The sequence below is a fragment of the Capricornis sumatraensis genome, chromosome 3 (assembly GCF_032405125.1).
Source record: "Capricornis sumatraensis isolate serow.1 chromosome 3, serow.2, whole genome shotgun sequence".
NCBI classification, from domain to species: Eukaryota; Metazoa; Chordata; class Mammalia; order Artiodactyla; family Bovidae; genus Capricornis; species Capricornis sumatraensis.
This window is the reverse complement of record NC_091071.1, coordinates 147,492,899-147,781,256: the sequence shown is the minus strand read 5'-3', so window position 1 is coordinate 147,781,256 and position 288,358 is coordinate 147,492,899. Positions and strand designations below refer to the sequence as shown.

The 288,358-nt window shown below is 38.1% G+C and overlaps 1 protein-coding gene, 1 non-coding gene and 1 pseudogene across 2 annotated transcripts; 1 reads left to right on the top strand and 2 right to left on the bottom strand.

Annotated features, from left to right (window-relative positions):
- Nucleotides 1–30,466: 30,466 nt before the first annotated feature.
- On the bottom strand, nucleotides 30,467–32,564 carry LOC138076329 (small ribosomal subunit protein uS14-like; annotated as a pseudogene).
- Nucleotides 32,565–56,982: 24,418 nt separating this feature from the next.
- On the bottom strand, nucleotides 56,983–57,115 carry LOC138077288 (small nucleolar RNA SNORA70). The gene has a single exon (XR_011144740.1). It is a non-coding gene; the product is annotated as a small nucleolar RNA SNORA70 (small nucleolar RNA).
- A 3,403-nt stretch (nucleotides 57,116–60,518) lies between these two features.
- On the top strand, nucleotides 60,519–270,603 carry ABCA12 (ATP binding cassette subfamily A member 12). The gene is made up of 53 exons (XM_068967745.1): nucleotides 60,519–60,587; nucleotides 76,076–76,169; nucleotides 132,651–132,804; nucleotides 145,635–145,726; nucleotides 147,717–147,814; nucleotides 150,532–150,717; nucleotides 155,073–155,251; nucleotides 160,927–161,039; nucleotides 166,195–166,270; nucleotides 173,009–173,127; nucleotides 174,588–174,694; nucleotides 180,640–180,896; nucleotides 180,996–181,108; nucleotides 182,366–182,490; nucleotides 184,699–184,872; nucleotides 188,987–189,151; nucleotides 189,590–189,800; nucleotides 191,589–191,728; nucleotides 193,638–193,757; nucleotides 199,908–199,998; nucleotides 202,076–202,255; nucleotides 202,819–203,134; nucleotides 206,118–206,232; nucleotides 214,003–214,332; nucleotides 215,384–215,453; nucleotides 215,539–215,673; nucleotides 216,544–216,690; nucleotides 217,612–217,798; nucleotides 219,716–219,934; nucleotides 221,137–221,333; nucleotides 222,108–222,268; nucleotides 223,924–224,160; nucleotides 224,556–224,703; nucleotides 228,373–228,625; nucleotides 229,218–229,304; nucleotides 230,136–230,229; nucleotides 234,210–234,337; nucleotides 235,775–235,862; nucleotides 242,754–242,859; nucleotides 246,951–247,005; nucleotides 247,553–247,730; nucleotides 249,818–249,933; nucleotides 251,040–251,199; nucleotides 252,868–253,121; nucleotides 255,132–255,336; nucleotides 256,480–256,589; nucleotides 257,131–257,272; nucleotides 258,564–258,698; nucleotides 260,708–260,811; nucleotides 262,163–262,255; nucleotides 264,566–264,671; nucleotides 268,527–268,664; nucleotides 270,502–270,603. The coding sequence occupies exons 1-53, from the start codon at nucleotides 60,519–60,521 to the stop codon at nucleotides 270,601–270,603; spliced, it is 7,779 nt and encodes a 2,592-aa protein (XP_068823846.1).
- Nucleotides 270,604–288,358: the final 17,755 nt, after the last annotated feature.

Below are 288,358 nucleotides of genomic sequence, written 5' to 3'. Positions count from 1 at the left end.
CACATACCTTACACACACACACACACACACACACACATAATATGTAAAGAGAAAATGTAACATGTATCATATATATGTAGCTATAATATACATAGAGAGAGAAAGAGCAAGGGTTAGAGAGCAAGGCAGATTGATTTCAAGGAACTGGCTTATGCAGTTGTGGGGTCTGGTTTGGCAAGTTCAGTACCCGTGGAGCAGGCCAGTAACCTGGAACCTCTTGGGCAGCAGCTAACACTGCAGTCTGCAAGAAGAATTTCTTCTTCCTCAGGGAAATCTCAGTTTTCTTATCAAGGCATTCAAATAATTAGGTGAGGTGCACCCATATTATTGTAATTCCCAGGTGACTCAGTGGTAAAGAATCTTAACTGCCAATGAGGGAGATATGGGAGACACAGGTTCAATCCCTGGGTTAGGAAGACCCCCTGGAGGAGGAAATGGCAACCCACTTCGTTATTCTTGCCAGGAAAATCCCATAGACAGAGGAGCTCAGTGGCTACAGTCCATGGAATTGCAGAGTTGAACATCACTTGAGCACACACACATGCACGCACACACTCATATTATAGAGGAGAATCTTTTTTACATAAAGTCAACTGATTGTAGATGTTAGCACCTGAAAAATACCTTTATAGCAGTATCTAGATTAGTGTTTGAATAAGTGGTTGCTGTAGCCTAGTTACGTTGACACATAAAACTAACTGTCACGAGAGGCTTTCAGTTCTAGATTCTGTTTCCTGGTGACTAGGCTTTGTAATAAAGGATTAAGAGGGAAACTTTCATCCTGGCGCTAGTATTACTACTTTGCTGACATCATTTGTTTTTGCCTCTGAGAGAATCAGTTAAGTAGCTGTTTGTCAACAATAGCCAGCTACCAATGTGCAGAACCTATTTTTCCCACTTGAGAAACACTTTAAGAAAATCATCAGGAAATCAGTTGTTCTTGGCATAAAGCTTTGTCATTTTATAATATCCACTTGGGGGTACAACTTTTTTCATAGTAACTGAAGGGACTGTTGGAGCTGGGAGAAAGACCTTGCTTTTCTTTTATTAAGAACCCTAGAATTTGGAGGAGAATGGATACATGTATATGCTTGGCTGAGTCCACCTGAAACTTTGCCGTCTGCCTGAAACTATCACAACATTGTTAATTGGCTGTATTCCAATATAAGATAATTTTTTTAAAGAACCCTAGAATCAGAATTTCATCTTTCCTGATTTTACAGCAAAGGTGCTGAAACCTAAGGAATCTGACATGACACGGCAAATCATTGTCTGAAACAGGAACACAGCCAGGTTTTCTAATCCCCTGTTGAGTCTTTAGTCTCTCCTGATATTTTCCACTCTCGCTTTTTTGGTCTACACATTTTCTTTCTCTATTCAAAGTATGACAGAAAGCACCAGATTAAACCCAGTGATGCTGCAGAATATCTTCAGACTTTTTCAAGAAAGTTAATATTAAGTCAAGGTGTTTATAATTTCATTATTTTTGCTTCTTTTCTTATAGTAGTAGGATGAATGGTGGAACACTTGACAATACAATGCTGTGGATAAGTACAAGGAAATCTAAAAAGAAAAGAGATACTTCAATTTGAATCACTAAGAATCTAAATGAATGTTCATCTCTAAAATTTCTCAATCTGTGTAAAAATGGGTAAAAATCTTTGTTTCATTAGCATCTAGACCAGTAACAGCTACAAAAGGTGTCATCCAAAAACCAGAATTCATTTCAGGTAAATACTCATCTGTGTGGACTTAGAGGACATAGTCAGCTTTATATTAAAATTACTGATGATGTTGTCTGTCTTCTTACATCCAGGAACCTTTTAATAATCATATAATAATCATATACTGGTTAATAATCATATACTATGAAAATCATATACAATTAAAACCTAGATAATCATATACTATTAATTTTTTACCTTCTAATGCCTAGAACAGTCCTTGGTGCATACCTGGAAATTAACATATGAAATGAATTACGTGCATTCCTAGAATTAAGATCTACTGCTTACATTGATATCGGTGGTTGGTGATGGCAAAACATTTCCTAGTTCTTTTGAAACAGAGCAAATAGCCATCACTTATTCGTTATTTGTAAGATATACTTTCAGAAATAGGCTCAACATATATTTTACTGGAGCTGTTGTCAAATGATTACAAAGAGGAATGGCAAGGCATGAAGATAATCTGACATTAAAAGTAACAGTTGAATTACTAATTGAATGGGACATAAGATATATTGTAAATTTTTGTGAATATTTGCCCCTTTTCTACTAAAAATGGGCTTAATGGTAAAGATACAACATATGAGTATTTAATATTTACTTAGTACTTTATGGCACATCTATTTAAACTTTGGACCTATAATATATGACAAAGTAATTATAAGCATTGATTCAAACTTTATAGCACTATTACATGTCTATAGGATTTACAAAGTTACATTTACTCTACTGCTGAGTTAGAAATGCCAGAAGGAACAAGTAGAATGGTTAAATATGCAAGAGAGTTCAGGTTAGCATGATCCCATCAGCAGACACTATAATACAAGCAGAACTTAAACTTGTCCAAACCAAAGACAGATGTCTTTACTCAAGATCTTAGCTAGCAAGTCTTTTGTGGGTGGTATTTGTGGAAGGTTAAAATTATTTTCAATCTGATACAAATTATGTTTTGATAGACCTGCATTTCTTAAAATGACTTTGACTTCTAGGACAAACTCAGTATCAGGGAGTTATTTTTCAATATTTGCCACCAATCTTGTATCACGACGGAGAGGATTACACGTTTCTCCGTAACATTGTGAGCCACTGGAGGGCAGAGACAGTGTACTTGTCTCTCATGCATTGTGGTACTTGGCATGTGTAATATTGTAGTAGTAATTTCTATTTATTGAATATTTATTTAATGGTCAGTAATTATATTAATAATATCAAAATGTTAATTAATTTTCATTCTATATATTTTGTGCAGGCAAGGCTCTAGGCACTTTAAACACATTGCAGTGTTTGATGCTTACATCAGCTTTGCAATGTAGATTTGCTGTCTCCATTTTAAAGGGGAGAGCTAGATTCACTAGGTATAAGAATCTTACTACAAAGTGGCAGAGCCAAATTTCAGGGTGAGATTTGTCAAATTTTACTAGGTCTGTTTCCTTTCTTACATGCGGTCTATACTCAATAAATGTTGAATGAATGAATGGTTTTCTTTAAAATCTTTATAAACTATATGACAGTTGCCTGGTATGCATTTAATTTTAAACCAATGGGACATTAAAACTTTAAGGAATCACTGCCATGACCTAAAATAGACATTTTGTTTCTAATACCACAGTAACAAGCATTACAAACCCGGACATGACATTCATTCATAAGCTTTGGGTGTGTTCCAAAGATTCTGATACACCTTGTTTGTTCACACCCCCACATATGACATTGATTTGCTATCATATCCCATCAGGGAGGAGACTCCTTCTTACTCACACAAGATAACTTCTTTTTACATCACCGTTTTATCAAACGTATGTTCAACTGAAATCATTTTGAGTAGGATTAGGGATGTAGAAGTGTGATGTACTGACATACAATTCTCATCATGATTACAAAGTGCAAAGTGTACAGAATCCATTTCTGATCTCTCTAGGCAGAGAGTTTTACCAGACACTGTTGAAGGGTCTCATCACTGTTGGAAAGAAAGCCTGGGACAGTCTGCAAACCAAGTCGTTGACTGTCAAGCTTGAATCACATCTTGAGATCAAACAAAGAGGAAGTGATTCTGTGTTAGATGAGGATAATCTAGCATTTTTATATGGGCCTTTATCTTAAGTCAGGTAGAATGAAACAATGAACAAAGAGTAAGATTTATAACTTTTATGTACCTTTACTATATTCCAGGAAATACTCAAAGTAATTTGCTCAAAGTTTATCTTTTAACCCTTTTATTTAATCTTTCTATGAGGGAGGCACTGTTGGCTCCATTTTAAAGGTGAAGGTACTGAGCAGAGAGCACAGCTTGCCAAGAGTCACATCAATAGCAAGAAGTGAAGGTAGGAGTCAAACCAGTACTAGGCTAACTCCAGGATCCACATTCTTAACTTCTTTTGAAATTGCTTCTGAGAAGTCTTCCTTGACTCAGGGATTGAGAAACTTTGACTTAGCACAGGATGTCAGCAAACATCTAAAACTTAAAATGCTCAGCACTATTTCCTCTCTACCCTACCATCCTAGCCCTAATTGTCTCTTCTTTTCTTCGTTTATCCCTTATTTCTTTTCACATAGTGCCCAAACTTGAAACATAGACATCTCTCAATTGCCTGATACTTAATTTGTTATCAAGCTTTGCAATTTCTTCTTGCAGTGTGCCTTGAATCTATTTCTTACTTTTCCCACTTAATTCCCACTTCTTCAGTTCAGAGCTCATTAGTTCTCATCTAAGCACTTGTAGTCATTTTCTGACTAGTTCTCCCACCTTCTTGTTATTAATGTTGTTGTTATGATTGTCAGTACATCGTATCATCATTCTAAGATTAACCCTAAAGCTAACCTGTGATGATTCCTGTCCCCTGATTAAAACAACAACAACAACAACAACAACAACAATTCTTTCCTCTCTTTTGCATGTGGAATTCTGTCCAAATTTCTCACCTAGGCTGTGGGGAGATGAATTGAGACCTCCCTGCTTCCCAGCTACTATCAGAAAAGACTTGAGAATTTTCCCATCCATTTTCAAGTAAGGTTGTGGCCCTCCAATTCAAATAGCAGCCATAGGAATTAGTCACATATTTCTTATCATAATGATTCCTGGATTGTTATTTCACAAGCAGGGCTCTCAAGGCCAAGTTACAGAAATAAATATGATTTTGTTATAGGAGACTAGACTGTGTTGTTTTAGAAGAAAATTAATATTTGTTACACTGAGAAGAGTTTGTCTTTGATGGTAGGGCTTCTTCCTGCACCTTGGGGGAGCAGAGCCCATTTACCCTTCTTCAAGGAAAACAGACTGTTTTAGTTTTTGGTTAACGATCAGGTGGTGCAGTGGTAATGAATCTTTCTGCCAGTGCAGGAGATGCAAGAGATGCAGGTTTGATCCTTGGGCTGGGAAGATCCCCTGGAGGAGGAAATGGCACCCACTCCAGTATTCTTTCTCGGAAAGCCCCATGATCAGAGGAACCTGGTGGGCTACGGTCCATAGGATCGCAAAGGGTCAGACGTGACTGAGCAACTGAGCACACACAGAAGAATGCTGGCAAAATACAAAAAGCAAGTAGCTTTCTTTTTCTACTGGAAAAGGGGCAACACTCTGAAATGAAAGGGATTAGGGTTCCATATGTAGAGAACTGAGACTTAAAAGAGATTATGAGATGATTGTAAGAAGGATTTAAAAGATAAACCATGGCTGGGAATGAGAGGGGTAATCTCCTTCTCTTCAGTCTCTCTGAATTTAAGCTCTTTTTCTGATTTCTTTCCTTTCCTCCTCCTTTTTCTCTTTTTCTTTCCGCATTTACCTTGGTGATTTATAAGTCAGTTTGTCTTACTATTTTCTATCTCCATACACTAAAACGTAAGCCCCATGAAGATAAGGAACTTTATAATTTGCTGCTCACTCCCTAAAATCTGGAACAGAGTCTGACACAAGTTAGTTGCTCTTTAAATATGTGTTGAAGGAAGGAAGGACAAAAGTTAGGCATGAAAGAACTGCAGAAGGCACAAACTATGAAGAGCCTTTCCATATTGTGTACTAAAAGAGACAGTTGTATTCTGTTTTTCTATGCAATGCTGCTTTGGGAAGCTTATCTGATCTTTTAGAAAGTGAGTTGCCTCAGTTCAGTTCAGTCACTCAGTCGTGTCTGACTCTTTGCGACCCCATGAATGGCAGCATGCCAGGCCTCCCTGTCCATCACCAACTCCCTGAGTTCACTCAGATTCACGTCCGTCGAGTCAGTGATGCCATCCAGCCATCTCATCCTCTGTCATCCCCTTCTCCTCCTGCCCCCAATCCCTCCCAGCATCAAAGTCTTTTCCAATGAGTCAACTCTTCGCATGAGGTGGCCAAAGTACTGGAGTTTCAGCTTTAGCATCATTCCTTCCAAAGAAATCCCAGGGCTGATCTTCAGAATGGACTGGTTGGATCTCCTTGCAGTCCAAGGGACTCTCAAGAGTCTTCTCCAATACCACAGTTCAAAAGTAGCACAATAAACTGTGGAAAATTCTGAGAGAGATGGGAATACCAAACCACCTGACCTGCCTCTTGAGAAATATGTATGCAGGTCAGGGAGCAACAGTTAGAACTGGACATGGAACAATAGACTGGTTCCAAATAGGAAAAGGAGTATGTCAAGGCTGTATATTGTCACTCTGCTTATTTAACTTCTATGCAGAGTGCATCATGAAAAACGCTGGACTGGAAGAAGCACAAGCTGGAATTAAGGTTGCCAGGAGAAATATCAATAATCTCAGATATGAAGATGATACCACCCTTATGGCAGAAAGTGAAGAAGAACTAAAAAGCCTCTTGATGAAAGAGGAGAGTGAAAAAGTTGGCTTAAAGCTCAACATTAACAAAACAAAGATCATGGCATCTGGTCCCATCACTTCATGGGAAATAGATGGGGAAACAGTGGAAACAGTGTCAGACTTTATTTTTTTGAGCTCCAAACTCACTGCAGACAGTGACTGCAGCCATGAAATTAAAAGACGCTTACTCCTTGGAAGAAAAGTTATGATCAACCTAGACAGCATATTCAAAAGCAGAGACATTACTTTGCCGACTAAGGTCTGTCTAGTCAAGGCTATGGTTTTTCCAGTAGTGATGTATGGATGTGAGTTGCCTAAGCATGGATAAATCTCATAAACCTAATATAGAGCAAAAGAGGAAGAAACAAGAAAAGGTGTGCAATATGCAGGGAAATTGTTATTAAAACATCAGAATAACTAGAGTTAGAAAGAAAGTGTGATTGCTGGGCTATTTATCAGCCATTGTGTGCCCCAGTCCTACATGTTGATGCTATTCTGACTATTCTGATGCTGGCCTTCAGTTGGTGCTATTCTGACTTTTCCATGAACTTTAAAATATCTTGAGAAATATTCCCTAGTGAGTTGAAGGTGTTAGAGTTACTATTATTGCATAATAAAGCACCCTAAAACTTAATAATATAAAAACCCATTTTATTATGCATACAGATTTAGCCAAAGATTATAGGACTAATTAATAGCTGAACTAGGGTTTGAATCAAAGACTCCTGAATTTCAGGAGTTACTTTGTACACTCTGGCTCTTTTCTTTCCTTTCATTGCATCATTTCCTCATCAAGTATTTTTGTTTTCAGGTAACGAGGCAAAATAGGGGAGGCAGTTATTGTCTCAGGCCGATCGATAACTAGGTAAATTTCAAAGCTGGAGATGGCCTTTGACCCATCTATTGTTTGTCTGAAAGCTTCAATCCAGCAGCCTCTGGTCACACCAATATTTGGTCAAAATAAGTAGAGAAAACAAAAACTGTGGTAAAGGAAGCAAGTCATCTGAAGCATCAACTAAGAGTTTATACTATTATACTTATGATAGGAGGAAGGAGGAATGGTTTTTCCTAAATAAACTGATCAAAGAAAAGCTGTGGGTGAGGTTAGATAAAATCATATGCACATCCTGGAATTCTAGACCTTTAAACAGGTTTCTTGTTTTGATTCTGTAAGACATCAGTGTAACTCATACCAAAACAAAAGCTAGGATTCCTGTTGTGTTTCTCGGTCTTCGCGCCGGAAGTGCTCCCTTACTTGAATGTGACAGACTTGTTGACAGGTTGGCCCTCCCCTCTGTCAGGAACGCAGACAGGCTCTGTATGTGGTGTCCAGAGTAAAATCCGTATCATAGAAAGAGCTTCAGAAAAGTAAAGCAGTGGAGACCAGACTGGCCGTTCACACTCAAAAGTGTTAGCTGCAGGTTAGCTTTCTTAAAAGTGGATTCTCAAAGCAAAAGAAACACATACACCCACAAAACACTGCCAGAACCCTTATACTCATGCTAGGTTTGGGTCTCATTTCAAAATTTTCTCATACGCACATTTGTCTACCCAGTGAATAAGACACTGTCATAGAGCATGCGGTGAAATGTTTGTATTTTTTTTAAAAAATTAGAAGCAAAAGAACCATAACATCCCATTGCTTTGGAACTGCTGCAGAGGTAAAGCATCAGAGAATGTGTCCTGACCACTTACTCCAGTTACTTCATGCTTGCCATGAAAATAAAATTTCAGTGTTTAAAAAGTTAAAGAGAATATGAAATATCTCTTAAAATGTTTTTTTTTTTAATTTGACTGATAATTTACCACACAAACCTGTGGGTTTTAGCATCACTGTGTAATTTTTCATAGTAATGACTTCTAACTCCTTTGTCTTCAGTGTGAATGGCGTTTATTGACTGCCCATGAAGGGACTGTCTTCACACTTGTGCCCATCATGCAATATCTCTCGCTCATTTCTGAGGGGCCAACTGTGCTTGTCTCTGCTCCTGTGCTTTCTTGTCAACCACCTTGCTGGCTCTAGATCACCCAAACGTCTCTGGACCTCCTGACTGCCATGAGGGCAGAGGGAATCTGCACGAGAGAGGTCTCAGCTCACATTATCATGCTCTTCTATCTGGCTCTCCTCTGTGATATGGATTTTAAATGACTGAAAGACACATGGCAATGCAAAAAACAGGCAGTAGGTAGGCTGAAAAAAGAAAAGCCAAAGAGATCTGGATATCCATAAATTATTGTTAGTCTATACTGTTGTTAACCACGTCTTCTTTAGAAGGTGGTAGAAGTAGAATTTTAGAAGTTAGAATATGAAGAATATTTCATTTTGGGTCAACCAAGCTGATTGTGAAATCTTCCAGAATCAAATTCGCTCTCCATCTCTCTCTCTCGATGATTTTTTTGCTACATTTTTGTTCATGGTATTTTTGAAGTGATGTATTAATTATATGTAAAATACAGTAGTTGAGCTTTATAGTACAAATTGTTCAACAATCTCTAGTACATTTTATTGCTTGCCCAAGGGTTAAATGTGATTGTTTTAATTCTTTACTTAAAGGAATAGAAAGTGAAATGATTTGCACATGAGTTTTTTTTTTTTTTTTGGATATGTGTAACCATTTATAAAATATCTGGAATTAAAGACAATTATTTTAATAAGAGAATCCAGTTTTCCATAAAAGTCTGTGCAGTGAAATATATCTGCAGACTAATTAAAGGTACTGAGACATTTTAGACTATCCAGTAACTTTAAAAAATTCTGATAGTTTGTTATATACAAGCCTTATTTGAACTTTCAAATTAATTTTTAGAGGATGAGCATAACTTATTCTGCTAGACAGCCAATCACTAGTGTTGCATTTAAAATTGAAACCAAAAATCAGCTTGTAAAGGTGAAAAGCTATTGGGAGACATAGCCAAAATGGAGGAGATCATTAGAAAGAATCTAGAGAGTGTGAATATTTTGTAGTTTAAAGCTTCATAAGAAAGCAGCAATTTATATTTCAATACAAGCTAGGTACTATTTATACAGTTGTCCTGTTAAAATTGAAACAATATTGTAGTTGGTCCTCTGCATTTAGGAGCTTTATTATGGAAGAAATTAAAAATCAATAATGTGAAGTTCAACAGAGGGTTACTGCATGAAAATGTTTATAGTGGTAAAAAGTCCTTCAATAAATGCAAGACTAAAACATTAATGTTTACCCTAAACTTTCCATTTAGAGATGAAGCTAAGATACAGGCTAATATATAAAAATGGTCCTGTGTAAAGAATTCTTGAGACCTAACTACTGGACTGCAAGGAGATCCAACCAGTCTATCCTAAAGGAGACCAGCCCTGGGTGTACATTGGAAGGACTGATGCTGAGGCTGAAACTCCAATACTCTGGCCACCTCATGTGAAGAGTTGACTCATTGGAAAAGACCCTGATGCTGGGAGGGATTGTGGGCAGGAGAAGAAGGGGACAACCGAGGATGAGATGGCTGGATGGCATCACCGACTTGATGGACATGTGTTTGTGTGAACTCCGGGAGTTGGTGATGGACAGGGAGGCCTGGCGTGCTGTGATTCATGGGGTCGCAAAGAGTCGGACACAACTGAGCAACTGAACTGAACTGAACTGAACTCCTGAACAAAATTTTGTCATTTTCTTGCAAAAAAAAAAAAAAGTCTTTCCTCTTATCTAACCCTCACCCTCACCCTTGGAACCTGCTTAACAACAAAGCTAAGTTCTTCTTGGCTGTTCCTCAGGGTTAATCTTTCACAGATATTTTGGTAAGAAGTTGGGGATTTCTCTCTGAAAGTCCATCCAAAGATAAACAGTACTGCTTTGTTCCTTCCTATGATTTCCCTCCTCACAAATTCAGTTTTTTTTTTTAATAGATCAAGTGCACTTCTTTTTATCATATGAGGTTATATAGCCTGGACTAGATGATAAAGCTTCAGAAAGTCTCTTCAGCCACTGTGACTCAGCTTTCCTTGAATTCTGAGGCCCCCTGATAAGATATTTGCCACTGAGATCAGTTGTATTGTCCTTTTTTTTCCTTCTTGAAATGAAAAGAACTTTATTTTTTGTCTTTATTATTAAGCTTTGTAACAATCCTCCTTTTTGTTGCCATGGTTTTGGTTGGTTATGCCAAAGATCAAAGCTTATGCATCCTTTAGCCTTCTGGGATTCTTCCTTTTTTGGTTACCAGGCAAAACCTTCACTGATCCATCCCCTCTGCCATTTTATTCTCTTGTTTGGAAATCTTGGGCTGATCTTTCTCCTTATTATCAGAACATAGCTTTTTTTTTTTTTTTTCCTACAAATGTACTGAGCTGAACTGATTGTTTATCCCTGAAGTACTTTGGGACTCTCTCTTCTGCTTTTCCACCAATAACATGAACATTTAGCACATAGTCTACAAAGTAAAAATGTAGAAAAGAATTGAATTCATCAGATATCAGTAAACTATTGAAGAAGAATTACTTCTAATTTTCTAATAAATAAGCTTGGAATTAAAACACAAATTAACGAGTATTTTTCAGAGTGATTGTTTGTTAACTTCAATTTATTTTTGATTGAATTCATTTTAGATTTTTAAAAAATTCCCTTTTCATTTTAGTCTTTGAATAGGCAATGTTTATATGGTTCAAAACAGAAAAGTATATTAAAAACACATATTCAGAGAAGTCTCACTATCATTTACCCATTTCCACATACATGCATATTTAACCTTTGCCATTAGTTTCTGGTTTATTTTTCCAGAAATTTTTGTCTCTTTTTGCAAAAGTAGAAAAAAATGTGTTTGCTGCTGCTCTTGCTGCTGCTGCTGCTAAGTCGCTTCAGTCATGTCTGACTCTGTGCGACCCCATAGACGGCAGCCCACCAGGCTCCCCTATCCCTGGGATTCTCCAGGCAAGAACCCTGGAGTGGGTTGCCATTTCCTTTTCCAATGCATGAAAGTGAAAAGTGAAAGTGAAGTCACTCAGTCATGTCGGACTCTTAGCGACCCCATGGACTACAGCCTACCAGGCTCCTCAGTCCATGGTATTTTCCAGGCAAGGGTACTGGAGTGGGGTGCCATTGTCTTCTCCGAAAAATGTGTTTATGTATTATTATATATATTATCTTTCTTTTTTCTTATACAAAAGGTAACAGTGTATACATTCTTTTATTCTTTTTATATTTATTCATTCCAGTGGGATAAACACCTAGGTCTAGCGTTACTGTTTCAAAAGGAACACACATTTATAAAGCGGACAGATCATGCTACAGTACTACCCGAAACCAGAGCAGACACATCTACACGGGGAATGATGACCAGCCTCCTGTTTTCCACACTGATACAGGTATGGCATATTAACCAGGTTAGACTTTAATCCATCTGAGAGTCAATGTTTGTTATAAATTTCTAATTTTCTGACCAGTGGGGTTAAGAACCTAAGACACTTGCTTTACTCGAGTTCTTCAAGCATGACACACCTGTTGGTATGCACCGCCTGTGTGCCTGGCTGCTTTGTGTGTGTCATAGCACTCTGTTCTTAAACGACGTGTGTGTTCATACCAGTTGTGATTTTCTGCCAGTTATCTGTTACATCTTTTTGGCAGCTTTTGTCATAGTGAAGTTTATTTAAGTCTTTGTAGGGCCAGGTTGACTCTCTTCATGTCTTCTAGGACTCCATGTCCTACTCAGTAAAGCCTTCCTCCTTTCTGTGTTTGTCTCTAACATTACTTCATAATTAGAGCTGCTAATAAAAATAATTGTCTCATATTTCTTTGTAAGGTCTAGGTATGCTTTCTTTTCTTTCTTTTTTTGGAGAGTGGACAGCCAATTGTTAAAAATTTCCCCAGTGATGAAAGACTAATCTTATTACATGTTGTTTATTCACTAAGTCGTGTCTGACTCTTTGGGACCCTCTGGACTGTAGCAGCCAGGCTCCTCTGTCTGTGGGATTTCCCAGGCAAGAATAATACTGGAGTAGGTTGCCATTTCCTTCTCCAGGCATTCTTTTCTTCTTTAACAGTAATAGTAGTTCATATAGATCTTTTTGGCTTTTTGTTTGTTTCTGCATATTACTGCATTATATAAATATCATTATAAATATTTTGGATAAAATTATTACCAAATAAGACTTTGTTGTTCAGTCATTAAATCATGTCCAACTCTTTGTGACCCCATGGACTGCAGCATGCCAGGCTTCCTTGTACTTCACTGTCTCCCAGAGTTTGCTCAAACTCATGTCCTTTGAGTCAGTGATGCTATTTAACCATCTCATCATCAGCCACTCCCTTCTCCTTTTGCCCTCAGTCTTTCCCAGCATCAGGATCTTCTCCAGTGAGTCAGCTCTTCATATCAGATGGTCAAAGTATTGGAGCTTCAGGTTCAACATCAGTCTTTCCGATGAATATTCATGATTGATTTCCTTTAGGATTGACTGGTTTGATCTCTTTGGAGTCCAAGGGACTCTCAAGAGTCGTCTCCAGCACCACAGTTTGAAAGCATCACTTCTTCAGTGCTCCGTTTTGTTTATGGTCCAACTCTTTCATCTGTATATGACTACTGGAAAAACTGGAGCTTACAGTGAAGAAAATGAAACGTTATAAAATTTGTTAAAGATTAAAAATCTGTGGAAAAAGAATATTGGGGTAGATGAAATTAGAATTTGTAAAAATACTTCTCATAAAATAAAACAGCTAGAATTTTACATGATGAAGTTTATTAATCACTAAGATCTGATAACCAGAATCAAATATTTTTGACATTTAAATATATCAAATTTGACATAGAGAAATTGGGCTTGTTAGAAGAGCTGCCAGAGAAAGTCACAATGGGGAAGCTATAATTGGGAAAATACAATGTTCTCAATAAACTCAGCAGAATAGTCATAACTTCTGAGTACTATATAAATTAGAAAGAGTCAATCTCAATAAAAGTGATTTTAGTTATATTAAAGATAAAAATGAAAATAACTACAGTTATAAAATTCACCAAAGAATCAAGTCAGTTTAATGGAATAGCTCTAGAAAATATTTTCTTGATGAAAATCAATTGTGTTTTTAAAATTCTGTTTAAAATACTATACTTACTACCTAGGATCGAATTACCTGCTGGTGCATAAAGTGTGCTCAAAACAAACTATACTACCCTGACCTGGACTTTTGCTCTGTAAGTTCTGCCCTTAGTTTTTTTTCATCTCCTATTTCCTTTTCTGTCTTTGCGAGTCTTTGAAGTTTCACTTCAGGGCTGCTTAGCTGCTTAATCTTTTCTTTGAGGCAGTTCTTTCTCTCTCCTGCATCCTAACAACTCAAAGCTGCTTTGCTCTTCAAGCCCTTGGTGTCATCAGGTGGGTTAGACGCTCCCTCCTTCCTCCTGTCCCCATCAGGAGTCACAGCTCATCTTGGCTGACATTTGCATACTTAAATATTCATTAGCATGTTGAAGGCAGCAACCAGCCTTCCCTGCAAGTGCCCTTACTGACTTCCATTAAACCTCATCATGACATTTCGGTTCCTTTCCCCTCTCTTTCTCCTAACCTGAACTCTTGATTCCTCAAGGCATGTTTTGTGTGGCTCTCACTGGGTCCAATCCTATTCTTGGCTAGGGGAACTCTAGAAGCCCTTGGTGAGGAATTCCATCCTCATCAAGCATCCTCACTAAGCATCTCACTAATTCTGCTGCCATTTCCAAATTGGCACTGTGCCCTGCCTTGGTGGTCATATTTAGGATTATGCTTTGATAGACCTCCACCTTGTACCCCAGTTCCAGACTGTATTCCCATCTTCTCATTTGTGCCTGAATTTCTGTTTTGATAACCTGTTACTCTTGTTTCACGATGACTTCATTGTCAGTCTTTGTAGGGGTGTGGAATTCTACCTTTGAACTCGAGCTTCGAGATTTCATTTCCTGTTTCCAGAACTACCTGATGCCCATCAGCTACCTACCAGACTAAACCTCTGAGTATTACCTGCTTCAGACTACCCATCTCCAGGTCCTCCTATCTACTGCAACACTCATCTTGTATCTCATGTTGAGACTCTCATGGAATTGATCACTTGACTAGAGTCCTCCCCTCATCCCCACGCAGTTTTCTTCAGGTAGGATATAGGTCAGCTTACACTTCTTTCCATTACTGATAACTGGTTTTATACTGTAGCATCTGCTTAATTCTAGGAAGTAATTTCTTATCCAAGTCTCAGGTTAAGACTTCACTCCAAATTCTCATTTTGAAAAAATGTTTAACATATTTAAATACCTAGATTAACATTTTATTATGTCATTCTCCACTGTTTTGGGGGTTTATCCATTAATGCTTATTCCTTTTTGGGGGAAGTTTTTTTTTTTAATATTTTGTTCATTCTACAATGCTCCTAAATATTCTTAAAGTAACAAATCATTCACCTACTGTTTACATTTGTCCAAAGTTTTCATGTCATCACTTTTCTTAAAATAGAAAAATGGTCCATTATTTATTAAAAACTTGCTCTGTGCCAGAGCATATGGAAGCAAAGATAATAAAGTATAATCCTTCTCCTTAGGAAGTTTGCACACCCCACAATTAAAATATAGTATGATAAAATTTCCATCAGGTGGGATATGTGAAAAAAAAAAAAAAAAAAACCCCAAGAGGTAAGCTTGACGTACCTCCCTTTGAGTAAGAGCCTCAAGGATTGCTTCACAGATTATTTAAGCTGGTTCCTGATGGATGAGTAAGAATTTACCATAGAGAACAAGGCTATGCCTGGCAAAAGAAACAGGACCAGAGCACGGCCAATTCCACTGGAGGAAGTATGAATAATTTGGGCGGCCCCATAGTAAACTCTGCTGAAGGGCAAGGGGCAGGGAATATGGCTGGAGCAACAGGTTGTGGGGACTGCTGGTGAAAAGATCTTACAATCTATGCTAAGGAGTTGGAACTTGATTATGCTGGTGATAAGGACCTATCCCTAATAACTGAGCAGTATCTCAGCTGCCTTATGGGCTAATCCAATCCTTCTAGCCTGCTAAAAAATATATTCACAGAATTTTAAAGAATCAGCTTTGGAAATTATACTGGGTTGGCCAAAATGTTTGTTCACTACTTTCATAAGATGGTACAGAAAAACCTGAATGAACTTTTTGGCCAGCCCAGTGTGTTGGTATGATTCTTGCAAAAGGTAGGTACCACTGTAGACTTTATCCCTACAAATCTTTTCTCACATTTTACATACAAATATTATCCCTCACTTTGTGAACACCTTGTAGAAAACTACCTTGATACTGGTTTGTTTGTTTAAATGTGAATTTTATGTTGAATGCAGAAATTTTTTAATGGAAATAGTAACCATTCATGTGTGTATATGTTTGAGAAAGAGGGGGAAAGAGAGAGAAAGTGTTTCCTGGTTTGGCAATACATGTTTTGTGTTTCTCAATGTAAGACTTCTTCCCTGTATTATTATTAGGACAAGCTCTCAAAATTTTGTGACAAAAGACTAAGAATTTTAATTTTATCATATAGTTCTATGAAAGGAATTATCTGTCAAATAACCATGAAGATATTTTAAAAACTCTTCCTTTTCACAGATATTTTTCAACAGCTGTGCTTTAGAGAAGTATCAGAAAAGTTCTCCCGAGAATGGTTGATTTTCTGCCTTGTTTGTTTATTCATGTGAATCTTAGTGAAATACAGCAGGAGAGATCATTTATTTGTTCCACATATTTTTTAGCATTGGAGAAGGAAATGGCAACCCACTCCAGTATTCTTGCCTGGAGAATCCCATCGATGAGGGAGCCTGGTGGGCTATAGTCCATGGGGTCGTAAAGAGTAAGAAACGGCTGAGCGACTGACACTTTTTTTAAGCATTTAGTGTACACCAGGCATTTGGTTAGGTGCTAGGGGTGAGGTTTACAAAGATAAAGGGTGATTCCCATTTTTATGGTGCTGACTTGATCTCTACTAGTCACTTCCTTCTCTGTCCTCACAGCTTGAGCCTGCTTCATTCCTGTGGACTTGGCCCTGTATGCTTCCTCAGAAGACAGTGTTTGAGCCATTGACATCTATAGCTAGGACCAACCCAGAACAGAGTCCTTGCAGGAAGGCTGTAGGACTTCAGCTGAAATTGCTTCTTGCTGGCTTCCCATTCTCTCTCTTGCTTCCTCCACTCCCTACCAGTTTCTCCTTGGAACACCAGAAACAATTCATTACCTGAGACAGTTGCCATGTGCATCAGAGTTCTCCAGAGAAAGAGAATCAATAGAAGTTAGATAGATAGATATACATATGTATGTACACATATATGTGTATACAGCCAGTTATTTTTGTCCACAATCCACAGTAGTTATGTTCTGTTAAATTGCTGTGAATGCTGAATTAGCAAACTCTTTTTTTTTTTTTTTTGAATTAGCAAACTCTTAACCATGCGTCCTAAAGGAAGTACAAGGATGAGTTCCTGGAGTCACTGGTCCCAACATTTTCATCACCTGATCAATATGTAACTTTGTTTTATGTGTGTTTCTGTTTGAGGAAAACGTGTGTGTGTGTGTGTGTGTGTGTGTGTGAGAGAGAGACAGAGAGAGAGACAGAGAGAGATTCATTAACATTGAACTCATGGCCAACAGACCTGTAATTCATGCCTGAATAAAGCTTACTTCACAGGCTTCTTTCACTTAGAAACATAGACAACACTTCAACTCTATGCTGGGGGCATTTTAAATGGTAAAATCAACAAAAATACAGAAAAAGCGACCCTAAATATAAGAAAGGGAAGCTTGTTTACAGTATGAGAGCTGAAACAAAAAATATTTGACTGTTTGACCTCAGATGGGAATGTGCACACTGGACAACTCAAATTTTTTGCTATTACGTGCATGTCAGTGAACGACTGCAAAGCACCACAAGTATTGGTTTTGGGGTTACTAATAAATTTTGGTGGATTGGCAAATTATCAACTACAGAATTCATGAATAGTGAGGATATATATATATATGTATATATATATATATATATATATATATACAGTTGACCCTCATTTTATATATATATATATATATATATATATATATGTCTTATATATATCAGTTCAGTTCAGTCACTCAGTTGAGTCCAACTCTTTGCAACCCCATGAACTGCAGCACGCCAGGCCTCCCTGTCCATCACCAACTCCTGGAGTTCACTGAGACTCACATCCATCGAGTTGGTGATGCCATCCAGCCATCTCATCCTCTGTCATCCACTTCTCCTCCTGCCCCCAATCCCTCCCAGCATCAGACTCTTTTCCAATGAGTTAAATCTTCGCATGAAGTGGCCAAAGTATTGGAGTTTCAGCTTTAGCATCATTCCTTCCAAAGAAATCCCAGGGTTGATCTCCTTCAGAATGGACTGGTTGGATCTCCTTGCAGTCCAAGGGGCTCTCAGGAGTCTTCTCTAACACCACAGTTCAAAACCATCAATTCTTCAGTGCTCAGCTTTCTTCACAGTCCAACTTTCACATCCATACATGACCACGGGAAAAACCATAGCCTTGACTAGATGGACCTTTGTTGGTAAAGTAATGTCTCTGCTTTTCAATATGCTATCTAGGTTGGTCATAACTTTCCTTCAAGGAGTAAGTGTCTTTTAATTTCATGGCTGCAGTCACTGTCTGCAGTGATTTTGGAGCCTCCCAAAATAAAGTCTGACACTGTTTCCACTGTTTCCCCATCTATTTCCCATGAAGTGATGGGACCGGATGCCATGATCTTAGTTTTCTGAGTGTTGAGCTTTAACCCAACTTTTTCACTCTCCTCTTTCACTTTCATCAAGAGGCTTTTTAGTTCCTCTTCACTTTCTGCCATAAGGGTGGTGTAATCTGCATATCTGAGGTGATTGATATTTCTCCCAGCAATCTTGATTCCAGCTTGTGTTTCTTCCAGCCCAGTGTTTCTCATGATGTACTCTTCATATAAGTTAAATAAGCAGGGTGACAGTATACAGCCTTGATGTACTCCTTTTCCTATTTGGAACCAGTCTGTTGTTCCATGTACAGTTCTAACTGTTGTTTCCTGACTTGCATATATATTGCTCAAGAGGCAGGTCAGGTGGTCAGGTATTCCCATCTCTTTCAGAATTTTCCACAGTTTATTGTGATCCACATGCTCAAAGGCTTTGGCATAGTCAATAAAGCAGAAATAGATGTTTTTCTGGAACTCTCTTGCTTTTTCTATGATCCAGCAGATGTTGGCAATTTGATCTCTGGTTGCTCTGCCTTTTCTAAAACCAGCTTGAACATCTGGAAGTTCATGGTTCACGTATTGCTGAAGCCTGGCTTGGAGAATTTTGAGCATTACTTTACTAGCGTGTGAGATGAGTGCAGTTGTGCCATAGTTTGAGCATTCTTTGGCATTGCCTTTCTTTGAAATTGGAATGAAAACCGACCTTTTCCAGTCCTGTGGTCACTGCTGAGTTTTCCAAATATGCTGGCATATTGAGTGCAGCGCTTTCACAGCATCATCTTCCAGGATTTGAAATAGCTCAACTGGAATTCCATCACCTCCACTAGCTTTGTTTGTAGTCATGGTTTTCAAGGCCCACTTGACTTCACATTCCAAGATATCTGGCACTAGGTGAGTGATCACACCATTGTGATTATCTGGGTCATGAAGATCTGTTTTGTACAGTTCTTCTGTGTATTCTTGCCACCTCTTTTTAATATCTTCTGCTTCTGTTAGGTCCATACCATTTCTGTCCTTTATCGAGACCATCTTTGCATGAAATGTTCCCTTGGTATATCTAATTTTCTTGAAGAGATCTCTAGTCTTTCCCATTCTGTTGTTTTCCTCTATTTCTTTGCAATGATTGCTGAGGAAGGCTTTCTTATCTTTCCTTGCTATTCTTTGGAACTCTGCATTCAGATGCTTATATCTTTCCTTTTCTCCTTTGCTTTTTGCTTCTCTTCTTTTCAGAGCTCTTTGTAGGGCCTCCCCAGACAGCCATTTTGCATTTTTTGCATTTCTTTTCCATGGGCATGGTCTTGATCCTTGTCTCCTGTACAATGTCATGAACCTCCATCCGTAGTTTATCAGGTACACTATCAGATGTAGTCCCTTAAATCTATTTCTCACTTCCACTGTATAATAATAAGGAATTTGATTTAGATCATACCTGAATGGTCTAATGGTTTTCCCTACTTTCTTCAATTTAAGTCTGAATTTGGCAATAAGGAGTTCAAATCAATTCTTTGGCGCTCAGCTTTCTTTATAGTCCAACTCTCACATCTGTACATGACTGCTGGAAAAAAACATAGCTTTGACTAGATGGACCTTTGTTGACAAAGTAATGTCTCTGCTTTTAACGTGCTGTCTAGGTTTGTCATAGCTTTTCTTCCAAGAAGCAAACATCATTTAATTTCATGGCCACAGTCACAGTCCACGGTGATTGTGGTACCCAAGAAAATAGAATCTACTGCTGTTTCCAGTTTTCCCCCCATCTGTTTTCCATGAAGTAATGGACCACATGCCATGATTTTAGTTTTTTTAATGTTGAGTTTTAAGCTAGTTTTTTCACTCTCCTTTTTCACCTTCATCAAGAGGCTCTTTAGTTCCTCTTCACTTTCTGCTGTTAGGGTGGTATCATCTGCATATCTGAGGTTGTTGATATTTCTCCTGGCAATCTTGATTCTAGTTAGTGATTCATCCAGCCCTATATTTCACATGATGTACTCTGCATATAAGCCCAATACTATATGAAAGTGAAAGCTTTAATCGCTCAGTTGTGTCCAACTCTTTGCAACCCCATGGACTGTACCCTGCCAGGCTCCCATGTCCATGGAATTCTCCAGGCAAGAATATTGGAGTAGGTTGACATGACCTCCTCCAGGGGATCTTCCTGACTCAGGGATCGAACCCATGTCACTTGTGTCTCCTGCGTTGGCAGCCAGATTCTTTACCACTAGTGCCACCTAGGAAGCCCAATATTATGTGAAAGTGAAAGTGTTAGTTGTTTAGGTGTGTCCCAGTCTTTGCAGTGCCTTGGACTGAAGCCCTCCAGGCTACTCTGTCCATAGGATTTCCCAGGCAAGAATACTGGAGTGAGTAGCCATTCCCTTTTCACGGTATCTTCCCTATCCTGGGATTGAATCCAGGTCTCCTGCATTACAGGCGGATTCCTTACCCTCTGAGCCACCGGAGAATCCCATGGACAGAGGGCCTGGCAGTCTATGGTCCCCAGGGTTGCAAAGAGTTGGACACAACTGAAGTGACTTAGCATGCTTGAAGAATGAATTAGGATTGGAGGGGGCTGAGATAGACTGGGTATGATCCAAGGGAAGGGACAAGTGTGACTAAAAGTACAGGAGTAAGTAAAGTGCAGAGCATAATTATGGAAGAGAAATTGGTCTGGACTGGCTAGACATTAACACTCATGTGTGCGAGTGGTGGGAGCTGGAAAGGTCGGAATGGTCCATACTGCAGAGATTCTTCAATGAAATGATGAGTTATGAGAAGTTAATTGTATAAACACAGCAGCACAAACATTGTGTTTTTATTTTCATTTTCACCTACCCTTGCCAGGGATCATCCCCCTCCTCCCTCCTTAAAGAATTCCCTGCATGTTCAGCCATAAATTCTTTGAATGCAGACTTCTGCTATGCTGCTGCTACTGCTGCTAACTTGCTTCAGTCGTGTCTGACTCTGTGTGATCCCATAGACAGCAGCCAACCAGGCTCTGCCGTCCTTGGGATTCTCCAGGCAAGAATACCGGAGTGGGTTGCCATTTCCATCTCCAGTGCAGGAAAGTGAAAAGTGAAAGTGAAGTCGCTCAGTTGTGTCCAACTCAGACCCCACGGACTGCAGCCTTCTAGGCTCCTCTGTCCATGGGATTTTAGTGCAGGCTAAGTGTCTAGGAACCCTAGATGTAAAGGAAGAAAAAGATAATAAAACTGAAAAAGAGGATTTGGGGCCTAGACATTTAATAAGTTACTAAAGATATTTACTCCACTTCTCACACCATTTGAGTGAAAAACTGGGAGAAACTCTTACATCTGCAAATCTGGCTGTCAGGAAAAGTTGCAGCAGACTGAAGGGAAAAGCACTTGAAAATGTAAAAAACAGCCTTTTTCTCCCCATTTCAGAGAGTGACCCCAAAGAGAGCTGAGTGCATCCTCTATTCTATTCTCCAGCTTGTGAAATACAGAAAGCACAAAGCACTGGCTGAAAATAGCTGTTTCCTTTGTTCTCCCTGGTACAGCTAAGGGACTTTGGGAGGTATTTACAGGCAGTTCAAGTGCAAATGGATGTTGAGTAGTTCTCACTTTCCAGAAAAAAACCTCAAACAAGTTGCCTCCAGGTGCATCCCAAATGGCGTGTTGATTGACTTGGTTCAAAAAGAAATTAGGGATGTAAATGTGTTTGAGAAATTATTATCCAAATCACAACATCCTCTTCAGACAGTTGTTTGATTGAATACTGAAAAGAACATTAAAAATTTTCCAGCAAAAGCCTTTGCCTAAGTATTAAGTGATAAACTGGTATGAATTCTCTTCTTGCCCTCTGAGAAAAAGATCCTCCTTGCCTTTGATATTAATTCAGGTGTTTGCATGTATAATTCAGACACATTTGTAGGTGGCCTTCTATCAAAATGTCATGAGATCTCATATTTAAAATTACTAATACTTGAAGTGATATAATGAGTATCAAAATTATTGGCCAAGACAGCTGTCACTAGTGTCTTAAAGCAGATGGGTATAGATACTCCCAAGTGAATATCCTCAGCCTAAACTGACAATAACAAAAATATTTTTCATTTGTGTATTAACCTTTTCAAAAAGTTTTTACTCTTATTGTCTTTTTTATGGAGACCTGAAGTTTCCCTTGATCAAAGATTTCTGCCTTATTAATTGACTCTCTCCTACAATAAAGGTCAGTTATGGTCAGACGCTAGAGATATGGGGGTGAACGCAACAGTCAAGACAGGGTGCTGTTTTTGTTTGAATTCCACCGTGGAGATACAGACAGTATGAATTAAATAAATGTGTAAGGATGTTTCAGAACCTGAGTTTCAGTTCTCCCCTTCTATCATTAAATCTGCCATTGAAGAGTCATTTCATTAAAAAAAAATCCATCATTTTAAATTATTGCTGTTTATTTGATGGAGTTGCAGCAGTAATTCTGTAACATGCATGTGTGGAGTTAGGAAGAATATTTTCTGATGTTGACCTTTATAAGCATCTAATAAGTTGGACTTTCTTGTTCTCTCTCAAGGATGGTTAATGGATAATTCTGGAAAGATAATGCTGTTATTTTACTATTACATGAGCGGCCCTTTTATGATACTTTGTTCTTGAGACTTCTAGGGACTACAGAGCATGTATAGAAGTCCATAAACAACAACAAAAAACCTATATCAATCTGCAATGCATTAATTTGGTTAGTGAACCAAAATTATTTATCGCAAACCTTTCTAAACAACATCCTGTAACCAATAACTGTAGTTTCTACTCAACCAAGTGAAAAAAATCCATTATCAGTTCTTATTTGGACTGAGTCTCTCTCTTTCTCTCTCTCCCCCTCACCTTTGTTGTTCAGCAGTCTCTCAAGAACTGCAAGATAAAGGCAGGAGGTCAGCATCTACAGGGCAGGGCCATCTCTGGCCTTAAGCCATTATTCCTTTTGTTGGGACTTTGCACTCTTTCCAGGAACAGTACATAATATTTTTTTTGGAAGAATGAATAATTGCATACCAAGAACTGACATTGGGTTGCACAATGAATTTAACAGTTTGAGGTTAGAGGGCAAATCTTAGAGCAAGCCATGCAGCAACCCACTTAACTGAAGAACCTGCAATGTCCTCCTGTATGTAAACGTCACACTAAGTGCATGTTTCTGATTTGGTCTTTGTGCTGGTGTAACTTTTCAGCTACTAGAGGTGAGAGAGAGACAGCCTGTCTGAGAAATAATAATGGATTTTTTTTTCATTTGACTGAGTTCTGAATATTACCAAATTACAGTTGCTAGTAACAGGACACTATTTAGAACAAATTGCATTTTAATGACATTTTCAAATGTACACCTGCCCCCCCCCCCCGCCCCCACTATATCATAGAGTGTTTGAACTGTACATTTTGGTCTATATTCCTTCTCTGCTTTGGAAAGAATAGCAAAGTGTACTTTTGTGGGGGGGGGAGGGGGAAACCCAAACCAAAAGCACTGCATTTGGCAACAAAAGATTAAGTTATAAAATTTAATAATTCTGCGGCTTCTGGCAAGTCACTTCACATCTCTGGGCCATAGTTTTCTCATCTGTTAAACAATAGAGATCCTTCGATGATCTCTGAGCTGTTACAATCTTACTAAGTTGAGCTATGCTAGCCTCCCAGATTCTGTCTCCATCTGAAATCCACGTCCTCTGCCGGGGGCCAGCATGAGGAACTCCGCCCATGGCAAAGGCCATGAAGAAGGAGGCTTGGCATACGCAAAGGTGTGATCAAGCCTCAGGAAACCCCCTGTTCCCGAGCATCTACCCCAAAACCAGAGTCTGTTTTATGCTCTCACCTACACCTCTGACTTTACGGGGGGCTCTCCCCCATCACCATTTCTCTCGGAGAAGGAGTTAACGTGCAGCTCCAAGTCAGTAAAAACTCCTGGGCATAACAAGAGTGTTTCAGCTTACAGACTCCTCTGAAGCTTATCTAGCCCACCTGTATAGGTTCATCCAGCCACATGTGATTGTTTACAGCCTCCCAACCTGAGAGGCACGAGATGTTTTAGACTTACTAAAGGCAAATTCTTTTGTGAAATTGTCAGTATAGTGGGTTGGTTAGGAATTATATTGGTGAAGGGTTTTTTCATTTGTTGTGCCAATAATTGCTGCTGATTCCCTGCCCTGGGTGTGACAAGGGTGTCTCAGGTCAAACCTCTCTGCTGACAGACTAGCTTGTGTGACAGGATTATCCATACTCCTGCCACTAGGCACATGACTGTTTACTACCTCTCAACCATAAACAGCACAGAGAGTTTTGGAGTATTTTGAAGGTCTTAATTAGCATAGGGCTTTTCTCATTGTTGAGTCAATGATTGCCGCCAGGCCTCCATATCCTTAGGTACCTGGGAATATATTAATCAATGTATTTGGACTATAGAAAAGGAAATATAGTAGTTTTTAAGGTTAGCAATACTAGACTTTTTGAATTAATGAATTTTATCTTTTGTAATAGATCACTGTACTTTGTTATAAATCACTGTGTCCTTGCTATGTAAAAATGTAACTCTATCACTATCTTAAGACTAAATAGATCTTAAGGGGAACATTGGTGAAAGGATTTTCATTTGTTGGGTTGATGTTTGCTGCTAAATCTCCATATTCCCTGCCCTTATAATGAATATAACTAGCATATAGGAGAAATAAGTATTAACCTTTAAGCATATAGGAGAAATAAGTATTAACCTTTAAGATTAATCATGTTAACCTTGGGTTAAATAAATTCCTTTCTTGATTGTAACTCACTACACCGTCACCCTATAGGAATGTAACTTTATTTGGAGGGTGGTGCCTGGCTTAAGAAAAAACACCCTTGGAAGAAATAAGTGTTTTGGTTATCAGAAAGAAAGGATCATAAAATGTCAGCAGGTCTCATGGCCAGAAGATTATGTAAAATCCCTAAGCCCTTTTTATGTGAAGCACCTGATTTTGATAAAGGTCAGGACTGCTGACCCCCTCGTGACTCTGTATTCATCCCTATGTGTAACAAAAGGTATATAAGCAAACCCCAAAATAAAGAAATTGGATCAGTTTCCGGAAAGACTGATTCCCCCATGTCGCTTCTTTCTTGCTCGCTGTTTCTCTGGCTGAATTCCCATCTGGAGCATGGATGCTATTCCACATAAACCAAGTTATTCAGCCTCTTTTTCTCCACTAATTTTCCTACTACACTATCCGTTTCTAATCTCTCTATATATCTGTAATTAAATATGTATTTTTCTAAGGACGCCGACTCCGTCCCCACCTTCGAATCACCTTGGATCCACTGGGGCTGGACCCCGGCAGTCCTCCTTGAAAATGAAAGTGTTAGTCACTCAGTCATGTCCGACTCTTTGTGACCCCATGGACTGTAGCCCACCAGTCTCCTCTGTCCGTGAAAGTCTCCAGGCAAGATTACTGGAGTGGGTTACCTTCTTGAGGGGCTTTCCCATACCCGGGGATTGAACCTGGATCTCTGTCATTGCAGGCAGACTCTTTACCAACTGAGCCACCAAGGAGGCCCACTTCTTCTTCCTTATCCTCTCTTTTTAGGTATGACAGTTGTCCTCCAGTGAGTTACAGCATTACCCATACTGTGAGAGGGGAGAAGACATATTAATTAATTATTTGGCCTATTTCTGTGAATATATTGTGTTTATATATTTTTATTGAAAATTATTTTCATGTGGAACAACTATATGAGAATGCTAGAGAAAATGCTAAGTTCATTTAAAATCAATCCCAAGCACATTTTATTTTTCTCACTGTCTCCACCTATTTGTTGCCTGGAAAATTCTTTCTGTGATTACTTTCCAGAGACAGAAATCAATGAGCAATTCTGAAATGATTTCTTAAAATAAATTAGAACTGATTCTCAAGTAAAGAAATGCTTCCTTTTTTTCATGATTGTACTCATGCCTAGCCTACATCACAGAGAATTCCCTTCTAATGATCTTTTCCTTGTGCCCTGCCTGATACCATGTTTCTTAGATCTGCTTGTCCTTGGTTCATAACCAGTTTTGAGCCTAAATTCCCCTACCTTTTCACATAAATTCAGACTGCTGACCTCTAGGTGAATCTGCTAGTCTCTTCATTTTAAACAAATCTGGTTGTAAAGCTGTACATATTTTTACATTTTTTCAATTCACTTTTTTTTTAAAATGTAGAGTTAAGTTCTAATAGATTCATAGCCATATATAACTAACACCACAATCAGGATACAGAACAGTGCCGTAACACCAAAGATTTCCTTGAGCTGTCCCTTTGTTCTCAAACCCTTTCTTCAGTCCTAACCCTTGAAATTATGGATTTGTTTCTGCACTGTTAAGTATTGCACTTTCCAGAATGTCATATAATTGGAATAATATAGTATTAAGCTCATAATACATTTGAGATTCATTCCTTTTGGTTGGTGCATACCAATAGTTCGCCCCTTCTTACTGGTGAGAGGTATTCCACCACACAGATGTGCCATGGTTTGTTTGTCTGTATACTTGCTAAAAGAACATTTGGGTTACTTCTAATTTGGGGAAATTATAAATATATTATAAATATTAATTATAAATAATATTCTGTAAAATTCAGAAAAACATGTATTTCTGCTTCATTGACTATGCTAAAGCCTTTGACTGTGTGGATCACAACAAACTGTGGAAAATTCTTAAAGGGGTGGGAATACCAGACCACCTTACCTGCCTCCTGTGAAACCTATTTGCATATCAAAAAGCAACAGTTAGAACCAGACATGGAACAATGAACTGGTTCCAGACTGGGAAAGGAGTACATCAAGGCTGTGTATTGTTACCCTGCTTACTTAACTTATATGCAGAGTATATCATGTGAAATGCCAGGCTGGATGAAGCACAAGGTGGAGTCAAGATTGCTGGGAGAAATATCAATAATCTCAGATATGCAGATGACACCACCCTTAGGAAGGTGAAAGAGGAAAATGAAAAAGATGGCTTAAAACTCCACATTCAAAAAACAAAGATCAAGGCATCCGATCCCATCACTTAATGGCAAATACTTGGGGGAACAATAGAAATAGTGACAGACTTTATTTTCTTGGGCTCCAAAATCACTGCAGATGGTGGCTGCAGCCATGAAATTAAAAGACGTTTGCTCCTTGGAAGAAAAGCTATGACAAATCTAGACAGTGTATTAAAAAGTGGAGACATCACTTTGCTGACAAAGGTCCATCTAGTCAAAGCTATGGTTTTTCCAGTAGTCATGTATCAATGTTAGAGTTGAACCATAAAGAAGGCTGAGCGCCAAAGAATTGATGCTTTTGAACTGTGGTGTTGGAGAAGATTATTGAGAGTTCCTTGGACTGCAAGGAGATCAAACTAGTCCATCCTAAAGGAAATCAACCCTGAATATTCATTGGAAGGACTGATGCTGATGGGAGGGATTGGGGGCAGGAGGAGAAGGGGATGACCCAGAATGAGATGGCTGGATGGCATCACGGACTCAATGGATGTGAGTCTGAGTGAACTCCGGGAGATAGTGATGGACAGGGAGGCCTGGAGTGCTGCAATTCATGGGGTCGCAAAGAGTCAGACATGACTGAGCGACTGAACTGAACTGAACTGATGCTGAAGCTCCAATACTTTGGCCACCTTATATAAGGAGCTGACTCATTAGAAAAGACCCTGATGCTGGGAAAGATTGAAGACAAGAGAAGAAGAGTGTGACAGAGGATGAGATGGTTGGATGGCATCACCAACTCAATGACATGAGTTTGAGCAAGGTCCAGGAGATGGTGCTGGACAGGGAAACCTGGTGTGCTGCAGTCCAAAGAGATGCAAAGGGATGGACATGACTGAGTGACTGAACACCAACAACATAAAATTCATATACAGGTTTTTGTATTAATTTAAGTTTCTATTTCTCTTGAGTAAATATCTATGAATAGAATTGCTGGGTTGTGTGCTAAGTAGTATATGTTTAATTTTATTAGAAACTTTCAACCTTATTTTACAGAGTTGGCTATACTGTTTTGCATGTCCACCAGTGATAAGAGTTACAGAAACTCTTCTGATAATACTTAGTGTGAGCCAGGATTGGGTTTTTTTTTAGGCATCCTAACAATTGTTTAGTGAGGTGTACCTTTTTTAATGATAAGAACATCTTTTACAGTATGAACAAAAATACTTACCAGTCCAGCTTGGTGTAAATCACCAGTATCTGGAGCAATCCCAAGGACCCTAACTAGGTATTTGACTTAAATCTCATCATTCAAGAGAATATATAAAACAGGTGCATCCCACAATAAAAATGGGCTCCAACAAAGATAAATTACATATCTTAAGCTATAGAAACCAGATGTACAGTAAATATATAGCTTTAGACTAGCTTTCTTGTCCCTGTAGCCTATTACCAGGGATTCAGAACTGACTGAAAGCTCCTCAGATCACACCACTACACAATTTAGAGAATATTTAAGATAAGAAAAGAGACATTTATTTATAGCACAAGTTAAAATACAGGACTGCCAAGTTTAGTATCAGATACATGACACCTTTAGTTCTATTTTTGTAGTTTATTTTTTAATTGAAGGGTAATTGTTTTACAGAATTTTGTTGTTTTCTGTCAAACCTCAACATGAATCAGTCATAGGTATACATACATCCCCTCCCTTTTGAATCTCCCTCCCATCTCCCTCCCCATCCCACCCCTTTAGGTTGATACAGAGCCACTGTTTGAGTTTCCTGAGACATACAGCAAATTCCCGTTGGCTATCTATTTGACATATGGTAATGTAAGTTTCCACGTTACTCTCTCCATACATTTCTTCCTCTCTTCCTCTCTTAATAAGGATTACATCTGGATTCTTTCTTGGAATTGTCCCCTCATCTACTATCTGTTGACTATACAGAACCCCTGGTCTTTGAAATGAGGGAGTCCTCACTTCAAATGTATCTCAGTTACACATTGGGATAGCTAATATCTTCCTCATGGCTTTTGTTCTCTTAGCATCTCAAAATCTTACTAACATCCTCAGTTAAGAAACTAGCCAGTCCTCTTAGATTGCCCTATCTAGAGGCTGCTGATTAGAACTTGGTATAGCTAGGTTTGTGCTCAGTTGCTCAGTCGTGTCTGATACTTTGCAACATCATGGACTGTAGCCCTCCAGGCTCCTCTGTCCATGGGATCTTCCAGGCAAGACTATTGGAGTGGGTTGCCATTTCCTACTCCAGGGGATCTTCCCGACCCTGGGATCAAACCCACGTCTCCTATGGTCTCCTGTGTCTCCCTCATTAGCAGGCAGATTCTTTACTAGCTGAGCTACCAGGGAAGCCCCGTAACCTAGTTTATTAGAACCTGGGTTTGTCAGTGGCTCAGTGGTAAATAATCTGCCTGCAATGCAGGAGACCCCAGTTTGATTCCTAGGGTTGGGAATATCCCCTGGAGACGGGATAGGCTACCCTCTCCAGTATTCCTGGGCTTCCCTGGTGACTCAGACAGTAAGGAATCTGCCTGCAATGTGGGAGACCTGGGTTCGATCCCTGGATTGAGAAGATCCCCTGGAGGAGGGCATGGCAACCTACTTCGGTATTCTTGCCTGGAGAAATCCCCAAGGACAGAGGAGCCTGGCGAGCTACAGTCCATGGGGTAGCAAAGAGTCGGACCCAGCTGAGTACTAAGCATAGCACATAGCTAAGTTACATCTTAGCTCAAGGCTGGGTTGTCAAGTTGGCAAGAAAGGAAAAACTGCCGATTAGTTCGTTACTATCAAAACTCCTTTTAGAATGATGCCAACTGGAGGCCACCAAACCGTCTTGCAGTTGGGATTGGCTCAGCCAGTGTTTCCTTGTGGTTTGGAATACATTGCTTTATCTTCTGTTGAGCACCAGATGAAGAAGTTGGCTTCTGTTTAGGGGCCATGTTGTAAGAAAACTATCTTGGTGTCTGAGTAGCAGAATTCTATTTAGTGCATCTGATTCTCACACTATGAGAAGCTCAGAGGAGCTAAGATAAACTGAGAGAACAGATTCATGTTTCTGCTTTTACTTATCTTGGGCTTACACACTCAGCATATTGAGAGAGATGGCAGGTGAGATTTCTGGCTCCATCTTATTATTTTTCTGTCTTTCTTGCTACCTTTTGCCCACTTTCTCAAGGTATATAGTTGGATTTCCACACACACACACAAAATGTTAATAGGTATCTGTAATGCTGCTTTCCTGTACTGGCAGTGTAGTAACTGGCTACTGTATTTTTTTTTTTTCCCATTTCCCCACAATGAAATTGGAAAAAGCTGATGGATTTTACATATCTCTTAATGTCTAGTGGCAAATTTGGCGAACTCTATTCCCACCCCGGCTGGTGCCCCCTGCAAGTCGCCACAGTTGATGAGCCTGCCCTCAGAACAGCCATACCCAGCACTGTTGTTACACTAGTGAGAGACATTCTCTGCTGCTACTTTAGCCTAAAGCTCTAGAGTTCCCCTCCCAAGGTCTATAAATGCTTAGGCAGATTATAGAGCTGGGCTCATTAAAATCTGGCTTTCAAGCAGTGGTGGTAACAGAATATGATGCTATCACTTCTATTTTCATTTTCTGAAATGACTGTGGCATGACTCACTGGAGGCACATTGGACCTTTTGAACATGTTTTTATGCAATTAACTTCACAGACGTTAAAAGTGCCAACAAGATTTTCAAAATACAGCAAAGCAAATTTCCAAATCTGGTTTAATAATACAAAATAACTGCTGTTTGTATGTAATAAACAACAGTATGTAAAAGAGGTAGACTTATAAATGCATTAAGTAAACAAACTATATTTAAAATAGGTAGAGAAAAATTTTAAAATTGTTAGTACTGAGCCTTACATAAGTAGGCGTTCATTAAATATTATTCCCTTTCATTTTCTTTCATTTTTAATCCTCCATATTTAGAAGATGGGTTTTGATAAAGGGCTTTGATGGTAGAAAGGAGAAAAACTGCTTAGATAAGAAGGGTTAGTCCTTGTATCACCCATTTCCTTGTTTATTCTGGGAAGGTAATGAGGCACAACAGAAATACTCTGAATCAGACAAACCTCTATTGACATTGAAGCTAGCTGTGTGACCTTAGGCAAACTATTAAATTTTCTGAGCATCAGCTTCTTATTCTTAGAATAAGAGAATATTCTGAATATTTAAGGCAGTGAATAATTACACTGCCTTGCAGAATCATTGTAACAGTTTAGGATGAGGTCATTGAATTTGTTTACTTTTGGTTCCAAGCAACCTTCTTAACAGTGTAGATTTTGTGGCAAGTGCATGGGCTCTGAAACTTTTTAGCAGTTTCTCAGTGTAAGCCAGTAATTCTCATTTCCCTAACCATATTGCTTTCCCTTAGAAAAGGAATACACCATTTTTGCAGATATAGGCATCCTGGCTACCAGAGTGGTGAGGTCTCATCCTAAATTATTATACCTCACCTCATGAGTGTGATTGAGTTTCACTCCTTCCAGAGATGAACCTGATTTTTATGTGCAGGCAAAATGAAGTTTTGAGCTTGCAAAGTCAGAGACTAGAAGCTGAAGGTTATATATTCCGCATGGTGAAGAATGTTACCCATGGAGACCTTGACAGAATGGGCAAACCTCTTTCCAGACTACTCTGCTTCTGTGTACCCATTAAAATTTAAATTTAATCTTTATTAAAGTAATGACTGGACATAATTTAAACATAAAAAGTAGTACTTTACTTATAATGGAAAACTCCCAATTTCTGCTATTTCAACCACTTTCAACTCTTTAAGCTATTTCTTCTTCCTTTCATTGTCTGGTGGTTTCTAATTGTTCATTTGTAAAGAATACATTACTGGGAGCTCTGTTTCTGGACATGATTGGCCAGTTAGTGGCCCTTGCCACGGGGTGATGGGATATGGAGCCTGGCTGTCACACTAGGATACTCTCAAAATAATTTTTGAAGGCTTTTCTTATTTTGAAATTTTTAACTTTCATTTTATATACAAAGAGCTAATATTATTTCTGTGTAAAGACTCTGCCTGCAATGCAGGAGACCTGGGTTTGATCCTTGGGTTAGGAAGATCCCCTGGAGAAAGAAGTGGAAACCCACTCCAGTACTCTTGCCTGGAGACTCCCATAGACAGAGGAGCCTGGCAGGCTACAGTCCATGACGTCGCAAAGAGTTGAACATAACTGAGCGACTAAGTACACAAGGTAGCTGTGCTGAATGATCCATTCAAGGAGGTTCACTTGGTCCAACTTAATGAAGCCAATGTCACTGTACTGGCAGAAAAACTGGTGATGCATATTGAGGCCGTATTTCTAGATGAGATCGTGCTAGTGTGAGCATACTTGGCAGGAGCGAGAACCCTGGCTGAATTCTCTCACATGGCTCCAGTAGAGCTGCTGGTGACCCATGTTGCTTTCTCGGCTACAAGGAGATGAAAGGAATGAAGGCTGAAGTCTTTTCTTTTGGGTGGATCTGTTTCTTCAGAAAGATAGTCTCCTATTTCCTACCTGATGATATAAAACTGGCTGCACGCATTTTGGGAGTCCAGCAGGGGAAAGGTGCTGGTGAAGGGAGTGGGTGGGGTGCATGGGCAACAGACTTTTATTAGGGCTTGCGGTCAGAATCTGCCTACCAATGCAGGAGAGGTGGGTTGGGAAGATCTCCTGGAGAAGGAAATGGCAACCCGCTCTACTTTTCTTGCCTGGGAAATCCCACGGACAGAGGATCCTGGTGAGCTACAGTCCATGAGGTCCTGAAGAGTCTGACATGGCTGACTCAACAGCAAAAGTTATGAGCTCTTTGGAGAATGAGCTGGACCTTATTCATCTGGTATTCCTTGTGGCCCTGAGCTAGATGTCTTACACATCCTGACACAGAAATGTGTGAGCAGATTGGCTGGGATATTTGTCTCACTATTATTTGTTAGGAGCTGAGTTGAGTATTTGCTTGATACTCCATGTATATTCCTTTGAAAACTGGCTGCCCTTCCCAGCAGAGAAAGACTGCTCTTTGATCACAGTGAATACATTGCTGAGCTGCCAGCTATATCATAGAAAATAAAGGAGTCAACATATGTATAAAGTGCTTAAAATAGTTTTTGGTATAAGAAGTATTATTACATTTATAGCTATCAATAAGTTGAAATAATTTATTAATTAAACAAATAATTCTTTTAAACCCACAGTTTTGCTAAAGTGGTCCTTAATTTGAGTAATAGCCTATCCTCAGGTAGCATACATTCTAGGAGAGACACATGAAAAACTGATAAGCTAAATAATTAGATTCACAATAGCATTGAAAATAATAAAATACACAGGAATAAATTTAACCCAGGAGGTTAAATTTGATTTGTACATTAAATTTGTACATAAATTTATTAAATTTTAACACTAAAAATTATGTCATTTATGAAAGAAATTGAAGACACAAATAAATGAAAAAAAAAATGTCCAGAATGAGAAGAATTAATGGACCCCAAGAATTAATATTGTTAAATGTCCATACTCCCCAAAGCCATTTGTAGGTTCAGTGCAATCCCTATCAAAATTCCAATGACATTTTTAACAGAAATAGGAAAAAATCCTAAAATTTATATGAAACCACAGAAGACCCCTGATAGTCAAAATTATCTTGAGAAAGAAGAACAAAGCTAGAGTCATTACACTTTCTGATTTCAATCTTTATTACAAGCTGTAGTAATTGAAATCATGATGGCATGAAGATAGACATATAGTCATCCAGTAGAACAAAACTGAAAGCCCAGAAGTAGAAACACACATATACAGTCAACTAATATTTGGCAGTGGAGCAAAGACAACTCAGTGGGGGAAGAGATAGTCTCTTTAAAGAATGGTTTTGGGAAAACTGGATAACCACCAGAAAATGCAGAAAACTGGATAACCACCAACCACATGCAGAAAATGAAACTGGACCCATATATTACACTCTTCACAAAAATTAACTTGAAATGGATAAATGACTTAAATGTAAGGCCAGAAACTATAAAACTACTAGAAGAAAAAATATCTAAAAATCTCCTTGATTTTGGTTCTAACAATAATTTTTTTTAGATGTGATACTAAAAGTGTAAGTAACAGAAGCAAAAATAAAACAAGTGGGACTACATTAAACTATTGATTTAAAAAAAAAAGCTTCAGCACAGTAAAAAGAAACAATTAGCAAAATAAAATGGCAACCTCAGAATGGAAGAAAATACTTGCAAACCATTTATCTGATAAGGGGTTAATGTTGAAAATATATAAGAAGCTTAGACAACTCAATGGCAAAAAACCAATCCAATTTAAAAATGGGCAGAGGAACTGAATAGACATTTTCCCAAAGAAGACATACCAATGACCAACAGATATATGAAAAGATGCTCAACTTCCCTAATCATCAAGGACATGCAAACTAAAGCCACAATTATACATCATCTCACACCTGTTAGAATGGCTGTTATTAAAAAGATAAGGGATAAAATAAGTGAGGTTGTGGAGAAAAGGAAACCCTTGTATATTGTTGATGGTAATGCTGATGCAGCTACTATGGAGAATAGTAAAGAAGTTCCTCAACAAGTTAAAAGTAGAACTACTGTCTGATCCAGCAATCCCACTTCTGGGTGTATATCCAAAGGAAATGAACTATCTCAAAGAGATATCTGCACCCCCAGTTTATTGGAGCATTATTCTCAGTAGCCACAATGACATCAGAACAACCTAAATGTCTGTCAGCAGGTGAATGGATAAAGAAAATGTGATATATATATACATACACACACACACTGAAATATTATTCAGCCAATAAAAAGACAGAAATCCTGCCATATGCAATAGCAGGGATGGACCTGAGGGCATTATGCTAAGTGACATAATTCAGACAGAGAAAGACAAATACTGTATGTTCTCACATATGGAATCTAAAAAAAGCCTAAACTCAAAGAAGCAGAGAGAAGAATGGTAGTCGCCAGAGGCTTGGAGATGGGAGAAATAGTGTTTGTCAAAAAGTACAACTTGTAGCTCTAAGATGAGTTAGTTCTGGGAATTTAGTGTAGAGCATGATGAGGGGATTGATCGGGGTGGTGGAGTAGGAGGACATGGAACTCACCTTCACCAACAAAGACTTAAAAAATGCATCCACTATGGAAGAATCCTCATGGAAGACCAACTGGAGACTGACAAATCTTTGTACAGCAAAGGCTGTAAGACAGATCCACACGTAAGCAATCAGGTTGCCGTGGGAGTGAACTCAGAGGAAAAAGGAGGATACACAGGCACAGACCCACCCTGGAGAGTGAGTGGTAAGAGTCAAAGATTAGTTCCTTGAGTCCTGGGTCCTACACAAGGAAGATGAGCCCCCATTGGCTGGTTGGAGGACTGTAGGGACTAAAAGAAGGGCTGCAGGAAGCCTGGACTCCTCTTGTGAGGAGTGTGCTTGCACTGGCTTGACCCCAGGTGAGGCAGAAGGTGAACAGATGTTTCTCGGGATCACCTCAGTGAGCACCCCAGCCCAATCCTAGAGAACATTCCATAAAAGGTTATAGCCCTGAGGTACCCACAGTTTAAGGGTTAGAGCCCCTAACCCTGGGTTAAAGTGCCAGGCCTTTGGATCTCTTTGTCCATGTTTGTCTTTGTCTGGCTGTTTTGTTTGTTAGTGTTGGCTAATAGGGGTTGGCTCTTGGTTGACTATAGCAAAATTTTATTAAACCTTATATGAGGGACTTCCCTGGTGGTCCAGTGGTTACAAATCCATGCTTTCACCGCAGGGGGGTCAAGTTCGATCCCTGGTTGGGGAACTAAGATTTCACTTACTGAGACATGCAGGCAAAAAATAAAATAAACCTGATATGAATGAGGATTATCTGACTCAGGAGATAAAAGACATTGCTCTGTGACTAGAAAAATTGCCTTACAGAGGTGATGGGATTTTTTCACCCATGCCTGAGATGATTGTCTGGAGGTATTGATACAGGCATCAATTCTTCTGCACTCAGCTTTCTTTATAGTCCAACTCTCACATCCATACATGACTACTGGAAAAACCATAGCCTTGACTAGATGGACCTTTGTTGACAAAGTATTGTCTTTGCTTTTTAATATGCTGTCTAGGTTGGTCATAACTTTCCATCCAAGGAGTAAGCGTCTTTTAATTTCATGGCTGCAATCACCATCTGCAGTAATTTTGGAGCCCCCAAAATAAAGTCAGCCACTGTTTTCACTGTTTTCCTATCTCTTTCCCATGAAGTGATGGGACTGGATGCCATGATCTTAGTTTTCTGAATGTTGAGCTTTAAGCCAACTTTTTCACTCGCCTCTTTCACTTTCATCAAGAGGCTCTTTAGTTGTTCTTCACTTTCTGCCATGAGGGTGGTATCATCTGCATATCTGAGGTTATTGATTTTTCTCTCAGTAATCTTGATTCCACCTTGTGCTTCATCCAGCCCAGCGTTTCTCATGATGTACTCTGCATAAAAGTTATATAACCAACCTAGACAGCATATTAAAAAGGAGAGACATTACTTTGCTGACAAAGATCCATCTAGTCAAAGCTATGGTTTTTCCAGTAGTCATGTATGGATGTGAGAGTTGGACTATAAAGATAGCTGATTGCTGAAGAATTGATGTTTTCAAACTGTAGTGTTGGAGAAGACTCTTGACAGTCCCTTACAAGGAGATCCAACCAGTCCATCCTGAAGGAAATCAATCATGCTGAAGCTGAAACTCCAATACTTTGGCCACCTGATGCGAAGAACTGACTCATTTGAAAAGGCCCTGATGCGGGAAATATTGAAGGCAATAGGAGAAGGGGGCAACAGATGAGATGGTTGGATGGCATCACTGACTTGAACATGAGTTTGAGCAAGTTCTGGGGAGTTGGTGATGGACAGGGAAGCATGGCATGCTGCATTCCATGGGGTCACAAAGAGTTGGACATAACTGAGTGACTGAACTGAACTGAACTGAATTGAAATCAGCTTCCAAGTTTGAAATTCCCCTTACTCCTTAAATTTTACCTGGGACCCTGGATGAGGAGACAAATTTGAGAGCCTCACATCTTGTCTCCATGCTAGTTGGCTTCACAATAAAGTTCTTTTCTTTCTCAAAAGCCAATGCCGTATTATTGGCTTCTGCGCATGCCAGGCAGCGAATCCTTGATGCTTAACAGTGTTTATTAACCTTATTGTGGTCATTATTTCACAATGTATATCCACTTAAACTTTAATATGTTATATGCTAATAATATCTTAATAAAGCTGGAGATAATCTAAATAAATAATTAGGAAAAATCCCAGAGGATGAAACAGAATGCAAGATAAGTATTTCTCTTGTTAAAGAAAATAACAGAGACCCAAAGAAATCGTCTTGCTCAAGGATAGAACAAATCCTTTGTGTGCTCAGAGAGAATCCAGGGGTCCTTCTTTTCAGGTATCAGGGGTTTTAACCAACACACTTCTGCTCTTCTTTTTATTCTACTTCAGAGAGCTGCTCTGAAGTCCTTTCCTACATGTAACCCAACTATTTTCTTTAAGAGGTGGACTCGCTCAAATGTTTGTTTCCTCCTTGATAGATTTATATTTTTAAAGATGTGCTGACATTTAAGGACAGGTTTTATTTTTATGGAAACGGGAAGCATATACTACCCAGGGTACTTTTGATAATTTTATCTATTTTCTGTTGCCCTTAAAGAAACAAGAAGTCCAGAAGACTTTAGCAATAGGAAGCTGAAATGGTTAGCATTATCCCACAAGAAGATTAAAGAGGGCAGAGGAAAGCATTAGCACATAATGTAAAATGATGGCAATCTAGGTTAGACCTTTTAGCAGGCTGGACTGTTGTCTTTTGAGGGGTGACTCTGAGACCTACTTATGGGTTTCCACAATGGCTGCCGATCATCACTGCATTTCTACTCCTTACTGAGATCAAGGGCGGCTTGTGTTCTCTGTAAAGATGCCAAACTCAAAAAGAAGTTAGTTTTGCTGTTTTTTCTTAAATCTTATTTGAATAAAACTCTTGCATAGCTATAGCATCAATATACTGCTTTCTTGTTTGTAATGTGAAGTTAGGTCATGCAAAAAGGGAGATTCACTTGACTTAACTTGACTACAAGGAGATCAAACCAGTCAATCCTAAAGGAAATTAGTCCTGAATGTTCATTGGAAGGACTGATGTTGAAATTGAAGCTCCAATACTTTGGCCACCTGATGTGAAGAACTGACTCATTGGAAAAGACTCTGATGCTGGGAAAGATTGAAGGCAGGAAGAGAAGGGGATAACAGAGAATGAGATGGTTGGATGGCATCACCAACTCAATGAACATCAGTTTGAGCAAGCTTTGGGAGTTGGTGATGGACAGGGAAACCTGGCATGCTGCAGTCTTTGGGGTTGCAAACTGTTGGACGCACTACTGAGCAACTGAACTGAGCTGACTGCCTTCAATTAGAGTAGTAATGATTTAAGTAAATACTATTCTTCGACAGAAGTTTATTGACAATCTCCTTTGGGTAAGGCACTGTGTAAGGCCTGGGACACAATGTGACCCAACACATCAAGGATTCTAATATGTTTAAAATCCAGTAATGGATACGGAGTGATCAAAAAACCACACACAAAAATGTAAATTGCAGCAATAGTAAGTGCTGTCAAGATCAGTGCAGTGCTATGGATGTTAGAATAGACATTTTTAAGAAAGCAACCAAAAAAAAAAAAAAAAGAGGGGGTGGTGTAAGTAGGTACTAACTGGAAGAGGATAGGAGGTATGTGTAAGGCTCTGCCCCTGGGGTGGGAGCAAGCATGGTGATGAGGCGCTGAAGGAAGATGGTGGAGAGAATTTGGGAGGGTAGTATGAAGGTAGGCCTCAGACCATAGTAGGTTTTGACCACAGCAGATTTTATGGACCATTAAGGAGTTTGATCTTTGTCCTAAACCCAAAGGAAAGGCATTCAAGGGCTTTAAGAGGAATATGTATGACATTTTTACATGTGTGTTTCAAAAAGATCATTGTGGATACAATCTGGAGAACAATTTGGAAGGGCAAGAATGGATGACAGAGCACATATCACTGATCAGACCTTACTGAGAACTGTTTTATGAAAGCAGCATTCAGTTTATAAGAGAATAAAGCTGTAAAGGATGTCAAGAAATTTAATCCAAAATTCTCCTTTCAGACCAGTGGATGTTACAAACTTTCAGGACAAATGACTTCATAAAGTCTCCCAGAAGAGAAAAATCTACCATATCTCTGGGGAACAGATACTGACATTTGACTTTATTATAGAGGAACCCATTTCAGTGTTTTAGAATGCTGTGCCTCTTACTGGATAACCTTCACAACAACATTGAGAAGCAAGTCGGTATCATAATTTTGATTTTACAGACATGGATTTTAAGAATTCAGATGCAGAGAGTACTGACATATCCTGGGTCATGAAAAGAATTTAGTACCTGTGCTAATTGGTGTCTTTCCTCCTAACCTTCCAGTTCTCTAAGTTGTCTAGATGACTTTGCATTCATCAAAAATGTCCTGGAGCACATAAAGTTGGACAGAATTCAAATTATAATGTTTTAGACTTGTTGGGTGTTTACCTTAAGTTATTCCAAGTGTGAAGCTATACTCTTGACCTCAGCTTATACTTTTTATGTACACATGTGCATTTTCCACCAATCTCAATATGCTTGTTAACTTTTAAAGATAAGTTGATATACAGTAGTTTTATGAATTTATGAATCGTTTTGCTAAGTTCTCAGCCCTACTCCATACAGACTCACAAAAACTGTGTGTTCAGTGTAGTGCAAGTGATGGGGTCTTCAAAGGGTTAATGCATCTTAATCTCAGGGAAAGTCATGTACATAGGCATTCTATGCTGAATTTCTCCTTTTATCCCCCATTAGGTAATAGCACATGAATTCTATGAACTGTTTTTAACTTAAGTCAAATTCTGTTAATAACAGTAATATTCTTCCCTACTGTATCTTATTTGACCTAATTTGTGATATTTACTCCTCATTTTCTAGAGTTTCTAAGAAACTTTAAACGTGTGTTATGTTCTAAAATAGTTCCTGGAGAATGTCAATGGGAACATGTTCCTAATTTCTTTCCCTTCCCAATGCAGGCACACTTCTAGCCTAGAATCTGAACTCAGGACTTTTCATTAGCTCCTTTTAAATTGCATTATGAAAAGTAGTTTGAATAGTTTGGTTATTCACAATGGTAAGGCATTATCAGAGAAGAAAATAATTCACATCATAAAAAGACATTTTAATAGATACTGAAATGCATCTTTGAAATGCTGGCAAAGCATATAATGCTACATCTGGGTCAATTAACTATAATTACCTAGATAATTTAGGAAAAAGCTATTTATTTTTAACTAAAACTTTTGAGAACCAGAAAACCCTGGACTTTATCAAAATTATGTATATTTTTGCCTAAACCTCTATACTATGTTAGGCTAGTACTTCCTGAAAAGATTTCTAACTTTGCCATTATTTAGTCTCAAAGTAGTTTTAATTTTTTGGATCTTTTAATTGGCTAAATAGAAGTCTAGAAGAGTGAATTTAGTGTGTAAAATTAGTAGACAATAGTAGAAGGAAGAGCAGTATAGTAACATAGCCGCAAAGTATCTCTCCCCAAATAGGAACTTTACTGGGTAGAAACCTAGCCGATTTGGTTCTCAGTGTTCATCTGTTCTGAGTTCTAAGAATTCAGTTAGCATTCTTATTACTAATGCATTGAATTCTTTATCTGATACATGTTGTTTGTTTCTGTTTCATTTATTTTTCTGGGGTTTTCTCTTGCTCTTTCAATTGAGAACAGTTCCCTTGGCTTTTTATTTTGCTTAACTTTCTCTGCTTTTATGAATTTAGGTTAAAATTTATCTAGTGCAGTCTTAAAAGTGTGTTCTTATGTGGGAGCATCACCTATACAGTGTGCGTACCTTTGGTAGGTGGGCTGGACTTGATATGAGCAGAAGTCACCTCTGTCTTCATGGTACGCTGGTGGCTATCACTGTGGTAGGGAGGGGAGCTGGAGACAAAGGAGCTAGAGCTGGAGCCAGTTGTGAGGTAGGAGTTCCCCTCTGCTCAGTGGCTGTCACTGTCTTATCAGGGGTGGGGTTAGATCCCAGGTTGATGGAGCAGAAGCTCTGCAGATTGGGTCCAAGTTGACTCTGTTCCCTTTAAATATGTGTTCTCCCCTTTCCCAGCATTGGCACCCTTGCCACAGAGGGGGAGCAGTGTTGGAGCAAGAGGGGCCCATGCAGACTCTAGGCTTGTGACCAGTCAGGGGCTATGACAGGCCAGCCACAGAGCTCAAGTGGCCTCCAGTGTGCTGCCTGTGCCAGCGTCATCAGCAATGGCAGCCCCTGCTGTATCTGAGTCTCCTTTGCTCACCACAGCAATCAGCCTCCACAACCACCAGTCTGTTGTGGAGTCATGCTGCAGGGCAGGTGGGGCCCAGGTGGCTCTTGGAGAGTACTGGGCATGCGTTCTGGAGGTCTGGCTGCCATCAGAGATCAAGACCACCCCTGGTGCACTGCCTGTGTAAATACCAGCTTTGGCTGCCCATGCCCGTGCAGATGAAGCCTGAGGTCTGAGTCACCTCTGTGTCCTGTGTCTGAACTCTCTTCCCAGCCAGTCACAGCAGCCTTCACTCTTATGTGGAGCTGCAAGGTGAAGTAGGTGGGGCTGGCATGTTTGCTTGGCTCAGGCTGGGATGCATGCCAGGGTGGTCTCAGGAAAACAGGAGCAGGCCTCAGTCTGCCCTCTCCACCCTGCACTGGAAGCAAGCCAGCACTCACATACTCCTCACAAGCGGAGCTCAGTCAGGCTTCCCACAACCCTCCGCTTAGTCCCTGCAGCCCTTCAGCCAGCTGAGGGGGCTTCTCTTCTCTATGTGGGACCCAGGATTGGGACGCCTAAAATGTGGCTCAAACCGCTCCTGTATTCTCCTCAGAGTGGATCTCCGCTCATGTATTCTCCCTTTGTCTCTGAGTCTCCTCTCTTAGGGGAGTAGATCCCAACCTGACTGCTTCTCTTCCGTTCCCTTCCTACCCAGTTACATGTGGATCTTTCTTATAGCCTTGTTTGTACAGAAGTCTCTCTGCCAGTTTGCAATTAGTTATCAATGAAACTTCTTCTACATATGGATGTATTTTTGATGTGTTTTTGGTAGAAAGTGAGTTCCACATCTTCCCACTCTACCATCTGGATTGATCTCCTACAAAGAAAGGTGGGTTCTATTAAGTATGGGAAGGTACTACACAGAGGCATGAATACCAGGATATGAGACCCACTGGTCGCCATCCACACAGTCTGTGTAAAAACACAAACTTGTGCATTCTCTCTTAACACTCATATTAACTGTCAATCTATTTTCATAGTTACTTAAAGACTTCAAGGTTCTTAATAACTGTTTTATTTTTACATTGAATTAATAGCTTCCAAAGCACACCATTGTAGCAACATTTTACTCTAATAAATATATATGTGTGTGTGTGTGTATGTGTGTGTGTGTGTTAATTGACACAGAATTTCAGTATGTAAGCCAGCACATAAATTTTTATTCCGAATGATATCTAGAAAATTTGCCAGTATTTAAAAAGAACAATGAAGATAATAATAATACATCCAAGTGACATTTATTACTGACCATGAAATTCCGGTTAGGTACAGTGGTAACATACATGATGATATAATACAACCATTAATCACACTGGTTCAGGGATACCTGAAATGAGACTCAGTTAAGTATTCAATGCTTCATCTTACAATGGCTGAGACTGTGGGGCATATTTTAGTTAAATAATGAGACTAAAGCCACAGTTCAGGACAGTTCCACTACAAAAGACCTTGGTGAATTCTGATATGAAGCTCCATTTCCTCCCTATCAAAGAACTAATGCTAACTCTTAAAGGACTCTGGCTGTCCTAGGGGGTCAATCTTAATCAGTTGAGATCCCCCTTGTCTTTTCCTTCCTCCAGGCTTACTCTGTGCCAGAAGGTTTGATGTCTGAAAATGACGGAGGGTCTTAATTCCTGATTATAAATGACTCAACTTTTGTTTGACAGGAAAACCAATCTCATTCTTTTAATTTTATGCTACATTTTATCACCTACACAACAAGGAAATTTTGCTTGTACTCAATGTTTAATGAAATCTCTTGTGAACATTTCCATCAGTTTTTGGTTCTCAACCCTAAAACCTCAATGATTCAAATTTAGTCCAAGTTATCTGAAAAGAAACAGATGTCACACATTCCATTCCACTGTCCTTCTATTCTAAGGCATCCTTTAATCTCTCTTGCCATAATTTTAAAACAAACAAACAAAAAATCCTTTAAGTATATGTGAAAGTGTTAGTAACTCAGTCTAACTCTTTGTGAGTCTGACTCTTTGTGACCCCATGGACTGTAGCTTGCCAGGCTCCTTTGTCCATGGAATTCTCCAGGCAAGAATACAGGAGTGAGTTGCCATTTCTCTCTGCATTTAAGTATATTCCTGAACACTATTCAAAGAGCAGGTTTTGGTAAATCATTTGACATAGGTTACTACCTCAGTTCCAGTTATTTCAAGAAAAGAGCCCAGAACACTTATGATGAAGTTGAAACTTTACTCATGCTGCTATTAAACGTGCGACTAAATTGCAGCTTCTTTTATTTTCTCTAATAGAATAGATCTTCTTTATAATATTTTAGTTCACTGGATAACATGGAGGGGAAAAAAATTCTACAAGCTTGCTGATAGGCAGTTTAACAGTCCTTTCCAGCTTACATAATGTCTTTACGATGCTGCATGTGTTTGGAATAAAGCCTCAGTCTTCTAAATTTCTTCTCATTCCTTGTGATCGATCCTCTTCAAGATGATGAGGGGTTTATTGAGCACTGGTTTTATGATTTGGAAGTATGAAGAGCCAAGGTAATGGTGGGGTTTGGGAAATGGGAGGCTCACAGATCCACATTGTTATGGATCCTCATTGGTTTCTACTAGAGTAATTAATGATCTTGTCTGTTCTCTGGACTTGTAAACCCCTGAGACAGTTCTCTCACGCTTTGGAAACTCATTCTTGTACCCACCGCTAATGGCTGTTTGCTAAAATTATCTCTTTAGTGTTAGTTTCCCTACACTGCAGTCTCTTTGCTGTTCATCCAATATAGTTTACAGTAATTGTCTGAAACGTGCCCAGTTTTATGATCAATAATGCTTCTTCATAAGAAGTAGATACCATTTTTTTTAATTTACTGAAAGCAAGTTCTTTTGTTTTTCTCTCAAGTATTTGAATATAAGCATAACTGTTTCAGAAACTTTTTTAAAAATCAAGAGTTTAAAAAAGAAAATATGTGAGAAGTTAGTTTTTAAATAACTACCAAGTTCTTTTGGATTTAAATTTTTATTTGATATTGGTTCCTTACGATTGCTGAACATATGCATGTCATCAGATTACTGGGGCACTGTATCACTTAGGGTTCTACCAGAAAAGCAGAACCAGCGGGAGATCTATGTTAAAAGATTTATTACCAGGAATTGCTTATGCAATTGTGGGAGTTGGCCAGGCAAGTCTGAAATCTGTAGTACAGGATGTCAGGAAGGACAGGCTGGAACTCTGTGCCTGAAGCTTCCATCCACAGGCTAAATCTCTTCTTTATTAAGGAAGCCTCAGTTTCACTCTTAGTGTTTTAATCATTGAATCAGACCCACCCAGATTATCTATTAATATCATACTCTTACTTAAAGTTAAATGTTTATGGACTTTACTATTTACAAAAAAAAAAAAAAAGCCTTCACAGCAACACCTAGATTAGACTTTGAATGAGTAACTGGAAATTGGGCCTAGCCAAGTGACCCATATAGATCATCTCAGGTCCCAAAATGTCCGTCCCCAGAGTTTCTCAGTGTTGCTTATGATCTAATTTTCTGTCCTTCATGCCTTTAATCATAGAGGTTATGTCTGTTTACCTGCTATTTTTTGATATTTAAGTGGATTGATTCTAACCAACAAAGAAGAGGCAGTATAGTCAGTACATTCAAAATGTAGGAAATGTGTGTTCATACAAACCATACATGATGGTATTAACTATTTTAAAGCTTTGAAGCTGTTAATTAATTAAAGCTTTTAATTATTTTAAAGCTTTGAACTAACTTTGCTAGCTCAGACTTTATATTTAATCAAAAGCCTTGAAAGACCAATATTCTCTGAATTTAAAGTATAACCAAGAAATCTTGGTTTATAGAGTGTCGTGAACAAGTCATTTCCTGCTAATTCTTTTGCTCTGTGCTGAAATTATAGTTTTTAAAAAAACATTTGTACATATTTGTTCAACATTATCATGAAAGTATAATTTCAGCATTAAATCTACTTCCACCTTTTCTTACTCACTGTAATTACTCTTTTTATTTGCTTCACTATATCATGTTAAGGACTTAAATCAAAGCCTTAATGTATATCAAAAATAAAAAAATTCAGTTATAAATATTGCCACAGAGTATTAATTTTACAATTTGAAAGGGAATTTAAAGATTCTTTTCAGTTTTAGTTATAATAAGAGATATGTGGTGATGGTGGTTTAGTTGCTAAGTCATGTCCAACTCTTGTGACCCCATGGACTGTAGCCTGCCAGGCTCCTCTGTCCATGAAACACTCCAGGCAAGAATACTGGAGTGGATTGATATTTCCTTCTCCAAGAGATAGGTAATAATTGGCATTTTCACATTATAAAAAGGATCTAGATAAGTTTATCAGTTCACTCAAAGGTTGAACATTTTTGTCATATCATTTGACACTTAATTGTTCATAAGATGGTCTTCCAGATGAGGTAGAATAAACTTACTTTAGCTTTTCAGAGTATCATAAACATGAAAGACCCAAGATATTAAATCTTCAAAAGGAATTCATGGGCCCGTGAGAATATGTCACAGATTCCAGAAGGGTCTACTCTTCTACTCAAACTCCCTTGGCCATAGGAAACAGAAAATGACAGTATCTCATATATTCTGCTTTATGATTGAATGTTACTTTGAATTTGAAATAACTGCTATGGAATTAGTCTCATTATATTCCATGATTGTCATTGTTCTGGAGGTTCCAAGTGATCAAGCATTATTTTAGCCAGTAATAATAGCAATCAACTATAAGGAGTTTGTGAAATTTTCCCTTCTTCGGAAGCTACCAGAGTTTCTTATGGTGAGAAAATAGCCTTATTCTAGTGACTGGTAAGCTGGAGTGTCAATGCATCCCTCTAGCATCTGGAGGGAAGGAGGGATCCAGGCCTCAGAGGAGGAAGTAAGGCTACTCAGCGAGAGAGAGGGAAGACTTTAACTGTCCCAGAATAGGAGGAAGAGAAGTGGAATGGAGAAAACATGAAATGGGAGAGAAGAGAGGGTACATTGGTGAGACTGAGAGGTCACACACTCTCCAGTTTGTGAGCCACTCATCTCTGATAAGGGCAAGCTTTGTTTTTATTTTTCTATACATACCACCAATGGGTTGAATTTCTTATCTGGATTATGTATGGTGTTATTTCAAGCCACAAATGCAGATGTAGGAACTGGGCTCAGGAAGGACCTAGTTAATATTTAGCTGTCTGCATCTATTGGATCATTTAATTTAATTCCCCAACAAATCTGTGGGCTAAACATAACTCTTACCCCACTTTCTGGATAGAGCGTTGGAGCCTCCAGAATTGAGGAAAAGTGGCCTCAGTGTCTGTCTCCTCGCTAAACTCCCTCTGCTCTTTTCCTCCAAATGCCCTGCTTCCTTGTTTGTCCAAACAGGTCTTTTAAAATAAGCTCTTGTAGTATTCTCTCCTTTTACAATAAGTCAGTGTCTTCTCTTTCAACATGATTTGACATTTCTCACTTGGCCCCTAGTTTAGGGAATGAAGTTGCTATATCAAAGTGGCATCTTGCCAATGACCTCCCGAGGCTGCAGAACCATAGTATCAAAAGAACTCCATTTCAGGGGCTCCTGGTGCTACACAAAATGCTTGTTGTTTGCTCTAAGCAATGAACTTTCATTATTGAAGGCAGGCTGAAGATTTGAAGGTCAAGCTGTAGGTGAGAATGGGATTATGTTTCCCATAAGAGCCTTAGTTGTAGGAAAGTTTCTGCAAGCCTCTCAAAGAGTTTTGAACAAGTTTCTTCTTTATTGTGGCCTTTGTATAGATCATAACCAGCTTTTAAAACAGTTCCATGGTCCAAAGAGAAAGCCTGAGTAGTAGCAGAATGAGCAAGATTAGCTTCATTACAGTCATTCAGACTGTCATTTTAGATTGAGATATATGTATTTTGTGCTATGTGTGTTTCCCCTAGGAAGAAGTTTAATGTATAAACAATACAAAATTAACAAATGTTCAGTTATTGAATTTAAATTGGTTTTGAATTTGTGCATTTAGAAAAATACTGTGGGTAAATCTAGATGCTACAAAATTTGGTTCAAAAGATCTGTCCAGTTCTCTGTAGCAAGACTTCACTGATATGCCATATGCTCCATTTGTCACATGCTATCATTAAAGCACTCATTATAATGCAGGTCTAGAGGGCCAGATGTTTCATTTTTATTATACACCATTTTCTTCATATTTACAATCCATGTGTGCTTATATAATGCCTAAAATTTAGTGAATTTTTTAATATACTTATGCATATGCTTTTGTATCTATAAAATCTATATGGGCATTTTTTATATCTATATACACACATACAGAAATAGATTTTTTGAGTATGGACCTGTGAATTTATTCCATTCTATTTAAAAAATACATTCTCTTGTTCAGAAGTCAAGCTATCATATATCAATATACATGAAAACAAATTACTCCCTTCCGTTTCTCTCTGTTATCTTTTCTTTTCCTTCATTCCAAATATGGCTTGTGGGGGACCCGATGAAAGGGAAATGCTGTTAAAGGAGCCACATGAAGGGGCATGAAAACAGAGTCTTTAACTCTCCATATGTGACAATTAGTGCTTGAATCACCAGACTTTTAAACAAAAAAATTTTGTTTTTGGTTCCAATTGAAATCATTGACCAGTCCCTTCTCTAATCTAGGAGTAGTGTTCTCTCCTAGAGAGAGCAATAAAGAAGTAATACTAGATAAAAACACAGATTTGTCTTTTAAGCTGTCTTAGGTTTTTTTGTGGGGAAAGACACAAGTTGAGAAGAAAACAATGATAGTATTTTTCATTTTCACTTTTTCTTCTAAAATGGAGAATTGATTAAAACTTATATTGCAAAAAGTGAGTGTGGGGGGTTGGGAGGGAAACTGATAATATACATCAAATCTTCTCTTAAGTTTTAATGGGTTGACTAAAAAAGGACCAATTAGCTTCTGTTTCTTATCCCCACAAGATTATAACATCATATGTAGTAAAATTAATTCAACACACTTTACCAGTTTGACCAAGTAAATTACTACTCATCCTGGATGAGTGGGTGAGTAATTCTTTGCAAGATTGTTAATCACTCTATAATTCCCAGAGTCACATGGCTCAATGATATGGTAATCATTAGTTATTAATATAAAAATTGTTCTTCTTACAAGATTGTTGTTTGTGATGGGGCATTCTGTACCACTGTATCATCTTGAAGAGAGAAGCTGCCTTTTAACTTAGCTTGAAGTGAGTCTTGTGTAAACCTGCTTAAAATATGTTTTACTTCCTGATTTTGTGAATCAGATTTGTACCAGTTGCTTCTTGACTTCCCTGGTGGCTCAGACAGTAAAGAATCTGCCCTCAATGCAGGAGATGTGGGTTTGATCCCTGAGTCAAGAAGATCCCCTGGAGAAGGGAATGGGTATCCACTCCAGTATTCTTGCCTGGAGAATCCCATGGACAGAAGAGCCTGGTGGGCTACAGTCCATGGGGACACGGCTGAGTGACTAACACGTCTTAACGCAATTCTAACCACATACTCATCGGAGTGTCTCAGTGTGGATGAAGCACCTGCAAATCCTGAATCTGATACCTTCCTCACACCTACCTGTTTCATAGCATTGGCTATCACCACCTTTCATCACAGGTCGATCTTAGGTAATGAAGTATTAGCAATTAGTGCCTCATTATCATAAGCCTCTGTTGGAACCCCACCCTCCTCATAGAAGGATGATGCTGTTATTTTTGCCATGAGTTGGCTTCAGTTTCCCAACTTATTTCACATTTCCACCTAGGTTGAATGCACACACTTGCTGTGTTTTCTTATCCGTGCTTGCCTGTTGGAGAACAGGTTTTGCAAACACAGAGACTTGGGTTCAAATCACTGTCCTTACACTCATTAGCTGTGTAACCCAGAAAAGCTACTTGACCTGTGCCTCCTTATCTATACAGCAGAGGCTATAATCTGACATCACAAGTTTATTATAAAGATTAGATCCTAGGTGTGATGGGCATCTCATAGCATCTAATTGAAAAAGTCAGTGGTGAGGAAAAAATTTGTTACTGATGCTATAAACAAAAACCAATTTGGAGGTGAAGGACTAAAATTATGGATCTGGTTCCCATAAAAATTCCTGAGCTATTTCATTTCATCATTAACTCATTTCCACATTGTTTTCTCCCATTCAAAACAAGTTTCTGGTCTCAACCTGAATTTGTCATCCTGCTACCTTTTTTGTCTTCTCACAGCCTCAATTTCATCCCATCTGTTTCTTTAGAAGAGCTGCCAGAAACTTGCCGTTCTAAATCTTCAGTATGGCATCCTCTGATCTTCAATGTTAAGGTCCCCCACTCTACAAACTTTGTTGTCTACTACTTCAAACCAGCTCTTAGATTTAATCAGGCCAGAGTTCTCACCATTCTCCAGGGATGTAGAATTAATCTCTAACCCTTAGTTTTGATAGGGTGCAGTCCTTTTCTTCAAGGGGCTCAGAATATAGTTGAGGAGGTCAACTGACTGTGGCAAAGGCTAATTCAGGAGTTGACTCTGAACAGAGGTCTATGATAAAACAGATGAAGGAGTGATTAATTCAGCCAGGAGTGGTGGTGTGGTGGGTGGAGGGGCTGGGAAAGGCTTCAGAGAGAGAGTAACAATTGAGTCAGTCATTTAAGGAGCATGATTTTATTTTGGGCAGAGGGAGACTAGTAACCAAAGATTGAAAGTAGATAGTCCTCATCCAAGGCATTACAGCAGATGGCAGGAGGGGTGGCTGAGACTGGAGAGACGACACCTGATGAGGCTGGCAAGGACCAGGCTGAGAAGTTCTGTGATGTTCTACCAAGAAGCCTGAAAAGAGCAGTGTTCCTTTTTCCTGAATTCCTGGTGTAGTTATTCTTTGTATGCTTATTTTTGGCATTAAAAAAATTTAATCCATGTGATTTGTAGGCCCCTGGAGAACCAGGAAAAAAACCCTGAAGCTCTCTGCATTTCTCCTCAGCTCTCCCCATGCAGTGCATTGCACAGGACTGGAGGTAGTGAGACCCAGAGAGGAAAAGTACAGACATAGAGTTTGGGTTCCCTTTCTGCTGTTTCCATCGACCCCACTTCTACCTGGGTGAACTTAGGCAAGTTAAAGCATCTCTGTGAATGTGACTTTCTTCCTCTGAACATGGGGATGATGCCAGTTTCTATATAATTGACCTCATATAATGATTCAATAAATGTGTCATAAATGTTTGCTACTCAGTTGTTCAGTAAACATTAATTGACCACCTACTGCAGGATGAGACCTGTGCTAGATGCATATTATATAGTGATTAGTTGACTATATACAAGATTTTAAGATCTAGTATTTACTATTATTATTACTGTAGACCTTTAACGTGTGTGTGTGTGTGTGTGTGTGTGTGTGTGTGTGTGTGTGTGTGCGTGCTCAGTCGCTCGGTCATATCCAACTCTTTGTGACCCCATGGACATGGCTTGCCAGGCTTCTCAGTCCATGGAATTTTCCAGGCAAGAATACTGGGGTGGGTTGCCATTTCCTACTTCATGGTATCTTCCTGACTCAGGGATTAAACCCATGTCTCTTGAGTCTCCTGCACTGGCAGGTAGATTATTTACCACTGTGCCACCTGGAAAGTCCTTTAATAAATACTATTTTAAAATTAATGTATTTCTGCCACATTAATATCTTACCTGTGGTTGGATCAATTCCCTCTTGCCCTGGTCCTGGAGTGTGTTATTTGACTGTTTGACTGGCAAAAATGGCCACATCCAACATTTAATACAGCCCACCAGTTAGATGATTGTATAGCTTTATCAGAACTCTTACCCTAATTAGGTTTAGTAGATGAAACCAACCTTAGGAGGACGACTATGCATGCTAAAATCTAATCCTCAGTATGGCTTAATTCTCCAAAACTTGGGCTTCCCAGGTGGCACTAGTGGTAAAGAACCTGTCTGCTAATGCAGGAGACATAAAAGATGTGGGTTTGATCCCCAGGTCAGGAAGGTGCCCTGAGGAGGGCATGGTGACCCACTCTAGTATTCTTTCCTGGAGAATCCCCATGGACAGAGGAACCTGGCAGGCTACAGTCCATAGAGCCACACAGAGGCAGATATGACTGAAGCGACATAGGATGCACACACACGGAAGGCAGAAGTCTAGAAACCTTGAAAAACTAATTTTGCACAAGCTATTCCACAATAAAGCTATAGTTTTATTTTTATTGCTGGAGAAGTGAGTGTAAGCACTGTGCAAGTTCTGGCAGATTTGATGACCCCTTGCTTAATAAAAGGATGCACCTTTCAGTTCCAAAGACATAGAGTCACCAACAGCTGAAAAGGGTGGGGAGCAGATATTGTGGACCAAGAATTTCAAATCATGACTACTGGAAAAACAATAGCTTTGACTAGATGGACATTTGATAACAAAGTAATGTCTCTACTTTTTAATATGTTGTCTAAGTTGGTCTTAACTTTTCTTCCACAGAGCAAGTGTCTTTTAATTTCATGGCTGCAGTCACCATCTGCGTGATTTTGGAGCCCCCCAAAATAAAGTCTGACACTGTTTCCATTGTTTCCCCATATATTTACCATGAAGTGATGGGACTAGATGCCATGATCTTAGTTTTCTGAACGTTGAGTTTTAAGACAAATTTTTCATTCTCTTCTTTCCCTTTCATTAAGAGGTTCTTTAGTTCTTCTTCGATTTCTGCCATAAGGGTGGTGCCATCTGCATATCTGAGGTTATTGATATTTCTTCTGGCAATCTTGACTCCTGCTTGTGCTTCATCAAGCCCACTGTTTCTCATGATGTACTCTGCATTAAGTTAAATAAGCAGGGTGACAATATAGAGCCTTAACGTACTCCTTTCCCAATTTGGAACCAGTCTTTTGTTCCATGTCCAGTTCTAACTGTTGCTTCTTGACCTGCATACAGATTTCTCAAGAGGCAGGTCAAGTGATCAGGTATCCCCATCTCTTTAAGAATTTTCCAGAGATTGTTGTGGTCCACACAGTCAAAGGCTTTGGCATAGTAAATAAACCAGAAGTAGATGTTTTTCTGGAGCTCTCTTGCTTTTTCGATGATCCAATGCATAGACATCACCAGATGGTCAATACTAAAATCAGATTGATTATATTCTTTGCAGCCAAAGATGGAGAAGCTCTATACAGTCAGCAAAAACAAGACTGGGAGCTGACTGTGGCTTGGATCATGAACTCCTTATTGCCAAATTCAGAGTGAAATTGAAGAAAGTGGAGAAAACCACTAGACCATTCAGGTATGACCTAAATCAAATCCATCATGACTACACAGTGGAAGTGAGAAATAGATTTATGGGACTAGATCTGATAGACAGAGTGCCTGATGTTATGGATGGAGGTTCGTGACATTGTACAGGAGACAGGAATCAAGACCATCTCCAAGAAAAAGAAATGCAAAAAGCAAAATGGCTGTCTGAGGAGGCCTCACAAATAGCTGTGAAAATAAGGGAAGAGAAAAGCAAAGGAGAAAAGGAAAGGTATACCCACTTGAATGTAGAGTTACAAAGAATAGCAAGGAGAGATAAGAAAGCCTACCTCAGCAATCAATGCAAAGAAATAGAGAAAAACAATAGAATGGGAAAGACTGGAGATCTCTTCAAGAAAATTAAAGATACCAAGGGAATATTTCATGCAAAGATGGGTTCGATAAAGGACAGAAATGGTATGGACCTCACAGAAGCAGAAGATATTAAGAAGAGGTGGCAAGAATACACAGAAGAACTGTACAAAAAAGATCTTCACGACCAAGATAATCATGGTGATCTAGAGCCAAACATCCTGGAATGTGAAGTCAAGTGGGCTTAGGAAGCATCACTACGAACAAAGCTAGTGGAGGTGATAGAATACCAGTTTCTATTTCAAATCCTGAAAGATGATGCTGTGAAAAAGTGTTGCACTCAATATGCCAGCAAATTTGGAAAACTCAGCAGAGGCCACAGAACTGGTCAGTTTTCATTCCAATCCCAAAGAAAGGCAATGCCAAAGAATGCTCAAACTACCACACAATTGCACTCATCTCACACGCTAGTAAAGTAATGCTCAAAATTCTCCAAGCCAGGCTTCAGCAATACGTGAACTGTGAACTTCCAGACGTTCAAACTGGTTTTAGAAAAGGCAGAGGAACCAGAGATAAAATTGCCAACATCCTCTAGATCATCAAAAAAGCAAGAGAGTTCCAGAAAAACATCTATTTCTGCTTTATTGACTATGCCAAATCCTTTGACTGTGTGGATCACAATAAGCTGTGGAAAATTCTGAAAGAGATGGGAATCCCAGACCATCTGACCTATCTCTTGAGAAACCTGTATACAGGTCAGGAAGCAACAGTTAGAACTGGACATGGAAAAACAGACTGGTTCCAAATAGGAAAAGGAGTACGTCAAGGTTGCATATTGTCACCCTGCTTATTTAACTTATATGCAGAGTACATCATGAGAAATGCTGGGCTGGAAGAAGCACAAGGTGGAATCAAGATTGCTCAGAAAAATATCTATAACTTCAGATATGCAGATGACACCACCCTTATGGCAGAAAGTGAAGAAGAACTAAAGAGCCTCTTGATAGTGAAAGAGTGAAAGAGCCTCTTGAAAGTGAAAGAGGAGAGTGAAAATGTTGGCTTAAAGCTCAACGTTCAGAAAACGAAGATCATGGCATCTGGTCCCATCACTTCATGGCAAATAGATGGGGAAACAGTGGCAAAAGTGGCTGGCTTTATTTGGGGGGCTCCAAAATCACTGCAGATTGTGACTGCAGCCATGAAATTAAAAGATGCTTACTCCTTGGAAAGAAAGTTATAACCAACCTAGACAGCATATTAAAAAGCAGACGTTACTTTGCCAACAAAGGTCTGTCTAGCCAAGGTTATGGTTTTTCCAGTGGTCACATATGGATGTGAGAGTTGGAGTGTGAAGAAAGCTGAGTGCCAAAGAATTGATGCTTTTGAACTGTGGTGTTGGAGAAGACTCTTGCGAGTCCCTTGGACTGCAAGGAGATCCAACCAGTCCATTCTAAACGAGATCAGTCCTGGTGTTCTTTGGAAGGACTGATGTTGATGCTAAACTCCAATACTTTGGCCCCCGATGCCAAAAGCTGACTCATTTCAAACGACCCTAATGCTGGGAAAGATTGAGGGCAGGAGGAGAAGGGGACAACGAGGATGAGATGGTTGGATGGCATCACTGACTTGATGGACATGGGTTTTGGTGGACTCCGGGAGTTGGTGATGGACAGGGAGGCCTGGTGTGCTGCGGTTCATGGGGTCACAAAGAGTCAGACACAACTGAGCGACTGAACTGAACTGAATGCATGTTGACAACTTGACCTTTGGCTCCTCTGCTTTTTCCAAAACCAGCTTGAACATCTGGAAGTTCACGGTTCAAGTAGTGTTGAAGCCTGGCTTGGAGAATTTTGAGCATTACTTTGCCAGTGTGTGAGATGAGTGCAATCGTGCCATAGTTTGAGCATTCTTTGGCATTGCCTTTCTTTGGAATTGGAATGAAAACTGACATTTTCCAGTCCTGTGGCCACTGCTGAGTTTTTGAAATTTGCTGATATTGAGTGCAGTACTTTCACAGCATCATCTTTCAGGATTTGAAATAGCTCAACTGGAATTCCATCACCTCCACTAGCATTGTTCGTAGTAATGCTTCCTAAGGCCCACTTGACTTCACATTCCAGATGTCTGGCTCTAGGTGAGTTTCACACCATTGTGATTATCTGGGTCATGAAAATCACTTTTGTATATTTCTTCTCTGTATTCTTGCCACCTCTTCTTAATAACTTCTACTTCTGTTACGTCTATAGTGTTTCTGTCCTTTATTGAGCCCATCTTTGCATGAAAAATTCTCTTGGTATCTCTAATTTTCTTGAAGAGATCACTAGTCTTTCCCATTCTATTGTTTTCCTCTATTTGTTTGCACTGATCACTGAGGAAGGCTTTCTTATCTCTCCTTGCTATTCTTTGGAACTCTGTGTTCAAATGGGTATATCTTTCCTTTTCTCCTTTGCTTTTTGCTTTAGGCCTCCTCAGACAGCCATTTTGCATTTTTGCATTTCTTTTCCTTGGGGATGGTCTTGAGCCCTGCCTCCTGTACAATGTTATGAACCTCCTTCCATAGTTCTTCAGGCACTCTGTCTATCAGATCTAATCCTTTAAATCTATTTATCAATTCCACTGTATAATTGTAAGGGAGTTCATCTAGATCACACCTAAATGCTCTAATGGTTTTCTCTACTTTCTTAAATTTAAGTCTGAATTTGGCAATAAGGAGTTCATGGTCTGTGCCACAGTCAGCTCCCCGTCTTGTTTTTGCTGACTGTATACAGCTTCTCCATCTTTGGCTGCAAAGAATATAATCAATCAGATTTTGGTATTGACCATATGGTGATGTCCATGTGTAGCGTCTTCTCTTGTGTTTTGGAAGAGGGTGTTTCCTATGACGGATGTGTTCTCTTGGCAGAACTCTATTAGCCTTTTCCTTGCTTCATTCTGTACTCCAAGGCCAAATTTGCCTGTTATTCCAAGTATTTCTTGACTTCCTACTTTTGCATTCCGTCCTCTATAATGAAAAGGACATCTTTTTGGGTGTTAGTTCTAGAAGGGTTTGTACATCTTCATAGAACTGTTCAACTTCAGCTTCTTCAGCATTACTGGTCAGGGCATAGACTTGGATTACTATGATATTGAATGGTTTGTCTTGGAAACGTGTTCTTTCACGTATTGTATTGTTCTAACTTTGTGTATTTGCTGCTCAGTTTAGTTTTTGCTTAAAAAATGTGTTTTTCATTAGCTGTGTGTCCTGGGTCCAGCATATTTCTGGTTGCCAAATTTTTCTTTCTTCCCTCAGGGGAAATCTTAAAGTATCTGTCAGTAACATCCCAGTCTACAGTCAGGAGTGAGGCACAAACCTATATCTTCCTCTATGCAAAAAATAAAACAAAATTCATTATCTTTCATCATCTTGTACATTTTCTCCAACATTTCCTTTTGGTTGGTCTAAACATTACTTAAATCTATTTTTTCTTTTTTGGACAGGAAGGTAGGATTTATTGGTGAGGATGATTAAGATGGGGACAGCCCCAAAACTCTCATGAGTGTAGGGCCCACCGTTTGTCCAGAGGTCCACCATTATAGATACATTTGACCTCACAGCCATCTGGGATGAGCTGATTTTCTGCCACCATATTTTCAAATTCATCCACATTAAACTTAGTAAATCCCCACTTCTTGGAGATGTGGATCTTCTAGCGACCAGGGAACTTGAACATGGCCCTGCAGAGGGCCTCAATCACATGCTCCATGTTCTGCAACTCAGTGCGGATGGACATTACGACTCGGCCCATGTGGACACTGGCCACTGTGTACGCATACCTGTCTGAAGCCTAGGCTGGGGACAGCCTGTCAGTCATGAATGTCCACTGGAAATGTTGTCTCCAAGGTCCCTTGGCAACCAGTACAGGCATCAGGCTGTGTAAACTACCAAGGAGGCTGCTGTTTTCAGCCATTGCACACTGGGCCTCTGTGGGGAAAAGAGCGCCGTGGGCTTAATAGGCTGCAGATTCAAGTTCTATTTTGATCAGAGGTTATGATTCCTATTTATGTAAGATATAGATTCCAAGAGTAATGTTAAGCAAGGCTTTTTCCTCAATGGAATTTTAAAAGATGGTTTTAAACTCAAATTTAAAATGAAATCAGAAGATTGGGATTAACATATACACACTACTATATATAAAATAGATGATCAACAAGGACCTAGTATATAGCACAGGGAACTCTACTTGATGTTCTGTAATAACTATATGGGAAAAAATCTGCAAAAGAATATATATATATGTATATATATATATACACACACACATACACACACACACATAATTGAATCACTTTGTTGTACACCTGAAACTAACACAACATTGTAAATCAACTATACTCCAATATAAAATAAAAATTAAGGAAATAAAAGGAGATTTGAAAAGCTTAAAGAAGATATAAATGCCAAAACACAGATATTCAGAGTGGGGCAAATTTTGGAGATCTGATTGTCTATGTCATCCTACTTAAAGTATTTTGAATTATGTTTTGTGAAAGATTATCCCAGTCTTCAAGGAAATGTAGGTGATGTTAGGAGCTATTGACATTGTTTGCCATCAAGTATAAAGGGATGAGTGCTGAGTGCTAAGTCACTTCAGTCATGTGCAACTCTTTGTGACCCCATGGACTGTAGCCTGCCAGGCTCCTCTGTCCAAGGGATTCTCCAGGCAAGAATACTGGAATGGGGTGCCATGCCCTCTTCTAGGGTATCTTCCCAACCCAGGGATCAAACCCACATCTCTGCATGTCTCTGCATTGGCAAGCGAGTTCTTTACCCCTCGTGCCACCTGGGAAGTCCATATAAAGGAATATCTTACATATATTAAACACCTCGTATCATTTTGAGATCACTTTGAAGAAATAGATCTCCTGGGGGTCAGGGATCATAACAAAATACATTATCTTCATCAGAATATTAGAGGTCATAGATGAAGGTATATGAGCAAGGGGACGTCCCAAGAGAGAATCTTGAACTGAAGTTAAAGAAAAAATCTCTATGACTTCACTGAAGAGGTCGTGAGCGGCTGCTGGGAAAAACCATCTTGGACTCTCTGAGCTGACCTCTCATCTGCATCAGTGGCACAGTGAGTCAATGCTTTTTAACTTGAAATAAGCTGAATGAATAAACTGATTCTGTATCTATAATGTCTCTCTCAATATATGGAGTCATATCCCCAGATCCCACCCTGTTTCTCAGCTGAGTAATGTTTATTTGTGAACCAAACCATCAGTGAGTCGTAAACTGTGACAGATGGCAGAGGAAGAATTCGGGGAAGCAGGAGCTCAAGTCATCAGCATAGCTTGAGAGAGCCAGATAAATTCTGGACACTGCATCCCAGGAGTGGTGAAAAGGAGGGTATTTTTGCCATGGTCCTCAGCTGTCTGAAGAGCACCTTGTTTTTAATCTTGCCCAGAAAAGCATTAAAAGGCCAATTTCTATATATTCAAGACTGCCTGCCTCATGGAGATTGGGATTCATCACAGTAAGGAAAGAGCCAGAATTGGAATAGGCATGTGCCAAAATGGCTCCAGTCGGCCCTAGGCTGGCTGCCATCAATATAGCAGAGTTGGCATGGGGACCAGGAAGCTGAATCAGCACTTGCTCTGGGTTTGAAGGGAAAATTCAAACATTGCTTTAACTTATTTCAGAGTCTGGAGCAGTCATGGAAAGGCGTGAGGACCAAAGTGGAGTTTCCCTAGTCTTGGCTCAAATATTGTCTTTCATTAAATTCAGCAGCCATTATTGAGCATTGATCATGTGTAAAATATTGTGATATAAATTAGTCTATTCTCTCAAAGCATTTACAATCTAGTGTGGGGAAAAATGATTGTATAAAAATCACAATCGAGCAAAAATGCAAGTTCATTGAAAGAAATATGAACAAAAAACTATACTGGATTCAGACAGGAGAGATGATATCCTCTGGGGTATACAAAGCCTTCATGGAAGATGTCAATCTGGGGATAATTTTGAGAGGGAGGTGCTTTGAGAGGGAGGCATGCATCCCAAGTAGAGGAGTTAGCATGAGCAAGTCTGGATGGCAAAGAAGAGGTTATATTTGCATATTGTAATATACACCAGTTTGGCACGTGGGCAGGCCTTTAATGATAGACTATTGGATTATAAAATTGGACTATACTGGCTACAGGCAGATAGTATAGGCATTGAATATCAGAGGGAATATGTTGTCATTAAGATGTTAAAGCAAAGTTATTCCTAAAAGTTTTTATGGCAGACTTCTGGATTGTATATACCTTAAATCACAATTAAAATTTGTTATTTATAATAAAATTATATTTATAACATCATTAAGTATACTTAATTATAAAGTACCTTGAATAATACAAGCACAAGTCCTTTTTCTTTTCCCTTAATCACCAGTAAATTCCTTCTGCTGATTTAGAGATTTCAAGTGCCATTAGAACTCACTCATTATATCATAGCCTCAGAGATATCCTGGGTCAGCCTATGTCTCCTTGGACCATGAAGTCTGAAACAACATGGCTCTCCTGTAAAAGACACATGAATCCCTGGCCCCCAGATGAGGGAATCCACTGTATGTCATTACTGTCACCTACAGGTTGCCTTTTATTTTCTGCATTTTTTGTAACCTAGCAAATTGTGATAGAAGCCAGCATAGTTGCTTTTGCCCAAATCAAAGCATTAACTTCACTTTAAACTAAACATTGAAACCTTCTCTAGGATATATCATGATGGGCTGAGCCTCAAAGTGTTTCAACTGAGCTCTGGCCTCATGGATGTAAAACATCTAATGACACTTTATTATATTATGAGAGTCACTAGTCCCAGAGTCTGTAACATGCTCTCTGTGCCCTGCGTCTGCCAGAGCAGGCACTATGTAGCGAAGAAGGTGAGAGAATGTAGGACAAGTCCTACTGGCCTGGCAAGGGTCCCACCTAATTCCTGTGACGTGTCCAGAGCAGGTGACACCTTCTCGAAGGTGTGGATAGGCAGTTAATTTTATGGAGAGTAGGAGGTGTGGGCTCAGCTTTTTTTCCAGTAGGGCATTATCTGTATGATATTCATTCTCTCTTGAGTCTGGACTTCATGCAACAGGCAGCTAGTGGATGTTATTTTAAAATCAGCAAACACCACCAAAAGATCCTGGCCTGGATCATTGTTTGACGGGAAGAGCTGGTTGAGAAGTGCTCCTTGGGCAGGATTAACCCAAGAGAAAAATCCAGCAGGAAGAGAAGATCTGTGGGTTTCTTACCCCAGCTCCCAGGAAAGCTATGCCATGAATAGGCTTCTGACCCATTGACACACAGCAAGTTGGACAGGGAACCAATTCTTCTTTTGAGGGGTGGAGGAAAAAAGAGGAATTCTCTTGTTTGTGGCATCTTGAAGGATGGCTTCCCAGTTTCATCAGCTTCGGGTTCTGGTCTGGAAAAACTGGCTGGGTGTCAAAAGGCAGCCGGTGAGTAAAACAAGGGAATGGGGTCATGGGGGCAATGTTCCAGACCATTTTAAAATGTAGAGTTAATGAGAGGTAAAAAGAGAAGAGTTTTAAATCACTTTCTAAAGCAGGAATAAGACATTTAGAAATCATCTCTGCATCTGTTTTACAGCTCATGGGACGAGTCTAAACATGCTCCCAAATCTGCCTTTTGATTTCAGTAAATTAAAAGAATAAACCAGGACATGCCCCGGGGAAAGAAATGGATACATCTTGTTACTGGTTGAATTGGAACTTGTGCTGAATTTTAGATTTGGGGCCAAATGCTTTCAGGAATTTTCTTTACAAATTCTGTTAAAAATGAGGTGAAGAAAAGTTTCAGATGAAAGTTTTCAATAAATGGGACTGAAATGTACTTGAAAACCAAAAGTAATAGAAATGTGGATTGATAAAAAACATATAGAAAGAAAGTAGTTTGAGGGCTGTTGGTATAGAAAATCATCTAAGAAATTTTGAGTATTTAAAAATTATTGACTTTAAATGCCAAACAAGGGTCAATATATATGCCAAGCTAAGAGTGTTATTGACTCACTTTACTGCTTCAGTCTGCTTATTTTTTGAGCTCTTACATTCATGTTTGCTTTATAAATTATATAGCCAGCTGTGAAATCCTTACCAGATAGGGTGCCAGGAGAGACTGAAAAAGGACCTGACTTTAATGAGGTATTGCATATTGAGAAGAATGTTGGAAAATTGGAGAAATCCAAAAAGGCACTCAGTATCCTTTACCCTAGCCTAAAATGAATAATATAAATATTTACAAATAATATGCCAAAGTTGTGTCTATATATCTTATCTCACTCTAGGTTTGCTTGCAGTGCCTGACACCTTACTAAAGTGTTCTGATGTATATATTAATAGGGAGAAATTGATTTGCTTTTGTGAATTTGGTGGGTAGGATCTAAAATCACAAGGTATTCTGTGATTGTATGGGTGTGGGTATTGAATATAAAATTTTAAATCATTAATATTTTAATTTCCATTTTTAAATTGGAAACAACACAAAAGTGAAACTTTATATAATTTTTCCATGGTAGGTTCTGTGTGAAATTTAGCAGGGAAAGAGTCTGGTGCTTGTGGTCAGAAGACAAGAATTAGCTTCCTGGTTCTGTTCTTCACCAGCCACATGACTTAAATGTCATATCACAATTTCTCTGAGCACTGGTTTTCCCATTTCTAAAATGAGCATCAGGTCTACCGTATCTAACTCATAGGATGGAAAGAACCAAATGTGCTATATAAATGGTGAAACATTTGGCAGATAAATTATAGATGGATTTGGGGAAATGTCCATGTCATATTTTATTTAAAGAAATGGTGAAAGGAAATTCAGGTGAAGGGAGTATGGGAGAGAGGAAGAAATTTATATACAGTAAAATTTCTAAGTGATGAAAACTCAGTAGCTAAAAGAATAGAGAAGCTGAAGACTTGTAACTGTTGCTGATAAGCTGAATGCTGAAGTGGTACATTTTCCTTACAACTCCATTTTACCTAAAAATTTAAAATCCCTCAGGTAAATAAACTTTTTCGTTGAGAAATTGTATCTTTGGAAGCTTTAATAAGTTCCTTCCTATTCTGTGAATTAGCTGGCATATCAACATTCTACTTTAGTGCTTTTCTCCATTTTAGTCAATTTCTGCTGGGCATGGCACATTTAAAGAAGATGGACGTCAGGCATGCTAACATGTTTTCATTATGATGACTTATATTATTCCTATATAGCCAGAATCCTTGAAAGTCCCTAGTAATATACTTTGACTAGGGAAAGAGAATACATGAACTACTAGTTCATTTTGTGACATCAAATGATTCAGATCTTCAGTTCAGTTCAGTCGCTCAGTTGTGTCTGACTCTGCGATTCCATGGACTGCAGCACGCCAGGCCTCCCTGTCCATCACCAATTTCTGGAGTTTATTCAAACTCATGTCTATTGAGTCGGTGATGCCATCCAACCATCTTATCCTCTGTTGTCCCCTTGTCCTCTGTCGTCCTCTTCTCCTCCCACCTTCAATCTTTCCCAGCATCAGGGTCTTTTCAAATGAGTCAGTTCTTTGCATCAGGTGGCCAAAGTATTGGAGTTTCAGCTTCAGCATCAGTCCTTCCAATGAATATTCAGGACCGATTTCCTTGAGCACCTTAAAAGAATGTGACCTCGGACAGATAAGTCTTGGTTTGCAAAAAGTGAGATCATTAAAGTCTAAAATTTGGAACAGTACCAAAGGCCCACTTGAATCCATTATGAGCAACTAGAGGGACACATGAGACCTTTAGAAAATGGTGGTGCCAAAAGGAGAAGGAAGGACAATTCTAAGTGGAGGGCTAGAGGACAAATAAAGGTATACTTTCTCATAGCTTTTAGGGCTTCCCTGGTGGCTCAGGTGGTAAAGCATCTGCCTGAAATGAGGGAGACCCAGGTTCAATCCCTGGATTGGGAAGATCCCCTGGAGAAGGAAATGGCAACCCATTACAGTATTCTTGCCAGGAAAATTCCACGGACAGAGGACCCTGGTAGGCTATAGTCCATGGGGTCGCAAAGAGTCAGACATGACTGAGTGACCTCACTTCACTTTCTCATAGTTTTACCTGGAGCCAATCCTCTATCTTGGTATCGGAAAAGAAGCTTGATGATAAAATAGGTGGAAGGACATATATGGATCAGTGTCACTTATGAGGGAAGAAAGAGAAACTCAAGAGGTCGGAAAATTAGACTTGAAAAATATTGAAGGAGATAAGAGTTTTACAAACGTTAAAAGAGAAAATATAGACAAATTAGAAGACTGACGTGAAAAGAAGTATATAACTTTGAGAGAGGACATAGTCTGTGTATAGGAACTGGACTTTTGTCATCCATCAAACAGTTATTTAAAGTGCAAGTATTTTTATCTCTACTTAGCAATTGTTCTGAATATGGCACTTTAAAAATATACTCTTAGGAAAATAGAAATTAAATTGTGTGCACTGGAGATGTATAGTCCTTGTGTGTGTGCATGCTTAGTCACGTCTGACTCATTGCAACCCTATGGACTGTAGCCCTCCAGGCCCCTCTGTCCATGGGATTTTCCAGGCAAGAATACTGGGGTGGGTTGCCATGCCCTTCTCCAGGGGATCTTCTCAATCCAGGGATCAAACCCACTTCTCCTATGCCTTCTGCATTGCAGGTGGTTTCTTTACTGCTGAGCTACCAGGGAAGCCCATGTATACTCCGCAGTGAATGTTAAAGAAAAATGCTAGCATCACCTCCATGACATCCTCTTTCACTTTGTTTTCAAGCGAGTCTATCACAAAGCAAGGCAATGGGAAGGATAGTCTAGAGGAAGAAGTTAGGAATCTACAAATGGAGAAACAAATACAGGGAAAAAACAAGTAAAAATATAGTAAAGTTATTAAAGTTGAATGGTGATTAGTTAGGAAGTTTATTATAAAAGTATATATTAGACTAGAAACTGGAAAAACAATTTTAAAACACTGTACAGTCTCAGAGGTGAGCTGGCTGCAAAAAAGGGAAGACAGAATCTTTAATTTTTGAGGTGACTTCCATCACAATTTTTCTTAGAGCTAATGTTTCTCTTTTGTAAAATCAAAAGTCAGAATTCTGAACTATTTGGAATTGTCTAACTGCCTTGATTTTACAGGATCCCTGATAGCTCAAGGGAAACTGTCCAGCGTCATACAGTGAATTTTAAAATGCAAAGTTAGATTTTACAAAAAACGGATCTCTTGTTTCGATTACCTCCTGCTGTTTCTCTGTTGCTCCTAAATTTAGTTTCTTTTCCCAATATTCTCTAATCCCTGCTCAGAGTTCAGCCCATCAGCAAAGAGATCGTATTCACTAAGGGGACTTTAGATATTGCTGTTTTTTAACATTAGTGGTAATGTCAATTCTCAATTATATTGCAAAAAATGAATACTTGGAGGAGTGTGAAAAAAAATACATTAGACTCCAACAGAAATGTTAGGTAATAGAGAAAATCAATTAGATGGAGTTGCTACCCTGCTGAGCTTGTAATTTAACTCTAAAAAATAATGGAAAAATGAGCATACATTCCACCGGAGATGGTTAGCAACATGGAGGCTCACCTAATGAGATGACAGTTAATGACAGGAAACAGAGTCCTGGGACAGCAAAGAGACTGGAGGCTTGAAGACTAGGTAGTGCAAGATAAGAATTTATCCTTCATTAAGAAGACGGGTTCTAAATAAGCATATCAAGAAGTGGCTACAAGTCTCTATAGAAGTGGACTCTTAATTCCAGACTCAGGACCCGAAGAAAGAAAAGTAACTACACCTATTTATTTTCTGCCTTTGTAATTATTTATCTGGCAGATCACATTTTAGCTCAGTTGATGACAGATCTAATTTTTCTATCATGGATATTCCCACAACTTGATAAACTTTTAACCTTGGATCAAATTTGACACTTCCTCCCTAATCCTCACCTTGCACATTTAACTTTCTCTCACAGTGGCTAAAGGAAAAGGAAGACTTGGAAATTTTGAAACAGGTTGGTCCACGCATTAAAATAATGTTTGATTAAACAATTTAGAATTAAACTGAAATTCCAAATTGAATTCTAAATCAGATTAAAATGAATTTGATCTTGCACGATTCACTCAGCTACATGGTCAAATGTTCTAAGCCCTTTTATGTCTTTTGGATCCATACACATTTACTCCCTTAAGCCCTTTTAATTGTTCCAAACATTTGAATCTGCTTGTTCTTTATGGTGCCTGACACATAACAGACATGCACATTTTATTAGTGTCAGTTCAGTTCAGTCGCTCAGTCGTGTCCGGGCCTCCCTGTCTATCACCAACTCCTGGAGTCCACCCAAACCCATGTCCATTGAGTCAGTGATGCTTTTGTATTGTGGTGCTGGCGAAGACCCTTGAGAGTCCCTTGGACTGCAGGGAGGTCAAACCAGTCAATCCTAAAGGAAATCAATCTTGAATATTCATTGGAAAAACTGATGCTGAAGCTGAAATTCCAATACTTTGACCACCTGATGCAAGGAAGCGACTCATTGGAAAAGACCCTGTTGCTAGGCAAGACTGAAGGCAAAAGGAGAAGAGGGCAGCAGAGGATGAGATGACTGGATGGCATCACTGATTCAATAGACATGAATTTGAGCAAGCTCTGGGAGATAGTGAAGGATGGGGAATCCTGGAGTGCTGCAGTCCTTGGGTCGCAAAGAGTTGGACAGGACTTAACCTATGAACAACAGACAACAACATGATTAAGACTAGAGAGTGAATATCTGATTCGCAGGCATTCAAATAACAGTAATTTTCTCAAATTTTTAAATATATAGTAATTCAGTGATTTAAAGTTTACTGTATCTTATTTTATTATTTACTTTTAATGAAAATAATAAAAATGGTGGCTACATACAGAATTAGGAAGACTAACAATAATTAAAATAAAAGAGTCTAACAAAGTAATGGAATGTGAATGACATAAAGTTGAAATTATGTGCTTTGCCAAGTTTTTGTTAGAAAATTAGATTTGAAAGTTTTTCAAAGATTTGAAACAATAGTTCTCAGCAAATACAGAGGTAAATGTTTCTAGGTAATTCATGAGTTAAAAATTACTACAGATCAGCACTAAATGGAAAATTTAGAATGAATTTACATTTGGTTTATTCAAGCAATTTATTAAGATTTAAACTTAGAATTTTCAGTGGATGACCTCACTGATTTCAAGGCCACTGAAATATGTCCTGTTATCATCATTAATTCTCCAAACCTTACCATATGCATGCAAAAGATAGACATCCTTGGATATAAAGCATTTTTTTAAAAAAATCTCTTTTCTTGGTCTTTCATCCCTTCTCTTTTGCTGTCTTTAAAAAAGTGGTTCTGGATTTTCAAAAGGAAATACTTTTAAAATAATTTCATGTTTTTTAAATTTTAAAATAATTTCAAATTTAAAGTTGCAAGAACAGTACAAATATATATTTTTTTGAGAGCTCGTTGAGGTTGATGCCCCATTATCTCAGATAATTTGGTGTGCATACTTCATAAACAAGGACATCTTCCAACATAAGCCAGTCATTGTCCTTCAGTTGCTCAGTTGTGTCTGACTCTTTACAACCCCATGAACTGCTGCATGCCAGGCTTCTCTGTCCATCACTATCTCCCAGAACTTGCTCAAACTCATGTCCAATGAGTTGGTGATGCCATCCAACCATCTCATCCTCTGTTACTCCCTTCTCCTGCCTTCAGTCTTTCCCAGCATCAAGGTCTTTTCCAATGAGTCAATACTTCACATCAGGTTGCCAAAGTATTGGAGTTTCAGCTTCAGCATCAGTCCTTCCAATGAAGAGTCAGGACTGATTTCCTTTAGGATTGACTGGTTTGATCTCCTTGCAGTCCAAGGACTCTCAAGAGTCTTCTCCAACACCACAGTTCACAAGTGTCAAGTCTTCAGTGCTCAGCCTTCTTTGGGCTTCCCTGGTGTCTCAGTTGGTAAAGACAATTGCCTACAATGCAGGAGACCTGGGTTCAATCCCTGAGTTGGGAAGATCCCCTGGAGAAGGGAACAGCAACTCACTCCAGTATTCTGGCCTAGAGAATCCATGGATTATATAGTCCATGGGGTTGCAAAGAGTCAGACACTACTGAGCGACTTTCACTTACACAACCTTCTTTATGGTCCAGCTCTCACATCCATACATAACTACTAGAAAACCATAGCTTTGACTGTACAGACCTTTGTTGCTAAAGTGATGACTTTGCAATTTAATACACTGTCTAGGTTTTTTTATAGCTTTTCTTCTGATGAGCAAGCTTCTTTTAATTTCATGGCTGCAGTTGCCATCTGAAGTGATTTTGGAGCCCAAGAAAATTAAGTCTGTCACTGTTTCTATTGTTTCCCCATCTATTTGCTATGAAGTGATGTGACCGGATGCCATGATCTTTGTTTCTTGAATGAATGTTGGTGGCACATAAGCCAGTGCCACCGTTAAATTCTTAGATCCAATTCAAGCATCACCAGTTCTCCCAATCATGTCCTTCATAGAAAAAAGACATGATTCAGAATCATGTTCTGTATCTAGTTTTCATGTCTTTAGTTTCCTTCAGTCTGTGACTGTTCAGTAGTCTTTCCTTGACTTTCATGACCCTGACACATTTTGAACGTCTAAGACCAGTTGTTTTGTAGAGTTTCTGTTGGTTTGTAGCTGTGCTTAGTTGCTCAGTCATGTCCAACTCTTTATGACCCCATGGATTTTAGCCCACCAGGCTCCTCTGTCCATCAGGATTCTCCAGGCAAGAATACTGGAGTAGGTTGCCATGCCCTCCTCCAGGAGTTCTTCCTAACGCAGGGATCAAATCCAGGTCTCCGCATTGCAGGCCAATTCTTTACCCTCTGAGCCACCAGAGAAGCCCTGTTTTGTAGAGACCTGGATTGTTTGTCTCTGGAAGGAATACCGCAGAATAATGCTGTGTTCTTCATATTTCAACCCATCAGGTGGTGCATGGTGTCAATTTGTCTCACTTTATGGTGGCTCAGAGGGTAAAGTGTCTGCCTTCAATGTGGGAGACCCAGGTTCTGCTCAGAGAATCTCAGAGAATGTTGGAGACACATCAATAAAGCACATTCTCTGAGATTCTCTGAGCAGTGTGTCTGGCACCCTTCTATCTATTGATCTGCCTATCTGTTTCTTTAGATTTATGTATGCATGTATGTATCTAACTATCTCTGTATCTGTACACATTCTACATATATTTTATAGCTCTCTTCAGCCTGGAAAACAGTGATAGCCCAATAGCAACAAGCACAGTTATCTTTCATCCTCTAAAAGAAGCTAGTCTTTCTTGAAGAAATAGGTATTCCCAGGACTGGGACACAGAAATTATACAATGAGGCAGAAACTACTTGTGGGACTGGAAAGAAAGAAATAAGCTGTACACACATTTCTAGCTATAGTTCATGAACTAGTAATTCATAGCCTTTATGTCTTTCCTTCTAACCCAACATTACAGAGTTCATTCTAGTTTCCCCCTTTTCCATGTTTATAATTTCCCTGTTGGATAGTGAGAAGCCCAACTCCTCTAATGGGGGATATACTTTCTTTCGATGAACCTTCCTATGTGAAAACAATCACCTGCTCCTTGCCCTGCACAGGTACCCTCCTTACCCAACTTGGGTCCTGACTCCCCAATGCCCGGCTGCTGTATTGTGGGTATCCTCTTCACCTTGCTAGGGACCCAGTTCCCTCACTGTGTCACCATGGTGCCCTGAGTCCTAGTGTGGACTGACCTTGCTTGCTCCATCTAAGGAATTTTGGGCACTGAATTTTTCAGAAAAAAAGAGTGAAGAGGGAAAAAACAGAAGGGAACATATCAATAGAAAATAAACTGTGGAGAGATAAAAAGAGACAAATGCCAGGGTCCACTGCTGCTGCTGCTGCTGCTAAGTCGCTTCAGTCGTGTCCGACTCTGTGCGACCCCACAGACGGCAGCCCACCAGGCTCCCCCATCCCTGGGATTCTCCAGGCAAGAACACTGGCGTGGGTTGCCATTTCCTTCTCCACATGGTCCACTAGAAAACTGTAAATTACTCAGTGTGCATATGCCATTAGATGTCAAGAAAGCAGGGGAGGTGGAATGCAAGTGAGGTATAGAGGCACATGAAATAAGATTAAAATGTTAGCAAAAGTATGAAACTCTTAAAAACTACTTTTCCCAGAGTTTTCAAGTAGCCCTGATGTATGTTTATGTAAAATCAATATTTCAGCATTTCTTCCAAACAAACAAAGCTATGGCTCATTGGTTTAGTATTTAGATCCATGGCATTGCATTTGCTTCTAGGTTGTTTATGATAATATTTAGAATGGTGTTGCAAGCAATCCTGCTGGTATGAACATTTAAAATTTGCTTATTTCTTGGTTTTGTGATTAACTTGTCAACCTTAACATTTCCAAGATCACAATGTGGAGGGCTTTGGATTTATTATCCCTCTATAGAGCTGTATGCAGAAATGTTCTCCAGACCTCTCTGACCTAAAATCCTGAGGGAAATCTTGTGATAATACATTGTTTATGGGCTTGCTGTGGATTTTACCTGTAACAGGGTCTAAATTACCTTAAATTACTCCAATACAGATTGCATTTTTTGTTTGGATTTAAATCATGTCTAAAATTAATCTCAGAATTTACTGAAACATACTCATGAAACCATCAAATTAGATCAACCAAAGGATAACTTAAAGATAACCCATGACAAATGTCCCTTATTTGAATGTGAATGTACATTTGTGTTGGTGTATTTGATTTCAGTTGCTCACTGAATTCTCAAGAGGTTGCTATGGAAAATGGATAGGTGTTCCTAAAAGTAGCTTTGGGGCATTAAACCTACTCAGATGAATAAATTTTTAAAAGAATAACTATGACTTTAAGTATAAAACCAGTAAACCCACAAACATCAAATATTTTTAACCTTAATTCCTTATAGTCTACTTTTCAAATGAGTCACATAGGATAAAAATGGTAACTTGTATCTAGGATCTTCAAAGAATAGACTAATTTTTGAACATATCAGAGACTAGGCTAGAATAGTAACACATCTTATATTTTCATAGCACATATTATTCCTATACACTTCCTGTAGTACTTTCTTATTTGTTTCTTGGAGTGGTATGATTTTTTTAAAATGCTAGTTTAAGTATCAGGTGTCCAGATCCTTGTCCCCTGCTCTGCTTCCCAACTGGGTATCTAACTTTGGATTAATTATGCTAACCTTCTGTGGCCAAAGAATAAAAAAGGGAGCTGGATCAGATCAAGGCTTCTTAACCACTTCTGTGCTATGAATGTCTTGGCCAACATGGCGAAGCCTATGGTCCTTCTAAGAATAATGTTTTTAAATCAAGAAAAAAAATAGCATTACAAATAAAACCAATTATATAGAAATTCAGTTGTTAAGTATCAAAATGCAAGTTCATGATATGATAATATATGTTTCACTTCAGTTCAGTCAGTTCAGTCACTCAGTCGTGTCCGACTCCCTGCGACCCCATGAATTGCAACACGCCAGGCCTCCCTGTCCATTACCAACTCCTGGAGTTCACTCAGACCCACGTCCATCAAGTCAGTGATGCCATCCAGCCATCTCATCCTTTGTCGTCCCCTTCTCTTCCTGCCCCCAATCCCTCCCAGCATCAGAGTCTTTTCCAATGAGTCAACTCTTCGCATGAGGTGGCCAAAGTACTGGAGTTTCAGCTTTAGCATCATTCCTTCCAAAGAAATCCCAGGGCTGATCTCCTTCAGAATGGACTGGTTGGATCTCCTTGCAGTCCAAGGGACTCTCAAGAGTCTTCTCCAACACCACAGTTCAAAACCATCAGTTTTTCGGTGCTCAGCCTTCTTCACAGTCCAACTCTCACATCCATACATGACTACTGGAAAAACCATAGCCTTGACTAGATGGACCTTAGTCGGCAAAGTAATGTCTCTGCTTTTCAATATGCTATCTACGTTGATCATAGCTTTCCTTCCAAGAAGTAAGCATCTTTTAATTTCATGGCTGCAGTCACCATCTGCAGTGATTTTGGAGCCCCCAAAAATAAAGTCTGACACTGTTTCCACTGTTTCCCCATCTATTTCCCATGAAGTGATGGGACCGGATGCCATGATCTTTGTTTTCTGAATGTTGAGCTTCAAGCCAACCTTTTCACTCTCCTCTTTCACTTTCATCAAGAGGCTTTTTAGTTCCTCTTCACTTTCTGCCATAAGAGTGGTGTCATCTGCATATCTGAGGTTATTGATATTTCTCCCGGCAATCTTGATTCCAGCTTGTGTTTCTTCCAGTCCAGCGTTTCTCGTGATGTACTCTGCATAGAAGTCAAATAAGCAGGGTGACAATATACAGCCTTGATGTACTCCTTTTCCTATTTGAAACCAGTCTGTTGTTCCATGTCCAGTTCTAACTGTTGCTTCCTGACCTGCATATAGGTTTCTCAAGAGGCAGGTCAGGTGGTCTGGTATTCCCATCTCTCTCAGAATTTTTCACAGTTGATTGTGATCCACACAGTCCAAGGCTTTGGCATAGTCAATAAAGCAGAAATAGATGTTTTTCTGGAACTCTCTTGCTTTTTCGATGATCCAGCAGATGTTGGCAATTTGATCTGCGGGTTCCTCTGCCTTTATAAAACCAGCTTGAACATCAGGAAGTTCACGGTTCACTTATTGTTGAAGCCTGGCTTGGAGAATTTTGAGCATTACTTTAGAAGCATGTGAGATGAGTGCAATTGTGCGGTAGTTTGAGCATTCTTTGGCATTGCCTTTCTTTGGGATTGGAATGAAAACGGACCTTTTCCAGTCCTGTGGCCACTGCTGAGTTTTCCAAATGTGCTGGCATATTGAGTGCAGCACTTTCACAGCATCATCTCTCAGGATTTGAAATAGCTCCACTGGAATTCCATCACCTCCACTAGCTTTGTTCGTAGTGATGCTTTCTAAGGCCCACTTGACTTCACATTCCAGGATGTCTGGCTCTAGATGAGTGATCACACCATCATGATTATCCAGGTCGTGAAGCTCTTTTTTGTACAGTTTTTCTGTGTATTCTTGCCACCTCTTTTTAATATCTTCTGCTTCTGTTAGGTCCATACCATTTTTGTCCTTTATCGAGCCCATCTTTGCATGAAATGTTCCCTTGGTATCTCTAATTTTCTTGAAGAGATCTCTAGTCTTTCCCATTCTGTTGTTTTCCTTTATGTTTTTGCATTGATCGCTGAAGAAGGCTTTCTTATCTCTTCTTGCTATTCTTTGGAACTCTGCATTCAAATGGGTATCTTTCCTAGCCTCCTTTGCTTTTCGCTTCTCTTATTTTCACAGCTATTTGTAAGGCCTCCTGAGATAGCCATTTTGCTTTTTTGCATTTCTTTTCCATGGGGATGGTCTTGATCCCTGTCTCCTGTACAATGTCACGAACCTCATTCCATTGTTCATCAGGCACTCTATCTATCAAATCTAGGCCGTTAAGTCTATTTCTCACTTCCACTATATAATCATAAGGGATTTTATTTAGGTCATACCTGAATGGTCTAGCGGTTTTCCCTACTTTCTTCAATTGAAGTCTGAATTTGGCAATAAGGAGTTCATGATCTGAGCCACAGTCAGCTCCCGGTCTTGTTTTTGCTAACTGTATAGAGCTTCTCCATCTTTGGCTGCAAAGAATATAATCAATCTGATTTTGGTGTTGACTATCTGGTGATGTCCACGTGTGGAGTCTTCTCTTGTGTTGTTGGGAGAGGTTGTTTGCTATGACCAGTGCATTTTCTTGGCAAAACTCTATTAGTCTTTACCCTGCTTCATTCCGCATTCCAAGGCCAAATTTGCCTGTTACTCCAGGTGTTTCTTGACTTCCTACTTTTGCATTCCAGTCCCCTATAATGAAAAGGTCATCTTTTTTGGGTGTTAGTTCTAAAAGGTCTTGTAGGTCTTCATAGAACCATTCAACTTCAGCTTCTTCAGCATTACTGGTTGGGGCATACACTTGGATTACTGTGATATTGAATGGTTTGCCTTGGAAACAAACAGAGATCATTCTGTCGTTTTTGAGATTGCATCCAAGTACTGCATTTCAGACTCTTCTGTTGACCATGATGGCTACTCCATTTCTTCTGAGGGATTCCTGCCCACAGAAGTAGATATAATGGTCATCTGAGTTAAATTCACCCATTCCAGTCCATTGTAGTTCGCTGATTCCTAGAATGTCGACGTTCACTCTTGCCATCTCCTGTTTGACCACTTCCAATTTGCCTTGATTCATGGACCTGACATTCCAGATTCCTATGCAATATTGCTCTTTATAGCATCGGACCTTGTTTCTATCACCAGTCACATCCACAGCTGGGTATTGTTTTTGCTTTGGCTCCATCCCTTCATTCTTTCTGGAGTTACTTCTCCACTGATCTTCAGTAGCATATTGGGCACCTCCTGACCTGGGGAGTTCCTCTTTCAGTATCCTATCATTTTGCCTTTTCATACTGTTCATGGGGTTCCCAAGGCAAGAATACTGAAGTGGTTTGCCATTCCCTTCTCCAGTGGACCACATTCTGTCAGACCTCTCCAGTATGACCCACCGTCTTGGGTTGCCCCCGCAGGCATGGCTTTGTTTCATTGAGTTAGACAAGACTGTGGTCCTAGTGTGATTAGATTGACTAGTTTTCTGTGAGTATGGTTTCAGTGTGTCTGCCCTCTGATGCCCTCTTGCAACACCTACCATCTTACTTGGGTTTCTCTTACCTTGGGTATGGGGTATCTCTTCACGGCTGCTCCAGCAAAGTGCTGCCACTGCTCCTTACCTTGGACGAAGGGTATCTTCTCACCACTGCCCTTCCTGACCTTCAACATGGGATGACTCCTCTATGCGCTCCTGCGCCAGCGTGGCCACCTCTCCTTGGACGTGTGTTGTTCTTCCCGGCCGCTGCCCCTGGCCTTGGGCGCGGGGTGGCTCTTCCCGGCTGCCGACCTTATATAGCATTAAATAAATAAAGGTGAATCCATGACAATTCTAATTGTAATTCTATGATGAGTATAAACAGTACTTTGAAGTATCTGTAACAGCGCTAATATGATTTGAAAATATCTGTGGTTTCTGTAGGCGACAAGGTCACAGGTGCTTCTAATAATCTTGTAGTTCCTTGCCTACATTTGTCATTAATGGAAATACTACATTAATTTCCATTAATGGAAATATTATTTCAGTCATAAGCAGGAGAAATTAAAAATATAATATTTTTTCTATCCAAGTTTACAAATGCCCAGAATTCTGTTCAGTAGGTGAGCTCAAAGGAACTTTCCAGCAAAAATATTCCAGCACTAAACAGTTCTGCTAGTTCAGTGGGGTAAGATGCATTTAGAATCACTCTGTTCCAAAAGTGGTCCATGGACCACAGCAACAGCAGCATGTACCTGGAGCTTGTTAGAAAGAAATAAAGTATCTCTAGCCAGCCTTAGATCTACTGAATCTGAATCTATGTGTTTACAAGATCCTTAGGTGATTTTCCATGCATATTTATGCTTGAGAAACACTGCTGTAGCTGTGAGCCTGTCTGCAAGCTTTTACATTGTGGTTAAGCTTAGTACCTTAGGATTGACAGTCAACTTGCTCCATTTTTTAAAACGGCCCTTAAACCCAAAGCCTAAGAATTTGGTGACATATCTGCCAGCAAGGAGGTCAGTGCTAACGGAGACACATGGAGATTTTCATGGAAAATTTAAGTTGAACATTACTTAAGGATTTGTAGCTGAATGGGTCTAGATTGTTTCGGAGAACTGAAGAGCCCCAGGAAGTACATCGAAATTTGGCAGAAGCACATCATCTCTGAAAAATGGGGGAGGAATGAAAATGCATCTGACTGCATAATCAGAAACATAGTTCAAGTTTGACTTACAGAAAAATGTTCTGTGTGGTTTGGTTCGAGCACTCTAACTGCTTGCATATCACAGTTAAGGTTCTTGTGAAAAGAAAAGTGGAAATCACTCAGTCATGTCTGACTCTTTGTGATCCCATGGACTATACAGTCCATGGAATTCTCCAGGCCAGAATACTGGAGTGAGTAGACTTTCCATTCTCCAGGGGATCTTCCAAACCTAGGGATCGAACCCAGTCTCCCACGTTGTGAACGGATTTTTTACCAGCTGAGCCACAAGGGAAGCCCAAGAATACTGGAGTGGGTAGGCTATCCCTTCTCCAGGGCATCTTCCCAACCTAAGGATCAAACTCAGGTCTCCTGCATTACAGGCAGATTCTTTACCAACTCAGTTATCTTGTGAATACATGTTTTTCACTGCTCTGGAACCAACTTTATAGGCATGTAAAATATTAAGCTGATGGTGTCTTATGAACTGAATCATGTTTACATGGGGAGGAAAGCTGCTCCTTAAGTGTCTTAAAGTGAAATTCTCTAACAGAAATTTCTCTAACATTCATTGAGGGCTTCCCTGGTGGCTCAGCAATCATTCATTCACTTGTTCAATAATATTTATTGAGTCATTATCCAATGTCACAAACTAATCTTTATACCTGGGCTTAGCATGCTAATACTGGAAGTGGTAAGATATGTCTTGGTAGAAATTAGGTTGGGTTTTGTATGCCTTGTTTATCTTGTTAAGCCTTATTCAACAAATAACTGGGAAGCTCTAAAAGATTTTCAAGTTAGGAATTTCCTGATCATACTTGACTTTTAAGATCATCATTCTTGGGGTAGTTAAGAAAGGTCATTGGAAAGCAGGCTTCAGAAGATCATTTTAAGGTTTTAAACCTGGAAAATTCCTTCTTGAATTTATTTCAAGGTCTCTTACATTTAAAAAATCTTATTCCTTTCTTATTAATAACATTTATAGGCAAATATCTAGCTTGTATTGGAATTTTGTAGAATAATGTACTTGTCAGATGTTTTGGTTTAGCAATATAATTAACATTTTTTCTGTCATTACTTTGCAGCTTTGGACACTTGTCTTGATTTTATGGCCAGTTATGATTTTCATAATTTTGGCTATTACCCGGACCAAATTTCCTCCAAGACCAAAGCCAACTTGTAAGTAAATAACATTTATTTCTCTAACTTTTGGATTCTGGTTAAAATTTATTTTGCTACCACTTTACTGCTTTATTCTAAAATTCATTTTTTAAGTAATTTTTCCAATTGGAAATATCAATATTTGTATAAATACTTATATGTCTTTTCCTCAGTCTTTTGAATTAAAAGAGTAAGGAGTTGAGCCTGTACCATTTATCTAGAAAAATATAATATGTAGAAGCCAGAATATATTTTAATCTTTATAAAATTTTAAATCACTTATCATTTGTCACAGATAACTCATAAATATCACCATGTTGTATGCAAGACAAACAGGCAGCCATCTCAAGCTAGATCATCCTTTGCTTTTGTATCATGGGAGAAGCCATAGACTGGAATTTAATCAACTGAATGATGAAATCCAGAGCATTATAAAAATCTCATCTCTCTTCTGGGCTAATATTTGAATGGTGCATATGTATCAAAACATTTAGTTTAAAAGAAAATTGTTTTCCAATTAATATTGGTTAGTTACATTTAATAATTACCAAGTTATAAAACTGGCACAGTGCTCAACTCAGTTCATGATTTCTTTTGGATCTTGGATGAAATGTGGAAGCGATTCAGAAAAGTCTTCAGAATTGAGCAGGATGAGCTTTTAACCCCGCAGATTTGACAAGGTTGTTTTTACTTTCAGAGAAGGCAATGGCACCCCACTCCAGTACTCTTGCCTGGAAAATCCCATGGACGGAGGAGCCTGGTGGGCTGCAGTCCATGGGATTGCTGAGGGTCGGGCACGACTAAGCGACTTCACTTTCACTTTTCACTTTCCTGAATTGGAGAAGGAAATGGCAACCCACTCCAGTGTTCTTGCCTGGAGAATCCCAGGAACGGGGGAGCCTGGTGGGATGCCCTCTATGGGGTTGCACAGAGTCGGACGCGACTGAAGTGACTTAGCAGCAGCAGCAGTTCTTACTTTTGTTTTTAAACTTTGGAGTCAGTTTCTTGGAGAGGAGTAAAGTCAAGTCAGATGTCTCATGTTTCACAAAGCAGCCGTCTCCTAGAAAGCTTGTAAATATGATTTCTGAGAAATCAAATTGCATTTCAGATAAATTATGGTAACTCACCAAATAAAAGAATACTGTGCTGAATTATTTGTAAAGAGAATAATGAACTAGTGGCTTTTAAAAATAAGTACAGTGCTTTTCAATCACCTGATCTTAAGAAGATGAGAGCCATGGTGGAATCTATTTGAATCATACACAATATGATAATTCAAAAGAAAATATTGATTCAGTTAGTGTGAAGCATTTAAACTTTTGGTGCTAGAATAAATAATTCCTTACATTCGAATTGCACTTAATCATTTCTAAAGGACTTTTGCACAAATTTGTTATGTAGAGTTATTGATGAGATTTTATTAGGTTGTTTATAAAAACATTATAATTTTATTTTCTTCATATTGTGCATATATTAGTTCCTTATAACAGATTTATTCCATTGCATACTGTTGGAAGGGCTTCCCTGGTGGCTCAGATGGTAAAGAATCCACCTGCAATGTGGGAAATCTGGGTTTGATCCCTGGATTAGGAAGATCCCCTGGAAGAGGACATAGCAGCCTGGAGAATCCCCACAGACAGATGAGCCCGGCAGGCTACAGTCCATGGGGTCGCAAAGAGTCCGACATGACTTAGCGACTAAACACAGCACAGTAAGATCTAGTGGAAAAGGAAATGACAACTCACTCCAGTACTCTTGCCTTGAAAAGCCCATGGACAGAGGAGCTTACAGACCATGGGGTCACAAGAGTCAGACACGACTTAGCAACTAAACCACCACCACCAATAGAATTTAGAGATTCATGGGGGAAAATCATGGAGAGCTCTTATTACCCCACTAACTTATGAAGAAAAGCTTGAAAAAAAAAAACTATGTGACAAGTGCTTCATAGACCAAATAAAAGACTGTGCAAAACACACAGTCCAAAAGGAAATGAATAACCATTTTTAACTATGAATCTGTTATCATACTCTAATGATAATTGGTTTTGAGGTGATTGTTTGTGGGGAGGAGGGAACAAAATTATAGAAAAAATGAAACATTAAAAGTATTTTTATTGGTCTCTCAGACCTTATAAGACTAAGTAGAAAATAGTCAATTTGTTTTTTATTAGAACTGAATGGGACCCTCTTAATTTACAGATGGGAACACTGGGACCTAAAGATGTTTTAATTTGCCAGAATTCAGTCATAAGCAATAAGAGAGAAAGGCCTTAAAAACTACTTTTACTAAATCATTTTCCATGAGATTTGTGTGGTATTTTATCCTCTTATTAGTGTTAGTTGCTTAGTCGTACCTGACTCTTTGTGACCCCATGGACTGCAGCCCTCTGTCCATGAGATTTTCCAGGCAAGAATACTGGAGTGGGTTGCCATTTCCTTCTCCATAGATTCAAATGTAAAGTATGTCCAAGATTTCAGCTCACCCTATAATCAATAGAGTATAAAATGTAATTTTATCCCTGGAGGTACTATTCTGTAGAGTAATGTAGAGAATCTAAAACTGGTATAGATGCAGTTACTTTTTTTCTCTCCCTTGTTATAGAGAGGGATTAACTTCAAAATGACAGTTTGAATTTAGGTTTTTTAATTCTGTTTTTTCAAATTATTGTTTTTCTTTGTTTCTTACATCTACTATACCAAAAGATGAAAATGAGCTAGTAATAATCATGATAAATACTTCCTGATTTTCTACTATGTAATGGCTGTGTCATTCATTTCACAGTCAAGAAACCCAAGGCACAGAGTGATGAAGTAACTCATCCAAGATTGCACAGTTAATAAGTGGTGGTGTCAGAATTTGAACCCAGACACTCTGGTTCCAGAATATGGTTTTAAGCTTGTGGATTGGCATTTTTTACATCTAGTAGTCAGTACTAATTTTTTCATGTTTCAATTAGTTAGGTTTTACAAAAGTAGACTAAAAATTAGAAATTAGGGATATAAATTCCTTCTCCATCTCTATCATGAAATGTAAAAATATGGAAAAGAAGATTCTGAGGTATGTATAGTTTTTAATGTGAAATGCTGCCTCTGTTTGACAAATTCTGCATGAATCATTGCAGTTCTAGTATCACAGAAATCAACTCCTGCTTCGCAAATTAAAAGTCCTCTTCAGGCTACAGTGACTTCCTCAGTACTAGTTGGGCAATAGAGGAATGAGGATGAAACTCCAGACTACACCCCAGTTGAAACTCAGCTATGGTGAAAATGGGAGTTGTCATCCCGTGGGCATCTTCTGCTCCCAGATTAGCCAGGCAGGTATGTAGGACTGATAAATCATTCAGAGTAAATATCATCAACTCAAAGGACTCCCTCCATAGTCTTTCTATCTGAGGGCTCTGGAGAAGACTGGGTTTCTGGTGAGTAAGGGAGCTGCTGCAGTCCCTGCTGTGGTGATTGCCAGACAGGAGGAAAATGCGTACTTTCAGCATCATCTGCCTTCACTTACTCCCTTCTGCACTGCCACCAACAGCTTAGGTAACTTGCTCATGCAAATAATAAGTTCCAAGTAAAGAAAACTTTCCATAGGCTGGCAGGAGTCCCAGATGCTTCTTGTTCACATGGAGAAGAAATGGGCTAAGGCGCCAAGTTTGAAATAGCTCTAACCTCTTGTAATTGCTACAGGCGGTGGCTTGTCAAGAGGCAAACATTAAAGCCAAAATGTTATGCTTAGGGAGCAAAAGCAAACAAAACAAAACCAAACTCCCAAATCACATTTAGGCTAAGTCAAGCTATAATGTGCAGTGAGTTACTTCTGTCTCCCTTTAATACGTACATTCTCATGAAAGGGCAGGCAAACAGTTCCTCATCAGTGAGGAGCCAACTGCTTTTCAAGAGTAGTAAGACCCTGCCATAGTGAGATAAGTGGTCTCCAAAAAAAATGTAGTCTTGCCAACAAAAAGACACATTTTTATGAAGTTAATGAGAAGCATTATTTTTCTAGTGGAAATATCACTAAAAGCATAATGGAAATTCTACAAATATGATCATGAGATGAATAAAACTCCCACTGTCTCAAGACTATCAGTTTCGAATATCCCTGCCCCCTCAGAAGAGAAGAAGCCCAACCCATCCCACATCTAGAGACAGGGACTGTTGGAAGGCAAGGGAAAGTGCCAACTGGAATGATATCCAAACTTGTGTTATCAGAGGGTGATATTTTTTCCACCCATCCTGATGTGACTCAGTAGCTTTGGGTAAATGCAAAGTCATCATTCCTACCATATCTTTTGGTTTCCAAAGCATACTTTTTGGCTTCATGAATGTGATAAAAATAATAATTAGAGTAAACTTTTATTGACAACATCAGCAAGTACCTTGCTAAGTTCTTTGCATGGATTTCCTGAATTAATACTTAACATCATCTCCTTGAATATGACTATTCCTATTTTAAAGATAAGCAAGGCATAGAAATGTTAAGTAATTTACTAATGTTCACATAGTTACTATGTGCCTGAGCCTTCATTTTAACCACAGTTCCCTCCCTTCTCCCAGCCCACACAGTGGGTTTTTTCAGGTTACAAAGGCCAACAATAGCAATCCTAGAGTTTGACTCATTAGAGTTTACACCCTCTCCGTTTTCTTCTTCATACCACCTGTTAGTACTATCAGAGATAGAACATGGTTGTAAAAGTGAACTCAATTTGTCTGCGGCTCTAGGGAAAAAACGTAAGAAGAAAGACTGGAATTATTGATTAATTGGCAGTTTGTGGGATACATGGGTGTTGTTATACTTTTGGGATCTGAATTGGTAAGAGGAAAGAGCTTATGAGGGCTCTCACTGATGAAGGCTGTGAAGGCCAAAGAAGTGAGGTTTTTATCTGGCCCTGTTCTTACTGCTGACTTTTTGTGTGGTGTGTTTTTATGGAAATAAAAACAAGTGCATGAGGACAGAATTTCAGGGTGTTTCATGCTCCCCATAACACTCATGATTTAATAGTAATAGTTGAGGGACCTACAGTAAACAATATGCTTTTCTATGTTGCTTGGCTGAAATTAATGTAGGCTTTGTTCTGGGAAGCTCGGAACTCATCATCATTCATCTTCTGCTGAGGCTTGCCCCATCCTATTTCTCCATTCTCAGGTGTGCCAGCCACACTAGGCTGTCTCTCAGGTTAGAACCATCTGAGTCATCTTGACTCCTCCCTTTACTTCACCTCCCCAAACCACTATCCTTCAGTTCAGAACCCATCTTGTGAAATGCATCCTGGAGTTATCCCTTCCCTTCCATCCTTCCTACCACCCTTTGGTTCAAGATCTCATTGCTTTATGCCTGGATTTCTTCAAAAGGTGTTTTTTGTTTTGCTTTGTGTTTTTCAGGGGTTGTATCTCTGGAAGCACTGCCTCTAACACTTCCCACATTTTGTCATCAGATATATCCCTAAAATATTCTTCAGGTCGATCAAGTTTCAACTCTTCTTTGTCTCACTTTCAAGACCTTCATAATCAGGATTCATCCAACTTTCTGTTTTTTCTGTTGGGCAGTATGTTGCGTGTGCTTAAAGAAACCGTGTCTGAAAGTCTTCTGCATTTCCCATGTTCATAGCTCCTCCTCATCATCTATTAAATGACAAGCTCCCATCTATGGCCTACTTTTTCACCTTCCTGACCATTGAAACTACAGCTATTTCTCCTTTATGTCTTTCTCGTGAATGTATTAGCTAGTAGTGGTTTTTGAATGACTTATGCTTAATCTTGACTCACTGGACAGATAGTACATGTATAGCAGAAATCATATCATAGCTTCAAATTCTTCTCAGATACAGCATAATTCCCAACATAGGGAACAAAATAGGAGTGCAATATACTGGTCAGAATTTGATAGTTTGTGAAATTGATATGGATGCTTGGATTACAAAACTCACCCAGAGATGGATAATAATAAAAAAATTATCATTGTAAATCAGGTGAGTTAAGGACAAGAAGTTAACTTGTTTAGGGTTTGATTTTTACTTCTCTCCAAATAAATATGACCGTGCTATCAAAAATGTCTATATGGTTATATTAGGAAAAGAAAATAGATATAAAGCTCTGTCACTCCTCCCCAGGTAGATTCACCTGGGAATTTCCTTCACAAATTAATAAGCCCTTGTGAATGCATACAAGAGATTTTTGTGTGGGAGAGATTTACAGTCTACTTCTTGCTTAAGGTCCATAAAATGTTGGAACAGTTTTTGAATTTCAAAGCCAGAGTCCTGTCGTTTACTTCTTCCATCTGTAAATCAGTAGTTAACTTTTTTTTTTGAAACATTACTGACCCTTTAGATGATAATACGGAGATAAATTCTGGAAATTCATAGACACTGAGTCTGGGATTAGTCTGTGAGTGTGCTTTTGGTATTCGGGCAGATCGTGTGGAGCAGAAGGAAGGGGGATGTGAATACAGCCCCACCACTCTGTGCACAGGGCCGGCCACAGCTCCTGCTGGCAGTGGCCCATCTCTCTGACTTGGAATTCTGCCAGTCTCTCACACAGTGCAGATGCACACCCTAATGCTACATAACATGACAAAAGGATTTCTCAACTAATCCCCTCTAAGGCTTGGTACCCAGAGTTGCTCCAGAGAACCGGAAATACCTTCAAGTACAGTAACACTTAATTTAACAAGTTGAAAGATAAAGAGTAAAGAATAGCTGTTGATTGCACAGTGGAAGAAGTGAGGAGGAGGAGGAGATTTTTTTTTTTTCTGGTCATTTCACACCAGCCCTACTTTTGATGATTCACCTGACAAGCTTCCCACAGTTATTACCTCAATGAAAAGTGGCTCTGGGAGCCACATGTCTTCTTTTTCACTCCTTTCCCCTTTTCTCCCCTTTCCTTTTGGACCAGAGGAATTCCTATTATGATCACATAGGGACCTCAAATATCCAAGGCTGTATGATAAATACAAATAAACAAATGATTTCTGATAAAATTCTTACAAGTATAGTAATGTCATTTGCCGAGGTGACTACTATCAGTTGATGTTTCCATTATACCCTTGAAGCTCAGAGCCTGAGTTAACGAAGTGATTTCAGCCAATTGTTTGCACTTGTCAGAGGGTATCAAGCCCACACACAGGCTCACAGGTGAGGGTCTGGCTTCATGGTTGGCTGACTGTGTGTTTTCCTGAGTGACTGCTTTATTAAACCTTCCTTTAAGCATCACCCAGGAAACCTGGCTTACCAAACCTTATTCATTTTTATACTACTCTCACTATTCAAAATTTTCTCATTCTCTTTGATTAGGTCATATCATGTCCTTTGCTTAGATAAATGAACCAGTGTATTTTTTAGAGTGAAAGTATCTCTCATGGAAGCAATGTCATAGAATACAATATTGTCTTGTCTCAGGTCAGTTAGAATCTCATTGTGGGTTAGAATTAGATGACTTATGGACTTCCCTGGTGGCTCAGATGGTAAAGCGTCTGTCTACAATGCGGGAGACCCAGGTTCGAGCCCTGGATTGGGAAGATCCCCTAGAGAAGGAAATGGCAATCCATTCCAGTACTATTGCCTGGAAAATCCCATGGACAGAGGAGCCTGGCAGGCTGCAGTCTATGAGGTTGCAAAGAGTCAGACACGACTGAGCGACTTCACTTCACTTCAATAGTATTTTCACATTTAGAAAATAAAATCTTTATTTCAATTATATATTTGCATATTTATACCTATATATAAAATCATTACTATTGTAAGAGGCAATGTAGGGGCTTAGAGCACAGACTAGAGATCCAAACTGCCTGGATTCAAACACAAGCTTTGAGTAAATCTCTTGAATACTTGGAGCCTTATTTTCCATATCTGTATATTGAAGTTAATGACAGCACCTACTTTACAGAGTTGTGAGAATTAAATGAATTAATACTTGTTAAATACTTAGAAAAGTTCCTGGGACATAGTAAGAGCTACATTAGTGTTGGATATTATTTTTATACTATTTATGATATAAAATATTGTTTATATTTTAATATATAGAGATAGTATAATATCAATAATTGAGTATCATTGAGACAATCTAGTTTTTCATTATTTGACTGATAAAGAAACCAGCTCAGAAAATTTAAGAGCTAATTAAAGTTTTACATTTATTCTTCTTATTGTCACGTATTTAAAATGTATCTCTTATGTCTGTGCTGATTCAAAACATCATGAGGACTCAGAGCAAAAAGTTTGCACCAGACTATACATTAGGAACTATAATCAATAAATATAAATGCAATAAATTCCACAGTGGAGCTAGGACCAAGACCAGAAGCAGCAGAGAAGATGGAGTCCAGAAAATTTTACCTGGAATCAAGGCTGGGGCTACAAGGAAGCATATCCAAGGCAAAATTTGAAAGATTAACAATAACTCATTAATCAAGTTCAGTCATATTTTATATTCTAGAATATCAATTAATTTTAAAATTCTGTATACAGAATACCAAAATTTTAAATAAAATCAAGGTCAATATTACTGCTCTTTCATTTGCCTTTGGCTCTAGTGTGGCTCATATAGCACTGCCTGGGGTATCAGGAAAGGCTTCATAAGAATATCTGATGTCTTCGCATGGCTCTTGAGTAATGAGTAGGAGTTTGTCAACTAGACAGTGTCTTTGCATTCCTAACAGAGAGTAGTCAACATGAGTGAGGGCACAGGACATGAAAGAGTTACATGTGCCAGGAATTTGGAGTTTGCTTTGTCTGAAAAAAAGAGAATGTTTATTGCGAGCATTGGGAGATGAGGCTTTTTGGTCAATATTTTGAACTTTATTTTGAAGAGGATGAACTTTTTAGTAGATTACTTTTGTTTAAATGTATTTTTTTCTGACCATAGAAATACACACTTACTGTTTAAAATTTAGTAACATAAGTATTAATGTCTCAGAAAGAAGTAACACATAAGTTTCCTTCTAAAGATAACCACTGTTAACAGTTCAGCGTACTTTTTCTTATACTTTTTTCTATGCATGTAACACAAAAATGTACACACAACTAAAATCTGAACATTGGGATCAGATAACATTTTAGAAAAAGCTCCTGCAGCAGAATGAAAGATGGTTTAGTAGAAACTGGTAAGTGGTTTGAGCAGAGTTCTGGTTCTAAAACTTGCACTTCACTTTTCATTTTCATGATCTCTTGATTGCCCTGGAAATGGTAAAATTTTAAACACCTTCTCCTTCAATTCCTCACTTTCTTCCCAGATTTTCAAATCCAGATTTCTTTAGACATTCCATGGGATCGATAAGAGTTGGACATGACTGAGCAACTAAACCACCATCACCACTCTTTATAATATGGAGGTTTTCCATGCACAACTAGCTATAATCCTCTAATTTCATACTGTCCAGATGAGACTAACACAATTTAGGGCAACTCTGGGGAGTGGAATTGTAGCTAAAGAGAAAATGATATAGGAATCACAATACTGACAGTAGTTTTTATTATCTTTTCTCTACCTTCGTGATTTGCAAACAGATACCCTTAACTACTCTACCTTAATCAAAATCATCTAAAGACACTTGATGAAAGATGTAGGTTTCAGGGGGTTGACTCTAGGCTTTCTGAACTGTCACCCGGTGATGGTGATGGAGAATGTGGTAGAGATGATGAGGTGATGAGGTGCCGAGTGTTGTGACTAGGGGTGGTGTTGGGGACCTGACAGTTTAAAGAACTCCTTAGATGATTCTTATGCAACCCAATGTTTGAGAGCTATCTTTTCCTTTCTTTTTAATTATCTTTTCTTATTTTAAGTCAGTTGCATTTTCTACTTGCTCCCTACTACTAAAGTGAATCAAAAAATGAGTTTAATTCTTTGTGTAATCTTAAAGAAGAATCTGCCTTCACCTTCAGTTATCTTGCAGCCATTCCCAACATTTTCTGCCTCATTTTAGCATTGAATTTCTTGCTGCAATCCTAAAGATGTCCACAGGTTTACCACTTTTCATGTCTCATGTTGAAGACAGCATTTTCAGGACAGTTGAAGAGAAGGCCTCATCTCAGAGAATACTGTCTGATTGGTGACTAAGGAAGGAAGTACTCATAATTTCCCGAAGTTTTCTGCACAGGGGTTTCTCCAAGATGATTTCATGGTTAAGTTACATACCCTGGGGAATCCAGTTTCACTTAAACAAGTGCTTCACACTGTAACACTGCAACACTGTGCTGCTAGTTTCATGATATTAGGAGAATGATAAAACTGTCCAAAAAGTTGTTTCATTGTTTTGGAATTGCTGCCTTCTGTGGAGATGATACAAAAATGTTTCTGGAGATTCATATCTATGTGGCATGCCTACATCTGTAACAAGCAGGTTGCTGTTGTTCAGTTGCCAATTGTGTCTGATTCTTTACAACTCCATGGATGTAGCAAGCCAGGCTTCCCTGTCCCTCACCATCTCCCAAAGTTTACTCAAGTTCATGTTCACTGAGTCGGTGATGCCATCCAGCCATCTCAACCTATGTCGTCCTCTTCTTCTGCCCTCAGTCTTTCCCAGCATCAGGGTCTTTTCTAATGAACCAGCTGTTCACATCAGGTGGCCAAAGTATTGAAGTTTCAGCATCAGCTCTTCAAATGAGTATGCAGGATTGATTTCCTGTAAGACTGACTGATTTGGCCAAAGTAGAGTGCTAAAGAGTAGAGGAGATCAACTTGGGAGTCATTCAATCATGTAAGGTTTGTGGTTTGTTTTTTTTCTTTTAACATTTAAATTTTCCTGGGTCACACTCAACTCTTTTTTTTTTTTTTAATAACTCTTTATTTTGTATTGAGTATAGCCAATTAATAATGCTATGATAGTTTCAGAGGAACAGCAAAGGGACTCAGCAATACATATGCATGCTCAGTCATTTATTCCCATTCAACTCTTTGAGACCCCATGTACTGTAGCCTGCCAGGCTCCTCTGTCCATGGGATTATTCAGGCAAGAATACTGGAGTGGGTTGCCATTTCCTCCTCCAGGGGACCTTTCTGACCCAGGGTTGGAACCTGCGTCTCCTGCATCTCTTGCATTGACAGGCAGATTCTTTTTTTTATTTTATTATTATTAATATTATTTTTACTTTACAATATTGTATGGTTTCGCAGCACTGTTTATAATAGCCAGGACATGGAAGCAACCTAGATGTCCATGAGCAGATGAATGGATAAGAAAACTGTGGTGCATATACACAGTGGAGTATTATTCAGCCGTTAAAGAGAACACGTTTGAATCAGGCAGATTCTTTATCACTATGCCACCATATACATGTATCCATTCTTCTCCAAACTCCTCTCCCATCCAGCCTGCCACATAACATTGAGCAGAGTTCCATGTGCTATGCCGTAGTCCTTGTTGATTATCCAACAATCATGTACGGTTTCTAATACTAGACTTAGGAGTTTGGATATTTTTCTGTAGTAATAGAAGCCTTGTGAAAGTGAAAATCACTCAGTCGTGTCCTACTCTTTATAATCCCATGAACTATACAGTCTGTGGAATGAATTCTACAGGCCAGAATCCTGGAGTGAGTAGCCTTTCCCTTCCCCAGGGGATCTTCTCAACCCAGGGATAGAACCCAGGTATCCTGCATTGCAAGGGGATTCTTTACCAGCTAAGCCATAAGGGAATCTCAAGAATACTGGAATGGGTAGCCTATCCCTCTCCAGCAGATCTTCCCAATCCAGGAATCGAACAGGGGTCTCTTGCATTGCAGGCGGATTCTTTACCAACTGAGCTATCAGGAAATTCTGAGGAGGTATTTAATTTTTCTTTTTCCAATACAGAAGGTTCACTTAAGGGAAGTTTGAAAGATTTTCAGCTATAATTGTTTATCTTCATCCAGGTGTTTCTATCACAGGCTGTATTAGTTATCAATAACAAATTGCCTCCCAAAACTAGTGGCAACAGCAGTAAATATTTTTTAAATTTATTTATTGGCTGTGTTGAGTCTTTGTTGCTGTGCACAGGCTTTCTCTAGTTGCAGCAAGCAGGGGCTACTCCCTCGTTGTGGTGCCAGGGCTAAGGGCTTCTTATTGTAGTGGCTTCTCTTGTTGCAGAGCGTGGGCTCTAGGGCATGGGGACTTCAGTCGTCAGACTCCAGAGCGTGGCTCAGTAGTTTGATGCACGGGCTTAGTTGCCTCACAGCATGGCAAATCTTCCTAGACCAGGGACTCAAACTCGTTTCTCGTACACTGCAAGGCGGATTCTTTACCACTGAACCACCGGGGAAATCCAACAGCTAACATTTATTATCTTCCAGTTCCTATGGGTCAGAAATTTTGTTACTACTTAACTTTAAGTAATTACTTAACTTTAAAACAGACTCAGTTTTAGCTTTGAGTCTGTCATGAGATTGCAGTTAAAATTTGGCTAGGGTTGCCTTCACATGACAACTTGACTAGGGCTGGAATGTCTGTTTTCCAGGTAGATTGCTTACCTGACTAACGGGTACCCCCTTGCTAGTGTTAACAATGGAGTTATATACTCTCCAAAGAATGTCTGGAGGTTGTAAAGACCTCATCAGACCTACTCCCATATTTTAAGATAACAGAATTAGCCAGAAGGTTTAATCCAGAGGCTGTCCTCAGGCAGAATACATTGTTGTTATATAATCCTTTTAAAGAGCAGGTCTACTCCCATAATTTACAGAATTAGCCAAAAGGTTTAATCCAGAGACTGTCCTCAGGCAGAATACATTGTTGTTATATAATCCTAAGGAATGTAGAGAAGGAGAAAAGTTTGTCCTTTCTTCCTCCTTGAGAATTCCAGACCCCTCTCTCCTTGGGGACCCCTAGACTTCTTATCAACCTGCCTAGGAAATGACTCTCTCAGTGTTTTGTAGATGAAGATATTCATTTTCAGATGTTTCAGTGACAGATCTCACTAAGTGCTGAAGCCAAGATGTAATTCGATCTTACTATCCAGTTTCTCTTTCTACTCACCTTGCTATCTGTCAAACAGAATCACTCATCTCTATTAGAAACACTCACTTTGCTCTTGGCAAAGCTAACAGAATCACTGTCTGGAATATTGCAGGGCATTTAGTAGTTACCCAACAAATATTTGTTGAACGAATGAACAAATTTGGTACAATAATACATGAAGACTTGAAATATGAAAAAATCCATTCAGATTTAATTACAAGTCAAAGAAAGACTGGGGAGAACAGGCCAAAATACTTGTTTCTTGTGCAGGTTATTATTTTATCATATTCGTTGAAAGGACATTTTGTATAAAGGGTAGAAGTTATAGATATAAAAATTATAGGAGATATGGAACTCCAGGATTCTGTGTAGAATGAACTTTATATCATTGTGCCAATATTTTGGATACAGTCTTTTAAGAGTGAAAGTAGATTAGAGGGGAGAAATAAGTGTGGTTCAACTGGAATTTCTCTCCTATGAATAGTACTATGCTTTGATATTTAACCCACAGACAAAGGGAAACAAATGAATCCCAGAACAATATGGCATACCTAAGCCCTCATACACCTCTCTACAGAACTCTAACACTATATACTGTGGCAAAATTTTGTACCAAAATTGAACTCAATCTCCACTGAAAACTTCACCCACCTCCACTGAATCCTGTTACTTTCAATTAGCTGTTTTTAAGATTGCAAACTTGACTTCCCTGGTGGCTAACTGGTAAAGAATCCACCTGCCAATGCAGGAGACAAGAGTTTGATTCCTTACCAGGAAGATCCCCTGGCAACCCACTCCAGTGTTATTTTCTGCAAACCCCATGGACAGAGGAGCCTGGCGGGCTACAGTCCTTGGGGTCACAAAAAGTCAGACATGATTTAGCAACCAAAAAAAAAAAAAAAAACCAAACAAACAAGATTGCATGCTAAGCAGAGCTCTGGAAACCAGGGAAAAAACCCACAGAGCTTTGTTACACGGATTACATCCCTCTCAGCAACATGCCAAGGGCTGAAACTTAAGGTCTTTATTTTGGTGAATTATCTTTAGTTTTTTGTGGGAATTTAGCACTAAATATCCCTGGAGAAGGAAATGGCAATTCACTCCAGTTTTCTTGCCTGGAAAATCCCATGGATGGAGGAGCCTGGTAGGCTACAGTCCATGTGGTCGCAAAGAGTTGGACACGACTGAGCGACTTCCCTTTCACTTTCATTTTCAGCATTAAATATATAATCTGGAGAATAAACGATAGAGACCAGTGAATTTTCTAGGCTGGCTCAGTTTTGGGGTTACTATAAATTCTGTGTTAACATTAGGTAACGTTGAACCAAACCTCCAGAACAATAGGTCGTCAGTTTTTCTGCAATATTAATACAAAGATTATCAATTTTAAACTCAAATAAAACCTAAAGCAAATGAGCAAGAGTGAGTGACGTTGCTCAGTCGTGTCTGACTTTTTGCAACCCCATGGACTGTAGCCTACCACGCTCCTCTGTCCATGGGATTTTCCAGGCAAGAATACTGGAGTGTGTTCCCATTTCCTTCTCCAGAGGATCTTCCTGACCCAGGGATTGAACCCGGGTCTTCCACATTGTAGGCAGATGCTTTACCGTCTGAGTTTAGCTTAATTTCAAACATTAGGAAGGTTACTTAATGTATTAGAACCATGATTCTGGTGCCTACTTTTGTTACTTAGATTTTAGAAATCTAGCTGTGTACAACTCCTGAATATTCAGCTATTCATTAAACAAACCCTCATTTATTATAACTCTATGTGGAATCTAGAAGAGAAGAACATGGGGTTTTTAGATATATGCATCTGTAATCAAGTAGTGGGAGCTGTTTGTTGTTTAGTCACCCATACCTCACCCTGAAACCCATAATCTATTGCATTATCAACAGATAGCAGGAATGAAGAACCACAAATGCATGAGGATTTGTTAAAAAGTTCAATCTTTGGAGGCTGGAGAAGTTAGCAAAGCTTAATATTTGCATTCTGAGGAAGACTAAAAGGATTGTTGGATTTGCTGGAAAGGATCAGAAGTTTTTCAAGGGAAGGAAGAGAAGAACTAAGTTCATGGTGGTGGGGAATGTGAGATGAATGGTCTTATTTTGTTTCAGGGAAATTTCCCTGAACCGCTATACTAGGTTAGTTTTCACACTCATACCGTTCTTTCTTTATCATTGTAATTTACTATGTGTGTATTTATTTGGTGTGGGTCCTGGTCTCCCTTTCATGAGTTCTATGTCGAAGTCTGTCTTTTCCACCACAGAAGAGCAAGGCTTCACACAGGACAGATAATGTCCCCTCCCAATTCCATTAGATTCTCCTGAGAAATGAGTTTGAATACATAATATAAGACCAACGGACCCAGAGTTCTAAATATCAGGGTGATGATATTAGGATGTCTTTAGCTAATAAACAGTAAAGAGTGACACATGATAATGGAAATATGGTGCTTTGTGTATATTAATCAGATAGTGTGAGAAGACTATATCAGGGTGAGGAAAGCTTGAGCAAGAAAAATAACCACACAGGTACCAAAATTTTAAGAAGTGATGAGCACTCTCACTTGCATAGTTGGAGAAACAGGAATGGAGAAGAATGAATAACTCTTGAAGATACTAGGAAGAATGGGTCAGTAGGATGGGGGGGTATTGAATTTGGGGGACAAAAGAAAAAAAGCTTTCCCCTATCTTTCAATCTGGGAATCAGAGACTAGAATGACTATAACAGCAATCCCTTTTTAAAGTAATATTGTGTTTTATAATAATTCTTATAAAAATCCTGAGAGATTCATGACTATGATTTCTAGTTTACAGATGAGCAAATCAAAATTCTCAGAATCACAAGTAGAGCCTAATGACCAAACCCATGGACCTTTGTTTGGGGTGCTCAATTCAAGTTCCAGTTTGACCTTGAGAAATCACTTAACTTCTCTGAGTCTATTTCTTCATCTGGAAAATGTGGATAATCATAGTATCTACCTCAGAGCATTTTGGGGGGAGTTAATATAGCACATCTAATATGATAGCATGTCATAAGATAGTTTGTGATATTATAGAGAAGGATGCCTATAGTCTATAGAATTATACAGTAAATGCTCTAGAAAAGATTATTATGATTAGATGACTTTCCCAAGTTTCTACAGCTGTTAAATGGAAGAGCTTCAGACTTGAACTCAGGTTCCATGATGTATTTGTTATACATATCATGTTGCTATTGGGAAAAAAATCAAGACACAGACTAGAGCTATGAAAATATCAGTCGTTTACTACCTACATGACACTACTTATTTATTACAGTCCATGCTGTAAGAATCTTTGATCCAGCATTTGAGACAAAAAGAAATCAATGATTCTTATCTTAGTTCTGGCATTCTAAATTATCCTGAGATCTGAGAAAGGATATAACTTGTTCATTGGTTTCTATATTTATGTACTAGATCATATATGTGAAGTTGTGTCAAGAAAAGCACACTGGATAAAGTCCTCTTAATGTGAGATTTGTCCTGTAATCTTTAGTGACAACCACTGTTAATGGAACTTTTCTCTTTTTGAGTCTGTACTTTAAAACTGCAGGCAATGAAGTTTGCTGCATCAACTGTTTATAGTTGTGAAGCCAAGTACATTTTAATAGAACCAACATTTGAAAGAATTCTTCTCCCTCCAGTAGGCCCTAGATAGCAATCACACAGAATTAAATTGATGAAAAAATGTTTTCTGAGAGCAGAAATATTTGGAGGCTTTCTGGTCTGCCACTGATCTGTAAAAGGGAGTCTTTGTTTTACTATCATATTTTTGCTAATATTTGTCTTGATTTTCTTAAACATAAAGATTCCTAATAGTTTTAGAGTAATAGCAGTCACTCTTCTCCTTTTGATGTGCTCTTTTCCCATTCTTAGAAGAAGGAATATGAGTATCATGAAAAAAATAAGCCATATATATATATATATATATGGTTTGCTGCTGCTGCTGCTGCTGCTGCTGCTGCTAAGTCGCTTCAGTTGTGTCTAACTCTGTGCGACCCCATAGATGGCAGCCCACCAGGCTCCCCCATCCCTCGGATCCTCCAGGCAAGAATACTGGAGTGGGTTGCCATTTTCTTCTCCAATGCACGAAAGTGAAAAGGGAAAGTGAAGTTGCTCAGTCGTGTCCGACTCCTAGTGACCCCATGGACTGCAGCCTAACAGGCTCCTCTGTCCATGGGATTTGCCAGGCAAGAGTACTGGAGTGGGTTGCCATTGCCTTCTCCAATATATATGGTTTATAAGGACCTTATTTGAACATAACTAAACCTTGAGAAAAAACAAAAAATGTAAGCCATAGCTAAAATAGTCCAGTCAAACCAGTGCTTGTGCTTAGTCGCTCAGTCGTGTCTGACTCTCTGTGACCTTGTGGACTGTAGCCTGTCAGGCTCCTTTGCCCCATGGAATTTTTTCAGGAAAGAATACTGGAGTGAGTTGCCATTTCCTCCTCCAGGGGATTTTCCTCCTCCAGGGGATTTTCCAGACCAAGGTGTCGAACCTACATTTCCTGTTTGTCTCCTGCATTGGCAGGCAGATTCTTTACCCACTGAGCCACTGGGGAAGCCCCAGTCAACCCTGAGTAGGTGTTAATTCACTTTAATTATTCCTGTCATATCTCCGGATTCCGTATAGAATGGGGGTCTACATCTTTGAGTCTTCTGACCAAGATTTGTTGTTGCTTTTCTTTTAAAATTTGTCTAAACTCTCCCAACTCTTTCAGTATGTATGGCTCTTAGCAGATATTCAATAAATATTTATTGGATGGATGGATATACCAGTGCTTTATGGAATGACTACATCAGCACACCACTGAAGTTTCCCCCAAAGCACCAAATCCCCATTTGCTCATTTGAGAGCCTCTGTGTTCCATCACCAGTGTTGTTCAGCATGACCAACGACAAATTCAAGACCATAACTAGGAGTTAACAGGCTTCTTTCAAGAGCACTCATCTTCACTCTTGTTTCCTTCTCCTTTAATGAAATAAATTTTGCCTTCTCCCATTTATTAAAATTCTACTTTTTTGTAATGACAGATATCCCCAGACTAAGCTTCCGACAACCCCATTTTCAAATCTCCCAGTCAATTCATGATAAATGAATCTAATCCCACTCAGTTCTAGCTATTGAAATCTAATGGTTTTTGCCATGTTAGACTAACCCAGTTGCAATACCCAAAGAGAGGTAATTAGGAAATGTGGCTTAGTTAAAATTGTTCAACAAATCTGTTACTAAACTCCCTACTAAACTCCTTTCAGACTAACCATTTCATAATGTGGGGAATGGATCTACTATCCTCCATGTCACTCAAAGTTGTAAAATGGTAACCATTTTTCCTCTTCACTCACATCCTTTAGTCACCAAGTGATCTCAGTTTTTTCTTCCAAGTGTCTCTTGAAATTTTCTTTTCTCCATTTCCACCTCACTGCCTTAGTTTAGATCGTTATCCTGTTCCTTTGCTCTAACTATGATAGTTTTTTATCTGGTTTACATCTCCCTGTCTTAGCCCCTTCAGTTTATCATTTATCCTGATGCCAATTATTTTTCTAAATGCATATCTATACACACTGATTTCATGCTTTATATCCTTCTGACTCAACATTACTTTCAGGTTGATACCCAGACTGTCACATGCCACCCCAAGTCCTGTTATAATCATGCCCGGAACTAATTCTTCAGTGCCATCTCTGGCCATGAGCCTTTCCCCATCACTCACAGCCATGTACTTCACACTCTAACCGCTTTCAGTGAACTAAGAGAAATGATGCCATATCATCATAAGTGGGGTCCAGAACATTCAGCCATGTGAAATGCAGAAGCCTGTTTTGCAGGGATAATGAAATGACCTGGTGAGCCAATGCTTTGCATTTGAATTCAAGTTATTGCGTTATCATGAGGCTTTATTGTACTTCAGATTCCTCAAGGGCTTTCTTACATTTATGCCTTTGCATATATTATTCTCTCCCTATCTTGTCATTCTCTCTGCTAGCTTCAAGTTGTCCTTCAAAACTCATGGCAGGTACCACTTCTCTAACCCCCTCTTGTCCACATTACCCTCTGCCAACAAATGGTATTAAGAGTCCAAATTTCATACTTTAATAGATATGCAGTGCACGACCTCATTGTCATAGCAAACATTAGACCAATTGTAATTGTTCAGACACAAGCTTTTCTCTTTTCGATCTTCTTGAGCCCCTCAACACACAACACACATACATGTTCACTTGTGTGAGCACACACACAGAAAGCCTATATGCCCACTTTGGTTAAGAATTTTATTTTCCATATCTATATTTGCTCCTAATACCCAGCCCAGAGGCAGGCACAAAGAATAAATTTGTGGTCTAAATGGAACCTAAAGATTTGGATTTCTAGTCAACTATTTGAATAAATATTTGCTACTTTGTGCTTTCCTGTCTGTTTAGAATTTCCTAAGCCAATTTGGCCTTTCATAGTTGTTAGGATCTTCTTGGTAGACAACAGGAATAATTGTCTGATACCTTGAGAGAAATGAGTTCTGTGGGTTCCCTCCCTGACAACCTTGCTGGCAACTAATGTATTTATAATGAAAACAAGTTCGTGGTTTGCCATCCATAAAAACATTTGTTAGCAAACATGCAAAAAAGAGGTCACACGAAACTGTTCATGAAGCTTAATGCAGTCGCAGCTCTTCATAGTTATAGGCACTCTGACAAGGACCTTGCCAGAAAGGTGCCCTGGAGACATATGCAGCACTTATTTAGTAGCAGTGGGCATTTGCCCCAGAATCACCTGGTTGGTGTTGGAGCACAAGGCTGAATGGAAATGCCAGCCTACCGCCTGGTGATTCTTACACCCTGTTCATGTAAATATGGAAGTGCATTTGCACTATTTCTAGCCAAGCCACATCAACTTGAAGAGCATTCATTACATTGACGAAAATGTACTTCTGATGTCCCTTATACTACCTGACACATTCTAGGACTGACTGAAGTTAAGGCCAGAGAAGCATTGCCCTTGCAAAATGCCACCTTGGCTCAGGTCCTCCTAAAGTTTTCCATTTAGATTTAAATATCCAAGGGCTGTGTGTTCCTGATTTGGGAACGGTTTGAATTAACTTCAAAAGTTAAAGATAGTTGCTAGGTTAAAATTAATGAACACACAACATACTGTATCCTGATGTATTTTAAAATATAAGCTGTATGTATCCATTAACTTTTGGATCCTTTGATCAGACACAATGGTTTTTGCCAACCTCCTCCTAAAAATGGTGGACCAGCACTGGTGCACTGCTGACAGCACTGGATTCTGACCAGGATAGGTTAGCTGAACAAATGCTCTCCTTTCATAGCTTGACTCTTTCCCATTCCTTACTCTCTCCCTGTTTTACTGTCGCTTGTCTTGTCTTTAATCCTGGTGTCCTGATTCTTCTGCCACTGTTATTATCTTCTGTGTTTTATATTAATATTAAAATTACATATTTTTTTTCACTTACACTTGAGGTTTGTCAGTTACATATTTCTCGATTCTCCAAATGCCTATGTGCTTGAATTTCCTTGTGGAAGCAGAATGATGCTTTGTTAGACATTTCTGCCCTTCGTCCTCCCTTCTAATTTCACCCTTCCTAGTAACTGTGCCCAGCAGGCACTCTAACTAGTGCTAAACTATCTATAGAATGAATAGTTATAGAAGGGAGAAACAGAAGGGAGAAACTTATGCTTGTGTATATAATATTAAAAGGAAGAAGACAGAATTGCTCCATATAAAAGCAAATGAGCTTAGGCCAGGTTTTGCTGAAGTAAATCCCATTATAAAAAATATTTATATATGAGGAATTGACATTTATTGCACCCAGGACTATGGATGAGCTTTTACATACAACATCTCTTTTGATCTTAACAGTATCACTCAAGGTATATGCTGTTGCCTCCTTTTTGTCCCTGAAGAAAAGAGGAGGTGAAGTCAAGTCAGCTAAAGTCATGCAGTGACTAAACTGGAGCAGCATCATACAGATCCTCATTGTAACCTGTTGCCAAACAGATCTTGAAATCTTGATCTGGTTCCCTTCATTTCAGTTAGTGTTTACAACAATGAAATCTGGCACATCTGAAATTCAGGGAGCTCATTGTAAATCAAGTGTGGATATCACAGCATTAGATTCTTCTATAGATGCCAAACACTGTGTTGTTCATTTGTCCATTCAGGTATAAGTTTTGAGCTCCTACTCTAGCCATCCTATATATGGCATGTATACACATAAAACTTTACCAGTAGGGCAAACTGACCTTCATGGAGTTTTAACTATCCATGCATTCCTGGGATCAAATTGGCACATTGCTCTTTATGCAGTTGGAATAATAGTTATGAAAAGTTTCTGGCCAAGCTCCCTCTTTTGAGAGTTAAAGATTTTAATTTGGCCTTGGTAGTTGAAGAGCTTTAATCCTGCAGCCATTTCAGATCAGCAGAAGACTGTCTTAGTTCCTTCTCTAATTTTCCATTTTTTATTTTAAAGAATTACAGGAAGACAACTGCAACCATTTTATTTGAGTAGTAAGACAATAAACTATATAGTTGTGGCTCAGATTGACATTTAATAAATAAAGGATCATCACATTTTATGGTGTCTGAAAGAATCCTGTCTGTAAGCATAAGGTGTGATTCATATGTAAGGTACATATTGATGTTTTAGGCACTGATTGAAAATATTCTTTATAAGAAAAATAAAATGTAAAAAGAGTAACTCCATAATAGTAAACATGAAAATCATAAAGACCAAGTTATACCAAAAATATTTCCATTTTGAAATGATGGCTTAAGGAGGAAATATGCGTCACAGTTAAAACTAAGGCATTCGGCATGAAATCCCATTTACCCTAGTCACTAGATTGAATACATATTCTAAACCACTTGACATGCTACTTCTCTGCCTCAGTATACCCATGTGACCTGTGGGTTTTAACCTCCTTGTCCTCAAGAGAGCACCAAGATTGGTAAAGTATATAGGACTTTTACTTAGCATACTCTAGAGAAATAATGAAAGGCTGTATTACACTTACCCAAAAGGACAACTGAGTGTGGTTAGTTTTTTTTTTTTCCCCCTTTCTCTCTTCTTGCAAATTCTTTCTGGTTGTAAAGGGACTTTCCAGTGTAAAGGGACTTTGACATATAATTGCTTTTGATTCCCAAAGACAATTAGTGTTTTCAGACCATCGGACACTCCCAGCCTCTTTCCCTAGCTTCCATGAATCATTCCAGCCCTCTCTGACACTTCTGTATTGAATCTAGAGCTATAATTCAAATGTCCTATTTAGGGACAGTTTCACGCTTAAGACAGTTCCCAGACTCCTTTCTCTGTCAAACTTTCACTTTGCACTATTCATTGGCACAGAGTGCTGTTCTCTGGTAGGTGACTCTACATGTTAACCATCTGAGCCACCAGGGAAGCTCATGTTCATGACTAACAGACAGTAATCCCTGTGGATATGTCAGATACCCAGTGTCTCAGTCACATAATTCATTGATCTGGTTTAAAAGCACACATATCTAGAGAAATGCCTATAATAATAGGCAAGTTAGGAAGAGATTTAATTAGAGGTGGGTTATTCTATACTTCAATCAGCTCTCAGATCACACAATGTAAATGATATGGGAAAGAGTGTGAGATTTGGAACCACAACTTGCAGTTTTTAAGTTACTACTTTGTTTACTTACAAATACCACTGAGCTTTTAATACCCAATCCATAAAAGGGGAAATGATGTTTAGCTGCCATAGTCATGTGAATGAGGCTCAAATGTGATGTTATTTGTAAATGTACTTTTAAAGCTAAAGAGCATTAAAACACATAAGAGTTACAAGTAGTTAACGTGTTGTGTGTGTGCTAAGTTGCTTCAGTCCTGTCTGACTCTTTGTTGTCCTATGAACTGTAGCCTACCAGGCTCCTCTGTCCATGGGTTCTCCAGGCAAGAATAATTGAGTAGATGGCCATTTCCTTTTCCAGAGGCTCTTCCCAACCCAGGGATCAAAACCACATTTCTTATGTCTCCTGCATTAGCAGGTGGGTTCTTTACCACTAGTGCCACCTGAAAAAGACACCCTCTTGAGCCAACTCTTCAGGGACATATAACTGATTATATATTCTAAGAACTACAGGACTGGTGGTTAGCAAGGGGCTTGTGTGTGGAACAAACAGACCTGATATTTATGTGCAAGCCTCATCTTGACTCTTCATGGGTCATTGATCTTTATTTCCCCTCAGTTCATCAGTCTTAGGACCTTCAGGCTAGACACAGTGAAGAGAAAGAAGGCAAACAGTTGAACAAGGAATATTAACTTCCTTGAGCCTATATTCCTATAAACTCTGTGGCACAATTATAAAGTCTTATTGCAAAATAGAAACAAAACTATTTCTCTTAGTTGGTGGGAGAGCCATCCTGCAGTTGGGAGTTAGTAGAGGGTGGGGGCTTGCAGCAGTTTTACTCAATGCTGAAGTTTAGACTTTATCCTGAAGATGGGAAGCCTGCTCAGAAAAGATGGCATTAAACTGTTATTTAAACGTAATACCTATCTGCATTGTACTTGTTAAGAGGGAGTCTTTTCTTTATCTGAGGTCTACACAACTTGTGTAACACTCATAATGAGGACAGTTCCAGTCATCTAGTAACAGAAATGTATTCAGGGCCTTTTTGACACTGACTTTGTGTTAGAAACTTCAAGTTCCTCTACCGATTTCATGGAGGGACAAAACTCCATTCTGAAACTCTTCTTCCTAAATGCCTGCCTGTTCCCTGTGTCAATATTCCCTCTTTCATTCTCTTGGGCTCTCCTAAAGACATGTGTGTTGTGTGGGTATGTAATATGTAAACACACAAATATACTTTCAAAATACTATTTAATAAATGAGAATATATATACAAACATACATACACTTAAATATATTAAGTTTTTAAATATTAAATTGAACATTCAGTTCAGTTCAGTTCAGCCACTTAGTCGTGTCCGACTCTTTGCGACCCCATGAATCACAGCACGCCAGGCCTCTCTGTCCGTCACCAACTCCCGGAGTTCACTCAGACTCACGTTCATCAAGTCAGTGATGCCATCCAGCCATCTCATCCTCTGTCGTCCCCTTCTCCTCCTGCCCCCAATCCCTCCCAGCATCAGAGTCTTTTCCAATGAGTCAACTCTTTGCATGAGGTGGCCAAAGTACTGGAGTTTCAGCTTTAGCATCATTCCTTCCAAAGAAATCCCAGGGCTGATCTCCTTCAGAATGGACTGGTTGGATCTCCTTGCAGTCCAAGGGACTCTCAAGAGTCTTCTCCAACACCACAGCTCAAACACATCAATTCTTCGGTGCTCAGCCTTCTTCACAGTCCAACTCTCACATCCATACATGACTACTGGAAAAACCATAGCCTTGACTAGATGGACCTTAGTTGGCAAAGTAATGTCTCTGCTTTTGAATATGCTATCTAGGTTGGTCATAAATTTTAAGTTAACATCAAAATGTATTTAGTTCAGTCCAGTCGCTCAGTCATGTCTGACTCTTTGCGACTGCATGGACTGCAGCATGCCAGGCTTCCCTGTCCATCACCAATTCCTGGAGCTTACTCAAACTCATGTCCATTGAGTCGGTGATGCCATCCAACAATCTCATCCTCTGTCGTCCGCTTTTCCTCCCTCCTTCAGTCTTTCCCATCATCAGGGTCTTTTCCAATGAGTCAGTTCTTTGCATCAGGTGGCCAAAGTACTGGAGTTTCAGCTTCAACATCAGTCCTTCCAATGAGTATTCAGGACTGATTTCCTTTATTAAGTTGTATTAATGTATTTAAATGTATTAAATGTTGTTCAGTCAGTAAGTAGTATCTGACTTTGCAGTCCCATGGACTGCAGCGTGCCAGGCTTCCCTGTCCTTCACTGTCTCAAAGTTTGCTCAAACTCATGTCTGTCAAGTCAGTGATACCATCCAACCATCTCATCCTCTGCTGCCCCTTTCTCCTCCTGCCCTCAATCTTTCCCAGCATCAAGATCTTTTTCACTGAGTCAGCTGTTCACATCAGGTGTTCAAAGTACTGGAGCTTCAGCTTCAGCATCAGTCCTTCCAATGAATATTCAGGGTTGATTTCCTTTAGGATTGACTGGTTTGATCTCCTTACAGTCCGAGACAAATGCATATTTTTATTTATTTTTAATTTTTTAAAATTATTATACTTTTGTATATTAGCACTCTGATTTTTTTAGTTTTTTAATTTTCTATTATTTTTATTTTAGTTGGAGGCTAATTACTTTACAATATTGTGCTGGTTTTTGCCATACGTTCACATGAAGCAGCCATGGGTGTACATGTGTTCCCCATCCTGACCCTCTCTCCCTCCTCCCTCCCCATCACATCCCTCAGGGTCGTCTCAGTGCAGCAGCCCTGAGCACCCTGCCTCATGTATCGAACCTGCACTGGCGATCTGTTTCACATGTGATAATATACATGTTTCAATGCTATTCTCTCAAATCATCCCACCCTCGCCTTCTCCCACAGAGTCCAACAGTCTGTTCTTTACATCTGTGTCTCTTTTGCTGTCTCGCATATAGGGTCTTTGTTACCATCTTTCTAAATTCCACATATATGCGTAAATATACTGTATTGGTGTTTTTCTTTCTGAATTACTTCGCTCTGTATAATAGGCTCCAGTTTCATCCACCTCATTAGAATTGATTCAAATGCTTTCCATTGTGTATATGTACCACAGCTTTCTTATCCATTCATCTGCCAATGGACATCTAGGTTGCTTCATGTCCTGGCTATTGTAAATGGTGCTGCGATGAATATTGGGGTACACATGTCTCTTTCAATTCTGGTGTCCTCAGTGTGTATGCCCAGCAGTGGGATTGCTAGGTCATATGGCAGTACTATTTCCAGTTTTTTAAGGAATCTCCACACTGTTCTCCATAGTGGCTGTACTAGTTTGCATTCCCACCAACAGTATAAGATGGTTCCTTTTTCTTCACACCTTCTCCATCATTTATTGTTTGTAGACTTTTGATCAGAGAAGCCAATGGCACCCCACACCAGTACTCTGCCTGGAAAATCCCATGGACGAAGGAGCCTGGAAGGCTGCAGTCTATGGGGTCACTGAGGGTCAGACATGACTGAGCAACTTCACTTTCACTTTTCACTTTCATGCATTGGAGAAGGACATGGCAACCCACTCCAGTGTTCTTTCCTGGAGAATCCCAGGGACGGGGGAGCCTGGTGGGCTGCTGTCTGTGGGGTCACACAGAGTCAGACACGACTGAAGTGACTTAGCAGCAGCAGCAGCAGCAGCAGACTTTTTGATAGCAGCCATTCTGACCACTGTGAGATGGTATCTCATTGTGGTTTTGATTTGCATTTCGCTGATAATGAGTGATGTTGAGCATCTTTTCATGTGTTTGTTAGCCATTTGTATGTCTTCTTTGGAGAAATGTCTGTTTAGTTCTTTGGCCCACTTTTTGATTGGGTCATTTATTTTTCTGAAATTGAGCTGCAGGAGTTGCTTATATATTTTTGAGATTAATTCTTTGTCAGTTGCTTTACTTGCTATTATTTTCTCCCATTCTGAAGGCTTTCTTTTCACCTTGCTTATAGTTTCCTTCATTGTGCAAAATCTTTTAAGCTTAATTAGGTACCATTTGTTTATTTTTGCTTTATTTCTGTTACTCTGGGAGGAGAGTCATAGAGAATCCTGCTATGAGTTATGTCAGAGAGTGTTTTGCCTGTTTTCCTCTAGGAGTTTTGTAGTTTCTGCTCTTATATTTAGATTTTTAATCCATTTTGAGTTTATTTTTGTGTATGGTGTTAGAGAGTGTTTTAGTTTCATTCTTTTACAAGTGGTTGACCAGTTTTCCCAGCACCACTTGTTGAAGAGATTGTCCTTTCTCCATTGTATATTCTTGCCTCCTTTGTCAAAGATAAGGTGTCCATGGGTACATTGATTTATCTCTCAGCTTTCTATTTTGTTACATTGATCTATGTTTCTGTCTTTGTGCCGGTACCATGCTGTCTTGATGACTGTTGCTTTGTAGTATAGCCTGAAGTCAGGCAGGTTTATTCCTCCAGTTCCATTCTTCTTTCTCAAGATTGCTTTGGCTATTCATGGTTTTTTTGTAATTCCATACAAATTGTGAAATTATTTGTTCTAATTCTCTAAAAAATACTGTTGGTAGCTTGATAGGGATTGCATTGACTCTATAGATTGGTTTGGGTAGTATACTCATTTTCACTATATTGATTCTTCTGATCCATGAACATGGTATATTTCTCCATCTATTTGTGTCCTCTTTGATTTCTTTCGTCAGTGTTTTGTAGTTTTCTAAATATATGTCTTTTGTTTCTTTAGGTAGATTTATTCCTAAGTATTTTATTCTTTTCATTGCAATGATGAATGGAAGGAATTGTTTCCTTAATTTCTCTTTCTGTTTTCTCATTGTTAGTGTATCGGAATGCAAGGGATTTATGTGTGTTAATTTTATGTTCTATAACTTTACTGTATTCATTGATTAGTAATTTTCTGGTGGTGTCTTTAGGGTTTTCTATGTAGAGGATCATGTCATCAGCAAACAGAGAGGGTTTTACTTCTTCTTTTCCAATCTGGATTCCTTTTATTTCTTTTTCTGCTCTGATTGCTGTGGCCAAAACTTCCAAAACTATGTTGAACAGTAGTGGTGAAAATCATCATCCTTGTCTCATTCCTAACTTTAGGGAAAATGCTTTCAGGTTTTCACCATTGAGGATAATATTTGCTGTGGGTTTATCATATATGGCTTTTATTAGGTTGAAGTATGTTCCTTCTATGCCTTCTTTCTGGAGAGTTTTTAACATAAATGGATGTTGAACTTTGTCAAAGGCTTTCTCTGCATCTGTTGAGATAATCATAAGGTTTCTATCTTTTAATTTGTTAATGTGATGTATCACATTAATTGATTTGCAAATATTGAAGAATCCTTGCATCCCTGGGATAAAGCCCACTTGGTCATGATGTATGATCTTTTTAAATATGTTGTTGGATTCTGTTTGCTAGAATTTTGTTAAGGATTTTTGCATCTATATTCATCGGTGATATTGGCCTGTAGTTTTCTTTTTTTGTGGCATCTTTGTCAGGTTTTGGTATTAGGGTGATGGTGGCCTCATAGAAGGAGTTTGGAAGTTTACCTTCCTCTGCAATTTTTTGGAAGAGTTTGAGTAGGATAGGTGTTAACTTTTGTCTGAATTTTGGGTATAATTCAGCTGTGAAGCCATCTGGTCCTGGGGTTTTGTTTTTTGGAAGATTTCTGATTATGGTTTTGACTTCTGTGTTTGTGATCAGTCTGTTAAGATTTTCTATTTCTTCCTGGTTCAGTTTTGGAAAGTTATACTTTTCTAAGAATTTGTCCATTTCTTCCAAGTTGTCCATTTTACTGGCATATAGTTGCTGATAGTAGTCTCTTATGATCCTTTGTATTTCTGTGTTGTCTGCTGTGATTTCTCCATTTTCATTTCTAATTTTGTTGATTTGATTCTTCTCCCTTTGTTTCTTGATGAGTCTGGCTAATGATTTGTCTATTTTATTTATCTTCTTGAGGAACCAGCTTCTAGCTTTGTTAATTTTTGCTTTGGTCTCTTTTGTTTCTTTTGCATTTATTTCTGCCCTAATTTTTGTGATTTCTTTCCTTTTACTAACCCTGGGGTTCTTCATTTCTTCCTTTTCTAGTTGCTTTAGGTGTAGAGTTAGGTTATTTATTTGATTTCTCTCCTATTTCTTGAGGTAGTCTTGTATTGTTATGAAACTTCCCCTTAGCACTGCTTTTACTGAATCCCATAGATTTTAGGTCGTCATGTTTTCATTTTCATTCATTTCTATGCATATTTTAATCTCTTTTTTTATTTCTTCTGTGATTTGTTGGTTATTCAGAAGTGTGTTGTTTTGCCTCCATATGTTTGTATTTTTAATAGTTTTTTTTTTTTCCTGTACTTCACATCTAATCTTACCACATTGTGATCAGAAAAAATGCTTGAGATGATTTCAATTTTTTTGAATTTATCACGGCTAGATTTATGGCCCAGGATGTGATCTATCCTGGAGAAAGTTCCATGTGCACTTGAGAAAAAGATGAAATTGTTTTAGGGTGAAATGTCCTATAGATATCAATTAGGTCTAACTGGTCCATTGTCTCATTTAAAGTTTGTGTTTCCTTGCTAATTTTCTGTTTAGTTGATCTATTGATAGGTGTGGGTGGGGTATTAAAGTCTCCCACTATTACTGTGTTACTGTTAATTTCCCCTTTCGTATTTTTATCATTTACCTTACATATTGCAGTGCTCCTATATTGGGTGCATATATATTTGTAATTGTTATATCTTCTTCTTGGATTGATCCTTTGATCACTATGTAGTGCCCTTCTTTGTCTCTTTTTCATGGCCTTTATTTCAAAATCTATTACATCTGATATGAGTATTGCTGCTCCTGCTCTCTTTGGTTCTCCATTTGCATGAAATATCTTTTTCCAGCCCTTCATTTTCAGTCTGTTTGTGTCTCTAGGTTTGAGGTGGGTCTCTTGTAGACAGCATATATAGGGGTCTTATTTTTGTATCCATTCAGCCAGTCTTTGTCTTTTGGTTGTGGCATTCAACCCATTTACATTTAAGGTAATTATTAATAAGTATGATCCCATTGCCATTTACTTTGTTGTTTTGGGTTCGAGTTTATAAACCTTTTCTGTGTTTCCTGTCTAGAGAAGATCCTTTAACATTTGTTGAAGAGCTGGTTTGGTGGTGCTAAATTCTCTCAGCTTTTGCTTGTCTGTAAAACTTGTGATTTCTCCTTCATATTTGAATGAGATCCTTGCTGGGTACAGTAATCTGTGTTGTAGGTTTTTTTCTTTCATCACTTTAAGTATGTCCTGCCATTCCCTTCTGGCCTGAACAGTTTCTATTGAAAGATCAGCTGTTATCCTTATGGGAATCCCCTTGTAGGTTATTTGTTGTTTTTCCCTTGCTATATTTAAAATTTGTTCTTTGTGTTTGATTTTTGTTAATTTGATTAATATGTGTCTTGGGGTGTTTCACCTTGGGTTTATCCTGTTTGGGACTCTCTGGGTTTCTTGGACTTGGGTGGCAATTTCCTTCCCTATTTTAGGGAAGTTTCAACTATTATCTCCTCAAGTATTTTCTCATGGCCTTTCTTTTCTTCTTCTGAGACTCCTATGATTCAAATGCTGGGGCGTTTAACACTGTCCCAGAGGTCTCTGAGGTTGTCCTCATTTCTTTTAATTCTTTTTTCTTTTTTCCTTTCTGCTTCATTTATTTCCACCATTCTATCTTCCACCTCACTTATACTATCTTCTGCCTCAGTTATTCTACAGGTGGTTCCCTCCAGAGTGCTTTTTATCTCAGTTACTGCATTATTCATTATTGATTGACTCTTTTTTATTTCTTCTAAGTGCTTGTTAAGCTTTTATTGCATCTTCTCAATTCTTGTCTCCAGACTATTTATCTGTAACTCCATTTTGTTTTCAAAATTTTGGATCATTTTTACTATCATTATTCTGAATTCTTTTTCAGGTAGACTCCCTATTTCCTCTTTTGTTTGGTTTGGTGGGTTTTTACCATGTTCCTTTACCTGCTGAATGTTTCTCTGCCTTTTCATCTTGTTTAAGCTGCTGTTTTTGGAGTGGTCTTTCTGTATGCTGAAAGTTAGTGGTTCCTCTTTATTGTGGCAGTTCCTCCCTGTGTGTGAGGTTGGACAAGTGTCTTGTCAAGGTTTCCTGGTTAGGGAAGCTTGCGTCAGTGTTCTGGTGGTGGAGCTGGGTCTCTTCTCTCTGGAGTGCAGTGAAGTGTCCAGCAGTGAGTTTTGAGGTGTCTATGGGTTTGGTGTGACTTTTGGCCACCTGTATTTTTGTGCTCAGTGTTATGTTCCTGCTTTACTGGAGAATTAGCTTGGTATGTCTTGTTCTGAAACTTGTTGGCTCTTGGGTGGAACTTGATTTCAGTGTAGGTATGGAGGCTTTTGGATTAGCTTTTGTCGATTAATGGTCCCTGGAGTCAGGAGTTTTCTGGTGTTCTCAAGTTTTGGATTTAGGTATCCTGCCTCTAGCTTTCAGTCTTATTCTTACAGTAGCCTCAAGACTTCTCCATCCGTACAGCACTGATGATAAAACATCTAGGTTAATGGTGAAAAGATTCTCCACAGTGAGGGATACCCAGAGAGGTTCACAGAGATATGTGAAGAAGAGAAGAGGGAGGAGGGAGATAGAGGTGACTAGGAGGAGAAGAGAGGGAATCAAAGGGGGAGAGAACAGTCTAGCCAGTAATCAATTCCCTGTTTGCTCTCCGCAGTCTGGAATACTCAGAGAGGTTGATGGAGTTCCATAGAGAAGAGAAGAGGCAGGAAGGAGATAGAGGTGACTAGGAGGAGAGGAAGGGCAGTCAAAGAGGAGGGAGACCAATCTAGCTTGTGATCAGTTCCTTAAGTTTTCTCCATGGTCTGGAACACCCAAAGAGGTTCACAGAATTAAGTAGAGAAGAGAAGGGGGAGGGAGGAGATAGAGGTGACCTGGGGGAGAAAAAGGAGAGTCAAAAGGGGAGAGAGCAATGAAGCCAGTAATCACACGCCTAAGTAAAAATGGGTTCTGAAGATTGGATTCTTAAAGGTACAGAAATGATAACAAATACCAAAAAGTAAAGGTTAAAAATCTAGAATAGAGGTTAGACTCTCACAAATACAATATTAAAAAAACAAAACAAAATCACAAAAGTTATATAAAAAATATGAAATTTGCTTTAAAAGTAGGGTCTTTTTTTCCCCAAGGTAATAGTAGTTTTTAAAAATGAAAATTAAAGGAGTGATAAAGAACTTAAAATTTTAAAAAATTTAACAAATTAAAAAATGATAATAGTAAAATATATCTAGGAATTTCTCTGGAGCTGTTGAGGGCAGTGTGTGGTCAGTCCAGTTTCAGATAGTTCCTTGTTCCACCTTATACTTCTATTCAATGTCTATAGGTCCCTTCCAATGGAGCCAGTGCTAACTACAGGGTTTTAACTGTTACACCTATCATTTCCAAAGCCATTCTCTCTTTGTTTGTTTTGGCTTCCTCTTTTTGCAAGTATCTTTAGTATCTAACTTGCTCCCTAACACAAGGAGGTGAAGGTGGTCACTTACTTAGACTCACTTGTTCAGTTGTGCTGCAGGGAGGGAGGAACACTGCAAACAAATATCACTGGCGTGTGTGGGGAGTGCTCACGGTGACTGGGCCACACTGGGTTTGCTCCCACTCACGGCATGTGTGTGCTTTCCCAGTCTACACTGCTCAGGCTCCAGGCTGCTCTGCTGGGGAACTGTCTAAAGCAGGCCCAGAGTTGTGTGCAATTCCCAGATCTAGGGTGCTTGGGTTCAGGTTCTTGGGTACTCCACAAAGCCTCTGTTGGGCCTGCATTTTGTGACCTTCCCAGGTCCAAGCAGCTCAGGTGACCAGGTGTTTGGCAAGTGCACTCTTCCCAGCTGGTCAGTGCATCTTATCACCTCCCCAGTCCGAGCTGCTCGGTTTCCTGGGTGCGCAGTGGGAGCTCCATCTCAGGTGTCCTGTGTGTCTCCTCTGGGGAGCTGATCTCTGGCTGCAACCCTCCTGATGGATGTCAACCATCCAGAATCCCAGGAAGACTTGATTAGCAACTGGGATGTTATCTCTGGGGCTGAGTTTGCCCCTTGCCTTCCAGCTCTGGCTGTCGCTGGCCTGCTTCCCTGCCTCCAGCGGAGGATGGGCTGGTCTGCAGCTGGCTAGCTCTCCTCTGGTATTCTCTCAGTCCTCTGTTTTGTGAGCGGGACGGGCAGTGTCTTCAGTTCAGTTCAGTTCAGTTCAGTCGCTCAGTTGTGTCTGACTCTTTGCGACCCCATGAATCGCAGCACGCCAGGCCTCCCTGTCCATCACCAACTCCCAGAGTTCACTCAGATTCATGTCCATTGACTCAGTGATGCCATCCAGCCATCTCATCCTCTGTTGTCCCCTTCTCCTTCTGCCCCCAATCCCTCCCAGCATCAAGGTCTTTTCCAATGAGTCAACTCTTCGCATGAGGTGGCCAAAGTACTGGAGTTTCAGCTTTAGCATCATTCCTTCTAAAGAAATCCCAGGGCTGATCTCCTTCAGAATGGACTGGTTGGATCTCCTTGTAGTGCAAGGGACCCTCAAGAGTCTTCTCCAGCACCACAGTTCAAATGCATCAATTCTTCAGCGCTCAGCCTTCTTCACAGTCCAACCCTCACATCCATACATGACTACTGGAAAAACCATAGCCTTGACTAGATGGACCTTAGTCGGCAAAGTAATGTCTCTGCTTTTCAATATGCTATCTAGGTTGGTCATAACTTTTCTTCCAAGAAGTAAGCATCTTTTAATTTCATGGCTGCAGTCACCATCTGCAGTCATTTTGGAGCCCAAAAAAATAAAGTGTGACACTGTTTCCACTGTTTCCCCATCTATTTCCCATGAAGTGATGGGACCGGATCCCATGATCTTCGTTTTCTGAATGTTGAGCTTTAGGCCAACTTTTTCACTCTCCTCTTTCACTTTCATCAAGAGGCTTTTTAGTTCCTCTTCACTTTCTGCCATAAGGGTGGTGTCATCTGCATATCTGAGGTTATTGATATTTCTCCCGGCAATCTTGATTCCAGCTTGTGATTCTTCCAGCCCAGCATTTCTCATGATGTACTCTGCATATAAGTTAAATAAGCAGAGTGACAATATACAGCCTTGATGTACTCCTTTTCCTATTTGGAACCAGTCTGTTGTTCCATATCCAGTTCTAACTGTTGCTTCCTCACCTGCATACAGATTTCTCAAGAGGCAGGTCAGGTGGTCTGGTATTCCCATCTCTTTCAGAGTTTTCCACAGTTTATTGTGATCCACACAGTCAAACAGAGCTTTTCACAGGAAAGTTCTCTCTCTCTCTTTCCTTTGTTTTTCCTCTCTGGCTATCCCATGGTTTGGGTTGCTATCTCACGTTAGCTCCCTCAGATTGCCCTTAGGGTATTCAGGCCTGGTCCTTTCCCTAAGCAATGCAGCCCGTGCCTCCCTGTTGAGCCCCTGCTTGCTGGTGGCAGAAGCGAGTGTCTGGGCTACTTCTCTGCTGGGAGTTGCAATTAGGCATGCAATCTGTGGGTTTTATTTATTTGTTTTTTTTCCTCCCGATTATGTTGCTCTCTGAGATTTCAAAATTCCCCACAGACCCGCCGGTAAGAGGGTTTCCTGGTGTTTGGAAACTTCTCTATTAAGACTCCCTTCCCAGGACAGATCTCCATCCCTCACTGTTTTGTCTTTCTTTTTATCTGTTATATTTTGTTCTACCTCCTTTTGAAGACAAATGGCTGCCTTTCTGGGTGCCTGGTGTCCTCCGCCAGCGTTCAGAAGTTGTTTTGTGGTATTTGCTCAGCGTTCAAATGATCTTTCGATGAATTTGTGGGGGAGGAAGTGGTCTCCCCATCTTATTCCTCTGCCATCTTAGGACCGCTCCAGTCTCTGATGAATTATAAAGCAATATTGTATGCCAAAGCAACCCACTGTTTTAAATTCACTGTTTTTTAGGGGGAAACTAAATCAAATCCTTCCCTCCTGAATTTTTGTTTGTTTTGTCAAGAAGTGAAGGGAGGGAGACTAAGGAGAGCTAATGAAGATGAATTTTAACTGGAGCTTTTGAAGATAAATACGCAAAACAAAAAAATTTAGACAAGACAATTGATATCTTCCTTTTCCTGGACTGAAATTGGCACCATAAAACCAAGCATAGTGTAGGAAGCAAAAATTAATGATAAGCCAAACAATTCTTGTCTTCAATCAACTAATTCTCTTTCTTCAATTAACTAATAGGAATAGGAACATCCTAGAACTGGTCCAGAGCAGACTAAAAATGACATGATTCTGAGGGGAAAGGAAAGAAAACCTTGTTTACAACTACTCCTTTTAAGGGTTACTGCGTACTTCTACTACTGTCTATATGAAACTTCAGTTACTGCAGCAAGTAGAAAAATGGAGCTTTGAGTGGAATAGGGCACTTAAAACAAAGTCTTGACTTCCCAATCGAGCATCCCACTGGACATGGGAAGGAATGGATGTTCCTTAAGGCCACTCACTGACTGGGCTGCCTCTGGCATGTCATTGACTCTGGCAGTGTCTCTCTTTTTTAATCTATAAAGTGTAAATAAGTAATGTTTCTCTTTTAAATAGCCCAGGGCAGTTGTTTTTTAGATTTATAAATGCTTTTGATAGTTAAGAATATGTCTTAGTCCTATGCTGGATGAATACTCAGTTGCTCAGCCATGTCCGACTCTTTGTGACCCCATGGACTGTGGCCCGCCAGGCTCCTATATCCATGGAATTTAGTTCTGTGATAGATCCTTTTAAAGTTCATACTCATCTAGTTACATCTAAAAGAAGGGGTTCCACTTTAGGTTTTTAAAGGAGATTTTAAAAATCACACTAGAAGTTACTTATGATAGACCTCATTTTCCCATAAGCAAGCTGGAAAAATGTTTTGGAACTAAAAATGCAAAACAAGCCTTCCAAATACATGCAAAATAGTCCATCCAAGTTACTACATGTTATTAGGAAAAAGTCTCCACCCAGCAGAGCTGTTATGAAAATAAGAAACAATATATGTTACATGAAGAAACACATATTAGGAATACAATAAATGTAGCCATCTGGTTATCAATTAAGGAATCCTACCCCAGTCAGTATTTTGATGTTAATCCTTTTGGTACATCTGACTTATTTCTTCCTGATTTTTTATATTGTACCTGATTTCCTCACCTTTTAAAAATGTTGGCAGTCTCTTGCTTGGAGTTTAATTCCATTAATTTTTTTCCTATACATTTTATTAAGGAACACAAAATAAGATCTGTGCATTCTCCCAAAAAGTTATTTTTTTAAGTCTGATGCTTATGAAGAAATTTGTGCATGCCTAGTAGCATTAAGTAAAAGCTGGAAACTCATTTTGTTGACTTGAATGACATAAAACAACAGGGATAATGATCAGGAAAAACTAATGTTGAACTGGAAGAAATTAACTATTCCTTTAAGCATAGTAAGCAGTCAGTGAAATTTTATCAATCTTCAACTCAGTTCAGTCACTCAGTCTTGTCCGACCCTTTGCAACCCCATGGACTGCAGCATGCCAGGCATGCCTGTCCATCACCAACTCCCAGAGCTTGCTCAAACTCATGTCCATAGAGTCAGTGATGCCATCCAATCATCTCATCCTCTGTCATCCCATTCTTCTCCTGCCTTCAGTCTTTCCCAGCATCAAGGTCTTTTCAAATGAGTCAGTTCTTAACATCAGGTAGCCAAAGTATTGGAGCTTCAGTTTCAGCATCAATCCTTCCAATGAATATTCAGGACTGATCTCCTTTAGGATTAACTGGTTTGATCTCCTTGTAGTCCAAGGGACTCTCGAGTCTTTTCCAACACCACAGTTCAAAAGCATCAGTTCTTTGGTGCTCAGCTTTCTTTATAGTCCAACTCTCACATCCATACATGACTACAGGAAGCACCATAGCTTTTGACTAGATGGACCTTTGTCAGCAAAATAATGTCTCTGCTTTTTAATATGCTGTCTAGGTTGGTCATAGCTTTTCTTCCAAGGAGCAAGAGTCTTTTAAGTTCATGGCTGCACTCACCATCTGCAGTGATTTTGGAGCCCCCCAAAATAACGTCTGTCAATGTTCCCATTGTTTCCCCATCTATTTACCATGATGCTGAAGAAGCTGAAGTTCTGTGAAGACCTACAAGACCTTCTAGAGCTAACACCCAAAAAAGATGTCCTTTTCATCATAGGGGACTGGAATGCAAAAGTAGGAACTCAAAAGATACCTTGGAGTAACAGACAAACTTGGCCATGGAGTACAAAATCAAGCAGAGCAAAGGTTTACAGAGTTTTGCCAAGAGAACACACTGGTCATAGCAAAATAGCAAACATCAATCTTGTTTAATGATCTTGGAGATCATTATGAACTTTTGGATATCTTCCATGTTTTATTACTATTATTTATCAATATCCTCAGGCCTGGAGCTGAGTATTTGATATTGAATATTTAGTAAGGCTCCCTCATTTATACTTTATTGTCTCAGAGTCAGAAAGAAAGTGCTGTGGTTTTCAAGTTTTACTTCTTCAGTTTCACATACTGTCACCTTTTTCTGGAAAGAAACCCACCACTGTCTACAGAAGGATTTTCTCGTGTGTTATACAACTGCATTGTGTTTCTTTCATCTTTTCCAGAAATTGAATTGGGAAGACAGGATAGTGTGAGGAAGCCAATTTTTGTTATGTATCATCTCTGAAAGCACTTGAAGACTTTTCACATCCTTCTGTTTCTCTCTAAGTCCTTAGGCTAAGACAAAAAGCATCTGCTTGCCTCTGACACAAAAAGGGCTTCTTTGAAGTTCACTGAATATAACTAAGAAGGGACAAGGAGGAAGAAACATAATGCACTATAATACTCACCTAGTTCATGTGCTGATTCTCATCTCAGTTTATTTTAATTATTCAATTTATGAGAAGAATTTAATTTTATTGTTGCCTCAGAAAATCTAATCCTGGAAGGGCAGTTCCAAAATACAAAAGAAGGGATAAATTGCCTGGAGGTTACTGATTCAATTGGATATAATTCTCAGGTATTAAAGCCCCAAAATAAAGATGGGGGTGACCAGGGTTCATTTTGCTAAATGGTGAACTCTGTGCTTTTTTCATATCTCTCATTAGTCTCTCTAATGAGAGGGAATTAGGGTAGAGACAGTTACAGGTCTCTTGCCCACCAATAACATTTCCGTGTTATGTACATACAAGGTGTTTGCTGGTCATTTGCAGATTGATTGAGTGAATGAGTAACAATGTTGTATTGCTGATATAGAAATGCATATTGGAACAATATTGCCCAAGAATGGATAGCAAAAAAGAAACATCATCTGGGGCTGCATAAGCTTAAGGGGGGATTAAAAGACAAAATTTCCCACAGTTTAAAAGAGTAACAGGAATTCCCTGATAGCATCCGTGTGGTAAAATCTCTTAGGTCAGTTCTGCCTCAGACAGTCCAGGCTGAACACTGCTTCACGATCCTGCAGTACTCTTGTCTGCATGATGGTGGAGACCACTGACCTGAGTGGTAGTGAAAGCTATAAGAGTCTGGGGAATTGAAATGGCCTTGCTTAACTTGGTTATCATTTAAAAAAATCTGAAGAGATTGCAGAATGAAACTGACTCACTAATAAGTTATATCATTTACCAGTAATTGTGAGAATATCTTTAAAGAGCTGCCAGCTGGCTAATGGCTAACCTGCTTCTAAAATGCGAGGAAAGAGATCCTGGGAATTCACATTAGGTGTGAGCACATTTTTCTTTTAGCAAGAAAAAGAAATGACTTCCCAAGCAGCTCACTTGGTATAGTTTTAATAAGGTAAGTTATGTCTTTCTAACCTGCTGCAATTCCTTAAAAGGATTAACTGAATATTTGCAGTTGGGAAAGCCAGTGGTTGGCACTCTGTTGTGATCTTCCCACAAGGCTCACCATGTAGGGTTCTTTAAATAAGTTGCAGTATAACTTAATAGTGAGGCTCCCTGCTGGCTGAGATGGTAAAGAATAGCCCACAAAGTAGAAGACTTAGATTTGACCCCTGGGTGGGGAAGATCCCCTGGAGTAGGGCATGGCAATCCACTCCAGTATTCTTGCCTGGAGAATCCCATGGAAAGAAGAGACTGGCAGAACCCAGTCCTTCGGGTTGCAAAGAGTCAGACACAACTGAGTGGCTAACACTGTCACTTTTCACTTTCATAACTTAATAGTAGATAAAAGGTTAGATCCCAGGAGAGTTTCAAAAACCAGATAAGGTAAGCAAAAATGTAGAGAGCATGGCAATCAGTTTAAAGAGTGAGATGAATTTTAGAAACCAAGAAACAATTTAAAAACATATTTATTAATAATTCAGAAGCAATGCAAATAAATGGTACGTATTTGCCAAACATGTTTGGAGGATTATGAGACACTCTTGAAGGACTTAATTAAGCTTGGTGATGGAGTAAACACAATAGCAGATGATGCTCAATGGAAAGAAGATGGAGGTAAAATATAATGAACAGTTTAAAGTCACGCATTTAATGAATTATGAATTAGCCATGCCTCTCAGGAAGAGAGATTAATACACAGGGCAAGGACAGTAAGCAAAAAACCTAGGTCAGTGAGTTACAACATTCACAAAAAGTGGATGGAATTTATCAATTCAAAGAGGATTGCTTTAAGCTATTTTTAAACTGGCTTGTGGGTAAAATTGCATTTTAATGAGTTTTCTCTGGTATATTAGTAACTAAAGTTCAGTTCAGTTCAGTCGCTCAGTCGTTTCTCTTTGTGACCCCATGAATCACAGCACGCCAGCCCTCCCTGTCCATTACCAACTCCCAGAGTTCACTCAAACTCCAGGTCCATCGAGTCAGTGATGCCATCCAGCCATCTCATCCGCTGTAGTCCCCTTCTCCTCCTGCCCCCAATCCCTCCCAGCATCAGAGTCTTTTACAATGAGTCAACTCTTCACATGAGGTGGCCAAAGTACTGGAGTTTCAGCCTCAGCATCAGTCCTTCCAATGAACACCCAGGCTGGTCTCCTTCAGAGTGGACTGGTTTGATCTCCGTGCAGTCCAAGGGACCCTCAAGAGTCTTCTCCAACACCACAGTTCAAAAGCATCAATTCTTCGGTGCTCAACTTTCTTCACAGTCCAACTCTCACATCTATACATGACCACTGGAAAAACCATAGCCTTGACCAGATGGACCTTAGTCGGCAAAGTAATGTCTCTGCTTTTCAATATGCTATCTAGGTTGGTCATAACTTTCCTTCCAAGGAGTAAGTGTCTTTTAATTTCATGGCTGCAATCACCATCTGCAGTCATTTTGGAGCCCAAAAAAATAAAGTCTGACACTGTTTCCACTGTTTCCCCATCTATTTCCCATGAAGTGATGGGACCGGATGCCATGATCTTCATTTTCTGAATGTTGAGCTTTAAGCTAATTTTTTTACTCTCCCCTTTCACTTTCATCAAGAGGCTTTTTAGTTCCTCTTCACTTTCTGTCATAAGGGTGGTGTCATCTGCCTATCTGAGGTTATTGATATTTTTCCCGGCAATCTTGATTCCAGCTTGTGCTTCTTCTAGCCCAGCATTTCTCATGATGTACTCTGCAAAGAAGTTAAATAAGCAGGGTGACAATATACAGCCTTGATATACTTCTTTTCCTATTTGGAACCAGTCTGTTGTTCCATGTCCAGTTCTAACTGTTGCTTCCTGACCTGCATACAGATTTCTCAAGAGGCGGGTCAGGTGGTCTGGTATTCCCATCTTTCTCAGAATTTTCCACAGTTTATTGTGATCCACACAGTCAAAGGCTTTGGCATAGTCAGTAAAGCAGAAATAGATGTTTTTCTGGAACTCTCTTGCTTTTTTGATGATCCAGCAGATGTTGGCAATTTGATCTCTGGTTCCTCTGCCTTTTCTAAAACCATCTTGAGCATCTGGAAGTTCATGGTTCATGTATTGCTGAAGCCTGGCTTGGAGAATTTTGAGCATTACTTTACTAGCGTGTGAGATTAGTGCAATTGTAACTAAAATCTCCTCCTTATTGTTGTTGTTTACACTATGTTGTATTTGACTCTTTTGCAAGTCTTGTCTGACTCTTTTGCAATTCCATGGACTGTAGGCTGCCAGGCTCCTGTGTCCATGGGATTTCCCAGCCAAGAATAGTGGAGTGGGTTGCCATTTCCTTCTCCAGGGTGTCTTCCTGACCTAGAGATTGAACCTACATCTCCTGCTTGGTAGGTGAACTCTTTATCACTGTGCCACCTGGGAAACCCCCCTAGTTCAACTCTAACGTGGTGGTGGTGGTGTTTTACTCTCTAAGTAATATCTGAATCTAATGTAATTCCAGCATATTATCATTAAAATAAAGGTGTGAAGTATTTAAAAGCCATTGGGAAGAAAAAAAATGACATATTTACATATCCACTACCTAACTTTATCAAACCCTAGCATTTTTATGTCATATTTTTCAGAATTTTTTGGTTGTTGTTTAAAAGAGATCAAACCCTAAGGTACCATTGAGGCCCTGTGTAAACCTCCAGCATCATTTTCTCTCCCTTCCTTTCTGTCTCCCTCCTTCCCTTCCTAAAGGAAACCTTTGTCGTTAACCCAGTGTGTAACATTCCCATGCTTATATTATATTTTCTACTATGTATTTTTTTTCCCTCACTACATTATATTATTTTCCTGCTTTTAAGAAAAAAAAAAGCTTTCATGATTTCTGGACTTCATTTAATTTTGTTGTTGGAAAATCTGACTTTGTTAATCCTTGGAACTAGGGAGAGTTCACACCATGAGGAACTGTGATTATGTCTCAGTGAGAGAGTGTTGAAGAGAACTTCTTGAAGGATTTAGACTTTGGGTGATAATTGAGGTCCTAGAAAGCAGGGCTTTGTTCTGAATTGGACATTATCAGGAATCAGGGACAATTCTACAATTCTTTGCAGAAAACTGTTTCTGCTAATTTCCTTCCTGGCATATTAAGTGGTTCTTTTACTTCTTCTTCTGTTATGAACAGTGCTAAATGAACCTTTATCTTATATGTCTCCTGGCATAACTATTAGTGTTTTTCCAAGTTTTAAAGAGCTATAGTTGATATATAATATTAGTTTCAGTTATATAGCATAATGGCACAATATATGTTTATATTGCTAAATGATCACCACAAGGAGTTAACATCCCTTGCCTCACATGGTTACAAATTGTTTTTCTTGTGATAAGGACTTTTAAGATCTACTTAGCTAGAAACTTTCAGTTTTACAATAAAATATTGTTAACTATAGTCACTATGCTATATATTATATCCCCAGGACTTGTTTATCTTATAACTGGAAGTTTATGCCTTTTGACCTAACAGGGTTTTAAAATTTACATAAATGGTACCCCACTCTAGTATCCTTTAGAGTCATACTTTTGAAGCTGGATGTTATGTTTTGCCTCAGTATTGCATTTTATATGTTTATTTCTGTTGATTTATACAACTTTACTGAATCCAGTTTGACCATGTACTCCATGCATAGATATATCACAATCTACTTAACCTTGGTCTTTGATGATATCAGTTCTTCATGTTATTTATTTATGATGGTATTGTGATGCATATTCTTTTATGTCTTTGTGCATATGTGCACATGTGGTCTAGCATATATACCTAGAGCTATGAGTATTTTCAGTGATGTTGAATGTGGCAAGATGCTTTCCACAGTGTGTGTGTGTGTGTTAATTGCTCAGTTGTGTCTGACTCTTTGTGACCCCACAAACTGTAGCCTGTGAAGCTTCTCTATCCATGGGATTCTCCAGGCAAGATTACTGGAGTGGATTGCCATTCCCTTCTCCAGAGGATCTTCCCGACCCAGGGATCAAAACCTGGTCTCCTGCATTGATACACTTCTGCAGTGTAGCTTTACTAACATACTTCTTCCCCACCATGGGATGAGAGCTCCCACTGCTGCGTATCCTCTCCAGCACTTGGTGTGGTCAGACTTTTTAAAGTTTGGCCTATCTGATAGGTGTAAAATGGCATTTCATGATTTCTATTCTATTTTTCTGAGGTACATTCTTTTCAGAAAAAAAGAACTTTTTTTCTTAGAAAAAATGGGAAATACTAATTGCTATGTTAATATTTTTGACTCTACAACTTAGGAAAATGCCACTGGGGAATTTTCCTCTTTTTCTCTCCTAATGAGACAGTGGCTTTGATGAAAAGTTGTTCTACAGAGAGGGAGGGGGAAGGCCAACAGAGCAAGCCATGGGTCACTTAAATTGTCTGTGATTGGCAGAAGTCTTAGTAAGAGAATTGGCTTAGGAGAAAGTCAAGTTTGACAAGAAGATGAGACTGCTACTTGTCAGCAGCGCTGCTTGGAAGAAAAGGTTGTGACATACATTTTCCACTGGCAGGTTGTCACAAGAATCATTTGTAAATCTATGTAATATGAATACCAAAGATACGAATATTCCACAAGCTGTTGAGGAATGATCAGATTTGGAACCCTGTGATCAGATCCTGTTCTTCCCAAGACCATCTATTGAATCAGAGAAGTTACTGTTCTGCCTTTATAAGACCTAATTCTTTTCTATACAATGCTCCTAGCAATGCATTGCTCTGACTTTTATTCTTATACTGTAATGCACAAAATTCTCTGTGATCATAACTGAATCAGATTTCTGAATGAAAAAAAAAAACCAGTTATTAGTAGCATACTTCTATAGGGATGACAACTGAAGTTCTTTTCTCCATGTCATAACTCTTAATGGGTTATTGAGATCACATTTTAATTTTTAAACATAATTTTCATCTTAAATGCTTAGTGCTTCAACATGGCTAATCACATTTTATAGGAGACTCTTCTTGTTGTAATAGTTATGATGGATAGGTATCCAGATTTATTTTTCCTGCATAAGTGAGGAAATGACTCATGGTAAAGGTCATGGTTACATAGTAAATCACTTGCAAAGCTAGGATTAAAAAGGATAATTTTAAACTCTTGTTCCTGTCCTTTACTTCACTCACAAGAGTAATTCATAAAAGTTAACTCAGAACTTAACCCAGTTATCAGATAAGCAAAGATTTGGGGGAAAGTTTGCAGGGGATGTTTCTGTCTAACACCAAACAGCTTTACGCTATTTTAGTTGCCTTAATCAGTATTTTGTATACAAGTACTATGATGATGGTGCCCCAGCTTGGAAATGACCTCTGTTACTAAGTGGTACTTTGGCCACCTCATGTGAAGAGTTGACTCATTGGAAAAGACTCTGATGCTGGGAGGGATTGGGGGCAGGAGGAGAAGGGGACGACAGAGGATGAGATGGCTGGATGGCATCACTGACTCGATGGAGTGAGTCTGAGTGAACTCCGGGAGTTGGTGATGGACAGGGAGGCCTGGCGTGCTGTGACTCATGGGGTCGCAAAGAGTCGGACATGACTGAGCGACTGAACTGAACTGAACTAAGTGGTAAGGGAGCTCAGTTCCTCAGTTTCTCCCTAGTCTTTGCTGCTTAGTGGCAAACACTCTCAGGGGCTCTCAGTCACTCACCATTAAGGATGGGTTACTGGATAGTTAGTCGCTTTCAAAGATGCTCCTGTGCTGGGTGGGAGCAAATGCACTAGGACCTACTGGAGTATAGCTCTTGATGCCTGAGAGTTAGTATTTCTCTCAATGTAGGGAAAGCTGTACCTCTCCCAAAGCATTTATTTATTTTTATTAATACTGTGAACTGGCTAAATGATCATTTCTTTCAGTCACTTAGGACATTCAGGCTCAAATCTGTGGTCCACCTCTAATAATATACAGACCTTTGGCACCTATTATGTGCTGATTCTGTTTTTTCTTTATCTTTGTTTGTTCTCATTCAGATTTCCTCATTACCTTATTTTTTTCCGTTATAGAGTGTGTACTTTTAAAAGCCTCCCTAAATCCTTCTGGAATGAAATTCCCTTGTCCAAACAGTGGCTTAGGTTTTGCTGAAGGACTCCCACGTTTGTAATGCACAGTTGTAATGGACTCCCACAAATAAATACTAGAGTATTTGCTGAATTACTCTATCTAAGCTAACTTGGTGAAGGGAATTTTAGTATGGTGAGACTCAAAGCCAATACATTTCATTATATAAAAATTATACTCTTGGAAGTGGTGGGTGGGGGTTAGGGGGAAATCTTTCCAGTTCCAGGTCACTTTTCAGTTGGGAGTTTGTGAGGAAATGGGTTAAGGCACTGTTTCCCCATGAAACATTCATTCGCAAGATAGAAGCCAGTGCTACCTTAAGAAACAAGAAAAAGAAAGGAAATCAATTCTTTTTCCTAAACTCATTTGGTCCCAGAGTTGATGGAAATCCTGATGCTCCCTTTCTTCCTACTCCCCCAATCCCAAACATCACATGGAGAGAGGAATCAGTTCCTCAGTTCATTCTTCCAGTGCAGGCTTTGTGGGTTAACTACCCACGTACCTGGCTTATATGCAGTGTAGTTAACAATTAGCACAGTCAGAACTCCTGCACAAGTCAGAACAGATGTGGTGGCACTGGGAGAAATATCGCTCTTCTGGAGTACCCCCTCTTTTTTGCTAAATTTTAGCTGATATTGCTGGATCTGTGTGGGAGGGGAGCTTATCTTAGGGGAGAGCCTGCAACTGATGTGGCTCACTCAGCACAGTGGCTCTCAGCCCAGGTCTCTATCAGGTCTTTTTGATATAACCAGTCCACACAGTCATACCAGTGTATGCCCAGCTTCATATCAGCCCTGTCCCATAGGCCAGAAGGCTCTCTCTTGGTCAACCACATCCAGAGAGAATTAAGAAATTAAGCTTAATAGGGAGAATGTCCTGCAACGAAGTGAGGAGTCAGGATTAATTTCTTTTTCTTTTAACTTTAACTTAGAAACAAATAAAACTGTTGCCAAGATTCTGTTTGTGAATGCCCACGGCAGGGAGTTTTTAAAAATGCAATTATGAGTCCCTCTGCATAAAAGACAAGTTTTAGAAAGGCAAAGTACAGGTTATGGTTAGGCCATCTAACAGGACAAACAGACCCCACTCACCCAAGATGAATTGTAGAATTCAACATTCTTTGCCAAGTGGGAATATTTTTTAATAGTATTATGGAGATTGTTACTTTTAAGTTTCTCAAGTCAGTCCATATGGGAGTTTATAATCTAGCATATATGTGTTCCTGTTGTGTGTCCTAGCCTTGAATCAAATCATTTTGTTTATGGTTTGAATAGATCAGACCATGCCCTTTGGAAGCCATCACCCAAAGGGTCCCCTTAATATTCAGAAAGGAGGGCTGTTCATTCTGTTCCAGAAACTTAGTAATGTGACTGACACTTAGTAACTTTTGACTGAACATCAACTCAAGTGTGTACTTTGAGGACTGAAGAGATAACATCCAAAGAGACTGCAAAATCCCTAGTCCAAACTGCCTCACCCTTTTATCTTAAAAAATAATAATAGTCATAAGCCAAAGATGCAAAGCAGGCAGGAATCATTCCCCACTTCCTCTCATGCCTGAAACTGCATAGCCAGAGCCCAAAATTGCCTCCACAGGGACATTTTTTGCACCTTTCAAAATCCATTGACTGTGGTTCTTAGAAGCAGCTCCAGGGAGAGTGGGAGATGTGGGAAGGATCCCAGCATGCAGAATGTCATCTCAGTCAGTTTGTTGTTGTTGTTCAGTTGCCAAGTCATGTCTGACTCTTTGAGACTCCATGGATTGCAGCACACCAGGCCTCCCTGTCCCTCATCATCTCTTGGAGTTTGCCCAAGTTCATGTCCATTAATTTGGTGATTCAGTTCAACTGATTGGTCATCCAACCATCTCATCCTTTGCTACCTTCTTCTCCTTTTGCCTTCAATCTTTCCCAGCATCAGGGTCTTTTCCAATGAGTTGGCTATTTGCATCAGGTGGCCAAAGTATTAGAGCTCTAGCTGTTAGACATATACAGATGCCAACCTTTTGTGTATAGGACCTCCTTACCCACCGCTTTAAGGATTAGGCATTGTGCCTCAGCCCTCACTGCCAGGAACAGTCTACATTTGCCAATGGATTTGAACTTGGGAAAGCACTTGTGAAGCAAGACTTGTCTGGGGAGAATTAGGAAGGATGTGTCATGACACCACACCCACTGAGCATGCAGTAATTGAAACACTACACTAGCTGCACATTATGAATTACTAGGGGAAGAAACATGTCATGCGATCCTCTTATCCACCCATTGGTTCACAGCACAGAGATGAGAGACCAGGCAGAACAACAGAGCCCTAGCCACTGTGTGTGAATTAGACAAATGTTGCAATAACAGTGAGCATTGGTAACTCATGATTCTGTGTGGCCTTTCCTTCCTCAGCTTTCATAGGACTTTACACAAGCTGTATCCAATTAATCTTCCTTGTACCCCATGAGGTGACAAGGCCCATTTTCCTCAATTTGGTGGATGTGAAAATAGAGACATAGACAGATTAATTTGCCCCGGGAACTCAATGAATTAACAGCAAAACCAGAGGTGGTACCTGTTCTTCACAGTTTAAGTCTGTTCATTCCAAGATGTACTGAAACTTAACTGAACAAAATATTTTTTTCATTATTTTCCTATGTCATATAGCTCTAGATCCATCCCTGGCATCTTGTCTTTCATGTGACCTTGAGTAAAATTGTTTGGTCTCTCTGAGGTTATCTGTGAAATGGGTGTACACTTGCCTTACCTATCCTATAGAACTCTCATGGGATTCACATGAAATAATAGCTGTTTAATTCTGTCAGATGTGAATCTTTTTTTTAAACCAATATTTTATTATGTATTTTCAATTATATTTTATTCATAGTATTTCTGACATTTCAGGAAAACAAATGACTTCTATATACATTTTATTTACTAAAACCATGATGAGCTTTGAAATCAGACACTAATTTGCTTTCTTTCTAACACACAAACACACACATACACACATACAAATAACCCAGAGTTATATTTTAAAATGTAAACATGAAAGAAAATTTAATAGAAGAATGAACCTTACTTAGCACCTCCTCAGTGCCAGCCACACAGTATCTGCTCAGTAAACATTTATTTAATAGATGATAGATGAATTCACTTTGTGGATAATAAACCGAGCAGTTGGTGTTAGAGATGTCAATGTGTACTAGCTAGATTTTTACAGAAACCAAGAACTATAGGGCCTGCAACAATGAATGTTATTGATTTCATTAGTCAATATCAGTCTATCTACTTTTATAAGATACATAAATATAATGCAATATTATCCTTTGTACTTATCCCACTGAGCTTACTGTTAATATATTCATTGTTATCCTCTGAACTTACTATACTTGGGTGATAAAATTGGAAACTTTGCCTTACAAATAATAAGGATGTATATTATGCTAAAATTCTAAATCATTCTGTCTTACTGTGACCCTCAGGGGTTCATCTATTCATTGATTGATTTATTAATATAATTAATAATTGCTTACAATGTGCCAAGCATTGTGCTAAGAAATATGTTAGAACTTTTCTTTCTTTCACATGGCTTATTTTTCAGTCTTTTGAAAGGGCAATTTTGTTGAGCTGATGTCTCTGAAGATTCTCAGTCCTATCAGTATTTAACCCCAAGCTAAGGCCTCTGTGGCTTCCCCGGTGGCTCAGGGGTAAAGACCTGCCTGCAATGCAGGAGATGTCAGCAGACTTGGGTTCAATCCTTGGGTCAGGAAGATCCCCTGGAGGAGATGGCAATCCACTCCAGTATTCTTGCCTGGGGAATTCCACGGACAGAGGAGGCTGGTGGGCCAGAATCCATAGCGTCACAAAGAGTCAGACACAATTGAAATGACTTAGCATGTACGTATGCAAGGTCTCTCTGGGCTGTGAAGGTAAAAAAATAAAAGAAGTTTCTCAGAAGGAATGAAGTCAGAAAGATCCGCTGTATTTGATTTTACCTTGTGATAGGCAGGGAAACAGGATCAGGACAAGCTGATCCTCTAAGTGGAAAGTATGTGGGAAGGAGAACAAAGACAGTCCTGTAGTGCCTGACAATTTGAAATGTCAGGTTTTATGTCGTTCATAATTTTGAATATGTCTTTTACATGTAATTGAGAATAAAATTTGCTCAAAAACTAGAAGAAAAGGACTTACTTAACTAAATTATTACATCTTTACTTCTGAGATTCATTTTCTTTCTCATATTTGTTTAATTCATATCAGGTTATTTGATCATTTGTAGGTAATGTTTCTAAAAATGTTTGTCTTATTTTGTGTGCTTGTCATGATGACAGATTGTTGCTATGATGTTTCACAAGGCAACTTACCATTTGCCTGCTTAGAAGGACGGATACTTTTTCTACAAATGTGACGCTGTATCCAAAAAGTTAAGAAAAACATAACCCCTCAAATGAATAACTCCATATTTTTAAAAGCCAGGATTTTATTCCAAAATTTATCATTCACCTCTTCACCAGGGTAAGGAACAAATTCCTTTCACCTGAAAACACAAAAAATCACCTAGGTTGGGTTCTGACCTGCTTTGAGAAAAACACAAAGAAACACAGTGGAAGTTCTCCAATTCTACCATTATTATAATATTTACAAATGTCACCAAGGCAGCCTACAGAATGCTTTCTGAGCCTAATGATGTCAAATGGAAGTAGCTTCATTACCAAAAAGGCTGTGACATTTTTTTCTCTAAAAATACAATAAGTAGAAAATAGTACTTCTATAGATAGTGCCTGTGAGCAACAAGCTCCTGAATTTATTATGGAAGTGGGCAAAAATCCTTCTGTAGTGATGAAAAAGAAAAAAAGAATAAGAGATGTTGGGGAAAATGCATTTGTGGCTATATCAGTGATAAAGAGATAGAGGGCTAGGTGAGAGAAAGGGCAGTAGCAGGAGGAAGAGAGCAAAGAAGAAATGGAAACAAGAAGGCAGTGTGTGGAAAGGAAAGACGGAAGACTGAGAAATAGAGAACAGGGAAGAGTAAATAGATTAGTTGAGACAAGGGAAGAGGAAAAGAGGGAGTGAGGATGAGTGCAAGCAAGAAATGAATGAGGGACTTCCCTGGTGGTCCAGTGATTAAGAATCTACCTTCCAATGCAAGGGATGCAGGTTTGATCCCATTCAAAAAACTAAAATCATAGCATCTGGTCCCATGGCAAATAGGTGGGGAAAAAATGGAAACAGTGACAGAGTTTATTTTCTTGGGCAACAAAATCATTGCCAATGGTGACTGCAGCCATTATTAAAAGACACTTGCTCCTTGGAAGAAAAGCTATGACAAACCTAGACAGTGTATTCAAAAGCAGAGACATCACTTTGCCAACAAATGTCCGTATAGTCAAAGCTATGGGGTTTCCAGTGTCATGTATGGATGTGAGAGTTGGACCATAAAGAAGGGTGAGCACTGAAGAATTGATGCTTTTGAACTGTGGTGCTAGAGAAGACTCTTGAGAGTCCCTTGGACTGCAAGGAGATCAAACCAGTCAACCCTAAAGGAAATCAACCCTGAATAGTCATTGGAAGGACTGATGCTGAAGCTGAAGCTAGCTCCAATACTTTGGCCACCTGATGCGAGGAGCTGACTCATTTGAAAAGATCTTGATGCTGGGAAAGACTGAGGACACGAGGAGAAGGAGGTGACAGAGGATGAAATGGTTGGATAGCATCATTGACTCAATGGACATGAGTTTAAGGAAACTCCGGAAGATAATGAAGGACAGGGAATTCTGGCATGCTTCAGGCCATGGCTTGCAGAGTCAGACACGACTGAGTGACTGAACAACAGGGAACTAGAATCCCACATGCTGTGGACAACTAAGGCCATGCATGACAGTTAGAGAGTCCCTCACGAAGAGCTGATGTAGCCAAATAAATAAAATAAATTTTTTTTTTTAAAAGAAATGAATGAGGCGGGAGAGGGAGAAGGACATGTGTAAGAGGTTATCCTCCTGAGGGTTCAGCAAACTAAAGTCTATGGACCATATCGAGTCCATTGTCTTTTCTTGTAAATTAAGCTGTATTGGAATACAGGCTGGCCCATTGATGTGTATATTGTCTATGGCTGCTTTCATGCTACAATGGCAGGGCTGAGTATTTGTGATGGAGCCACAGCTTAAAATATTTACTATCTAACTCTAATGGAAAAGTTTGCAGTCTAATGTTCAGTTCAGTTTAGTCACTCAGTCATGTCTGACTCTTTGCGACCCCATGGACTGCAGCAGGCCAGGGCTCCCTGTCCATCACCAACTCCCGGAGCTTGCTCAAGCTCATATCCATCAAGTCAGTGATGCCATCTAACCGTCTCATCCTCTGTCATCCTGTTCTCTTCCTGCCTTCAATCTTTCCCAGCATCAGGGTCTGTTCAAATGAGTCAGCTCTTTGCATCAGGTGGCCAAATTACTGGAGCGTCAGCTTCAGCATCAGTCCTTACAATGAATATTCAGGATTGATTTCCTTTAGGAAGAACTGGTTGAATCTCCTTGCAGTCTAAGGGACTTGCAAGAGTCTTCTCCAACACCACAGTTCAAAAGCATTAGTTCTTTGGAACTCAGCTTTCGTTATAGTCCAACTCTCTCATCCATACACGACTACTGGAAAAACCGTAGCCTTGACTAGATGCATCTTTGTCGGCAAAGTGATGTCTCTGCTTTTGAATACACTGTCTAGGTTGGTCATAACTTTTCTTCCAAGGAGCAAGCATCTTTTGATTTCTTGGTTGCAGTCACCATCTGCAGTGGTTTTGGAGCCCAAGCAAATAAAGCCTGTCAGTAATCTAATCTTATTGTTCTTAAACTTTAGTGTGCATCAGAATTTCCTGGAGAGCTTGTTAAAATAAAGATTGCTGAACCCCATTCCCAAAGGTTTTGGTTAAGTAGATCTGAGGTAGGATCTCAAATTTTCATTTCTAATAAGTTTCCAGGTGATGCTGTTTCTGTTGGGCCAGGGCTTGCACTTTGACAACTACTGCTTTTATTTGTACATAATGTCACACACCAATATTGTCCTGAATAAGGACATTTGTGCAGCTAGGGAAAGGAAAACCAAACTTGATCCTCTTTCTAGATAAACATAGATGTACAGATGGATATCATAATTCTTTACAAAGTATCTTTTTAAAAATTCTTAACCTGGATTTTTTTATAATGCCTATTTCATTCTTAAAACAATGACAACTGAATTTGATTTAGTTAAAAGGTTAGTTAACTGGTAGTTTACTACTAAAAATGTTTGGTTCGCATCCATTCCCTGTAATAACATTTCATGGCTACATGGGATACAATAGGTGCTTAATAAATCAGTGTTATTGTTGTTGCCACAGACTCTTATTTTAATGAGTATATGGTTCTTGCTAAAAGGTGATGGTAAAATACACAATTCCGGCAGTTCATGTTCTTCACAACACTGTGTTGACTTTGTACACACATCAGCCTGTTCCTCTTTTCCTTGAACCCGTTGTAACAGGTTAAACATCAATTATCAAAAAACTGCGAAATGTGAACTGTCTATATTTTTGAACACAATAAGGTCTTGTTTCTGAAGAGATTCCGTAATGAATTTTCCCATAAAATAGGCATATCTATTATTAATCACATCAAGGAATGTTGTAGGTTTAAATTCTTTCAAATCTTTCTTTAATAATTTACAAACTGTGATTAGTTCCAGAATAAGTAACACTGGCTGTAATCTTCCACCTCTTCCTAGATCTTCTTCCCCTGACATCTTTTCCTCAATTCCTCTTCCTCTATTCCTCTGTTCCTATGGCTGAACTGCCGTTGTTTTAAGCACTAGGTCAGTCACACCATCTGCTTAATGAGTGCTTTAGGGGAGAGGGATCATCTGTAGCCCTTCTATCTGCCTTCCATTCTGACGACCCCCTGCACATGCTTGAGATGGACTAGGGATAACCCCATACCCCGAATGAGTGGTTCCAGGTGGGATCTGTGTAACAGGGTGACTTACCATTCATGGTGAAATTCCACTGCAGAACTGTAGAGGTCTGGTATGGCAGAATGTGACAGAGTGATGTGAATCGCAAACAGGCAGTTTGGTGCTCTTGAGCTTATTCAGGGAATTGTGCTACAATGAAAACAGTGAAGGTTCAGTCCCGGTATCACTTGTTTAATATTAGGGAAGACACTGGTCTTTCTGGTGTCAGACAAAGAAGCTTCTTAGAAGGTAATAATGAGTCAATCAGTTCAGTTCCATCGCTCAGTTGTGTCCAACTCTTTGCGACCCTATGAATCTCAGCACGCCAGGCCTCCCTGTCCATCATCAACTCCCGGAGTTCACTCAAACTCACGGCCATCAAGTCGGCGATGCCATCCAGCCATCTCATCCTCTGTCATCCCCTTTTCCTCCTGCCCTCAATCCCTCCCAGCATCAGAGTCTTTTACAATGAGTCAGCTCTTCCCATGAGGTGGCCAAAGTACTGGAGCTTCAGCTTTAGCATCATTCCCTCCAAAGAAATCCCAGGGCTGATCTCCTTTAGAATAGACTGGTTGGATCTCCTTGCAGTCCAAGGGACCCTCAAGAGTCTTCCCCAACACCACAGTTCAAAAGCATCAATACTTCAGACCTCAGCTGTCTTCACAGCCCAACTCTCACATCCATACATGACCACTGGAAAAACCATAGCCTTGACTAGATGGACCTTTGTTGGCCAAGTAATGTCTCTGCTTTTCAATATGCTCTCTAGGTTGGTCATAACTTTCCTTCCAAGGAGCAAGTGTCTTTTAATTTCATGGCTGCAGTCACCATCTGCAGTGATTTTGGAGCCCCCCAAAATAAAGTGTGACACTGTTTCCACTGTTTCCCCATCTATTTCCCATGAAGTGATGGGACCAGATGCCCTGATCTTCGTTTTCTGAATATTGAGCTTTATGCCAACTTTTTCACTCTCCTCTTTCACTTTCATCAAGAGGCTTTTTAGCTCCTCTTCACTTTCTGCCATAAGGGTGGTGTCACCTGTATATCTGAGGTTATTGATATTTCTCCTGGCAATCTTGATTCCAGCTTGTGCTTCTTCCATTCCAGCATTTCTCATGATGTACTCTGCATATAAGTTAAGTAAGCAGGGCGACAATATACAGCCTTGACGTACTCCTTTTCCTATTTGGAACCAATCTGTTGTTCCATGTCCAGTTCTAACTGTTGCTTCCTGACCTGCATATAGGTTTCTCAAGAGGCAGGTCAGGTGGTCTGGGATTCCCATCTCTTTCAGAATTTTCCACAGTTGATTGTGATCCACACAGTCAAAGGCTTTGGCATAGGCAATAAAGCAGAAAGAGATGTTTTTCTGGAACTCTCTTGCTTTTTTCGATGATCCAGCGGATGTTGGCAATTTGATCTCTGGTTCCTCTGCCTTTTCTAAAACCAGCTTAAATATCAGGAAGTTCATGGTTCACGTATTGCTGAAGCCTGGCTTGGAGAATTTTGAGCATTGTTTTACAAGTGAGTGAGATGAATGCAATTGTGCGATAGTTTGAGCGTTTTTTGGCATTGCCTTTCTTTGGGATTGGAATGAAAACTGACCTTTTCCAGTCCTGTGGCCACTGCTGAGTTTTCCAAATGTGCTGGCATATTGAGTGCAGCACTTTCACAGCATCATCTTTCAGGATTTGAAATAGCTCTACTGGAATTCCATCACCTCTACTAACTTTGTTCATAGTGATGCTTTCTAAGGCCCACTTGACTTCACATTCCAGGATGTCTGGCTCTAGGTGAGTGATCACACCATCATGATTATCTTGGTCATGAAGATCTTTTTTGTACAGTTCTTCTGTGTATTCTTGCCACCTCTTCTTAATAAGTTCTGCTTCTGTTAGGTCCATACCATTTCTATCCTTTATCAAGCCCATCTTTGCATGAAGTGTTCCCTTGGTATCTCTAATTTTCTTGAAGAGATCTCTAGTCTTTCCCATTCTGTTGTTTTCTTGTATTTCTTTGCATTGATCACTGAAGAAGGCTTTCTTATCTCTTCTTGCTATTCTTTGGAAATCTGCATTCAGATGCTTATATCTTTCCTTGTAGTCTGGTGGATTTCTTTCCACTTCCATTTGAATTTTAAAACCTTTAATCCATACTGGTGTTATTGTGTTAGTTTTTCCTGTAGTTGCTGTAACAAATTAGCACAAACTTTGTGACTTAGAAAAAGCACTAACTTATTAAGTTACCGTTCTAGAGTTCAGAAGTCCAGGATTTATTTAATCTTTGTGAGTTAAAGGTGTTGGCAAGGCTGCATTCTTTCTGGAGGCTTTAGGAGGATCGTTTTCTGGCTTCTAGAGGGAGAAGGCAATGGCAACCCATTCTAGCACTCTTGCCTGGAAAATCCCATGGATGGAGGACCACGGTAGGCTGTGGTCCATGGGATCACTAAGAGTTGGACACGACTGGGTGACTTCACTTTCACTTTTCACTTTCATGCATTGGAGAAGGAAATGGCAACCCACTCCAGGATTCTTGCCCTGGAGACTCCCAGGGACAGGGAGCCTAATGGGCTGCTGTCTATGGGGTCTCACAGAGTCGGACACCACTGAAGCAACTTAGCAGCAGCAGCAGAGGTTGCCCACTTTCCTTGGCTTTTGGCTCTTACGTTCAAAGTCTACAGTACTGCATCTTTCAGTCCCTCCATTTTGTTTCCTCTTATTTCCTGGCCAATTTCCTACTACCTCTTCCTTTTTATTTTCAATTTTTAAAAAATATCTGTATTTAAGTTACTTAAATTTCTACTTATTATTCTATTAATAATGCATACTTAGCCTCATTGCTCTTACTATTTTTTCTTTTTTAAAATAAATTTCTTTATGTTTATAATGAAAACATCTGTACTGCCACTCATTTAATAGGTTCATGAGAAACTTAAGGTTTCGCTTTTTAGTCTTTTGTCAAAATTATCCTCATGATTTCTAAACCGTTTTTGAAAATTCATTGTATCTGTATTCCCCAAAGGGAGGAAGCCAGTGTTTTAGTACCAAACCTAATTTTGTGAAAAGATTTGTAATTCACAGCTTGCATATTGTCTTAACTCGTGTATGCTATCATCATATTTTATAAAGCAAATGTTAAAGGTTATAAAACTGGTTAACTGCTACAATAATTGTGTCTTTACTATTAGGGAAAATCTGCATATTCATTCATATTATTATTATTGGTTTTTAAATAGGAAGAAAATATTGTGTGTATAGGATAATTTAAAATTTTGAGGACATCAAAGATATTTCCTGTATCTGGAAGATTGGCTGCATTTATAATGCCTTTGATTACAAAAGAAGATATGTATAGTGTAGGAAAAAATAGTTAATATAGAGTCAAATGAAAGTAAACAAGGTCATGTGAAATATACCACTAAGGAAAAATAATTCCTCCAATTCAAAAGAAATAATACAAATGAACTTATTTACAAAATAAAAACAAACTCACAGATTTAGAGAATGAACTTATTTTTTATTTTTATTATTAAAACTTATTTATTGTTTATTTGACCTTGCCACCTGGCATGTGGGAATCTTAGTTTCCTGACCAAGGATCAAACCACTCTGCTTGTAATGGAAGCACAGTCTTAACCACTGGACCACCAGGGAGGTCCTGCTCCAGATTTTTTAATATACTACATATATTTTTGAAAAAATTATGGCTATTCTGGTCATACTGTTTTCTGATCTACTCTTTTAAATTAGCAATGTATTTTAAATATCTGTATTATTTGACATTTTTATTGGTTGCATTGTATTTTATTATATGGATAATATAATATGGATTTATTGTTAACACTCTGGCAAACATTCTTGCAGCTAGTTCCTTAGAATAAATCCCAGGAAGAGAAATTCGTGGGGCAACAAGCATTTTAAAGTCTTTTGATCCATAGGGGACCCAAACAGTCATAATCCAGAAGATAATTTCACAGAATGGTTACTGCACTTCTTTCCCTTCCCAAGGAAACATCATAGTGATTTAATTACTGTTTGTTTGTTTTTTTTACTTTCAGGTTACCTTGCACCTCGAAACCTTCCTAGTACTGGATTCTTCCCATTCCTGCAAACCCTACTCTGTGACACAGACTCTAAATGCAAAGACACACCCTATGGGCCACAAGACCTGCTTCGTAGGAAAGGAATTAACAGTGCACTATTTAAAGACAGGTAGGGGCATTTCCCAAGTGTATTCAGTCACTTTGAGAGATCAAGTCTTGTTTCCTTATGAAATATATGGGAAGCCATCCTAGGTTAGGTATACAGTTTTATTTTCTATATCTACAAATGTGATTGATCTAAATATGAAAGAACAAAGTGGTTAAAAACTGGAATTACCATGTTTATGTGGAATTAGGCATAATCTACTTTGGATGAATTACTCAGTTTTTGCTTATGCTCCCGTAAGGGATAAGAGAGGGCTATAAAATAGATGGCTATAAGAACCTGCTGTATAGAACAGGGAACTCTACTCAATACTCTGTAATGGCATATATGGGAAAAGAGTCTTTGAAATTGGTGATTATATGTATATACATCTGTACACCTTTGCTGTACACCTGAAACTAACACAGCATTATAAATCAACTACTCTGGTAGTTTAGCTACTAAGTTGTATCCAACTCTTGTGACTCTATGGACCAAAGCCAATTAGGCTCCTCTGTCCATGGAATTTTCCAGGCAAGAATACTGAAGTGGGTTGCCTTTTCCTTCTTCAAGGGATCTTCTGGATCCATGGATCCAACCCAGGTCTCCTGCATCACAGACGGATTCTTTACCAACTGAGCTACCAGAGAAGCCCCCAAAAATTAACTATAAAAAAATCAACTATACTCCAGTTAAAAAAAAAAAAACAAAACTGGATAGTCAAGGCAGTCATTCTTAACTTCCCTTGGGGATTCTCTATCCTACTTCAAATTGTCAGTGGCATTGCCCTAAGACTCTATCACAAACGTAAGATACAGGACAAAGTCAAGGTTATTATCTTCTATGTGGTACTTCTGGATATAACAGAAACCAGGAAATGCAAATAAGGAAATTAGGGATCTAGAAATCAAAGTAATAAAGTTGGAAGTATACTTAATTGAAGAACCACCTTTAAATGAGGTTAATGTGTCCTATTTTATGGTATGAGAAGAAGCTGAAGAATAAAGATAGGGAATCTAGACCATTTGCAACCTCAGTTTTCCATCCTGAGATTTAAATCTAAAGAGTCAAGAGCCTAACCATTTGTAGAACTAATAACATTGTAATCTGAATCAACCATGAGATTATTTTGGTAGAGATTTTTTTCTGTGTTTCTCAAGAAAAGATTATATTTGTCTGTAATCAGAGATATTTGGTCCCTCAAATTTTCATTTAAATTCACTGGCATGTAGCACCATTTCTCCTTCAGTATTATCATCATGATTTTGATCATCAATTAGTATGGGTAATACTTTGAGAGAGTAAGTAACTGCAAGCTATTTAACATAAAATATCAACACGTCAAGAATTATCTTGGGAAATGACTTGAGATAAAATGTAATTGTTGGGTTGCTGATTCACTCCGGTTTTTATTGTGTCAATAAGTTATTTAGTCTTTATGCATAGAGCATTCGGATGTTCACTGATTTATTTATCAAGAAATTCAAGAAATAGTGGCTGAGAAATTTCTGTGTGCCAGGCATCATTCTAGGCACTATAATACAGAGATGAACCAAACAAATTCTCTACCCTTTTGTTACTTGTATTCTAATGGAAAAGCAAAAAAGCAGTCAAATGAATAAATAGCATAATCACCAATAATAGTAAATGTTCCAGCAAGAAAATAGAGCAAATTAAGAGGTAGAAACTGAAAGGTGAGAATTAAATAGCAAAAGAACGTCCTCTGTTGTAAGGTGACATATGAGTGGAGACCACGAAGGACCGGGAGAAGCCAGCACTCGCATATGAACATCTAGAAGAGAAAGTCCCAGGCAGAGAAGCAGTCAGTGATCCTGAAATGGGGACACACTTGATCGTTTAGAGGAATAGAAAGTTGCCTAATATGGATAGAACATAATGCAGGATGATGAAAGGGGCAGAGGATTTGTTGAAAAAATGAAAAACCCCCGAGAAAGAGCATGAAGCATCAAACAGGTAAGAAAACGGAAGGAATTTGCCTTCTGCTTTTAGTATAATGAGAAGCCATTGGAAATTTTTAAACAGGGAAATGGCATGACATATTGTCTGTGAGACTAATGTTCTAAGCATATACAAGCATTGCCTCAACTAGCCACTAGTTGTGTTATCTCTGCAAGGATACCAAAAGATGACTAGAGCCTATTGTCCCCCTGGGTACTCAGTGTAGAGATAAAGTGAATGAATACTTTATTCGTTCACCTAGTTCACAGTCTCTGTGTGAGTGATGAGTTAGGCATGATTTATGCCTGTGTTCTAGTAGGAGAAAAGTGAAAGTGAAAGTGTTAGTTGCTCAGTTGTGTCTGACTCTTTGCAACCCCATGGACTATAGCCCATCAGGCCCCTCTGTTCATGGGATTCTCCAGGCAAGAATACTGGAGTGGGTTGCCATTCTCTTCTTTCCGACCCAGGGATCCAACACAAGTCTCCTGCATTGTAGACGGATTCTTTACCATCTGGGCTAGCAGGAGAAGGTAAATGTTAAATGAGTGATAACAGGAGATAGTGCAAAAAAAGAATGCCAGGAGGAAAATGAAGCAAGACATCCTCCATATTTAAAGTAGAAAGAGAGCTTTCAGCTGATGTAATCAGGTAAACCTTCATGGAGAAGTTGTACTTGAGATGGACATTTTGTGAACCAAGTGTTAGAGAAGATATGAGGAAAATTAATGTCCATTATTTACAAACTGGATCCACTTGGCACTCTTTTCTTTGTATCTTTTTTATTTTTTCTCATGAAGAACTAAGTAACAACAAGGAGAATAGTTATCAGTATTTAAGAAGTCTATCTATACATATTACCACCCCCCAAAAAGTATTTTTCTGTGTATTTCTATGTATATGGTCCTCAGTAACATAATAGAGGACCAAATTCATGGAGCCCCCTGAGATGAAGCATTGAGTTGATTTTAGAACTAAGATTAAAGTCCAAGTTTATTTTTACCCTCTGTGGGTTACTCTCTAGATAGCTGATCATATCTCTTTTTTTCACTTTTATTCTAATCTCCAAGTATTATATTGAGCTCAAGCTGTATATTGCTGTATATTCAGTATTTTCTCTAAACTACCAAGTAATTGGAGCTTAATTTGGAAATTACATGCACTAATAAAATTGCATTAATGATATCTCCCACCATGCTATTAATTTTTATGTATTATATAGCCACACAATGAAACTAGGACGTGGTTACTAGGTAAGCCGTTCCTTACTGGGTAAGTCATTTCACTAAATTGCTTCCCTTAGGTGAAGAAAGATTCACTAGCATAGCCACATTAAGAAACAAAACCATCTTCCTTTTCTGTTTTCTAAGTGAGGGGAAAAAATGCTATCTTTGGCCTTATCAAAGGAGGCCCAGCATGTTTATTTTAATAGAATGCTCTTCTGAAAGACATGATCACACTGAGGTCACTATTTGCTGGCCAGTTGCCAGGTGTTTTGATGCATTTTTGCATTAGCACCAGTCTTCTGTTTTTAATTCATACTTCTTTAAGCATTAGCTTCAGGATGAGGTGGTTTAAAAAAAATTCAACCATCAACTCAGCATCAACTGTAACTAGCTGTCTGAAAGAAGAGATGATTACATTTATTGTTTTCTTGCTCTTTTGCACAAGGGATGATCCAACATCATGGGACTTACCCTTATGGTCCTTCCTCCCTGTACTGCCTCTAAGAATACATCAGAACAGTGGGGGCTCTTGACTGTGCTGTTGCTCACACAGCTGGCAAATGGCAAAGATCATCTTGCAGAGCTCACAGGGTCATTATTTGGAGAAACAATTCAGCCTTCCTGCAGCTCCTGCTGGGGAATTGCCTCTATGGATTTACTCCTTGTCTCTGTCGTGTCGACACTCATCCATGACCCATGGTTTCCAAATTCATACCTTTGTTCGTAGTATTGAATGGCTCCTATAGAACCTGAAACACAGTTAATCTGATTCTATTCAGAGGCATTTTTTTTTTAAAGTACCATGGCTTTTGTTTAGTAGTGAAAAATATGGATGTGTTTAGAAAGTAAAGATATTATTGGGAATCTGAGGTAACTGGAAGTAGAACAGGTATGCATCCTCATTTGACTTTAAACATGAAGTAAGATGTATTAGGTCTCATAACTGTATTAATTTCAGAGTAATGTATAACCATCTAGTAATCATTTTAGTGAGTATCTGTATAAAAATAAAGGTGAAAACATCATTTATCAAAAACAAAATAGAAGGAAGTCTTTAACTGCCATGCAGGCAAAATTGTTAATTCATTGAGTTAGAATGTATTGAACATGTACCATGTGCTGGAGACTATCCCAGTTACTGTGGATACAGATGACCTTACATGCTGGATTCCCATAAAAACTTAAAATCTGGTGAGAAAAAGACAGAAACTACTAAACAGGTAAATTAATCTGTCAAATGGTGAATGTGATGAGTATTTGTTTTGTTCTCACTGTGCCTAAAACATTAGACAACAGATGGTGAATATTTATATAGGCACTCTGAGACATTGTTTCTGTCTGAAGAATATATATCTTACTATTGGATATTTTATTGGAGTGGAGAGAGGGTTGGGTGGGGAGATATCAGAAGAGTTCTCCAGAGACCTGTATGGGAGAGATCATTAAGGTCAGATAGGGTGGTAGTTACCAGACTAGAGGAAGGTGTGTTGGAGATAGAAAAAGAAGGGCTTTCCTGGTGGCTCAGTGGTAAAAAATCTGCCTGCGAATGCAGGAGATGTGGATTCAATCCCTGGGTCGAGAAGATCTCTTAGAGAAGTAAATGGCAAACCACTCCAGTATCCTTGCCTGGAAAATCCCGTGGACAGTGGACCCTGGCGGGCTACAGCCCAAGGGGTTGCAAAAGAGCTGGAAACTACTTAGTGACTAAACAACAGCAACAAAATAGAGAATCTCAGAACCTAAGAAAGAAATTAATGGTGATCCTTGTATAGTCAGTTTAGAGGAATAGGCAGACAGCTTTGCTCCTGATTGTGATGGCAGAATTACAAATTCCTTTGTAATGTTGCCAGATTAATCTCTCTGTGTCAGGGCTAGGTAGGGTTATCTGAAAGCTACTGCAAAGTTGTCTCCTCCCCCATATTCTATGTGCTTCTGATGTACATCTGCCCCAAAGACATTTCCTCATCTGCCCCATCACGGTGCCTCTGAAAACTTTTAGAAATGTATTAGCTCAGATATAACATCTCCAAAGTCCCTCCAAAGAATATAAAAAGCCCTAGGACAGAGCAACATATTAAGGCATTTCTAAATCTTAACACCTTGACTGATTGTTGATTGGCAAGTGAGCCACCTAGAAGAGAGATGCATGTTGAACATGGGCATGGCAAGGATTATATCTGAATATGGAAGACCCTGAAGGAATGAACATGAGGATGAAATTCAAGAAATTATGAAAAAGTTAAACTTTTCCTGTGAATGACTTATGCTTGGGGGTAGTCAGGAAGGACGACTGTATAACCAAGGAGGCCTCAAGGCCGTTATAACATTCTTATTTGTCCCTAAAGTTAGTAATGCCTGTCATGGGAAGCTGGAGTCAGAACTGGGCCTGGGGCATATTTTACACCTTCTTTCCAGGTGTCACTGCATTACCTGTATAACTATATTTCAGGGGGAAAATGAAAAATAGAATAAGTTTAACTAATCCTTAGAGACAAAAAAAAATGTCAGAATTTTCTTTTTAGGATTTGCCATATGTGTCTTTCCTAGACACATATTCCTTTCAAAGACAGAATTACCATGGTGCACATGGATGCCACCCACACAGGTAGTCTTTCCTACTCACAGGAAATACAAGACATTCGGTATAAGTGCATAAATCCTACCGCTATGATGATATCTATAAATGTGACATTTCCCAAATGGAACTGTTGGTAGACATGTCTGAGAAGAAATAAAACTACTCAGCCTAGTTTCCCTCCCAATATCTTAAGTTTAACATTTTGAATCCAAGATGTTCCCCTTATTAAGTCCCTTTTGAAGTAGAGCACTATAAATGTGGTAGAGTCAGAATCTACTTCTTCAGCATCTTAGAGGCAATGCTCTTAACCATCTCCATGGTCCTGGACATGTGAGCTGGGTCTGGAAAAGTCAAAATGATGCCATGGGCCACTTGAAGATTTGACTCAGCCTTTCTTGCCTCACCCAGAAGATTGAATTTTCTGGATCCAGATGAGCTTACATGCTGGATTCAAGAGGCACCTTAATATACCTCCCAGAGATATCTAGTATGAGAAAGATTCTCTCAGACTTCCTTACACCTATTCTGAATTCCTGAATAGGATTTTTAAATCTCCTGAGTTGGTCTTAGGGAGTTGATGGGGGCTGAGTTGTCACTGAATAAGTCCACTTCTCTGTCATAGCCTAGTACTTGGGGCCAGATAATTATTTGTTGTGCTGTGCATTGTAGAATGTTTAGTAGCATCCCTGGTCTCTACCTTCATCCCTGACCTCTAGATACAAGTAGCATCACTCCTATCCAGTGTAACAGCCAACATGTCTCCAGATATTGTGAAATATCCCCCAGGAGCAGGGGAGGGGCCAGAAATTGCCCCCAGTGGCAAACCACTAGTGTAGTAAAAGGATGAACAAAAAGATTTTAAGGTAGCAAGAGCCAAGAATTAGGTAATGATTCTAGGACCTTGCTCTATACAAAATGCAAATGATAAGTCTAATTTAGCACCCCCAGTCATGTGTAGTCATCATCCCCTGGCCATATCCTCCCTTGGCTATTACCATTAACATATTATAATCCCTGTTTTATTTTTTTAATTTGTCTTACCCGTATATGTCCTGGGAATTTAATAAATGTGTGTGAGTTTATGAATAAATATGGTGGCTACAGTGAAGATTGATTATATGTTTATGCATGTGTTGCCATCTTTGAGTGCTTCTTCTTCCAAGGATCTTTGCAGAGCCAGGTGTGCAACAAGGGAGGCAGACAAGGCTATTTTTAAAAGTTGCTTTTTTCAGGCAAAAATATACAGCAGGGCAAAGACAGCCTCTTTAATAAACAGTGCTGGGAAAACTGGAAACTATAAGCAAGATGAAAAGACAGCCCTCAGAATGGAAGAAAATAATAGCAAATGAAACAACTGACAGAGGATTAATTTCCAAAATATACAAGCAGTTCATACAACTCAATGCCAGAAAAACAAACAACTTAATCAAAAAGTGGGGAAAAGACCTAAACAGACATTTCTCCAAAGAAGACATACAGATGGCTATCAAACACATGAAAAGATGTTCAACATCCCTCATTACTTAGAGAAATGCAAATCAAAACTACAGTGAGATATCACTTCACACGAATCAGAACGGCCATCATCAAAAACTCTACAAACAATAAATGTAAGAGAGGGTGTGGAGAAAAGGGAACGCTCTTGCACTGTTGGTGGGAGTGGAAATTGATACAACCACTATGGAAGACGGTATAGAGATTCCTTAAAAAACTAAGAATAAAACCACCATATGACCCAGCAATCCCACTCCTAGGCATATACCCTGAGGAAACCAAAATTGAAAAGACACATGTATCCCATTGCAGCACTATTTCCAATAGCTAGAACATGGAAGCAACCTAGATGTCCATTGACAGATGAATGGATAAAGAAGTTGTGGTACATATACACAATGGAATATTACTCAGCCATAAAAAGGAACACATCTGAGTAAGTTCTAATGATGTGGATGAAACTAGAATCTATTTATTATACAGAGTGAAGTGGATCAGAAAGAGAAAGATAAATATCATATTCTAACCCACATATATGGAATCTAGAAAAATGGTACTGAAGGATTTATTTAAAGGGCAGCAATGGAAAAACAGAGGATGAGATGGTTGGATGACATAACCGACTCAATGGACATAAGTTTGAATAAGCTCTGGGAGTTGGTGATGGACAGGGAAGCCTGGCATTCTTTGGTCCATGGGGTTGCAAAGAGTCAGACACAACTGAGCGACTGAACTAATGGAGAAACAGACATAGAGAATTGACTTACGGACATGGGAGAGGGCAGGAGAGGGTGAGATGTAAGGAAAGAATAACATAGAAATTTATATTACCATATGTAAATTAGATAGCCAACAGAAATTTGCTGTATGGCTCAGGAAACTCAAGCAGGGGCTCTGTATCAACCTAGTGGGGTGGGATGGGGAGGGAGATGGGAGGGAGGTTCAAAAGGGAGGGGATATATGCTTATCTATGGCTGATTCATGTTGAGGTTTGACAGAAAACAACAAAATTCTATAAAGCAATTATCTGTCAATAAAAACAATAAATTAAAGTTTAAAAAGAACAAAAATAAATAAATAAAAACGTTGCCTCCTTAGCTATCCATTCTTCCAGACTATATTCTTCATTATTAAATGTTTGTCATGTGCCATCTGCCAACAGAGTGCACTGTAGATAGACTCTTCCTAAGAGTTTTACCGCCCAAAGAGAAAATTGATCATTCCTTCAAATGGTAAATTCCTCTTATGAGCAAACTTATAAAGAAATTAAATTTGAAAATGAAGAAAGGGCTATAAAATTCTGGGTTAGGCCCTTTGCCTCTTCCCACCTCACCAGCCAGTGTGTGCAGGCCCCAGTTTATGAATAATAAGGGTGCATCCATTTGGTGTCCAGAGATCCTGAAGCTTCTAGTATTCTAGAAGGATCTTGTGAGGACCATAGATACATAAGTGTGGGGCTTCAACTGCATACTGATGGTGAAGGCTGTGTCTTTGTACATCTTTGTGGGCGCTTTGACAGTTAATGTTGGTGAGTATCTATGATGACAGGGCCCCAGTGGGAACTTGATCAGCACACCTCACACAATATTCACAATAGCTTTGCAACGTGGGTGTATCATTCCTAACTTATAGATGAGGCTGCAATTTTTTAGGAAGAGGCAGAGATGGAATTTGAAAGATACCTACTAACTCCAAAGTTCTTCTACACTCTGGCAATACCATCTATTTTTATTTAATCAGCTATTCAGTTTTGTGGTTCAGAACCATACTAGATATTTCAAATAAAAAGATCATCATGGTGCCTACTTCCAAAGATGTCACAGCCTAAAATGGAAAAGTGATAGGAATAGGTACACAAGTAAACATAGTACACTTAAAATTGATATAAACTAAGTATGTACAATGGGGGCAGGAGGAGAAGGGGACGACAGAGGATGAGATGGCTGGATGGCATCACTGACTCGATGGACATGAGTCTGAGTGAACTCCGGGAGTTGGTGATGGACAGGGAGGCCTGGCGTGCTGCGATTCATGGGGTCGCAAAGAGTCGAACACGACTGAGCGACTGAACTGACTGACTGACTGAAGTATATACAAAGTGCTTCAGTTCAGTTCAGTTCAGTCACTCAGTCATGTCTGACTCTTTGCGACCCCATGAATCGCAGCACGCCAGGCCTCCCTGTCCATCACCAACTCCTGGAGTTCACCCAGATTCACGTCCATCGAGTCTGTGATGCCATCCAGCCATCTCATCCTCTGTCGTCCCCTTCTCCTCCTGCCCCCAACCCCTCCCAGCATCAGAGTCTTTTCCAATGAGTCAACTCTTCGCATGAGGTGGCCAGAGTACTAGAGTTTCAGCTTTAGCATCAGTCCTTCCAAAGAAATCCCAGGGCTGATCTCCTTCAGAATGGACTGGTTGGATCTCCTTGCAGTCCAAGGGACTCTCAAGAGTCTTCTCCAACACCACAGTTCAAAAGCATCAATTCTTTGGCGCTCAGCCTTCTTCACAGTCCAACTCTCACCTCCATACATGAGTACTGGAAAAACCATAGCCTTGACTAGATGGACCTTAGTCGGCAAAGTAATGTCTCTGCTTTTGAATATACTTTCTAGGTTGGTCATAACTTTTCTTCCAAGGAGTAAGCGTCTTTTAATTTCATGGCTGCAGTCACCATCTGCAGTGATTTTGGAGCCCCCCAAAATAAAGCATGACACTGTTTCCACTGTTTCCCCATCTATTTCCCACGAAGTGATGGGACCAGATGCCAGGATCTTCGTTTTCTGAATGTTGAGCTTTAAGCCAACTTTTTCGCTCTCCTCTTTCACTTTCATCAAGAGGCTTTTAAGCTCCTCTTCCTTTTCTGCCATAAGGGTGGTAGTGTCTGCATATCTGAGGTTATTGATATTTCTCCCGGCAATCTTGATTCCAGCTTGTGCTTCTTCCAGCCCAGCGTTTCTCATGATGTACTCTGCATATAAGTTAAATAAGCAGGGTGACAATATACAGCCTTAACGTACTCCTTTTCCTATTTGGAACCAGTCTGTTGTTCCATGTTCAGTAATAACTGTTGCTTCCTGATCTCCATATAGATTTCTCAAGAGGCAGGTCAGGTGGTCTGGGATTCCCATCTCTTTCAGAATTTTCCACAGTTTATTGTGATCCACACAGTCAAAGACTTTTGCATAGTCAATAAAGCAGAAATAGATGTTTTTCTGGAACTCTCTTGCTTTTTTGATGATCCAGCGGATGTTGGCAATTTGATCTCTGGTTCCTCTGCCTTTTCTAAAACCAGCTTTAAATGCAAATCCATTCAATGTCTAAGAAGCATAGAATTCTCTGACTATAAGCATGGTCAGAGATTACCCTGAACTCAGTAAGACTGGTTACCTTCTTGTCCTCCTTTAGTAATTTAATAGGGAGCTAAAAGAACCAATTGCCTTTCTTGGAGGAAATAAACTGAATTTCACCTTAGAGCCTTAATTCATGTTTTTTCCCACAATGCTTGCTGTTATACATTTACTTTCTGGTTTCCATTTTGAGTTTACGGATAATAACTGTGCAGTGGCAGAGTACTCATGCCGTCATACTACATGCTGTAAATACAAAATAAACCAGGGAAATTTTCAGGATGATGAACTGCAAAGCACATATGATATCCCATGCTCTCTCCCTGACAAAAAGCCATAACAGGACCACCTAAGAGGAGGTGAACCACCTCCCCACTCCTGTAACATGGGATGCATGGACCACCATGTAACTATGGCCACCTTCTGGTCAAGGCAGGTCCCATTAGAAAAGAAGCCTCCAGAGTTCCTTGTCCAGAGGAGCCATTTTCTGTTGAGTAAGTTCGGAACTGCTGAGCCAGTGGCTTGCTGGGAAAGGGATGAACTTGTCTTTGATTTTGAAAGAATATTTGAAGGAGTAGTTTTAGGGCTTTTACCTGAATGTGGGGAAATGGGCAAGATGGCCCCTATGGAGGAGATGCAGCTTTTGCTTTTCCAAGCTCATACTTCCTTAGATTCTTATCACCTCTTGTTTTCCTCCCCCACTTCCATTTATTACTCAGTCTTTTCTCTTGCTCTTTCTTTGCTCTTTTTCATCTTTGTCGCTTTCCCTTTGGTTTTTGTTGCTGTCCCTATTCCTTAAAATTTTTATGAAGGTAGTTTTCCCTTTATTTCACAGTGTGTTGATATTCAGTAGTACTTCTTACAGTATTTCAAGCTGAACTAAAAAAGTGTCAAGAAAAAAAAAAGTGAAACTGACTTTCTCAAACTGTCTAAAACTTTCTGTTTGAGAGCAAGGAAAAGGTCCAGGTCAGTTCTTATTTTTATCTGAACAGTTTTCCCATCCAAATAAGGAATATAAGAAGATTTAGAGGAATATAGTCATGGTCATGAATAATTCAAATAAATATACATTAAGAATGCAAAACTTTGGGAGCAACCAGTACATTTTATAGAGGATACTTGAAGAACGCTAGGGAATGAAGACAAATATCACCTTTTCTTATCATTTTTATTAAAAGGACACACTGGGGAAAAAAAGAGATTTTTTTTCCAATTATAAATCATAAAGTACCCTGGAACCAGGATTTGGATCTTGTTTCTTAAAAGGAAGTCAAATCAAACCACAATAGCAAGCAGAACTTCTTGCTCTTCTGTTCTTGTCTTTTTATATCTGTTCTTATGTACCTTCAGTAAGCTTTTTATAAACAATCAGACAAAACACATTATTCACTCCAGACATCTGGACTTATTTCATTCTTGAAATAGATACATTTATTTCAGATACGTACTTTAGGTATATCAAGTTTTCAAGAAAATGTGATTATTTCTACTCTAAAAATGATAAACAGGAAGTTATTTAAAAAGGAAAAAACAAGATTGCTGAACTGTGGGATGGTCCAATAGTGTTTTCTGCCAAAAGGTGGTGTGATCATGTTGTACAGAGATTCCTGGCATCATATGCTATCATTACAGTCTTGATATATTCAGTGAAATTAAAACGCTGCATGCATCGTTCTTTCTTTGACATCTGGTGCCACCTGCCATGACACCAACCATAGTACCTAGCACAGATTAGATATTCCATAGATGTGTGTTCTTCCCCTTCTTCTTTGAATCTTTCTTGAAAGTGTTCATCTTTGATAATCTTCAAAATAGCATCGATAATTTAACGTAGAAACTTGTTTTCCTTTAAAGGTTGACAGATAAGCAGACCTTTATTTCAGTACCCAAAGCAGTCTTTGACTCTCATCTGTTTGGGATTCACCATCTTTTTAAAAGAAAATATATATACTGTAAATATTTTTAGTGTTTAGCTCTATGTCCTTTTTTACTGGAAGAATATAGTAAAAAAAAAACAAAAACACAAACTATTTCAACCTTATCTAGGCCATTTTCTCTGAAGAAAAATTTACTTTGTAGGACACTTATATATTCATTGATAAATGGTGAAGTGAGTTTTGTCATAAAGTCCTGGAAAGTAGATTAAAAATTTGAAAGTCCTAGGAGAGCCCTGAAATCTGCCACATAACACTTTGCTGTAGCTAACTGAAATTAATGTGAGTGATACAGAGTTCTTGCTTTTTCTTCTCTAGTGAAATTCTGAGAAAGTCATCCAACCTGGAGAAGGACAGCAATTTATCACTCCAGAGTACTGAAGTTCCACAAAAAAGGCACGCATCACTGGGTAAGCTATCCTCTTCTGTCTAGTTTAGAACAGGCCTTTTGGAACAACCAGTAAAGGTCTCATCTTTAAAAGTTGTACTTTTAACAATTCGAGCAAAGATAGAATGCCTAGCCTATCCTGAGAGATCTAATCACTCCTTACAGTTGCCTGAGTGTGGTGGTACAATTATGCAAAGGTCTTGAGAATAATTGGAAATTAAGTTATTACTGTGATACACACTAGAAGCAAAGGCCTATAAGTGGTACTAATATAATGTTAAGAATTACACACTGTCCAACAATTGACCAGGAACTCTTCCATTGTCTACAGTTAAATGACACTGGGATGGTTAGAATGCCTAGCAATAAAACATATTGAATGGAGTCTCAGAGATTTGTCTGAGCTTTACATTTTATTTGTGAGGACCATGAAGCCCAACAAGGTTAAGCACCTTCCCTGTTGCAGTCATCCAGCTGAGCTGGTACTAGACCAACTGTCAGGGTGGGACTTTCCAGCTGATGGTCTTCTTCCTCCCACTCCACCACTCAGTGTCACAGTCATTCATCATGCCTGTGTGCTTCCTTCATTCACAGCTAAGCCAGTGGCCCTCAGATGTTAGTGTGCAGAATACCCACATGTTGAGCTTCCTGAACCTTCTGCTCAGGTACTTCTGCTGCAGATGTTCCTGAGATACAGTTATTAAAAGCCACAACTTGAGAATAAACTCTCAAGACAGCAGGATTGTTTCATATTCATTAGCAAATATTCATTAGGTGCCTGCTATCGTGTAGGTACTGTCTGAGCTATTGGAGATATATTAGTGAACAAAACAGAGATTCCTCTATGTCAGAATATGATTGGTGCTCTGGGGGGAAAAAAAAGAACTTTTAAAAATGCCATGTGATATTTAAGATTCTATGACACTAACATTCCAGTGTAAGTTGATGAACCACATGAAAAAAAAATATTTTGTTATTGTAGTAGGAATATGTTTGTGAATGGTTTTGAGGAGTTAACATGCTGTGGTGAATGATCTCTGGGTGTCTGATGGAGTAGGGTAAAGAACAGAAGAATAAGATCATACTGTCGTGGCCCAGTTAGCTTTGCTCTGTGCAATAGCCATGTATTACATTTCTGGCCAGTCATCTCACAAATGTATTGCTTTGGTCTAGAGGAATGTAAATTCTTCAGCCCCGTGAACATTTTAACACAGTCTACACCCCGCTGATGTTGTTCACTCTATCTTTGAATATTAAGATTCTTTGTTGTGAGGATAATAAAGTATTTCTATCCAAAATTTATAAGTCAATACACTGGCTAACGAATGCTATAGATCTGAACATAATTTTCCAGCTAATGCTCCTAACCCAGAACACTGTGCCACATTATAAATGGTATTGGATGAGACCACTTTGGGAATTACTTAATTAGAGTATACTGTAGTCTGAACTAATTGCTTCCTCCCATTTATTTGATCTGAAATATCATTTAGAAACCACTTTGGGGAGGAGGGAATTTATGAAGTTAAGCAGATTTTAGCCTCCCAATTGAATAATTAAAAAAAAAACCATTATCACCAGATGTGTATTGCTCATTGGCAGATTCTTCAAGCAGATGTTGGGTGTGATGGATTGTGGGGCTAGTGGAGCCACCTCAGATCCTCTTGGCTTGCACTGAAATGATTCCGTTTATTAGGCAATAATATTGGTGATAAAGTTTAATGATATAAACTGGAATGAAAGCAAATGACATCCAGAATGATTGGAAAGAACCCAAGAGCAGACCAAAACCATCACAGTTTTATGTGAAAGGAAAAACTGATGGAATTCAGCATTTTGCCAGTAGGAAAGTTTCATGGAAAAGGTGCATATTTGAACACATTTCTTGTTGTGGAGTATATGAAAGCATAAGTGATATTTATGGATTATGTGTGTGTGTGTGTGTGTGTGTGTGTGTGTGTGTGTAAGTTTGTGTGTTTATTTTGCTAATCTTTTCTTTCTTTTTACAACAGCCACAATGTTTCCTAGTCCAAGTGCTGATTTGGAAAGTACTGAAACAGATACTTTCAATGGTAGTCAAGTGCTTGCCCGGATTCTTAGTTTGGAAAAGGTAATTTCAATCAGTTTATATTGAGCTCATAACAAAAAGCAGGTAAACAAGCACCTCTTAGGTTAATAGAGGACTCTTCCAAATAGGAAGAGCACTCCCATTTGGAGTAATATCTCAGAGAGATTCTTTTCTTAGGAGCTGTTTGATAAAAAAGCTTAATTTAGAGACATTCTAAATTCCTTAAAGTCTTGGATATTTATTTACTTCCCTGTTAAGTCCCTTAATTGAACTTAAGATTTTCATTTGGTAAAAAAAAAAAAAATAGGGTGGCATTATATGTGATCTTTTAATTTTCTGAAGCAGGAAAGAAAAAATGCTGTATGAAAGCAAATGAAGCTATAGCAGCCATCAGACTTGCTGCCTCATCCATACTAATAATGCTTTTGGAAAAATTGGAGCTATAAAAAATCTCTCCCAAAAGTAATAAAAATCTCTTTCCTTAGCATGGGTTAAAGAACTTACCTATGGATTTCTGTCTGGTTTACTCACCTTGTCTAAGATTCCAGATTGCAAAATGATAAACATCATTTCTAAGAGGTGTACACTGGCAACCTATGAGCTACATGTGCATGTGTGCACATATACAAGGATTGTAAGAAATTGAATTTGAATGCCTTTAGGCTGAAGAGGTACCCTTCTATTAACTGAAATCCCCACTTTTCCTTATGGTCTTTTATCCAACCAGATTCATACATTTAAGTTACTTGGCTGGCCCATGGACATTTGAGTCCTGCTTTGCATGCTCTTCAGAAATTCAGAGGCGATCACTTTCAACATTTTGCCATAGAGGGACTGTTTCTCTCTCAGTCTCTGTCTCTTTCTGTCTCTCTCTCTCTCTCACACACACACACAAAAGAATTTTAATAATACATCTACATCTTATCTAGATGTAGACATCTCTTCCATCTGAAACATGGAGACATAACTCTGATCTTTATTCATGTTATTCATATTCCTATGACCTTAACCACTGCTACTTAATATGTGTCTATTAGTTCCCCTTGAGTTGACATTATGCATAACTGAGGCATCTTAATAAGCTTGTTTATGTCAGTAAACCAAAGAACAATTCAAAATGTATGGAAAAGGCACCATACCTATCAAGGCAATTCTGCCAGTGCTGGTTGATATATAAGACCTTCACAGTCAGTTCAGTCTAGATTTTGAAATCCTGGTTTATATAATAGTTGAGGTACCTAAATCACCCTGTGTAACTGAGGAAACCCCACCATGTGCCCACTTAATTCCAGTACATAGCCTCTACAAGTCACATCAGGGTGTAAACTAGGAAAAGTTACTTTATTCCATTACATTTCTTCCATATTCTAATAATTTTATTTTATTTATGATTTTATTCCAATCCAATCCTTCTAAATTCTAATACTAGAAGCAAACAGTCTTGTATTATATCAGCTAAATTCTTTAATAGCTAAAATAGCAATGCTATTCTCAAAAAAATCACTGTATTATATTGAAATTCCCAGGTTCTCTTTCTCAGATGGAATAAAATTTAAGAATTTTGTGAGGCAGCACAGAGTCATATATCCAGTGGAGATAAGTAAAAAATGAATTTTCTATGTATAGATACATATTTTCAGAGTAGTTGGAGCAGAGAAAGGATATAAAAATTAGAATGACATATTGATGTCTGTGTCAGCAATCTCTCTGATTCCTCTTTCTTTCTGTTTACTACGTTCTGCAACCCTTGCAAGAATAAGTAGAGAAATCATTTTGGAGTGAATTTATACGTAACGTTCGGAAAAAGATATAGATGAATGACTAGAAGACCTGGCACTTAGAGTATATCCTAGAATAAATGGATCCTGTCTTATTTCATTATATTTAGAAGTTGAATCACTGGAAGGCATAGTGTAGATTTTGTGATATAAAAGGGGAAGGATGAAGGTAGTTAGCCTTCACCTGACAGGTTGTAAGAATTAATTATTAGGAAGGGTGCATTAAATATTGCAACTCACTGTAATTGGCTCTATAAATATCTAAACAACTTAATAATGGCGAATGTAATCAATATTATAGCTGAAAATAGTGCTACATTTGTGACTAGTCTGTACTGTGAAATATATGGAGGCCCTCCATTATAAAAATGCTTTCTGATTATTGCCTTTGGTAATTACACTGAACTGAACGGATGTATCTTCATATATGTGTTTTTCTTTTTTCTTTAATGCATAACTCATAAATGAAATTATTGCTTTTCCAATGAAACATAATCCATGTTTTTCTACTTCTTCTAAATAAACACTGTTGATCTTGAGACTAGACTCTGAAGCTCATCCTCTTTGGAAGTCTTCCAGAAATCCTGGCCAGTTTCCCATGAGGTGTCACAAACTGTTAGGACCCCTAAATCTCTGATGCTAAATGCCCAGGAAAAGCTAAGATTTTTAAGCCTGAAGATTTTTGTCAGAGAAGATCTAGTATATTAGGTTGTCTCATCAGATACAAGAAATGAGTTCAGTTAAAAAAATCATATGTAAATATTTTAAATCATAAAGATGACAATAATCACTATATTCACATATTCTCTCAGGGATTTTCATGGGCAAACCCAATGTATTTTAGTTTTAATTTCATAGTTGCTATAATGCAGGAACCTAAAATGGCTATTATGTAGACAGGTTTGTTTCCTTGAAGACTAGTATATTTGATATCTGTATTTACTAACATTGTTATACCACTTTTCTCACATACATTTTTAGCTTTTACAGCAAAATTCAACTTCAGAAGATATACGAAGAGAACTGTGTGAGAACTATCCAGGTTATATTGCTGATTATGCCTTCTCTTGGACCACTCTAGGGAAAAATGTTCTTAATATATTTTGCCTGTCCAACAAGACCCTTTTAGAATCTTCTCTCCAAGAACTAACAAACCAATTCTCTCAGGTGAGTGTAAACATTTTAATATGATCAGGGTCTCATAACAATAGCAGAAAATTTACAAAGCAACTCAAAGTGATTCAAAGAGCAAGTCCATAGGTCTCATGGACTAGAAAATGCTGACTGAAATACTGGCTCACATTTGGCATGAATTCATCACACAGAGGTTCACATATGATGTCAAATTCTAAGCAATGACTACTTTCCATTTAAATGTGCTGGATTGAAATGATCCATTAAACCAAAAATATTCAGTTCAGTTCAGTTCATTTCAGTCGCTCAGTCATGTTTGACTCTTTGCAACCCCATGAATTGCAGCACACCAGGCCTCCCTGTCCATCACCAACTCCCGGAGTTCACTCAGACTCACATTCATCGAGTCCGTGATGCCATCCAGCCATCTCATCCTCTGTCGTCCCCTTCTCCTCCTGCCCCCAATCCCTCCCAGCATCAGAGTCTTTTCCAATGAGTCAACTCTTCGCATGAGGTGGCCAAAGTACTGGAGTTTCAGCTTTAGCATCATTCCTTCCAAAGAAATCCCAGGGCTGATCTCCTTCAGAATGGACTGGTTGGATCTCCTTGCAGTCCAAGGGACTCTCAAGAGTCTTCTCCAACACCGCAGTTGCTTTATGGTTAATATAGAGATGGAATCTCATCTTTGTAGATGAAATTTGACTTTGGTTTACGGTGAATGAAGATTGACTGTTTTTTCTGAGATTTTTAAGTGAGATTACTCAGGATGTAATGTAAGTTTAATAATTAAACTCTCAGAGCCTGGTAATTCACAGAAGCTAGAATAATGGGTAAATGTTTCTTCTGAGATAAAACCTAATTTAAAACTTTGATTTTTACAAAAGAATATATCCCTCTTTCCAAAATATTATACACTAGAAACAAGAACTTCATAATATGAAGTGCTAATGATCTTTTTTATATGCTAAATTATGATGTGAAAATAAGAAAATAAGATACTGATCATCTTTTTTTAATGAAATTCCACATATAATGAGAGTTCACAAAATAAAAATTTTTGAGTTCCCTCAAAATTTTATAAATGAGAATGAATTAAACATGTTCACATCTAACATTTTCCCCTTTGATCCTATGAATTTTATTGTATGGGTGGAGGTTTGTGACATTCCAGGAGGCGGTGATCAAGACCATCTCCAAGAGAAAGAAATGCAAAAGGCAAAATGGTTGTCTGAGGAGGCCTTAAAAATAGCTGAGAAGAGAAGCTAAAGGCAAAGGAGAAAAGGAAAGATATACTCATCTGAATAGAGGGTTCCAAAGGAGAGATAAAAAGTGAATAATGCAAAGAAATAGAGGAAAGCAATAGAGTAGGAAAGACTAGAGGTCTCTTCAAGAAAATTAGAGTTACCAAGGGAACATTTCATGCAAAGATGGGCACAATAAAGTACAGAAATGCTATGGACCTAACAGAAGCAGAACTTATTAAGAAGAGGTGGCAAGAATACACAGAAGAACTATACAAAAAAGATCTCCATGACCCAGACAACCACAATGTGTAATCACTCACCTCGAGCTAGACATGCTGGAATGCAAAGTCAAGTGGGCCTTAGAAAGCATCACTATGAACAAAGCTAGTGGAGGTAATGGAATTCAAGTTGAGCTATTTCAAATCCTGAACGATGATGCTGTGAAAGTGTTGCACTCAATGTGCCAGCAAATTTGGAAAACTCAGCAGTGGCCACAGAGTGGAAAAGGTCAGTTTTCATTCCAATCCTAAAGAAAGGCAATGTAAAAGAATACTCAAATTACCTCACAATTATACTCATCTCATCTCCCAGCAAGCCTTCAGCAGTACGTGAACCGAGAACTTCCAGATGTTCAAGCTGGATTTAGAAAAGGCAGAAGAACCAGAGATCAAATTGCCTACATCCGTTGGAACATCAAAAAAGCAAGAGAGTTCCAGAAAAATATCTGCTACTGCTTTATTGACTACACCAAAGCCTTTGACTATGTGGATCACAGCAAACTGTGGAAAATTCTTCAGGAGATGGGAATATCAGACCACCTTACCTACCTCCTGAGATATCTGTATGCAGGTCAAGAAGCAACAGTTAGAACCAGACATGGAACAATGGACTGGTTCCAAATTCGGAAAGAAGCGTGTCAAGGCTGTATATCTTGAACTTGCTTATTTAACTTATAGGCAGAGTACGTCATGGAAAATGCTGGGCTGGATGATGCACAACCTGGAATCAAAATTGCCAGGAGAAATATCAATAACCTCAGATATGCAGATGATACCACCCTTGTGGCAAAAAGCAAAGAGGAACTAAAGAGCCTGTTGATTAAAGTGAAGGAACAGACCGAAAAAGCTGGCTTAAAGCTCAACATTCAAAAGATGAAGATCATGGCATCTGGTCCCATCATTTCATGGCAAATAGATGGGGAAACAATGGAAACAGTGACAAACTTTATTTTTTTGGGTGCCAAAATCACTGCAGATGTTGACTGCAGCCATAAATTAAAAGATGTTTGCTCATTGAAAGTAAAGCTATGACCAACCTAGACAGCATATTAAAAAGCAGAGACATAACTTTGCCAACAAAGGTCCATCTAGTCAAAGCTATGGTTTTTCAAGTAGTCACGTATAGATGTGAGAGTTGGACCACAAAGCAAGCTGAGCACCGAGGAATTGATGCTTTTGAACTGTGGTGTTGAAGAAGACTCTTGAGATTCCTTTGGACTGCAAGGAGATCAAACCAATCCATCCTAAAGGACATCATTCCTGACTATTTGTTGTAATGACTGATGCTGAAGCTGAAACTCCAATACTTTGGCCACCTGATGTGAAGAGCTGACTCACTAATGCAGGAGGAGAAAGGGACAACAGAGGATGAGGTAGTTGGATGGCATCACTGACTTGATAGACATGAGTTTGAGCAAGCTCTGGGAGTTGGTGATACACAGGGAAGACTGGCGAGCTGCAGTCCATTGGGTTGGAAAGAGTCAGACACGACTGAGCAACTGAAATGAATTGAACTGAACTGAAGTACAGAATGCTTAAATTACTCTTCATTAACCTGAGTTTTCTGAATGAACTGGATTAGAAACACTGTTATGATAATGCCAATTCAACGTAGAGCACTTAGAATTCTATCTCAACAAACTCAGAAGCCATATAGAATGTGTGGCTAAGAATACCTTGTTCAAAATCACATTTTCAGCATGAAAGACCTTGAATTAAGATCCAACTAAAGCCTGACTACTAGTATGAATGAGCTTATTAAGAAAATTGTTTGGGGTGGGAATATAATGAAGAAAATACTTCTAAAGATATTATCTGGGACCTGGGATCCAGAGCAAGAGTAAAGATCATGACTTTCTTTTATTTGTTTGCTTAGAGTACAAGATGTGACTACAGGATATTCACTATAAATCATTATTATAACTAAAGTTCCTTGTATTGCAACAGAACTTTGGAAATATTTTGTTAAGTATGTGTAATTGTAATAGTAAACATTTTAATATATTTGTATATATATATTCACACATTTATCATAAAACACCTAAATTTTAAAGGTTTTCTATGCAAATAATATAAGGTCTACTAATGGATCTGCATGAGGAAATGGCAGCCCACTCCAGTATTCTTGTCTGGAGAATCCTATGGACAGAGGAGCCTGGTGGGCTATAGTCCATGGGGTCAAAAATAGTCAGACACAACTAAGAGATTGAGCAAGCACTACTAATGGATATAGAGAGTATTTTTCTATATGTGCTAAACTAGATCCTAGAGAAAAACAAACTTATTACTCAGAAGCTAATTTTATTTTAAGAAATTAATTTTAATTTCCCAAAACCCAATTTCAAGTATTTTGTTTAAATGGTTTTGTTAACCAAACATTAAATATGCCAACATCTAAAATTATAGGAAAAAATTCAATTACATGTAAAAACATTTGAAATGGTTACAGTTTTTCCAAGTAAAGGATTGCTAAGTCACTTCAGTTGTGTCCGACTCTGTGTGACCCCATAGACGGCAGCCCCCCGTCCCTGGGATTCTCCAGGCAAGAACACTGGAGTGGGTTGCCATTTGCTTCTCCAATGCATGAAAGTGAAAAGTGAAAGGGAAGTCGCTCAGTTGTGTCCGACTTTTCATGACCCCATGGACTGCAGCCTACCAGGCTCCTCCGTCCATGGGATTTTCCAGGCAAGAGTACTGGAGTGGTGTGCCATCGCCTTCTCCGAAGTAAAGGATTACTTCAAACTAAATGAAAATCTGAATTACTTAACTGAAACTCTAGAATTTAAGTGTTTTCAAAGACAGTCAGCCATGTGGTTACAGATATTGAAGTCTTGTCTCACCCTGTCTGTGGTTTTATTTTTTTAAGCTATCAAGTGATCCAAACAACCAGAAGACAATGTTTCAGGAAATGGTTAAAGTGCTATCCTTTTTCTCACAAGTACAAGAGCAGACAGCTGTGTGGGAGCTTCTCTCTAGTTTTCCAAATGTGTTCCAGAATGACAGCACACTGAGCAATCTATTTGATGTGCTTCGAAATGCAAACAGGTAAGAATTACTGTTCATAATGAAGTCTTTTTTTTTTCTTCTAATGTTACCTTGAAGATCACTGCTGCTGCTAATTTGCGTCAGTCGTGTCCGACTCTGTGCAACCCCATAGACGGAAGCCCACCAGGCTCCTCTGTCATAGCAAATAACCTTTCAGCACTTACTGCAGATTTTGGCAGTGAACGTGAGGGTATTAGATAAGCAAAGGAGAAAGATACACTGTGGTCATCAGGGTTATTGACATGTATATAGGGAAATGCGGAACACTAATCATAACATCAGTAATGTCAGTTCATATCCCAGAACTCTGAAAAGATGGTAGAGCAGGACCAACGGTTGATTGGAATGGCACAGTCTTATTCAGGGACAACAAAGGCTCCGTGCATCTAGTATTTTACATGCTCAAGATGAAAATATTTCATTGGATTTTTGGTACTACACGGTAAAAAAAATAATCTTGCATATTGGGTTGACTTTATTTGACATATATGACACAAAGATTTGAAAAACTTGCAGAAGAAATCCCTTTAAAGTCTGTTTTCCTCAAAAACGAGATCTGAGCATGCTAGCATTTAGAATTTGATGAACACATACTTAGGTTTTGGCTGTGATGCCTAGCTAATTTGGAAATGTGCATTAAACAAAACAACTGCATTAACAATCAGTAATTATTGGTGCCTGTTACATGCCAAACACTTTACTGGACCCTTCATATATTTCACATTGAACCTTAACAACAGAACTATCATTTATTTCATAAATGAGATAATAGAGGGTTTTAAAAATTAAATAATTGATGATCTTGCAGCTAAGAGAGTTTGAACCTGGGGTTTTATACTCTAGAACCCAGATGCCTCTCTAATATGTCACTAAGAGCACAGTGGATTCCATTGTTAATGTCTGAAGCACCAGAAAAAGAGTTTTCTCATCTTCTCTGGAGAATCTAAGTGTTTATATTTGTTCAAAGACCTTGTAATAAACCCTCATGTTGGTACGTTAATTTCATTTGATTCTCATAACAGTGCTTTGAGATTGAGACCACAGATATCTGCATTTATTAAAAAGAAAACACACCTTCATGGAGGTCAAATGACTTTTTCAGGAAGGTCAAAAGACTTCCTCAAGGTTCTACAACTAAGTAAGTAAGTGGTAAAGCTAGAACCTAAACTCAAGGAATCTGAATCCAAGACCTGTGCTCTTTTCACAATAAATAACATGTTGTAACTAAACTATAAAAGAAGTAAGATACTAGTAAATTTGATTTGGTCCTCATTTTGGCTCTTCGGGATATTTTCATTCACTCAGAATTTTGACACTTGGTTCTCTTCCTCCTTTGTATATTCTATTTTAGAAAACAAACAGGTAAATTGATTAAAGGAGAAATGGGATTGTTTGAGCTGTACAATGTAGCAATGAAAGGAGTCAAGATACTCTTGAGACCACAATAAGATATCACTAACACTCACTACATTGGAGAAGGAAATGGCAACCCACTCCAGTGTTCTTGCCTGGAGAATCCCAGGGACGGTGGAGCCTAGTGGGCTGCCATCTATGGGGTCGCACAGAGTCGGACACAACTGAAGTGACTTAGTAGCAACACTCACTAAAACGGGTTCAGTTTTCAAAGATGAGTGACCCCAGTTGCTGGCAAGAATGTAAAGCAAATAGAATTCATACATTGCAAGTTAGAGTGTAAAGTGATATAACCATGTCAGAAAACAGTGTGACAGGTTCTAAGGAAGCTAAAAATAGAACCATGTGATGTAGCATTCTACCCCTGGTTATTTACCCAAGAAAATGAAAACATATGCCTACATGAAGATTTGTATGCTAATGTTTACAGCAGATTTATTTACAATAGCTAGAAATTGAGAGAAAAACAAATATCCCTAAACAGAATGGATGAAAAATTGGAATTCTACTCAGTTAAGAATAATAAACAGATTACTTAATCACACGACAGCATGGATAAATCTTATGAATATTATGCTGGCGAAAGAATCCAGACCAAAAAAAAAAAAAAAAAGGAATACATACTAGATGTGTAGATATTGTATTATTAACAAAATTAATGTACAGTGTTAGAAATCAGAACAGTGGATATTGGGGCAACTGTTGGAAGCAGGACAAAACTTTTTTAAGGTGATACTTTATATCACCTTAAAATTAGATATTTTATATCTTATTTAGCATGGTGGCTACATAATTGTATATATTGTCAAAGCTTATTGAGTAATAACCTTAAATACGCTCATCATGTTGTATGTGAATTATACCTTAATGAAATTTGGTTATTAAACAACAAATAAAAACCAAACTCCCACAAAATAATGCTTGCTGAAAGGTGGAAGATCCAAAAAGATACCCTTTGGTCAAAAGTAAATTAATCAAAAATACATTAGACATCATTTTGATAGAGCAAATTACATAAGGACATTGCACTGTGGCTATTTTAATTCCCTTAAAATTTAAAATAAAATTATTGCATTATACCATAGATATGTTCTCAGGTAATGATTAGAATGTTGTAAACCAGTCTACATAATAATGAAAACAGCTTTTAAAAGAAATAGCTTCAGATTATTTTAAAGCAGATGACATATGACTTTTTTCTAACCTGGATAATTTTCTTTAAAGCGGTTGATTTTTACTTATTTATTATTTAGCTAATTAATTAATTTAAAACTTTATTGCCAATTTATATAGTTCTTTCTAACATGAAAGCCTCTAGCTATTTGTGGGTTTTATATGTTGCATTTTGTAAATTTAAGGTGCACAGGGTGTCACATGATTTTGAGCACTTGGTGTGCTACTATCATCAAGGAATCGAATTTTAAACTTTATTCTTAATTCATTTAAATATATTAGAAAAACTTTTAATATATTTGAAACAACATGGGTATGTGAATCTACTTTTCACTGGTAATTGCAATGAAATTCTAATACAGATTAAATATTTTCAATGAAAATTTAACATCTGAGTTGAGATGCTTCATTAGTGTAAAATATACTTTGAAATCTGAAGATAATGCAATAAAAGATAAAATACTAATATATTTTATATTGATTAGATGTTGAAATGATAATATTTTGGATACATTGGGTCAAATAAAATATATTATTAAAATTAATTTCATCTGTTTCTTTAAATGTCTTGCATTATATTTAGACCTTTTATGTCAACCATTTTTTAAAGTCAAATCTTCTTTACTATTATTATTAAAGTGTCACTAAAAGCTGTTAATTCTTCACAAATGACTGTATTTTGTCACCAAGTCATTGGTTTATCTTACTCTTTGTTGATCAAGTAATATGAACAAATAAACTGTATAAAAACTCATTGCTGTCATTTCCTCCAGCAGTTTTGTAAAGCTGTAACTTGTTATATAGTTCAGTCACCAAAACCAGATTGCAAAATGTCAAGATTATGACAGAGGTTAGCAAAAATGAGCAATCTCAAAAATAAAAAAAAAGCATATGAAAAAACATAGGTGATAGTCACTATTTATGAGGAGGAAGTGGTATACTTAGATATGAATCACAAAAACCCCTTTTTAGATTACCTTACAAGGAGACTTGTTTTGGATAACTTCTATTTGTATATGATGAACAGGACAGAAAAACAAAACCAATGAAGTGAAGTAAAATCATCTTCATCAATAGTTTAAAGGATCTCATAGAGGATGGGGGTCAGGTGTCATTTTTTTGTCGCATTTTGATAGAAAAAGATGAATTATGTCTACTGACATTTTTATTAGTTATATTAATAACAATAATGCTGACAATGAGATTGCCAAATGTTCAGTCTTTGAAGGTGTTACTTTGAGACGAAAGATCAGCTGAGTCAAGCAGAGACCAAGCTGGGCGAAGGCTGGCAGAAATCTCCAACCTCAGAACGTTTACCTGGTCTCCATACTCACCAGGATTCAGAAACAATTCAAAGTCTGAGAACCAGGAGATTCTTGGGGCAAATATAAAAATGCCTGACATATCAGCTGTTAGGTATACAAAGCACAGGCGAGAAAAATTCAGCCATCCCGCCATGGCCAAACACACAGCTGGAAAGACAAGCTAACAATGGCTGTAGCTCAGTGCAGAAATGGTCTGTCCTCCTCTTCTCTGCCATGCTGGGGCAAAGCGCCAGAGTCAAGATGTAGAGGAGAAAGAGCAGAAACTTTGAAATTAGACACAATCAGCTTTATTTATTTGGATAACCTTGTGTAAGTTATTTAACTTTTGAACTTTAGTGTTCCATAACAAGACAAATGAATTGACTTTATGGAATTATTAGAGAAGCAAATAAAATTATAATTCTATAAATATGCATGCTAAGTTGCTTCAGTCATCTCTGACCCTTTGAGATCCAGTTGACTGTAGCCTGCCAGGCTCCTCTGTCCATGGGATTCCCCAGGCAAGAATACTGGAGTGGGTTGCCATGTCCCCCTCCAGGGAATCTTCCTGACCCAGGGATTGAACCCTTGTCTTTCTGCAGCTCCTGCACTGCAAGCAGATTCTTTACCACTGAGTCACCAGGGAAGCCCATAAATAAATAGATATATGTTTATATATCCATACACATACCTACTAGAAATTAGAGAACATTCAAAAGTTAACGCTCTGAATATAATAGTCATTCATGGTTAGGAGCTAAAATTAAAATGATCTTAATTTAAATATTAAAAATTCCAAAAATATTGTAGAAAGTATATGCACATGCTGTTGCTGATGTGACATTTCAGTTGACTAAGATACATATGGAAGAGCTATTAGCTAATATGTACTTCGTTTAACTTCACAATAGCAAATCCTTAACAAAGCTTTTTGTTCTAAGTTACCACTCATATATATATATATATATATATATATATATATTTATATATATTGCCTCACAGTATTTGTGAAATTCAAACATACTTGTACAATGCTAACATTTTTTAAATGTACCAATGACAATAGGAGATAAAAAAGAGGCATTTCTTAAGTCGGTAATTGATTTTTTGGAAATACTGAATGAACTCAAGCATGAACAAGTAAATTTGCTGACTTTTCATTCCCAGTGTAGACTGCCCATCTTATTAGTAACATAAAAATCCTGGGAAGACAATGCCAGTTAGTTTGGATATTAATTTTGAGCTACCCCTTGGAGCAGTGCCTGTGGGCTACTTAGAGGATAGAATGCAATCTCTAATTAGGGCAAGCTCCCATTTAAAAAAAAAATTAACATTTGTTTAGCAAAAGATAAATATTTATCAAATAATTAATAATTATTCTTGAAAGTGGATCCTTTATCTGGGCTTAATTTTTAATGAAAATAATTTCCAATGTTTAATTTTTTTCCTTTAAAAACAAAAAAAGAGGTATCCTTTTATTGGAAACTGCTGTTTCTAACCACTTATTTTTAGGTTTTAACAACAACAACAACAAAAAACTGATGTGAACTTCACTTCTTACTTTAAGACCTTTTAGGCTTTAGAATCTTGTATGGTTCAAGAATACTTTGTTGGGATTTTGTGCATGAACAGACAAACAAGCAATTAAATGACAAAGCAGCATCCTGTCTTTTATGTTATAAGAATAATTTTCAATACTGTAGCTATTTTCTTCTCAAATAACCTTTTGTTTCTGTCTGCAAATGTTGAAATGCAATCTGGTTTAATTGTTTTTCGACTTGTTAGTGTGCTGCTGGTTGTGCAGAAGGTTTATCCACGTGTCATAACTAACGAAGGTTTCAGAACTCTCCATAAATCTGTTAAACATCTGCTGTATACCCTGGACTCCCCATCTGAAGGTATTATATTTCTATCTTTCTATATTCAATTCTGCATTGCAATTCTGTATTCAGTTCCATTAGGAATAAAAAACAAAATGCAACTGAAGCAACCATTTATGCATGACATTATTCTTAGGTGGGAACATATGTTACCATTAAATCTGGATCTTTAGCTAACCAAAGTGTGGAGACAAGGAGAAATGGCTGGAAAAGAGGCTGTGACTTTCTAGGATTTTTATTTTTATGAAAATGGTCTCTCTTAGCTATATTATAAAGCTATGTTTATGCTTGGTACGAAAAAATAAATATCAGAGAAAGGGACTAAGCCTCAACAAGTAGATTTCTACCACAACTTTTTGAACAAATGCCTACACTGAATTGCAGTACTTTTGCCCTTTTTCCCAAAATTTTGACTTTTTAATCAGAATGAGTCTTTGGATAAAACTCACCCTTCAGCCAGCCATCTTGAAAATTCATGATGGATATCAGAGCGTGAATAGATCAGTATTGTCCTACTGTCCCACCCAGTAGGACAAACGATAGCATCTTGCTAGTGAATCAGAAAAGATCATCTTTGCATATAGAGAAGTGCACAGACACACACACAAACACAGTCATATACAGACAAACATTTAGGACTATAAGGAATAAATCCCTACTTCACAAGTGAAATGTTTGGTTAGTATTTACTGCTTCTGAATGAGTTTAGGAATAGGCTTTCTCAACTGAGCTTGCCAGCTTTTAAGTATGTAGACTTGACTTTTGAATTATAGATAAGTAATCAGGTCACAAGCTGATTGTTTATTACCAGATCTTAAACTATTTTCATATAAAATGCTGGTTTTAAAGGATTTAAAGACTTCTTGAAGGAGGATCTAACATACTCTTGGATACCAATTTCTTCAGTTCAGTTCAGTTCAGTCGCTCAGTCATGTCCGACTCTTTGCAACCCCACGAATCGCAGCACGCCAGGCCTCCCTGTCCATCACCAACTCCCGGAGTTCACTCAGACTCACGTCCATCGAGTCGGTGATGCCATCCAGCCATCTCATCCTCTGTCGTCCCCTTCTTCTCCTGCCCCCAATCCCTCCCAGCATCAGAATCTTTTCCAATGAGTCAACTCTTCACATGAGGTGGCCAAAGTACTGGAGTTTCAGCTTTAGCATCATTCCTTCCAAAGAACACCCAGGGCTGATCTCCTTCAGAATGGACTGGTTGGATCTCCTTGCAGTCCAAGGGACTCTCAAGAGTCTTCTCCAACACCACAATTCAAAAGCATCAATTCTTCAGCACTCAGCCTTCTTCACAGTCCAACTCTCACATCCATACATGACCCGTGGAAAAACCATAGCCTTTTCAGTCACAGAATTAATGACTAGTTTGCAGGATTGATTGTTGTTAAACTCAGTGGTCTTCAAGAGCATTAGGGTTAAAAAGAAAAGCCTTGTGCTTTTAAGAAAAGGTCCAGCCCAGAAAAACCGGACAGTACAATAACAAACACTAATTATTTCCTCTGTACATTTTTCTGTTTGCATTTTAAAGACTTGAGAACTTCAGATTTCTCCTTACCATTCCTTTCCTTTTCATCTTCAGACTCACACCTTATAATTGTATAGAGGGATAAAGTTGAAATTTTTGTTACAAAGGACGTAAGTTCTTTAGTGCCTTAGAAGCCAAAGAACCTCTCATTAACTGAGGCAGCAAAACACTTTTCCTGATGAACAATATAGCTCAATTTTCAATACTTAACAATGGCCATGTTGCATTTCTATGATTATGCTCATAATTTTGACATGTGTTAAACCATGCCATTGGATAATCAGAATGACAAGGAAATATTAATACATTAAGGATATATGTTTTTATTTTTAGAATTAGATGTGCTTATGTTTGTTTTTAAAAATTTCCTACACATGTGACTTCATCAGTCTAAAGATACCAATGCCGTAGTATTAAGGTCAGTTCCTATGTCACTAACCCCAAGCCCCTGCATGCATGCATGCTTGAGCAGAAATTTCATGACCTGTGAAAAATTATTCTGAGTATTTTTGGGAATCCTTCAGGAAACCCAAACTTGTTTTGAAGTACAAATACCTGTCATGTTGCCCAAGCCAGCCATGCTTACTCTTTATAGCATTTAGTGGTATTTGTGAACACATGTCCTCCCTTGGCTTTACAGTAAACAAACTGGAGTGAAATGGTCACTCAGATCAGAGTTGCTTGCTTGGGTCCTCTCTAATGATTGACAGGACTCAGATAGCTTTAAATGGCTCATTCTCTTCTTTCAAACGAAGAAAGTAGAAAAAATAAAAAGGTAGTGTTCTTTTTGTGTGTGTCGATGATAAATATTTTATTCTCTTTAGTCCTTTCTATCACCAAAACAACTCTATAAGAGGTATTTATTATCCCATTTTGCAGACAAAACAACTAAGGCAAAGGAAGGCTGGGCACTTTGCCTATGTTATACATCCAGCAAGTGACTAAACTGAGATTGAGAGCCTGAATCTGTCTATGCCCAAAGCCAGGTCCCCAAGCTCTGTTAAATGGCCTTACTCATATTTACCATCTGAGACATGCACACACTTGCTTCTAGGATACTTCACACAAGTACTTGCCACCAGTCAGCCTCAGAATGGCTCCACTTTCAGCCAGTCATAGAGTGCGATTCACTGTGCCAGCTTCCTTCCCACATGATCCATTTTTCAGTGGCCATTGCTCCATTCCTCTCTGCACTCCATGTCTATTTCTAATTCAAACTTCCACACCCCATGTCTACTTTTGATTCAGCCTTGATTATGAACACACTTCAAGGTTTTTTCGGAAGCCTCCTTAGCAACCACGACAATACGGAGATGCCAATAAACATTTGAGAAGATGTTTTAAGGAATCTAATTCTCAGCTCTGACCCAGTAAGGATCCCTGCTTCACTGTTTAGTATTTCCATTTATAAAACTGAGTTTTGAGGGTGAAGATTACCTTTTTTGGCTCATTGAAGTTTATTCTTTTGCCAAGAGGTAAATTACATGAAATTACATCTTTAAACAAAAAGCCATGTTTACTGGTGAAAAGAGGTATCTGTGCACTAGATTTCTTTCTCTGTCTTTGGGCATCATTTTTATATATGACTACTTCTACAAATAAAAATTAAACCTTGCTTTTTAAAGGGCTGTAACAATTTCCACTTCATTAAAACCCATTCAATACGGTACTTCTCAGATACTTTAAAGTCCAGAAGGACAAGTGCCCAGAGGGCAAAGTCCATATTTAACATCAAGGTCAAGCCTATAATTGATATATACAAAGTTAATTTCTATTAGCTATTCATTTTAATAATCTGATGAAGAAAAGACATTCCATAACCATATAGTATACAAATGCTAATGGACTCAGTCATATAGTATACAAATGCTGATGAACTCATAGGAGTTCAAAGTGAGCAAGATTTGATCTTGGAAAAATGGTTTTATATACTTTTACACTGCAGAAGCATAAATCTTCACAGAGTCCTATCCTGGATTATTCTATATATGTGCTCAGTTGCTAAGTTGTGTCTGACTCTTTGAGACCCCATGGACTGTAACCCACCAGGCTCAGACTCTGTCCATGGGATTTCCTAGGCAAGAATACTGGAGTGAGTTGCTATTTCCTTCTCCAATTCTATATATGGATGCCAATAAATAATGGTTATTACCATTATTAATTAGGTTTATTTATACTGAGTATCTTCTTCTTGGTCCTTTCACTCATTGATACATTGCTGTCTTTAGAGCAATAATACTTAGCTGTCGAGCAGAGAAGAGAGGGACCCCTGCCAGAGAGGAAAACTGAAAAAGCCATTCTGCCAAGTTACTAGGGATGATACAGACATTACTCAGACATGACTGATACTGAGGAAGACAAGGAGGTTTTTAATTCTGTGAGTCTTTTACATGCATGCTTATTTAAATAAACAAAATGATCAGCAGGAGAAAAGTACAGATGGCTACCTAGTTTTGTGCTACAACCTTTTTAGAAGACTTTAGAACACACTAACTAGAGACAATGGGAGAAGTATTAAAGCTATCAATAAAGTACTCTATTGAAAATGATAAGGCCAGTGTTGAAAAATGACAGCACTGGAACTTCTGGATTATTTATGAGGAATTAAGAGTGTCTACAAGAACAGTGAAATAAGTAATACCATTTCCTTAAAGGAGCTGAATGTGAAAGCATTGGATTTCTGATGTTTTTATTTATGCAATAGCCATTTTTAAATTTTGCATATGAATGTTGTTGGACTTATATATTTTTTTTTAATTCAGGAAAGTGTATTTTTAGAAAAATTTTTAATTGGAAGAAAATTGCTTTTTGTGTTGGTTTCTGCCATATAGCAACATAAATCAGTCATAATTATACGTATATACTCTCCCTCTGGAGCCTCCCTCCCCTCCCCCCATCCAGCCCCTCTAGGTCAGACTGCACTCCCTATGTTATATATGGACTATTAGTCAGCTGCACTTACCCTACAATGATAGAATGCTATGCAGCAAGCTGACTCAGGGACCCATTTAACTTCTAGGGGCAATTCTCTGTGTTGAGTTAGATCTTCATATATGGTTTCCATTAGACACAACTTAGTGATTGCCTTCCACACTCCAAACCTCACATTATTTGAGACCACTCAGAATGGTTCTATAAACATTAGTTAATTTGCATTCACAGCTGCATTCAATTGAAATCACTGGCTGGTTTTGAAAGATAAAAAATATAGATTCGTGATGGCAGATGTTTCCTAAGGCTACATTCTAGACAACTGAAGGCAAACAAACGAAAAAATCCAGGGACTCATGAGATTGAAATTGGTTTCATTTGATTAACAAGTCACCAAGGTAGTCAATCTGCATTATGATATTTGAGTCATCTATGCATATAGGATAAAATAATGTAATGGTTTGATGCCCAGAGAAATAATTTGTTAGAAATGCATATGCCTAACCATTGGGATTATTTCAGTTGGGGGGCAATTGATAAATACATATTTTAACTGTTTCCAGCTGAGCTTAGACATCTCTGTAAAGTCGTTTGGAGAAAAATTCTGCAGACTTCCTGCTTTTCTTCCCATTAATTTGACCTGGGATGATTTTTACTTAGAAAAATAAATCCTTTAATGAAATGCTAAATGTTATCTCTTTAGGTGGCTCTGATAATACAACACATTTGTGGGGTGAGGAAGACAGACAGTCACTATCCCCAAGCAGCCTGGCTGCACAGTAAGTCTTTGTTGGTGTTTTGGTTTGTTTCTAAATTGGTAAGTAACTTGACTGAATAAGCAAGCAGCACAATTCATAAACATCATTCTTTCATCAGTGTGTAAGGCCATGGAATAGAAAAAATCAACTATTGACTGACGAAAGAAAAAGTTAAAGTTGAAGTGCAGTAAATTTGAAACTTGTTTTTTGGTATTATTCAGTGATACTTTTAGATAACGTGACATGAAGATCTGATTTTCAGTTCTAAGATTGCATAACTAGATCCCACATGTTCTGTCTGGATAGGTCACCTTATGTCTATGAGGAAAATCTAGCTGGAGGCCCAATTTCCAACTCTTTTCAAAGTCTTTCATCTTCATATGAAAGGTGTAAAAGTCTCCAACTTTTTACATTACTGTTGATCTCAGTTTTTAAAAATTGACATTAAAAATCAAAGCCCCAAGGTAATGCAAACTTTGTTTGCTTCAGTAGCATTCAAGTAGCCAAGACTGTTTATAAGTTATTTAATTTTGGACTGTTTGTGGTTCATGTAAATGTTTATATATTTACCTATTCCTGAGACAGTGAATAGGCAGTGGAAATAACAGCAGTAATGTTGGCTTCTAAGGACCATTAATATAAGCAGTTCTCTGAAGTAACTAACAGTTATGGTAGAAAATTCAAGCAGTTGCCTGTAGAAGCTCACTGAAGTAAATTCACATAGTTCAAGGCAAATTTAGAGACTAGGTGACCTGTTATGTAAAAGTTGTTTTGGCCTGATAAATTATCCTATTGAAATTATTTGACTTTAGTTCCAAAAGATGTTTTTGTGGGCTAATGAAAATGTAAACAAATAGTAGGAGTTATTTTTAACCATTCATTTCTTTTTCTAAAATAGAATCTATGCAATTGTTTATAAACTTTCTATTAATCAGTGAGAAGTTTCCCAACTCTGGGTAATTCTAGGAAAAATTCTTCCATCAACAACCACCTCCTCTTTCTGCCCCTATATCTCTCCTCTAAGGTGCCTGAACCAGATGTTTCTCCTTAGAGCAGTCTTGCAACCCTGGGCAATTTTCCCCCAGACAGGATTCCATATTCCAAATAATCAAGTCTTTTAAACACATTCCCTATATAGCCAGCAAAATATTAAAAAAACAAAACAAAAACAAAAACCTCTGACTTGAGACAACTGGATACTTATTGCTGAAGCCAGGTATCTTTATCAGAGCCTTGGGGGCATCCATAGCATTGATAGTGCTAGCTATTCAGATGTGAAAATTATACAACAAATGTAGCTGGTAGCTGACAGCTAGCTGACAGTTTATTAGGAAGAATTCATTACTTTTAAGTTAGCTCTTGTTGAGATTGGTGAAATTAAGGGATTTCTTACCTTTGGGCTCCCTTTCCATTCCCACTTTATTTATTTATTTATTTATTTTTTTATTAGTTTTTTATTTTTTTAATTTTAAAATCTTTAATTATTACATGCGTTCCCAAACATGAACCCCCTTCCCACCTCCCTCCCCATAACATCTCTGTGGGTCATCCCCATGCACCAGCCCCAAGCATGCTGTATCCTGCATCAGACATAGACTGGCGATTCAATTCTTACATGATAGTATACATGTTAAATGCCATTCTCCCAAATCATCCCACCCTCTCCCTCTCCCTCTGAGTCCAAAAGTCCGTTAGACACATCTGTGTCTTTTTTCCTGTCTTGCATACAGGGTCGTCATTGCCATCTTTCTAAATTCCATATATATGTGTTAGTATACTGTATTGGTGTTTTTCTTTCTGGCTTACTTCACTCTGTATAATCGGCTCCAGTTTCATCCATCTCATCAGAACTGTTTCAAATGTATTCTTTTTAACGGCTGAGTAATACTCCATTGTGTATATGTACCACTGCTTTCTTATCCATTCATCTGCTGATGGACATCTAGGTTGTTTCCATGTCCTGGCTATTATATACAGTGCTGCGATGAACATTGGGGTACATGTGTCTCTTTCAATTCTGGTTTCCTCGGTGTGTATGCCCAGCAGTGGGATTGCTGGGTCATAAGGTAGTTCTATTTGCAATTTTTTAAGGAATCTCCACACTGTTCTCCATAGTGGCTGTACTAGTTTGCATTCCCACCAACAGTGTAGGAGGGTTCCCTTTTCTTCACACCCTCTCCAGCATTTATTGCTTGCAGATTTTTGGATCGCAGCCATTCTGACTGGTGTGAAGTGGTACCTCATTGTGGTTTTGATTTGCATTTCTCTGATAATGAGTGATGTTGAGCATCTTTTCATGTGTTTGTTAGCCATCCGTATGTCTTCTTTGGAGAAATGTCTATTTAGTTCTTTGGCCCATTTTTTGATTGGGTCATTTATTTTTCTGGAATTGAGCTGCATAAGTTGCTTGTATATTTTTGAGATTAGTTGTTTGTCAGTTGCTTCATTTGCTATTATTTTCTCCCATTCAGAAGGCTGTCTTTTCACCTTGCTTATATTTTCCTTTGTTGTGCAGAAGCTTTTAATTTTAATTAGATCCCATTTGTTTATTTTTGCTTTTATTTCCAGAATTCTGGGAGGTGGATCATAGAGGATCCTGCTGTGATTTATGTCGGAGAGTGTTTTTCCTATGTTCTCCTCTAGGAGTTTTATATTTTCTGGTCTTACATTTAGATCTTTAATCCATTTTGAGACATACTTAAAGTGATGAAAGACAATAACCTACAGCCCAGATTACTGTACCCAGCAAGGATCTCATTCAAATATGAAGGAGAAATCAAAAGCTTTACAGACAAGCAAAAGCTGAGAGAATTCAGCACCACCAAACCAGCTCTCCAACAAATTCTAAAGGATATTCTCTAGACAGGAAACACGAAAAGGGTGTATAAACCCAAACCCAAAACAATAAAGTAAATGGTAACTGGATCATACTTATCAATAATTACCTTAAACGTAAATGGGTTGAACGCCCCAACCAAAAGGCAAAGACTGGCCGAATGGATACAAAAACAAGACCCCTCTATATGCTGCTTACAAGAGACCCACCTCAAAACAAGGGACACATACAGACTGAAAGTGAAGGGCTGGAAAAAGATATACCACGCAAATAGAGACCAAAAGAAAGCAGGAGTGGCAATACTCATATCCGATAAAATAGACTTTAAAACAAAGGCTGTGAAAAGAGACAAAGAAGGCCACTACATAATGATCAAAGGATCAATCCAAGAAGAAGATATAACAATTATAAATATATATGCACCCAATATAGGAGCACCACAGTATGTAAGACAAATGCTAACAAATATGAAAGGGGAAATCAACAATAACACAATAATAGTGGGAGACTTTAATACCCCACTCACACCTATGGACAGATCAACTAAACAGAAAATTAACAAAGAAACGCAAACTTTAAATGATACATTAGATCAGTTAGACCTAATTGATATCTATAGGACATTTCACCCCCAAACAATGAATTTCACTTTTTTTTCAAGTGCTCATGGAACCTTCTCCAGGATAGATCACATCCTGGGCCATAAATCTAAACTTCATAAATTCAAAAATATCGAAATCATTCCAAGCATCTTTTCTGACCATAATGCATTAAGATTAGATCTCAATTACAGGAGAAAAGCTATTAAAAATTCCAACATATGGAGGCTGAACAACACACTTCTGAATAACCAACAAATCACAGAAGAAATCAAAAAAGAAATCAAAATATGCATAGAAACTAATGAAAATGAAAACACAACAACCCAAAACCTGTGGGACACCATCAAAGCAGTGCTAAGAGGAAAGTTCATAGCAATATAGGCATACCTCAAGAAACAAGAAAAAAGTCAAATAAATAACCTAACTCTACAGCTAAAGCAACTAGAAAAGGAAGAATTGGAGAACCCCAGAGTTAGTAGGAGGAAAGAAATCTTAAAAATTAGGGCAGAAATAAATGCAAAAGAAACAAAAGAGACCATAGCAAAAATCAACAAAGCCAAAAGCTGGTTCTTTGAAAGGATAAATAAAATTGACAAACCATTAGCCAGACTCATCAAGAAGCAAAGAGAGAAAAATCAAATCAATAAAATTAGAAATGAAAATGGAGAGATCACAACAGACAACACAGAAATACAAAGATCATAAGAGACTACTATCAGCAACTATATGCCAATAAAATGGACAACGTGGAAGAAATGGACAAATTCTTAGAAAAGTACAATTTTCCAAAACTGAACCAGGAAGAAATAGAAAATCTTAACAGACCCATCACAAGCATGGAAATTGAAACTGTAATCAGAAATCTTCCAGCAAACAAAAGCCCAGGTCCAGATGGCTTCACAGCTGAATTCTACCAAAAATTTCGAGAAGAGCTAACACCTATCCTCCTCAAACTCTTCCAGAAAATTGCAGAGGAAGGTAAACTTCCAAACTCATTCTATGAGGCCACCATCACCCTAATACCAAAACCTGACAAAGATGTCACAAAAAAAGAAAACTACAGGCCAATATCACTGATGAACATAGATGCAAAAATCCTCAACAAAATTCTAGCAATCAGAATCCAACAACACATTAAAAAGATCATACACCGTGACCAAGTGGGCTTTATCCCAGGGATGCAAGGATTCTTCAATATCCGCAAATCAATCAGTGTAATTCACCACATTAACAAATTGAAAAATAAAAACCATATGATTATCTCAATAGATGCAGAGAAGGCCTTTGACAAAATTCAACATCCATTTATGATAAAAACTCTCCAGAAAGCAGGAATAGAAGGAACATACCTCAACATAATAAAAGCTATATATGACAAACCCACAGCAAACATTATCCTCAATGGTGAAAAATTGAAAGCATTTCCCCTAAAGTCAGGAACAAGACAAGGGTGCCCACTTTCACCGCTACTATTCAACATAGTTCTGGAAGTTTTGGCCATTCCCACTTTAAAATAATCACAGAATGGAAATACTTGGCATGAGATAAAAGTGTTTGTAGTCCAGAATTTTCTTTGGAAAGCTGCTCAAAAATATTTTTTCCCTCATAGCTCTTCTCCTTCCTCCTTATTTTTGTACTAAAGTTACTTCTTTTTTGTTGTGTGTGTACATGAACAACATGCACGGATATATCTGTAATTTCATCTTTTTTTGTAAGCATTCTTAGGATGTAGGTAACATTTTATATAAAATATGTAAATTAAATGGTTTAAAGAAACACTTGAGATGTTTATGCCAAAACAGTTGGCATATATATATCTTAATTTTTGGTATATATTAAATATAATCTAAAAAATCTTGATAATCAAATATTCTTCATGGAACTAAGATAATGGCTGATATGATATTTCAAGGTCACTTTTAGCTCAGTATTCTATTTAAAGCTTGAAAATTTGTCATGAGAAGTTCTTGTGCTATTTCATTTGAAAAGTTAGAAAAATATGTTGCTATTGAACATGGCACTAAGATGGAAATGGCTCAGTGCTATAATAATTATGACAAAGAGGAAGACAAACACAAAAGAAAGAGAGGCAATAATAAGGGGAGAGTGGTCAAAGAAGTGCCTGAACAAAAGCAAGAAAGCTCAGGAATGGGTGCAGTTTTTCTAAACATGGGAGCTATGGACTATATTTAAATGAAAGTCAGCCATCTGACCAATAAGCTGTGCCCTGACTGGTAATTGTTAGAGACTTTTCTTGCCATAGATTTTCTTGTTTAAGTTCCTCAAGGATCCAGTGTCATTAACCCACATCCAAATACCCTGAGACTTTAATGTTAGTGCAGACATCATCCTACATGTTTACTGGCTATGCCAGGATGAGTCTCTTCCATTAGTATTTGAATAAAATCTAAGTTAACATCTAATATAACTAGTTAATTTGTGTGCTGTGCAGTTTGATTCAAAATAGATGATATCCAAATCAACCATTGACATTTATTCTGTCTCTGCTGTACATCAAATTTAATATTAGACAGTAAGGGAAGAAATTAAAAAATAGAGATGCAGCTTCACAGATGAAGTGACTGAGCTTGTGTAACATGCACGCATTTACTCACATAGCTTTGCCTCAAAAATATTAGACTATGTTCTCTCATGCAGTCGATTTGAAAGGAATATACAAAGTGGTTAATTGGGGAACTCTGAGTTGGTTGCTTAAAGAAAAAAAAGGAACTGACATTATTCAGTTGGATTCTACCATTTCTTTTTAATCACAACTACATGAATTTAAATTATTTAGAGAATGTTATAAGTGGAGGGGACCTAGCAGATCACCCAGCCCCCTAATCTCTCATTTGACAAAAGAGGAAGCTGAAGTCCAGAGAGAGGGTTGCCAGATTTAGAGGAAAAAGGAAAGGAAAGAAACATGCAAGACTTGTGGGATGTACTTACACTGAAAAATTATTTGTTATTTTGCTGAAATTCAGTTTTAACTGGGATCCCTGTCTTTTATCTGGCAATGCTAGCCCAGTGATTTTTCTTTCAAGTAAACATGCCTAGAAATGATCTTAAGATCACTTATATTGGATATTAAAGTAATTAAATATAAAGGTAATGCCCATGGAAAAGGTAAATACTCAGAGAATCCAGAGTAGTGCTGTCATTGTGCAGTTGGGCTGGATAGGGGAAGATGTCCTACTTGCCAGGGTTTCAATGCTCAAGTCAACCAAATGCCAGACAACTAGGGACTCACAGAATCGAAACAAAATAGCTTTACTTTATTTCTATATGACTTAATTTGCATCTTCTTTTCTAATTCTATAGGCTCCTAATACTGGAAAACTTTGAAGATGCCCTCTTAAATATATCAGCAGATAGTCCTTATATTCCTTACTTGGCATGTGTGAGAAATGTCACTGGCAATTTAGCCAGGGGATCAAAAGGTAATGCTCTTCTTTCTTAAGAGTCAAAATGCTACTCATGGTTTCTAATTTTGTTCTAAAATAAAGTCTTATGTTTGCTTTAAAGCAGAAGAAACTTTTAAAACCTTCGTTTCAATATCCATCTGTTTCAGTGGTTTGATATACAAAGTAATATCTAATCATATTATTATATTACTACTCTTGTTGCAGCTGCTAGTACCACCTGGCCACCTGGACAAAATTTAATGTATAATAACCATATAAGAAATAATGTGAGAGTAAGTAAGTGAAAGTCACTCAGTCATGTCTGACTCTTTGCAATCCCATGGATAGTCCATGGAATTCTGGGTAGCCTTTCCCTTCTCCAGGGGACCTTCCTAACCCAGGGATTGAACCCAGGTCTCCCTCATTGTGGGCAGATTCTTTACCCGCTGAACCACCAGGGAAAACCCAAGAATAATGGGGTGGGTAGCTTTTCCTTTCTCCAGTGTATCTTCCCAACCCAGGAATCGAATCGGGGTCTCCTGCATTGCAGACAGATTCTTTACCAGCTGAGCCATCAGGAAAGCCCAAGAATACTGGAGTGGGTAGCCTATCCTTTCTCCAGCTTATCTTCCTGACCCAGGAATCAAACCAGGGTCCCCTGCATTGCAGGCAGATTTCTTTACCAACTGAGCTATCCGGGAAGCCCAAGGTGACAGTGACCACCTAGATAAACTTTCCATGTCTCCAGAATTAGGAGTTCACATAACTCTCCATGACATTTTCTATACCTTTAATCTTAGTTGTCAAAAAATAATAAAAAGGATAATGAAGACTTCCAAAAACAGATGTAAATTACATAAATAAAGGCATTTTTGTAGCAGACTATTTTTTACTTCCTATCCTTACGCACTTTGTTTTCCATCTTCTACCTACACGGACAACTGTGAAGATTACATTTAATCAAATATTTCTTTTTCTTTTTTAAAGATAAAACTTCTATTTGTAGGAGATAAACATTCATTATTTCTACACCAAAATAGTTTTTTTTTTTTTTTTTGAGACTTAATGGCAAGCAAATAGCACAACAAATATTTTGAGTGTGATCTCTCTATACCGGGCCTGAATTAATCAAGGGTGGAAGGGCATATTTGTATCACAGTGATTATACAACCTATTCTTTCTCAAACCCTTCAGCTTAATAATATACCCCAAACAAAAGCATATTCAGTTCACAAAGAACCAATACTGTGTAGCAACTTTGCTGGAAATACTTTTGTCTCTAAGCAGAATATCTATGAATATTTTAAAAATAATGAATTCTATAGCTTCCATGGTTCAAGTAAAGATTAAATTTTCACTCATTTTATAGTTAGATTCAAGTAGGCTATTATCTTAGAAAAAACGTAGTAATAAATTAGGATGAAGGTGTCTTTCAAATAGATTTCCTAAATGACCTTGCAGTTCACATAAGGTAATTCTTTTCTCCTCTTTTACAGAAAGTTTAAGAATGCTGCACTCTACAATTCGATTTAAAAAATCTTTTCTTCAAAATGGTTCCTATGAGGATTACCTCCTTCCAGTTTCTGAAGTCTTGAAATCAAAAGTAAGCCATGAAAGGGGGAAAAAAAAAAGCCCTCAATACTTCTTGTAATTCTGTAGAAAGATATATTTGTAATTTTTAAATCTTTATATTTATAAGTCCTATTCTTATTTGACTCTGGATTAGTGCTAGAAAGGGGGTGATGAGTTCTGGTTGGTGCTATGTAATTGTGTTTTGTTTTTAATTGGTGTCTATCTCTATCTGAAATGACCCATAAAAGCCTAATTACAGAATGCAATATGTAAAGGAATGACTGCTGATATAGTCTCATTAAACTACATGATTTTAAAAGGCATTAAAAATTTGATTTCTAATTTGAGATGTCCCTAGATTTTAAAGCTATAAATGTTAATTTCAAAGCTAAATGTTTTAGACTTCACAGTATACAAAAATCTCAGAAGTTTACTCACCTTATTTTTATTATCATCAGAAGCAGAAACCCATAAATTGTATTAAAATGTATGATATTGAAGAAAGGGGGAAGAAGCCACAGGAAAAAAATGTTAACTCTGAAGTTTGAATTGGTTGGCATTTGTCTCTTTTTCTTTGTTTAGCTCATGCATACACTATGCAGGTTCCCATGAAATCCACTCTATTTCTTAAATAACCCTATTAAATTTTGAAAGCAGCTTTCTGAGTAAGAACAGCAGTTTAATTGGATTTATGTAGCCATGGATAAAGTAAAATTAGAACTGGTTTATTCAGTGCAAGCAGGATGATGTCTGTATAGCCAACATGGTTTAATTAAGCAGGCATAGAAAACATGTGTCCCTGTATATTACAAATAAATATGCTAGTTATACTAGACTACCTACATTGTAGGCTTAGTCTTCTACATGAATCAAATTTCTAGTGTACTTAATTTAGCACTATCTTGGTTTATATGAGAGACCCATGTCTTAGTTAAATAGGAAAGAAGTTTTACATTCATCTGGAAAAGACCTGCTCATCCTTCAAGGACAAGTTTAAATGTCACTCCTATAATATCAGAGTATCTCCTTTCTCCCTGTTTTCAAATAAGGATAATGACTTTGTGCACATATCATATTTACCCATTCATTCATTCCATCCACCCTCTGTGCTCCCATAATGCTACTCTATTTATTTAAAAGATATAATCTCTAACCCCAGAGTCCTTGTAATCAATCCAGTGAAGGAGATGGAAAAGCAGACCAGTGATTATAACACAGTGAGACAAGTGTTATGGTATGTGGTTGGACAGGATTCTGTATATGGAGGTGGTATATCTGACTTCGATTGCAGAGGATGAAGGTGGAGAGAAGAAATTTCATGAAGGAGATACTCTTTACTCTGAGTCTTGCCAGGCTGTGTAGGATTATGTTAATAGTCCTACATTCCAGACATAGAGATGTGAGTTGGTAAGAAAACAGAGGTGTGAATCTGAAGGACAGCTAGGGGTTACCTGAAGTCTGAGTCCAGCTAGAGCACAAGGTGCTTATAAGAGAGGGAGGAAAGGAGGCTCAGATCCCCAAGGCCTGGGGGATCAAGGAGTTTGTTTAGTCAAGGAGTTTGAATGTGATCCTGAAAATTGTGAATTTGAAGAAGGTAAATTCCTCATTTTAGAAAAAGATCTCTCTAGGAGACTTGTGGAGGACAGACTGAAAGAAAGCCAAATGGGCTATTTTTGCAATAACCTAAGCAAACTGTGAGGCCCTGTAAGATGTCAGTGGCAGAGAACAGAAGAAAAAGAAGGTCAAGAGCATTGTAGGAGGTTGAATTGACCCAGCTTAGCAGCCAGTGACATGTGAGGCATAGGGAAGTGGAGTCTCCAATTACAGTGAGATTTCTGGCTTTTGGAATTTACTACTTAGTATTATAACTTCTTGTATATGTGGGATCTATTTCTCCAACTAGAGTGTAAAATCTGATGAAATTGTGCCTCCTGCTTTTTCAAAGTATCACATCTAGCAGTAGCAGGATCTTAAGACCAGACTCACAAATGTGTGAAGAAATGATGGTATTAAAGCAGAGCCCTGGTGATATAATAGTGTTACCAGGGTAATTACTCACTGTAGTTCTCAACTTGCAGAGTAACTGGGCAGCACACAATGTACGCTGGGAAATGGAAACAACACATGCTCAATCATTTGCACTAATGTCCTGGGAATGGAGCAAAGGATAATTTAAAACAGCAACCACATTTTGAGTATTCTGCTCCCCTTGTAGGTTATGTTATGAAAAAAATTTGAGAAGCCACAGAACGAATAAACTATAATTCTGTTCCTTAGGTCAGAATCTTTTGCTGTTTATAACAAGCATGGCTGCAATTTGCAATTGACAGAACCCATTCATTCCTAGACTACGAGGTCCATAGGAACATGAATAAGTGTGTTGATTTACTGTGTACACTCAGCACCTGGCATTGAGTCCAACACATGGAAAATATTCAGTACATATCATTGAAAGGATGAAGAGAAACTCCTAGAATTTGCCTAGAAACTCCTAGAACAAGATATGTTTTGCTCCCCTGTTTTGTCCTCCCTGGTAATTAGTATCTTGATTGTGATAGTCAGGGCCCACCCTAACTTCTTTATTCATGATATTTCTAAGAAGGTTTAGACCCTCGAAAATGCCAAATGTCTGTCACTCATTGGTAAATTTTTTTCTGTTCTAGCACTGAACTTTCTACTCTTCTTGAGTTATCGAGTTTTCTCCTCCCTTCATTGTCTGTTTTCTCTTTTCTTTTCAGCCTCTCAGGTGGGAAGGATAACCTCCTGATTGAGAAGCTACTGATAAAATGGATATTCCCCACATTAAGCAAAAATACAGATAGCACACTATTTATACTGTAACACTCTTACATTTTTTAAGAGGCTTTTTTTTTTTCATTCACCTGCTAAGAGCCCAGGAGCATTGCTGTTTCAGCATTTTTATGCATATGATATTTTGAGGTTTGTGCCATCATGTTACTTGCAATTCTGATTCAGATGCATTAGGAACTGTAGACAAAAGGGAATTCAATCACAGCTGGACATGGAGTTAGTTATGGGTCATTGTTCAAGTTTAGGCTGAGACCTTACTATGTAGGTCAGGGTCTTGATACATAAGACTTTGACAAACCTGTAATCTGCACTTGACACATACTTTTGAAGAAATAATTATAATTCTCTGAATGTATGTTGATAACTAATAAACTATGACGTTTCTAAAAGTTTAATGCATGTATTATTTTTACAAGAAAGTAGTTGTTCTTCAGCCACTCAGTCATGTCGATTCTTTGCAACCCCATGAACTGCAGCACACCAGGCTTCCCTGTCCCACACCATCTCCCGGAGTTTGCTCAAATTCATGTCCATTGAGTGGTGGTGCCATCCAACCATCTCATCCTCTGTCATCCCCTTCTCCTCCTGCCTTCAGTCCTTCCCAGCATAAGGTCTTTTCCAATGAGTCAGTTCTTTGCATCAGGTGGCCAAAGTATTGGAGCTTCAGCTTTAATATCAGTCCTTCCAGTGAATCTTCGGGGTTAATTTCCTTTAGGATTGACTGGTTTGATCTCCTTAATGTTCAAGGACTATCAAGAGTCTTCTCCAGCACCACAGTTAGAGGGCATCAATTCTTCAGTGCTCAGCCTTTTTATTGTTCAGCTCTTAATGACAAATACTAAATGACCATCATGTTGCTCCTTGGTGGCTGTGCCTCACAGTGCAGGGTGCATTATTAATCCTTAGTTAAATCCTTATTTCAGAGGACAAATTCTACTTCAGTAGCAGGGCTAGATTTCCAGTTTATCTTTCTATATATGTTGCCTTATCAAGCCAAGATTATTCTATATGGACATTTATTGGTTTCTGATACATGTATGTCAAACTTGCAATTAAAAAATATATTTCAGCCTCTACTGAGTAAAGTCATTCAAACTTACTACACCCCTAAAAGCTCAATTAGAAAAATAAATTGAGCTCCCAGTATTTATCTTTTTATTTAAGAAATCACCAAAATAAAAGTCACTGGCAGAGAAGTTTGGCTCTATTCAATAAAGTTTAATCATATCTAATATTTGGAAAATCAAAGGAATAAGTGATAAATATATCATTACATCTGGTAAAATGATTGAGTTTGTTGCAGAATGGAAAGTTTCTCATAACAATAAGACTAGAATTTTAATACAATGAAACCATTTTATATAGTTCAAACCCAGAAGTCAATTAGATATTAAATAGACCAATGATATTTACTGTCTAAAATGATTTGTGTTTAATTGCTAGTGCCTACATGTAGTTACTATAAATCTCTCACCCAAGACACATCATTGTACCTTTCCCATTTGACATATGCAAAGAAATATTCCTGAACTTTTTCTTGTATCATTTCTGTCAAAATGCAGCTGCTGATTAGAAACTGAGCTGTAATGAATGGCACATATATTTGCTTCTTTAGATGTTGTTCCAAATTATTTCACATCGTAAAATGAATAGCTCTAGGGTTGCTTCTGAGCACAACAGAACTAGCTTTCCCAGAGGCATAATGTTTTCCCCTAGGATATACAACTTGGGGATATATCCTCAGAACACACAAAGCATAGTGAACTGCAAGGAGGAATATATTTGACTGGGTAGGAAATTAGTTGATTTTCATTTTTCTCCTTTTTTTCTGAGTAAAGGATTTTAGACCCCTTTAAGCATTCCATAGAACAGAAGTTTCCCTCCATAAATAAGAGGATAGAAGATGACAGTCAGTAGCAGTGTAGACACTTGAAAAACCAGGTATATACACATCCATATTTTAAAATATGCGTGATTCTCATGCTGTAGTTTTAAAAAGTTGGTTTTTTTTTTGGTCAATTAATTTTTTTAAACTTGTGGTAAAATGCATAAAACAAAATTTACCACCTTAACCATTTTTAACTCTGTAGTTCAGTTGTGTTAAATATACACACATTGTAGAACTCTTAAGCTTGCAAAGAAAAATCCTGTATGCATTAAGCGCCTATTTCTCATTCCCCTCACCGCCTAGTCCCTGGCCCCTGCAGTTTTACATTCTGTTGCTATTAATTTGACTGTGCTCAGTACTTCATATAATGGAATCATTCAGTATGTCTTTTTATGACTGGCTTATTTCACTTAGCATAATATCCCAAGACTTATCTACATTGTAATATGTGAGAGAATTTCTTTAACTTTTAAAGCTGGATAGTACTCCATTATATGTGTCTACCATATACACATTACACATATGCAAATTATATGTGTTTATCCATTCATCTGTCAGTGCACATGGAGTGCTTCCACTCTTGGCTATCATGAATACAACTGCTATGAACACGAGTCTACAAATATCTGTTTAAAACCCAGCTTTTAATAAATACTTTTGAGTATATTCCTAGAAGCAGAAATGCTGAGTATTATGGTAATTCTATTTCGAATTTTTTGAAAACCCACTGTACTATTTTCTTTTATAGCACTACATCATTTTACATTCCCATCAGGAGTGCACAAGGGTTCTAATTTCTCCATATCCTACTAACATTTGTTATTTTCTGGCTTTATTTATTTGTTTGTTCATTTTTTTGTTTTGATAGTAGCCATCTTGTGAGTGTAAAGAAAATCTTTTTGAAGTTTCAAATCAAATCTGCTTTTCTGTCTGCCTTTACACATAATTTTAAAAATATGCTAAAATGTAAATTAGTTTAAGTATTTGTGGTTTAAGTGAGATTAAACTACATTTTTTTAACCTGCGAATCTATAAGTTATGAATACTGTTGAGAAAGAAGTCTAATAGGTTCAAAAGTTTTATAAAACTTCTTGAGAACAATAAACTCAAATGACAGAAAACAGTGCTTTGTGGTAAAGCTGTTGCCACATGCAAACTAACTAAATACATAAGCAAAATGTTTTTAGGAACTAAATCAATTTTAGTTGCTTATTATCAAGAACTAAATATTTAGAATAATGTCACTAATATTTCCCACTCTTTCCCCCTCTGGAAAGCTGTCTCAGCTTCGAAACTTGACCAAGCTTCTTTGTGAACCTGAAACTTTCAATTCAATAGAGGAAATGTGCCAGCTCTCTAGTATGGACTTTGGGAACCTATGTGAAGAGAGCGCGTTTCATGTGCAGCTCCTGGAAGCAGCAGAGCTTGGCACCAAAATAGCCACCAGCTTACTGTATCACGACAATGTTCTGTCTGAGAAACTGAGGGATTTGCTTTCTGGGGATCCAAACAAAATTAATTTAGATATGGATCGGTGAGTTTTTTTTATCGTCTTCTTCCTTGGCAAAATCTCTTCTCAAATAATTACTGATATTCCGAGTTCAATTTCTCTTCCTCTTCTGCTTTATTTCAGGTTTCTAGAACAGGCATTGCAAATGAATTACCTGGAAAATATCACACGGTTAATGCCAACCATAGAAGCCATGCTGCATGTCAATAACAGTGCAGACACCTTTGAAAAACCAGGTGTTTCCCCATCCATATTTTAAATGCTGTCTTATTAGAATGTGTGTGATTCTCTTGCGACAGTTTAGGAAAGGCTATTTTATTTTTTTTTAATGTAAATTCATAGGAAAGTCTATTTTAAAGTTCCTAATGAAAGCTACTTTGTATCTGCCCTTATACATGAGACACCTAAAGCTTTCAAATATGGTCACTTGTCTAAAATAAACACAGAGCAAGCCAGCAGAGAATGAAAGAGCAAAATTTTATTTCATAGCAAAATGTCTTCAAAAATTTTACTAGTTAGACTATTCACCTTTTGTTTCTCTCATATATTAAAGTGCATTAAATAGTAGGTTGCAAGAGCAAGGATGAAATTTATTTACTTCCATGAGAAAATCTGATTTTAAAAATAAAAATGCATTGCTATCTACAGAAATATTGATTCAGAAACTCCTATTAGTATTCTGAGCATGATGCATCATGCAATACATTTCTTCTTTGCATAATACCTCAATACTGAAAAGAAAGACATTCAGAATTCTGGACAACAAGCAGCCACAAAATTGGAAGGGCACTAAGTCCAAAAATAAAGAAAGTATATTTGCATGAGGGATATTTCATAAAGAAACTGAAAAGGCATTTACAAAATGGAGATCACAATATCCTAAAATAAAGTCAAAATATCATTTGTTATTCATCAAATGACCCAGATGTGAAATGATTTTAATAACCATTCTAAAAGAGAAGTTAAACACATTCTATTTGAAAATTGAAATAATGATTGTGAAAACCCTTTATAAAACAAGGTGCTGGGCAAAGTTAAGAAAAAAGTGCACTGTGGCATTATGTTTCAGATTTAGCACACTTTGTCCCTAGCTGACAATATTATGTGATCTGAGGTGAAAAAGCATCTTGAATTTGTGTGATGTTTTAAATCAAATAGAGAGATATATATTTAGCAAATTGTGTGATCAAAGTCTGCAAGGAAACCATATTTTCTTTGAATCAACCTTGCCTTGTACACATTTAAGGAAAATTTATAATCCAGAGCAATATGTTACCTTGGGTTAATGATATCATACAGGAATAAGTCTAAATCAGATAGAAATATATCCTAAAGATGCAAAGTTTGCCAAAACTGAGAGACATCTGTTCCTGACACAAGGCTTATATGTTGAATATATATTTTAGTCTAGAAGCTTTCTTTATACTGGAATGACTAAAAAGAATTACACTGCAACCCACATGTGAGTTTTGTTTTGTTTTATTTTCTTGCAGGCCAGTTAATAGAAATGTTTAAAAATGTTGATGGGCTGAAAGAAGAACTGAGGAGAGTAACAGGAATGTCCAATCGGAGTATCAACAATTTGCTGGCCATTCCCATCCCTGACAACAGAGCTGAGGTGGGATGGAATATGTTTGTACTTACTTCCAGGTTTTTAAAAGTTTAAATAGCTTTTAGTATTTGTTGAGCACTTATCAGCAAAACCCGGAGAAGCTGAATGCAAATCTGGTGAATTTTCCATGCAAATGATAAAATTAGAAGCCTAATTCTTAGGTGAAAATAGAAGGAAAAGTCCTGAAGCAAGAACATTACTACTGTCTGTTCCTTCCCCTCTACTTTTCCTTCCCCTTCCTTTGCCCTCTTTGTCTTCTCTTTATCTTCACCCCCAGATGCTTTTTTTTAAAATAAGTGGTATCATCAGTAATTCTTTCGGTTCACTATCGCAATCACATTAGCTGAGGTCAATTTTCACATTTTATTATGATGATATCAAAGCAAGTTTCAGTAATGTAATCAGGGGGAAAAAGGAAGACCATTTACAATTTGTTGAAACTAAAGTAAAAATGAATACTCTTTTTTTTAATCTCTGAGATAAGACTGAGTATATAAATAGATATGGTTGTGACAACTCTGGATAAGTTCGTAGGTATTCCAAACGTATTTTGCTGTGAAAATGAGTAATGGCATTTCCTCATAGGCTGATAATAGGGTTTTCCATTTGAAATGTTTTATCTTTTATCCCTTTTCCAAGTTCATTGTCTGAAAGTGTCATAGAAATTTTCCAAAAGAACTGCAGAGCTTAAGACCTCATCCATTCAAAACTTACGTGTGACAGAGTGTGTCATTTCTAAACACAACCCAGTTATTCTCCAATATGGGATAAAGTTTTTAAAATCCTCTAAGGCTGACTTTGGAATATTTATGTTTAGTTGTGTCATTTTAATTGGTTCCCCCAGACAAAAATTAAAACTGCTTTACCTTCACTTTTCTTCCTCTAGTTCTAACGATTAATATTTCTTTACCTTTACCCCTTGATTTCACCTTTCACTCATAAGATCCTAAAAGATCTAATTTCAGAAATCACATTTTTGGCTTCTGGAGAACGGGTTCAGTTTAGTAAATAAAAGCGGGTAGACAAGAGAGCATATATTCATATTACTTTTAAAAGGAAAGAGAGAAAAGTTTCTATATTCTTGAATTTCATAAACATTTTGTTTACTTCACCTCAGTGGAAATAGAAATGACATCTTAAGTTCCCGTAGTCACATGTCACTTTCCAAACAAGATTTACTGTCCAGGATTCATACTATTGTGTGATTCTAGATTTTTTTTATTCACCATTCACCTCTGGACCCCAGAGTTTACTGGGTAAGATTGTAACTTCAAATGATTATATAAATGAAATGCAACTTAAATAAAGCAAGAATAAAATTTTAAGGCAGCAAGAGTTTTAAACTAGTAATTTTCCCAAACTTAATCCAAACCAATTTTCTTTCTTGATACCACTATTTACCAAGTCTTTCAAGCAAGAAATCTTGGAATCACTATGGATTTCTTCTGTCTCTTTTCCTATGATATCTCTTAAGCTTTCCAGTGAACTATGTACTCTTTAAGGACTTCCCTCATAGCTCAGTTGGTCAAGAATCTGCCTGCAATGCAAAAACCCCGGTTAGATTCCTGGGTCAGGATGATCCGCTGGAGAAGGGATAGGCTACTGACTCCAGTATTCTTGGGTTTCCCTAGTGGCTCAGCTGGTAAAGAATCGGCCTGCATTGTGGGAGACCTGGGTTCGATCCCTGGATTGGGAAGATCCTCTGGAGAAGGGAATGGCTACCCACTCCGGTATTCTGGCCTGGAAAATTCCACGGACTCTATAGTTCATGGGGTTGCAAAGGGTCAGAGCAAACTTCACTTTCACTTTCATGTACCCTCTATGGGCTTCCCAGATAGCACAGTGGTAAAGAATCCCCCTGCCAGTGCAGGAGACATGAGACTTGGGTTTGATCCCAGGGTGGGGGAGATCCCCTGAAGTAAGAAATAGCAATCCACTCCAGTATTCTTGCCTGGAAAATTCCATGGAGAGAGGAGCCTGCGGGCTACCGTCCATGGGGTCACAAACCGTTGGACATGACTGAGTCACTGAACACACACATGGACTTTTTATAGGACTATTGATAGCAATTAGTGTTTTAGACAAAAAATTATTTGATATTTAAGGCTAATTGTCTTATTTTTAAATGAAGTCTAAAAGGATAAGAAAACTCCAAGTGGACAGGTGGCTTGAAAGGATTCAGAGCTAAAGTATTTTTCTTCTTCCAATTTGCAGATTATTTCTAGTGTGTTCTGGCTGCATTCTTGTGATGGTAATATGACCGATCCCAAATTGGAAGATGCAATGAAGGAATTCTGCATCATGCCTCTTCCAGAGAGATCCCGTCTATCTTACCTCATTGGACTTACATTTCTGCACTACTTAGATGTTTACAACTTCACATACAAGGCAAGTTACTGTGGATGAAATTCTTTTAAACTTATTGTTTAGTATAAAAATATTTGATTATACCTGTATGCTCTCTGATACTATAAGGAATGCAATCTATTTATGCAGCTTTTGGAATTAAAGCTTTTAGAACTAAGTTGAACCTAATTTTAGAGCTAAGTGGAACCTTAGAGATCATATATTGCAAATTTGCATGTTTAATAGATGAGGAAATTAATCTTATGGCCTTATTGACTCTCAATTTGTATATTGAAGACCAGGAATTAAACTTAATATACACTAGACAATGAAATACAAATGTTACAGTAACTTTTTTTTAAGTGAATAAGCATTAATTTGATAGGATAAAAATAAAGATTAGAACAAAGTTTCTTTTTCAAGTGAAAGAATTGAGGGATTTTTTTTGTATTATAAAACAATTTTTTTGTCTTACCTTCATTAGATTTAGATAGAAGCTATCATTATTTATCCAGTTCAGTTCAGTTGAGTTCAGTTCAGTCGCTCAGTAGTGCCCGACTCTTTGTGACCCCATGAATCACAGCACGCCAGGCCTCCCTGTCCATCACCAACTCCCAGAGTTCACTCAGACTCACGTCCATCGAGTCAGTGATGCCATCCAGCCATCTCATCCTCTGTCGTCCCCTTCTCCTCCTGCCCCCAATCCCTCCCAGCATCAGAATCTTTTCCAATGAGTCAGCTCTTTGCATGAGGTGGCCAAAGTACTGGAGTTTCAGCTTTAGCATCATTCCTTCCAAAGAAATCCCAGGGCTGATCTCCTTCAGAATGGACTGGTTGGATCTCCTTGCAGTCCAAGGGACTCTCAAGAGTCTTCTCCAACACCACAGTTCAAAAGCATCAATTCTTTGGCGCTCAATCTTCTTCACAGTCCAACTCTCACATCCATACGTGACCACTGGAAAAACCATAGCCTTGACTAGACGGACCTTTGTTGACAAAGTAATGTCTCTGCTTTTCAATATGCTATCTAGGTTGGTCATAACTTTTCTTCCAAGGAGTAAGCGTCTTTTAATTTCATGGCTGCAGTCACCATCTGCAGTGATTTTGGAGCCCCAAAAAATAAAGTCTGACACTATTTCCACTGTTTCCCCGTCTATTTCCCATGAAGTGATGGGACCAGATGCCATGATCTTCGTTTTCTGAATGTTGAGCTTTAAGCCAACTTTTTCACTCTCCACTTTCACTTTCATCAAGAGGCTTTTTAGCTCCTCTTCACTTTCTGCCATAAGGGTGGTATCATCTGCATATCTGGGGTTATTGATATTTCTCCCAGCAATCTTGATTCCAGCTTGTGCTTCTTCCAGCCCAGCGTTTCTCATGATGTACTCTGCATATATCCAGTCGAACTAAACAAATTGTCATTATTAGAGCTGTAAAGTCAGCAGTAACTCCATCTTGCAATAAATAGATGCTTAAGTACATAGTGAATAAAAAACTGAAATAAAAATGTAAACATAAGAAAATTAAATACCTATATTCACTCAAATCTCTACTAGGTCAAAATTATTTACATGTTATTAAAAACACTGAAAAAAAATTTTCTCTTTAAAAGAAAATCAGAAGCAACACAGCAGGCTTGTGTTATTGAAACATGGTAGCAAAGGAGATGAAGACTTTTTAGGATTAGTTGTAAATATCCCGTTCCAGGTCATCCTTATCCTAGTTTATATTCTGCAGTGACCTCCTAACTGATCTCCTTGCCTCTGTGCTTGTTCCCACCACTCCAACCTCACCCTACTACTCCCTAAGCAGCAAAAGCAATTCTTTTGAAACCTGAATCAGATTATGTCATTCCTCTGTTCAGCACCTCCCGTGGCTCCTCATTTTATCCCAGTAACCCTTGATTCCTGCAGGGGCCCCAGAGTCTGCACATCCTCTCCTTGTTTCTCAAACCCCATTTCCTATGTGGCTACTCCCTAGGTCCAGGGCTGCTGCATAGGACCCTTCTAGGAGGTGTCCTCCCTGTGATTTCCAGAACTATGTGTCTTTATTCAACATTGACCTCAATAAGGTACCATGAGAGACCTGTTTAAAATGCAACCAACCTCATCGACAGCACTCTCAAACCTCCTTTCCTTGATCTGTTCGTTTTCTATTGCACCTCCAGCGTACTATGTATTCTATTTAACATTCACTTCTGTTTATTTTCTGTCTGCCTCTATTTGGCTATAAGCTCCATAAGGACCTCTTTGTTCACTGAAATGTTTCAAATACCAAGAACAGTGCCTGGCCCATAGAAGAACTTAACAAATACCCATTAACTAAACAATAGTTATTTTACATAAACTATGAAATGTATGGCTTCCCAGGTGGTGCAGTGGTAAAGAATCCACCTGCCAATGCAGGAGAAGCAAAAACTGCAGTTTCAAACCCTGGGTCAGGAAGATACCCTGGAGTAGGAAATGACAACACACTCTAGTATTCTTGCCTGGAAAATTCCATGGCCAGAGGAGCCTGGTTTGCTACAGCCTAGGAGATCACAAAGAGTTGGATATGACTGAGCATGAACATGACTTAAAATGCAGAAAAACTACAATTATTTTTTTCATCTAAAACTATAATATTTATCTTACAATATTTCTGCAGTGCATATATCAAACTATTTCTTATTGAGTATAGTAATTAAATATGTGCATTTTACAAGCAGAAGACCATTCCTAGTTCTTTCAGAACTGCAAATAAAAATAATGAAAAATTTCTCATCATTAGTCAATTTATTTCAAATTAATGTAGAATGCCTAGAATTTTAGCAGAACTGGAAGAAAAAAAATGAATCTGATTTCAGTTAATACCTGTGTTATAGAGACAGCTCTGTCTTTGTAACATTTCTTCAACTGAATCTTGTGCTCAGAATAGTGGTCTTTGACCCCCTTGTACGTGCCAACAGCTTTCCCTCTTCAGGAACTTCATAGATCTTTACCCCTCTACTACGTATGTCTCCTTATTCTTCCTATGGTTTGTTCATTCTCTCCTTTGTGGTGTCATCTTGGAAAGACTTCTTTTGATTTCTCAGCTAAACTCCATACCTTCTCATATTACCCAGCCTTTTATTCATTGATTTGTCTCATTTGTTCCTCCTATTAATACAAAACTTCCTGAGTGAAAGGATGATGCCAGTTTGGGCACTACTATATCCATCACCTCACCCAGTGCTGGGGACATAACAGGCACTCAATTAATGTTTGTTGAATAAAGGAGTGAATGAGAGTATAAAATGTACACTAAAAAAATAATTTCAGTGTTTTTTTTCCTGCAACAGAAATGCATTGTGGGATTATGATTAAGCCTGATAAATCATGTGAGCTTTTTGACAGAGCTTTTCTGATTTTAAGGAGCAATTGTGATTTTTGAATAATAGTGTATATGAAGAATTATGTAATTGACATTTGCCTTTCTGACTTTTAAAATCACTTATTTTTGGCAAATTTATTGAGGTATAATGTATATATTATAAAATTTACCCACTGTAAGGGTACAGTTTAATGGGTTTTTTTAAAGCCAATTATAGAATTGTGTAACTGTCACCACAATATGACTTTATAACAATCCCAAATGCAATTTTCAACACAAAAAGAACCTTTCTGCCCATTTACAGTCATCTCATTCTGACCTCTAGCATAGGCACCGCCTAATCTATTTTATGTCTCCATAAATTTGTCATTTTTAGACATTTTATTTAAATTGAATCATACAATTTGTGGGTTTTATATCTAGCTTTTTCATTTAGTATAATGTTTTGAGTTTCATACATGTTGTAACATGTCAGTGTGTAATTTCTTTCTTTTATCAAATAGTTTTCCAGTTTACAGATATACATTTTGTTTATCCATTCATTTGAATTGTTTCCACTGGTTGGCTATTCTAAATAATGCTGCCATAGCCATTCTCATACAAATCTTTGTGTGGACATATTTTTCAAGTTTCTGTTGAGTAAATATCTAGGAATCAAATTGTTGGTTGTATGGTAAATTTATGTTTATTTAGTAAGCTTCCAAAATATTTTACAAAATGACTGTATCTTTTGCTATTTTCACCAACAGTGTGGGAGGGTTCCAGCTTCTCCACAAAAAAATCATTTCTTTTTTGTTCCTGTTAGGTATTTTTCCCTAGGGAAAATCAAAAGCCAATAGAAAAGATGATAGAACTCTTCATAAGGCTAAAAGAGATCCTCAATCAGATGGCTTCGGGCACACGACCGCTGCTAGACAAAATGAGATCCCTGAAACAAATGCATCTGCCCAGAAGTTTTCCACTAACACAGGTAGAAAACTCACCCAGTTATGTTCTTGCTGGAAAATTCCTTTTGTCATCTTAACTTTTGCTGCTGCTGCTGCTAAGTCGCTTCAGTTGTGTCTGACTCTGTCCGACCCCATAGACGGCAGCCCACCAGGCTCCTCTGTCCCTGGGATTCTCCAGGCAAGAATACCGGAGTCTTAACTTTTGAGATTAGTTATAATACATTCAACTACAGAGAGAGTACATTGTCCAAAGTCACTTACAGAAAAATTCTTCTACTATGGCAAAAGTTTTGCCACTTGAATTGGAGAAGTTTAGCATTCTGCATTTACATTTCGGATACTATTTTAAAGAAATTGTGGAATTGAGAGAATTCTCCAAACATTATCAGGTTTTCAATATTGTTTTCAATAGCATTTATAGCTCATATAATGTTAATAAATCATGTATTTTTATCTCACAGGCAATGTACAGAAACAACCGGATAAACACTCCCCAAGGATCATTTAGTACCATTTCCCAAGCACTGTGCTCCCAAGGAATTACCACTGAATATTTAGTTGCCTTGCTGCCCTCTTCTCAGAGGCAGAAAGGCAATCACACTAAAGACTTTTTAACTCATAAATTAAGTAAAGAGCAAATTGCTGCAAAGTATGGAATTCCCTTACATGCCAGTGAGTATACTTCAAAATCAGCATGGTAATATCACCTCCTAACCTTGTCTACTAAATCTTAGTCTTTTTTTTATTGGCTGTATACCCTCTGTTGTACAATATATCCTTGTATCTTATTTTATACATAGTAGTTTGTGCCTCTTAGTACCCTACACCATCTTGTCTCTTCTTCCTTCTCTCTCCACTGGTAACCACCACTTTGTTTTCTACAGCTGTGAGTCTGTTCCTTTTTTGTTATATTCGCTATTTTGTTGTGGTTTTTGGTTTTCACATATAAATGATATAAAATATTTGTCTTTGTCTGACATTTCACTTAGCATAATGTCCTCCAAGTCCACCCACCTTATTGCAAGTGGCAAAATTTCGTTCTTTTTTATGACTAAAATTCCATTGTGTATATATATATATACCACATCTTTACCCATTTATCTGTTGATGGACACTTAGGTTGTATCCATATCTTGGTAAATGTAAAACATGTCTTTATGAACATTGGGGTGCATGTATCTTTTTAAATTAGTGTTTTGGTTATTTTGGGTATATACCCAGAAGTAGAAGTGTTGAGTCATAGAGTAGTTTTATTTTTAGTTTCTTGAGAAAAACTCCATAATGTTTTCCACAGTGGCTATAACAATTTACATTCCCACCAATAGTGTGCCAGGGTTCCCTTTTCTGCACATCCTTGCCATCATTTGTTATTTGTGTTCTTTTTGATGATGGCCATTATTACAGGTGTGAGGTGATATCTCATTGTAGTTTTGATTCCTAACTAGCAATGTTGGACATCATTTCATGTGCCTATTGGCCCTCTGCATTTCCTTTTTGGAAAAATGACTATTCAGGTCTTCTCCCCATTTTTAATTGTTTTTTTTAAATGGTGAGTTGTAATCGTAGCATTTTATTTTAAATGAAGCATTAATTTTCCCAAAGAAAACATTCATATAGCACTTGCCACACATCAAGCATGTTCTGCATATCAACTCATTCACTCTTCACAACAACCCTAGGAGGTAGGTGCTACTATAGCTGCAACTTAGCAAGAGAAATGAGGCACAAAGTAATTGAGTAACCTGGCCACAGTTGCCCAACATGAAAACATCAAAGCTATGATTTGAACCCAGGCAATCTGTCGCAAAGTCTAGCTTGTTAACCACTACACCTTGCCAGTGAATGATACAATAACATGCCTTATATCTGCTCAGCACTTTTTCTTAACTTTTTAAAATTAGAAATTTGTCTCACACATAAAAGAGTTTCATGACTGTAGGAGAATTACAAACGTTCAGTGGCACATCAAAGCTGTTTATTTGATCTATAAGCTTTGAGATGTGAAATATGATCAGCTGAGTTCTTCCAAGCAATGTGGGGTGTTTAGTAGAGCAATTGGATTGACACATTTATACATCTTTTTATTCATCCAGCAAACATTTACTGGACAGCTCTTATGTATCTGTTGTAATAGCAGAATTTTGTATATTTTGTAAAATTAAGTGAAGAAGATCTGTTGGAAAACATTCTGAAATGTGGTTTTCAACCTTTCTAACCTTTCCTCTTGGCAAAATGCCATCACTTATTATGCACTTTCTTGTTAGATTAAACTTACACCCAAAAAGGATGTGTTACTATGCTTTCTTACTTTGATACCAGATGTCTTGCATTTGTTGATAGCAAAGGACATACAAGACATGTATTTTGGGGTGTTGTAGCAATAATTTTTGTCAATTTAAATAAATTTAATAAATTTTAAATATATGTATTAAATGATTTTATTGTGCTTTCTTTTTCCAGCACCATTTTGCTTTTCTCTTTATAAGGACATCATTAATATGCCTGCTGGACCGGTGATTTGGGCTTTCTTGAAACCCATGTTGTTGGGAAAGATTTTGTATGCACCATACACTCCCGTCACAAAGGCAATAATGGAAAAGGTTTGACCATTAATACTCAAAGTTTCTATCTTAAGTATTAGGATGATTTTTAAAGGTGTCAGCTTCCAAATTTACTCTAGTTGGCTCAGATATTTTTCTAGCCTACGTACTGTTTACCTTTGGCTTTCTGCAACTCTTAATTCTCAACTTCTGCCCTGTATATGTGTAACGATGTAGATTGGAGAGTAGCTCCTTGAAGAGAAATGAACCATGTTGACACTTGAGAATGAGGTTAGTTGTAGCATGACCTCAGACTTTTCAATTTATCACCCAAAGCAGGAAATTTTTCTACAGATGGCATCTAACTTTCAAAGTGTGTAAAAATAACGGCACTAGAAAAAATAATATTGGGCATATATAGCTAGTTTGAACAAAAACAATTGCTAAATTATAGCAATTCATATAGGCTTCATATTTGGTTGTACAATTTAACATCCTATAATTATATATAAGATAGATGTTGAGAAAGACAGCATTATTAACTACCTATACTTATCAACTACATAGTATAACCATAATAGCCTTTTTCTCTCATTCTTACAGTTGACATTAGTGATTTGAATTATAAACTTGATGCTTTCAAAATGATAAGAGTGAAGGTGAAAAAATTATACTTTATCATTACTTGGTCATTAGACTGTATGTAAATATAAATTACTTTTAGGTGTATATAAAAATAGACATGAAGTCATCACTGATTTCTGGAATGATCTTTGCTCTTACTATCTGTGTTTTAATATCTTATTTGCTTTATTGGCTGCACACTTCTCCATAATTTTACACAAATGAAGTCATTAAATGCTTATTTTCTAAAGGTAGTTTTTTTGTTTTGCTTGCCTCTCATCTTTTTCTCCTTGCTTGATCCTGCTCTTCCTTTCATGTAAACTAATGAGATGGGGCTGGTGCATGGGGATGATCCAGAGAGATGATATGGGGTGGGAGGTGGGAGGGGGGTTCATGATTGGGAACTCATGTACACCCGTGGTGGATTCATGTCAATGTATGACAAAACCAATACAGTATTGTAAATTAAAATAAAGTAAAAGTAAAAATAAAAATAAAAAAAAAAGAATGCTAACTTTCAAAGATGTGGCTTTTGATAATTTATGTACATTCCTCTAATCCTTTATATATTATTATACTGGATGTATTTATATGAAGAATGGTCACTGTTTGGATTATTAAAATAAGGCTTCATTATAATACTTTTCTACATATTACTTTAGTCACACAGCAATACCTTGTGGAAATTCTTCCAATTCAGTAGATATAGTTTATTCATTCTTTTTGAAGACTGAACATTTTTTCATACTCAGTCAATTCTCAATTTTTGGACATCCTTTTTGTTTCTAGTGTTTACTTTTGTTCTTGTTGTTCATGTAAATAATGTGGTGATAAATAGTTTGTGTATATAACTTTACACAATGATATTTTTATTTCACTGAGGTGAATGTTCAAGATTGAGGGACTGAAGAATATTGTATTCTATTTTAATGACTCATTAGATTGCTTTCCAGAAAAAGCTATACCCATCCCTTTCCACCAGCATTACATGAAAGCATCCGTCTTCTTATATCCTTGAACTAGAATGTTTCTCTAGTAGTAAGATTAAATGTACCATTGGTAAAAGTGGGTAACTTGTGAGAATTCCAGAAGATGTACTTTCCTTTCAGCTATATATTTTCAGTGGACATGAAGTAAACCTTAAATTTTCCAGAATTTTTTTGTGTAACCTTGACCCTATAAAACCTGCCACTTAAAAAATTTTGACCACGTGAGAAATTTCTGACAATGCTTTACTAACTCTACTTTTTAGAACTGTTTCTTAGAGTTATATAACAAAACAACCTTGAGATATCTTTTAGAAATACCAATGGCCCAGATTTATTTCTGTTTCTTTGTCTTTTAGTCTAATGTAACCCTCAGGCAGTTGGCAGAATTAAGAGAAAAATCTCAAGAGTGGATGGATAAGTCACCACTTTTCATGAATTCCTTCCAACTATTAAACCAGACGATTCCAATGCTCCAGGTAGGAGACAGTTCTGTCATTCCCTTTCGTATGGATTATAATTCTTTGAGATTTGAATCACCTTCATTAGGAGAATGGGCAGTTAGTAATATAGAATCCATATTCAACAGATTAAAATTGCCTCTCCTCCAGACAGCATGTGTGAGACAGGATAACAGTTCTGTCATTCATGTTTGTAACCTTCCTCACCTCTTATACCACAGTTTCTCTGTATGTAATTCTGAGATAAATCATTTTACAAGTTAATCCTGACACACACCTAGTGATATAAATCTATTTTCCAAAACTAAAATGCCATAAAATCTACTTAAAATATGCTTATTTTATTTCTCTAAATTATGTTTTGCTATTTTAACTGAACCGGAATTTCTAAAGTACTGATATTCTGAAGAAGAATGTTAAATTCGAGTTCTTTGGTTGAAAGATTTGACAAAGTACCTCAAATACAACACATACTAGTTGAAAAGTATCACCTCAATTCTCATAAAAGATGCAGAATTCTCTGAAAAGGATGCAAGTAGTGTTGGGAAATGTTCCAATCACCAAGAGAGCTATTGGCAGCTAAATATCAGGCTAGTGATAAAGAACCCACTTGCCAATGCAGGAGACATAAGAGATGTGGGTTCAATCACTAGATTGGGAAGATGCCCTGGAGGAGGGCATGGGAACCCACTCCAGTATTCTTGCCAGGAGAATCCCATGGACAGAGGAGCCTGGCGGGCTACAGTCCATAAGGTTGCAGAGAGTCGGACACGACTGAAGCGACTTAGTATGTATGCACGAACATCAGGCAGCAGAGTTAGACCCATTATCAATGGGAGAAGAGAACATTTTCAGGAATGGTGACAACTTAGAAACTTCAAAATAGTACCGATTGCATATTCAAAGAATTGATAGAGGCCCTAAAATTGATTTTAAAATTGATTAATCCCTAGAAATTTTTGCCTCAGCAACAACAAAAATGCCCTTCTTTATAATCATGGCTCAAAAAGTTAAACATAGAACAAAGAATTTGTGTCATACAACTTTGGTAAAAATGTTATACCCAAAAGATGTTTTACCCAGTCTTTGTTTTGCCGAATCATTACTCATAATTACAATTACAACCTAAATTTTATTAGAAATATAACTCTAATTTCTAAATAGATATTTAGCACATTAATATAAGTGAAGTGAAGTGAAAATCATTCAGTTGTGTCTGACTCTTTGCAGCCCATAGGATGGTCCATGGAATTCTCCAGGCCACAATACTGGAGTAGGTAGCTGTTCCCTTCACTAGGGTATCTTCTCAACCCAAGGACTGAACCCAGGTCTTCTGTGTTGCTGCTACTGCTGTTGCTAAGTCGCTTCAGTCGTATCCGACTCTGTGTGACCCCATAGACAGCAGCCGACCAGGCTCCCCCATCCCTGGGATTCTCCAGGCAACACTGGAGTGGGTTACCATTTCCTTCTCCAGTGCATGAAGGTGAAAAGTGACAGTGAAGTCGCTCAGTCATGTCCGACTCTTCACGACTCCATGGACTGCAGCCTACCAGGCTCCTCTGTTCATGGGGTTTTCCAGGCAAGAGTACTGGAGTGGGGTACCATCACCTTTTCCGTCTGTGTTGCTGAATACCAAAGAATTGATGCTTTTGCACTGTGGTGTTGGAGAAGACTTTTGAAAGTCCCTTGGACTGCAAAGAGATCCAGCCAGTCCATCCTAAAGAAAATCAGTCCTAAATGTTCATTGGAAGGACTGATGCTGAAGCTGAAACTCCAATACTTTGACCACCTGATGCGAAGAGCTGACTCATTTGAAAAGACCCTGATGCTGGGAAAGATTGAGGGCAGGAGGAGAAAGGGATGACAGAGGATGAGATGGTTGGATGGCATCACCGACTCAATGGACATGAGTCTGAGTAAACTCCAGGAGTTGGTGATGGACAGGGAGGCCTGAGGCCTGGCGTGCTGCAGTCTGTGGGGTCGCAAAGAGTCAGACATGACTGAGAGACTAAACTGAACTGAACTCCCGCATTGCAGGTGGATTCTTCACCAGCTGAGCCATCAGGGAAGCCTACAAATACTGGAGTGGGTAGCCTATCCCTTCTCCAGTAGATCTTCCCGACCCAGGAATCAAACCAGGGTCTCCTGCATTGCAGGTGGATTCTTCACCAGCTGAGCTACCAGGGAAGCCCATAATTTAAAATAAACTTTTCATCAAATGTCTTCCCCACAATTTTTATTTGTTCTGATTTTAAATATGTCCATTTTTAAAATATCCTACTTTTCTCTGATTTTAAGCACAATATTATCTTGATTAAATCTCAGTTTTCTCCCTCTCCCCACAGTTTTACTGAGAAATAATTAACATAATCAATGTATCAGTTTAAGGTATAGAGCATGATGGTTTGAGATATATATAGAAACGATTGGGCTTCCTAGGTGGCGCTCATCGTAAAAAGCCCACCTGCCAATGCAGGAGACAAAGAGACACGGGTTCAATCTCTGGGTCAGGAAGATCACCTGGAGTAGGAAAAGCCAACCCACTCCAGTGTTCTACCTGGAAAATTTCACAGACAGAGGAGCCTGGTAGGCTACAGTCAGTGGGGTCACAAAGAGTTGGACACACCTGAAGCAACTGAGCACTCTTTGGCATTGCCTTTCTTTGGGATTGGAATGAAGCCAGGCTTCAGCAATACATCAACCGTGAATTTCCAGATGTTCAAGTTGGTTTTAGAAAAGGCAGAGGAACCAGAGATCAAATTGCCAACATCTGCTAGATCCTAGAAAAAGCAAGAGAGTTTCAGAAAAACATCTATTTCTGCTTTATTGCCTATGCCAAAGCCTTTGACTGTGTGGATCACAATAAACTGTGGAAAATTCTGAAAAAGATGGGAATAACAGACCACCTGACCTGCCTCTTGAGAAACCTATATGCAGGTCAGGAAGCAACAGTTAGAATTGGACATGGAACAACAGACTGATTCCAAATAGGAAAAGGAATACGTCAAGGCTGTATATTGTCACCGTGCTTATTTAACTTATATGCAGAGTACATCATGAGAAATGCTGGGCTGGAGGAAGCACAAGCTGGAATCAAGATTGCCGGGAGAAATATCAATAACCTCAGATATGCAGATGACATCACCCTTATGGCAGAAAGTCCAAGAACTAAAGAACCTCTTGATGAAAGTGAAGGAGGAGGGTGAAAAAATTTGCTTAAAGCTCAACATTCAGAAAACGAAGATCATGGCATCTGGTCCCATCACTTCATGGGAAATAGATGGGGAAACAGTGTCAGACCTTATTTTTTTAGGGCTCCAAAATCACTGCAGTTGGTGATTGCAGCCATGAAATTAAAAGACACTTACTCCTTGGAAGGAAAGTTATGACCAACCTAGACAGCATATTAAAAAGCAGAGACATTACTTTGCCAACAAAGGTCCATTTAGTCAAGGCTATGGTTTTTCGGTGGTCATTTATGGATGTGAGAGTTGGACTATAAAGAAAGCTGAGCGCTAAAGAACTGATGCTTTTGAATTGTGGTGTTGGAGAAGACTTTTGAGAGTCTCTTGGATTGCAAGGAGATCCAACCAGTCTATCCTAAAGGAGATGAGTCCTAGGTGTTCATTGGAAGGACTGATGTTAAAGCTGAAACTCCAGTACTTTGGCCACCTCATGCGAAGGGCTGACTCATTTGAAAAGACCCTGATGCTGGGAAAGATTGAGGGCAGGAGGAGAAAGGGACGACAGAGGATGAGATGGTTGGATGGCATTACTGACTCAATGGACATGGGTTTGTGTAGACTCTGGCAGTTGGTGATAGACAGGGAGGCCTGGCATGCTACAGTTCATGGGATCGCAAAGAGTTGGACATGACTGCATGACTGAACTGAACTGAAGCAACTGAACACACACACACATTATGAAATGATCACCATAGTAGATTTAGTTGCCATCCATCATCTCATGTACGTACAATAAAAGGAAAGAAAAAAAGATTTTTCTCTTTGTGATGAAAACTCTTAGGATCTATTCTAGCAATGTTCCTATGTGTGATACAGCAGTATTAATAGTCATCATGTTGTAGATTGCATCCCTGGTACAGATGTATCTTACAATTCAAAGTTTGTATCTTTTGACCACCTTCATCCAATTCCCCATCTACCCACTCCCTACATCTGATCATCACAAATGTTCATTCCAAGTGGCCTTTTTTAGTGAGTTTCAGATAATAAGGGCTACGTAAACAGTACCTTATTGACACATGTATTTCCTCAGTGAAAAATTGCTCTTTTCTCCTGAAACTTTTTTTCAGTGAACAGATCAAAATCCCACACATGTTATTTCATTAAGGAAAGTTTTGCTGGCTAAAGAAGTGAATTAACAAGGGACATGATCTATGCATAGTAGTTCCAAAGTACAGTAATTTGGTAAGAAGAAAATTGTGTGACCATGTTCATAAAGGGATCATCATTCAATTCTGTGACCATGTTCATAAAAGTATCACCATCTAATGGGAGTATCTTTATTCTGTTCTAGACCGAAATAAATTATCGTTCCCAATTATTGAGGAAAATCTATTCCTGAAAATGTGTACAGAATTTGATATTTCAAGATTTTAGTACGTGACCTGGCTTTGCCATTGTGAACTCATAGGCAAATGACTTAAAATACTTTTTACAATTTATGAAACTCTAAAATGGGTCTGTTGATAACTGCTTCACAGATTTGTGAAGATTACATTGTGTGGAAGCATTTGAAAATAATATTATATATCATAGACAAGTTTGATTGTAACAGGAACAGTAAGAGAATGGAAATAATCTGATGGATCATCTCTGATTGGAACTAACGTAGTGCTTTGTTTATTAGTAATGCTCTGATTCAGATTTTCTACAATGAGCAAATACCTATAAACAATTAGATTTTAAAGAACTTGGGTTATCATGGTATATAGTTGTGTAATAGCCATCTGTCTTCATGATGCCAACTATGCTTAGATTCCTTAGAAGCTATATGTTTAGCAAATTGTATTATATATGCTATATTAATACATATTACTTTTAATCATTTACCTCCATGATAACAAAATGAGATATTGGTAAGAAGGACAGAATAATAAGTGGTACTGAACTATCCTCTAAGAAGAAAACAACTTAAGCCTAGCTCACATAAAAACGAAGTCATGAATTCATACATAAGATGAATAAACATTTCTTTAATCAAGTTGAAGTCTCTCTCTTCAACTTTCCCCTTGGCCATTATTAATTTTACATTCTTAAGGAATTTATATAGCTTCTTGAGTCCTAGCCTTGTCCTCTATTAACTGGGGATAGTAATAGTACTTATGTCTAGGTATTAGGGAAAACTAAGTGAGAAAATCAAGGTATATTCTATTAGACAGTACCCAGCACATAGTAAGAACTCAATAAGTATTACCTAGTAGATAACTTCAGTGGTAGAAGTTATGTCTCCTAATTTGGGAGATAGCTATAAGAGTCTTTATATTTTGAACACTTTTTTTTTTTTAATTTTCAGTCTTGCCATCAGTATGGAGTAATTTAGTTTTATGATCAGTTTATTTTTTCTGTGTTCACCTAGCTGCACTTATTATAGAATAAAACAATACCATAATAATTTATGTTTGACTAATCTGGTTAGATTCTACTTTACACAAAAATAACCTGAAGCTGGAAAAGGCTGAGTGCTTGCTGAAAGCCTCACAGCTAGGAAGTAGTAGGACTAGAATATAAATCAGTGTGATGTCAAATTCCACATAGACATCGTAGTTTTTAAAGCCTCTTTTGTTTGTTTCAACTGAACAAAGTTCAGTTATGAACCATCAAAATTCTGTAATGTATGTTAAAAACAATCGATATAGTAGCTATGGGGGAAAAGTGTTTTCAGTTTAAACATGGTTTCCCAATGTTGTTAATTATGGTTATATCTGGCTACTTCTACATGGTGACAAATTTGTGTCTACAGAGGAGCAAAAACTCAGAATTAGCAGTCACAAATCTCTTTCTTTCTCAAAGATTTGTATGGGACCCTTTATAAGATGGTGGACTGAGAATGCCCAGTAGTGATACCTCATTTCATTGTGGTGTTATTAAAGAGACAGTGATTAAACATGTTCATTGAAACTGACTGCCTATTATTGTTTGTTAGAATACTCTAAGGAATCCCTTTGTGCAAGTTTTTGTAAAATTCTCCGTGGGACTTGATGCTGTTGAACTTTTGAAACAGATAGATGAACTCGGTGAGTCCAGATTCAAAAAAACCTTTATTTACCTGTCATGTCAGAAATGTGAAAAGCATTGTCCCATATAAGATCTTAAAATCCTGAGTATATCTATCCATCTTTCTCCTGGTAAATTGTACAGTTAAGCGTAATGATTATTTGGATACCCAGTTTGCGTAGTTGGTCTCAATAATTATAATGCAATGTATTCCGTGTAAATGCAGCTTGTCCTTCAATCACAGGTAGATTTCTACCAGAGGACACTTTTTGGGGGGTAACTTGGTGAAAAGCAAGTCTTTAAAAGCAGAAGATGAAATGGTTTATTTCTGCTACATTTATAATTTTATCTCCACTGGCCTTAGTATTGCTTTGACTAACTCAGAATGTAACCAGAAGAGGTTATAGAGTGAGAAAAACAAAAGCAATGTGGAGACTCAAAAGAAAATAAATCTAAATTACTGTTCAAGGTCAGTTCCTCCTCTCATGATCATTTAAAAGGGACAGGCAGAAGAGAATCAAAGAAAGCTGTCTGAACCTATGCCTTCCCTCTACCACATTCCTACCCTCAACCTAAGGGATGCAAGATATCTAATTCACTCTGTGTCTGATTCCTGGTTGCTATGCAACCATGGGTAAGAGGAAGGGATTGAAAACATCAGAATTTGCCAGCAGTAGAGCTAATGCCCCTCTTTCTCCTCTGTTTAAATTGTAAAACAGTGGGGAGAAATTATGCCTATTTATATTATATATAATTGTATGTATTTTATGATATGAACCTTGTTTGATTAAATGAAGATATTAGTGATTTATTCTCTAAAAGTATCATTTGGGTAAGGAAACACTTGATCAAAATATTAGGGATAAACTACAAAGTTCTTATATAGTTTTTTTTATTCCTAACTTTAGATATAGGAGATGAGTCTCAGAGTTTAAAATAAGATTAAAATAACCATAGAAGTGAGACTTGCTATCTGTATAATTGTATATTTAATTTAGTATCAAAGAGATTTTATACTGTTCAAATTTGGAGGCCACTGACTCTTTATAGCTTTTTGATTCCATCTACCAGCATTTCTGAAGAATCCTTTGCAGGTGTGTTGATTTTCAGTGGCCACTGGAGGCCACTCTTCAACCACAGTTTTACCCCTCCCCCACAAACATCTACATCAAGCAAAACATTTCAAGTTACAATGAGAGATGTCCTTTAAGAAGCTGGCCTCTGTGAGAAATTTAATCATCTATTGGATGATGGTAGAGACCTGTCTGGGTTCTGTAAAGAGGAATTTATGACACTCACAGCCTTCTCAGTATTAGTGATCAAGTCAGTGAAAACTTAATTGGCCAAGTGATTTATGAACTTACAATTTTATATTTACCCTTTGTCTCAGTTGATTTCCTCATAAAGATTTATGAAATTGAAGAGCAATTAAATTCTTTTTCTTCCAGAGTAATTACCTGAAATAAAATCTTGATCATCTAGATTAATACAGATATGAGTAGAGATAACTCACAGAAGACTTTAAATCAAACAATACCAGAAAGTTGTAACTATGTGTCGTAGATTGTCACAGTCTCCTAAGAAGTGCTTCTGTATTACAACTTATTGAATGATATTTTTTATTTGTTCCACACATGCTGCATACTTTCTTTGCTTAAATTCTTACATCAACACTCTCCAAACAAAGCAAGCATTTCTGTTTATTCAAACTTTTCATCTCTAGTTTTTAGTTTTCTTCCTAAATAATGCAGGTAGAATAATTTTAAAATTATTCACCATTAGTCTTTGGTTAATTAAACTGTAGCAGAGTAGAATTAGCTTTTGAATTAGCTTGTATTGAGCACACATGCATACATTCTTTGTATGTGAGTTTACTGTATCTATAACTAATTCAAAATTCTTCTCAATAAGCGTTTGTACAACTGGCTACATCTTCCCAGATATAGAGTATTTTACATTTTTAGAGTAAATTCTGTAAAGTTTATATTATTTATAATCTAGTTTAAGGTTTAATACTTACCAAAAAATCAGTATTTTTGTCCCATTACTACTAGAAACAACATTATAATATGCTTTGTGTCTTTTTTTCTTCTTTAGATATTCTAAGGCTGAAATTAGAGAACAGCATTGACCTCATTGATCAACTTAGCATACTGTCTTCCCTGACAGTGAATATTTCCTCCTGTGTATTATATGACCGTATTCAGGCAGCAGAAAGCATAGATAAAATGGAAAGAGAGGCTAAAAGACTCTACAAAAGCAATGAACTCTTTGGAAGTAAGTGTTATTCTACTAGAATTTGAGCTTTTCTTTGTACTAAAATTGGCCAAATTCTTGTCATCACTTCTTTCATCCAGACCTCAAAAAAAGTAGTCAGGGCTGGGGCGAGGGCACTGTCCCCTTTGATATCCTTGGAAATAAGAACCTTTCATGTCGTCAACCAACTATCTTGGTTGAGGAGCCTTCAATATGTGTAATTTTGTTGATATGGTTAAAATTAAAGCTGAAAAGAATTACATATTACAGGGTAAAGTTGAGTCCATCCTTATAATCAGTCAAGATTATTCATTTTAATGTATATGTGTGTTTAATTTCAGTAAGTGGCTTAGAGTGAAATATTTAACCTGGCCACTTAGTTTGTGATTATATTCTCAAACTCCTGCTTTGAATCTCTGAGATTGTCACTTTCAATTAACCATCTTTTCTGTAAATTAAAAGTCTGAACTTACTGTCACATTACTAACTCAATTGCCTGTTTGGCTGCCCCCATGTGAACCCTCCAAACAAAGAATAATGTCAACCATAAAATAACCTTTCTGATGTTGCCATTTTATTTTTAGGTGTTATTTTTAAGCTTCCTCCTAATAGCAGCCGGCACAGAAGCTATGACTCTGAAAACGTCTCTCTTCCTCCAGTTGTAAAATACACCATCCGCATGAGTCTCAAGACCTCACAGACCACAAGAAACATTAGAGCCAAGATTTGGGCCCCAGGGCCACACAATTCTCCATCACACAACCAGATCTATGGCAGGGCTTTTGTCTACTTACAGGATAGTATTGAAAGAGCAATCATTGAATTGCAGACTGGAAGGAACTCCCAGGAAATAGCAGTCCAAGTCCAAGCAATTCCTTATCCCTGCTACATGAAAGACAAGTAAGTCCATGCACTTGCAGGCATTTTACATAATCAACCACTTTTTTTGGAATTCATTTCTTCTCATTCATTCATATGCTATCAAGTGGAAGGGATAGTATTGATCAAATCTTTGTCAAATGCTTGTTTCCAGGGAGAGGTTCACAGTATAGGGCCCAGGTTCACTATAGCTGCTCACTGTTACCCAAATGATGCTAAAGTTCTTACCAAATGATCCATGTTTTCTTTATCATAACCCTTACCCTTCCAAGTACTTTGGCCCCAAAGTTAGGAGCTGGACTCCAGACCTGAGTGGATCACTGCATGATTTTGATGTTACCCACTGGTTTTACTTTTCTCTAGTCAAATGAGAGTATTAAACAAAATAACCTTAAAATCCCTTCCAACTTTCAAATTTAATTAAAAATCTGTGAGTGCAGGGTTAGTTTTAAGGAAAAAGTTTAATAAAACACAGTATTGATCAACTCTCTAAGATAAATATTATGCTACCTGAAACTGTCTATTTGGTAGGAATCTTTCTCTAAAAAGTTTTTTTTTTAATGAACAAAAAATGTAAAGATCTTGCTTTTAAAAAGGTGACTTTGAACAGTATTTGCCAGTCAGGTGGGCACTGGATGGTTCCTCCATATCTGACCACAGTTAGACAATAAGTTTGGAGGGCTAAGTTTTTCAAGCTCATTCTCCTATACAAAAGCTTGAGGCTGAATATTACTTTAAACAAATTGTACTTGTTATTCAGCCCAGTTATAGCAGTTATATACAATTCAGATGAGTCTGTTTTTTTGTTTTTTTGTTTTTTTCTGTTTCTATCAATGCTTCTGTCTCCTTTGACTGCTTCAAGAGCATTAGAGGAGATGAGTTTATGTAGCCCTTTGTGCAACAGTGATACGGGCTGACAGGATTCTGTCTTCCCTGACAAGCGAGGATTCTATCAGCCTGCTGTCAAGGTTAGCCACTTCTGAGCAGCCAGTTTAGATGCATGAACCATGAGTGACTTGCAACAGCTTGCATCAGTAGTAAGGACTTGTGGGTTCAATTAAATGAAAATCCTTGTCTGTTTTCCTGCTGACTTTTTTCCACTTGTAAATTTTAGTACCTAGAATGGTGGGTACCTGGATGTGTCTTTTGAGAGTAAAGTAGCTGTACTCTGCATTCTTCATGGGAGACAAACTAACATCTCAATGTACACATATAAACTCTCTGTTGCATACAAAGTGCTTTCACATATATTAGTTCATTCATTCCACCAAACAACCTCATAAGGTGAGAGCAAATATTATCAGCCATACTTTCCAGATGAAAAAATTGAAATCCAAGTAAATTGCCCAAAGTTGAATACCTGGTACTGCACTGGTCCTTAATTTACAATCCAGAATTTTCTCTTTCATACTATATCAAACCTAAAATACACAATCACTTGAAGAAACATTAGTGGAGGGTTGTTATTAATGAATGAAGTCCTTTGCCTAATTCTAGAGCCAGAAAAAGCATCAAGGCTGGATCTGATCCAAGACAAAATTCATTCAGCAAGTATTCTTCAAGTGCTTTCCCCATGCTAGACAGTTCCCCAGGAACCAAAAAAAACTGGATATGGCCCCAACCCTCACTCCTCACCCACCAAAAATCCTTCATATCTCTGATGGTGATGCACTTCTGATGCTAAATTGAAACTGAACGATGGTGATGTCATGTTCCATTAATATTTGCCTTTTTTATGGGGAACTTGAAGGTAATTCCTTGGTCTTTAAGATTAAAAAGAAAATGACCTTGGGACATTTCTGCAAGTGAAAGTGTCAGTGGAGCCCAAGGTGTAAAACAGCTCAATTTAGAGTTTCTGTCATTGAAAGCTATTCCATTGCCTTAGCCCATAGACAGTGGCTAATGTAAGAATAATGGTTATTAGAGTGTGGTTTCTGGACTGGCAGCATCAGCTTTACCTGGGAAATTGTTTAAAATGCAAATTCCTCACCCGACTTCAGATATAATAAATCAGAAGCTAATGGGTGGGGCCCAGAAATCTGTTTTAATGAGCCCTTCAGGTGATTCTGATATATGTTCAACTTTGATAAACACTTCATTTGAACATTCAGATATCATGGGCCAACGATTCAGGAATATATTTGCGGTCCAATGAAGTGTTCCAATGACCTGCTAGTTTAGCACATAACCAGAAAAACAAACATTTCTATACTGTTTATGAAACATCCCCTAGAGCATTAGTTTGAGGAATCCAAGTTCTTTGCATTTTAAATATTATTTGAGTTTTATTTTATGTCATTTGGGAAATTTGGTTTAATAACTATGAGCTTCTGCTGCTGCTGCTGCTGCTGCTGCAAAGTCGCCTCAGTCGTGTCTAACTTTGTGTGACCCCATAGACGGCAGCCCACCAGGCTCCCCCGTCCCTGGGATTCTCCAGGCAAGAACACTGAAGTGGGTTGCCATTTCCTTCTCCAGTGCATGACAGTGAAAAGTGAAAGTGAAGTCACTGTCGTGTCCGACTCCTAGCGACCCCATGGACTGCAGCCCACCAGGCTCCTCGGTCCATGGGATTTTCCAGGCAAGAGTACTGGAGTGGGGTGTAATTTGAGAAAATAAAGCTTTTAGCTAGATAAACCAATCATCATCTAACTTTGCATCTGCCTTTTACATAAGAATTTAGACAGAAGGCCTTAGAGCCTTGCAGTTAGATCTATAGAATAACTATTTTCCTGAACAGGACATACTCAAACACCCTTTAAACAGTTTGGCAATTTTATCTAACAATCTAGAACTGTTTTACTCTTATAGCATTACAGCAAGAAAATCATGTACCTACTGTTAATTCAGCTTCACACTTCATAAATAAAATAGTCATATTAATAATTATTCTAAATATTAAAAAATATAATTTCAATATAGGAGGGAGTGTGTTCTTTGTATACTATAATCAGCAAATGCGGCATTCGTTTTGGTCACGAATTTTTGTTTCTGTTTTTCCTTACAGCTTCCTAACCAGTGTCTCTTATTCTCTTCCAATCGTGCTCATGGTTGCCTGGGTTGTATTTATAGCTGCATTTGTAAAAAAGCTTGTTTATGAGAAAGACCTCCGGCTTCATGAGGTATGTTGAGAATCTCTTCTTACAAATAAGTTCTACTTGGATATATAATTAATGACTATGATTTTCATAATACCTGAGCAAACTCAGAAAGCCTAACCCATATCTGGTGAATTAGATGGGAAAATATTTTATGAATCATTAAGACAGCTGGTATGGAAATATTTTGTCTTCTCAAAAAATTGCATAGAAGTTGTCTTATAAGTGTTTCTGAAAACCAAAATCTGAATATAATCTGAATACAGTTTATAATTCTGACAGTAATTTTTGCCCAAGAAGTTACCTGTAAGACTTAGACTTTAACAGAGGAAGTTGAAATGCTAATAATAATAATAACTCCTAAGGCAGGAAAACTGTTGGCATAGTAATTAAGCCCAAATAAAGATACATAGATATAGATATAGGTATAGATATACACATGGACATGGGCAAAGATATATGTCTTGTTTCATCTCTCAAAAAGCAAATTCTCATTCTAGTATACCTTGTCCCCTTCAATTCTCTCTCACTGAATTGTGCTTTATAAAGACTAAGAATTTCATGTTATGCTACTGATTATGTTAAAAATATTACAATGAAAGACATGACTTGGGATATAAGCATGATCTCTTCTGGAGCATATTCTTAATCATTATCCCCAAATCCAAAATATCTTACTTCTTTTTAGGATTTATGAAACAGCATTGTGTGATTTTTGGATTGTATTGTAATAGAATTATTTTATCTGCTAATTGTATAATGAACCCATTCTTACACTCATGAAGTGAGGTGAAAACATAGGGGAAATGTTTCAAAGCCAGGGCACAATAATTTATTGCAAGGCCTGCCTGACAAGCTGAAATAATGAGATTAGAGTAACCTGTTAGCCCTTGTACTTTTCAGACTTACATTGCCAGTGCTTTTAGGCAATTGATGATTTCTCCTTACAAAGTACAAAACACTGCTTCATGTTTTTGTTAGTTCAACATCAGACTTCCAGGGTTGTCCTAGAATTTGAGCCTATACTTCTTCAGGTCAGTTCAGTCACTCAGTCATGTCCAACTCTTTGCGACCCCATGGACTGCAGCATGCCAGGCCTCCTTGTCCATCACCAACTCCCAGAGTTCACTCAAACTCATGTACATTGAGTCGGTGATGCGATCCAACCATCCCATCCTCTGTTGTTGCCTTCTCCTCTCTCCTTCAATCTTTCCCAACATCAGGGTCTTTTCAAATGAGTCAGCTCTTCACATCAGGAGGCCAAAGTATTGGAGTTTCAGCTTCAGCATCAGTCTTTCCAATGAACATTCGGGGCTGATCTCCTTTCGGATGGACTGGTTGGATCACCTTGCAGGCCAAGGGACTCAAGCGTCTTCTCCAACACCTCAATTTAAAAGCATCAGTTCTTCGGTGATCAGCTTTCTTTGTAGTCCAACTCTCACATCCAGACATGACCACTGGAAAAACCATAGCCTTGACTAGATGGACTTTTGTTGGCAAAGTAATGTCTCTGCTTTTGAACATGCTATCTAGGTTGCTCATAACTTTTCTTCCAAGCAGTAAGCATCTTTTTATTTCATGGCTGCAGTTACCATCTGCAGTGATTTTGAAGCCCCCCAAAATAAATTCTGCCACTGTTTCTAGTGTTTCTCCATCTGTTTGTCATGAAGTGATGGGACTGGATGACATGATCTTTGTTTTCTGAATGTTGAACTTTAAGCCAACTTTTTCACTTTCCTCTTTCACTTTCATCAAAAGGCTCTTTAGTTCTTCTTCACTTTCTGCCATAAGGGTGGTGTCATCTGCATATCTGAGGTTATTGATATTTCTCCCGGCAATCTTGATTACAGCTTGTGCTTCTTCCAGCCCAGCGTTTCTCATGATGTACTCTGCATAGAAGTTAAATAAGCAGGGTGACAATATACAGCCTTGACATACTCCTTTTTCTATTTGGAACCAGTCTGTTGTTCCATGTCCAGTTCTAATTGTTGCTTCCTGAGCTGCATACAGATTTCTCAAGAGGCAGGTCAGGTGGTCTGGTATTCCCATCTCTCTCAGAATTTTCCACAGTTTATTGTGATCCACACAGTCAAAGGCTTTGGCATAGTCAATAAAGCAGAAATGTTTTTCTGGAACTCTCTTGCTTTTTTGATGATCCAGCAGATGTTGGCAATTTGATCTCTGGTTCCTCTGCCTTTTCTAAAACCAGCTTGAACATCTGGAAGTTCACAATTCATATATTGTTGAAGCCTGGCTTGGAGAATTTTGAGCATTACTTTACGAGTATGTGAGATGAGTGCAATTGTGCAGTAGTTTGAGCATTCTTTGGCATTGCCTTTCTTTGGGATTGGAATGAAAACTGACCTTTTCCAGTCCTGTGGCCGCTGTTGAGTTTTCCAAATTTGCTGGCATATTGAGTGCAGCACTTTCACAGCATCGTCTTTCAGCATTTGAAGTAGCTCAACCGGAATTCTATCACCTCCACTAGTTTTGTTCGTAGTGATGCTTCCTAAGGTAACCTTCAGCTGTGTTTTTATATTTCAGTTATAATTTAGTAAAGGTCTCATCAACTGGTTTGAGCCGTGTTGTTTTCAGAACTGTGTACAATGTTTTCTTAACCCCAGTTTCAAAGCTCAAGTCCACATCCTGGACCATAACTTTGGTTGCAAGCTTGTACCTTATATTTTTCTGTCTGATTCCTAGTACTTAGAAGTGAATCTTTACAAATTAAAAGAAAACTTTGAAGTAGAAAACTGTGATAGACTCTGAGTTCTTTTCTATAGCAAAATAAACATCCACCTTAAAATGTTAGAAATGCAGTATATGTGTACATGTGTTATGTATCTGTCTATTCTATATGTGTGTGTGTGTATAATACATGCATATTATGTTATTTTGGCTTGAAAATGGTACTCTCTGAATGTAGAGATATTTTGGGGTGTCACCAAAAAATATCAAAGCACAGTAAAGAGTTTTTCTCAATAGAAGATATGAAAGGCATTTTTAATGGTGAACTAGTTTCTGTTTGGTAGCTCTGTGTCTTCATTTTGCAGGCATCCACTTTCAAAATTTAACCAGCTAGTCTTGGGAGTCAAAGTTACATAGTGGAAGATTATTGAACTTGGAATCAGAACATCAGGATTTGAGTCTTTCAGTTGATATTCAGTTGTGCCCAGTCCCTAAACTCTTTGAGTCATGTCATCTAGACTTTATTCAACCTTATATTTCCAGAATGTACTTTCTCACTGCCAGAACAGAAGAGGCATTCAATTATTCACTTTTTATCAATTCAAAGATAATGATTTTTTGTTCACATTTTAAAGCTTCTGAAATTGAGATATATTTGATAGGGTGTCATAATTCATTTGGCAGTGATTATTCTTTCTTGGTGGCAGTTATAGTAATGACACATCTTAAAATCAGCAGTGTCCCAAATTTAAAGGAATATGCTCTATTTGTGAGATAAATTAATGGAAGCAAAATATTCCTAATACACCTGCTCACCTCCTTCCACCACTGACGGTTCTAAACTAGTCTCCTCCTTTTTCGAGATGAAAAAGCTGAGCCCAGAAAGTGAGAGATGACTTGCTAAAGACTATAGATTAGTGAATGGTGGATCTGGACTGGCTTTTTTTTAACCCCAACAGACAATGTGTGTGTGTGTGTGTGTGTGTGTGTGTGTGTGTGTGTGTGTGTGTGTGTGTGTGTGTTCATCTCTGTGTTGTATTTATTTAGAGTAATTTTTGGTTAATAATAATTACAAGGCACACCATTTCTTGAACTTTGCCATGCTAAACTTTTTTTTTTTTCTTTTACTTTATTTTACTTTACAATACTGTATTGGTTTTGCCATACATTGACATGAATCCACCACGGGTGTACATGTGTTCCTAAACATGAACCCCCCTCCCACCTCCCTCCCCATATGCTAAACTTTTTTTTTTAATTGAGCTTATTTATTTTATTCTACTTATTTTTTACTGAAAATTTATGTATTACATTATGCAAGTTTAAGGTGTACAAATTGTTGATTTGATACATTTATGTTTTGCAGTAATATTTAACACCCTAGAATTATGTTATACCTCTATTCACATCATGTAGATATCTGTTCTTTTATGTGGCGAGGACAATCAAGATATGTTAACAGTTCTTTAGCACTTCTGACTAGTCCTTTTCCATATCGTAGCTACCTTCCCTCTCACAATTTTATTTTAGTAGCATAGACTACTTAGGACTTTTGAAGATAATGGTGGACAGTCTCTTAGATTACCAGCAACTCAAGATCATTTCTTAATATTATCATTTTAATATTCACTAAGATCTAAAGCTGCCCATTCTTTACTTCCTTCTCATTCCAATTGAATAAAAAAGTAAAAAAACAAAACAAAACATCTTTTTTTCCTTCTGTAATTGTTCTCATATTTGGACAGAGAAATCAGGTCAGTTGCTAATTCAACAAAGGCATTCATCTTTGACCTCATTATGGTATGATTCTAGTAAATTCCTTTAACTTGTTGAAGAGACTTAGTACAAATACTAATGCCCAATAAGTTTACTGATAAAATTAATTATATAGTTAGAAAACTATTTCAAAACGCCCTTCAGTTGAGCTTTATTCTGCGTTTCTTGCTTTTTAAAATTAAAATATAAAACTATACAAAGGCTGATTTTATATCATGCAGAAGAGTTGTTTTTCACACTGTGTTTTGGTTTTATGGTTATTTTCATCTATTTGGTCTAAAATAAGTCATTTATGGGGATTTCATTGTTTATATTCAGTTTGAGACAAAATTTTGGAGTCCTTTCTCTCAGTTCAGACAGGTATCCTAAAATATCTGTAGTCTGCAGAATGATTGCCAAAAATTATGCAAAAGTCTGTAGTTCTATGGTACTTCACTTGAGACAAGTTTTTGTCTCCTTTTTTTGAATACCAGTTTACTCCTTTTTATGTCTTATTGGTATATGCTATTCATCCTACTCGTAAGAATATGGAATATTCCAAGTAATGATCACAATATCCTTTATATCCTACTAAAAACAAAAACATAAATATCTATAACAGAATATAAAATTTGAAGTACAAAAATATTATTAACCAGTTCTTGACATTCTTGTTGAATGAAAACATTGCTGTCAAGTAAATATATGTATATTTATGATTTCTTTTTTTGATAGTATTTAATGTCAGTCCCTGTGCATAAGCTTCTCTTGAATATGATGACTCATTTGTCTAAAATCTCACAGAATCTCTTTCTTCTCATTATTTTCTGCTGAGAACTGGAGCAGAGTTTGATACTGTCCAGAGGGGTTTTCCTGAGCAACAGGTTATCAGATATTGATGAATTGCTCCAGCAGGTTTGGGAGACTTGAGACAAGTGGCTGTTTGATTACAAGCTGGCACTTGCATCTGTCACTCTGAGGCGACACCAACGATATCCAAGATAGCACAGCCAGTCGTTCTCTGTGGGCCACCTTCCATTAGCAAGCTTGGTCTTGTTGATTATCACAAAGTTGGCAGTGAATCTGGATAATTTATGGATGACCTACATGCACTCATTGCTTTTTCTTTTTATATATAACAGCTGTTCTTCTCATGGCATAAAATCCTGAAGTTTAATTCTGAAGTTTGATGCTAGAATGCTAAGTAGTAAACACTGTTGGAAACACCTAATCTGTTCTATTTTGATAAAAAGCAATGATCAGTCTCCAATTTTTACCAGTTCTTGGGAATAGAAATCTGATCATGAGCCTTGAAAACTTCCAAATTACCTTGAGCCTTGAAAACTTCCAAATTACCTTGAGCCTTGAAAAGTTCCAAATTACCATGATAAACACCTTCACTCCTGCTCTTTGGGTTTGCTAAATTATTTTTAACAAGGCTATGAATGGAGAATTGTCTAGATATATAAATGTTTTATACTGAAGCTATTCACTGTCAGGGAAGGAAAACACATTTATAAACATGAAGTCAGCTCTATTTCATGTCCTTGATAGCATTCTGGATACTTCATATCCACTTTGTAAAATATAGTGATACTGCCTCCTCCTGACATACATTGCTGTTGGGTGGAGGAGAAAATTTTTGTATAGGCCAATGAAATTAAGTGGTGAATATCAGCTTTCAGATAGTTACATGGGTTCTATAGCTTCTCATATAATTATATTCAAATAACATTAAAAACATTAAAATACAAATAATGGGAAAGGCCAAAATACAAAAAAAAATTGGTATGTATGAAATGAAGGCATCAAACATGACACAGTAATTTTGCAAATTAGGTGGGGTACAGGGAAATTGCTAAAATAAGATCTATGAGGTCTCTTTTACACCAAAATCTAATTTTCTTTTCAATGATAGGTACATAGCAATTGGATAAAACCTTCCATAGTGAATCTTTACTCCATGCTGATTTTTTTTTTACTTTGACGCACACATCTATTCCTATAGAAACATAGGTTGAATCTTTCCTGCAAAGTGTGCAGGGTCTGGGAGGAAAGGAGTAGTAGGGAGAGAAGAGGGTGAGGAAAAGGGCAAAGTTAAGAGGAAAAGACACAAGACTTCCTTAGTGGTGACTAGCTTAAGGCCCACAGCTTAGACTAGTGGCAGTCAGGGAGCTGTTTCCATGGTAACAACTGGAGCAACAGAGTTATCAAAACGTGATAAATTGCAAAGGCAGAAAGTAAAAATCATATTTTGCTTGTATAGTAAAAGATTTGACACATTCCCTATTTTTTTCCTAGACAAGTTAGATTTAAAGGGGAGGACATTGTACATCCTTGATTTTTCAAAAAAAAAAAAAATAGTGGATTACAAAGCTGTTAGTGGAACATTTATTTTGTTCTTTTTAAGATGGAATATTAGATTCATAAACTTACTATTAATCAAGAGTTGTTACAACTAGAAACCGGGTATAAACTCAAGTCACTGATTCAAAACACCCAAGATCCTGGGGGCTTCAGATCATTCAGAATCCTTTTGAGTTAACGCAAAAACACCTCATGTTGGTCTGTCTTTCCACCTTGATGGAATGCCTTGACCACTAAGGATATCACTGAGATAATACATAATATCAGTTGAGAGAGAGGTAGAGATTATCTAAGATGTATGTGTTCATTTTGGGTGCATGGAATTTTTTTTTATTTTTTTGGAAAACAAAGATAACAAACCTGACCTAGATTGTTAGTGATTTTAAGGATAGGGAAATTATGCCAAAAAGTAGAAAGTCTTCTTCAAAGTTTGCATAGTTTAACATCTTAGGAATCTAGTCTACTTTATTTCTTACAGGAATATGAATAATTATTGTGTTGTTCATTAATGTTTAGTTGAAAATAATGGAGTTTTATTATCTCAGTCCATATATTGAATTTGAAATAAATCATGAGTTTTCACCAACTTGAAATATTCTTACCTGCACAAATATCAAATTCATGTTGTAAAATTCTGCAGGGGATAACCTAAATTTTTGTCTATTCTCAACTAGTTTAATCTAGAAACATCACTTAGATACCAGTTATAAAATGAGTTTGTCAAAAAATAAAACAAACCTCACCATCCAAATCATTCATTACATTGGGGCAGTCTGGGAGCTACAATCTAAGATGGACTGAAATAAATAGCCATGTTAATGTCACATAGTGAGTGTGGACAAATGCTATACTTAGAAACATCATTAAAATGCCTAGTTTTATGTGTTTGAAGAGTCTCATGGACATTTTGGAATGGTACAGGAATAATTGTCATCTGAGAATATATTAGCTTAAGAAGAAACTAACACATTTTCGTTTTTACAGTACATGAAGATGATGGGAGTAAACTCCTGCAGCCACTTTTTTGCCTGGCTCATAGAGAGTGTTGGATTTTTGCTGATTACCATCGTCATCCTCATCATCATACTCAAGTTTGGCAATATTCTTCCTAAAACAAATGGGTTCATTTTGTTCCTGTATTTTTCGGACTACAGCTTCTCGGTTATTGCCATGAGCTATCTGATCAGTGTCTTCTTCAACAGCACCAACATTGCAGCTCTGATCGGAAGTCTCATTTACATCATTGCCTTTTTTCCATTTATTGTTCTGATTACAGTTGAAAATGAGTTGAGCTATGTAATAAAAGTATTCATGGTAAGTAAGCTGTCACAACTGAATGGCCAGGGTATGAAAGGAATGAACTTTTTTGTGTGTGTTTAGACCCTCTAAATGTACAAGTTCAGTAATTACAAAATATGCATAACTGTCCTAATCATTGTCTGCCATACAAGTGTAAGACTATGAAAAGAAAACTTTTCCTCCGCTGTTTCTAAAATCATAATGATGCTGTAAGAAAGAGCAGTTAAAATGTAATATATCATGTTTTGAAAATCATCAAGAATTCTAACTTATCTCTGGCCCAGTTCCATAAATATCTTAGAACATCTATTACTGGCATTGTTCTCATATATAACTAATTTTTGTGGTTTTTATGACATGTAACCTACAGGCATAAATACAAATGCACTGATAGCATATAATCAATTTTGAATTCTTTTCTGCTTTTTCAATTCAAAGTATCAAATTAATTTCAGAATTTTAATGAAAGCATTAAGTTCACTGATATTGAAATTTGGAAAGCAGAAGTAAATTTCGCCATTGACTGAGGCTCATATTAGAACTTTGTTGTTTGTGGAAATAGAAAGGGATAAATAACTTTCATTTAACATTGGCCACCTTGTATTTAAACATTTAAACTTTTTATTTGTTGCATTATAAGTACTCAATTGACATTTTAATATATTTTCATGCGTAAAACTTTTATTACTTGAAGACAGTCTATGAAGTAAAAACATCTTCTGGCCCCTAACATTTCATTTGATGTTAATCTTACATTGCATTACTCTATAATTACCAATTTTGTAAATTGCTGAACAACATTTAATATGTTTAGATATGTATTTTGGATTTTTGACAAATATTTTTCAAGTTATAGTTTTCCTTCTTCTGTTTTCTGCATTTCCTCCCCTCTTCCTCCAAAGTTGTAGTGTGCGTGGTAAGAGACCTCTGTGCTTTTAAATACGATTAGAGAGTTAGTCTCAGTTTTACCTATATACAGGCCTAAAGTTTGAAATAGGTTAAGACCTCTCTGGGTGAAATGTATGAAATCTACAAGAACTATCATTGTGGTTGATTTTATTCACAGAGCCTGCTGTCTCCAACAGCTTTCAGTTATGCAGGTCAGTACATTGCACGCTATGAGGAGCAAGGCATTGGTAGGTTCACTTTCTTTTCAACTGGATTTTATCTTTCACACCTACAAAATGTTTCATGGAAAAATAAATGTATGTGTTCACTTAGGTCTTCAGTGGGAAAATATGTACAGTTCCCCAGTTCAAGATGACACCACTTCATTTGGCTGGCTGTGCTGTCTAATCCTAGCTGACTCTTTCATTTATTTCCTTATTGCTTGGTATATCCGGAACGTTTTCCCAGGTATGATCATTCTTCCTACACATACATGCTTTTCATGATTGTCATCATTATAAAACTGCTAATATATATTTTCTAATATTTTATTTGCCAAATATCATCTCCAAAAATACTTCAATCCCAAAACTAACCAAAATTTTCTAGCCTGAGATAATGCACTGTTGATTTTTTTTCCTCTGATATTCCTTTAAAGGATAGAATGAATTAAGAAGCATGGAGTCCGGTCTTTCTAAATAGGAGTATGAGATATTATAAAAGGCAAAAATCAAGTCTCTTAATTCTAAGGAAAATTTATCAAATTCAATGGAACAAGACTAGTGGGCTTCGCCTCCAAGGCCTCAAATGGTTAAAACTTCAACATGCTCAGAAGTTTTGCCATTAAGTCTTATTTATATTTGCATGTTTTTGATTCTATAAATTAATGAAAGATTGTTTCTCTATTCCAGTTATACAAAATTTCTGTAAAAGAGAAAAATGTGGAGACAAAGCAGATCAGTGGTTGCCTCTGACTTGGGTTGAAACCAAGGATTATTTGCAAAGCACATGAGATAACTTTTTGGAGTTATTGGAATCTGGGGATTGTTGTTCTGGTTGCAAAACTTTATTTACTAGAAATCATCACACTCTACATTTACAATGATTAAATTTTATAGTATATAACTGTACCCAGTGAAGCTGTTTATAAAGGAAAGAATTAAAAACTGCTTTCTTTTTTACTTTACTTTGGAAACTGAGACAACTTTAGTTTTATATAGTATCAAAAAAATGAAAATATTCCCTAAATATTGCATACTAAATACTGTTATTTAACTTTTGATGCTTAATGTTAACAATAGATTTAAAACTACTTTTCCTAATACATTTTTGTTACAGGTACATATGGTATGGCAGCTCCTTGGTATTTTCCATTCCTTCCTTCCTATTGGAAAGAACGATTGGGATGTGCAGAAGTGAATCATGAGAAAAGCAATGGGCTTATGTTTACTAATATCATGATGCAGAACACCAACCCATCTGCCAGTAAGACAAGTAGGTCAACAACATGCATTATTATGAGAGAAGTGATATAAAATTTACATGACTAGTGATTTTAATTATGTTTTTCTAAATGGCAAAATTATCATCCTTTTAGTTATGGATGAATATATCTACACATATGTGTTTGGACTCGTAGGGAGATTAAATCGTGGCTTTTTCTGGGCTCATTAACTCAGTTGGTTAGCATATGGTGCTAATTAGGCCAAGATTGCAGATCCCTTTGTGGTCCAGTTAGATTCACACAGAGAAAAATTTTGTTCCTTGGCCACAGTCTGCACCCCTCACTCCAGCCATCTGTCACTAGTCATAAGGAGTAACCAAGTAACAAGTATGGATAATTTAGCATAACCCATCACCAACCAAGAACAAACAATTTAAGGCTTGTGACTTACTGACATTGGGTGAACAGTGTCAGTTTTATAAAGTAAGGATGACCCATATGACTAGTTCTTTTGTAATACATGAAGGAAATGTAGAGAGTAATTAATGAACTGATTCTATAACTACAGATCTGAGTAAGCATTGTCCACCAAGTATAGACATTTATTCTATACATAGGTATCACCCTGTTCAATTGGAAGACCAAGCCTTAAACTTGTATTTTGAATATTTGAGATCTTTGATTTTAATAAAGGAGAATTCAGTATTATGATTCTATATTCTGAGACTACTTTTTCTGACAGAGACAGGTAATATAAACCTTAGAGTGTGGTTCCAACACTCTCATTCATTTTTAAAACAAGTGAGAAGGCGGAAGACTATAATAGACCATTTATATCTGGAATTATTTTTTACTTTGAGGCTTGTATCTATAGTCTTCAGTTTTTAATTAAGGAAAAGTCTAAATCTGGCTGCATTTTCTTTCCTTGTGAGCTTACAACTCTTCTCTTGATTTCTCTCCAGGTCCTGAATACAAATTTTCCTCCAACATTGAGCCTGAACCTAAAGATCTCACAGTTGGGGTTGCTCTGCATGGGGTCACAAAGATCTATGGCTCAAAAATTGCTGTTGATAACCTCAATCTGAACTTCTATGAAGGTCATATTACTTCATTGCTGGGGCCCAATGGAGCCGGGAAGACTACCACCATGTATGTTACTTTTCAATACTCAGGTGTCGTGGAAGCATATTACTTAATATTTCCTCAATCCTTTCATAAAAATAGAGTTGTTACAGCTCCCAGATAGGTTAAGATACCTCAACTTGCTTACTGTAGAAGCAAGGTCCAACCTGTGAGTTCAAAGTCTGGATCAGACCCACCAGATAGGTTCATTTTGATCTACCTAATATTGGCCCACTAGTACTTCTTAAAATATTTTATTTCTGTGCCAGTTTTCAAATAAAAATAGGAGAGTTTTCAAATAAAAATAAACATTCCTGTCATCTCTTAAATATTAGAAAGTTTTGGCAACATTGGACCTACAGGCTTTAGACAATTGTTTTGGACTTACTAGTGACTGTTCTTAAAGAGGGTATCTGCTTTCTGGTTCATCCCAGCTCCCCACCAACTTTACTGCCTCATACAGTCAGTCTGTTTCACTTATTTGCATTTTTATTCTGGCCTGTATGCCAGTTTGGATTCACAAATCTTGGTATAAACACACGCAGCCCCACCTGCTCTATTAAATGGATCCTTTGCCTTGATTCATGAAAGAAAGAAAAAAGAAAAGAATCACTAGCTATCAGATATAGATCAAAAAGTTCACAAATAGTACATGGGCTGTTCTTCCTCTCTCCACTTAACTAGCATTTTCCTGTGTCCTAATAGAGAAAAGATTTGAATGGTTTTAAAAGTGACATTGTTTTGAAATTGTTTCTGTGACTCACCTCCAGTGCTCCACTAGGCTTTGCTTGGAGTGAGCTCGAAGATGCTGCTGGTGTTCTGGCCTTATTTGGGAAAAAGTATCCATTGTCAGATATGCTGTTTACTGTCATCATGAGTAAGCTCAGTGACTTGCCAAAACATATTTTTCAGTAATTAAAAGGGGACAAAAGAGAGTTATGAAAAGAGCAAACATGCAGCTGCTCTCATTTATCTGACCTGTTTCAGTGCAGAGTTGGCTTTCTAGTGAGAATGTACTGTGCTTGTGCTAAGTCTCTTCAGTGGTGTCCAACTTTGTGACCCTATGGGTTGTAGCCCACCAAGCTTTTCTATCCATGAGGATTCTCCAGGCAAGAATGCTGGAGTGGGTTGCCATGCTGAGAAAACAGTGCTTAAAAATTAAGATTTCTAATAAGCAATAAGAGGACAATAAAGAAAAGGGATGGAGAAAGATTTTGATGAGGCTATCATTTTAGCTGAGAAAGTCCCCATTGTAGTTTTCTTAGTATAAGGAATATATAAAGAAATACGTTATTTGATTTTAATGCATTTTTATGGGAAGAATCACACATTGTTTTGATTCTCTATTTAATCCACAGTAGTCCTTTAAGATCTATTATGTGTAAGACACTAGTTGGATGGTAAGAGTGGTACAAAAAATATATATGTCCTTTCCTTGACTTCATGGGGCTTACATTTTAGTGGAGAAGATGGATATTAAATAACTGCCCAGTTTACTGACCATCTGAAATACGATGAGGAGTTCTGTAGGTGAGAATATTCTAGTCACAGGGTAGAGTGGGGGACTGAAGATGACCAAAGTTCACGTGGAAAATAGAAATTTGAGTCTTAATGGCCTATGGGAACTACCTGATGCCAGGCATGTGTGGGAGTTTGCTGAAGAAGGGAGTGAATTTGCAATTAAAAAGCCCAACCCTTTCAGTCATTATTGCCACCACCACCCACCATCATCATCACATGTAGTGCTTCTGTAACACTAAAGTATTAGAAGCTTAAAAGCAATTTTAATTCTTACTCCCAATTAATCCGATTTTACTTCATAGCTTGACCTGCCCTGGGAAGATACACTGTAACATATTTTTGCTAACAGCTAAGATATATTTAGTCCAAAAACCTAGATCAAAGTTTTGGTTCGCACCTAACTTATGGTTTCTTCATTTCCAGCTCCATGTTGACTGGACTGTTTGGGGCCTCAGCAGGTACCATCTTTGTTTATGGAAAAGATATCAGAACAGATCTGCACATTGTGCGGAAGAACATGGGCGTCTGCATGCAGCATGATGTCTTGTTCAGTTACCTCACCACCAAGGAGCACCTTCTCCTCTACGGCTCCATCAAAGTTCCTCACTGGACTAAAAAGCAGCTGCATGAAGAAGTGAAAAGGTCAGATATGACAGGAATGAGAACATGTGCTGGTTAACTTCTCTCAAAAAGAAGTCAAGTTACAATAATAATACCAATAGAAACAGTTTCTCAGGAAACAATTGTTTTCAGTTTTTCCACTTTCCTGCTATTGCATACATTTAAGGGCCTATGGGTTTGTATAAGGGCCTATGAGAATTGTATACATTCTCCAGTTATTGCACTGGAAATAGCTGCCTTCATTTCTGGTTCCTGTATTGCCCCCATTCCTGTTTACAATCTCCATGGCCACCATACAAGTCTTAACTGGACCCCTGGCTTCTACTTTCCCTTGTACAGTCTATTCTTCAAAGAACAGTCAGGGTGAACTTTTTAAACTACAGATTAGAACATGTCATTCCTCTGTCAAAGCCCTCTAATGGTTTCTCACCGCATTCAGTGTGAAACTCAGGAATGTCCTTATCGAGGCCTGTGAGACTCTTCCTGACCTGCCCTCAGTCGCTTTTGATTTTATGTCCTTCTGCTTCTTCCCCATTTACTCTGCTCCAGGCATGCTCGCCCAGGTGCACGCTCAGTTACGCTGGGCCTGCTCCCGCCTCCAGGCTCCCCATGTTCCCACTACTTAAAGCAGCCTTCCCCAGACAGCCCTTAGACTTACTCCACCCCTTTCTGGTCTCTGCTCAAACATCACCTTCTCTGAGGGAGCCACCATGTGTAAAACAGATGCCTAAAATAGCACACCCCAGGCACTCATCTCATGTACCCAGTGTTATTTGTTTTTTTATTACACTTATCATAAAATAGAAAATTATAATCTTCTTGGGAATATGTTTATCAACTGAATTGCCCCTGCCTTACTCCTGATACACAATCATACTATATCATCATCTCCTTGTGGGTTAGGAACATTATCTGCTCGATGCTGTTCCACAGCACCTAAAACACAGTCTGGCAGAAAACAGGCAGGGACTCTATAAATAAAGACTTGTCAAATGAATGAATAAAATAATGAACCATATAGTCCTTATGGTGTTTTCTTAGTATTAATTTTATACCTCCAACTAGATGATAAACAACAGAAAACTGTGTCATGAATCCTCAAATAGTTTATCTTGCTGAGCACATAATAGTTGTTCAATGAATACCTCTTATTTAGAGTGCTTTTTTTCCAAAATTCAAATATTCTGTGTGTAAAACATAACCACTGTCCATCATTTCTGAAGGACTTTAAAAGATACTGGACTATATAGCCATCGTCATAAGAGAGTTGGAACACTGTCAGGAGGAATGAAGAGGAAGTTATCCATATCCATAGCTCTCATCGGAGGATCAAGGGTGGTAATTCTGGATGAACCATCCACTGGCGTTGACCCATGTTCTCGGCGAAGTATATGGGATGTTATATCCAAGAACAAAACTGGTATGAGTACCTTCTTATAACTTCTCCAGCCAGCAGTGATAGTTTTGCCCTCTGGGATGCAAGCACACAAGTTGAAGTCTTTTCTGTTTATAACCTCCATTAAACATCTAAGGTGTGTTCTTCCTTTTCCCAGGTCTTGTCTTCTAGCTAAATTTCTGGATCAATTAGTGTGTAATTATGTAGAGCCCACTGTGAATTGAGCTCTTAACTGACCTTTGTGAGAGTATGCAAATCCAACAGAAGTTCCAAATTCTGCCTAGAGGAGCTTAGAATCTAATTAGAGATACCAAACATACACAAATGAAAATAAACTGAAAACAGACTAAATAAGTGCTAGCAGGATATGAGGCAAAGGAGCAATCAGAGTGGAGTGGATTAATCAGAGAGAAATTTTCCAAAAGTCTTTAAAATTACTGCTTTTTCATAGTGAAGAAAAAGAGGGAGGGAGAGAGAGAGACAGAGAGAGATAGTGGAAGTGAAGGCAAGGAAGCAGAAAAAGGGATTAACAGATGTTGCCCCCACTACAGAGTATGGACATTTAGCCTTACAGCATATTTGCTGTCAACTTATAAGGACACCGCCCCCGCCTCAGGTATTTAGGAACACCCCTTCTGAATTTCTCTTTGATCATTTTGGAAGCCCCTCTGATCAGTGTTTCCGTTAGCTCATAAAATGTGACTCTCCATAAATCACAGGATTTACTTGTTTTAACTCAGTATATCTTGGCAACTGTAGCTTCATTTTTCATTTTCGGTTGTTCTCTGTGTTTTCAAGCCAGAACAATCATTCTGTCGACGCACCACTTGGATGAGGCTGAAGTGCTGAGTGACCGCATTGCCTTCCTGGAGCAAGGAGGGCTGCGCTGCTGTGGGTCTCCGTTTTATCTCAAGGAAGCATTTGGAGATGGGTATCACCTCACACTCACTAAGAAAAAGGTTTGTAGGAGAGAAAGTTGGAGAAGGCAATGGCACCCCACTCCAGTACTCTTGCCTGGAAAATCCCATGCACCAAGGAGCCTGGTGGGCTGCAGTCCATGGGGTCGCTAAGAGTCAGACACGACTGAGCAACTTCACTTTCACTTTTCACTTTCATGCATCGGGGAAGGAAATGGCAACCACTCCAGCAGTCTTGCCTGGAGAACCCCAGGGACGGGGGAGACTGGTGGGCTGCCGTCTATGGGGTCGCACAGAGTCGGACATGACTGAAGCGACTTAGCAGCAGCAGCAGCAGCAGCAGGAGAGAAAGTATACCTCATTGTAGGGTCATATTCAGTTTGGTGTGAAACAGAAGTAGAATCTGTCCAACTTCATACATTGCTGAAATTCACTGTTAACATGTTAGATTCATGTTTCTCAAACTTGAGCAAATGTCAGAACCGCTGAAGGTCTTGGTTAAATCCAGACTTCTGGTTCCACCTTTGAGTGTCTCTGATTCAGTAGATCTGGGAAGGGGTTCCAGAATTTACTACACTTCTACCAGTGTCCACATATGACACTGATGCTGCTGTTCTGGGATTGCACATTGAGAACTAACATACTAGATAAAAGAAAGTTTATACTTAAAGCTAGTGATGAAGGATCAGCCTGTTAGTTTCCCTACATTTCAGCCTGTAAGGCTAAAAATTAGATTTTCCACTCTATAAAAAGCAAATGAAGGAATATACAGTCACATATTCACTTTCTGATCAGTGTTCCTCGACTGGTAATGTGGATACTAATTCAGACAGACCAGTGATGCTTTCACATCAAAGAACAAAACTGCTTAGTTACTAAGGCTCCTTTACTATCTCAAATAGTGCTATGTATCTATGTTGTGCAAAATGTATATGCTATGACTACTCTCATGTATTTTACATCTTATCATCCTAATGTGACTTCCAAAATATAAAAAGTAGTTCATTGTCACATTCCTTAATTCAGTTGAAATTTTATTTATTAGTTATATATGATATCTTAATATGTGCCCAAGACATTGTCTTAGGCACTGGGGATATAGCAGTGAACTGATGATGCTAAGATCTCTGCCCTCGTGGAGTTTATGTTCTGTTGGGAGTGTGGGGAATTCGGGTGGTAAAATTGATAAGTATATAATTTAGAATATTAGCAAGTGATAACTACTATGGGTAGAATAAAGCAGAGGAAAGGGCATAGGGAATGCTAGGAAGTGCCATTTTAAGTAAACAGGGTCTCTGAGAAGGTGACAGATGAGCCAGGAGTTAAGGCCAGGCAGAGAGTGAGCCCTGTCACTATCTGGGGCAAAGGAACAATTGCAAAGACCCTAAGGAGGGAGCGTGCCTGAGCCTGAAGCATTGAATAACCGAAAGTTTGTTGTTGCTGGGATAAGAGAGAGAGGGAGGAGGTGAGCAAGGAGGCTGGGGAAGGGACAGGGTGAGGTGGGAGACGAAGCCAGGAGGATAGTGACTGACAGACAACCGTAGGGACCCTCAGTGGGACAGGGAGCATGAGAGAAGTGATATACTCCCTGGCACAGGTCTGTACTGGCCTAAAAGAACTCGCCACCCTCTGACCGGGGCCCTTGGGCCCTACAGTGTGAAGACAAGGGAGTGTTTACCTTCTCTTCTCATCTCTAGAGTCCAAATCTAAATGCAAGTACAGTGTGTGACACCACAGCTGTGACAGCAATGATCCAGTCACATCTCCCTGACGCCTACCTCAAGGAGGACATCGGGGGAGAACTTGTCTACGTGCTGCCTCCATTTAGCACCAAAGTCTCGGGGGCCTATCTTTCACTCCTGAGAGCCCTGGACAGTGGCCTGGGTGACCTCAACATTGGATGCTATGGCATTTCAGATACTACTGTGGAAGAGGTACACCTGGACATTCCCTTTTTGCTTGAGGCTGATTAACTTGCTGTACCCCTAGAATAAATATGAACAGTTCTTTTTAAAAAGAAAAAAATTAATGAATGTTTTAAGAAGTAAAGGGAAACAAAAATAAAGATGCTTTTGATTATATAAAAATTATAAACAAACATTTTACCAAATCAGAAAATCTTAAAATTATCTCAGTACCATTCTTATGTAAGACTGACTTCCGAGAAGAAGCATGTTGCTTCAATTAGAGAAAACATATCTTATACTACGAATATGTTCCTTTAAAGTCTCAATAAATGTGACAAAAATTTAAAATAAAAATTGAGCTTAAAAGCTAGAAAACACATACATTTTTTATGCTAATGAAGTGTTCCTGCTTCTCTTTCTAGGTCTTTCTGAACTTGACTAAAGAGTCACAAAAAAATAATATGAGTCTTGAACACTTAACACCAAAGAAAATCGGAAGTTCCTGTACCAATGGCATCTCAACCCCTGATGATTTATCTGTGAGCAGCAGCAATTTCACAGACAGAGATGGTAAAATAAATCTAATGTACACATTTTGCTTAATTCCAATGAACAACATAAATGAGAAAATCACAGGACAGATTTTTTTTAATTCAACTTTATACTTTCTAAATTTAAAAAGACTAAAGAAATATAACCTTTATTTTTATATACGAAATATTTATCACACCAAATTGAATTCCCTATTGCAAAAATATTTTGAAGAACGTGAACTTCCTTGTTAGGGTAGTGATGTGTATCCTGTCTAGCTATGAGAAGTCATTTTCAGGATATGACTTATTCCAACTTGTGTTCAACAAGTTCAACACTTCTTATAACTGATGGTCTCCAACAGGGCTTCCCAGGTGGCAATAGTGGTAAAGAACCCACCTGCCAATGCAGGAGACATATGAGATGGAGTTTCGATCCCTGAGTCAGGAAGATCTGCTGGAGGAGGGCATGGCAACCCACTCCAGTATTCTTGCCTGGAGAATCCCATGGACAGAGGAGCCTGGCAAGCTACAGTCCATGGGTCGCAAAGAGTCGAACATGACTGAAGCATCTGAGCATGCACTGAATTCATGAAGTCGGACTTAACAGTGAAGAATCTATAATAATAGGTTCCCTCCCACCTCCAGTTCTTCGCACAAGATATGTTTGGAAAACTCTGTTACTTGTCACAGCTTTGAGGAATTGGGCTCTTTTGAAAATAGCTTTTATCCTGTCTTATATTCTTTCTGACAGTTAGTTTATGCCTTTGGAAATACTATTTACTTAAGGAAGCATATAGTAAAACCATGTATAAATTATGGAGTAATCATTTCAATAGTTTGCTTAAATTGGGAAAAATCTCTAGGAATAGAACTTATGATTAAACATTTGCTTGACTCTAAAATTCGGAAAATATAATCTCTGGTGTTTGTATAACTCTGGAACTTGGGAGTCTCATTTTTCCTCTGCTAGATTCCTCAGATGTCACCTTTTGGAAATATAATTGTTGGGACTATGGAATTGAGAACTTAGAGCGGGGTCATCTGCTTCAGGAAGCAAATGTTATGCATTTGCCTCTGCATTTGTCTCCTAATTTGAAACTATTCTTCAGTCAGAACGTTCCCCTCCTTGACATTATCATTTAGAAAGCACGTATTTGCTCCATTTGATACACCTGTAAGTCATCGACATGTAATTTCTCAAGAAACAGAAAAGCATACTAATTAACTTACAATATTTAGCTCCTTCTGCAGTTCCCCTTTGCAGAGATATGAGTTCTCATTTAAACTTGTTCACTCTATTTAATTGGAATTCATTTTAAATTAAGCAGCTTTGTATTTTTTCTTATCAGCTAAATGAAGATCATAATTTTTGTGCTGCATAATTTGTGATGGAGGATTAAAAATATCCACAGAGTTGACAAATACTGTCATTTTATCACATGTAAAAGAATGCTTGGTGGCAGACCTTCAGAAGAAATGTCATATTTGAAACTATTTTTAGAGGGGACTGCTGAAATTATCTTGTTGTATGAGCACTACTGAGACATGCATTCTCAGTCACTAAGTTGTGTCCCGACTCTTGCAACCCCATGGACTATAGCCTGCCAGACTCCTCTATCCGTGGGATTCTCTAGTCAAAAATACTGGAGTAGATTGCCATTTCCTTCTCCAGGGGATATTCCCAACCCAGGGATCGAACCTGTGTCTCTCCCAACCCCATGCATTGGCAGGTATATTGTTTACCACTGAACCAGCTGAGAGGCCCAAGCCACAGTTTATGACCTCCACCACTGTGCAGCTCTCACTCTCAGAAGACGTGGGAGTGGGGTAGGCTTTCTGGGGAGGAGGCTAGGCATTTTTTCCAATGAGCTCTTTTCTGTGACTGAAGTGGTAAAAATGGAGTTTTAAAATGCTATGTAGTCAGTCCAGATTTCTAAATACAATGCAACAAATAAGTACTTGAACTAGAATTGTACTTTGGAGGAGAGCATTTTGCTTTTCCTACGTTTAAGGTGACTTCATTGGGCCCCATGCTGCTGCTGCTGCTGCTAAGTCTCTTCAGTCGTGTCCGACTCTGTGCGACCCCATAGACGGAAATCCACCAGGCTTCCCCATCCCTGGGATTCTCCAGGCAAGAACACTGGAGTGGGTTGCCATTTCCTTCTCCAATGCCTGAAAGTGAAAAGTGAAAGTGAAGTCGCTCAGTCGTTTCCGACTCTTAGCAACCCCATGGACTGCAGCCCACCAGGCTCCTCTGTCCATGGGATTTTCCAGGCAAGAATACTGGAGTGGGGTGCCATCGCCTTCTCTGATTGGGCTCCATAATGAGAGCCAATTAGACTTACCGTCACCAAGTTACTGACAACAGGGATGAGTTATACTGCTGCTACTGCTGCTGCTGCAGCTAACTTGCTTCAGTTGTGTCCGACTCTGTGAGACCCCATAGATGGCAGCCCACCAGATGTTTCGCTCTCTTGTTTATTTTATTTGAATTCAATCTTTTGATAGAAGCTACTTCTTTAATATTAGTAGTCAGTAATACATATTGATTCTGGACTGAGACTTTAGGAGATTGGTGACAATATTCACTTATATAATTCTAGAAGTCTCACTTTGACATTAAGATTACTATGTATATGACAAAGAATATTTTGTGTATAATAATTTATAATTTTCAAAGAACTTTAACATATGCTTCTTAAGATGGAGAGACTCAGGCCCATAGCTGATCAATGAAGAAAGTGAAAGTGTTAGTCACTCAGTCGTGTCCGACTCTTTGCGACCGCATGATTGCAGCGCACCAGGCCTCCCTGTCCATCACCAACTCCTGGAGTTCAACCAAACTCCTCTGCATCGAGTTGGTGATGCCATCCAGCCATCTCATCCTCTGTCATCCCCTTCTCCTCCTGCCCTCAATCCCTCCCGGCATCAGAGTCTTTTCCAATGAGTCAACACTTCACATGAGGTGGCCAAAGTATTGGAGTTTCAGCTTCAGCATCAGTCCTTCCATTTAACACCCAGGACTGGTTTCCTTTAGGATGGACTGGTTGGATCTCCTTGCAGTCCAAGGGACTCGCAAGAGTCTTCTCCGACAACACACTTTAAAAGCATCAATTCTTCGGTGCTCAGCTTTCTTCACAGTCCAACTCTCAAATCCATACAAGACCACCGGAAAAACCATAGGCTTGACTAGACGGACCTTTGTTGGCAAAGTAATGTCTCTGCTTTTGAATATGCTATCTAGGTTGGTCATAACTTTCCTTCCAAGGAGTAAGCGTCTTTTAATTTCATGGCTGCAATCACCATCTGCAGTGATTTTGGAGCCCCCCAAAATAAAGTCTGACACTATTTCCAATGTTTCCCCTTCTATTTCCTATGAAGTGACGGGGCCAGATGCCATGATCTTCGTTTTCTGAATGTTGAGCTTTAAGCCAACATTTTCACTCTTCTCTTTCATCTTCATCAAGAGGCTCTTTAGTTCTTTTTCACTTTCTGCCATAAGGGTGGTGTCATCTGCATATCTGAGGTTATTGATATTTCTCCTGGCAATCTTGATTCTAGCTTGTGCTTCCTCCAGCGTTTCTCATGATGTACTCTGCATATAAGTTAAATAAGCAGGGTCCATAGTCTTTGAAGTTACTTTATTTCTTGATTTATCAAGATTTCCCATAACCATGTTAAATCTCTCTCTCTTTTTTAAAATCAGACAAAATCCTGACCAGAGGAGAGAGATCGGTTGGTTTTGAACTGTTATTGAAGAAGATTATGGCTATTCTCATTAAGAGGTTCCATCACACCCGCCGGAACTGGAAGGGCTTCATAGCACAGGTTATTCTCCCCATTGTCTTTGTAACAACCGCCATGGGCCTCGGCACGCTGAGGAGTTCCAGCAACAGTTATCCAGAGCTCCAAATCACCCCATCTCTTTATGGTACCTCGGAACAGACAACGTTCTATGCGTAAGTGTCTTTCCTTTAACTGAAACAACATTTTCCCAATGCCTCTAGAGGTGCATTTGTGCCTGAATGAATGTCATAAAATGCTGAAGAATAAAGAACTCAGAGCCACAATATCTGATCCTGCCAAAGAAATAGTTTGATTTATCACAACATAACACTTCCCTCACCAGCAAACAACTGTAAGAATTTTTGTATTTGTCTAAAAATAAAGTTAAGGTAGATTTTTATTTTTAATGAATATTTAATCAGGAAAACCAGATTAGGTATGGGTTCTCAATCTGTTGTAATACATGGCAAATAACTTTTTATTAAATACAGAATAGCAGTATCAGAATTGTGTATAATATAATGTTATGTATGCAGTAGGTGATCACTAAATGCATGTGATAGGAAAATAATAAGACAGCCAAATAGAGACATGTGCTTATTTTTTTGTGTGACCTTCTTTCTGAGTCTATAGCTCTCTTAGGTTTTTAAGAAAATAGTCCTGTATTCAGCATATGTCATTTCTTCAAATTATTCATGAGAATGAGTTTAATATGGAACTCTAGTGAAGGAAACATGAATTTGTTTCTGTCCTTTAATATTATAGAAATTATCACCCAAGCACAAAAGACCTGGTCTCAGCAATGTGGAGCTTCCCTGGCATTGACAACATGTGTTTGAATATCAGTGATCCGTAAGTAGTTCTTTTTTTTTTTTTTTTCCAAGCATTCCAGAGTGTGTGCACGTGCATGCATGTGTGTGCATGTATGTGGCAGAGTGTCGATGGGTGAGTGTGTGTTGTTTGACTGAGGAGGTCAGCGCTCTGACTGAAGTCTATCTTTTAAGACTTTATTTATCTCCTTTAGTTCATTCCGTGGTGAGGCTATACTGAAATAGTAAGAGGTGCTTTATAACTTGTAAAGTTTGTTTGTATACATATTTTCATTAAACAATCACAACCACCCTGTGAATTGTTAATCTCATTTTTAAGATGAAAAAAACTGAGGCTCATGTGAACTAGGATACTTGTCAAAAGAAATCTAAAGAGTAGGTTGTGTAGCTAAAGCCAAGACACATGTCTTCTGACTTCAGTCCCCAGACTTTTGCACTATATAGTGTTGCTTATTCAAAATGATGTAGTAACTGAATAGCAACAAAAATTCAAACTTTCAAAATAGTGTATGACACATGCAAACTTGACATTAGTGTATTATTTTTCTAAAAATCCCTTTCCCTTCAGAGGAGAGGATGAAAAGAGCAAAGAAAATAAAGGGATCAAGAAGTTCCATCCTGCCACATTGAGGCAATGAGCTTTGTTCTCAGCACTGCTTAATCGTTAAGTGTTGTCCCTCATTCCCCCATAAGATGTCAGATCACTTGGAAATGGTAGTGCAATATATTTTCAAGTTGTGAAAAATCAGTAAATTGAACTGAGAACTATACCTGAATTCAATACTAAATACCTGCTTATACATAAACATAAGAATGTACACACACCTCACTTTAATATCATTCTTACTTGCAGGAGGTGTTTAAACAGAGACAGTCTGGGAAAATGGAACAGCAGTGGAGAACCTATCACTAATTTTGGAGTTTGCTCCTGCTCAGAAAACACCCAGGTAAGATGGAATTTGCTTTCAGTGAAGTAAAAAAAAAAGGAACAAATATCAAAGCTTGAAAGATCTTTCTAGGTTCCCAAAGAGGGGATATAGTTTCATTTTACAGAAGCTAGTAGCTCAGCGATGTGGATCTGAACAGCTCAGAAACACTGAACTTCAGGTCACTGTTTTAAATCCATCTTAGAACAAACTTCTGGGGTAGGTAACTCTATGACAGTCTTTGTGGAAACTGACTATAAGTGAGTTTTGGGGCTCAGTTCAGTTGTAACCAGAAAGCTCTGTGTTTCACACAACAAAATGCCTCCATAATGTAATATTTGAAAGCACAGTGAGATTTCTATCATAGTGGTCAGCTGGGAAGTTAGTAGTGTTTAAGTCCAGAACAGAACTCTGTATGCCTCCAAGCAACACCTCCAGGATGTGAGAATAATTCATGTCCTGAAAGAAACATTAAAGATTTTCCAACCAACACCCTGTCTGTATTCTATGGAAACACACTTTTGTTTTCTGTGCTTAGTTGCTCAGTCATGTCCGACTCTTTGCAACCCTATCAACTGCAGCCCACCAGCCTCTTCTGTCCATGGGCATTCTCCCGGCTGCAATCCTGGAGTGGGCTGCCATCCTTCTTCCAGGGGACCTTCCCAACCCAGAAATCAAACCCAAGTCTCCTGCATTGCAGGCGGATTCTTTACTGACTGAGCCACCAGGGAACCCCTAGGTCTATCAATTCAGTAAACTTTTAAGAAATTAAAGATTGCTGAAGAAAAGAGGTCACTGTTAGTTTCTGAGTCACTATATTACCAACACTTCCCTATGGGGAGAAATCTAGCAATATTCTCTTCAAAGTGCCATATGATTACATCTTATATTGTAAGTGCAACCATTTTTTGTGGCCTCACGTAAGACAGTTACTAACAATAAAAACTAGAATCCAGCAAGCATCTTTTGAAATCCTTGCATTATAAGTATTATTCTTACCCAGTTCTCAAAGTGTTTTCTAATCTCTCATCTAACCTAACTAATTCTTTGCGTGTTTTATTTAGTTCATAGTAAAATTCTACCAACTTAGTATTTAAAAATAGAATCTGGATAGATTTTATTTTTTTTAAAAAGTAGATTAAAATTTTTTCAACTTAATAGTCTGCTGATGGGAATCCACATTTATGTAAACAATTTTTAAAAGCATTGATAGTATCTGCTAATGCTGATGATATACATACCCTATGGACTCATCAATTCCATTCCTATTATATACCCATCAGAAGTGCTAGTTCACCGAGAGACATATACTGGGATGCTCATAGTAATAATATTTGTAATAGCCTCCCAAATTCCCAGCAACAGTAGAATCAGTTCAGTTCAGTTCAGTCATTCAGTCATATCTGACTCTTTGCGACCCCATGGATGCCTCCCTGTCCATCACCAACTCCCTGAGTTTACCCAAACTCATGTCCATTGAGTCAGTGATGCCATCCAACCATCTCATCCTCTGTCATCCCCTTCTCCTCCTGCCCTCAACCTTTCCCAGCACCAGGGTCTTTTCCAGTGAGTCAACTCTTCAGATCAGGTCGCCAAAGTATTGGAGCTACAGCTTCAGCATCAGCCCTTCCAATGAATATTCAGGACTGATTTCTTTTAGGACTGGCTGGTTTGATCTCCTTGTAGTCCAAGGGACTCTCAAGAATCTTCTCCAGCACCACAGTTTGAAAGCATCAATTCTTCGGTGGTCAGCCTTCTTTATGGTCCATGTCTCTCATCCGTACATGACTATTGGAAAAACCATAGCTTTTAACTATAAGGACCTTTGTCGGCAAAGTGATGTCTCTGCTATTGAATATGCTGTCTATGTTTGTCATAGCTTTTCTTCCAAGGAGCAAGCATCTTTTAATTTCGTGGCTGTAGTAGCCATCTGCAGTGATTTTGGAGCCCAAGAAAATAGTCTATCACTGTTTCCAATTTTTCCCCATCTACTTGCCGTGAAATGATGGTACTAGATGCCATGACTCTTTTTGCACAGTTCTTCTGTATGTTCTTGTCACCTCTTTTTAGTATCTTCTGCTTCTTTTAGGTCCATATCATTTCTGTCCTTTATTGTGCCCATCTTGGCATGAAATGTTCCCTTGGTTTCTCTGATTTTCTTGAAGAGATCTCTAGTCTTTACCGTTCTATTGTTTTCCTCTATTTGATCTACAACTATACACATCATGTTCTCACAAACAAATGATCAGTGAAAAAAAGTCCAGATATGAGAGAGTACATATGATACAATTATATTTGTATAAAATACAAAAATGGACAAAACTCTTCTGTGCTGGTTACTTTGGGAGTTGTAGGGTTGAAAGGAAACATGATAAGGGGGGCTTCTAGGATACTAGCATTGTTTTGTTTTCTGATCCAGTTGCTGGTTCAAGGGTGTTTTCAGTTTGTCAAAATTTATCATACAGTATCCTTATAGTATATATGCTTTTCTCTATGTATAATTCAATAAAAAATTAAAGCTAAAAATAACATTCATACATATCTCTTTTTATGAAACCAGAGGCATTATAGAATGTGATCTTCAAATTTTATAACTTGATGCAAGGTGAAATTCAGCGTTCTTTTTTTAGAGCAAGCTGTAATTTTATGCTCTTGATCCACACATGTGGTGCTAGTCTCAGGCTCTGAGACACTATATGGAAGATGGGAGGAAAAACTGGAAAAGTGCTCGGCTTTTTCCAAACTAAAGTTTGTGGCAGCAAAGCATGATACACTCCAGTGGAAAGTAAGAAGTCAGGGAGTGCAGAAAGCTAAAAACTTATAAATAAGGCGTTTAAACTAAGCTCTGAGGTTGGTTAATAGCAATGGACCCAGGCACTGAATTTTGACGGTGACATAAGATGCTAACAATGGGGAAAACTGGGTGATAGGCATACAGGGACTCTCTGTACTATGTTTGCAACTTATATATGAATCAGCAACATGTATATAAGACATATATATAAATTAGATTTAGATATGGGTAAAATTGGAATCTGACACCTAGGTTTAGTCCCTTAAAACTAATATAATATAAACTTGACTTCCCTGGTAGCTCAGACGATAAAGCATCTGCCTGCAATGCGGGAGACCCGGGTTCAATCCCGGGGTTGGGAAGATCCCCTGGAGAAGAAAATGGCGACCCACTCCAGTATTCTTGCCTGGAGAATCCCATGGACGGAGGAGCCTGGTAGGCTATAGTCCATGGGGTGGCAAAGAGTCGGACACAACTGAGTGACTTTTCTTTCTTCTTTCATCCACTGTTGTTCATCCCTGAGAACTAATCTCTGTTAATGTTATCTTTTCAATTTGCTGCTGCTGCTGCTGCTGCTAAGTCACTTCAGTCGTGTCAGACTCTGTGTGACCCCATAGACGGCAGCCCACCAGGCTGCCCCGTCCCTGGGATTCTCCAGGCAAGAACACTGGAGTGGGTTGCCATTTCCTTCTCCAATGCATGAAAGTGAAAAGTGAAAGTGAAGTTGCTCAGTCGTGTCTGACCCTCAGCGACCCCATGGACTGCAGCCTACCAGGCTCCTCCGTCCATGGGACTTTCCAGGCAGAAGTACTGGAGTGGGGTGCCATTGCCTTGGGGTAAATAGTTTTTTATTCCCTGTGAATAACAGAGAATTTTGAGTCATCATAAACTTTAATGTTGTTCTCTAGACATAGCAAGCTTGTCAGTACAGTGAAAGAAATATCTAACATTGGTTAACTTGTGTTCTGTTTTGGCTTTAAGCAAGTCTTAAACACAAGTATGTGCTCTATATAAATAATAACTTTGTGTTATTTCTTGGCAAAGGCAAGATGACTTCTTTTTCACAGCTCTTCAGAGGTAGAAGACACCCTTATCACACTCTACCAGTTGCACTAATAGACAAATCATGAGACTGAAGCTTCTTGACATTGTCTATTTAATTTGTACAGCATTGTCCCAAATGAACTTTTTTAACCTTATTTTTCAGGAATGTCCTAAATTTAACTATTCACCACCTCATAGAAGAACTTATTCTTCCCAAGTAATTTATAACCTCACTGGCCACCACTTGGAAAATTATCTTATATCAACTGCTAATGAGTTTACACAAAAAAGGTAAAAAAAAAAAAACCTGTTTATAAAAAATTTACTATAGAATATCTTGTTTTCTAGTTTTAAGTTAACTGTCTTGAATTTGTGACAATAAAATGCAAATTTCTATTGATTATTTATGTGGGTAAATTCTGTTTTATCTAAGCATCCTTACATATTAAAATTTAAGTAAATTAACTTAATAACTAAATTAAGATTTATTTGAGCACATTGTAAAGCATTGTTTGGGGATTCAAAAATGTATTGTTAAATTTGTACTTTTTTTTTCTCAAAGCGAAAAACAAGTTATTGACTGGATTGTGCAAACCTGGAGAGTTTTAAGGCATGGCTTTTGGTGGCAATTGTCCTTAGTTCCAATTTGAACATCTCCAAGCTTGGACTATGATATCTGCATGTGAATAAAATGTGTTCTTGTATAGCAAGTTCACAGGCTTGTTCCTAAGCCACCTGAACACTTGCTGTAGAGGCAAGTGTGGCAGGATTACATTTTCAACAGCACAGATGGACCTGGAAGACATTATACCAAGTGAAATAATAGAGACAAATACTACATGATTTCACTTTTATAGGGAATTCAAAATAGTCAAATGCATAGAAACAGAAGAGTACAGCAGTGGTTATTAGGGTCTGGGGAAAGGTGAGGTGGGAAAATTTTGGTCAAAGGGTCCAAAGTTTCAGTAAAGCAAGATGAATACATTCTGGATGTCTAAGTACAGCAAGTCTAGTTAAGAATACAGATTATTACATGAAGTTTGTTAAGTGGGTAGTAACTATGTGAGATAATTGATATGTTAATTAGCTTGATTGTGGGGATTATTTCACAACATATACATATATCAAAACATTGTATGCCTTAAATATATACACATTTTATCTGTCAATTATATCTTAATAAAGCTGGGAGAGAAAGGTGGCAAGTATACTTGAATACATATTAAATATTTTCAACAAAATGAGGTTTATTATAAACAAACCATTCTAAAACCTACTTTTAAAAAAAATGTGAAGAATATCCTGTAGTGTTCTTTGCACATCAAAAATATAGTTCTGCAGCATCACATTTAGGGTAATAGTCACATGAAAATTATTTTAGTATAACTACTAAAATGTTATTTAGTATTTAGTATTTAACCCATTCTTATTTATTTAACCCATTCTTAATTTGGTCAATGTTTAAACTAACCTTTCCTTAAAATTTCTATTTGAATTTTTAAAATACACTTTTTATTTTTAAGAGTCCATGAATTTCTAGTTATAATATGCATTAGACTAAAATATAATAAAAGAAATTGATAAAACTGTAAAATATTTGTCAGATCATATTTTTTCATACTGCAAATGTATTCTTAGTGGAAAGAAAAAAGTGAGCTCTTAGTTAAACATTTTAGATTTATTTATGAATATTTTCTCATTAAAACAAATATCAATTTTTCCATGTAGATATGGAGGTTGGAGTTTGGGGCTGCCTTTGACTAAAGACCTTCTTTTTGATGTAACAACTGTTCCAGCTAATAGAACACTTGCCAAGGTAAATTGTGATCTTTCTTTTGGGATATCATACAAATGAGAATATGAACTTTAAATGTTCAAGCATTTTCAGGAGTTGAAAATAAAATATGGGTCAGTTGACTTGAAAATCATTTGGAATAATGTATACTCCATAATACAATGGTTCCAATCTTCTGTGTTTAACCTAAGGAAGCATGTATACACAAGTACCCAGTTCAGTTCAGTTCAGTTGCTCAGTCGTATCCAACTATTTGTCACCCCATGGACTGCAGCATGCCAGACCTCCCTGCCCATCACCAACTCCCAGAGTTTAGTCAAACTTATGTCCATTGAGTCGGTGATGCCATCCTCATCTCATCCCCAGTTGTCCTCTTCGCCTTCCACCTTCAATCTTTCCCAGCAACAGGGTCTTTTCAAATGAGTCAGCTCTTCTCATCAGGTGGCCAAAGTACTGGAGTTTCAGCTTTAGTATCAGTGCTTCCAATGAATATTCAGGACTGATTTCCTTTAGGATGCACTGGTTGGACCTCCTTGCAGTCCAAGGGACTCTCAAGAGTCTTCTCCAATACCACAGTTCAAAAGCATCAATTCTTCGGCACTCAGCTTTCTTCACAGTCCAACTCTCACATCCATACATGACTACTGGAAAAACCACAGCCTTGACTATACTGACCTGTGTTAGTAAAGTAATGTCTCTGCTTTTCAATATGCTAAGTTGGTCATAACTTTCTTTCCAAGGAGTAAGCGTCTTTTAATTTCATGGCTTCAGTTACCACTGCAGTGATTTTGGAGCCCCAAAAAATAAAGTCATGCCATGATCTTAGTACCAGGTTACATATACAAAAATGCACATAGTAGCATGTCTCATATTAGCTGAAAATGCAACCCCAAATGTCCATACACAGTAGAATAAATAAATAAATTGTTATATATTCATTCAATAGAACTCTCAGCCATGGAAATGAATAAACTCATTTCCATACAATAGTTCAATGCTGTAAAGAGCAATATTGTATAGGAACCTGGAATGTTAGGTCCATGAATCAAGGCAAATTGGAAGTGGTCAAACAGGAGATGACAAGAGTGAACGTCGACATTCTAGGAATCAGTTAACTAAAATGGACTGGAATGGGTGAATTTAACTCAGATGACCATTATATCTACTACTGTGGGCACGAATACCTTAGAAGAAATGGAGTAGCCATCATGATCAACAAAAGAGTCCAAAATGCAGTACTTGGATGCAATCTCAAAATGACAGAATGATCTCTGTTCGTTTCCAAGCCAAACCATTCAATATCACAGTAATGCAAGTCTATGCCCCACCAGTAACACTGAAGAAGCTGAAGTTGAACACTTCTATGAAGACCTGCAAGACTTTCTAGAACTAACATGCAAAAGAGATGTCCTTTTCATTATAGGGGCCTGGAATGCAAAAGTAGGAAGTCAAGAAACACCTGGAGTAACAGACAAATTTGGCATTGGAATACAGAATGAAGCAGGACAAAGGCTAATAGAGTTCTGCCAATAGAACACACTGGTCATAGCAAACACCCTCTTCCAACAGCACAAGAGAAGACTCTACACATGGACATCAACAGATGGTTGACACGGAAATCAGGTTGATTATATTCTTTGCAGCCAAAGATGGAGAAGCCCTATACAGTCAGCAAAAACAAGACCGGGAGCTCACTGGGGCTCAGATCATGAACTCCTTATTGCCAAATTCAGACTTAAATTGAAGACAGTAGGGAAAACCACTAGACCATTCAGGTATGACCTAAATCAAATCCCTTATGATTATACAGTGGAAGTGAGAAATAGATTTAAGGGACTAGATCTGATAGACAGAGTGCCTGATGAACATGGACAGAGGTTCATGACATTGTACAGGAGACAGGGATCAAGACCATCCCCAAGAAAAAGAAATGCAAAAAAGCAAAATGGCTGTCTGGGGAGGCCTTACAAATAGCTGTGAAAAGAAGAGAAGTAAAAAGCAATGGAGACTAGGAAAGATATACCAATTTGAATGCGGAGTTCCAAAGAATAGCAAGGAGAGATAAGAAAGCCTTCTTCAGCAAAGAAGAGAGAGACTAGAGGTCTCTTCAAGAAAATTAGAGATACCAAGGGAACATTTCATGCAAAGATGGGCACAATAAAGGACAGAAATGGTATGGACCTAACAGAAGCAGAAGATATTAAGAAGACGTGGTGAGAATACGCAGCAGAACTGTACAAAAAAGATCTTCATGACCCGGATAATCACGATGGTGTGATCACTCAACTAGAGCCAGACATCCTGGAATGTGAAGTCAAATGGGCCTCACTATGAACAAAGCTAGTGGAGGTGATGGAATTCCAGTTGAGCTATTTTAAATCCTGAAAGGTGATGCTGTGAAAGTGTCACACTCAATATGCCAGCAAATTTGGAAAACTCAGCAGTGCCCACAGGACTGGAAAATTTCAGTTTTCATTTCAATCCCAAAGAAAGGCAATGCCAGAGAATACTCAAACTACTGGACAATTGCACTCATCTCACACACTAGTAAAGTAATCCTTAAAATTCTCCAAGCCAGGCTTCAGCAATACGTGAACCATGAACTTCCAGATGTTCAAGCTGGTTTTAGAAAAGGCAGAGGAATCAAAGATCAAATTGCCAACATCCGCTGGATCATCGAAAAAGCAAGAGAGTTCCAGAAAAACATCTATTTCTGCTTTATTGACTATGCCAAAGCCTTTGACTGTGTGGATCACAATAAACTGTGGAAAATTCTGAAAGATATGGGAATACCAGACCTGCCTCTTGAGAAACCTGTATGCAGGTCAGGAAGCAACAGTTAGAACTGGACATGGAACAGACTGGTTCCAAATAGGAAAAGGAGTATGTCAAGGCTGTATATTGTCACCCTGCTTATTTAACTTCTATGCAGAGTACATCATGAGAAACGCTGGGCTGGATGAAGCACAGGCTGGAATAAAGATTACTAGAAGAAATATTAATAACCTGAGATATGCAGGTGACACCACCCTTATGGCAGAAAGTGAAGAAGAACTAAGGAGCCTCTTGATGAACATGAAAGAGAAGAGTGAAAGGTTGGCTTAAAGCTCAACATCCAGAAAACTAAGATCCTGGCATCTGGTCCCATCACTTCACAGCAAATAGATGGGGAAACAGTGGAAACAGTTGAAACAGTGGCTGACTTTATTTTTCTGGGCTCCAAAATCACTGCAGATGGTGATTGCAGCCATGAAATTAAAAGATGCTTACTCCTTGGAAGGAAAGTTATGACCAACCTAGACAGCATATTGTAAAGTAGAGACATTACTTTGTCAACCAAGATCCATCTAGTCAAGGCTATGGTTTTTCTAGTGGTCATGTATGGATGTAAGAGTTGGACTCTAAAGAAAGCTGAGCGCCAAAGAATTGATACTTTTGAATGTGGTATTGAGGAGGACTCTTGAGAGTCCCTTGGACTGCAAGGAGTTCCAACCAGTCCATCCTAAAGGACATCAGTCCTGAATATTCAGTGGAAGGACTGATGCTGAAGCTGAAACTCCTATACTTAGGCTACCTGATGCGAAGAGGTGACTCATGGGGAAAGACCCTGATGCTGGGAAAGATTGAGGGCAGGAGAAGAAGGGGATGACAGAGGATGAGATGGTTTGATGGCATCACCGAGTCAATGGACATGGGCTTGGGTGAACTTCAGGAGTTGTTGATGGACAGGTGCCAGGGTCCTGCCCTGGTGGATCCAGGGAATTTGAAGGGGAGACGGCGTAGGCGAGGAAAACTTATTTATTTAGAAATATAATAGAAATTAAGAAGAAATAGTATAGTAGGAAAATTTAGTGCAGAAAAGAGGCTGAATAATCTGGTTTACGTTAAGAACTAATAAAATCTCAGGACAAGAGGTTTGCACCATCTACATTGGGCCACCGGCGCCCGTTTGAATAGCTAGGGTGTCCCGCCTTGGGCTCCCTCTCTCATGGATCTTAGAAGCTGGGGCAAGTAAGTAGACATGGCGAGCCTCCCCACTCCAGATGGGAATTCAGCCTGAAAAGGAGAGGGTGGGAGCGGGAGAAGGAGAGAGAGAGACACCGGGGGAGCCAGATTTCCAAGAAACTAGTTCGAGAGACTAGTCCGAGAAACTGGTCCATCCTTTATTATTCAGAAGGCTTTTTATACTTTTTGGTTGTACATAGAGATCAATGGATAAGACAGAATTATGCAGTGTCAACAGCCCTGACTCTGATCGAGACTAGGCTTTCTCTCTGCATACCTAGTTGTATACATAAGTCCTAGGTGATTTATATCATCTTCCAGCCAGAAGGCCAATTAACATTTTACAGCCCTTTTCTGATAAGGGTAATAGTGTTGTTCTTCCCAAAGTCTGGTGCCACTCTCAGAAAACACTAGATAAAGTTACATTCTTACATAGCAAGGATACAACAATTTATAGGAAGGAAAAAGCAGTACAGTGATTTATAACAAAGAGAAAATTAATTAACTCAAAAGTCTAGTATTGCTAACATCAAAACTACTATATTCCTATTTCTGCATCCCATTTACATTGATTAATATCCTCCCAGGTGCCTAAAAGATAAAGGATATGGAGGCCTGACAGCAAACATTAACTCAACAAACTCTTCACCAAACTAATTCTTAGCTCTAAAAGGCTCTATATCTTTAAGATGTTTTGAGCTTCATGCCTCTCACGGTTGGGGGCTGTAAAGACTGGTCAGATAAGTTAGAGCCATCAAAGGGGTTTTAAGCCGAGACATTCTTTTTATATGCAGGAGACTATTAACTGGAGCTCTGAATTAACTCTTTCCAGAGAAAAGGTGGTAATGTCAGAAGAGTATAGTATAGCAGACAGTAAACAGACAGATTTTGGTTTCGGGGTAGATGCTCAGACAGAGGACCCCTTGAGACCTGACTCGCCTTGCCCATCAGGCCTTTCCACATGACCTTGTCATGTGTGGGATCTCCCGTGCTGGCTCCCGGCAGACTGATAGGCCTGGTGTGCTGCAGTTCATGGGCCTGCAAAGTGGGACACAACTGAGGGACTGAACTGAACTCATCCAAACACTGTTAGTAAGCAAAAGCAAAACCAAAAAGGAATACACAACTGTAATTGCATTTACTATAAACTTTGACAGTAAGCAAAACTACCATATAATCTAGAGGAGAGAGAGAGTACATTGTGATTTGAAAGGACACAGAGTATCAAAGAGAAGATGTTCTGGATGCTGGCAATTTCTGTTTCTCAACCTGAGTGATGGATATGTTCCCTTTGTAATATTTTCTTAACTGTGCATTGATGTTTTAGGCATTTTCCCTTGCATATGTGTCATATACATTTAGCTTTGCTTCTTGTGTGTTATTCACTCAGTCATGTCCAGCTCTTTCTGACCCCCATGGACTGTAGCCCACCAGGCATCTCTATCTATGGAATTCTCTAACCAAGTGGGTAGCCATTCCCTTCTCCAGGGAATCTTCTTTACCCAGAGGTTGAACCCAGGTCTCCTACACTGCAGGCAGATTCTTTGCTGTCTGAGCCACCAGGCAATGCTTTTAAAGAACATGGAAACTTAAAAGAACTTGATGATATAAACAATTCTGTTGGTGTTTTTCTTCTAGACTATATCTATGCTTTGAATGTGAAACAAGCTAGAGTCACAGAATCAGACACATATGATTACCCATATGATCACAAGTAGTCTTTAAATCTTAAATTGGTCGTAACACTTTTCTCATTTGTTAGTATGAGACATGTACAAACTTGTGGGAAGTGAAGAAACAAATACTCATTTAGTAACTTATAAACGAAGCACTAATGTCACATTTTACACCAACTACCTATACATCCTCACAACATCCCTAAGAGATAGATACTATTGAGTATATTTTAGCTGGCTTTTATAAGGTCATATAGAATGTAAACACTACTGCCATGGATTCGAAAGCCCCCCCTTGTTTTTTTCTTGCTCTCTCCACACATAGAGTAAATATTCTTAGATAAGGGAGTTCTAACATTAAATTATTTCTCTCTAAATCAGATTTGTAATTTCGAATTACTAATTGCCTTTCTTGATTTGAGGTATACCAATATTTTAAATATGGGCTTCCCTGGTAGCTCAGTGGTAAAAAATTTGCCTGGCAGTGTTTGCCAGTGCAGGAGATGTGGGTTTGATCCCTGGTTCAAGAAGATCCCCTTGAGAAGGAAATGGCAACCCACTTCAGTATTCTTGCCTGGAAAATTCCATGGACGGAGGAGCCTGGTGAGCTACATACAGTCCATGGGGTCAGAGAGAGTTGGACATAACTGAGCGACTGAGCAACAACATTTTAAATCCCTTTCTTTTCGACATAGAAGATAAAGTAACTCGCTTTCTTTTGGGTTGTAACTAGGAATAAAAAGTTAGTGGGGGTATTTCAAAGTTATCAATCTTGTTGCTAAGAACACAATGCTTGTAAATGTATTAATAATTTATTTCTTGCTACAGCCTTGCCTATACGCCATTTGTTTTTGTTATTATTATTATTATTTAGAGACAGATTGCCTTACTTCTAGTTCCAGAATCACCATAGACCAGTCACAGAGATGAAGATAATAATGACTTCTGTTTATTTCAAGCTTTACCTGGAGAGAAAGTCTAGGATAACTACTGACTTGGTGCTATCAAGCAGGAAAAAGTTGGTTTCATGATCTCCACCCATCTCTAGGTTGGAAACTTAGAGTTTTGTGGTCAGCACTCTGGTGGGTGGTTCATAATCTGCCAAGATGAAATAAGTTAGTGGGGAAACTGGTGCATTTATTTTAAATATAAATTATGTTGCCTTAAGATATAAAGACTGTCTAATTTATTTGAACACCCTACTGATCTTGTCTTCTTTTGGAATGTTCAGGTATGGTATGATCCAGAAGGCTATCACTCCCTTCCAGCTTACCTCAACAGCCTGAATAATTTCCTCCTGCGAGTTAACATGTCAAAATATGATGCTGCCCGACATGGTAAAGTTATTTATATAGAAGCTCCTTGTCTTGAAACTCTTGCTACTCTCCATGTGAAAATGTGCATTAGACCCCATTTCCTCCCTGTGGCAGCTATTTTATGATATTTAAACCACAGATCTTTAAAAGGAGTTTGAAAGTAGTAACTACCACCAGATGGAACATTCTGGATAATCCCCTCAATTTCAGGTTAATTTAGCCTCTTAATTTATCAAGTCAGGATAATAATGCTGACTGTATACTTATTTCTGTTCTCACACCTTGTAGTTATATCTCACAGGAAAGCATTTTATAACTATTTACTTGTACATAGGCTAAAAAATAAAGTGATAATGTCAATAAATGTTATACACAAATCTAAATGTGAAAACAAAACTTCAGAAGTTCTACCAGAAATGAAGTGTTACCATTAATTGAGTACTTACCATAAGAACACATGCTTTGTGTAAAATATTGCTAATACTTAGCAGCCTCTCATGATGAGTGTTATTGTTTCCTACTATTATTTCTCTGGGAATCAGAAGTGGGATTTGAACCCAGGTTTGTTTGGCTCCTGCTGCTTCATTTTCCCAATACTTCTGTATACTCAACAAAGTCAACTTTTGGAAGCTTCTGCATAGTCTTTTTAAAAAATATTTACTTCTTTGTTTGGCTGCAGCAGGTCTGAGTTGCAGCACATAGGACCTGTTAATTGCAGCATGTGGGATCTAGTTCCCTGACTGGGGATCGAACCTGGGAAGTCCGATCGAACCTGGGATCGAACAGAGAAGTCCCTTCCACATAAGTTTTTTTTAAACGGTTTGGAATTCAAAAGAGGCTGATTTTTTTTTTCTAATTCAATTACTCTCTATTTCATCTTCTTAAGCCTTGCTCAGATTATTTCCCCATACAGATCCCCCGAAATAATAATAAAGATGGAGAAAATGGAGTAACATATTTGCTTGCCAACAGTTTCTAGCCTAATAAATAGGCTAACAGACTGTTTAAAAAAGAAATACTGTTGTCTTCTCTTTCGTCTCCCTATTGTCGGGCATAATAGCATGTGCTGGGCGTTCTGGCAATTGTGGAAGTAAACTGTGGAGTCGAATACTCATTCTAGGGACAGATTCTTTCAAAGTCTTCATTTCTGAGAAAATAGTATTTTTCCCCACTGCTTTGACATTTTCCTAGCAGCAGGAACCATGAAGAAAATAATAAGATTGATAGATAGTACTTAGATCCAGAGCATCAATAAAGAGTGTAGTCAAAGTGGTAAATTAAGTTAAATGATGAGTAAAGCCAGGTGAGTCTAGCGCAACCTGGTTTGAAATACTATTGAATGTTTCACTTTCACTAGGATGTCTTATTGAGAGCAAAAGATATTTGTTGCTGTGACAATATAGGAACCATAGAAATGACTAGGAAGAAACGTTGCAAAGGTATGTAGGTAAGAAAAAGAGGCAATGCCACTTTGAAGAATCAACTTTTGAAACCTATATTCAGGTTTCATTTATTATTTGTGTTCTTTACCAAGATGAAAGCAGTCAGAATCACTCCGGATCCTGGCAGGCTTGTATTTCTAAGTTACAGAGTATAAAGAATTAAGAATTCTGGAACATAAACTTTATGTATTGACCCTAAAAAGAAACATTTTTAATTTAAAAATAAGGCCTAGCTTGAGTTACATGTGGAGACTGGTAGTAGTGTGCCTTCTATTTTTTTAAATTAACTTCTTATATAGGCTTGTGAAAGTGGGAACTTTCTACCCTATCAGTAAGGAGCTTGTTTTCTTTCAAGGAAGAAAACCATGTCACCTTAAAATACTTTTATTATATTGTAATGAGTGTATGGCATATACCATAATAATGTTGTTTTTAAAAATCAGTTAAAATAGCCTCCTGCCACCTCCCCCTACTACACAAGCTGTTTTAAGTCATCTTTGTTGGATTCTACATGAATTGAGATGTTGCCTTTAGTTGTAAAATTGATTCTCTGAATTTTAACATGCTAATAAAAACCTTTTAATTAGCTTTCCTTTCCAAGTCAATATCTGTTATATTCATGTGGTTCCCTCTAGTGGTTAATCTAACTTGAAAATTCTGTTTTCTTCCCCTAGAATACAAATTTACTTGTTTTCACTAACAAATGTTGTACAACCAGTCTCTTCTCCAAAAATATTGACACACTGTTCTCTCTACCCTAATGTTTATTCTTATTGCATTACTAGCATTGGTCAATGGGAAATTACTCGTTTTAGGCTTACAAGTGTAGAAACTACAGAAAATGTGTTATTTTTCATGTATATTGTATATGGGGGTATAATTGACATTTTGAGGTTTTATTAGAGTCAATAAGCATTCATCGACTAATCACTGTACTCAAGACTGTGCTAGTTGCTATAGAATCCACAGAAAAGATGGTAATGTAGATTCCAAACTCTGATAACTTGATGTTGCTGCCAAAGATATAGAAAAAAATTGTTCCCGCGGCATTTTTCATATTGGAGTAAATGTATTTTTAAAGATTTCTCTGGTGAAATAGAGTATTTCTTGATTCTGAAATATCAATATAAGTCAGGAATAAGAGAAATGACGTCCCCTTGCCTATATTATAATCCAGCAACAAAGTTTAAGTAGGTCCCAAGGAAAGTTGAGTCTCAGTAAAAGACAACTCATTAATTTACACAAAAGATAAGAAAGATGCATTCCCCCAATGATTTAATTAAAATTATACATCAAATTGATTATTATTGCTGTTAGTTTCTTCGTTTTGCTTTAACTTTTATATATTTTTCTTCAATACAGAACAGTTGCAGATTTTAACCTTAAAACATGTCATAATCTACTTAGTAAAAATTATAAATTTAAGTTAATGGAAAGAATAGAGCTTTAGAATAATCTATATTTGGTACCATGCAACAGTCTTAATATCTAATATAATGAACATATACTATATCAGCAGTAAGTGAGAAAGTTCTAGCTCAGCTTTTGAGTATATGGGGGAAAGTACGTAAGAGATATCCTCACTCCTACCCCTACTGTTTCCAAAGTTACTCAGACAGCATAGGCTTTGCCTTCACATCGTGGCCCCTTGCAATACGCCCCAGCCCATCTGGACCCTGGCTAGACAGTATCTTCTTGGGAAAGGAAGGAAAGCACTGTGGTACCTAACTCAGAAAATACAACCAACCCTGGGAGGTACAAGTAATCTAGGACTGTATCAGAATTAATCGACTACTTTTCTGGAGCCAGCTAGTTTCTCTGAATCCTTTTGGATCTTTCTGTCTCAATAAAAACCCCTCCAGAAGCTGAAGCTCCCAAACTCTACTCTGGTAGAGTTCTAAAGCAATAGGTATCTTAGAAGCAGTAAAGGAGGAGAAGGGATCCTTTCAGGCTGCAGTATTTCCCTACGATGACCCTAATGGCACAATGAAGGGCTGGGTGGAAAGTGTCTGTTCTTTAGGGGATCCTCATGTAACTGGTCTCCCTTTGACTTGTTTCTTCAAATGTCATACATTTCTAAAGTGCCATAATACAAACATACATATTGCCAGATGGAGAGAAGAAACTGGAAAATAATAACTTAAATGTAGTAGATGGGAAGCATGCTATATAAAAAGTGTAAATTCTTATCCCTTCCCCCCAAATTCCAAGCACAATGTGAAAAATGGTTTGGGTTTTTTTCTGTGTGCATTTGAGTGCCATCAGTTGTATGGTATTGATGAGGCTGGGGTTGAGGGGCAGAGGGGATCATTTTATTTTAAAAGGTAATCACCAAAGTAAAATTCTTTTATAAGTATTACATATTATTCATGTAAAAATTGGTATTTCTTTTTAAAATTTTTATTGGAGTATACTTGATTTATAGTGCTATGTTAGTTTCAGGTGTATTGCAAAGTGAATCAGTTATATGTATACATATATCCACCCTCTTTTTTTTTTTTTAAGGTTCTTTTCCTATATAGGCCCTTATAGAGTACTGAGTACAGTTCCCTGTCTGTGCTATACAGTAGGTTCTTATTAGTTACCTATTTTATACAGTAGCATGGATAAAAATTAGGGTTTCTGATTAACTGAATACATACTAATGGAAAGAACTGTCTCCTCTTTAAGGTATCATCATGTATAGCCATCCTTATCCAGGAGTGCAAGATCAAGAACAAGCCACGTAAGCAGATATATCTGGCCTAACTCCTTTCTCCTTGGCATATTGAGAAGTGCTACAATTAGAAATCACAGTTGTATCTGAATGAATGTTAATCTAGAAGAGCTGGTAATATAAGTCACTAACTGGGATAAAAGGCAGTTTCTGAAAGCGTGTAGAGTGAGGTTGTGAAGTAGAGCTTGTTGACTGTAGCTTCACAGAATCTACTGCTTTTATAAGTCAAGTGCATAAGTGCTTCATCATTTCAACTTCCCTGCATAGCATTTAAGTATTGTATGATTCCTATGCTCAAGATCTATGTATCTCTTGCATACACCCCGTAACCCCTGGAGACTCAGGTTTTTCTATCAAATATCCCTAGTCGATTCAGATCCCAGGGTCATAGCCGAGTCATGTGCAAGATATTATCCGGCTGCCTTGTAGGAAGACTTATTTGTGTCACAGCCAACTCTGGTACTGTTTTGTTGATGGCTTTTGCCATGAATCTTCCTGGAAGGAAAAGAGTTTCCCAAGCTTACGTGTGCTCTCGTCTCCCTATTGCTCACTCCAGAATGAGCAGCTTGATCGATATTTTAGTGGCGCTCTCCATCCTGATGGGCTACTCTGTCACCACTGCCAGCTTTGTCACCTACGTTGTACGGGAGCATCAGACCAAAGCCAAGCAGCTGCAACACATTTCAGGCATCAGTGTCACCTGCTACTGGGTAACCAACTTCATTTATGACATGGTGAGTCACTCATCTTTGCAAGAAAGACAGGACTGATTTGGATAGTTATTGTACAACTGCTAAGTCATTTGTGTCTGATTTTTTGCGACCCCATGGACTGCAGCACAACAAACTTCCTCTCCTTCACTGTCTGCCAGTTTTCTCAAACTCATATCCATTGAGTCCATGATGCCATCCAACCATCTCATACTCTGTCATCCCCTTCTCCTCCCCTCAATCTTTCCCAGCATCAGGATCTTTTCCAATGAATCAGCTCTTCTCATCAAGTGGCCAAAGTATTGTAGCTTCATCTTCAGCATCAGTCCTTCCAACAAATATTCAGAGTTGATTTCCTTTAGGGCTGACTGGTTTGATCTTCTTGCAGTTCAAGGGACTGTCAAGAGTCTTCTCCAGCACCACAGGGAAAAAGCATCAATTCTTCAGTGCTTAGCCTTCTTTATAGTCCAACTCTAGAAGACAGGTTTTTGTTTTGTTTTTTTAAAAAACAAGTTCACACTTTATTTCTCAGGCATCCTGCTGAAAGCTGCTGGAAATAGGGATTACAGCTTTGACAGAGGGCAGGGGTGGGGGAGACCAATCTCCTCTGTCCATGGAATTTCCCAGGCAAGAATACTGGAGTGGGTTGTCATTTCCTTCTCCAAGAAGACAGTTTTATGTTTGAGACTTATTTGTCTCAGTTTGTTCAGATTATTACCACAAAGACAGAAAATTAAGGAAAAAAAATTCACATCAGGCTTATATTCATCCAGTGGTTGGAAGAAAGAGAAATCTACCTGCCCTGCCCTTATCTCCATGGTCTGAGGACCTTATATCAGATTCCCCAGGATATTTGTTAGAATGCAGGTCACTGGTCCTCACTCCAGACTCATGTGATCTGTATCTTGGGAGTGGAACCTGGAAAATATGCTCCAACCCCTTCATCAGGTTATTTTAAGTATGTTGAAGTTTGAAATGAGAGAAGTGGAAGCTTAAAGCAAAATAGTCTTGCCTAGTGGCAACACATAAACAAGCTTATAAAAATTCAATCAAATAATATGAAAAATCTGAAGTAATAGCCTCTGCTGAATGACACATTAGAGAAGATTAATAGAGAAAATAAAAGATGAATTTCATTGATAACTCTCTTGTTTGCATAAATTGGTCTCAAAGTTCAGATGGCTTTTCTTGACTCCAAATGTGCCAACCTTGACCAAATGCCTGAGATGGGTATGCATTTGCCTGGTAATTATGGCAAAATTGTCTGAGTTGCTGTAAAGACCATTGGCTTGAAAGACTGAAGAGTAATTAACTGCCTATCCATTTGGTTAATGACTCCAGTGAGGTCTGAAATGCATTTGCTGTAGAAGTCAAATCTTAAAAAAAAAAAAAAAACGGTAATGAGTCCTGTGGACTTAATAGGAGCTTTAATGTGTCAAGAAAGCTTAAGTGCACACTCCTATGAGGGGCTACTTACTACTCAGATTCTGTTGTTATATTTCTGGTGCTCATTCCAGTATTAGGACAATTTCCTCCCTAATTAAATTCCCATCTCTTTCACTGTGTACATCTTGCCGCAAACTCCTCAGCATTTACTGTTTCTCTTGCCAATGAAACACTGAATTCTTTGTTCATATCCCTGTGATTCCAAGAATGTGTCGTACCCACCATCCTGCTGTTTTGCACAGAGTGGCTCACACTGATAACCAAGCCTTAGAAATCGGCCATCTGAGAGAGTTCCAGCATTCAAAATAAAATCAATACTTTGAGGACTGACTCTAATACCAAGATACCTGGCTGTCTTATCTTTTTCACTGAACCTCTGTCACCAAATGATCCCAAGTCTCAAAGTCTGGAGGCAGGAATGCCAGGGACTCGGAGTCTCTCTATAAAGATGGAGACTAGCTTGAACTCTTATGGCAGGAGATGAATTCAAGAGTGACATCAATGTAAAATGAACTGAACATTACAAGCAACAAGAACATAGATAATAATTCATTTCTCAAAGTGTTTCTAGGTCAATTTGTTACAGTTTTAAACTAGATGGGCTATCGATTCAAAAAAAGAAAAAACTTGCCATATGTTAAACGTTGTTTTACATATTCCCATAGGCCTTCTACTTGGTGCCTGTAGCATTTTCAATTGGTGTCATTACAATTTTCAAGTTACCTGCCTTCTACAGTGAAAACAACCTAAGCGCTGTATCTCTCCTGCTTCTGCTGTTTGGGTAAGCTGCAGTGAAAGAAGAATTTACAGAATTAAATGCTCCTAGATGCAAACCTAAATCTCATTAGCTAATTTACAAATGTCTTGGGGTTTCATTAGCCAAGAGTAATGATTAGCAATATATTACACTTGCTAGTCCATAGTTTGTAAAGTGTAATACTTGTGAAAATTAATGTTGTTATTAATAGTATACTTATTATTAATGAGCACTTACTGGATGCCAAATGTTACACTTAGCAATTTACATTCATAATTTAATTTACATCAAATGGACTCTTTAAAATGATCAGAAAAATGTATAGACGTGTGAATTTATGTATTAACAAATTGTGAGTATATATAAATATATATGATGTTAAATAGTGAATATATTCATGTATATTTATTTTTATTATTATGAATGCCTAAGAACACAGACATAAAATTGTTTCTGGATTAGGGTAATTAATAGGAGCAGTACAGTTCAATGTCAATACTTTAGTAGCAGTTCTTTTTGCCCTGAATGCATGAGTAGTATCCATTTAGTTAGCAACTGTAGCTGATGAAGGATGTCTTTGCCTCTAGTTTTACTTCTTTACCCCAAAGGTTACTCAAGTGTTTGCCCAAAACAGGACATGCAGTTTCTAAGCATGCTCTGTCTTCTTAGCTAGCCAACAATGATATCATTTTTTTTCCTCAACTTTAAATTATAATGCATTTATCTATTAAACTCATATTTCCATCCAAAAAAAAAAAATCTTGCCTGGGTGAGGTACCAGTATTATATTGTTTAGTTGCTCAGTCATGTCTGACTCTTCATGAGTAAAAATTAATTTGTGGTTGTAACAACTACTCAAGATTCCTTAAAAGTATGCTTCATGATTTAGTCATATGGTAACATTATAAAATACATAACATCTTTATTGTGGGGGTAACAAAAATGTGCGCTTCAGTTTTTTTTTTTTTTTTGGCTGTTGTTAAAAAGAGATAAAAAAGAGGTCTAACCACAAGGCTTGACAAGTCATCCTAATGTTTATTTTCACTTTGGAACACCATCTAAGCTATTTATTTGTTTAGTAAAAGAGTAATCATGGTATGATTTTAATTCTTAGTATTATTAATATAAAGGTATGCCACATTTTCTTGGATGTACTTGCTGGCTGGGTTCTTCCATGATACAGGAATGGCTTTCATCACTTATGTCTGCATCAACCTTTTTTTTGGCATCAATTCCATTGTTTCCCTGTCGGTGGTGTACTTTCTTTCCAAGGAAAAGCCTAATGATACGGTAAGGTCCTTTATTAGTCTGCTAAACTTCAGTGATTGGATCAAATGCTTCAACACGTTCAAGGTGGACAGATTTTTTGTACTTCACATTCTCTAAGTAGAATAGAGGAATTTCATTTGATTGTATTAAACGTAGTGGAAGGGAAACTACAGCCTTTAAAAATTCTTTTTAGAATTTTTAATTTAATATCTCTGGTTGTATTTATCTAGTTTAATGTCTCTGATTATATTTTTTGGTGAAACACGTGCATCATTTTATTGTAGAGCACCAAGCAAGGAGTCGAGTCAGCTAATACTTGAAGGGCCTAAATTCCCCTGGTGGCTTTCAGAGAAGGGTTTTTAAAGACAGGGTGAGGGAGACGGAGGTTGTGGGGTATGTGATCAGCTCATGGACATTCTTCTGATTGGTTGGTGGTCAGGTAATTGGGGTCAATCTCATCAGCCTTCTAATTCCAGTCATCTGGGGTCTTTTTGCTTGTGGGCAGCTTACAGGTTAACTATTACCACCTGGTGGGGTTTCAGTATCTACAAAACAGCTCAAAGAATTTGGCTCCCTGATTGTATTTATGCAATGACAAAACTATTGACATTTGATAGGGCTTGAGTAGGGGAATGGAGATATTCAGTCAGATACTTTGTATGACACTGGAGAAATCATGCAGCCAATCAGTCAGCTAAACTTCTTACTTATTAACAAATTGTTATGGTATGGTAGGGACAAAGACAACATGTCTTAGTTGTATGACTATGAGTTAAGATTCATTTGAACATCCCTAGAGAAAAAACCTAACTCATTCCCTTTCAGTCATGTATTGGAATCTACTTCATTGTAAGCATCACTTTCCATTCATAGCTAACAATTATGATTAGTGAGAAGGGAAACCCTAACAATGCTGGACAATTGAATGGAAAAGAATAAAGAGAAAATGAAGTAAGGAATAGACAAGCATACTCCAGAAGGAATAAGAAAATTCATGAGCTGCAAGTGGTTGGTCCCAAGTGTAAATAGCATGAAAATGTGCCATTTGCTCCTCTTTGAGATAGGTTGTTTCTCCTTCCATATCATTTTACCATTTTATTCCCTCTTCAAGTAGGAATTACCTTAGTTTCAAAACTTTACTAAATCCCTCTTTACTCAAGCACCTGCCTATGTGTTAGTTGCTCAGTCATGTACAACTCTTTGTGACCCCATGGACTATAGCCCACCAGGCTCCTCTATCCATGGAATTTCCCAGGCAAAGATACTGGAGTGTATAGCCAATCCCTTCTCCAGGGCTTTCAGTCCCAACCCAGGGAATGAACCTGGGTCTCCCACATGCAGGCAGATTCTTTATCACCTGAGCCACCAGGGAAGCCCCACAGATACTCTATCATACCCCAGTACCCTTGCTATTACTACATTCTGAAGTCCCCAGGGTTTGACCTGACACCTTAGACCATCTCGAATATATATATATATATATAATCCTTTTCTGCTTTTATTTTGGTAATAAATCTACACCATTTGGTTATAGTAAATGTTTATATGAAAATTCAGCATGTACATGTAATAATTACCAATCTAGATAAGCTTCTCAAATTTCAGTATTTATCTACATCTAGTTCCAAATTTTCATCAATTTGTTGAAAACTTAACACTGAACTTTATTTTTTTTCTCTCTTATTTCAGACTTTAGAACTTATTTCTGAAACCCTCAAGCGCATTTTCCTGATTTTCCCACAATTCTGTTTTGGCTATGGTTTGATCGAACTCTCTCAACAACAGTCGGTCCTAGACTTCTTAAAAGCTTATGGAGTGGAGTATCCAAATGAAACCTTTGAGATGGATAAACTAGGTGCAATGTTTGTGGCTTTAGTTTCTCAGGGAACCATGTTCTTTTTCTTGCGACTTTTAATCAATGAGTGGCTAATAAATAAACTCAGGTAAATACAATGAAAACGGTGTTTGACATCCATGACAAAACTCAATTCAAAATGTTCAGAGAAGGGTCAATGGTCTAAGCTTTTCCATTAGTGAAATGGAAATGTTTTGCTCAAAAAACTTTAAAAGTTATAGCACAATTCACAATCTCTTTCATTCAGTAAATAGTTCTCAAGCCTTACTATGGTTCTGCAAGTATTGTAAAATGAGGTAGTAAAATTAAATTAGCCCAGTTGTTAGCCTAAAAGAGATCAAGATTCAGTGGTAGAGAGAAAATATGTGCAAAAACAGAAAATACAGTATTTGAGTTGTGTTTAGAAGGATAGAAAGTAGAAGTGGGAAAAGAGAATTGAGTGTGTAGATACTAGCAATATATTCAGAAAAAGAAGATTGAGTAAAATGATGACAGAATCATAAATAAACATCATTGACCCAACAATTCTATTTCTAGGAATTTTCCCTACAGATATGCTAACAAATATGCAGAACTATGTATATATAAATTTGTTCATCATAGTAGCCATTCCTAATAGCAAAAGGATGGAAATAACCTAAAGGTACTACATTTGGGACTGGTTAAATAAATTATGCTCATAATTTATAAGTGAAACACTATGCAGCCATTAGAAAGAATGATGCAGTTCACTATGTCATATTTGGGATTACTTCTAATATTTGTTAAGTAAGAAATGCAAGGTTCAGAGCTACATATGAAGTATATTACCATTTGAGTTTTAAAAAGGAAATATATTTTTATGCATATATATGCTTAAACTATTTCTAATTATGAACTTCTGCTAAAAAAACTATGTATTTGAAGGAGACTTTTCACTAAATATTCTTTAGTACCATTTTAATTTTAATAAATGAAGTACATGTATTACTTATTGGAAATTAAGATTTAAATTAATAAAAGGAAAGACAAGAACAAAGATAGAAAAATTGGGGTGCATATTTAAGAAATAAGTAGTAAAATTTGATTAGAGCATAGACTAAATATAATGAAAGAGTAGGAGCTGAAGCATGGGGTTGAAAAATTATGGAGTATACTGACTGCTTGGTTAAAGAGTGATAGCTTGGACTTTACTCAATAAACTAATAGTAATAGTAGCACATTGAAGGTTTTTTAACAGAGAACAATGGGATCAAATGGTGCTTTAGGAGCTGTGATTTTGTGGAGGTAGTGCAGATTGGAAGGAAAGATTCAGAGACAATGGAGCAGTTTGATGTTCCTGGATAAACCTAAGTGAGAAGAAAAATGAAAGCCTGTGAGGGTAACAGAAACAGAAAATGATAAATAACTGGCAGTTTTTAAGATATTTCCAATATTAGGATGCTGACTGCATGAGTGGATTTTAGAATGGGGAAGACTCAAAGAAAATATCACAATTGGATCTCTAGGGATGTCATTAAAAGAAACAGGGACATAGGGAGGAAGACCTACATTGATTTGTTGGTTTGGTTTTTTTGGTGTTCAGTAGACAAGATACTGAAGTGGGTTTGAGATTTCTTAGAGTTTTCAGGACTGATAACCTTAATATACTGGCCAGGTCCTAGGTAAGATATTCATAGTGGAAAAAAAAAAAAAGACTATAGAATAACATTTGTATTATTGATGACCAAAGAATAAATAGGACAAACTAAAAAAAAAAAAACAATGATCATTGATCATGGTCTTGTAGGTGTTGAGTCCTACTAATGACTCTGGTCTCTCTGTTAGGAGTAACTTTCAAACCCAAACTAAAGTTCCTTGTTACTGAAATTAAGATTCTGACTTGTAATAGGGAATCTGTAAGTATTTAAGTCATTGAAAGCAAAAACTGTTTCTCAAATATTATAACAAATATTATAAAGAATACCCATGCTAATTTTTAAGTTATTTAGCAAAATGCATGAAAAATTTAAAACAAACTAGGCACACTTTTGTGAAGTGAGAACTTTTAAAAAGATGTCAAAACCGAGTGGTGTCATTTCAAAATTACTGATGCAAAATCATCGGGTTCATTTTTTAGACTCTTCTTTAGAAAATTTAGCTCTTCATCTGTTATTGAGACAATAGATGAAGATGAAGATGTGCAGGCTGAAAGATTTAGAGTTGAGAAAACTGCAAATGATTATGACCTGGTCCAACTCCATCGTCTCACAAAAACTTACCAACTTATCCACAAAAAGATTATAGCTGTAAACAACATCAGCATTGGCATACCTGCTGGGGAGGTAAGGAACAATGTCTGTTTCTAACTATCCTTTATATGGAGGAGGAAATGGCAACCCACTCCAGTGTTCTTGCCTGGAAAATTCCATGGACAGAGGAGCCTGGCAGGCTATAGTCCATGAGGGTCGCAAAAGAGTTGGATATTACTGAGCATGCAGGCATGCACGCACCCTTTATGTTGACTTGGTAAGTGACAAAATTGTACCGTTCCTTAATTTTTTTCTATAAATATGAAGTCAGCCTTTAAATATTTTGATGGATTCTATATATATATAATTTACATGTGTCTATGTGTTACTTATCCTGTAGCCCTCCCCCTCTTGGCAAGAAAGACTCACCATATCCTGATCCCCTTCCCAAGTTACTATCCTTCTTGAGTGGACTTTCAGTCAAGAAGTCTGTTCAGGGAGCTCTTTTTTCAACTCTTAGTTTTTAGGCCTCTTGGAGAAGGCAATGGCAACCCACTCCAGTGTTCTTGCCTGGAGAATTCCAGGGACGGCGGAGCCTGGTGGGCTGCGGTCTCCAAGGTCGCACAGAGTTGGACACGACTGAAGCGACTTGGCAGCAGCAGCAAAGACAGCATACAGAAATCAGTTGTCAGAACTGAGGTCCTAGAATTGCATCCATATTCATATTATTGCTGTTTTCATAGAAGCAGTAGGTAAGACAGTTTTGAAAGCAGAAAGAGAGTGTATTTCCTGTTTTGCTGAGGCGGGCTGCAAACTAAATGCATCAAATTTATTCAGTTGGATAAAGAGATTATTGCTTCAGTTGCTTATTTAGTAAAGTTGTGATTTTGTGTGAGTAATTTTAAATTTATAAATACCATTACTTTTTCAGGTTAGCATATCTGCTTTATTGGATATTCTATCATGTTGCACAGAGGCGTGCTAGAGTATAATATGTAAAAACAAGTCCTAGGTATATACACAAATATTCAGATGGTTAAAGGAATAAAAAGATACTTAAGTACCCATTTGTTTTAAAAGTGAAAGCTTTATTCAATGCCAGCAAAACACTGCAATAGCCAGTGATTTATTTTTCTTGATAATTTATTTCACCCAAGGAAAGGAAGCAAAGAGATATAATAGTAACTTGTCTTTGGTTTGAATTAGTTTACATCTTTTTTTTCTCCCTCAAACTAGTGCTTTGGACTTCTTGGGGTGAACGGAGCAGGAAAAACCACCATTTTCAAGATGCTGACTGGAGACGTAATTCCTACAAGTGGAAACATTCTGATCAGAAACAAGACTGGGTATGAAAAACAAGTGCTTCAAATTACCAAACACAACATAATTAAATTAGAAAAATAATTAAAGTGAACTTTTGATGTTATTTTGTGGTTATATTATTAAATCCTTAGGAGAAAACCAGCTACTCAAGTGAGTAGAAATTTTTTAATTTTTCAGTGTGACTATGATGGTGGGATCATTTTACATCTTTTTACCAGACTCACCAATCACCACAACCCAAACAGAACTACCCTCTGAACATCTGAGGGGCTTCCCAGGTGGCACTAGTGATAAAGAACCCACCTGCCAAAGCAGGTAGATGTAAGAGGTGTGGATTCGATCCCTGGGTTGGAAAGATCCCCTGGAGGAGGGCACAGCAGGCCATTCCAGTATTCTTGCCTGGAAAATTCCATGGACAGAGGAGTCTGGCAAGCTGTAGTCCATAGAGTCGCACGAAGTCAGACACAACTGAAGTGGCTTAGCATGTACACACACGCAGCATCTGAGGGCTAGGAAGGAAATGTCTTTAGAAAGTCATTCATGTTTTTGATGCCTTTTATTCAGGTCTCTGGCTCACGTTAACTCTCATAGCTCATTAATTGGCTACTGTCCTCAGGAAGATGCTTTGGATGACCTGGTAACCATAGAAGAACATTTATATTTCTATGCTAGAATACACGGAATTCCAGAAAAAGATATTAAAGAAGTGAGTATAAGTGTGAAGAACTAGTTTATTTGAAAACCGTTTTTGCTTATGCTTCCCACCTACCCACACTCAAGACCAAGCTGACATCTGGAAAACTATGACAATTTTCTCCTGACAGCAATAATGGAAGCAGTATTAGCTTGATTGTATATATATCATAAACACACCTATGAACTCAGCTTTAGAAACATCTTGGCCCATATTTGTTCCATTATCTTTTAAAAACTGTTGAATAAAGAATAAGATTTGCCTTAAGCTCTGGATTGAGCCTTGGTTGGTGATGCCTGTATATCTTTTAGTGTTCAGATAACTATTGAAACATGGAATTACCTACAAAATGGGCTTCCCAAGTGACTCGTGGTAAAGAATTTGCCTGCCAGTGCAGGAGAAACAGCAGATGTGGGTTAGATCCCTGGGTTGGGAAGATCCCCTGGAGGATGGAATGGCAACTGAGTCCCGTATTCTTTCCTGGAGAATCTCACGGACAGAGGAGCCTGGTGGGTCTAGAGGGTGTCAGAGAGTTGGACACAACTGAGTAGTTGACTGGGCATGTTCAAAATGCCCAAGTAAAATAGAATAGAATCCAATTTGCTTTTTGAAATGTGCTTTTGTACCTCACTACAATTATTTACCTTTTTAATGGAAAGACTAATCTTTTGGGCAGTTTTCTCTATTTTTGCAACCCTTGGGGACTTCTTAAATCCTCCTAGGATTCCACTATTTGCCAGAGCTATTTAACTACTGAAATAGCCACAAAAACCCAAGATTCCTAAGTTAATACACTATAGATTTGATACTGGGTCATTTTTAAATAAACTTAAAGCCTTTGTGACAGCTCACCCCACAGTAAGAAAAAAGATGAAACAGTGATGACAGTCAATAAGAAACCTTCCTTGTAAAGGGATGAATTCTGTTTTAGCTCTTTGAAACTTAAAAGTAAATCCTGTGTCAATACAGCAGAAAGAACCATTGTAAACACGTCAATGTATGGCAAAACCAATACAGTATTGTAAAGTAAAATAAAGTAAAAATAAAAATTAAAAAAAAAAAAACCACATACACACATACAAGCACGTGTATTGGGGGGACAAAAAAATCCCATTTATGAATGAGCCTCCATGGAATTGTGTTTATCTTTAAAAGAACTATTCATCTTTAAGTGAACCTTTGAAAATAAAACTAAAGTATGTATTTCTTCATTATAAAACCCTTCACAAGTAGCTCTTTTTCCATTTAGTGCTTTAAGGGTTTTGGCAAGGGAAAATCAACAAATCCTTTTTTCCACCCACAGACTGTTCAAAAACTCCTTGGGAGACTTCACCTGGTGCTCTACAAGGACAAAGTTACCTCTATGTGTAGTTACGGCACCAAAAGAAAATTGTCTACTGCACTGGCCTTGATAGGGAAACCTTTGATTCTGTTGCTGGTAAGAGAATCATTGTGAAAAAGGGTACTGCCCAATTAGAATCACATATCCAATTGTGTGTATAACATTTCATTATCATTATTGCAGTAAGCATTTACTGAGGTCTCATTAGGGGCTTCCCTGGTAGCTCAGCTGGTAAAGAACCCGCCTACAGTGCAGGAGACCTCCACTTGATTCCTGGGTTGGGTATCACTATGCGCTGGTTATTTTGTAAAGCACTTCACATTAAGGAAATTTATACCAGGTAATTTGTTGCCATAATAATATGCCCTCAAAAATATTTTTTGTCTGAAGCTATGGCTCAGGTAATTTCAGAGGAAACATGGAAATAGGAAGTAGCTGAAACAAATTCAGGATATTCAGATGAGTAAGTAAAACTTTGACAGAATTTGATTCCCAGCTATTGAGGGAATCAGTTCTATTAGTAGCTGATCAGTTGAATTAACACATTTTCCAGCTTCTACTTAAAAGGAAATATACATTTTAGGACAATGTGTTGTACTAAAATGTTATCTCCTTGTTGCTTAAAAACATGAGTTACCTAGCTTGAGATGCAGTCTTGAAAATATGCCATTCTATTTTATCTGAATTTTTTTAAAGAAAGAAATACATGTCATGTTAATATTTTGATTAAAAGCTGAAAATTTAAATTGATCACCTGGAAATATAAGTTACCCTACGGGTGACAAAGCATTCTGTTCCCCAAGCCAAACCTTGTGAAAAGTGTTTATTTCAGAGAAATAAGCTGCCCTTTTTTGAAAGATCCCCTTCATTCAAGGACTTCCAAAACTTCAAAAGAGGCTTAACTATGCCATAAAATCACCAGTTATAAATCATCACATTATTTCAGGAATTAAGTAATATAGAATATCAAATCATTTAAACTGCCCAGATAGAGTAATGCATAAGCCCGCTCTGTATAATACCGGAAGCATATAATGCATTATGTTTCTGCCAATCGACACTCATAGTGTAATTCTATTGTATAAATGTCCCTTACATTTAAGAAAACAATTCTTAGGCACCTCTATGAGATAATAGATGTAAAGTACTTTAAAATGTTAAAAAGCTCTATGCAAATGTTATGCATTAATGAGCTGAATTGAAATCAGGCCATGAGAGAAAGATACTGTATATATTTTTTATATATACTTACCATACATGTCATTGTCTTCAAAAATAGGAACAGTGACAATATAATCTTTACTGTTTCCCCGAACTAATACTCATTTCTTTCTTTAAATTTCAATTTAACCCCTTGCTATAAAAATAAGCCTCTGCTGATCCTATCCGCATACTTTACATTTCAGACATATATTTTTAATTTTTACTTAATCTTGACCTACAGTTTGATTTTTTAATCATCTGTCAGGGTCTATTATTGCTTGTTTAGTTTTCCATTGCTACATTTCTAATTTTATGCCTGAATAATTTTTCAAAACATCATTTACTTTAAAATGCAATTTATATCTTTCTATTTGGCATTTTCTGCAAATCTTACATTTATTTCCCCAAGGAGTATTAAATTCCAATCAATAACATACAACTGAAAATGCACCTCAATCATATTAACAGAAAAATGCATTCTCTGTGCTTCACATGGCATATTATCTATCACTCACAGGCACAATTCTACCATCAGGAGCAAGGCAGCAATCTTGTTGATGTAGCTTCAGATACATATGTGATGATATAGTATTAAATATCAAAACTCTGGCTTTGTCGGTAATTGAAGCAGATTTTTTTCCAAAGAAATATAAGAGACATATGTAAAGTAACAGAGTGTCAACTTCACTGAGACACTGTTTAAAAGAGATTGACAATTTAAAATGATTGATTTTGAGCTTTTTGACAGCAGCAGAAAGAAGCCCATTAAGTATAAAATAAGTTAGTCACAGGACCTCGAAAAGTGATTTCTGTTCTAGGCAAGTGAGATGCAATGATTCATGTAAAGAACCTCATCAAAATTTAATTAATTTGATAAATTCTTCTTGTAACTTTCTATTAAGGATGAGCCAAGCTCTGGGATGGATCCTAAGTCAAAACGGCACCTCTGGAAGATCATTTCAGAAGAAGTCCAGAATAAATGTTCTGTCATCCTCACTTCTCACAGGTAAATTGGGTGTGGAACTTTAGAGTCAGATGACAGATAATCCTGTGTAGCATATACTGAGAGTGAATTCCACAATTGGATTAAAGTATTTTATGTTCATAGTCAAAAGAGGAAGTCAAGAGGATTTCCTGGTGAGATCTCAGCTCTTGTGGGGGGACAGGGCCTAGCAACCTATTAAAAAATAAAATTTCCATAACTTTTGACCATCTTAACTCAATCATTCCTCTCTATTGCCTATCACATAAAATTTAGCATGTTTTGGCTTAGTATGCAAGGACTGTTATTATCCAACCTCATCTAACTTTCTAGTCTTTTCTTCCTATCAGTCAGTCAGAGAGACCCATGGTTCCACATACACTCCCTGCCCTTTCCTATCACCACGCCCTTTCTTTGCTGTGCCTTCTACTAGAGTTGGTCTTTACACAAAATCTTTCCAAATTCTAATCTTACTAATCTTTTCAGACCTAGTCCACAAGCCTCCTCCATGAAGTAGACCCTACCAATCAACTAAGTATAAAAGCTACTAAAGCTTTTTATCTGTGCCTTTCTTATAAGATTGGCCTTGTATTAAGTTTATCCTTTCATTATAATGATCATATAGTAGGAAAAGAACTAGATATGTTTAGAACTGAGGCTTATTTATATCCTATATACTAACCTTGCCCCCAAGTACAGTATATGTTCTGAAGCCAATCACTGATTTCCCATGAACTTTTGTGTTTAAGTGGACAGGGTGATACCTAAGATCTCAAGATGATACTTAAGATCTCCTCCAGTATCATAGTCCATGAAGTCAGAATTATATAATCAAGTACAGGTTAACTGGTTAGAAATACAAAAACATAAAAGCCAACTGAGGGACTTCCCTGATGGCCCAGTGGTTAAGATATGTGCTTCCATTGCAGGGGTCACAGGTTCACTCTCTGGTAGGGAAATAAGATCTTGCATGCTGCAGGGTATGGCCAAATAAATAAATAAATAAATAAGTTATCTGAATATTGAGTATAAGGCATGATGAAAACAACTTAGTATTATTTTGGAAATATTTCTCATGAAATGTAGGTCTTAAGTCAAAGCTTAAAAGAGCTTGAAAGAAATACTGTTCGATAGAGCAGCAATCCAGGTGAGAAAGATGTCCCCAGGTTTGAAAAGAAACAGTAATAAACCCTATGGAAAGACATTTATGGTATATATTAAAAGATTTTTTTGTTCTTCAAAGTAAAAGACAGTTTAAGGACTCAAATATTCAAACAGTATTCCTAAGGTGCCATAAAGAAAAGAGTTAAACTTATGCTTATGAACTTAAGCCAATTTTCTGTGCCCAGAATCCTGACATGATTCTGCCTTTCAGCATGGAAGAATGTGAGGCTCTCTGTACAAGGTTGGCCATTATGGTGAATGGAAGGTTCCAATGTATTGGATCATTGCAGCACATTAAAAGCAGGTAAAGAACAAATGCATTGTTTAACACACGGTGTAATCAATCTACCAGTTCTATACTTGCCTTCAAAGATTATCTCAGCAGCCTATCCTACAATGCGTAGTAAAACTGGAATGGAGAAGCTAACCATTGATTCATTTTGAAGTTAAATAATAGTACTGAGGATTGAATGTTTTTTAATTAATAACCCCCAAACCTAGAAGGCCTAAAAGCTAATAATAATGATAATATAATAAGGATATGATTATTATTCCCCAACCAAAATACTCTCAGGAAGTAGTGTCAAGAGTTAGCTCTGTAACAAATTAGATCTTGACAAGTACATGAAGGCATTGATTTTTGTCTAGTATGTTCATTTGTCATTTGCATAGGCTTTCAGTAAGCTATTTAACATTTTTACTACATTTAAAACCTTTTAACCAAAAATACATTGGGGAGATATACATAAATTTCATACTATCAAATTAAAATTAAATTAATATATTTGCCAGAGTACATATGCATTTATACATATCCATGTTAATCTTCAAACACCGTGACACTCCTTTATATATTTATCTGTACAACAGCTTGACTTTCTTATAAAACAAAGTTGATCAAGATACGAAAAAAGGATAAAAAAGAAGTTATATGTTATTCTCAGAGAGTCTGCTGTGACTTGTTTACAAACACTACTTTTGATGCGAAAGTATAAAGTATAAAAGTTAGCAGTTATATTGGTTTACTATTTATTTTTAAAACCCTAATGATTTTAATCTTTACAGTGGATACCAAATCTTCAATAACTTTCCTCTCAAGACCTTCTTTGCTTTAAATTAGAAAGTATTTAGCCCCAAAATTGATATCAATTCCTGGTAGCTTAGATGGTAGAGAATCTGCCTACAATGTAGAAGACCCAGGTTCAATCCCTGGGTTGGGAGGATCCCCTGGAGAACAGAATGGCTACCCACTCTAGTATGCTTGCCTGGAGAATTCTATGGACAGAGGAGCCTGATGGCCTACAGTCCATGGGGTCACAAAGAGTCAGACACAATGGAAGGACAGAAGACACACCAATTCATGGATGCCAAAGAAAGCCAAGACTTTATGTTTCATTTCTAATGCAGCTTTTGTCCAAAGGATCTGACTTTATATTCAGTTCAGTTCAGTCGCTCAGTCGTGTCCGACTCTTTGCGACCCCATGAATCACAGCACGCCAGGCCTCCCTGTCCATTACCAACTCCCAGAGTTCACTCAGATTCACATCCATCAAGTCAGTGATGCGATCCAGCCATCTCATCCTCTGTTGTCCCCTTCTCCTCCCGCCCCCAATCCCTCCCAGCATCAAAGTCTTTTCCAATGAGTCAACTCTTCACATGAGGTGGCCAAAGTACTGGAGCTTCAGCTTTAGCATCATTCCTTCCAAAGAACACCCAGGGCTAACCTCCTTTAGAATGGACTGGTTGGATCTCCTTGCAGTCCAGGGGACTCTCAAGAGTCTTCTCCAACACCACAGTTCAAAAGCATCAATTCTTTGGTGCTCAGCCTTCGTCACAGTCCAACTCACACATCCATATATGACTACTGGAAAAACCATAGCCTTGACTAAATGGACGTTAGTTGGCAAAGTAATAGCTTTTCAATATGCTATCTAGTTTGATCATAGCTTTCCTTCCAAGGAGTAAGCGTCTTTTAATTTCATGGCTGCAGTCACCATCTGCAGTGATTTTGGAGCCCAAAAATATAAAGTCTGACACTGTTTCCACTGTTTCCCCATCTATTTCCTGTGAAGTGATGGGACTGGATGCCATGATCTTCGTTTTCTGAATGTTGAGCTTTAAGCCAACTTTTTCACTCTCCTCTTTCACTTTCAGCAAGAGGCTTTTTAGCGCCTCTTCACTTTCTGCCATAACGGTGGTGTCATCTGCATATCTGAAGTTATTGATATTTCTCCCAGCAATCTTGATTCCAGCTTGTGTTTCTTCCAGTCCAGCATTTCTCATGATGTACTCTGCATAGAAGTTAAATAAGCAGGGTGACAATATACAGCCTTGACGTACTCCTTTTCCTATTTGGAACCAGTCTGTTGTTCCATGTCCAGTTCTAACTGTTGCTTCCTGACCTGCATACAGATTTAGTGGTAGAAATAAAAAATCATAGCAGTGCACTATTTCTAGTTTGCAATATGCCCTGAACTTTTTATTGCAAAGTGATACTCTTTGTATAGGAAAAGGGCCCATAACTGTCAGCTTGGGTCCTGTTTCATTATCTAGAATTCCAGAAGATCTATTCCAGCAAAACATAACTTATATTGTGTTTTGCACTTCTTTCTAGATTTGGGCGAGGATTTACTGTCAAGGTTCACGTGAAGAATGCCAGAGTGAGCATGGAGGCCCTCACAAGGTTCATGCAACTGCACTTTCCAAAAACATACTTAAAAGTAAGTAAGAGACTGACTGGTTTTGATATTTGTAATAGGGTAGTGGATGTTTGTCATGTTCAAGTTGACCATACCTTTATTATTCATCTTAATATATTTATTAGTTCAAGATGGTTAAGATATTCTGAAGCATACTTAGTATGAACAAATAAAATCTTCAGATTAAGTTATAAATTTTTGCAGCTGCTTAAGAGTATCATAATCATTTTACATACCATTATTTCTTCCTCATAAAGGCTTTATGACCATATTGTATTAGTTTTCAGGTTGGATTGTATACTTAAGTAGTTTATTGGTTATATATGTTAGAGAAGTGAGGGATGACAGATACATATGACCAAGAACTTTCCTTCTTAGAAAAAAAAGAAATTACAGAGTTCCTGTCTGTATGTCACAGCTAGAAGAGATTATCTCCTTTGCTTTCCTCACTTGAAAAATAAGCCCACAAAGTTTTGAGGAGAATTGCTTGTAAATCAGTTTCTTCAATCACACACTACCTGAAGTGAAGTGAAGTGAAGTGAAGTGAAGTCTCTCAATCGTGTCCGACTCTTTGCGACCCCATGGACTGTAGCCTACCTGGTTCCACCATCCATGGTATTTTCCAGGCAAGAATACTGGAGTGGGTTGCCATTTCCTTCTCTAACTACCTGAAACATCACTCAATTAATTTAATCTTACATATATGTATTAACAGAATGGGCACACACAGATGTATACACATAAATCTCACATAATGCACATATAAATGCACTTGATAAAAAAGTAATCATTATATAATCTCTGATGTGCAGGTAATTTGTACAAGATGATTATAGCAAATAATTGGTTTAAAATGAAAATTAGGTGTGGAATGATGAAAAGAAATTAGAAGACTTGGCGTGAGATCCAGCTCTACCTGTGTGATTCCAGCAAGAGATTTAAAGTCTCTAAGCCTCACATTCCTATTTTATAAATGCTTTTGATATCTACTTCACAAGACTGGTGTGAGAACTAAATGATAAAATGTCCACAAAGATGCCTCATGAACTGTCAGGCACCGTATTAACATAAAGTGATTCTGGAAAGCAAAATAGAGAGCATTTTTAAAGCAATTCTTTTATCTGTCCAAAATACTTTTGCCTCAACCTCTGAAACCTAAACTAAGTTCTCCAGGAAGAAATAGCTTTTATGATTCTTATCAAAGACCATTTTCTATCATCTAAATTAAAATCAAATTTAAAATTAAAGAATGCTTTATTTTTGCACAGATCTCATTGGTCATAGTGCTTTTTCTTTCAGTGAACTTGAGATTGTATTTGTCCTGGTCTGTTCCTTATGGGACTAGAGCTTACAAGACAAGTGCAGTGATGATAAAAGTTGGATGTCTTCCTGTGTAGACCATTCTTTACAAGCGTATGATGGTTTCCAGATCTCTAAAAAGGGAGATAGCAAAACAATAATTTGAAAGTAAAAATAAGTAAGATGGCCTGACTGCAGTGACAGGTGTGATGTAAACACAAATCAATGAGAGGGGCTAGACAGTAAGCAAAGGTGTGAGAAGAGGGGTTTCTAGTATGTAACAATCTTGATCTGACCCATATAGGTTACAGGGGTTGATTATGGAGTTGAAAAACATCCTGACCAAACTAGTATTTAGGAAAGATTATTCTAGCTACTTTGTGCTGGAACATATGAGTATATATGGTTTCTAGGCTTCTGAAGAGGCTGTTGCAATAACTCAGATATGGAATGATAAACATCAAGTTAATAATATTGATGGTACACATGGAGAGGAATAGTTACATTTGAGAGTTATTTTAAAGGGAAAAATAAATGGGACATGATAACTGATAAAATATTCAGAAAAGCAAGATGTTAAAGATACTCCAAGAAAATAAGAATAGAGTACTAAATTGATGGTAATATTATGGTCTAAATAAATTGAAAAGATTTTTAGAGTTAAGAAAGAATGTGGCATTATTTGAATGAGATTTCCCCTAGATAATGCTTTTAAAATCTGCCAACTTTAGCCAATATAAATTGAACAACTAATCCTTAGCCTTTCAAAACAATTCTAACAAAAACAAATTTTTAAAAGTTATCTCTGAAAGAGCTTATGTGACCTTATTGTAATCTGACATCAGCAATATCATTCCACAATATTTTTTCTAGGCAAGACTATAGTCACTTTCTAAGTACACATGAATGTAAAATGTTTTGGAATTTTTATTAGCTTTTTAATTTGTTTTCTCTCAGACATTCACAAAACTTATCTCTTCTTCGAAAGCTGTTAGTTTCCAAACTACACATTATTTTTCCAGTTGATCTATTTCAAATCCTAAAAGATGATGCTGTGAAAGTGCTGCACTCAATATGCCAGCAAATCTGGAATACTCAGCAGTGGTCACAGGACTGGAAAAGATCAGTTTTCAGTCCCATTCCAAAGAAAGGCAATGCCAAAGAATGCTCAAACTACTGGACAATTGCACTCTCCTCACATGCTAGCAAAATAATGCTCAAAATTCTCTGAGCCAGGCTTCAACAGTACATGAACTGTGAACTTCCAGATGTTCAAGCTGGTTTTAGAAAAGGCAGAGTAACCAGAGATCAAATTTTCAACATCTGCTGCATCATCAAAAAAGCAAGAGAGTTCCAGAAAAACATCTACTTTTGCTTTATTGCCTATGCCAAAGCCTTTGACTGTGTGGATCACAACAAACTCTGGAAAATTCTTAAAGAGATGGGAATACCAGACCACCTGACCTGTATCCTGAGAAATCTGTATGTATGCCAAGAAGCAACAGTTAGAACTGGACATGGAACAACAGACTGGTTCCAAACTGGGAAAGGATTATGTCAAAGCTGTATACTCTCACCCTGCTTATTTAACTTATATGCAGAGTACATCATGCAAAATGCTGGACTGGATGAAGCACAAGCTGGAATCAAGATTGCCAGGAGAAATATCAATAATATTTGATATTTCACCTTAAATATGCAGATGACACCACCCTTATGGCTGAAAGCGAAGAATTAAAGAGCCTCTTGCTGAAAGTGAAAGAGGAGAGTGAAAAAGTTGGCTTAAAGCTCAACATTCAGAAACTAAGATCATGGCGTCCGGTCCCATCACTTCATGGCAAATAGATGTGGAAACAGTGGCAGACTTTATTTTTGGGGGCTCCAAAATCACTGCAGATGGTAACAACAACCATGAAATTAAAAGGGCTTGCTCCTTTGAAGAAAAGCTATGAACAACCTAGACAGCATATTAAAAAGCAGAGACATTACTTTGCCAAAAAGGTCCATCTAGTCAAAGCTATGGTTTTCCCAGTAGTCATGTATGGATGTGAGAATTGGACTATAAAGAAAGCTGAGCACCAAAGAATTGATGCTTTTGAACTGTGGTGTTGGAGAAGACTCCTGAGAGTCCCTTGGACTGCAAGGAGATCCAAATAGTCCATCCTAAAGGAAATAGTCCTGAATATTCATTGGGAGGACTGATGCTGAAGCTGAAACTCCAATACCTTGGCCACCTGATGAGAAGAGCTGACTCATTGGAAAAAACCCGGATGCTGGGAAGGATTGAGGGCAGGAGGAAAAAGGGACGACAGAGGATGAGATGGCTGGATGGCATCACCAACTCAATGGACATGAGTTTGAATAAACTCCGGGAGTTGGTGGTAGACAGGGAGGCCTGGCATGCTGCAGTCCATGGGGTTGCAAAGAGTCAGACATGACCGAGAGACTGAACTGAATTGATCACTTCCAGAGGAATGAATTTCAGTGTGTTTCTTAGCTCTTGGTCAAGTTATGTCTAGTCTACTCAGTATTACCTGACATTGAGAAATAAATTTTTTCCCCCTTTGGTTCCCGCAGGATCAGCACCTCAGCATGTTAGAATATCATGTGCCAGTCACTGCAGGAGGAGTAGCAAACATTTTCGATCTGCTGGAGGCCAACAAGACCGCTTTAAATATCACGAATTTCTTAGTGAGTCAGACCACTCTGGAAGAGGTAAGCTGGATACCGTGGTCCCTGTACACAATGTCACATTAATACATTCTGATTATTCATTTTTTTAAAAAATTTAATTGTACATAATTACTTCTTTTTAATGACCTTCAATTTATTTTTAGTTGAAGCAATATCTAATCTTGCACCTGAAAAACTTAGCTTAATTTATTTATAAGTGCATTTTGGGATGTTATAAAAAAAATGTGAAGAGTTAACTAATTTTAATGGAGAAAAATTTTTTTTTCCTTCTCTAAGGAAATATGTACAGCAACAATTATTTTCATCTATAAAACAAATAGCTGTTATCACTTTCCTTTCTTTCTCCTTGGAATGTTTCTGAAATAACATTTCTATTGATTGGCTTCCTAGATTAGGGGAGGATGGGGTTATCTAGTGAGATATTTAGATCTGCTAGATTCAGGCAACTAAAATGGTAAATGCAGGATTCTTTTGTTTCATTCAAATCATCTGTCTTAGTTACATTTATACACAGTAACTGGCTTCATATTACTGTATATACTGTTATATACAGTAATGGAGGCTTCATGGAGCATCCTCCTTCACCTTTGCACTGTTTTAGTTTTATACAGTTCAACCAACCTGACATATAGAGCATCAGATTGTACCTGTCACTGGAGAGGGCCTGAAAGGGAGGCTAAAGTGGCCTCCAAATCTTGCTGCATCTTACAGAGAGTTTTATTTATGGAGAGTTAAGGCAATTATGGCTTTGCCAACACAGATTTATCCTTGGACTTGTAACCAATTACCAGGATCATGTCTCTCAATATTTTCTGGATGAATCTATGACTAATCTATGACTAATAGAATTAATGATTTTAAACAAAGTCATAAAGGTCTGCCTGTTAAATAGCAAGCATATGAAACATACTGTGATATTTGTATACAAATTTTATTTCAGTGTATTAACTCTTTAAACTAGTGAAATTTCTCTCAACATCATCATAGAAACGTTTCATAGGAGCTTGGATTGGGCTCTTATTTATACTTGAAAGATACTAGTGCAGATCAAATAGACACAAGTATGTGGCAGCTGCTGCTGCTGCTGCTAAGTCGCTTCAGTCGTGTCCGACTCTGTGCGACCCCACAGACGGAAGCCCACCAGGCTCCTCCGTCCCTGGGATTCTCCAGGCAAGAACACTGGAGTGGGTCGCCATTTCCTTCTCCAATGCATGAAAGTGAAAATTGAAAGTGAAGTCGCTCAGTCGTGTCCAACTCCTAATGACCCCATAGACTGCAGCCCACCAGGCTCCTCTGTCCATGGGATTTTCCAGGCAAGAGTACTGGAGTGGGGTGCCATTGCCTTCTCCAAGTATGTGGCTATAGGTATTCAATTATAGCTTTAGATTTTGTCATTTACTATGATTACAAATGTAGTTATAGGTACTGTTTTCAAACTCCATTTAAATTTCAATACTAAAAGAAGGATTCCTAATGAGAGTTTGTATATATATTTGGGTGTGCCTCTACGAAATCTGCGACTTCCCCAGTGGCACTAATGGTAAAGAACCTGCCTGCCAGTGCAAGAGTCATAAGAGACACCACCAGTTTGATCCCTGGATCAGGAAAACCCCCTGGAGGAGGAAACGGCAATTCTCTCCAGTATTCTTGCCCAGAAAACTCCATGAACAGAGGAGCCTGGTGGGCTACAGTCCATGGAGTCACAAAGAGTTGGACACAACCAAAGCAGCTTAGCACTATGAAATCTAATTTTCTTTTTATTTGCTCTCCCATTGTGCACACACCACACATATGCACACCCCTTATTTCTTCCTTTGGTTTACAAGTGCTAATGGCTTCATTTCCCTTGAAAAATCAGGTTTTCATCAACTTTGCCAAAGACCAAAAGTGCTATGAAACTGTCGACACCAGCAGCCAAGGATCTGCCGTAAGCACTGATTCCCAAGACGACCAGCTGTAGACTCAGCACCTCCAGCAAAATCAGTCTCAGCAAGTGGCCAGTGACTTCATTTTGGGGAAGAGGCACAGAAGATACAAATTCCTAAAATATTTAATCTTTAAGTATGATACTGTATTGGAAAGTTTCAACTGTGTAAGACTAGCCAGTAATTATAAATGGAAAGTTTTCTTTCTAAGGTCAGTGAATGTTTTTGCTACTGAATTGAATTCCTATCTGCTTAACATTGTGAGCATGCTAGTGTGTAAGTTGCTGATTCTTATGCAATGGTGAAACCACTGAAGATGAATGTCTTAATTTATTACTTTCAATAAAATGACAGCTTAAAAGGCATGGTTTGAGTAGTTGAAAAGTAAGAGTGGAGAAGAAAAGTAAGGTAGCTTGGAGAAGGTAGAATTGGGAAAGCATACAAAATAATTTATTTTCAGAAAATAGCAGGATAGATATCATCATGAATACATGAATCTGTTGTGAGGTCTAAAGTACCAAGGACCAGATTAATTAACCTTGGCAGTAAGGAGTGGGCACAATGTCTAGAGTGTGTGTGTATGTTATTTTCAGTACCTGTAAATAGATGGAGACTTTACTGAACCCCCCAAAATGCCTTTCTGCAAGAATGTTATACAAGGGCAGTTTACCCTGGTGGTAAACAGAACTACAATGTACTCCTGCACCGCCTTGCCAATAGTAAGGCACAGGGCAGAGCAAGAAGCTACTTGCTCTTCAGGGGAAATGGATGTGTCAGCTGGGTGGATAAAAGTCATGAAAGACAATAGAGAATTCACATGCTGCTGGCAGGCAACATTTTTCAAAACTGTTCGAGAAAGCTTCATATTCTGGGTCTTTCTGCAGGAAACATTCCTGGGGAGGAAAAATGAATATGAAGATAATTTTCAGTTAATTACCCAGCTGACCCAGAATCATATATATGGCTATAGAATGACTTCGTAATAATGCCAAACTATATGGCCCTCGGGGAAGGTGCTCTATATTATGTGTGTGGAGGCAGTGTGTGTGTGTGTGTGTGTGTCTGTCTGTCTGTCTGTCTGTCTGTCTGTATGAATTCTCAGCTTTAGTGCAACTGTTTCTGTTTTGAAAGTCAATAAAGTCAAAATTTAGTAAAAATAATTCATGAAGTCATTTTGTTAGAGAAGAGCCAGAAACTTAAAAATTGGAGTCATATGGATGGCAGTGTCCCATGAGACCTAGCTACTGCTTACTTCTCCACCGTCATCAGTTTCTTTCTCCTCTTCCTCTTTAGGGTGTAGCCATACTGCCCTCTCTGGTTTTTCCAGTACATCAAACTCCCTCTCCCCACGCTTTTGTGTGTATTTTACTATGTCCCCCTGCTTGAAGTGCCCTTCCCCCACAATTTGTGCCTAGCTAATGCACTTCAGAAATGCTGTTCTTTCTCAGGGAAACTCCTTTCCCTAATTTTTCAGTTTAACTCCCCAGTCCTAAAACTGTATTCTGTTGTACTTCGTAACTTTCTTTTGACTACACTAAAGGCTTTGACTGTGTGGATCACAGCAAACTGTGGGAAATTGTTAAAGAGAGATGAGACTATCAGACCACCTTACCTGCTGCTTGAGAAACCTATATGCAGGTCAAGAAGCAAGAGTTAGAGGCAGACATGGAACAATGGATTAGTTCCAAACTGGGAAAGAAGTACATCAAGGCTATATATTGTCACCCTGCTTATTTAATTTCCATGCAGAGTACATCATGTGAAATGCCAGACTGAATGAATCACAAGCTGGAATCAAGATTGCCAGGAGACATAGCAATAATTCAAATATGCAGATAATACCACCCTAATGGCAGAAAGCTAACAGGAACTAAAGAGCCTCTTGAGGAAAGTAAAAAGAGTAGAGTGAAAAAGCTGGCCTCAAACTCAACATTCAAAAAAGCAAGATCATGGCATCTGGTCCCATCACTTCATGGCAAATAGATGGGTGTGGGGGGGCAAATGAAACAGTGGCAGATTTTATTTTCCTGGACTCCAAAAGTCACTGTGGATGGTGACTGCAGTCATGAAGTTAAAAGACACTTGCTCCTTGGAAGAAAAGCTATGACAAACCTAGACAGTGTATTAAAAAGCAGAGACATCACTTTGCTAACAAAGGTCTGTATAGTTAAAGCTATGGTTTTCCCATTAGTCATGTACACATGTGAGCATTGGACCAAGAAGAAGGCTGAATGCCAAAGAATTGATTCTTTTGAACTGTGGTGTTGGAGAAGACTCTTGCGAGTCCCTTGGCCTGCAAGGAGATCAACCCTGAATATTCATTGAAAGGACTGATCCAAAAGATGAAGCTCCAATATTTTGGCCACCTGATGCGAAGAGCAGACTCATTGGAAAAGACCCTAATGTTGGGAAAGATTGAGGGCAGGAGGAGAAGGGGATGACAAAGGATGAGACGGTTGGATGGCATCACCAACTCAATGGACATGAGATTGAGCAAACTCAGAGAGATAATGAAGGACAGGGAAGCCTGGCATGCTGCTGTCCATGGGGTCACAAAGAGTCAGATACAACTTAGCAACCAAAAAGCAACAACTTTCTGTTAGAGTGTGCATCCTAATTTGTAATATATCCTGATAAACTATATATATGTATAGAGATAGAGATAGATATATAGATATATATTAACAGATGGCAACAGAATTTCTCTTAGGATAGAAAATATCCTTGTTCCATATAATACATAGATAAGCCTTTTGGAGTAGAAAGTGTGATTCTGAGTGTTTTAGGAATCCAAATAAGCAAAAAAATGGTCAGGCTCTATGAGAGAATAAAGGGATTTGTTTACTGTTCATTGTGTTTGTTATTGGGGTGGTTGGTTGCTTGCTTCTGAGCAGTTGTGGGAAGGGAAACACAGGAGGAGGAGAGAAAGGAAGTGGAGAAAGGAGGAACGAGTGATATGATAGAAGGCTGAGTATTGTAGAGACATGAAAGTCCAATGAGAAATTCAATGGTTGAATGGACTTCTAAAATCATGAATATCCAAGTATGTTTTCACATTCATTTGCTGTGCCGCCATGCTGTGGACTGTCCTCCTACTCCCAAATCTTGCTTAAAGTCAGTCCTACTTACAAACACTTTATGTGAATGAGTGTCCAGTGGAAACTGAGAAAGAGATGAGTTAATGTCTTCTTTGAAAGAACCACAGAACAGTGGAGGCTTCATCCCAGAACAGGAGAAGCCTGGCAGGAGGGAAGACCATGAGTGACATGGGTCTGGTTATGTGCTGAGCGGAGCTTCTGACCGCAGGATGTGGATCTGGGGGCTCCAGCCAATCATTCTTAGTAGGCAGACAAGTTCAAACTGGCCTCTGGAAGACGGGGATTGCACTACTGGGTGTTTATGTAGTATTTCTCTCCCTCACTAGACACAAAACTCTATGAGGACAGGAGATCTACTTAGATCTTCCTGATTTCCCCATTAGTACCTACACATATGATAAATATTTGTAACAATAAATATTTGTTGGTTAAATGGATGAATATATAAATAAATGAGAAACAAAGAGAAGCTGGCATGGTTGGTAAGGAAACCAGGAGTTTCTATTCTGTTTATGAAATGCAGTGAAGTTTCCCATGAGGCAGTTTACTTATGAAGAAGAAAAAGGAAAGATGACCATAATACATTCCATAATACAGATATTACAGTGAATCCATTCGAATAGGAGGATTTAGGTACCTTCTTTGGAATCAGAATTCCAATGCTTTGCTTTTGTACACTTCTGCACCTTTATTTCTTGCCTTTTTATCTCTAAAGAGTTTCACAGCACATTTTTATGTATAAGTAAGGGACATACATTAAGAAACTATTTCAACCCACATCCCTTTCAGGTTCTCTGCAGTAGAGAAAATGTTTTGAGAATTCCCAGTTCTCAGAGGACTGTCTCCACTCTGAATAACCTGTACAGAACCTGCTTTTTCATATGAGTCACCTGAATTACCTCTGAGAATGGTGGCAATCTTTGCTTTACCTATAAAACCTGATTTTCATAATACTAAAACTCCTGGGGAAATTATATATACAACTACTCTCTCCAGATATGCTCTCTGCCTGAACAATTCATTCTTTTCCTTGGAGATGACAGTTCCCTGACAACAGCAAATACTCTCCTGGGTGCGGGTGAGGGAGGTGAATCAGGCTTGCATCTCCTTACCTCCAGGGGCCCCTGGGAGCCTGCTTGCTTCATTAAGTTTTCAAGTGTAATAACAACAAGGTAAAAGGGAACCAATTCAATGGCATGAGTTTAAGCAAACTTTGAGAGATGGTGAAGGACAGGGAAACCTGGTGTGCTGCAGTCCATGGGGTTACAAAGAGCCAGCCACAAATTAAGGACAGAACAACAAAAGAGAATGATATTATTTCCTCTGGCATCATTTGTGACAGTTAATCCTATCCCTCCCCATTTATAAACCCAGACTGGTTTTCCACACTCTGTGGAATGAAATGCAAACTCCTTAACTGATCTGCAGAGTGTTTCATAATCCAGCCTCACCACAGTCACCTATCTCTTCCTCATGCAGTCTATGCTTGACTTCAATGCATTTCTTGCTGTTTCCTGTGATGACAGATCTTTTCTCACACTTGTGCTACTTTGCTCACACTACTTTTTTCTTGAAAGATCTCTTTCCTATTCCCACTTAGCTTTTACCTAGAAACTCCTCTTCTTCACCTTTCTCGTGGGTCTTTTCCTTAAGGAAATCTTTCCAGAGAGCCTCAGGCATTGTTCCACCCTCATTACAAAAGCTGCTCAGGCCTCTGCAGAAGCATTTCCCACTGCATTATAAGCATCTCTCTACTGTCTCTCTCTTCCCATTACACTCCAGGGTCCTCAAGAGTAGTGACCTGTTATTCCTTCCTCATTGTATCCACCATACCCAGCACCGAGCTAATGTATGTTTTTCCACAAATCTTTGAAGGACCAGTGAAGTCTATTTCAATTGAGAAATATTTTCATAATTTTTGCTTTGTATTTTTCGCAATTATTTTGTTTTAGCTTTATAAGACTAGCTATTATACTTTAATGTTAACTGCTGGGGTAAAATGTGCATATGACCAAACATTTTATACAAATGTTTCTACTAAAGCACAGTTCGTCAAAATGCCAAGCATTGAACATATCATTATTTTATTAATAGTATTGCTTAATTGGCATTTTCCCAAAGACAGTAAAATACATATTATATTTAAAAGCAAATACTTTTGCCAATATAGAGTTATGTTTAGTCACTCCCATTGCACAAGTGGAAAAACTAAGGTGAAGACACAGAAATAGTTATAAAAACACCAGCTATCAATTACTCAGAATTTGTTATGTGTGAAATACTAGGTCAATATTCTTACTTAATTCTCATAACATACTTTCAATTCATTAGCCCCTTTTTATGGATGAGGACACTAAACTTTGGGAAAAAAAAGTAATTATCTTGCTCAGAATCATATAACAAAAAAGTAAATTTGACTCCACAGACTATATTCTGACATAGTCTCCCTCCCCCCAAAATATAAAAATAAAGTCTTTAATATGTTGACATTTTCATATGTAAATTCACTAATAATTTAAGAATGAGCTGCATTTATGTCTTTATTAACTTGATAAAGGAACTACTAACCTTATTGGCCCCAATTACTGCTCCCTTGACTTCTGGAGTACAGACTCTGGCACAAACAAGAGGACTCTGTCCCTGGTTACACTTTGCCCCCAGAAACCCTCAGGAAGGCTCTAATCGTCCATCCTACCTCCCCCACGTCAAAATTCTTCACAAAGAAACCCAGGACCATGTCACCTAGATCTACGAAGATTTATTAATTCTTTACATTTATTTAAGCTCAAAAGAGTTTGCTTTATACTTACTGGGATTTTATGTTTGTTTGTAATTGAAATATATAATTGCGGTACAATATTATATAAGTTACAGGTTTACAATTTAGTGATTCACAATCTTTTAAGGTTCTATTCCATTTTACATTTACTATAAATATTGACTATTGTTTTTAATAAAATAGATAATTTTTAATTTACTTTCCCATATTATATCTATTTCCACTTTATGTTTTATTATTCTATTCAAATGGGAATCAAACTCCCAGTCTAATGGAGCCAGCACTATGAAAAGGTCTATGCCCTGAACAAGTTATGTCCAAAGTGGCTCTTTTAATACCTCAGAACAGATTTTCAGTTCTTGTTGCACAGAGTCCATTGAGAAATCTCTAGTAAAAAAGGAAAGCCCTCTTACTTAAACTATCATTCTTGGCAACTCAGTAGAATAATAGGCCAAAATCCTCAAAATTTCCAATAACCAGGCTGAAAGAAATATTTAGTTACTATCACAGAAGTTTTCCCTGCCTTTGTCTACAACAATTCAGTACTAAATGAAAATATTTATTAACTAAATATTATTGGGTTAAAATATCGTAAGCAAGATGTCCCAACCAATGTACATTATAAATTAAGAAGGAAATAAATGGAAAGTCTTACCAAAGGAAACCCTTAGATAAGATTCCAGAAAAACCCTAAACCTTCTTATCAGATTCTTTGGTGAGATGCACAAACTCACATTAACTAAGCTAGGGAATGTTCTTTTTTATGCTAACTTTTTATTCTCACTACTTCAAGAACTTTTCTGACTCCTTCTCAAGTTGAACTTCAAAAGTATTCTCCCATTATGGAAGTCCCAAACTCTGGATGATGAAATTAACGTATAGCTTATTTTGTTAAATAATTTATCTTTATTTAAAGAGATAATTGATCATCTTTTTTAATAAGTGTGACCTGTCTAGCATTTCAAGAACCCTCCCTGAATAAGGGAGCTATAACATGATGTGAGAGTTGGACCATAAAGAAGGCCGAGTGCCGAAGAATTGATGCTTTTGAACTGCGGTGTTGCAGAAGACTCTTGAGAGTCCCTTGGATTGCAAGGAGATCCAACCAGTCCATCATAAAGGAAATCAGTCCTGAATATTCATTGGAAGAACTAATGTTGAAGCTTAAGCTCCAATACTTTGGCCACTTGATGCGAAGAACTGACTCATTTGAAAAGATCCTGATGCTGGGAAAGATTGAAGGCAGGAGGAGAAGGGGATGACAGCAGATGGATGGTATCACCAACTTGATGGACATGAATTTGAGCAAGCTCCGAGAGATGGTGAAGGACAGCAAAGCCTGGCATGCTGCTGTCCATGGGATCGCAAAGAGTCAGACATGACCGAGCAACTGAACAACAACCACAACGAGACTTACATATGTAGTGTATCATCTGTTGAGTATAGAAAGTTAAGCAAGTTTTTTTTTTTTTTTAACATTTTTCCTGCAGATCTGACCAAGGAAAGAAAAATAGGCTGCCATAGAACAGTAGATAGTCTAAGATGGCCCCTAATTATCTTCACCTCCTGTTTTCCTGTTCTTAAATGATCAATTCCCTTAACTGAGTTTAGGCAGGAATCATTTCTTGCGAAGGTGATTACTTACACATGGTTGTAATATTTTTCTTGTTGGGAGCCTCTCTCCCTTGTGGCTTTGATGAAGTAAGAGACCATGTTAGGGGGGCCACATGGCTGGAAATTGTGGACAGCCTCTGGCCAACAATTGACAAGGGACTGAGATGGTCTTCAGCTGATAGCCAGCAAGAAGCTGAGACCCTCAGTCTGACAACTTGCAAGGAACTGAGTGCTGCCAATAAACATCCAAGTTTGAAAACAGACTCTTCCCCAGTTGAGTATGCTGATAATAACCCAGCCCTGACCAGCATCTTGGTTGCAGCCTTGTTTGATAACATTTTCCCTCAAATAATCCTTCCCAAAACAGTCATCACTTGCTGTAATGTATAACTAACAATCCTATTTACCCTGGCTTTCAAGATAAGTTTTCTTCCTCTCTCTCTTCTTGAGGTGTTAATCCTTGGTTAACTTCTGTCCATACTCATGCCACTGTAGTAAGTCATCAAGGGTTGTCCTCTGTATCCATCTATATTTCATCAGCTACTGATGGGCTAATCTCAGTTTAATAATAGCTAATGTATAAAATATTGCATATAATTTCATATTTCATGAAGCAACCGTATTTGGACCTCCTTACAGCAACCCTAGGGTTATTGCCCCAAGAGGCAGAAATCAAGAAATAAACACAGTGTATTCAATTATGGTAGCTAGCTAAATTTTCTGTCTGATCTAAATTCTTTCCCTTTTCTGATTTCTGAGGTCCTCTTGCTGCTGTTCCAGGTTGTCTCTGTGAGGTTGTCAATGACTGTGACTTTGCTCCATCCCAGCAGTTAAGGTGGTCATGTGACCCAGGATGGCCAGGTTTCTCATGACCACTTTGATTAGCTTAGAGGTTGACACATGACTCCAATAAAGTGAGTCAATCATCCTTGAATTAATATTTAAGTTTGGGGAGAGAGAGTTTCTTTTCCTGGGATTGCTAAGCTAGATGGAAGTGAGTCAGTCTAGGGCTCACAACTGCCATCTTGTTTACAACATAGGAAGAGCTCACATACTTAATAAAGTCAAGCAGAGACCAGCAGAACTGAAAAAGTGGCATGACAAACCATGTGCTAAGAACAGAACATTTTGTAATCACAGGTACAGCAAGCCTGAAGGACCACTCTGATAGCTTGGAGGACAGACTACAGGGAGGCAAAGTGGAAGTCAGAAACTAGCACAGCAGAATAAAGGTGGTAGCTGTGGAGACAGTATGACATGGTCAGAGTCTAGATGTATTACTTTGAAGGCATAGCTGATAGGACTTACTGCCAGATTAGTGAGAAATGTGTAAGAAAAAAAAGTCAAGAGTGAATCCAAGGTTTTTGACCTGTGCAACTGAATTAATAGAATTATCATTTATTGAAGAAGGTGGAAACTGGAGAGGCAAAGGCACGTTTAGGAGGGAATATTAAGAGCTGGATTTAAGGCACATTAAGTTCAAGATGCTTATTAGACATCTAGAGGAAATGTTGATGAACTGATAGCTCTGTATACCTGGAGTTCAGGAAAAGGTCCATACTGAAAAACTAAAGCATGAAAATCATCGGCATAGAGATGGGCATTCAAGCCATAAGTCTGAATGGGGTTATTCAGGGAGATGAGTGTGTCTAAAGCAGAGAAACCATCTAAAGAGAGCATCCTGGGGCAATGCAGTATTTTTGAAGTAGAGAAAGAACATCCATAAATAATGTGTAACACGCAAACTGAGAAGTGTTTCTAAAAAGGAGGGAGTGGCTGACCTTGTCCAGGCAGCTGCTGGAAGGATTAAAATAAGAACTGAAAACTGACCACTGGATTTGACATACTCATGAGTGACCTTGATAAGAGACATTTCTGTGGAATGATAGAAGGAAAAAAAAAACCTAGGAATAAGTTTAATAAAAAAAAAAATAGGAGTTAAGGTGAAGATGAAATATATAATTAACTTTTTCAAGAGAGTAAGAGGAAAGAAGGGCTTTCTCCAGTAGCTCAGTGGTAAAGAATTCCCCTGTAATACAGAAGACAAGGGTTCAGTCCCTGAGTCAGGAAAATCCCCTGGAGAAGGAAATGGCAACCTGCTCCAGTATTCTTGCCTGGAAAATCCCATGGACAGAGGAGCCTGGCAGGCTACAGTCTATGGGGTTGCAAAGAGTAGAACACAACTTAGAGATTCAGCAACAACCACAAAAGGAAAAGGAAGCAGAGAACTATTAATAGGTGGTGGTTGGAGGGGAATTTCCAGTTATATCAGAACAGGGATTTTATGAGTGAAGATCTCCTAATGAGTGAAGGAAAGGGTCAAATTTGTCATGGGCAGTGTCCTCTGCCTACGATAGTCTCTGGGGTGAGCAATGTCCCCTGTTCCCCGGGCACTATATTCTGTTAGGATTAATGACTGAAGTCGGGCTGACATATTTAACAACTTGTGATCTGGTCTTCTTGGCTTGATCAGCGTGTGGTAATATCAATACTTCCTGGCTGACTCATCCTCACCCTCGAGTGTTTGTTACATCTTCCCTTTTTCCCATAGGCACCACAGTTCACTCTTAGCTCAGAGGTCCCCTAGTCATGCCTGCGTTAATACAGTGTTAGGAACACTGCTCTCAAGTCCGAGACCACGGCACACTCAACTTGAGGTGGCTAGCTTGAGGCCTGATGTCTCCTTCATTGTGTCATCCCGTGTGGTCTAGTTCACTTTGAAGTGGCCAAAATGATACACTGGGGCTCACCTTCCACATTAAGCTCATTCAATAAATATTTAATACAGAGAGACACACACTCCTGCGTCAAAACCAGAGCAGAAAATTAGCACTACGTTCACTCTTTTTTCCATTTACCTACTTTCTCCTTTCTCCTGCCTTTAGTTACCCAGGATGGAGAACAAGCGAGCTTTGTCTACATCTGATCCCCATTCTACAAATGAACAGAACATCTTAAGACAGAAAATGTGTTTTCTTTACATGACAAGAAAACTCTGTAATTCTGAACTTACTCCCTAGTTTTCCAGGCTAGATTGTTAGTCTACTAAATGGAAGGAGAAAAGCCAAAGAAATTTAGCAAATCCCTTCTTAAACTAATACTCTGTCCTCCTGGGTTACTGTCCTGCCAGCTCACCCTACTAGCAGATAAATGCCTTAAGCTACAGAGGAAACGCATGGTAATCAGAAAGGCAAATGAGAAGCTTCAAAGGAAGAGGGCTGTGTTAAGTGTATCCATGCAAGTGTTTCCCACAAGGAATGACAGGCATTACTTCACATCTCACCTTGCCTCTGAGGGCTCAGGATCATACCTTACCAGCATAAAGGGGCATATCTCCCATAAGTGAACTGATACTAAAGCCCAGAACACTGATGGTTAAAATCTGAGTGCCCGGTTATAGATTCACCAATGAGAACTGTGACTGAACTTTTCTATTCCCCAGCCAATGCATTTTCTTTCCCTGCAAGCATAATACACAGGAAGTCAAGCTTTAATCAGAAGGTTGCTTGCTGACCAGAGAGACTCAGGGCAAGGCAAGTTAATTATATGACTTCATGTTCAATGTCATCAGGCTTCTCCAGCCTGAAGCATCCATCTTCATGGTAGGATACACCTTCAAAATATGCATCCTTGATTCTGGAAACTTTCCTTCCTTATCAGAGCTGAGTGAGCCCTGAGCTCTGACATCAAAAGCTTTGTCTCTGAGAAGTTCTTTTCATTTCTTCTATGGTCAACCAACTCCCTTTTGATGGACCTATATTTCTTTTGACATAATAATAGTACTTTTGATCAAGATGTAGTTTTTCAGAAGCAGTGATTTTATGTCTTCATTATTTATTGATTGAAAAACTTAACTCAGAGCAGTATTTCCAAACTTCCCTCCTAAAAAGAATCACTTAGAGCCCTTTGTTTTCAAAAAAATTAGTTTTCTAGGCCATTCCCCTGGATATTATGATTTAGTAGGTTAATGATTAGGGAGTATTTATTAATAAGTGCCTCGGTGATTTTTATCTTCAAGGAGTTTGGAGGATCATTGTTTTAGAGAAGAATCTAATTTACCTTATTTCTGTGACTAGGCTCCTTATTATGGCCGACATATACCAACAACATGTACATTAATTAAATCTGCACTTTTATAAGCAGCTCATAAAATTGATCCCTTCAGACCTGGGAGGCACTATAAAACAGGGATTTAGAAAATAGCTTTTCAAACTTCAGAATACATATGAATCACCTGGGTATCTAACTAAAATGCAGGGGTTGGTGAATAGGTCTGTGCAGGAGCCCAGGACTGTTTCTACCAACCTCACAGGGATGCCCACTGCTGCTGCCCCCTCAGACACACTTTGAGGTTAGAGGCAGGCTTTTGAACCAACCGCCTTGGTTCAGTTTCCAGTTTTGAAGCTCATCACCCAGCTTTGCGGTTCACTTTCAGTTTTCCCGAGTGATCTTGGACATTCCACTTGTCCTTTCTGTAACTCAGTTTTCTTGTTTTAAAAATGGAGTTACTGCTAGTATCTACTGCACAGAACTATATTCCCTGGTGGCTCAGATGGTAAAGGGTCTGGCTACAATGAGGGAGACCCGGGTTCAATCCCTGGGTCGGGAAGATACCCTGGAGAAGGAAACGGCAACCCACTCCAGTGTTCTTGCCTGGAAAATCCCATGGACGGAAGAGCCTGGTAGGCAACAGTCCATGGGGTCGCAAAGAGTTGGACACGACTGAGCGACTTTTCTTTCTCTCATTCTTTCGCTATCTCTTTCTTTCTTGGTGCTATAAGAAAAGAGCGAATTAGCCAAGAGAGAGGTGGTCAGGCTCTCTCGCCGGACATCCTCTCGCTCACGCCTGATGTGCGGTAAATAATGACTACATGGTAACAGCTGAGCTCACTTATAGACCGCCGCATGTGCCTCAGGATGCTCTCGATTGGCCACGGGACACTTATGTTCTGTAAACCTACCTGAAAAGCCCTTGTGGCTGCATTATGGCTGTGTGTGCTGCCATCAGAGAATACAGCATGGCTGCGTTCTGGCAGCTGCGCCAGCCATTAGAGAATAAACACGTCTATGGTTCCTATGGCTCCTTGAATCTTCTTCCAGTTTCCCAGCTTACTCCATGCCTACCCTGGGTTCAGCAACAGCGTGAACAGCGAGACGGGTGCTTAGAAGAGACCCTATGGTAAGTTCTGTGCAAATAATAGCTCTAGTGGACTGTTGGTGCCCTGGCTAGGTTCCAGCTATCAAGACCAGTAGTAAATGCAAACTGAAGAACATTTTTGCTCACAGTGCCTCTTCAAAAGGAAAATCTTAAAATCAAATTTTTCTATGGACCACATGAGTATTTTCACATAACAGTTTTACAAACTTTCTGCAGTTTTGAACAATTTGAGAGACTAGATCTTTTTTATATATAATTTTATGTATTTTTGGCTATGCTGGGTTCATCGTTGTGTGGGCCTCTCTTGTTGTGGAGCAGGCGCTCCAGAGCAAAGGCTCAAGAGTTGTGGCTCATGGGCTTAGTTGCTTTGTGGAATGTGGGAGCTTCCCGACCCAGGGATTGAACCCGTGTCTCCTGCATTGATAGGTGGACTGAGGCACAAGGGAAGCCCTTGTACTTTGTTGATTCCAGGAATCCTTTTAACTAGATTTTATTCATTCCATTCTCCTCAAAGCTAGAGTCCTCAACCCCCTGACCTGGGACCACTACCAGTCAGCCACCTTTTAAGAACCAGGCTGCACAGCATGAGGTGAGCGGCCGGTGGATGGGCAAGCAGACAAGTGAGCGAAGCTTCACCTCTCTGCCACTCCCCATCATTCACATTACCGTCTGAACCATTCCCCCCCATGCCCCATGGAAAAAACTATCTTCCATAGAACTGGTCCCTGGTGCCAAAAGATTGGGGACCACTGCCTTAAAGTGTCTGTTCAAAGAGAAAAGTGTCAAAACAGAAGATCTCTAGTCAACAAAATTATTTCCACCTCAGTCTGAGCCCCAATTGTCACAAAACTGTTCCTTCACTTTATTTCTTCAGATTAAATTTTCCCAAGAAAAGATAAGTATAGTCTTGCCTTTAAAAAAAATAATTACCCTAAATTAAATTAAAACTAAGCCAAATTTGGCACATATCAGAACTTAGTAAGTGCTTGTTGAATAAATCAGTGCATAGATGGACAGATGAAGGTATTAATATAATTCCTAAAAACTCTGTTTCAACTTTCCTCTCAACAGAATCTGAGTAAAACTCATATTTTATAAGGAGAACATTATTTTAGGCATGTATTTTCCATTATGGTATATGATTCTCAATTTGAACTGCACATAGAAATTACCCAGGGAAATTACACTGACTTCAGAGCTTCACCTTTTCTAGAAATTTTGATACAATTGGTCAGGGTATGTTGTAGCCACTGGGAGTCTTAAAAGGTTTCCAATGTGCAACCAAGGTTAAAATCCATGGTTCTATCTGCAATGGATAACTGATATCTTATCAAAAAATTTTCAAAAATAATATAAAACTCCCCAGTCTTAATAAATTTATATTAGTCTTTGGTTCCATAGATAGAATTACATATTGTATTGCTGCAATATAGATCCAAGGTACTAATACCCCTTGAAAATGTGTATTACAATCATGTCACTAATATCAGATTTGGAAAGAAGAGCCTTTTGAGACATCAAACAGTGGTTTTAAATGATGTGGAAATCAAGTTATACCCTCACATTCTTTTTCTTTTAAAATTATATTTTAAAACTAATGGAGCTTTTTTAACAATGGAAATGCACCCAACTGCAATAGTCAAGAGGAGGACACCACAGACACTGCTGAGTTAGTTTGGGGTCATTTTCCAAAAGAAGTTCTTTCCAACCACTCTGCTATATAAGACTATTATGATGAACATTCTTTTGCTTCTTTAGCCAGGTGGTTCTACAGCACTTACAGGTGCTGAGACATCTTCTAAAGTATTTGTCCCATTTGCTTTCATAGTCATTGCTCTATTCTTTCTTGTTTTCTTAAAATATAGCAGAGTATGAATCATGTTGAGCTGTTCTTAGAGAAGAGGCTTTGTCTCAGCATCACATGTGAATCATTTAAATCCTACCTAACAATCCAGTTAAGGCATTAAGGCATTATGTTATGTATCAGTGAGTAAGAACTACTGCAGAGAAATGAGTTTCCTTAGTAAATTGATTACTTTCAGAAAAATGGCAACCCCGATGTATACTTTTATCTCTGTAGATTTTAGTACCAGAAGAGTAAATGGTTCATAACAATATTTCAGTGAGTTGTTCTTTGTGAATAATTTTTCTATTTTTAAAATGTAAACATTTTAATAAAAAGTACAACAATGATATATATTTTTAATATTTTTAAGGCTCCATTAAAGTAACATCATGTAAATAGATGGACTGAGGTTTAATAAAGGTAAAAATCATGCTTCTAAGTTAAAATCTGAAAAGAATAAAGCAACAGTTATTTATAAAATATCTCCCCTCATTCCTCATTATGTTTTATTTCATTTATGTTTAAGTGAGTTTTTAACTACCGAATTAATATTTCTATAGTCTTCCTTAAAAATAGTACAGATAAAAGTGATTTTGACACTGCTTCCAATCTGAGCATCCTCATCTCCCCAAAGAAAAGAACCATCATGAATTTAGTGCATTTCCTTCCAGAACTTTTTAGAGTTTTAAATAACATTACAGATAGGCACATATATGTACCTGCCAATGGAATATAGAGAAGCTGGCTCACAGTCCAAGCTCTGCCGGACTAACCTTTACTGCAAAAATAGAATAACAGATAAAATGCAAAAGATACAACAAAACGTAACTGGTTTCAAAAACAAGATAAACATGCTTAGAGATCAGAAACAGCTGAAATAAAATCAAGGGTAAAACTAGTGGTAATCATCAGTAATATCCATTATACCTGGTACCTGGCCTGCTGCTCAAGCTGGCTTTAATTTTTGCTTCAAAAGACATTCAAGCATCACCTGCAAACAAGAGTTTTGCTCAGTTGATTTGCAGGTGCTAGGACTCAGCTGTGTCTAGTTTGAGCTTCAGCTGGTTAAGACCAGTTAGGACCACGGGCCCTCTAACTCTGAGAGTGATGGCTCGGTGACCTTTTGAAGTCATAGAACCCTGAGCTCTGCCCTCAGAGCAAGTTTCTGCTGCCATTTTTCTGGAGGAGCATCCTGTGAAGACAACTATATCTTGTGCCTGTGCAGACCAATGATTCCTTCAGCTTTTCCTATCTCCAGTTCCCTTTCTCCATGCTCCCCAGCCTCAGCTTCATCCCATAAATACCCAGAGCCCCTCGACTTTAGAAAGGCAAGATTTGTTCTTCCATCTTCTCAGTTATCTGCTTCATGAATAAACCCCTTCTCTGCTGCAGGCGTTGACATTTCAGCATTTGGCTGGCTGAGCATTGGGCAATACTAGGTTACGGAGCTCTGAGTTCAAACGCAGGCAATGGTGGCCCTGAATTAAGCCCCTGGGGAACAAAGGGGATTAAAATGACTTCCAGTGAGATGAGGGGTACAAGAGCTCACTTATTCAGCATCCATAGTGAATCCTTCTTTAAATAAAAACAATGACTTACCTTAGCATTTGTAGGCATCAGATTCAGAGAGTAAACATGAGACAGTCTGCAAATATCTCCTGGAAAAGTGGAGAGGGAGCATGTGGGAAAGATCTTGCGAGTATATCGTACTCTTTCTCATGTATTTCTTTCCCTCCCTCTGCTTACTACTGCTTTCCTGTGACCCTTCAAAAGTGGCAGTGGAAATCTACCTCATGCAGATGAAATTCAATTCAGTTGCTCAATCGTGTCCAGCTCTGCAACCCCATGGACTGCAGCATGCCAGGCCTCCCTGTCCATCACCAACTTCCGGAGTTTACTCAAACTCATGTCCATCAAGTTGGTGATGCCATCCAGCCATCTCAGCCTCTGTCATCGTCTTCTCCCCCTGCCTTCGATCTTTCCCAGCTTCAGAGTCCTTTCCAATGAGTCAGTTCCTTGTATCAGGTGGTCAAAGTATTGGAGTTTCAGGCTCAACATCAGTCCCTCCAATCAACAACCAGGACTGTTTTCCTTTAGGATGGACTTGTTGGATCTCCTTGCAGTCCAAGGGACTCTCAAGAGTCTTTTCTAACACCACAGTTAAAAGCATCAATTCTTCGGCTCTCAGCTCTTTTTATAGTCCAAATCTCACATTGATACATGACTACTGGAAAAACCATAGATTTGACTAGATGGACCTTTGTCAGCAAAGTAATGTCTCTGCTTTTTAATATGCTCTCCAGTTTGGTTATAGCTTTTCTTCCAAGAAGCAAGCATCTTTTAATTTTGTGGTTGCAGTCACCATCTGCAATGATTTTGAAACCCCAAAAAATAAAGTCTGTCACTGTTTCCATTGTTACCCCATCTATTTGCCGTGAAGTGATGGGACTGGATGCCATGATCTTAGTTTTCTGAATGTTGAGTTTTAAGCCAACTTTTAAGGAAATGGCAACCCACTCCAGTGTTCTTGCCTGGAGAATCCCAGGGACGGAGGAGCCTGGTGAGCTACAGTCCATGGGGTCGCAGAGTCGGACACGACTGAGCGACTTCACTTTCACTTTTCCCCTCTCCTCTCTGACTTTCATCAAGAGACTCTTTAGTTCTTCTTTGCTTTCTGCCAAAAGGGTGGTGTCTTTTGCATATCTGAGGTTATGACGAGATTAGGAATTTTAAAATAATGATAGAAACACTTAAAGATGCTTAAAAATTTCATCTAGTTCCAGCAACTCCAAACATCAGTGATAAAATACTCCTGCCCAAAACCATTTTTTGCCATATAAATTCTAAACAATTGGTGTGGTTACTAAGTTTTAATAATATATATAAAAACTTCAAATTAGAAGTTAAATTATTTATCCTTTGATAAATATTGTATTCTACATGAAGGAAAATTTGGAGAAAACTGGGTTATACGATCAAGAGAGTTCAGAATCCTTTCAATTTGCCTCAGTGGGATTTTGCCTCTGATGCCTCTGAAATTATATATTCCAGCATTTAAACAGTAGGTTTTAAATAAATAATGATAACACTGTAATTGTAAAGATGAATAAAGGGCATTTTTTACTTCAATTCTGTCAGTCTATGTAGGTTCCTCAGGTTTTTATGTTCAAAAAGTTTTGACTACATAAACATCTAAAGGCTGCTAGTATCAACCCCACAGAAATAAAAGATGCGATGAGTATTGACTTAGCTAAATTTATTGTGGAAGGAAATTTTTAGAATCTATGCCAAAAAA

What these genes read in the sequence shown, in the direction of transcription:
- ABCA12 (XM_068967745.1), top strand. Translation starts at nt 60,519, where the DNA reads ATGGCTTCCCAGTTTCATCAGCTTCGGGTTCTGGTCTGGAAAAACTGG. An exon ending in GGATTCTTAGTTTGGAAAAG is followed by an intron (nt 147,815 to 150,531) that starts GTAATTTCAATC and finishes ATACATTTTTAG; the next exon opens with CTTTTACAGCAAAATTCAAC. An exon ending in TATCCGGAACGTTTTCCCAG is followed by an intron (nt 215,674 to 216,543) that starts GTATGATCATTC and finishes TTTTTGTTACAG; the next exon opens with GTACATATGGTATGGCAGCT.